This window comes from Hylobates moloch, unplaced genomic scaffold, assembly GCF_009828535.3.
Source record: "Hylobates moloch isolate HMO894 unplaced genomic scaffold, HMol_V3 SCAFFOLD_9, whole genome shotgun sequence".
Classification (NCBI taxonomy): domain Eukaryota; kingdom Metazoa; phylum Chordata; class Mammalia; order Primates; family Hylobatidae; genus Hylobates; species Hylobates moloch.
In genome coordinates this window covers 43,625,239-43,855,169 of record NW_026652284.1, presented here as the reverse complement: position 1 = coordinate 43,855,169, position 229,931 = coordinate 43,625,239, and the positions used below count along the sequence as shown (strand labels likewise).

Sequence of the window (229,931 nt, the reverse complement as noted above, 5' to 3'; positions counted from 1 at the left end):
GCCTCCCAAAGTGCTGGGATTACAGGCATGAGCCACCGCGCCCGGCCTCTACCCATGGTCTTGTATCACCCTATGAAATGGAAACTTACAGGACTCAAATATCAGTGAAATATTTTGAGATCTTTGAATAATTCCTTTTGAGGAATTATACAAAATTAATATATATGAGTCCTTTGTAATTTATTTTTTTTGAGACAGGATCTCACTCTGTCGCCCATGCTGGAGTGCAGTGCCATGATCACAGCTCACTGCAGGTTCAACCTTCTGAGCTCAAGCAATCCTTCTGTCTCAGTCTCCTCAGTAGCTGGGGCTTTAGGTGGGCACTGCCACACCGGACTAATTTTTGTATTTTTTGTAGAGACGAGGTCCCACCATGTTGCTCAGGCTGGTGTCAAACTCCTGGGCTCAGTCAGTCCGCCCACCTCACCCTCCCCAAGTGCTGGAATTACAGGCGCGAGCTACTGTGCCCAGCCTTACAGACGTCCTTTTGAAGCATCTTTGTCACTCATAGAATATGAATACATTTATTTAGACTTTTTCTAGAACTTTCCTGTTTTCATGTCTTTGCTTCATCTGGAATTGGCTTCTTAACACCCTTTTATAAAGTTTGTGTTTGTAAAATTTACACTGTAACATCAATACGCAATATATTTTGTAATATAGGAGTTTATATTTTTTTATTAAAATGGCAATGAAAGCAAGAGGGATATGGGTTGCTTAATTATTCATCTAAAAAGTTCAGTCATTTTTACAAGTAGGCAAAAAAATAGTGACATACAACTATGTCCATAGCAGGTTAGACCTGGGACTTCTATATTTTAATAAAATGAGCGTGTTGAACATTAAACAGAACATGATATTGGCTGGGATAAGATTAGAGAATTGAAATAAATTTGGGGAACTTCCAATAAATACTAGAAAATTAGACTAGAAAAATAGCTGTTATATAAATAACTTGGAATATGCTGATTTTAGTGTCTTAAAACTTTACAATTTATGTCTGATTGCTCTGCAGTACAGTAGCAACTGAGCTGATCAATAAAGGTGAAATTATTTTTTCATTTGTTCTTGGTTTTTAAACCTTATGTAGCATTCTTTTTTTTTTTTTTTTTTTGAGACAGAGTCTCACTCTGTCGCCCAGGCTAGAGTGCAATGGCTCAGCTCACTGCAACCTCCACTTCCCGGGTTCATGGCATTCTCCTGCCTCAGCCTCCCGAGTAGCTGGGACTACAGGCACCTGCCACCACGCCCAGCTAATTTTTTATGTTTTTAGTAGAGGTGGGGTTTCACAGTGTTAGCCAGGATGGTCTCGATCTGACCTTGTGATCCAACTGCCTCAGCCTCCCGTAGTGCTGGGATTACAGGCGTGAGCCACCACGCCTGGCTTTATGTAGCATTCTTAAAGTCACTAGGGAGATGGCAGGTGAAGTAAAGGCAGATTTCCAAAATCACCAATTTTTTTTAGGTTTTTGTCACTTAACCTTTCATGCATATACTTCTTTCCACAACTCATTTTCTTACTTGACATTAATAAAGCTAACTCATCTTCCTGAACATACATGATTTTATATGAGAAGAGCAGGAAGCTTAGGCTTGGTTAGCTAAAACTAAGATATTCCTGCCCACTAATCACACAGGGATAAAACTAATAGACTGTTAAGATTGTCAGTACTCAATAGGACTTCAGAAGTGTTCTAGTCTATTGTGTGAATCAGGTTCCAAAAAATCTTAAATACATAAAATGGATAAAAAGGCTGGGCGCCATGGCTCACGCCTGTAATCCCAGCACTTTGAGAAACCCAGGTGGGCGGATCACCTGAAGTCAGGAGTTCCAGACCAGCCTGGCCAGCATAGTGAAACCCCACCTCTACTAAAAGTACAAAAATTAGCCGGGCATGGTGGCACATATCTGTAATCCCAGCTACTGAGGAGGCTGAGGCAAGAGAATCACTTGAACCCAGTAAGTAGAGGTTGCAGGGGAGCCGAGATTGTGCCACTGCACTCCTGCCTGGACAACAGAGTGAGACTCTGTCTCAAAAAAATAAAATTGTTAAAGTACTCCCACATTTTCATTCCCCTGTGAGACCCCTATCTCAAAAAATAAGTACATAACCATAATTGGTTAATGATTACAGCAATTCTCATATATTTGTACCGAGTCTATTAAAAATGATAGTACAGATTGATATGTATGTATTTGGAGATGGGGGCTCACGCCTGTAATCCCAACACTATGGGAGGCCGAGGTAGGCAGATCAACTGAGGTCAGCAGTTCAAGACCAGCCTGACCAGTGAAACCCTGTCTCTACTAAAAATACAAAAATTACAGTGGTGGCGTAAGCCTGTAATCCCAGCTACTCAGGAGGCTGTGGCAGGAGAAATTCTTGAACCTGGGAGGTGGAGGTTGCAGTGAGCCAAGACTGCGCCACGGCACTCCAGCCTGGGTGACAGAGCAAGATTCTGTCCCAAATAAAAAGAATGCTTTTGATTTTTGTGTCTTTCAGTCATCTTACCTCGTTTAATAATTCTAATAATTTTTGTTTCCCCCTCCCTCCACCCCATAGTTTTGTTTGTTTGTTCTTGAGACTGAGTCTCACTCTATCGCCCAGGCTAGAGTGCAGTGGCGCGATCTCGGCTCACTGCAAGCTCCACCTCCCAGGTTCACGCCATTCTCCTGCCTCAGCCTCCCGAGTAGCTGGGACTGCAGGAGCCGGCCACCACACCCAGCTAATTTTTTTGTATTTTTGGTGGAGACGGGGTTTCACTGTGTTAGCCAGGTTGGTCTGGATTTCCTGACCTTGTGATCCGCCCTCCTCGGCCTCCCAAAGTGCTGGGATTACAGGTGTAAGCCATCGCGCCTGGCCACTCCCATAGTTTTTAATTGATAAACTTTGATTTTCTAAATAAGCGGTCATGACATCTACAAACGAGTTTTTCTCTTTGCCAAAATGTAAGCCTCTTAATTTTTATCCTTTTCCTGTTGCATTGGTTAGGACTGCCAGGAATCAATTGTAATAACAGCACTTTTTCCTTTTTATTTTGCAGTGAGAGGTTAGAAGCATTTCTATTAAATGTTATGTAGTTCACATCAAAATTAAGATATTGCCTCTCCTATTTTTTTTTATGTTAGGCTTCCTCAAATCATCGGGTTCTACTTTTTTATTTAATGTAGGAAAGTCTAAATTACTTCAAAATTTTCAAATCATTTAAACCTATTTGTGTTCCTTTACTTAAATCCGACTGTACATAACGCATTAAATAGTTCACTACTGGATTTCATTTGATACATTTACTTTGTTTTGTTTTGTTTACGTTTGCTTTTGAGCCCCTTGCCGGGTTTTGGCATCCAAGTTAAACTATTCTGGCAGAATGCTTTAGTAAGTCTTTCATTATTTTCTTCCCCTCCCCCCTTTTTAAAATAATTTTAATTTCACAGGTACATGTACAGGTTTGTTACCTGGATATATTACCTGATGTTGAGATTTGGGCTTCTACTGATCCCATCACCCAAATAGTGAATATAGTGCTCAGTAGAGTTCTGTGTCCTAAATAACATTGGCAATGTCTGTTCACTGAACTCTTGGTGAAACTGCATGAAGATTGGGCCTGGTAACTTTCTGAGCAACATGTTTTGATTGCAGCTTTTTTTTTGTTTGTCTGTTTTGAGACGGAGTCTTGCACTTTCGCCCAGGCGGGACTGCAGTGGCGCAATCTCGGCTCACTGCAAGCTCCACCTCCCGGGTTCACGCCATTCTCCTGCCTCAGCCTCCCGAGTAGCTGGGACTGCAGGCGTCCGCCACCGCGCCCGGCTAATTTTTTTTGTATTTTTAGTAGAGACGGGGTTTCACCATGTTAGCCAAGATGGTCTCGATCTCCTGACCTCATGATCCACCCGCCTCAGCCTCCCAAAGTGCTGGGATTACAGGCGTGAGCCACTGCGTCCGGCGTTTTTTTTGTTGTTTTGTTTTTGTTTTTGTTTTTTTGAGACGGAGTCTCGCTCTGTCACCCAGGCTGGAGTGCAGTGGCGCAATCTCGGCTCACTGCAAGCTCTGCCTCCCGGGTTCACTCCATTCTCCGGCCTCAGCCTCTCCGAGTAGCTGGGACTACAGGCGCCTGCCACCACACCCGGCTAATTTTTTGTATTTTTATTAGAGACAGGGTTTCACCGTGGTCTCGATCTCCTGACCTCCCGATCCGCCCGCCTCGGCCTCCCAAAGTGCTGGGATTACAAGCGTGAGCCACCGCACCCGGCCTGTTTTTTTTTTTTTTAAGACAGGGTCTTGCTCTGTCACTCAGGCTAGAGTGCAGTGGTGCAATCACGAATCACTGAGTCACTGCAGCCTCGACCTCCTAGGCACAAACAATCCTACCACCTCAGCCTTCACAGTAGCTGGGACCATAGGCACATGCCACCATGTCCAGCTAATTGCTATTTTTTTTTTTTTTTTGTAGAGACAGGGTCTCACTATGTTGCCCAGGCTAGGAGTGTAGCTTTTTAAAAAAAAACTTTTTCTATTTATTTATTTATTCTGATTAGTCAAGTGCCAGCTTTTTTTTTAATACTTTTTTTTTTTTTTGAGATGGAGTCTCTCTTTGTCACCCAGGCTGGAGTGCAGTGGTGTGATCTCAGCTCACTACAGCCTCCACCTCCCAGGTTCAAGCAATTCTCATGCCTCAGCCTCCCAAGTAGCTGGGACTACAGGTGTGTGCCACCATGCCCAGCTAGTTTTTTGCAGTTTTAGTAGAGATGGGGTTTCACCATGTTAGACAGGATGGTCTTGAACTTCTGTCCTCAAGTGATCCGCCGGCCTTGGCCTCCCAAAGTGCTGGGATTACATGCGTGAGCCACCGTGCCTACCCAGAAAATAGCTGTTTATTTAGATTTTGACTTAACATAAAGTTAATACATTATCTCATACTTTAATTCTTTTTTTAACTTTTCATTTTTGAATAATTTCTGACTTATAAAAAAGTCTGAAAAATAGTACACAGAATATCTCCAACTACTCAGAAGTAGACACAGTAGTTATCTGCTGCCATCATAATGTTGCCATGTCTGTGTCAATATATACTGTTGTTTACTTAATTTTTAAACTTAAAAGTGATTTGTAAAGGAATTACAAATACTGGCATAAATGAGAAATCACTCCTAATATTTGCATATTAATATGAAAAATGTTCATTAATTTGTTTTCTGAAAGAACACTGCAGGCCAGGCGCAGTGGCTCACACCTGTAATCCCAGCACTTTGGGAGGCTAAAGCAGGTGGATCACCTGAGGTCAGGAGTTCGAGGCCAGCCTGTCCACTATGGTGAAACCCCGTCTCTACTAAAAATACAAAAATTAGCTGAGGCTAAGACAGGAGAATTGCTTGAACTATGAGGTGGAGGTTGCAGTGAGCTGAGATCACACCACTGCACTCCAGCCTGGGCAACAGAACCAGACTCCGTCTCAAAAAAAAAAAAAAGAACAGCGCATACCACACTTCGGGGAAACTTGGAATGGGTGATGGACAATAGAGATAAAGACCCATATTATCCCCTCCAGGAGCCGGGTACATGAAAAGGCTGCTCTTTGAACTGTATGGTACGTTATCACAGGAGACTGTAGAAATTTTCCAGGTTAAAAGGTTGGGACAAGACATTCCAAGGAAGGAAACAGATTTAGAAGGCACAAAGGCAAATGAAGGCTGAGCATACGTGGGCATCAGTAAATGCTGAATTCACCGAGAAGTCACTGAAGTTATGGCTGATGAGGTAGCAGGGTCTCCTGTGCTGAGCTGAGGAGTGAGTACTGGCTGCATCCTGAAGGCAGTGGGAGGCTTTCAGGCTTTGAAAGCTTGGTGAAGCCTAAGGGCTTCAAGTCAGGAAAAAAAAAAAAAAAAAAAATTAGGCCGGGCACAGTGGCTCACGCCTGTAATCCCAGCACTTTGGGAGGCCGAGGCGGGTGGATCACGAGGTCAGGAGTTCAAGACCAATCTGGCCAAGATGGTGAAACCCCATCTCGACTAAAAATACAAAAGAATTAGCCAGGCGTGGTGGCAGGTCCCTGTAATCTCAGCTACTCAGGAGGCTGAGGCAGAGAATTGCTTGAACCCAGGAGGCGGAGGTTGCAGTGAGCCGAGATCTCGCCACTGCACTCCAGCCTGGGCAACAGAGCAAGACTCTGCGAAAAAAAAAAAAAAAAAAAATGCTTTTAAATGCATAGAATGAGGCCAGGCACGGTGGCTCATGCCTGTAATCCTAGCACTTTGGGAGGCCGAGGTGGGCAGATCACTTGAGGTCAGGAGTTCAAAACCAGCCTGGCCAACACAGTGAAACCCTGTCTCTACTAAAAATACAAAAGAAAAATTAGCCGGGCATAGTGGTGGACGCCTGTAATCCCAGCTATTCAGGAGGCTGAGGCAGGAGAATTGCTTGAACCCGCAAGGCAGAGTTTGCAGTGGGCCGAGATCATGCCATTGCACTCACAGAGCGAGACTCCATCTCAAATAAAATAAAATAAAAAATAAATGCATAGAATAAAAGCCTAGAGGCCGGGCGCAGTGGCTCACATCTGTAATCCCAGCACTTTGGGAGGCCGAGGCGGGCTGATCATGAGGTCAGGAGTTCGAGACCAGCCTGACCAACATGGTGAAACCCCATCTCTACTAAAAATACAAAAATTAGCCAGGCGTGGTGACAGTTGCCTGTAATCCCACCTATTTGTGAGGCTGAGGCAGGAGAATCGCTTGAACCCGAGAGGCAGAGGTTGCAGTGAGCAGAGATCGCGCCATTGCCCTCCAGCCTGGGCGACAGAGTGAGACTCTGTCTCAAAAATAAATAAATAAATAAGAATAAAAGCCTAGGATTACAGAGCAATCCCACTATATCAAAGTAGCTATGAAAATGTCAAGAAAATACGTGTGATATAATAAATGTGTGCTTTTTCATTAACACATTAAATAACATCTACTGGAGGGTCTACTAGTACTACAATTTCAGTGGTGGTATTACAGCAGCTAGAATATTACCTTAAAATATCTACCTTTCTGTCAGTGGCAAAGCAGAGATACTGCAAAAGCTGCTTTTTTGTTTGATGTGTTGACATCCACGTTCACAGACAGCCTAAATTCTGTCCATGATCCTCTTAGTGGTTTGCAGTTTCCAGGTGAAGAGCCCCCTCTTAGAGAAGTCACTCTAACACAAAAGAATGAGACCAGAGAGAAGCAGGGAGACCATATGCACCCTGAGGGGTGCTCAGCCAGCCCTGGGGAAGGAGGGGAGGGGCAGATTTGAGAGAGGTTCTGGAGGCAGAGCTCACAGGAGAGAGGCAAATTAGCATCATGGGCAATGCCTTACTCTTCCCAACCCATTATCAGTTTCCTGAAACCTGGTAAAACAAAGCTATCTTTTCAGCAAGAGAAAACAGGTTGATTCTCAGCTCCGGGCGCGGTGGCTCACGCCTGTAATCCCAGCACTTTGGGAGGCGAAGGTGGGCGGATCACGAGGTCAGGAGATCGAGACCACAAAGAAACCCCGTCTCTACTAAAAATACAAAAAAAATTAGCCGGGCGCGCTGGCGGGCGCCTGTAGTCCCAGATACTTGGGAGGCTGAGGCAGGAGAATGGCGTGAACCTGGGAGGCGGAGCTTGCAGTGAGCCGAGATCGCGCCCCTGCACTCCAGCCTGGGGGACAGAGCGAGACTCCATCTCAAAAAAAAGAAAGAAAATAGGTTGATTCTCAAGCTTTGAATGGGATAGGCATTCTGTAATTAAGTGAGGTGCCCAGTGAAAATACTAAAGAATGGGGGACACCTATAATCCCAGCACTTTGGGAGGCTGAGAGGGTCAGATCACTTAAGGTCAGGAGTCTGAGACCAGCCTGGCCAACATGGTGAAAACCCATCTCTACCAAAAATATAAAAATTAGCTGGGTGTGGTGGCGCCTGCCAGTAGTCCCAGCTACTCGGGAGGCTGAGGCAGGACAATTGCTTGAACCAGGGAGGTGGAAGTTGCAGTGAGCCGAGATGCCCCCACTGCACTTCCGCGTGGGCGACAGAGTAAGACTCCATCTCAAAAAAAAAAAAAAAGAATATTAATGGAAATCATCTATATCTGCACTGTCTGATAGGGATATAATGTGAGCCATAAACGTAACTTTGAATTTTCTTTTTTTTTTTTAAATGTACAAATCAATGGTTTTTTTTTTTTTTTTAATACTTTAAGTTCTAGGGTACATGTGCACAACATGCAGGTTTGTTACATATGCATACACGTGTCATGTTGGTGTGTTTGGTGTGCTGCACCCTGAATTTTCAAGTAGTCACATTTAAAAAGTTAAATAAGTGAAATTAATTTTAATAATATATTTAACTCTACCCAAAATATCATTTCAACATGAAATCAATATAAACAATTATTAATGAGAGATTTTACTGTTCTTTTTAAATAAATTTTTGATATCCACTATGTTTGTTTTTTTTGTTTTTTTGATGTTTTTTGTTTTTTTTTTTTTTAGGCAGAGTCTCTCTCCGTTGTGCAGGCTGGAGTGCAATGGCGTGGTCTAGGCTCACTGCAACCTCCGCCTTCCAGGTTCAAGCCATCCTTCTGCCCTCTGCCTCCCAAGTAGCTGGGATTACAGGCGTGCACCACTATACCCGGCTAGTTTTTTTGTTTTGTTTCGTTTTGTTTTTTGTATTTTTAGTAGTGACGGGGTTTCTCCATGTTGGCCAGTCTGGTCTCGAACTCCTGACCTCAGGTGATCTGCCCACCTCAGCCTCCCAAAGTGCTGGGATTATGGGCATGAGCTACCACGACCGGGCTTTTTTTTTTTTTTTTTTTTTTTTGAGATAGTGTCTCTCTCTGTCACCCAGCTGGAGTACAGTGGCGCAATCTTGGCTGACTGCAACCTCTGCCTCTCAGGTTCAAGCGATTCTCCTGCCTCAGCCTCCTGAGTAGCTGGGATTACAGGCAAGCACCACCACGCCTGGCTAATTTTTGTATTTTTGGTAGAGACAGGGTTTTGCCATGTTTGGCCAGGCTGGTCTCCCACCTCCTGACCTCAGGTGATCTGCCTTCCTCGGCTTCCCAAAGTGCTAGGATTACAGACATGAGCCATCACATCCAGCCAATATGCTCTATGTATTTTAAATTTACAGCACATCTCAATTTATACCAGCTACATTTCATATTTTCACCAGCCACATGTAGCTAGTTGCTAAAGAATTCCATTTAGATAATGCAGATCTAGATTTCTGGAGAACAAAAAGCATGCTATTTTGCATTTTGAAGCTTTTGCTATTTTATAATTAAAGCTACAATGCTTAGGAATTTGGACTTCATCCTTAGGTGATAGGGAACCACAGGACTTTAACCCAGAAAGTGAAATTACCAAATTTGCATTTTACAGCATGGAGGATGAAACACTAAATCCTCCTTAGACCTAGGAATATGAAGATCAGTCTTTTCCTGTATTTAAAGTAAGAGTTTAGAAAGTTCTAAATTAAGGTTGCAACAATGCCCAATTTACTCCAGTCCCAATTGAAGTTAATTCATGATTTTGTTAATCCTTCAAATAATTGAGAATTATGTAACTGACATTTAAAATAGTAAATGTATATGCTAAAGGTTTTGTTAAACAGTAGTTTCCCCATTATCTGCGTTTTCACTTTCCACAGTTTCAGTCTCCTCCGTCAATTGCGGTCAGAACATAGGTGAGTACAGTACAATAAGATACCTTGAGAGAGCGACCACATTCTCAAAACTTTTATTACAGTATGTGTTGTAATTGTTCTATTTTATTATTAGCTATTGCTCTTGATCTCTTCCAGTTCATAACTTACAAATTAAACTTTATCATAGATGTGTATGTAAAGCAGAAAAACATAGTATATATAGGGCTCAGTACTATCCAAGGTTTCAGGCATCCACTATGGTTCTTGGAACTTATCTCCCACAGATAAGGGGGACTACTGTAATTGTTACAGCCATTTCTTTTTGGGTGTAGACTGGATATGAGTCTTGGATGAATGAGCAAATGCTAGTCTATTATGATAAAAATCATTCACCCACTCACTGGCCATGCTATCACAAGTGCCTTTTGCAAAAGCTATGCAAGATGGCTTACAGCTCTTTAAAGCTCACTTCCAACCAAGCCTGTGGTCACAGCTGGAGGATCCAAGTAGGTATCTTTCATTCTCACGCAGTGTCTTCTGTGGTATCCCTGGCATCTGTCTGTTGCCTTGTCCCTACTCGACTCTCCACAGTGATGCATTGATGAGACTGGCTACCGAGCTGTCTATTTCCAGTTAGCCTCCAGACACCGACTTGATCCATCCCGGCCTCTTCAGCCCTTGGTCCAGTCCAGCCTCAGTCCGACATCCCAAATGTTCCATGGAGAGGTACAGCTAAGTAAATTTTATTACCTCCATTCAGTGTAGTGTTATGTAGTCCTTATGCAGTATGACTATTAAGACTATGAAAACAAGACTGGGCATGGTGGCTCACTCCTGTAATATCAGCACTTTGAGAGGCCGAGGTGAGAGGATCGTTTGAGCCCAGGAGTTTGAGACCAGTCTGGGCAACATAGCAAGACTTTGCCTCTACAAAAAATCGAAAATTATCTGGGCATTCTGGCTCACATCTGTGGTCCCAGTTATTTGGGAGGCTGAGGTGGGATGATTGCTTGAGCCCCAGAGGTCGAGGCTACAGTGAGCTGTGACCACACCTCTGTCCTTCGGTCTTGGCAACAAAGTGAGACCTGGTCTCAAAAAAAAAAAAAAAAAGACTGTGAAAACAACATGCTTTTTTTTTTCAAAACGTTTACAGTTCAAAAGAATCTCTAAGGCATATTCTATGGCACAAAGTAGAGCACTCTATGGCCCCTTTCTTATGTCTGACTACCACCTCATGCTTGACCAGAGTGAGTCTTGTGATTACTGTCTGTTCAGTTTTGTAAGGGCCAGCACATCTATATTGTCCTACTCTGTCCTTGGTTACCTCAAACAAACATGAGAAGCCCCAGGGGAGCCAAGAGTGGTCTGAAAAGGGTAATTTCAAGGTCTACCCGTTAGGACCCCAGCACACTCAGGCAATTTGTGCTCTTTGTGCCCCACTGCAGACTTACTACGTGTATACATGTCCACAAACGTTAACACCTGTGCTAGGAAAGATACTGTTCCTTGGAATGGCCCCATACTCTTGTCTTGGAGAAAATGCAGACCAGTTTGAAACAACTGTGGCTCATCTCCCCAGAACTGACTTTCACACAAAGGTCTTTTAATTTTTTTTAATTTCTTATCAGATTGCTAGTGATAGTAGCACCATTTGGTGTCAGAGTTCTCTGTAGAGAGAAATGTTTTCTAGTTGCATTTTACCAGACAACTATAACAGGTGGGACACCATCTGATTTGAGATTTTGTATTATATGAAAATAAAACCATCACACAGTATATATAACATGAAAAGAGGCATAGAAAAAAAATACTACACAGGGTATGAAAGGTAGATATTTGAACTGTCTTCAGATATTCATTACTGCTTCTAAGTAATTCCACTTATGAGACATTAAAATGTAATTCACATTTTCTCAATTATTTTTTTGAATTTTGCATCATTTTGAAAAATATCTTCTAAAATCTTTACTAATGGATGACTTAAGTAAATGATATCTTTAATGTAAAGCATAGGCCGGGCACGGTGGCTCATGCCTGTAATCCCAGCACTTTGGGAGGCCGAGACGGGCAGATCATTAGTGTCCAAGAGTTTGAGACCAGCCTAGGCAACATGGGGAGATCTCATCTCTACAAAAAATAATATTAAAAGATTAGCCAAGCCTGGCCAGGCACAGTGGCTCACGCCTGTAATCCCAACACTTTGAGAGGCCGGGGGTGGGGGGGGGAGTCCTGACCTCACCTGAGGTCAGGAGTTCGAGACCAGCCTGACCAATGTGATGAAATCTCATCTCTATTAGATACAAAAAAATTAGCCAGGCGTTGTGGTGCATGCCTGTAGTCCCAGCTACTTGGGAGGCTGGGGCAGGAGAATCGCTTGAACCCGGTAGGCAGAGGTTGCAGTGATCCGAGATTGCGCCATTGCACTCCAGCCTGGGCAACAAGAGTGAAACTCTGTCTCAAACAACAACAACAAAAAATTAGCCAAGCCTGATGGTGCACACCTGTAGTCCCAGCTACTCGGGAGGCGGAGGTGGGAGAATCACCTGAGCACTGGAGGTCAAGGCTGCAGTGAGACATAATTGCATCACTGCAGTCCTGCCTGGGTGAGAAAGTAAGACCCTGTCTCTAAATAAATAAGCACGGCCGGGTGCAGTGGCTCATGCCTGTAATCCCAGCACTTTGAGAGGCTGAGGTGGGTGGACCACCTGAGGTCAGGAGCTCGAGACCAGCCTGGCCATCATGGCCAAACCCCGTCTCTAATAAAAATACAAAAATTAGCTGAGTGTGGTGGTAAGCGCCTGTAATCCCAGCTCCTTGGGAGGCTGAGGTAGGTGAATCACTTGAACCCGGGAGGTGGAGGTTGCAGTGAGCTAAGATCGTGCCACTGCACTCCAGTCTGGGAGATAGAGCGAGACTCCATCTCAAAAAAGAAATGAATAATAAATAAATAAATAAATAAATAAATATAAATAAATAAAGAGCTAGTTAGTAAGTATGGTAGCCAGGATTCACACCGAGGTACTCTGTCTCCAGAATCACTATGCCTTCTGCCCAAATGAGACTTGAACTGATGACCCTCTATGCCTTAGACCTAAGGGATACAGAGGTGAGTCTAGAAATGAGTCTCTCTCTCTGTGCCTTGGTTTCCCCATCTGAAAAATAAAGATAATGACACCTGTCTCATAAATGGTCATAAGGATTACATTAATTAATGTTTGTAAAGTGCTCTGTGTGTCTGGCACCTGGTAAGCACTCACTAAGTATTAGCCATTGTAAAGAAAAAATGAGGGATCAAAGATGGTTGCAAGAATGCTAATAAGAAACCTTCCATTTTCACTACGTGAAAACTACCTTCTTAAGAATTTTATGATTTATTTTTGCAAATTAGTATTTAGAGGCATTCTATTAGAGTTGTGGTGTCTTAGAATGTGGAGAATGGCAGAGAACAGCCAGGAATGGTGGCTTATGCCTGTAATCCCAGCACTTTGGGAGGCCGAGGCAGGCAGATCACTTGAGGTCAGGAGTTTCAGACCAGCTGGCCAACATGGTGAAACCCTGTCTCTATGAAAAAATTAAAAATTAGCTGGGCAGGCCAGGCATGGTGGCTCACACCTGTAATCCCAGCACTTTGGGAGGCCGAGGCAGGTGGATCATGTGAGGTCAGGAGTTCCAGACCAGCCTGGCCAACATGGTCTCTACTAAAAATACAAAAATTATCCCAGCGTGGTGGCACGTGCTTGTAATCGCAGCTACTTGGGAGGCTGAGGTAAGAGAATTGCTTGAACCCCGGAGGCAGAGGTTGCAGTGAGCCGAGATCCTACCATTGCACTCCAGCCTCAGCAACAAGATCGAAACTCCATCTCAAAAAAAAAAAAAAAAATTAGCCAGGCGTGGTGGTGGTTGCCCGTAGTCCCAGCTACTCGGGAGGCTGAGGCAGGAGAATTGCTTGAACCCAGGAGGTGGAGGTTGCAGTGAGCCAAGATTGCACCACTGCACTCCAGCCTGGGGGACAGAGCGATACTGTCTCGAAAAAAACAAACAAATGAAAGGCAGAGAGCAAGAGAACCAAGAGAAAAGGTAAAAAATTGAGTTACTGTGTTTTGTTATTTTGAATCCTAAAACCTTCACCCTCCTGATCACATTGTTTTAATCATAAACAGTTCTTGATATTGGGCTTGGGGCTTTAAGACTGTAATTTGATCCAGTTTGGGCACTTACTCTATGATTTTGGATAATTCATTCCGGGTCTCTGACACTTTGCTCATGAAAATAGAAGCGGCCGGGTGCGGTAGCTCACGCCTGTAATCCCAGCACTTTGGGAAGCGGAGGCGGGTGGATCACGAGGTCAGGAGGTCGAGACCATCCTGGCTAACACGGTGAAACCCCGTCTCTACTAAAAATACAAAAATTAGCTGGCTGTAGTGGCAGGCGCCTGTAGTCCCAGCTACTCCGGAGGCTGAGGCAGGAGAATGGCGTGAACCCAGGAGGCAGAGCTTGCAGTGAGCCGAGATTGCACCACTGCACCCCAGCCTGGGTGACAGAGCAAGACTCTGTCTCAAAAAAAAAAAAAAGAAAATAGAATCAACAATTCCCAGCCAGGTGTGGTGGCTCATGCTTATAATTGCAGCACTTTGGGAGGCCAAGGCAAGCAGATCACAAGGACAGAAGTTCTAGACCAGCCTGGCCAACACAGTGAAACCCCATCTTTACTAAAAATACAAAAATTAGGCCAGGCGCAGTGGCTCACACCTGTAATCCCAGCATTTTGGGAGGCCAAGGTGGGCGGATCACAAGGTCAAGAGATTGAGATCATCCTGGCCAACATGGTGAAACCCCGTCTCTACTAAAAATACAAAAATTAGCTGGGCGTGGTGGCGCACGCCTGTAGTCTCAGTTACTTGGGAGGCTGAGGCAGAAGAATCGCTTGAACCCAGGAGGCGGAGCTTGCAGTGAGCCGAGATCGCGCCACTGCACTAGACTCCATCTCAAAAAAAAAAAAAAAAAAAAAAAAAAAATCCCACTTTACAAAATAATCAGGAGGATAAATTAAAAGATTGTGTAGTATGGTGCTTAATGTAATCCCAGCTACTTGGGAGGCTGAGATGGGAGGATTGCTTGAACTTGGGAGGCAGAGGTTGCAGTGAGCCAAGATCCCTCCACCGCACTCCAGCCTGGGTGACAGAATGAGACTCTCAAAAACAAACAAACAACTTTAGAGTCATTAATACCTGTGTTTGTGGTTCAGTGTCTCCCTGAACCTCCTCTGCTTAAACTGTGGCATGGTAATGATGCTGTACTGGCATGGAAGTGCTAAGAAAACACAGCTTATTATTCCTGTTACTTCCTAAACAACTTTTAAGAAATGGGGGCCGGGAGCGGTGGCTCACGCCTGTAATCCCAGCACTTTGGGAGGCCGAGGCAGGCGGATCATGGGGTCAGGAATTCGAGATCAGCGTGGCCAACATGGTGAAACCCCGTCTCTACTAAAGATACAAAAAATTAGCTGGGCGTGGTGGCATGCACCTGTAATCTCAGCTATTCAGGAGGCTGAGGCAGGAGAATCGCTTGAACCTGGGAGATGGAGGTTGCAGCAAGCCGAGATCGCGCCATTGCACTCTAGCCTGGGCAACAGGGCGAGACTGTCTCAAAAAAAAAAAAAGAAAAGAAAAGAAATGAGACTCAGTGCAGAGCCAATATGAAGGGCAGTTAAGGGCCCCATCCATGGGCTTGTTCATGAATAGCTCCCCTGCCCAGAAGGCTTGCTAGTTTCCACTGTACACTCAGGGTGGACAAGATCCAGGTGTGGTCGCTGCATCATGCCCTCAAGTAGAAATGTTAAAACATTCATTGGTATGTGCTGCTGCATTTTTAGTTTCACTACCGGAAAAGCCTGCTTGGATGGAAAGATTTCATTTGCTATGCTTTCTGCCTTTGCATCTGAGTAGCATTGTAGGCAGGTGTTCTTTCACTCAAAACATGTTGTGGCCCTTGTTGAAAGCTGTCATGCAACAGGCCAGTGCAGCCAGGGGACCCAGCAGGTCCAGACTCACCCATAGCCATCGCCAGTCTGTAGAAATACTTAAAACAAGAAGCTTCACCCTGTGGCTGGTATGCCATTTCTTATATACCTTGCACCAAGCAACCGTCCTTCCATTTCTTGTAACTAAGCAGAAGATAGCAGTAAATGTTTCAAATTTCTCATTTCTAAGTCAGGGATTAGCCAACTATGGCCCACAGTCTGAGTCATTGCCCAACAGTTTTTTTAGATGGCCAGCAAGTTAAGAATGGTTTTCACATTTATAAAAGATTGAGGCCGGGTGTGGTGGCTCACACCTGTAATCCCAGCACTTTGGGAGGCCAAGGCAGGTGGATCACCTGAGGTCAGGAGTTCGAGACCAGCCTGGCCAACGTTGCGAAACCCCGTCTCTACTAAAAATACGAAAATTAGTCGGATGTGGTGGCACATGCCTGTAATCTCAGCTACTTGGGAAGCTGAGGCAGGAGAATTGCTTGAACCCGGGAGGCGGAGGTTGCAGTGAGCCGTGATTGCTCCATGACTCTCTAGCCTGGGCAACAAGAGCAAAACTTCATCGCAAAATAAATAAATAAATAAATAAATAAATAAATAAATAAATAAAGACCGAGGCCAGGTGTGGTGGCTCACGCCTGTAATCCCAGCATTTTGGGAGGCCAAGGCTGGTGGAGCACGAGGTCAAGAGTTCGAGACCAGCCTGACCAACATGGTGAAACCCTGTCTCTACTAAAACTACAAAGATTAGCCAGGCATGGTGGTGCATGCCTGTAATCCCAGCTACTCGGGTGGCTGAGGCAGGAGAATCGCTTGAACCCAGGAGGTGGATATTGCAGTGAGCCAAGATCATGCCACTGCACTTCAGCCTGGGACAGAACAAGACTCTGGCTCAAAATAAATAAATAAATAAATAAATGTAAAATAAAATAAATAAATGTTCACTGAGCACTCTTTTGAGTCAAGAGTTGACAATGGCCTAGATATCCCAAAGCCATAATTTTTTTTTTTTTTTTTTTTTAATCATCTTACCCATTCAGGCCAGGCGTGGTGGCTCATGCCTATAATCTCAGCACTTTGGGAGGCTGAGACAGGCAGATCGCTTGAGGCCAGGAGTTCGAGACCAGCCTGGCCAACATGGTGAAACCCTGTTTCTTCTAAAAATACAAAAATTAGCCGGGTTTGGTGGTGGGTGCCTGTAGTCCCAGCTACCTGGGAGGCTGAGGCAGAAGAATCGCTTGAACCCAGGAGGTGGAGGTTGCAGGGAGCCAAGATAGCATCACTGCACTCTAGCCTGGGCAATAGAGCCAGACTCCATTTCAAAAACAAAAACAAGGGCTGGGCATGGTGGCTCAAGCCTGTAATCCCAGCACTTTGGGAGGCCGAGGAGGGTGGATCACGAGGTCAGGAGATCAAGACCATCCTGGCTAACACGGTGAAACCCCGTCTCTACTAAAAAATACAAAAAATTAGCCAGGCATGGTGGCGGGCGCCTGTAGTCCCAGCTACTCGGGAGGCTGAGGCAGGAGAATGGCGTGAACCCGACAGGCAGAGCTTGCAGTGAGCCGAGATGGTGCCACTGCACCCCATCCTGGGTGACAGAGCAAGACTTCATCTCAAAAAAATAAATAAATAAATAAAATAAGTAAAAATAAAAATAATAACAATAATAAACTTACTCATTTAAAGTTTGAGAATAGGTTGAGATCATTTTGGCCCCAGGACCTCTAATATTGATTTTACTGGATAAAACTGTGTGGGTTGGGTTTTGGGAGAGCACCAACTCTCCTGAGGGAAACTTCTGAGGGAACCAGCTAGTAGATGGCTTAGTTAGTCTTTCGCCCCTATACCCAGGTCGGACGATGGATTTGCACGACAGCACTGCAATGGACCTCCACCAGGGTGTCCTCTGGCTTAGCCCTCCTCAGGCACAGTTCACCATCTTTGGGGTCCTAACACGTGCACCTGTGCTTCACTCCCCCATACCAATTTCCCAACAAAACCATGAATTTTTAAACAGACTGTGGTTCATCCACGTGGAGCAATACTCTGCAGAAGTACTGTAGAGATGCTATGTAAAACTCAGTGGAGAACTTCTGTGCAGTCATTACAACAATCTGGCAGAAATGAATTTCTGAATATATCAATCTATTGGTCCCCAGTTTAAGGGCCACCTCCTCTATTAAGAGGTTCCACACCTCTCCTACCCCTCGGTTCAGCATTTGTAGTCTGGGCTGCCCACAGCCCATTCGTGGGCAAAAATCTCCACAGCCCGCAGGGCCCCCTCATTCCAAAGGAATGAGGGAGGGAGAGAGGGAAAAGATAAATATAATTAAGTTGCAATAAACGTATTGTTTTTCACAAGAGAAGTAGTTTATTCAAATGATGATTTAAATATTTTTATTCAATTTGAATATTTAATACAATACCCTGTAGACATAAAAATAAACCAGGAATTTTATTGAATTTATTTAACTAGAAGTTAGCCAAATTTGTAGCACTAGTACAAATAGCACTAGTTTACAGTCAGCCTGTCACCAAAAGCACCTAAGAAGGACTGCATGTTTGGATCTTTCTGTAAGAAAACTCCCCTGACAGCATCTAAACCTCTGGTTTGGTAACTATTATGTGCTGAATTCTGTTTCCCCAAACATTCATATATTGAAATCCTAACCCTCAGGACCTCAGAATGTGACTGTATTTGGAGATAGGGTCTTTAGAGAGGTAATTAAGTTAAAATGGGGTCATGAGGTGAACACTAATCCCATATAAGTGGTGTCCTTATAAGGAGAGGAAATTTGGATACAGGGGGAGCTACTGGGGCACACAGAGGAAAGACCCTGCGAAGACAGAGAAAAGATGGCCGTCTATAAGCCAAGGAGGGAAGTGTCAGGAGAAACCAACCCTGTTAACACGTTTGGCTGAGACTTCTGGCCTCCAGAGCTGTGAGAAAATTAATTTCTGATGTTTAAACCACCCCGTCTGTGCTACTTTATTATAGCACTCCTAGCAGACTAATGCAGTAATTAATCATTTGCTAAGGAGAGAGACCTCTTCCATTCTTTCATAATTTGACGTGAGTGCCATTAAAAACTTCGAATGTGTTTTGTGTGGTTTTTCCCAACTAGATGGTAAGCTTCTTGACGGCGCTGAACATAAACCAATTAGCTCAGTGTCTTGAGTAGAACTCACTAGATGTTTATCGATTAAATTTAATGACAAGATGTGTAGCCTGGTTCTGTAAAAAAGAAGAAGTGAGAAAAGAGGGGAAAGTTAGTTGGGGGTAGACACTGACATTTCTATGTGAGTGCTCCTTTCAGTTAATATTTAATGAAAGATGAAATGGTGCTTTAAGGGTTTACAAAGTGACGTTCATAGACCTGATCTCATTCACACTTCACAACGCCGTCATTTGGCTACATTTTGCTGAGGAGGAAACTGAGCTCAGAGATGTTGCCTCCCCGGCGCGGTCACACAGGACCAGAGGCGCCTTAGAACTAGGGCATAGGCTGGCTCCTCTGTGGGGTTCAAATGCTCTCCTGCTAAACCGCATTCACTGAGCTCACCCCCGCTCTCCTTAAACACCAAGTTGACGAGGACTCACAAATCGTGCACTCTCAACTAAATCCTTTGTAAGACTCCGGACCTCGGGCTAGCACAGGAGAGAGGTCGCTGCAATTAAAAAACAAAGTATGCGCATGTTTTTAAATTCAGGTAAAGAAATTAAGCTCTGGTACGGATATTGTGCACTTACTGCAAGTTCTCAGAGTTTCTCGGGGCAGTTTTTCTTTTTCCATTAGCGGTTTTCCGGCCACGGTCAGGGTGGCTGTGCACTTAGTTACTTGGCTGAAACGTTCTCACTTCTCTCTCCCCGGGGCTTCCTCCTGAGTGACCAGCTGGCTAACAGCTGGCCCGTTCTCAGTAGACCCGCTAAGGCGCTCTTTATGCGAAGGCCAGAGGGCGGGCAGCCCCCAGCTCTCCGGGGTCCCTCCCGCCTTTCTTTGGGGCTGCAAGCCCTCTTTTTTCTCATCACAAACTCAGTAAACAAATGAGAATAGCTGCTAAACACTTGAAGTCAGAAAGGATTTATATGCTAATAAAGGGATTTTTTTTTTCTCCAATAGTTAAGTGTTTGGGAAAATAAAATTAGATCTCAGCCTCCGTGGAAGCCCCCACACCCACCCGAGACACTGAGAAGACCTAGCACCACTTCCCTCCCCACTCAGGGTTGGGTGATGCAAACTAAAAACAATGCTGAAGACAGAGAACACTCTAAATATAACTGCCCAAGGGGTTCACCTTGCCTGCTGCCTAGACAGAGCCGATTCGTCAAGACAGGGGAATTGCAATAGAGAAAGAGTAATTCACGCAGAGATGGCTGTGCGGGAGACCAGAGTTTTATTATTACTCAAATCAGTCTCCCTGAGCATTCAGCGAACAGAGTTTTTAAGGATAACTTGGTAGTTGGAGGGAAGCCAGTGAGCCAGGAGTGCTGATTGGTCAGGGATGAAATCACAGGGAGACGAAGCTGTGTTCTTGCACTGAGTCAGTTCCTGCGTAGGGGCCACAAGATCAGAGGAGCCAGTTTATCAATCTGGGTGGTGCCAGCTGATGCATCAAGTGCAGGGTCTGCAAAATATCTCAAGCACTGATCTTAGGAGCAGTTTAGTCATGTAGCCTCCAGCTGCATGACTCCTAAACCATAATTTCTTATCCTGTGGCTAATGTTAGTCTTATAAAGGCAATCTAGTCCCCAGGCAAGAAGGAGGTCTGCTTTGGGAAAGGGTTGTTGCGGTCTGTGTTTAAACTATAGATCACAGGAGTTCCAGAACAGCCTGGCCAACATGGTGAAACACCCTCTCTACTAAAAATACAAAAAAATAGCCGGTGTGGTGATGTGTGCCTGTAATCCCTGCTACTCAGGAGGCTGAGGCAGAATTGCTTGAACCCAGGAGATGGAGGTTGCAGTGAGCTGAGATTGTGCCACTGCACTCCAGCCTGGGCAACACAGCAAGACTCCTCAAAAAAAAAAAAAAGAAAAAGAAAAACGCTGGGCCCAGTGGCTCTTACCTGTAATCCTAGCACTTTGGCAGGCAGAGGTGGGTGGATTTCCTGAGCTCAGGAGTTTGAGTCCAGCCTAGGCAACATGGCAAAACCCTGTCTCTACTAAAAATAAAAATAAAAAAATTGGCGGGTGTGGTGGTGCATGCTTGTACTCCCAGCTACTAGGGAGGCTGATTCAGGATAATGACTTGAACCTGGGAGGTGGAGGTTGCAGTGAGCTGAAATCACGCCACTGCACTCCAGCCTGGGCGACAGAGTGAGACCCTGTCTCCAAATAAATAAATAAACAAACTATAAACTACAAACTACAAACTAAGTTTCTCCCAAAGTTAGTTCAGCCTATGCCCAGGAATGAACAAAGACAGCTTGGAGGTTACAAGCAAGATGGAGTCGGTTAAGTTAGATCTCTTTCATTGTCTCAGTTATAATTTTGCAAAGGTGGTTTCATAACCTTCAGGAAGATAGCTGATGCTTTTAAAGAACTTTCAGGCCGGGCGCGGTGGCTCACGCTTGTAATCCCAGCACTTTGGGAGGCCGAGGCGGGCGGATCACGAGGTCAAGAGATCGAGATCACGGTGAAACCCCGTCTCTACTAAAAAAAAAAAAAAAAAAAGAAATACAAAAAAATTAGCCGGGCGTGGTGGCGGGCGCCTGTAGTCCCAGCTACTCGGAGAGGCTGAGGCAGGAGAATGGCGTGAACCCGGGAGGCGGAGCTTGCAGTGAGCCGAGACTGCGCCACTGCACTCCAGCCTGGGCGACAGAGCAAGACTCCGTCTCAAAAAAATAAATAAATAAAAATAAATAAATAAAGAACTTTCAAATTCGTTGCCCCCCACCCCTCATTGCATTGTTTTGTCTTGTTTCTAGTTTGGATGACCTTGTGGTTATTATTAAATTACATTTTGGCTGGGCGCAGTGCCTCATGCTTGTAATGCCAGCACTTTGGGAGGCTAAAGCTGGTGGATTGCTTGATCTCAGGAGTTCAAGACTAGCCTGGCCAACGTGGCGAAACCCTGTCCCTACAAAAAATATAAAAATTAGCCAGGCATTGTCCCAGCTATTCAGGAGGCTGAGGTAGGAGGATCCCCTGAGCCTGGGAGGTTGGGGCTGCAGTTAGCTATGATTGCACCGCTGCACTCCAGCCTGGGTGACAGTGAGAGACCCTGTCTGAAAAAAATAAATAAAAATAAAAAATAAATTACCTTTTAGATTTCCGGCTTCAGTCTCTAGCACCTATCTTAAGTACCTTGTGTCTTAAAACAAAAATCCAACAATGCTCTTCAACTTCTAGCTTAAAAGTTTCTACTATATTCTGTAATTACCCAACCTTTATCTTTCTAACCTCACCAAAAATATGTTATGTACCTCTCTAGGTATATCTGCAATGCAACAGCGCACCTACCTTATTTTTTACTTTACCTAAGGTGCATTATTTTTATTTATTTATTTATTTTTGAGACAGAGCCTTTCTCTGTCGCCCAGGCTAGTGTGCAGTGGCGTGATCCCAGCTCACTGCAACCTCTGCCTCCCAGGTTCAAGCAATTCTCCTGCCTTAGCCTCCTGAGTAGCTGGGATTACAGGTGTGAGCCACCATGCCCAGCTAACTTTTTTTATATATTTAGTAGAGTCGTGGTTTCACCATTCTGGCCAAGCTGGTCTCGAACTTCTGACCTAAAGTGATCCGCCTGCCTCAGCCTTTCAAAGTGCTGGGATTACAGGCCTGATCCACCACACCCGGCCCTAACGTGCACATTTAACCCTAAAACTCTCCGGGACCTTCTATTGGTGGAGGAAGTGCTGTTGTCCACCCAGATAGAGCGAGAGTCATCTTTGTGTCCCCAACGCCTAGCAAGGTACCTAGAACAAAGTTGACCTCATGAAAGGCACTGAATGAATGAAGTCCTCTGAGCAAGAAATCAAAGTGTCTGTGGGCTGCAAAAAATGATCCCATATCCATTTCCATTAAGCATCTGTCTCCATGTGCAGATGTAGAATATTTTACCGATAAGAAGTGGACGTGTTTTTTATAGTTAAAGTAAACCTATATACATCTACACATATATGTGAAATGTGTAGCAATGTGTTTTAACAAAGGGGTAATTACACAGTCTCAATTCCTTTTTTTTTTTTTTTTTTTTTTTTTTTGAGACAGAGTCTCGCTCTGTCACCCAGGCTGGAGTGCAGTGGCGCAATCTCGGCTCACTGCAAGCTCTGCCTCCCGGGTTCACGCCATTCTCCTGCCTCAGCCTCCGGAGTAGCTGGGACTACAGGCGCCCGCCACCAGGCCCGGCTAATTTTTTTTTTTTTTTTTTTTTTTTTGTATTTTTAGTAGAGACAGGGTTTCACCATGTTAGCCAGGATGATCTCGATCTCCTGACCTCGTGATCAGCCCGCCTCGGCCTCCCAAAGTGCTGGGATTACAGGCTTGAGCCACCGCGCCTGGCCCACAGTCTGAATTCTTAATCTCTCAGCCTCAGGCTGAGTCATGAGGAATCGGGGCAGGGTTGGAGAGATAGTGAGGAGGAAGATAGTGGCTCCAACTGCCATACACTCTCCAGAGAACCCTCTGATGGCTTCAAGGCACAGGGTGGGGGCCCCCGGAGATTAGTGTAGGTTTCTGAATGCCTTTCATGCAGCTTCTCCTCCTTCCAGTGATCTCACTGATGGCTGTTTTTGGTCTCAGAGCATAGGACGATTTCAAAGGGAAACCCCAGTGCGATATCACGGGTATCCCGGCCATCCCTGCCAGCTTCCCATTGTAACTCGCTGAACGAGGCTCTGTTGTTCCCCGTGAATGTGAACTCGGGGAGTTCTGCGGAACGAAGAGAGGAGAAAAACTCCGCAAACCAAGGGAAGCTTTTCCTGGGGAGAAGGGCAGGTCATTGCCGGAACCTGCGCTCTTCTCTGAGGTTTGCAGGAAAGCTCATTGACAGACCTGCATGCAAGTCCTGGTGCTGAAGTCAAAAGGGCAGGAGGTCTCCATTTGCTCTGCTAGCGACTGGGGGCTTTTCACTGGATTGGAACTTCTGAGCAAGCTGCCTCAGTTCTAAATTGCTGTTTTCCAAAAAAGTGCTCTAATCCCAAGGCCTGCTCCCCAGAAGCACTTTGAATGGCTGTTTACAATTTATGACGTTTTCAAATGCCTGGTCTGCAATGAAGTTTGGACAAAAGGATTTTCTTTCTCAGGATTATATTTTTTGTTTGTTTTGTTTTTATACACTAAATTACCTGTGAGCCTATTTTTGATTACCAGGGGAGTGTCAAAAGCTTTGCTCAAACAATTGATTAGTATAATTATTTCCTTTATTGTTGGTGACAGTAATCCTAGGTGTTTTGTAATTGCCAGGTCACCCTGTGTTCATTCACACTGAATGGTCCAGAAAAGCCCAGGGGGCTGCTCTGCCCTTCAAGAGGGTTTCTTTTATTGTAATTATTATTATTATTGTGGCTTTTTTTGGGAGGGGGGACAGAGTCTCACTCTGTCGCCCAGGCTGGAGTGCAGTGGCACAATCTTGGCTCACTGCAACCTCTGCCTCCTGGGTTCAAGTGATTCTCCTGCCTCAGCCTCCCGAGTAGCTGGGATTACAGGGGTCCATGATCACGCCCGGCTAATTTTTGTATTTTTAGTAGAGACAGAGTTTCACCATATTGGCCAGGCTGGTCTCGAACTCCTGACCTTGTGATCCACCTGCCTCGGCCTCCCAAAGTGCTGGGATTACAGGTGTCAGCCACCGCACCCAGCCTTATTATAATTATTGATCTACCTTTCTCTTTTCTTTCCAGTGGTTTGTAGCATACTCTGAATTATTTGTGCCACATTGAGCGGCAGTCCCAGCATGTGGCTTCTATTGGCTTTGTGTTACAAGCTTGCTGTTTCTGTGTCTTTATCTTCCATCAATTACCATTCATTTTATTCCCCTTTCCCTCCATGTTCCTCTATCTCCATGTCCCACTTATCTGATCTCCTGGAAGGGCATTGATTTGGCTGCTCTCCTGGGCTTCCACTGAAAATGCTGGAAGAGCCCCAAGTAGGCAGGGGCCACGAAACCTCCAGTACAGTAATCCCAATACTTTGAGAGGCTGAGTCAGGAGGATCGCTTGAGCCCAGGAGTTCAAGATTAGCCCGGGCAACATAGTGGGACTCCATATCTACAAAAAAACAAAAAAACTATTATTATATTAATAACACATTTCATAATAATATTTTAGGTGTTTGGGGGTAAATATATGGTACAATGAAACTAATTTCCCCTGCTTCTTTTCCTTTTTTTTTTTTTTTTTTGAGATGGAGTCTCGCGTGTTGCCCAGGCTGGGGTGCAGTGGCACAACCTGGGCTCACTGCAACCTCAGCCTGCCGGGTTCAAGCAATTCTCCTGCCTCAGCCTCCCAACGAGCTGGGACTACACGTGCATGCCACCATGCCCAGCTAGTTTTTTGTATTTTTTAGTAGAGACGGGGTTTCACCATGCTGGCCAGGCTGGTCTCAAACTCCTGATCTCGTGATCCCCTCACCTCAGCCTCCCAAAGTGTTGGGATTACAGGCCTGAGCCACCGCGCCTGGCTCACTTCTTTTCCTTTTTTCTTTTTTTTTTTTTTTTTGGAGATGGAGTTTCACTCTTGTTGCCCAGACTGGAATGCAATGGTGTGATCTCAGCTCACCACAACCTCTGCCTCCCAGGTTCAAGCAATTCTCCTGCCTCAGCCTCCCGAGTAGCTGGGACTACAGATATACATCACCACGCCCAGCTAATTTTTTTTTTTTTTTTTAGTAGAGACAGGGTTTCTCCATGTTGGTCAGGCTGGTCTCAAACTCTCGATCTTAGACGATCCGCCCGCCTCAGCCTCCCAAAGTGCTGGGATTACAGGCATGAGCCACCGCGCCCGGCCGCTTCTTTTCCTTTTTTAACGTGGCTATTAGAACATGAAAAATGAACCAGCCTAGGCAACATACTGAGACCCTGTATCTACAAAAAATTAAAAATTTGCCAGGCGAGGTGACACATGCCTGTAGTCCCAGCTACTTTGGAGACTGAGGTGGGAGAATCACTTGAGCCCAGGAGTTCGAGGCTGCAGTGAGCTATGATTACAGTACTGTACTCCAGCCTGGCAGCCGGGGTGACAGAGCAAGACCCTGTCTGAAAAAAATAAAAGAAAAGAACATGAAAAATGGCATGTGTGGCTGGTGATATATTTCTGTTGGATGTTGCTGCTCAAACAATGGCCTTATCTCCTGCCTGGCCTTCTTCAGCAACGTGCCTACTTCCTGGAACCACCGGGAAAAAAATCCTCTGATTGTGCCCCCAACCTCCCGGTGCGTTCTACTCTTCATCTGGAGGCAGTCACCTCATTCACGGCCAATCAGATGGACGGCAGTGATCGGCTACAGTCTACACGGGAGGAATGGTCTGCCCCTTACAGGGCAGCTTCACTGTTCCGTAATCTCCAAAGCCCTACCATGAGGATTGTAACATCTCCTCCCCCCACCCAAACTCCATATCCCTTTCAGGTCTTTTCTGAGGAAAATGCAACATCCAGGATGATTGTTTATTGCTGGATAGTTAAGGACCCCATTCTACTGATACAGCCTGTGCGTGTCTACATAGAAGAGCCACAGGGCCTCGGCACATCCTTCGGCACAGAGCTTAGGAGAGCAATGGCGACCTCAAGGAGCAGGCATCTCGGCTCTAGCCTTGTCTGGATTACTGTCTAATTTGTACTGTTTTCATTTTCCAAATTATTTTTAGAGACAGGGTCTCACTCTGTCGCCCAGGCTGGAGTGCAGTGGCTGGATCATAGCTCACGGCAGCCTCAAACTCCCAGGCTTAAGCAATCTTCCCACCTCAGTCTCCCAAAGAGCTGAGATCACAGGCATAAGCCTCCGCATCTGGGCTAATTCATATTTTTTTGGTGCATATAAAGGAGGAAAATTAACTTCATATTCTTTTGGTGCCCGTAAAGTGTAATCTTTTTACTATGACTTGTCCATGGGATAAGATTTTCTCTACCTTTTAGGGGGTTAGAATGCCTGATAAATGATAAGAGACAGGGAGATAACTGACATGCTCTTAGGACAACAAGCTCTTAGGGTGCATCTACATGATGCTGAACAGCTGGGTGTCTGGGAACATCTGAATGGTCCATTTTGTCTACCAAAAAATCTGATTAAATATTTCCTTGCCGGGCGTGGTGGTTCATGCCTATAATTCCAGCACTTTGGGAGGCCGAGGCAGGTGGGTCACCTGAGGTCAGGAGTTCGAGACCAGCGTGGCCAACATAGTGAAACCCTGTCTCTACTAAAAAATACAAAAATTAGCCAGGCATGATGGTGGGTACCTGTAATCCCAGCTACTTGGGAAGCTAAGGCAGGAGAATTGCTCAAACCTGGGAGGTGGAGGGTGCAGTGAGCCAAGATCATGCTATTGCACTCCAGCCTGGGCAACAAGAGCGAAACTCCATCTCCAAAAAAAAAGCTTTCTTTTTTAAATTATTTATTTATTTATTATTCTTTTCTAGAGAGGAGATCTCCCTATGTTACACAGGCTGATCTCGAACTCCTGGGCTCAAGTGATCCACCTGCCTTGACCTCCCAAAATGCTGGGATTATAAGCGTGAGCCACCACGTCTGGCCTGATTAAATGTTTTAACTTTTCATTTACCTATTTGGACCTGGTATAAAGACAGCTGTAGATTTATTAAAGCAGTATAGTCTGAAAAGACTGTAGGAAACTAGATTTATACCGACCACAGACAGTGCAGCACAGGCCAAGGCAGTTCCTGGTCATAGAAGCGTGAGGAAACAGACAGCAACACCCAAATACAGATGGCTCTTGATAATTGACCGGCTCCTTTCCAAGTGGCCAGAAGTTATTTCCGGAATGGAGCACAAAGCAAACCATCTGCTAAGGTTTTGGGAGAGGCTGCAGTTGGTCATACATGGAGAAGAACACAGCATCCAATCCAGAGCCCTCTCCCCGCCACCTCCTTTATTAAAGGGCTCTCATACTTGGGGCCATTATGTACCTGTTCTAATCGCCCAGGGCCCAGGACCAAACAACTATGGAACAGCCCATATTCCCCAGGCCCCTGAAATCATCCAAGCCAGCCAATCCTAAGCCTGCTTACCCTGCGGGGTCCTTCTCATGGAAAGCGCAGTAAAGTGGATTAGGGCCAGCTCAAGTTCAGCCACAGAACCTACCAGAAGTCTCCCAACCCCCAGGCTGACAGCAGGATGGGGATGGGGTAGGGGTGGGATGGAGATGGGGTAAGGGTGGGGTGGAGATGGGGTAGGGGTGGGGTGGGGATGGGGTAGGGGTGGGGTGGGGACGTGGAATCTCCAGGAAAATGTGGAAGTCTCTTGGAGGAACTGGTTCCTCAGTGGGGAGCCTGCAGGATGGCTGCAGTGACAGAGGGAGGTCTGCCAGCCAGCCCTCTCTTGCCCCGTGTGTCTTCAGGACATGCTACCTTGCTCTCTGTTTTCAGTCACCACAGGGCTGTAGCTTTTCCCCAAAAAGTGTTTCAAGGAATAGTGTCTCACATTCCTAGTTATATAATCACTCACGTCCTGCAACAGTTAGACAAGGCAAATTAGACAAGGATCATAACACCTCGCAAGTAGCTGTTTAATTTTGCAAAGTCTTGAAGACAGTGAAGCTTTTCCAATATTTTTTAAAACCTGTATCCCAGGTGTAAAGTTCTATTTTGAAATGATTGAAAGGCCAAACTGAACTTTCTTTTTTGTAGAGACAATATCTCACTATGTTGCCTTGCCCAGGCTGGTCTCAAACTTCTGGGCTCAAGTGATCCTCCTGCCTCAGCCTCCCAAAGCACCAGGATTACAGGTGTGAGCCACTGTGCCCAGCCTGAACTGACCTTTGTAAACATAAACCATGCCTTGCCAGGTCAGACAGGTGGACATCTCCCTCACTGACAGGGTCTGTCCCTGGTGGCTGCATTCCCTCCTCCTTTGGTCTGCCCCTCAGCACACTTCACATGTGGGGCAAAACCCAAGGGATAGAAGAATAAGCCATAAAATACAAAAATATATGTATGCTGAAACAACATACCTTCATTCTAGATATTCTTTTTTTTTTTAAAAGTAGAGACAGGGTCTTGGTATGTTGTCCAGGCTGGTCTTGAACTCCTGGGCTCAAGAGATCCTCCTGCCTCAGCATACCAAAGTGCTAGGATTACAGGCGTGAGCACCCTTGCCTGGCCTAGATTTTCTGATTGTTAAATTCGAGGTAATGCTTTCCCTCTCTCGCTTCCCCCCTTCTGTTTCCCTTCTTTCTGCCCCTCCCTGCTTTGCTCATGGCCCATGCACCTGCACAGGCTGCCTGGTGAGTAACCCAGCTTTGGCCTTACGTTCAAATATTCATGCATCTCCACACTCTTTAACTTCCTACATAGTTCATTATGGTTCTAGCTTCCATGAATGCCTCTAAGGTGACAAAATCATCTATCCACACCCCACCCCTCATACAACATTCCACTCATCAGTTTCTGTCATTCTTGGTATCTCTGAGGGTGGCACAAGGGCCCCTGATTAGCTGTCTTACGTGTCCCAACCTATGATCATCTTTGAACAGTAACTGACCAGGGAGCAGGGTCCCAGCCAGATGGCTTTCTGACCCCAGGGCTTCCTTTTCTTTCCCATTCAGCATCTTGGGGTGCCCTTCCTTCTTCTTCCCCTTCTCCCTCAGTCCACAACCATCCTCAAGACCCATGGAGGATTGGTCACTGGGAACGGAACATGATGTTCCTCCCTGGGCACCCTTTCCCTTCTTCCTTCTGTCAGCCTCAAAGCTGGTCTCATGGCAGCCCTCCCTGCTCAACGGAGATTCTGTTCCATAGCACATGCAAGAAACGCCACTGCAGCTCCTGTGATACAATGACCAGATGTGACAGAAAGTCCCAATTAAAATGTTTCTTTTAAAATTTTATTTATGGGCAGGTGTGGTGGCTCACACCTGTAATCCCAGAATTTTGGGAGGCCTAGGCAGGCAGATCACCTTAGTTCAGAAGTTCGAGACCAGCCTGGCCAACATGGAGAAACTCCGTCTCTACCAAAAATATAAAAATTAGCTGAGTGTGGTGGCACACGCCTGTAGTCCCAGCTATTGGGAGGCTGAGGCAGGAGAATCACTGGAACCTGGGAGGCAGAGGTTGCAGTGATCCGAGATTGTGACACTGCACTCCAGCTTGGGCAACAGGGTGAAACTCCATCTCCAAAAGAAAATAATAACAATAATAAAATAAAATTTTTATTTATTTATTTATTGAGACAGGGTCTTACTCTATTGCCCAGGTTAGCATGATCATAGCTCAATGCAGCCTCAAACTCCTAGGCTCACTAATGTAAAATTTTCTGTTTGCCAAATGCTAACTCGCATTTGAGAAATTATGGCCACTTGTCCAGTACAGAACAGAATGAAAGGCTGCTATTAACACCCGTAAGATTAAATCTGATTTTATACTTTTTAGGGTCTAAGTAAATGTCCAGTGGCAAAAGAAGAAAGAGGGAGAATCCGAGTTACGGCAATTTTACAATTTGACCTCTTGTACTTGCTAGAGACTCTTTTTTTTTTTTTTTTTTTTTTTTTTTTTTTTCTGGAGACGGAGTTTTGCTCTTGTTGCCCAGGCTGGAGTGCAGTGGCGTGATCTCTGCTCACTGCAACCTCTGCCTCCCGGGTTCAAGCGATTCTCCTGCCTCAGCCTCCTGAGTAACTGGGACTACAGGCATGCTCCACCACATCCGACCAATTTTGTATTTTTAGTAGAGACGGGGTGTCTCCATGTTGTTCAGGCTGGTCTCAAACTCCCAACCTCAGATGATCTGACCACCTCGGCCTCCCAAAGTGCTGGGATTACAGGCGTTAGCCATCTCGTCCAGTCTAGAGAATCTTGAAAAACTAAGTAAACTGTGATTTAGGAGAAAACCCCAAGCCGTGACACCAAATGGTCCACCACATGAACAGAGAGAACAGAAACTGGTCAGGAGCTAACCACACAGAGTGAACAGCAAGACCTTTTTTTTTTTTTGAGACAGAGTCTTGCTCTGTTGCCCAGGCTAGTGTGCAGTGGCGCAATCTCGGCTCACTGCAACCTCCACCTCCTGGATTCAAGCGATTCTCCTGCCTTAGCCTCCTGAGTAGCTGAGACTACAGGCGCATGCCACCATGCTCGGCTAATTTTTATATTTTTCAGTAGAGACGAGGCTTCACCGTGTTAGCGGGGATGGTCTCAATCTCCTGACCTTGTGATCCGCCCACCTCGGCCTCCCAAAGTGCTGAGATTACAGGTGTGAGCCACTGCACCCTGCCTGACCCTTTCTTTTTCTCACTGATGCATTCACTCTTTTGTTCAACGCTTATTGAGTTCACGCTATGTGCTTGAAAATTCTGAGCCTTTGGGGAATGCAGAGTGAACAAGACATTCTCCTTGCCCTCCAGAAGTTAAATATAGCAGAGAAAGTGGGTACAGTCGGAAATTATTCTCTCTCGTTTCTTTTTCTTTTTTCTTTCTTTCTTTCTTTTCTTTTTTTTTTTTTTTTTTTTTTTTTTTTTGAGATGGAGTCTTACTCTGTCGCCCGGTTAATTTTTGTATTTTTAGTAGAGATGAGGTTTTGCCATGTTGGCCAGGCTGGTCTCGAACTCCTGATCTCAGTTGATCCGCCCGCCTTAGCCTCCCAAAGTGCTGGGATTACAGGCATGAGTGATCATGCCCGGCAGTTGGCTAGCTTTTCTTTTTTGGCTCAATCTCAGCTCACTGCAACCTCTTCCTCCCGGTTTCAAGCAATTCTCCTGCCTCAGCCTCCTGAGTAGCTGGGATTACAGGCAAGCACCACCACGCCCGGCTAATTTTTGTATTTTTAGTAGAGACATGGTTTCACCATGTTGGTCAGGCTGGTCTCGAACTCCTGACCTTGTGATCTGCCCGCCTTGGCCTCCCAAAGTGCTGGGATTACAGGCTTGAGCTACCGCACCTGGCCTAATTAAAAAAAATTTTTTTGCAGAGCTGGGGTCTTGCTATGTTGACCAAGGTGGTCTCAAACTCCTGGACTCAAGTGATTCTCCCACCTTGGCCTCCCAGAACACATAAGCATGAGCCACTGCACCTATCCAAAAAACTCTTTGTCTCCTGATCTGTTGGCCTCATTATACCTAAATAAAAATAAAACCTGGCCAGGTGCAGTTGATCACACCTGTAATCCCAGCACTTTAGGAGGCTGAGGTGGAAGGATTGCTTGAGTCCAGGAGTTGAAGACCAGCCTGGGCAACATGGCAAAACCCCATCTCTAGAAAAACTACAAAAATTAGCCAGGCACGGTGGAGTGTGCCTTGGAGTCCCAGCCACTCAGGAGGCTGAGGCTAGAAGATCACTTGAGCCTGGGAGGCAGAGGCTGCAGCGAGCCGTGATTGTGCTACTGCACTCCAGCCTAGGCGACAGACGGAGACTCTGTCTCTAAATAAATAAATAAATAAATAAATCCTATTTTTTTTTTTTTTTTTTAAGCGCGAACGCAGTCCCCCACTACCACAAATTATGCAGTCGAGTTTCCCACATTTGGGGAAATCGCAGGGGTCAGCACATCCGGAGTGCAATGGATAAGCCTCGCCCTGGGAAAACCACCTTCGTGATCATGGTATCTCCCCTGCCAGGTAAGTATATAAATCCTATTTTTAAAACACTATCACCCTTTAATACTTTCTACACAATTCCTACAAAACCACAGAACAAGGATAAAAATTGGGTAATTAACATTGATGTATTACTTCCATCTAATCTTCAGACACCCTTTAGGTTTTGCCAATTGTCCCAACCATGTCCTTTAGAGCAAGACCTCTAGACCAGAGTCAGGCACTGCACTGAGCGAAGATCTCTTTATTATCATTTAGACTGGGACAGTTCCTGGGACCTTGACCCTTTGAGAGATTACAGGTCAGTTATTTCGAAGAAAGCCCCTCACTCAGGCCTGTCTGATGCTTCTTCTTAGATTGACTTAGGCTGTGCTTCCTTGGTGGTGCCATGTCTTTCTGTGTGTCCTAGAAGATCGTAGCAATACCAGTTTGTCTGATTATTTCGACCCCTTGAAACTGATGTCTGCCAGGTTTTTCCATTGAATGCTTAACTCTTTTCCCCTTTATAATAAGTAGGTATTTTCTGAAGAGAAGCTTTGAAAGTAGGTAAGTATTCTGTTCCTCATCAAGCTTCCCATTTAAATGTCAGCACAGGCCAGGCGCGGTGGCTCATGCATGTAATCCCAGCACTTTGGGAGGCCAAGACAGGCAGATCATTGGAGACCAGGAGTTGGAGACCAGCCTGGGCAACATAGCAAGACCCCTGTCTCTACTGAAAAAAAAAAAAAAAAATTAGCCAGGCATGGTGCTGCGTGCCTGTAATCCCATCTACTCCAGAGACTGAGGCATGAGAATCTCTTGAACCTGGGAGGTGGAGGTTGCAGTGAGCCAAGATCGCGCCACTGTACTCCAGCCTGGGCGACAGAGTAAAACTCTGTCTCTAAATAAATAAATAAATAAATAAATAAATAGATGTAAATGTAAGCATAGACTTTTGGTTTGTATTTTCTTCTACAGGTTACACTCCATTATAATTTGCTACTTACATTATTTTATAATTTAACCAAAGCTGGTTAAATTGACCCAGCTTTGGCAAGTGGGAGCTTTTTTAGGGTGGCCCTGGTATGCTTTTGGGACTGTTCCCATCGTGTTTTGAGTACTCACTTTCAGCCTCAACAAGGTGTTCCAAGCTCATCTTGTACCTTCCTGGCCCCAGCCCTAGGATTGGCCTTTTCCCCAGGGAGTCCTGTATCTTCTTAGAAGTCAAGACCTGGGCACTAGGTGTTCATTTTGATTGAGGTGCTGCATCTCCTAGGGCCTCCTTGTGAGCAGAAGGAGGGAGTATCTGTACATGCACTACATTTACAGTTGTGTCTCCATCTGTGTATTTCTCCCTAATGTGATTTTTATCCTGGAAGAAGGACATGATAGGGGAGATGCTGCCACTGGATTTGGAACCCTGCACATTTAGTTCTTTCCTGTTTTTTTGTCTGTTTATGTGTTGGTTGGCATATTGGTTTCTAGGGCTGCCACAGCAAAGTATCACAGACTGGGCCATTTCTCCAAATATAGTCACATTCCAAGGTACTGGGGGTTAGACTTCAACATAGGAATTTTCGTCAGACATTATTCAGCTTCTAATATTTGGTTTACCAGAAAAATCAGCACACAATTTGGCAAAAGTCTGTGTGTTCTAAATCCAGAGGATTTAGGCTTAAAAGAAACAAACAATAACAAAAATGAAGAAACAAACAAGATTATGATTCCCACCCACCCCGATGAGTGGGGAGCCCAGTCTAAACTGTGCAGTGGGTCGAGCTCACCCTCAATTCATGACCTCTTTCCCTTCCAGGACATCCCCAGGCCAGCGGAGGCTTTATTTACCATAGTATGTATAATGTGGTTATAGTCAACTTATAATTTAAAATTTTACTTTTAGCCAGGCACGGTAGCCCACACCTATAATCCCAGAATGCTGGGAGGCTGAGGTAGGCAGATTGCTTGAGCTCAGGAGTTTGAGACCAGCCAGGGCAAAAAAATTAGCTGGGCATGGTGGTGCACACCTGTAGCCCTGGCTACTTGGGGGGCTGAGGTGGGATGATTGCTTGAGCCCAGGAGGTAGATGTTGCAGTGAGCCATGATCACACCACTGCACTCCAGCCTGGGCAAAAGACTGAAACCCTGTCTCAAAAAATATAAATAAATAAATAAATAAATAAATTAATTAATTAATTTACTTCTAATATCCTGAAAAGTGTCCTTTTATAATTTGTTAATTTATTAAAAATTTATTACTTTGACCCTCAAGCTAAGCAGATACAGTATTGAGAGAGTTCAAGTTCTCAAAAATTGTCTTCTTTGTTTCACAGTATTGCCAGTTCTACATTTAATTCAAAGTTTCACTTTTAAAAAAACATTTAAACCAGATCAGAAACAAAATTTCTTCTTCATTTATTTTCATCTCACTTTTTTTAGAAACTACTATTCATTAGACTGAAACTTGTCAGCAACCTCAAAGTCAACCAGAAAGTTATTTTTAGAAAAAAATTATCTTCTAATGAATTTATAGCTTGATTTGATGGTTAACCAGATACTTTGTTTCTTTTCTTTCCTAGTCTCTCTTTTCTCCTTGGGTCACCCTGTTTGAAAAAGACCAAAGAGTATTCCCTCCCGCTTGGGTTTCTGTATCCTAAGGAAGCAATGTGTAGGGTAGAGAATGTTACCCTATAACATTATGTTATATAATGTTATAAAGGCAGCTGCAGAAGTGTCTTGTTTGGGGCTGTCACCACATTCATTTGCATTTCACACTGGATAACACAAGTGTTCAAGTGCGTTATTTGATCTTCTGGCCAAGGCTAATTTTTGTTTGTCAGGACAGATTTTTCACTAAGTTTCTGTGCATCAGGTCAGCTGACCAAGCTGGGGGTGGGGTGGGATGGCGGAGTGCTCAGTCGATGAGCTGGGCTGTGAGCTGGGCTGTAAACTGCGCTCCCACCTGCCAGCTGTGTTGTCAGGGGCAAGTTGCTCAGTCTCACCGACATTCCATTTCCTCTGCTACAAAACGGGGATCATTTCTACCTGTCAGAGCACTTGGCACACAGCAAACATTCAACAATAACTTCACGTTGAATAAATACGGGAATGAAAAAGAGATAATGTATGCAAATACTTAGGCACCTTGCCTCTAGGATGCACCAAGTCTTCTTGCTGTGTCTTCACTTGGCAGAAAGAGAGAGAGAGAGAGCTCCGAGGTCTCTTTCTTTTCTTTTCTTTCTTTCTTTTTTTTTTTTCTGAAGCAAGGTCTTGTTCTGTCACCCAGGTGGGAGAGCAGTGGCATAATCACAGCTCACTGCAGCCTCGACCTCCTGGGCTCAAGCAATCCTCCTGCCTCATTTTATGATTTTTCTAAAGAGACAACGTCTCATTATGTTGCCCAGGCTGGGCTTGAACTCCTGGGATCAAGCAATCCTGCCTCAGCCTCCCAAAGTGCTGGGATTACAGGAGTGAGCCACTGCACCTAGTGAGGTCTCTTTCATTACGGCACTAATCCCATTGATGAGGGCTCCACCCTCATTACCTAATCACCTTCCCAGGCCCCACCTCCTAATACCATTACACTGGGATTAGGATTTCAATATATGAGCTTTGAGGCAACACAAACATTCAGTCCATAACAATAGATAAAAGATAAAGTAACTGCTTTAAGAGCATAAGGTAGAAATTGGAGGAACTACAGTCCATTTCCTGTGGACAAACACTCCCCTATCCTTATCCTGATATGATAAGTCACACAGCTGTCATTCTTTCTTTTTATTTCATTTTGCACATAGGGCTGATGTGGAGCTGTGGAGCCGGGCTCTTTGTCCTGCAGATGTATTTGCACTTCCTCCCCCCATCAGCGAGCTGCCCCTCACCTGCCAGGGCTGGAAGACAAAGTCTGAGTGGACAACACTCCACCCAAGATGGGCAGCGAGTGCCATCCCACGTGAATAGAAGGGCATTTCCTTCCCTTCTGGAGTTCCTCGAGTGTGAGTTATATTGAGAGTATTATTCCATGCACACTGGAGGCATTCAGACTCCGAGGCTGAATTAGACACAGTAGGAATGGTTTGAAAGGTTGAAAACAGAATGCAAATTTCCTTTCTCTACCCAAGTGAAGCATTCCTTGCAAGTCCCTGTATTTTCTCCTTTTCCCTTCTACCTCCTCTCCTTCTCCTTGGAGAAGTTCCCATGAGCCACGCTACGTTAAGTCCTTTATGTGTAGTATCTAATTTAATCCTCAGGCCAGTCTTATGAACCCCAACCCCATGAAATCCAAACCCTCAATACCCAGGAATAGTGCAACCCTAGTGATGCCCCATGATGATTCCGATAATCAGTCCCCTCCCTGCCCCTGCCAGCCACCAGCAGTGACTCTCCACTGCTCATCAAATGGCATGTCAACTCCTTGCCTCCATATCGAAGATTCTGCACAATCTGGCCTCCCACCTGTCGCCTTTATTTTCTAATTTCACCTCAATCCCTTCCCATGGCTGGCCCACTTTTCAAAACTTCTTTCCCAGACATTACACTCCACACACACGCATCCCTACACACATACACTGGTATCTGCATGCACTCAAACCCACGTATACTCATATAACACCTCCCACATACATCCTTGCATGCCAACACTCCTGCATACACACATACAAACACCCTTACAAACAACACAGCCCTGAATACACACACTCTTACCCACGTAGGTATTCTACATATGCCTATCTGTGTGTATATATATATATATATATATATATATGTATATATATATATATCCCTGTGTGCACACTCCATACACACAGCTCTGCACACGTACCTGTATTTGTACACAAAATACCATATACCTACACACATACAAATACCATCCCTACACCCCTAAACACACACTCTACATACACACACATACCTGTACAGATACACACAAACACACACACACAAATATGCCAATATTTGTTGCATAAGGATGAAAAATGGAAGAAACTAGGGCCAAATATTATCATTTAACAATCCCAGTGACTAAGGGAAATCTTTCTTTGTTAAATTGTTTGTTTCTTTTTCTTTTTCTTTTTTTAAGAGTTGTTTGGCAATAAATGCACACTGAAAGGAAAAAGATTGTTTGAGCTAAGGTAATTGGGAAGCATTTATGCAGAGGAGACAGTTTAGGCTCCCTAAATAAGATGGTGTAAACCGATATTAAAAAAACAAAAAAGAGGCTGGGCACAGTGGCTCACATCTGTAATCCCAGCACTTTGGGAGGCCAAGGTGGGCAGATCACTTGAGGTCAGTAGTTTGAGACCAGCCTGGCCAATAGGCGAAACCTTGTCTCTACTAAAAATAAAATAATTAGCCAGGCATGGTGGCGTGTGCCTGTAATCCCAGCTACTTGGGAGGCTGAGGCAGGAAAATCACTTGAACCTGGGAGGTGGAGGTTGCAGTGAGCCGAGATCGCACCACAGCACTTCAGCCTGGGCAACAAAATGAGATACCCTTTCAAAAAAAAAAAAAAAGAAAGAAAAAGAAAGGGAAGGGGGAAGGGGAGGCGAGGGGGAGGGGAGGGATGAGGAGAGGAGGCGAGGGGAGGGAAGAAAGCAGCCCAGCACAATGGCTCACACCTGTAAACCCAGCATTTCATAGGAGGATCACTTGAAGCCAGGAGTTTGAGACCAGTCTGGGCAACATAGGGAGACACAGTCTCTACAAAAAACCCAAAACAACAGCAGCAAATTAAATTAAATTAAATTAAAAGTAAACAAAAATAGCTGGGTGTGGTAGTGCACACCTGTAGTACCAGCTACTCAAGAGGCTAAGCCAGACCATTGCTTGAGCCCGGGAGTTGGAGGCTGCAGTGAGCTATGATTGCACCACTGCACTTCAGTCTGGGCAACAGAGCAAGGTCCTGTCTCTGAAAAAAAAGAAAAAAAAAGGAAGAGAACAGATGTATGTGTTCATTTTATTTTGGTTTTTTTTAAAGGATTCAGAAAATTGAATGCATGGAATTTGTTTTGCTTTATCACAAAGTGAAAGTGTTGCCATCCCTTTTCATGTGAAGCTGCTCTTATTATTATTATTAGATTACTGATGAGTTTTTGCAATGCATCACTTTTGTATGGCTCAAGGCTAAAGAGGTTTTTCAATAGAGCGAGTGCTACCCCGACTTTGCCAAACAATGGTAAAATATATCAATTTAATCAAGAGACATCTTCCTCATATCATTTATTATCATCTACTTAAGAAGGGGTAATTACCAGAGTTTCTGAGAGTTCTGAGACAAGCCTTGACCAGATGCTGCATATACTTTCTGAGTTATCATTGCATAGAATTAACTTCTCACTTCAAAAAGAATTATAGCAGACACCTTTATATTTGGACAAATATAACTTGTTATCCTCAAATCTATGTGTTTAATATTTGTGAAGAGAAAAGTACCATGCACAACAAAACCATTTCCGACGTGTCAAGTTTTATAGTGAGTCACGGGTCTGTCTACTCAGATAAATGCAACAGGACATCCTGTAGTCTCTGTGCAGTTTTTCCAATGCTTCTAATTTTTTCTTTTGGCCCTGCATGAGATGCAAAGGCAACCACATTTTAGCCAAAGACTAAAACATAGTTCCAATTTTGCACAAAAAGAAAGAATTTTAAAGGCACTGTTGAAGGATACTATTTCTGATAAAATCCCTGCAAACTAGATTTTTATTTTAGAGTACAAATCCTCTTTTTATTGATTTTTTGTTCATTTGTACTCTCCTCACCTCTCACTTCCACTCTTTATTACTATTATTTTTGAGATAGAGTCTCACTCTGTCACCCAGGATGGAGTGCAGTGGCATGATCTTGGCTTACTGCAACCTCTGCCTCCTGGGTTCAAGCAATTCTCCTGCCTCAGCCTCCTGAGTAGCTGCAACTACAGGTGCGCACCACCACGCCTGGCTAATTTTTGTATTTTTAGTAGAGATGGGGTTTCACCATGTTGGCCAGACTGGTCTCGAACTCCTAACCTCAGGTGATCTACCCGCCTCGGCCTCCCAAAGTGCTGGGATTACAGGAGTGAGCCACCGCGCCCGGCCTCACACCCAATCTTGACATTGGTTTTGGCTATTACTTTTTGTTTTGAATGGGAAAATAGGTACTTCTCTAAAAAGCTAAAAGGTATATACTTTTGTTTTGGTAACATGCTATTTTACTGAGAGTTCTCATATCGATTTTGAAATGTTTTTCTGTTTCTTCCCAATAGAATGGTGAGAGAATCATCAGATAAATAGGCAACAGCTTACTGGGCTACCAGTCAAAATGGTAGAGGATTTGAAAGAATAGGACAAAAGTCAGCTAATATGTGTAGAAAGAAGAAATAATTAACAAATTAATGAATTATTATTTTGGTTTTGCTTAAAGAATTAAATTTGTGGCTTCTTTAGCTACTGATGATGACAGAGACTATTAGAAAACATTAACAAATTAGGTTGCACTTCACTTTCACAAGTGTTCTCAAATTTCTTAAGCATTTTATTTCATACCAGAAAGTTATATTCACCACTCTAATCCATAGGACAAAGGATGAATGCGTAATCAGTTCACTGTGATTAAACATTTGACTGTTGATATTAATATATTACACAAAGGCAATATATGAATTTGAGAATTATTTTTTCCTGACAATTACTGGCTGTGTAATAGTTGGCAAGTTACTTCTCTGAGCTTTACTTCCTCATCTGCAACCTGGGAATTAACAATACCAATTACAAATCATTGTGTGAGAAGAAAATACAACAACATAGAGCAAGTATTGCGGTTGGCATGTAATGAGAAAAAGCAAGCATGTGGTAACCGGAGGATCATCAGCTCTGGGGTCAAAAAGGCGTTGGTGGCTCACGCCTGTAAACCTAGCACTTCAGAAGGCCAAGGTGGTAGGACAACTTGAGCCCAGGAGCTTGAGACCAGCCTGAGCAACATAGCAAGACCCTGCCTCTACAAAAGTTAGCCAGGCATGGTGGCACATGCATGTAGTCCTAGCTACTTAGGAACCTGAGCAGGAGGACTGCTTGAGCCAAGGAGTTGAAGGTTGCAGCAAACCAGTCATCATGCCACCGCACTCCAGCCTGTGCAACAGAGCAAGATCCTGTGTCTCTTTCTCTCTCTCTCTCTCTTTTTTTTTTTTTTGAGACAGGGTCTCACTCTGTCACCCAGGCTGGAGTGCAGTGGCATGATCACAGCTCACTCCAGCCTCGACCTCCCAGGCTCAAGTAGTTCTCCCACCTCAGCCTCCTGGGTAGCTGGACTGCAGGTGCATGCCAACATGCCTAGCTAATTTTTTGTATTTTTAGTAGAGACAGGGTTTCACCATGTTGCCCAGGCTGGGATCCTGTTGCTTAAAAAAAAAAAAAAAAAAAAGCTGGGGCGGTGGCTCACGCTTGTAATCCCAGCGCTTTGGGAGGCTGAGGCGGGTGGATCTCAAGGTCAGGAGTTCGAGACCAGCCTGCCCAATGTGCTGAAACCCTGTCTCTACTAAAATACAAAAATGAGCCAGGCGTGGTGGCACACACCTGTAATCCCAGCTACTTGGGAGGCTGAGACAGGAGAATCGCTTGAATGCAGGAGGCAGAGGTTGCAGTGAGCCGAGATCTCACCATTGTACTCCAGCCTGGGTGACAGGGTGAGACTCCGTCTCAAAAAAAAAAAAAAAAGGCTGTATTCCATCCCAGAACAACAGATTTGGTAGTTTAATGATATCAGATGAAGATATTTTACATCTCTGCACCTCGATTTCTTTATAGTGAGAAGAAACAAAAAATGAGCATGTGAAGCACCCAGTATCCACCCAGCTGTGACGGCAGCTGCTGTGTTCCTTCTCCTGCACTTTCTTGGCTCTCTGATTCTCTAGTTATGACATTAAAGTGAAAAATGGCAACAAAACTTGACTATTTTTATTGGAAAGAAAAAAATAAGTTGTAGTATTATCACACAGAGATTATTTCAGTCTGTAAGAGGAACCACAGTATCCTCCCAAATAGATCATAGCTTCATACAGATGAAGCTTATATTAAAAAGAGGTGACATCTAAGAGCTTTGTGTGGCAAATGCAGAATAATTATGTACAGAAAGGGTCTCTGATATTTGTAGCTTCCTTTCTCTTTCTTTCTTTCTTTCTTTCTTTCTTTCTTTCTTTCTTTCTTTCTTCTCTTTCTTCTTTCTTTCTTTCTTTCTCTTTCTTTCTTTTTCTCTTTTCCTTTTCTTTTCTTTTCTTTTCTTTTTTTTTTTTTTCAGGGTCTTGCTCTGACACCCAGGCTAGAGTGCAGTGGCATGACCTTGGCTCACTGCAACCTCCACTTCCTGGACTCAAGTGATCCTCTCACTTCAGCTGCCCGAGTAGCTTGCACCACAGGCCTGTGCCACCACACCTGGCTAATTTTTCTATTTTTAGTAGACATGGGTTTTGCCATATTGCCCAGGCTGGTCTTGAACTTCTGGGCTTAAGGGATTCTCCCACCTCGGCCTCCTGAGTACAAATACTGGGATTACAGAAGTGAACCACAGAGCCTGGCCGATATTTGTAGTTTTCACTTACTTCCATTTTATCACCAACCCTATAGCTAGTTATTAGCCAATTCAACATTGTTTATGTTGGCTAGGCCACTGTTCAATTAGTACAATACTAGGCATGCAAAATGTGTAAATTAATGAAAAAGCTGGAAACAATCGAATTTTCTGAAAACATGTAGTGTCTTGGAATTCTCTGCTTCTTGACAGAAGAGCTTTGCCAATTACTGCCTTGGACTTAAAACCTACTGCTCAGAAACTTAGTCTGAAGCCTCCAGCTATTTCCAATAGAGCCTTCTCAGGGGTCTCCATTTCTTATTCCTGTTTCCATACTTAAGTGACACATATATCATCACAAATGGATGTATATGTGTATATCTATATATACATATACAGTATGGCCTCTTTAATTTATTTTAATACATTGTCCTAAAATTTGAATTTTTTCCCCTCAATCTGTGTTTAGCCTAAGGTATTTGATTACTATAGCTTATTTGATTAGTTCTCAATCATTTCCTGAGCCCATCTCTCTGGGACACCTTTCTCTTAGGGTTGAAAACTGGGTACTGCCAAAGGGATAAGTTAAAATTGAAAAATATTCTCTTACAACTCTTTGTACTTTATCAGAAATGTGCCTTATTCAGCCATATATTTTAGTAGTATTCTAAGTTTTCAGGTTCAGATCACAAAATGTTCTTAAAGGAACTTTAGAAGATTTCATGTTAGTTTTCTAGTCCCTGTAAGATTTTCTTTTGTTTAGTACAGGTGTCTAGTTGGAATGGCTCATAAAGGATGGTGGAGGTTTAAGTTTCTTCATCCTGGCAATCTTCTTACCACTGTTTTTGTATGCGGATGCCCCTCAAGTGTTTTTCCTTATTGAAAAGCAGCTTCCGAATTGGCCTAAGCAAAATTACTGCTTTACACTGCCCGATTCATTGTTCCAGGGCACGGTGAATCATTTTCTTAGGTAAAATGCTCTGAACTGGCAATGAAAGTCCTCACGCTCAGTGTTCCTCTAAGAAGTATAGCATCTGAGACCTGGAGGTTACTACAGGTGCCATCTGGACCAAACCCACCTCTTAAAAATGAGCAAATATGGGTTTCACATCTAATACATGGTGGAGCTAGGGCCAGCACTGACATCTTATAATTCCCATACAATATTCTTTTACTCAAAGAAAGGTTATTTCTGTGGCTGACTGACACCCTAGAGAACTTAGCCTTTAATCAATTTATAAAACCATAAAATTATTTTGTTTATAAAATTAATCTTTAATACATTGAAAAATGAATTCATCTAACAGACATTCACTGGACATCTTTTGTGCCTGGCACCGAGCCAGGCACAGGAATATAAAGGTAGGCAAGGGTCTGTCCTCAACTTTAAAAGCTCAGGATCCTCTTGGATGTGCCTGTGAAACCCTGACTTGGGATGTGGCCATGTGCCATGTGCATGTGAGGTAAAGAGATGACAGATGAGGTGGCTTGTCTTTGAACGATATGTCACAGAGACTGCTGGGAAGCACCCTGGTTCTGGCTCAGGAGGCCTGAATTGAGGCGCAGCTCCTCATTCACCAGCTATGTGGCCTTGAGCAAGTCTTGCCATTTCATCTGTAAAATGAGGGACACAGTAGCCACACAGGTGTGGCTTTGAGGATTAAATGACATACGTGTAATGCCCCTTGGATGATACCTATCACACAATAAATGTTAGTTACTTTCTCCCTTGTTGAAAAACTGGGTGGAAATCACATCCACCCTCTCGGCCTTGTATATTTATCAAGATTATTGAAATAATACATTCTAAAATAATTTGTAAACTATTAGTCTCTTTTACCCCAATATTATTACAACCACCATCTTACTCCTTGTTTCTTTCCAGCCCAAGCATTCCAACCACTTAAACAAAATCCATCTGTGTGGCCCCAACCAGCCTTAAAGCCCACCAAGACCAGAAAAAGTAAGAGGTAGGAGTGTAAACCAAGTCAGAAGTTGTGTTTCTATGTTCCTGACTGCATCTCTATTGGTCCAATTAATTTTTCATTTACTAAGCTCCAACACAGATTACATAGTAATTGCGTTTCATCTTCAGTCTACTTTTGTCAAGATTTTATTTTTGTTTTATTTCTCAGGGAGCTTATTCAAAGATTGGCCTATATTTATAATAAAAATACATTTAGCATTAAGTACTTTTGTACTATGTTGAACCATGTACATTTGCCAATGTTCAATCATTTTTAACTTGTAAAAATGGCAGTGGTGGTGGCTGCCCTGAGCTGAATGAACTGAGTCCCTGAGGCATGTCATCAAAGCTCTTGGAATCTCAGGTTCTCATGCCCAACAAGAGAAGCTGGCATGAATGTGTTCCATTCCTGGAGCTTACGAGAAGAACCCTGGCCCCAGTCCCTACATCATAAAGGGCCCTGCTCTGCGTAGGCCCTCCTGTCAGGAGAGAAGTCTGTGGATTTGTGTTCTTCTGGAGCTCATGAACCTTCCCAGGCCATGCTCTATGCACCACAAACCCCAAAGTCCCTTCCCATGTGTTTGTGGGCAGACCAGGTATTTTGTAGATGAGATTAACATTTAATTCAGTAAATATTAAGTAAGGCAGATTACCCTGCATAACGTGCATGGGTACAATCCAATCAGCTAAAGGTTTTAAGAGAAAAAGACTGAGGTTCTATGAAGAAGAGGGGATTCCGTCAGTAGACTGCCTCTGAACTTGAGTCGCAACATCAACTCAGCCTTAGGTCTCCAGCCTGCTAGGCTGCCTGGTAGATTCCAGACTCACTACCCCCAAAATCACATGAGTCATTTCCTTGGAATAAATCTCTCTCTTTTGAATAGAGATATCTCCTATGGATTCTGTTTCTCTAGAGAGCCTTGACTAATAAAAAGGTACATTTAAGGCTGGGGGCAGTGGCTCATGCTTGTAATCCCAGCACTTTGGGAGGCTGAGGTAGGCAGATCACTTGAGCCCAGGAGTTGGAGACTAGCCTGGGCAACATGGTGAAACCCAGTTTCTGCAAAAAATACAAAAATTAGCTGGGCCTAGTGATGTGTGACATGCACCTGTAGTCCCAGCTACTTGGGAGGTGGGAGAATCACTTAAGCTCAGGAGGTTGAGGCCACAGTGAGCAGTGATTGTGCCACTGTACTCCAGCCTGGGCAATGGGTGTAAGATTCCATCTCAAAAAAAAAAAAAAAGGGTACATTTGTCCAAGTAGAAGGATAGACCATATTTTACTTAATACTTTGTCACTTGAAGGCCAGGTGCGATGGCTCATGCCTGTACCCAGCATTTTGGGAGACCGAGGCGGGTGGATAACCTGAGGTCAAGAATTCAAGGCCAGCCTGGTCAACATGGTGAAACCCTGTCTCCACTAAAAATACAAAAATTAGCAGGACATGGTGGCAGGCGCCTGTAATCTCAGCTACTCGGGAGGCTGAAGCAGGAGAATTGGACCCGGGAGGTGGAGGTTGCAGTGAGCTGAGATCATGCAAGAGTGAAACTCCGTCTCAAAAAACAAAACAAAACAAAACAAATAAACAACAACAACAACAAAAACTTTACCACTTGATATACATAGATGAGACACATGGTATTTAGACCTCCATTTTTACTCTCACAAATCACCCCGCAAGTATTAGGATTGAGCCTGAGTATTTCCACAGTTCCCACTTTACGGAATACACAGGACCTATGTATGAGTGCTCTCAAGGTGGCTAACATCCCAGAAAGCTCCAGAAGAATCTGTACAATGGAAGGAGATGAGGAGAGGGAGCCTGGCAGCACAGTAGAAAGGGTACAGGCCTGGCCAGCTGAGCCCACCGTCAGATCTTGACTTGATCACTCACTAGCTGTGAGTAATCTGTGTGATCTTGGAAAACTTTCTTAACCCTTCTGCGACTCAGTTGCACTGAAAGTAAGACAGGGTTAATAGCATGTTCCTCAAAGATTACTGTGAGAATTATGTGTGTGTGTATAAAATGTACAGAAGTGACTTGCCCAGCCCATGAGGCAGATTGAAAAGTCAATCACCATTAGGTTTTTCACCACAAACCAAGCAAAATATTGCCTCTCTGGGTTCCAACACAGTAGGCGTTTCCCCTTACACCATACTAACCTTTCATTTAGCAAACTTGCTCTGAGTACCTTCTGCTTACGTGCACTGCACTTAATGCTTAGGGTAACAAACAATAATCAAAACGAAACCAAACAGACAGGCCCAGATCCTCATTCAGGAGTTCACCATCTGGTATTAAGAACTCTGTATAGATAAATAACAATACTAGAATAAAGGTATAAACTGACAAGTGTCAGCAAGAACTAGACATCACTTTCCATGGGATTTCTTTCTTTCTTTTTTTTTTTTTTTTGGAGTCAAAGTCTTGCTCTCTCACCCAGGCTGGAGTGCAGTGACATGATCTCAGCTGACTGCAACCTCCACCTGCTGGGTTCAAGCAATTCTCCTGCCTCAGCCTCCTGAGTAGCCCTCCTGAGTAGCTGGGATTACAGGCATGCGCCACCAAGCCCGAATAAGTTTTGTATTTTTTAGTAGAGACGGGGTTTCACCATGTTGACCAGACTGGTCTCGAACTCCTGACCTCAAGTGATCCACCTGCCTCGGCCTCCCAAAGTGGTGGGATTATAGGTGTGAGCCACAGCGCCTGGCCTTTTATATTTTTTGTAGAGATGGAGTTTTGCCGTATTGCCCAGGCTGGTCTCCAATTCCTGAGCTCAAGGAATCCTCCTGCCTCTGCCTCCCGAAGTGCTGAGATTACAGGTGTAAGTCATTGTGCCTGACCTTTCTGTGGGATTTCAAGGAAGGAAGAGATATGCTGTGTCTGCAGAAGGCCTCCTTGGTGAGGTAGCATTTACACTGTCCTTGAAAGATGGGTAAGACCCAGCTGTGTGAGGATGGAGGTCAAGAAAGGCAGTGAGTGAAAAAAAAGGCATAAAGATGTCTGTTGTTGTGGCCTGAGCCACCCCAAAATACTCTCAATATCATGTATACTCATAGTATTAGCCAACCTCCTACTCCTCCTTCCACCTCCTCCTCCACCTCACGCCATCACTTTTCTCCTTAGACTGGGAACGCTGGGCCACTTGGCTACCTTCCCAGCACCTGTGTGAGCTAGATGTGGGTCATTTTATAGATGAGCAAACAGAGTCCTGTTGAGTATAGTTTTTCCAGTAATCACAGGTACAGAAAGAACCTCTTCTGACATCCTTGGGTCATGTAAGCAAGCAATTCAGGTTCAAAATCATATTAGTTCAGTCAAAACTCTCCTGCTGGGTTGGAAGGTAAATGAACACAGCTCCCTTTCTGACTTTATGAGTGCAAGTTTTTCCATTGTAACTTTGCATCCTGTCCACAATCTGACTTAAAGAATCCCTAACTAAGAACCAAATACTACATGTCATAGGACAGTTGTCTTTTTAGGATAGTGGTATTCTTGGAACTTAACAATAACTAATCAAGATAAACAGGACTTCCGTGGAACAAACACACATAAACCATTCAGATCAATGAAAGGACGTGTCCAGAGTCAGAGAAAATCATAGCCTACCCTGGGATGAGCTTTACCTTGTAGAGGGTGGCTGAGATTTTACTGAGTCACCTGGAGCAATGCTCTGTATTTTCTGGACTTTTCTGGAGGTGGAAGTAAGGAATGGAAAGTGACTATAATGAAGCCATCAAGGTGTCCTTAGCACTGTTGCTGGGCACATGATAGCTTATGGGTCTGGGAAAACCAGCCAACGAGGTTCATATTAAAGCATACCTACACCTCTTCACCCATAATTCAAGCTGGGTGGGTATGAGCATCCAGCATTTCTGAATTTAGTTTCAAGTGATGGTGAAACAACAACCAGATTGGTGGCTCAGAGAGGTCTCTATTGATTTCTGTGAAATATGTCTTGTCTTACAGCAATGCTGGCCACATACAAGAAGTGGTAATAGCTACATCATGCTACGAGGCTTGAGAACTAGGAGGGATTCAGCCCATGCTTCCTACCCAGCCAAAAACTAGAAGCAGCATTTGAAGCTGAGTTTATTCAAAGGCAATATACATAGACAGGCTGGGTGCAGTGGCGCGTGCCTATAATCCCAGCATTTTGGGAGGCCAAGACAGGTGGATCATTTAGGTCAGGAGTTAGAGACCAGCCTGGCCAACATGGTGAAACCCCATCTCTACTAAAAATACAAAAATTAGCTGTGTATGGTGGTGCATGCCTGTAATCCCAGCTACTCATGAGGCTGAGGCTGGAGAGTCACTTGAGCCTGAGAGGTGAGGTGAGGGTTACAGAGAACCAAGAGCACTCCAGCCTGGGTAACAGAGTGAAACTCCATCTCAAAAACAAAAAACACACACAAAAAACCCCATAGACAGAAACTGAACATCCAAGATGGCCACCAAACCAGACACGTACACACATGAAAACAACACAACATCAAACAAGGCAGACAATGTTACCAGAACATAAAATCATTATCTATTACACGAACATCCTCATCTGGCTCCACCATCATCTGATGGCTGTTACCAAGCTGCTTTTGTAGAATTGAATATGGGACCCCATCTTCCTCCTGGCACACAGGAGGTGATGAGTGAATGGAAACATAGTCTGGCTCACATGGTCAAGGAATAAATGAGAGGCAATGGCCTTGACTGGACCCTGAAGGGTCCCCAATGGTTCATCATGAAAGGTTACTTTGCACAAGCTCCATCCCCATAGAGTGATGTAAAGCTCAATGAAGAAGGCTGGGTTTGCTGTCATACTGGGAAAGGAGTGCAGGCACCTACATGTGTCGCTTCCATGCTCACGATTTAAACTATTTTTCTGTCAGCCAGTTGCGGTGGCTCACACTTGTAATCCCAGCACTTTGGGAGGCCAAGGCAGGCAGATCACCTGAGGTCAGGAGTTTGAGACCAGTCTGGCCAACATGGTGAAACCCTGTCTCTACTAAAGATACAAAATTAGCCAGGAATGGTGGCGCACACCTGTAATCCCAGCTACTCAGGAGGATGAGGCAGGAGAATTGCTTGAACCTGGGAGGCAGAAGTTGCAGTGAGCTGAGATCATGCCATTGCACTCCAGCCTGGGCAAAAAGAGTGAAACTCCATCTCAAAAAATAATAATTGTAATCCCAGCACTTTGGGAGGCCAAGGCAGGTGAGACACAAAGTCTGGAGTTAGAGACCATCCTGGCTAACACGATGAAACCCTGTCTCTACTAAAAATACAAAAAAATTAGCCTTGGCGTGGTGGCACGTGCCTGTAATCCCAGCCACTTGGGAGGCTGAGGCAGGAGAATCGCTTGAACCCGGGAGGCAGAGGTTGCAGTGAGCCGAGATCGTGCCATTGCACTCCAGCCCGGGTGACAGAGCGAGACTCCGTCTCAAAAAATAAATAAATAAATAAATAATAAATAAATAAATGAAACACACGCGCACACACACACAAAACTATTTTGCTGTGATGCTTATGCCAGTGGCCAAGGCAGCAGCACATCAGCGAGCACAGTTCCAGGAGCTCTGCTGGTGCCAGGTGGCAGTGATGCATGACATTCCTGCCCACTCTCAGCTGTCTTACGGTGTATGAACATTCAGCATTTCTGAATTTAGTTTAGGGTGATGATGAAACAACGGCCAGCTTGGTGGCTCTGAGAGGTCTCTATTCACATCAACAGCTGTGTCTTCTGCTTGATAGCTGGTCCCAGGGGCAGCTTTCAGCAAATCCATCACCTGGGTATACGAGTTGGGACAAAAATGCACTTAGCCCCTTCATGGAGATTAACAGTGACATCACTGTGCTACAAGGAGCTTTGTGAGACTGGGTTCAGCTCAAAAAGTTGCCAAACCTACTTGATCATAAATACTTTCTCCATGTAATATCTGTTGTTTTTTGTTTTTTTTGAGACGGAGTCTCGCTCTGTCTCCCAGGCTGGAGTGCAGTGGCAAGATCTCTGCTCACTGCAAGCTCCGCCTCCCAGGTTCACACCATTCTCCTGCCTCAGCCTCCCGAGTAGCTGGGACTACAGGCGCCCGCCACCATGCCCGGCTAATTTTTTTTTTTTTTTTTTAGTAGAGATGGGGTTTCACTGTGTTAGCCAGGATGGTCTCGATCTCCTGACCTTGTGATCCACCCGCCTTGGCCTCCCAAAGTGCTGGGATTACAGGCGTGAGCCACCGCGCCCGGCCTGTAATATCTGTTAATATTGGATGAGTATTTAAAAAAAAATTTGCCTTGTGGCAATTTATGTATAAATAATATTTCATACAGTTGTTAAAATTTTTTTGTAGCCTAAAATAATTCTTAGCAATTTTTCTGTTTTTCTTTATTAATTCCTTGTATCTATAATCACTTGTGCTAAAGTCACCCATTTTCCCCAGTAATACAGGTTTAATATTCTCAGTCCTTACCACTTTACCACACATAGGCATATATCCATGCTGCTACGTTTTTTTTTTTGTTTTTTTTTTTGAGACCGAGTCTCACTCTGTTGCTCAGGCTGAAGTACACTGGCGTGATCTCGGCTTACTGCAACCTCCACCTCCTGGGTTCAAGCAATTCTCTTGCCTCAGCCTCCCGAGTAACCGGGACTGCAGGTGTGAGCCACCATGCCAGGCTAATTTTTGTATTTTTAGTAGAGACAGAGTTTCATCATGTTGGCCAGGCTGGTCTCAAACTCCTGACCTCAGGTGATCCACCCAAGTCAGTCTCCCAAAGTGCTGGGATTACAGGTGTGAGCCACTGCCCCTGGCCACATGCTACTCTCTTAAAGACAGAGGACGGGGGGGGGGGGGGGGGGGGGGGCGGGGGTGTGAGGGCTTGAGGAAGGTGGACATTGTTCAGAGAGGTGAGCTCCAGGCTAGGGGAGGGCGGAGCATACTCCACCAGTGGTTCCCAAACTTGGCTGCTCATTGGAACCACCTGGCAAGGTTTTCAGTCTCTGATAATTGGGGTTCCCCTCACCATCCCCCAAAGACTTTGATTTAACTGGTCTAGGTAGGGCCTGGGCATGGAGATATTTTAGCAGCTCAGGTGATTCTAATGTGCCGCCAGGGTTGAGCACCACTACTCTGTATTATTTGCTACTTGGTAGTTAGGTCTGTGGCCAAGTTGGCAAGAGTTGGATGGGAGAATACTAGAAGAGGCAGCAGGGGCAGCCCACACAGTGGCAGTGGGATGGGTTGCAGCACAGATGATTTGGTGGACCAACATGAACAGGTGAGCAGCATGACCAATCCTGGCCTTAAGCACCATGACCACGCGTGAGATGATGATGGCGGTGCTAATGAAGAAGTTCCTAGAGGTCAGATATTTCATTTTCCCACAATGGATGATGGGATGCTCTTGTATGCTGCGTCCCATTATTTGTGGTGGTTATGTTCTATAGTGACTGTGAACACTGAATTAGCGAATACCGAGCCACTGCTTCTTAGGTTCCTGTGAGTCTCTGGACACAACATTTTCATTACATTATGATTAATACATAACCTTACATGGTGTGTGTTTCTGTTTAATGGACACCTTATTTAATATATGGCTGATTCATTACATTGAGTTCACAGCCAATAGCACAGTAGCTCCTGCCTGCAGGACGGTTCTCCAGTGGCCATGCCACAGCCTCTGGTGCTTAGCAACAACAGACAGCACTTCAGCAAGCTCTATGCTTCGGGCCATTTTTTATTTTATTTTATTTTATTTTATTTTTATTTGGGGCGGGGGGGGGGTGTCTCACGATATTGCCCAGGCTGGTCTTGAACTCCTGAGCTCAAGCAATCCTCCCACCTCGGACTCCCAAAGTGCTGGGATTACAGGCATGAGCCACTGCACTAGGTCGCTTGGGGGCCATTTTAAACAGCAAAATCACCAACAAAAAGCACAGAAGTGTGGAAAGCATAAACTAAATGGACAGCATAAAGGATACAAGAAGGCAGAGCATTGCCTTGTTCCACTATAGCTGGGAGGGTGTGCTTGGGGCAACTCAAGATTTTTACTGCTCTGGGATGTGCATGTCTATGAGTGACTGGGAAAACACCTCAAGTATTGATTTTGGGGTTACAAATACATTTTAGCAAGTAGATAAGTTCACAAATATGGTATTTGCAAAAATGAGGATACACTGTACATAACGTATTTACAATACTTCCTTCTCTTGCCCTGCCCATCGTATTCCTTCCTTTCTTCAAAGGCCCACCTACCCTGTCAAGGAGCCTTATTGATTTGCACCCTGCCTCTGATCACTGCCTTCTGTGCTCAATTTAGAGAAAACTGGTGAGATAAATCAGTCAATCAGTCAATTAACCAATCAATCAATACCAATGAAGTATTTTAAAGCACCCAACATAATTTCTGGGAGGTAGAATGGGAAATAGATAAATATAAAAGGCAGTGCCTTCCCAAAAGGAGTTTACCAGTAGTTGAAGAGACAAGCCTAACATGGGCAAACAATGCTAAAAAGTACCTAGATCTAGTTTAAAAGAATGTTGCACACCATACATGCTACAGATACTTTAAAAAGTTGCCTATCTATAGGAGCTTTAAATAAAACTTTCCTGAGAAATAGAACTTTCATGGGACATTAAGAAGGAAAGACAGATATGGAGAATGATTGAATGAACTATTCAGCAAGTATAAATGCAGCCTACGAAGTGGAAATTAGCATCGTATTGTTTTTTTCCAAATAAGAATTAAGAGATGAACTTAGTGAGGACACTTCTGTGAGGAGTTAGGGAGTTGGGGAGTTGGGTGCAAGCTCAGGTCAGCCTGATGATGCTTTGTTCCTTACCCTGAGAGATATTTTACCAAAAACACTGACAGGTATTTCTGATAGATTAACCAATACCAAACGTTTTGAATCCTATTCTTATTTGCCACACGTTTAGTCAGGATCTCAAGGATTCATTAGTAGCAGCAGATACTTTAATGTAGGGTTAATATATTTGAGAGGTCATTCTTAAGAAAAGTCTAGGCAATAGGCCCTCAGGTAGTGAATTATTCCATAGGATTCTTTGTTTTTGTTTCATTTTTTTTTTTTCATTTTTCTATTTTTCTCCATAGGATTCTTGATAGGTTTCAATCACACACCTTCCCATGGGTAACCCACCCCTTCTGTTCAGCAGTAAACTAACAACTACATACCAGTAAACATCACAGGTATAAACCACCTTTCTTTTTTTCTTTTAAGGAATTAGTATGCAAACTTTAGTACTCCTTTCCTAGTAACAAATAACTGCTGTATCAGATTGTGTCACAAGGCAGCTGCTTTGACTTATTGCTCCGTAGCTGGAGCCAGCCTCTTCAGAACATTGTTAATGAGAGAAAGGAAGTGCTTTGGGCAGTGTCTGGCCCATCACGCCCTCTGTAAATGTTTGCTATTAATGCAAAGACCAAGTCTCCCACAGTGTCCAATTTGTTTCCTTGTAAATTCTTCAAGGTACTGCAATGCTGGGATCCCAGAGAACAGAATCTGGCTTAGAAGAAGTGGGTATCCACGGTGCCCGAGCCTAATCTTACATCTTGGACTTGTAAGTGGCATTTATTGAGTCGAACATGACCTTGAGCACGGGGTCATACATTCTTTCAGCAAACACTGGTTAGGCACCAGCTGCTACGTGCAAGCACTGCCCTACATGCTGGGATGCAGCTGTAGTAGGAATGAAATAACGCCAGCATTCCTGCATGCGGGCAGTGCGGGCCCTGAACAGAAAGGTACACGAGATAGGCATCCTCACATCCATTGTCCTGGGAGGAAACTAAGGCTTTGAGAAACGGAGAACTTGCCGGGCCATTTGACTCCACGTCATCCCCTCCCCCGTCAATGCCCTGAACAGCCTCCTGTACACCCTTAAGGAACTTACTTTGTAATGATTATTAAGAACTTAAGAGACCCCGAGCATCACCTCGGCATATCGCATCCTTTCTCTAGAGAACTCCTAATGTTGGACGGGATCAGAGCGCACCTCCTCCGCTCCCGGGAGCACCCCCTTCCTAATACCTTGGGGATGGGTCAGAAGGAAAGGAAAGGAGACGCGAGAGGTGTCGTCGATGTGCCTGCGAAGCCCAGGCTCCTCCGGAGATCCTTCCGTCCGTCCCTATAGGAGAAGGCTGGCCCGGGCTGCTCCACTCCCCGGAGCTGCAGACTGAGTCGCCAGGTTTCTATGCCTTCAAAGCCCTGCGCGACGGCCACACCAAACACCCAAACCTTGGGCAGGGACCAAACGGTCACTTCCCCGCCCTCCGGGCTCAATATGCAAATCCGAGCACCAGGAAGTAGCTGGGACCTCTCGGCCGAGCCCAGAGACAGCCAGTTCCTCTCCCGCCGCACCGGGCCGCGCTGCCGCTCGCTCCCCGGCCGTGGCGCCTCCGGGCCAGACGCGCTGCAGTCTCCAGCCCGCGGCAAGCGGGGCGGCCGCGCCACCCCCGGCTCCGCGCCAGCAGCCTCTCGCCGCGCGTCCCGCGTTCCCGGCCAGCAGCCTCCCCCTACGCAGGTCCTGCTGGGCCGCCCCGTCGCGCCCCCCGCTCTGAACTCAAGTCACCGTGGAGCTCCGCCGCCCCGAAACTTTCACCGCGAGCGGGTGAGTCCTCTGCGCGAGCCCAAGGGTGGGCGCGGGCACGCGGGCAGTGGGTGCAGGGGCCGCGGCTGTGCCACCAGCCGGAGTCCCGGTCGCAGGGTCGACTCGGGGCCGGGGGCATCGGCGCGGCCCGAGGCGGCTTCCTGGCCGCACCGCCTCCGGGCCCCGGCGGCGAAGGCTCTCAGATGTCTTCAGCCGGCGGGTGACCGGGCCCGGGGAAGCCAGGGCGCGGGGACTGAGGCTCCGCAGGTGTCCGCCGCGGAGCCGCTCAGGGGAGCGGTGGGAGGTGCGGGCGCGGGGGAGGGCTCACCGCAGGTCCTTCCCGGTGAGGGCCCGAGGGCCAGCTGCTGTCCCCGCTCCGGCCGCTCCTCGCGCACAGTGGGGAAGCCCCTGCCCTTGCGGAGCGGGCGCGCGGCGGGGATACTGGAGAGGACTCCTCGGATTGTGCAGTCTGATCTCCCCTCTGGACCCTGGGTCCCCTGGAAGTGGGAGACGGGGCTCGGCCGGCGCCCTCTCGAGGCCCGAGGACAGTTGCCCTTCCTGGTGGCCCCGGGCAGGAGCGTGACGTCGAGGGGCTGCGGCGGAGGCTGGAGTTCACCCTCCCGCTGCGGCGCCTCTCGGCCTGCCGAGGAGCAGCCCGGTCCTTTTGCTGGCTGAGAGGAAGCGAGAGTTATTTTAAGAATTCAGGGGTTGCCTTTCCTTCGCCTTGGGGGAAGGGCCTAAGAGTCAGTTCCCACTTTCTTGCATTCTCTGGGTCCATGGTGGCATCTTTTGCTTGCGGTGCATTCGTAACTTTCCAACACCCTGCCTGTCGTGCGGATTAGCGGTTGTGTCTTCATTTGTTTGTATATCCGTGTGTGTTAATTATCCCAAATTCGCCCTTCTTCACCAGCTCAGAATCTAGGCCTTGCACTTTTCTGGCTGAATATTTAGGGGACCGATTATTGAAATTCCCTGTTTGGGTTTCTTCATCTTTGAGAGAGCATATATACCTCAGGGGCTGTTTAGTACACACAAAGCCCCTAGCACATACCAAGCATTTCATAAACGATGTTACTGTTATTTATTGCAGCGAATTCTATTCATATAAACGAGGCTTCTTGGTTCTTTGCAGCTTGGTGATGTTGAACCTAAGACTACCGTGTCTGATTTAGCCATCTGACCTTATTAGTAAATCTGCTTAATAAATACATGAGGGATTTGCTGTCCCAAAGCAGGGCCCAGTAGTCTGACTTTCCCTAAAGAACTAGCCAATAAACTGGTGGGCTACAGGTATGTTTTCTCTGTACAGCCAACACCTAAAGCCATGCCCTGGGGAATAGGCACTGCAAGAGCCCAGGCCTTACTAAGCCCTTCTCTGGAAGAGTAAGCTTTGTTGGGAAAGGGTGGCATCCAGTTAGTCCCTCCATTCTCATTCGGAGGTAAGCAGGTAAGCGCTTTGAGGCCTGAATAAATTTCATTGGATCATAGAGCCTTTGGTGAGTGGGCCTCTTTGGATGTAAATGTGTGGCCCTTTTGCTGAGTGAAGGATAGAGGGCAGCAGACGTAAGGGGAGAGAAAATAGGAACCAGGAAATTTGAGTTTTGGCGTCTTCCATCATTTAATATGGTGTGATTTGGGATAAGCCACTTGGGCCATTTATTCAGCCAACATTTCCTTTATAGCAGCAGCCAGAGTTATATTGATTTGTCTGCAGGTTGATAGTCTGTATTCACCATTACAGTGGAAGCTCCATGAAAACTGCTTCATCTGTCTTGTCCAAAATGATAGCCCCTGTGCCTGGTACATAGTAGGTGCTCAGTTCAAGATTACTTGGAAGAAGAAATGAAGGCCTCCTGTGAGCTTGCCCTATGCAAAACTGAGGACATAGGGAGATGAAGAAATAGAGCTGGTCCCTAAGGTGTTTGAAGCCTACTGGCCCTTTCTGTTACGGTTTCTAAAATGGGGATTTGAGAGGCTTTGTTGACTGTAAAGTTACCCAGCACTGAGTTACCCACATTTAGTGTTCTAAATGAGAATCTCCACTCAGCACCACTCTTCTCTACTTATTACTGGAAGAGAGGTCCTGATGTGGGATGGCTAAGATGTTTCCTGCAAAGGTAGTTGGCCCAATCCAGAAGACCTACATTATTTTAGAGTCATTGGTGTTACAACGGTAGGTGGAAACTTTGTAATCCCGCCCCTGCCCCGCCCCTCCAATAGCTTTCTTTTAGCAGAAAAGTGGCCCAGCACTGTTCAGTGACTTTGAAAGCCTTTCACTTCTATCTGTAGTATTTGTTTTTAGAAATAAACCACCAAAAACATCTGAGATTGCAGTTGGTTCACATGACTATATGGAGTTGTAACTTAACAAAATTAAATCATATTATTCATGTACAAACCCATACTAACTTTATAAATAAGGACACCATGTATACATGCCCACAGCAGGGAACATTGTTATAAGTTCACTCCTACCGATGATCTCAGTGATGCATGGATGAGTGTTAACATTGAAAGGCCACCACAATCATTAGTCAGGACATTGATCAGTGTCACATTGACAGCAGAGACAGCCTCAGACCTTTTCTGGCTCTTCCTAGCGATGATGGTGAAGGTGTTAGCACCTTTCATTTGTTCAGGGCTCTGAAGTCTTCCTGAACTCTAATTTCATTTGAACCTCTTGTGGCTCCTATAGGATGGAGAGGAACAGATACAGAAAAAGATTCAGGGGGTTGTCTGAGGTCATGGGCTTGGTTAAGTGGTACCATTAGGAGTAGTTGGTATGTTTTTTGGCTCTTTCTACTTGTCCACCTTTGGACTTGTAGTGTGTGCTCAATTACAAATGCCTCTCAACTTATGATGAGGCTGTGTCCCAATAAACCCAATCGTAAGTTGAAAATACTGAAAGTAGAAGATGCATGTAATACACTTAACCTACTAAACATCATAGATTAGCCTAATCTAGCTTAAACATGGTCGAAACACTCACATTAGCCTACCGTTGGGCAAAATCATCTCACACAAAGCCTATTTTATAATAAAGTGTTGAATAGCTCATGTAATTTATTGAATACTGTATTAAAAGTGAAAAATGAAATGGTTGTGTGGGTACTTGAAGTACAGTTTTTACTGAATGCCTAATGCTTTTGCACCATCGTAAAGTTGAAAAATCATTAAGTTGCAGACCATCTGTGCTTAAAAGCAAATAAATAGTTCATTTAACAAACATTTTAAAAGTGAAATCATGAGTTAATTTTCTTTTATCACTTGGTAATTGTCTGAACTAAGTGGCTAACTGCTCAGGACATAGCAGATGCACCATCAAGCTGGGCACTTACAGCTGTCTTCTAGAAATGAATTTCTGTGCTTTTTAGCACTGCTTCTTGCTTGGGGGTGGGAAAGGGTGGTCCCTAGTAACTGCTAAGATGACACCTATACTGGCTGCTGTCCGAGCAGCTCTACTGGCTGTCTTGGGGGCAATCAGTTGCTTATTGGTTAATACAGAAGTACCTGAGTAATACTTTGCAAAAGGACTTTCCCCCACCTCTGCTGGGAGTGTCTCCCTGTAAACTTTACGAGCCTCCGGGTTGTTTTATCAGTGAGAGCATCATTCAAATGAAAATATAAATTAAGGAGACAGAGCTCATAGGACGCACATTAAAACACCTGCTCATTTTGAGCACCTGCTGTGTGCAAGGCACTGTTCTAGGCCAACAGTATAGATATACATTGCCTCCCATCTTTTAAGGCTGATAATGAAGAGAAGAACATGGAAGAGGAAGTTGTTGGGCTTTTTTTCCAGTCAGAAATACTGAAAGATTTCTTACAGCTGCCTGGTTTCCTGATACTTAAATTGTGAAACTTTGAGTTCACTCCATTATCATTTCTAAAATTTATTTTGAATAAGTTCCCTTTCCGGGGAGATACCCATGTGTAGAAAATAGTATGGAAATCTGCCAATGGAGGGATTAGAAATTTTGTCAGTTTAAAGACTTGGAGCTTTTGAGATATTTGTTGTTGTTTTTTTTTTTTTTTTTTTTCTTTTTTGAGATGGAGGTTCACTCTGTTGCCCAGCCTGGAATGCAGTGGTGCAGTCTCAGCTCACTGCAATCTCTGCCTCCTGGGTTCAAGCAATCTTCCCTGCCTCAGCCTCCTGAGTAGTTGGGATTACTTACAAGCATATGCCACCACACCCAGCTAATTTTTGTATTTTCTGTAGAAATGGGGTTTCACCATGTTGGCCAGGCTGGTCTTGAACTCCTGACCCCAAGTGATCCGCCCGCCTCGGCCACACAAAGTGCTGGGATTACAGGTGTGAGCCACTGCGCCTGGCCTTTCTGGAGTATCTTTGGCTTAAGTTAGTTGGAAGGGCTCTCTTTATATTTTATTCTGCCTCCCACTGAAGAGACAGAGTTTTTGCTCTTGTCACCCAGGCTGCAGTGCTTTGGCGTGATCCCAGTTCACTGCACCTCCATCTCCTGGATTCAAGTGATTCTCCTGCCTCAGCCTCCCTAGTAGCTGTGATTACAGGTGCCCGCCACCATGCCTGGCTAATTTTTGTATTTTTAGTAGAGACGGGGTTTCACCATGTTGGCCAGGCTGGTCTTGAACTCCTGACCTAAGGTGAGCCTGCCTCGGCCTCCCAAAATGCTGGGATTACAGGTGTGAGCCACCGTGCCCGGCCCTCTCTTGTAATTTAGAAGAGCAAGTTTAAATACTCGGGATGATGTATTAAAAAGCCTCATCCATGCTGACAAGAGCAGGGGCCTGTAGTAGCCTTTGTTGTTTATCCTCTTCATCCTGTTCTGTACTTCATTTTCTCTCATTACTGAATTAGCTGGCAGCATTCCTTATTTGCCACAGAGCTATTTCTTAAAAGCTGTACTTACACTCGGGATGCAGTTTTCCTTGGTATAGAACTCTTCCATGGCATTGCTCTTTCACTGGGCTTTATTAACCCTCGGGCTTCCAGTACCCTTTCTTCTGCTCTCCCCAGTTCGTTCCCTGTCATCTTACAAAGGCTTCTTCAACCAGGAATTGGCATGAGCTGACCGTGTATGGGAAGAGATTGTCAGTTAATCTCATTATTGCAAGTGCTCAGTGTTCAGAATGCTGCTACTTAAATGACATCCTGTAGAACTGCATGAATCGGGATACATTCAAAGAATCCATTTCAGTGGCTGTTTCTTGATGGTTGAGGCTCTGCTTTTGGGTTGTAGAACACTGGGAAGAAGTCTTCATAGCTCAGATAGTTTTTTAGTTGGTCTCATTTCCTTTCTACAGTCCATGCTTCAGGCAAAGTTACATATTGCCTGCCTGCCCACACCTTTCTGTGAGCATCTGAAATCTTGCTCACTCTTCTTTATTGACACCAGACCATACCGGTTGGAAGCCTTTCCAGTCCCTGCTTTCCTCCCTCCATTGGTGAAACATCTGGTGGGGAGGTCTTCGGGTGGTCTTTGGGCCTACCCTTGGGTGCTGGTACAGTGAGACTGGAGAGATGGGTGTGTATTCATTCTGCCTCCCACTGAAGCAATGACGTCTTCTTGGTGTTTGGGTCTCTGGGTGCCCCTACTCTTCCTGTAAATGTTAACCCCCACGGAGGTGAGGGGAATGGAGAAGCTTGTCTCAGAGAGGCTCTCTGGAGAGGGAGGACCACTTCTGCTTTCCAGGGGGAAGCTGTGTCACGGAGAGCAGAACTGTAGCCCGATGCTGGAGAGAGAAGGCCCCAGAGGAGGCAGGCAAGGAAGTGATACTTCCTCCTCCCCAGGCCCCTGGGTCATTTGCCTGCAGCCCCACCTTCCTTACCACCCAATGCTGCGTTTTCCTCGGGGTTCTTTCTACCCTCTGCTGCCCTCTGCATTTTTGGTTTGCCCTTAAGTGAGGGATGGGGCGGGGGTGGGAGAGAGGAGGAGTCTGGAGTCTTAAGGGCAGAGCTTGCTTTGCGAAGCCCACCCTGGCCATGCCTGACTTTTTCAGCAATGGAAAAATGTACATTTTGAAATTCCCCATCATGGAAACTGTTATGAAACTCTTGGGTAGATGTTTCGAAATCTTTTAATGTTCAGGCTACGTAATAATTTTTAAATACTAACTATAATAATTCAGGACTATTTTAAAAATTGTTAAATTCCTTCTTAAATTCTTGGGATAGAACAGTGGCTGTCAAACATCTTCTTTTTATTTTTTTTTATTTTTTATTTTTTGAGATGGAGTCTCACTCTGTGGCCCAGGCTGGAGTACAGTGATGCAATCTCCACTCACTGCAACCCCCACCTCCCAGGTTCAAGCGATTCTGCTGCCTCAGCCTCCCGAGTAGCTGGGATTACAGACATGCGCCACCACGCCCGGCTAATTTTTGTATTTTTAGTAGAGACAGAGTTTCACCATGTTGGTCAGCCTGGTCTCGAACACCTGACCTCAGGTGATCTGCCCGCCTCGGCCTCCCAAAGTGCTGGGATTACAGGCATGAGCCATACTCCCAGCCTGTCACACTTATTTGACCACAACCCATAGCAAGAAACATTTTACCTTGTGCTCAAATACACTTCTATCTGCAGGCAAAACAAAATAGAAAAAGGAAATACAATCTGGTGGATGAGCCCCTCCCCTTAACTTGCAGGGGAATGTGGCCTGGAGCAGCTTCTCTGAGGTAGGATTGGCCAACTCCATCAGCGTTTGTTTGTTTGTTTGTTCTGATGTATAATAGATATACATAGTTTCAGGGCACATGTGATAATTTAATACATTCATATAATTTGTAAAGATTAAATCAGTATTTGAGATAGCCATCACCTTAAATATTTGTTTTCTTTTTAAATACTAGAATCTTTTGAATTTTTCTAGCTGTTTTGAAATGCACAATAGTTAACTGTGAACTCTAGTCACCCTACGAGGTCTTATTTCTTCTATCAAACAGTATGTTTGTATCCATTAATCAACATTTTTTCATCCCCCCTTCCAATGTACAGATGTGGGCAGTCCAATAGGCAGGTTTATTAAACAAACACAAATTAAGTTACGTTCATATAATGGGATACTTTGTAAATATCTTAAAAGATAAAACATTCAATTACAGTTACTAATATGAAAATTTTTTTTTTCAAAAATTGAACACGGCCAGGCCGCCAGGCGCAGTGGCTCTTGCCTGTAATCCCAGCACTCTGGGAGCGTGAGGCAGGAGGATTGCTTGAGCTCAGGAGTTCGAAATCAGCCTGTGCAACCTGGTGAGACCCTGTCTCAAACAAACAAACAATAACAAAAGAGCTGAACACAAACTAGTAGATGACATGATACCATTTCTGAAATAAAATATTCATATATGGACACATCATCTATAAACTCTGCATTTCAAACAATTTTTATACTAAGATCTTAATAGTGATTATTTCTGGGTGACAGTTGAGTGCTGTTTTTACTTCTGTACGTCTTTATATTTAAAAGAATGAGCATCCCATATATATATAAATATATATATAAATCCCACATATAAATATATACATAAATCCCATATATAAATATAACTATATATATATATATATATTTTTTTTTTTTTTTTTTTTTCTGAGACAAAGTCTTTCTCTGTCACCCAGGCTGGAGTGTGATGGTATGATCTCGGCTCACTGCAACCTCCACCTCCCGGGTTCAAGTGATTCCTGTGCTTCAGCCTCCTGAGTAGCTGGGATTACAGGCACACACCACCATGCCCAGCTACTTTTTGTATTTTTAGTACAGACGGGGTTTTGCTGTGTTGGCCAGGCTGGTCTCGAACTTCTGGCCTCAAGTTATCCGGCCGCCTCAGCCTCCCAAAATCCGGGGATTATAGGCATAAGTCATTGCGCCTGGCTCCTTATATGATTTTAAAACGGCAGGATATAAGGAGCAATGGAATGAAGCCAGTAGGACTGCAGAGGGCAGGTGGAAGCAGACAGGGAACTTTGGAGCTAGAGTGGTTTGAAGGACACTTGATGGATATAATTCTAAGAGTCCTGTCTCAGGAGAGCTGATGCGCTGTAAATGTTGTAAATAGAATATTTTCTTAAAGAATCTTCCACTGCTATGTTCAGTATTCAGTTTAGCAAACTTTTCCTGGGTAGCTACTGGGAGTCCTGCACAGTGTTAGGAGTTGGGGTACAAACCTGCTGTGTTGGTGGAAATCCTGAAGGGAGTGGGCCACACACCCTGGAAGAAGGGGCTTTCCTGAGAAAGGACAGCCTGACTATGCAGGGGTCATTCCACATTACCGGAGCTTGTTCCAGAGAGGCAGTGGGAGGCTCCACAGGGAGGCTTGGAGGGTGCTTGGCCCTAATACTAAATGTTGGACTTCGTGGCATCAACGAAGGGGAATCACTGGAGCCTTTTAGTATGAAGCTAATTTTTTTGTCCATCACAGGCAACTTCTTGCCTACGCTCTTTTACAATATGGCATTTATGACATAGCCAAGAGTGAAGACACGTTGAACACTGACTTAATGCTTTGAGTAGGTGGAGAGTTGAATGACTCAAGGCTACTTCTCTAGAGATTAATTTGAAGCTGGAAAGTAACATTTATTTCTGTTATCTATGACAGCAATAGGCTTAAGCTTGTAATTGTCATCTGCAAGTAGGTACTTGACACCTCCCCTAAGTGACCTGGAGAGTGACAGATACAGTAATGGGCACAATCCTTGGTTTTTTGTTTTGTTTTGTTTTTGAGACAGAGTCTCACTCTGTCATCCAGGCTGGAGTGCAATGGCGCGATCTCACTCACCAGGGATTTGGCCACCACGCCTGGCCGAATCCCTGGTTTTAAGCAAAATTTTAATATGGAGCTTATGGTTGTTAGTATAATGAAATGCGGCACCATAGCAGTTGATTTTTGTCTTTCAGAACCACATTGGCTTTTTGTATTGTTTCAAATTTGATAGATGCCCAATGTACATAACAAAAATTTTCCCTCATGTGTATTTATTTATTTATTTATTCGTTTATTTGTATGTTTTGAGATGGGGTCTCACTCTGTCGCCCAGGCTGAAGTGCAGTGGTGCTATCTCGGCTCACTGCAGCCACCACCTCCTGGGCCCAAGCCATCCTGTCACTTCAGTCCTGGGTAGCTAAGATTACAGGCCCTGCCGCCAGGCCTGCCTAATTTGTTTGTTTTTTGGGAGGCCAAGGCAGGAGGATAATTTGAGCTCAGGAGTTTGAGACCAGGCTGTAATCCCAGGCTGGAGTACAGTGGTACAGTCGTAGCTTACTGCACCCTTGACCTCCTGGGCTCAAGCCATCTTCCCACTTCAGCCTCCAAGTAGCTGGGACTACAGGTGTGTTCCACTATGCCTGGCTTATTTTTTGTAGAAATGGGGTTTGGCCATGTTGGCCAGCCTGGTCTCAAATTCCTAAGCTCAAGGGATCCACCCACCTCGCCTCCCAAAGTGCTGTGCTGTGCTGGGATTACAGGCATGAGCCACTGCACCCAGCCCATGTATATTTATCGAGTGCTGTATGTCATGATAGTGGGTGGTTTGGGGAAATACCAACATAAGTAAGTGGGAGGTTTCTATCCTAGAGGCGTTTGTTGTGCTCTGTTCTCTCTGGATTGTTCACAAACCAGAATGCTGATCAATGACTTTGCTAGGGTTGTGGGTGGGCGACTTGCTCAGGAGATCCCTGGCACCCAAATGAGTGCCCAGAAATCACTCTGAATGGTCAAAAGTAAGGCAGGGCAGGGCGGTAGAGCACAGGGTGTCGAATTATTTCATGTGGGGGCTGAAATCCCAGGTCTCTCCCTTCCTGACTGTGGGCTGCTGCTGGCAAGGTGCTGGCCTTGATAGCCTCAGAGTCCTCATGTTTGTTGTGAGTGTTCTAGGTTACAGTGGATTCCAAACTAGCCACAAGTGAAGCACATAGCTAAATGGTAGTCATTGGTATTGTTATCAAAAGCAAGTTGCTTAGCTGGGTGAAGTGGCTCACGCCTATAATCCCAGCACTTTGGGAGCCTGAGACAGGTGGATTGCTTGAAGCCAGGAGTTCAAGGCCAGCCTGGGCAATAAATTGAGAACCTGTCTCTATAGAAAAAAAAATAAGAATAAATAAAAACAAATGAAAATTACTCAGAGTGCAGTGATGTAAGCCTATAGTCTCAACTACTCAGGAGACTGAGGCAGGAGGATTCCTTGAGCCCAGGAGATTGAGGCTGCAGTGAGCAATGATTACACCACCACACTCCATCCTGGGTGACAGAGCGACAGCCTGTCTGTAAAATAATAATAACAATAATAAAAAGAAAGTTGTTTAGGATGGCTACTATAAAAAATGAGAAATCATGATGAAATCATGTCATGTTAAAAAAGAACACAACAACAAAAATCAGAAAATAACAAGTGGTGCCAAGGATGTGGAGAAATTGGAATCCTGTGCATTGTTGATGGGAGTGTAAAATGCTACAGCTATGATGGAAAATCACATCGTAGCTCCTCAAAAAATTAAACATAGAATTGCCATGTGATGCAGCAATGCTACTTCTGGGTATATACCCCAAAGAACTGAATGTGGGGTTTCAGAGATACTTGTACACTTGTGTTCATAGTAGCATTATTCACAATAGCCAAGAATTATAAGTAACTCATGTTCATCAATGGATGAAACAAAATGTGGTTTATACGTACATTGGAATTTTTTTTTTTTTTTTTTTGAAACAGAGTTTTACTCTGTCACCCGAGCTAGAGTGTGGTGGCACCATTACAGCTCACTATAGACTTGACTTCCTGGGCTCAGGTGATCCTCCCACCTCAGCCTCTTGAGTAGCTGAGACTACAGGTGCATGCCACCATGCCTGGCTAGTTTTTTGTATTATTTGTAGAGATAAGGTTTTGCCATGTTGTCCAGGCTAATCTTGAACTCCTGGGCTCAAGCAATCTATGTGCCGCGGCCTCCCAAAGTGCTGGGATTGCAGGCATGAACCACCGTGCCCAGCCATACAATGGAATGTTATTCAGCCTTTAAAAAAAGGAAATGCTGGCTGGGTGCAGTGGCTCATGCTTGTAATCCCAGCACTTTGGGAGGCCAAGGTGGGCGGATCACCTGAGGTCGGCAGTTTGGCACCAGCCTGACCAACATGGAGAAACCCCATCTCTACTAAAAATACAAAATTAGTCGAACATGGTGGCACGTGCCTGTAATCCCAGCTACCTGGGAGGCTGAGGCAGAAGAATCACTTGAACCCGGCAGGCAGAGGTTGCAGTTAGCTGAGATCCCGCCACTGCACTCCAGCCAGGACAACAAGAGCGAAACTCCGTCTCAAAAAAAAAAAAAAAAAAGGAAATGCTGACACATGGTACAACAAGGACAAAACTTGAGGACATCATGCTAAGTGAAATAAGCCAGACACAAAAAGACAAATACTGTATGAGTCCACTAATGTGAAGTTCCTCAAATAGTCAAATTCATAGAGACAGAAAATAGAATGGTGTCTTCCAGGGGCTTGATGGGGGAGGGAATGGGAAGTTACTGCTTAATGGGTACAGAGTTTCAGTTTTGCAAGATTAAAAGAGTTCTGGAGATGGATGGTGTGATGGTTATACAAGAATATGAATGTACTTAATGCCACTGAGTTATATACTTAAAATAGTTACGATGTAAATTTTATATTGTGTTTATTTTACCACAACTTTAAAGAATGAAAAAAAGTTTCTTGATGAGCAGAAATGTGTACAAATAGACAGAGGTGTCCTTGAGGATATTTCATTAAGTTTGATAAATTGCTCTTCTTCTGGCTGGGTATTTACCTACCAAGCAGACAGGTGTTCACTTTTTTGGCAGAGAGAGGACAGGATCTTTAATCTTTGTCATTTAATACATGGCCACATGGATTGCTGGCTGACAGTATATTGAAATGGCTGTGATGTGGGAGAGGGAATGATAATGGAGAAATTTACAAAGGCAGAGACTGTGGATTACAAAGTAAGGAGAAACTTCTAACCATCAAAGCTGCCTGCGTGGGTCCTGGAGAAGGGTCATTCTCCAGCATTAAACGTTTGTCAGCAAAAGCTAAGAGATTCTTATAAGACCTTTTAGAAAAGGTTGCATTAAGGCCAGGCGCAGTGGCTCACTCCTGTAATCCCAGCATTTTAGGAGGCCGAGGCTGACGGATCACCAGGTCAGGAGTTCAAGACCAGCCTAGTCAACATAGTGAAACCCCATCTCTTCTAAAAATACAAAAATTAGCCGGGTGTGGTGGCACACACCTGTAGTCCCAGCCACTCAGGCCGCTGAGGCAGGAGAATCACTTGAACCCAGGAGGCGGAGGTTGTGTTGAGCCGAGACCACGCCGTTGGACTCCTGCCTGGGCGACAGAGCAAGACTCCATCTCAAAATAAATAAATAAATAAAAAGTTGCATTAGATGGCTCTAAAAGCTGCTTCCTGATTTGATGATACGGTTATATTAATATTTCTAGCCATGCACTGATTGACTCCAAATTACATAATAAGAAAGTATCTTTCTGTTTTTTTTTGAGGCAGGGTCTTGCTGTGTCACCCAAGATGGAGTGCAGTGATACCATCATAGTTCATTGCAGCCTTGAACTCCTAGGCTCAAATGATCCTCCCATCTCGGGATCCCAAAGTCCTGGGATTATGAGCATGAGCCATTGTGCCTTGCCAAAGAAAGAATATTTCTGACAGAGTTCTTTCTAACAGGATTCAAGGGAATTTTTAAAAAAGTTTTCCCAGTGCAGGAGTGTGTGTGTGTGTGTGTGTGTGTGTGTTTAAAATTTAAGTATAACACTTACATAGAAAAGTGCAGAAAACAGAAGAATCCAGCTGAATGCAAAGCCTTGTGTAACCACCCCCATGATCAAAAAGCAGAATGATATTGACCCTCCCCCAAGCAGTACTCCCCTGAAAGGCATCTGCCATTCTACTTCTAGTTTTTATTTAGTTTCCAGTGTAGGCGTCTAAACAATAAAGTGTAGGGAATTGAAAAGCAGTACAAAGCCATTTGGTTTGGCAAATAAACAGATTTTCAAGCTGTGGGTTTGGCTACCACCGGCATCTCTGTGTGTGTGGAATTTACTTGGAATTCAACTGGAGAGCAAGACCTCATCCTGTTTTACCCCGGCGATTCAGTTGCTAAAATTCTCACACATGAGTTTGATCTGAGCCTTATTTAAATACCTTTTTATTCATCCATTAATTAGTAAAATTAGTTGGCACAAGCCATATATAGCTGGTTTTTCTGCACAGCCAAGTAAATTTATAAATGCAAATATGTGGGTGTGATAAGGGTGGTTTCCACTGACCCACATGTAATCAAACATCCTGTTATATGACACAGTGCCAGTCTGTGCATAGGCATTTGAACGTACTGACTGGGTTTGTGAATTCAGTGATGCTATTCTTCAGTAAAATAAGGACTCATTTTTCTGATGTTAAGGAACACAGCACCTTTGTTACTGACTGTTATTTCAACTTCTGTTTCATGTAGTTTTGATATTTATTTTTGTTGGGGGTGACAGAGTGAGGCATAATTGACTTGTGGCATTTGTTAATCCATGAAGTCATGCTTCACTTATGCATCATTCAGAAAACACTTCTTGGATACTCACTACTCATGAATATGCATGCATATGACTTGCAGTCAAAGCCATGAGTTCTCAACAGCAAAACTGTTCCAGATATACTCAGAAAGTTAAAATGTTTAAAAAAACCAGGAGTATAATTTTTTAAAGAAAAATTTCCTTTTATTTTTGTTGTTTTGTTTTGTTTTGTTTTTTAGAAGCAAGGTCTCACTACGTTGCCCAGGCTAGAGTGCACTGGCCATTCACAGGCACGATTATCACTCACACACTATGGTCCTGAGATCCTGGGCTGAAGTGATCCTCCTACCTCAGCTTCTCGAGTAGCTGGGACTAGAGGCATGTGCCACTGCACCTGGCTTAGAGTATAAATTTTTGTGTCACACAAGATATGAAGAACATGCACAGGCACTGGACCCATCTGTGGGTTCATCTTTCTGTGGGACCCACTAAGGGACCCATCTTTCTGTGAAAAAGTCACAAGTGAAGTCTGGGCCATGCAGGGAATAACCATACCCCAAGAGAACATGCTGAGCCTGTAGTTTGCCTGTCACTGCCTGTCTGCATCCCCCAACACCCCCAGCTTATTTTTTTTTTTATTTTTTACTTTTTATTATTTTAGACAGGGTCTTGCTCTGTTGCCGAGGCTGGAGTGCAGTGGCATGTTCATGGCTCCTGCAGCCTCTACCTCCTGGGCTTAAGTGATCCTCCCTCCTCAGCCTCCTGAGTAGCTGGGACTAGAGGTTCATGCCACTGTGCCAGATTAACTTTTTGAATTTTTTTTTTTTTGAGACAATGGTCGCTCTGTCACCCAAACTGAAGTGCAGTGGCTCAATCTTGGCTCACTGCAGCCTCAACCTCCTGGGCTCCAGTGATCCTCCAACCTTAGCCTCCCAAGTAGCTGAGACTACAGGCATGTGCCACTACACCTGGCTAATTTTTTTTTTTTTTTTTTGACAGAGTCTCATTCTGTTGCCCAGGCTGGAGTGCATTGGCACTGTCTTGGCTCACTGCAACCTCTGCCTTGTGGGTTCAAGCGATTCTCCTGCTTCAGCCTCCTGAGTAGCTAGGATTACAGGCGCCTGCCACCATACCCAGCTAATTTTTTTGTATTTTTAGTAGAGACGGGGTTTTGCCATGTTGGCCAGGCTGGTCTCAAACTCCCGATCTCAGGTGATCCACCCGCCTCAGCCTCCCAAAGTTCTGGGATTACAGGCATAAGCCACCACGCGTGGCCTGCCTGGCTAATTTTTGTATTTTTTGTACAGATGGAGTTTTGCCATGTTGCCCAGGCTGATTTCAATCTCCTGTGCTCAAGTGATCCGCCCACATGCTTCAGCCTCCCGAAGTTCTGGGATTGCAGGCGTGAGCCACAGTGCCAAGCCTAAAATTTTTTGTATAGTTGGGGATCTCACTATGTTGCCCAGGCTGGTCTTGACCTCCTGGGCTCAAGCGATCTTCCCACCTGCTTCAGCCTCCCAAAGTGCTGGGATTACAGACGTGAGCCACTGCAGCCAGCCCCAAAACTTCAAGTTTAATTTCCTCCAGCCACAGTTCCTGATGCTTGGCATCTCTGCGTTTTAACTGCTTGTCTCTGTTAGCAACTGCTGGATGCTACAGAGGATTTGAACAAAGAGTGAATCCTGGGAATGGAGGGAATATTGGACTAAGGAGACTGACCAGAGCAGAACAGTTTCCAAGTGAACAAGTGAGTCCCTCAGTTGGAAATAAAGTAGGAAGAGATGGGGAAATAACTTGGCTGGATTCCTTACTAATCTTGGTGAAGAATATAGGTATGGATTAGTAACACTGTAGTAGCTAATGAGAAATATTCCATGTTGTGAACTTTGGGGTGTCTGAGGAGCAGCATGATGTCTTAGTCACAAACTGAGAGTTGGGAATTGGTTTCTGGGTTGGGTGTGGTGGCTCACACCTGTAGTCACAGCACTTGGGGAGGCCAAGGCAGGAGGATCACTTGAGGCCAGGAATTCAAGACCAGCCTGGGCATCATAGTGAGACCTCATCTTTACAATTTTTTCTTTTTTTTTTTAAAGGAATTGGCTTCTAGTCAATGCTTTGTCAAATAACAGTCTTGGGACATTAGATGAAGTTCCTTAAGCTCTTCAGGCCTCATTTTTCTAATATGTAAGACAGTAATAACAGATTTTTGTTTGGTATCTCATCCAGTTGTTGTAAGGATTAACTGAGATAATGTACCTGGGAGTTCCTTGAAGAGTCTAATTTTCTTCCCAGTTTTGGCTGTTGTTTTGGATTAAACTGTACTACCCTGAGCCTTTTCTTGATTTTGGAGGATCCCTGCCCACTCCCCACTCGTGGTACCCCTGGCATGTTTTGGTAGATTCACTCATGCATCATCACTAGTCCTGTGGGGAAGTGGAAATTTGGTGTACATACCAGGTGCACTTTCATTCTTCTCAAAATGTTATGACAAACAGCAAAGAGAACACCTTTTCTTTTATCATTAGCTTATCCTTAAGCATCTCGTGAGGGGTAAAGCAATTAAAAAAAAAAAACAAGTTTTAGCTAGACGTGGTGGCATGCCCCTGTCATCCTAGCTGCTCTGGAGGCTGAAGCGAGAGGGTCCCTTGAGTCCAGGAGTTGGAGGCTGCAGTGAGCTATGATTATGCCACTGCACTCCAGCCTGGGTAACAGAGCAAGACTCTCATCTCTGAAAAAAAAAAGAAAAAGAAACAACAACATCAAACAAAGAAACAAAAGCAAGTTTATAAATAAAGAAACAGAATAGCAGGGACATGGATGAAGCTGGAAACCATCATTCTCAGCAAACTAACATAAGAACAGAAAACCAAACACTGCATGTTGTTACTCATAACTGGGAGCTGAACAATGAGAACACATGGACACAGGAAGGGGAACATCACACACCGGGGCCTGTCGGGGGTTCGGAGGCCTAAAGGAGAGATGGCTTTAGGAGAAATACCTAATGTAGATGGTGGGATGGTGGGTACAGCAAACCACCATGGCTCGTGTATACCTATGTAACAAACCTGCATGTTCGGCACATGTATCTTAGAAATTAAAGTATAATAAAAAAATTTAAAAAAAGAAACATAGAATAAAAACCATACCTAATTTAGTAAGAGAGGCATTCCTCCCAAGCTCCTCACCTTTATTTATTTATTTATTTAGAGACAGAGCCTCGCTCTGTCAACCAGGTTGGAGTGCAGTGGCATGATCTCGGCTCACCGCAACCTCTGCCCTCCGGGTTCAAGCGATTCTCCTTACCTCAGCCTCCTGAGTTGCTGGGACTACAGGTGCCTGCCATCACTCCCAGCTAATTTTTGTATTTTTAGTAGAGACGGGGTTTTGCCATGTTGGCCAGGTTGATCTCAAACTCCTGACCTTAGGTGATCCGCCTGCCTTGGTCTCCCAAAGTGCTGGGATTACAGGCATGAGCCACCGCACCCGGCCTAAACTTCATTTAAATGATGAGGAAATAACTGCAATGGAATGAGCTGGAGAACCATGTTACTCACCCGAACGCTGGCTTTATGCAGTTTCAACGTCCACAGGTATCTTCTGATTGATCGCATTACAGTCTTGACCTAATTTCTCCTGATAAGGAGCTGAAAATCAAGCAACAGTACATTAGAACTTTGATTCATGTGACTCCTATCATGCCATATAAATGACAATTCAGAGTTTAGATTAAGAACAGTAAAGCTTTCTCTGTTGTACCTTAAAAGGTACTTCCCTCCTCCTATAATAATAAGCTACATGCTTCTGGAAGTTTTACCAAGACTTGAGATCAGGAGGGAGCATTCTGACGCTGAGCACACCTCCGACTTTGCACATGGTGGTTTGGAGGGATTGACGGCACAAGACCCCCAGAGTCTAGTAACAGTTCTGTCTTACTGTTCAAATTTGCCTTTTCTACCTTAATTTCTCCTCCATTTTAACGGAAAACCTACTACTACTACTTCATATGTATCTAAAATATTTCAGAATCTTTAGTAATGGGATGTAAGCACTCTTAGCCATCAGAATAACTTTTAAGGTCAGGCGCAGTTGCTCACACCTGTAATCCTAGCACTTCGGTAGGCCGAGGCAGGAAGATTACTTGAGCGCAGAAGTTTGAGATCATCCTAGGCAACATAGTGAGACCTCATCTCTATAGGAAATTTAAAAAATTAGCCAAGAGTGGTGGCATGGGCCTGTATTCCAAGCTACTCAGGAGGCTGAGGTGGGAGGATTGCTTGAGCCTGAGAAGTGAAGGCTGCAGTGAGTCGAGATCGCGCCACTGCACTCCAGCCTGGGTAACAGTGAGACCTTGTCTCACAAACAACAACAACAACAACAACAAAAACTTTTAAACATTAGTAAGCAATTTTTTTCTTTGGAAAAAATTAAAATGAAAATAGACGATTTTAAGAAAACTTTGTTTTTTAAATCAACTTTAAAATTTTGCTATATAGCTCTATGAATTTTAGTACATGTGCAGATTCATTGAATTATTTTCATAGTGAGAATACAGAAAAGTTCTGTCACCCTCCCTCCAAAAAAAAACTTTCTTGTGCCACCCCCAGCCCAATGCCTGGCAACTACTGACCTGTTGTCTGTCCCCATTGTTTTGTGTTTTCTGTAATGTCATATAAATAGATTCATACTGTATGTGATCATTTTATTGTCTTTTATAATAACAGCTTTATTTTTACTTTTAATTTTGTTTTGAGACAGAGTCTCACCCTGTCACCCACGCTGGAGTGCAGTGGCACACTCTCGGCTCACTGCAGCTTCCGCCTTCCATGTTCAAGCAATCCTCCTATCTCAGCCTCCCAAGTAGCTGAGACCACAGGCACGTGCAACCATGCCTGGCTAATTTTTGTATTTTTAGTAGAGACAAAGTCTCACCATGTTGCCCAGGCTGGTCTTGAACCCCTGGACTCAAGTGATTCACCTGTCTTGGCCTCCCATAGTGTTGAGATTACAGATGTGAGCCACCACGCCCAGTCGAATAATAGTTTTATTGAGATATAATTCACACATTGTATAACTCACTCAAAGTATACAATTCAGTAATTTTTAGTATGTTCACAGAGTTGTGCAATCATCACCACAATCAATTTTAGAACATTTTTATTATACGAAAAGAAATTCTGTATCCTTTAGCGCTCACTACTCTCTTCCACTTGTCCTGGGCAGTCACTAATCTATTTCTATCTCTATAATAAATTTCAGGAAACTGGTCTTAATGATTTCCCTTTTTTAAATAGACAGGTTCTTGCTCTGTTGCCTGGAGTGCAGTGGCACAATCATGGATCACTGTAACCTCTGACCTTCTGGGCTCAGGCAATCCTCCTGCCTCAGCCTCCTGGGTAGCTGGGACCACAGGTGTACACCACTGTGCCGGGCTAATTTTTTTATTTTTTGTAAGGATAAGGTCTTCATATATTGCCCAAAGTGTTGGGATTACAGGCATGAAACACTGTGCCCAGCTAAGTTTCTTTCTTAGTTGGAAGAGTTTTACATTGATGCCAGCACAGTTAACTACCTGTTTTACTTTTGTATCAGGCAATAATTACCTTTCACAGAAAATACAGTAAAAGTAGCAATCCTTTATTAAATATTTGTCCTCTGTTAGGTAGTCAATTCCTTAAAAGGTGTAATATTGATATTCTTGTTATTGATAAGGAAACAGATGCTTGGGGATAATAAATATTATGCTCACTTAACTACTAAGTAAATGGGACCCAAATCAGCCTGACCCCTAAACTGACGTGTTTGTTTTATTTAACTTTGAAAGGTTATTTTTTAAAAAATCACTGTTATAATATGTGGAACATAATGTCCCTGACTTTAGTTTATCAAGCAGACTTTATACATTAACATAAATGTAAACATAGGAATAAGATCACTTCTGGGAAATGTATAATAAATATAATGCAGGGAACATTTATTGAGTGTATATGGTATGTCATTCGTTCTTCTAAACACTCGTCAAGATCATATTCAACCAATCCTCATAACAAGTGTGTGAAATTGGTACGGTTATCATCCCTTTTCTTTTCTTTTCTTTTTTTCTTTTCTTTTTTGAGATGGGGTCTTACACTGTTACCCAGGCTGGAGTGCAATAGCACGATCTCAGCTCACTGCAACCTCTGCCTCCTGGGTTCAAGTGATTCTCCTGTCTCAGCCTCCCAAGTAGCTGGGATTGCAGGCGCACGCCACCATGCCCGGCTAATTTTTTGTATTTTAGTAGAGATGGGGTTTCACCGTGTTGCCTAGGCTGGTCTGAGCTCAGGCAATCCACCTGCCTTGGCCTCCCAAAGTGCTAGGATTACAGGCATGAGCCACCGTGCCCGGCCTTATCCCTTTTCTGCAGATAAGTAAAGATTAATTACCTGGCCAATGTCATGTCACTGTACGAGGTGGAGCTGGAACTTGGACTTAGGATGTTTGGCTCAAGCTTAACTATTGCTCCAGGAATCTAATGTGCTGCCACTCTGACGTGAGGAAGACAAGAGCTCAGACACTGAAAACCAGTCAGCATGGTCAAAACAAGAGAGCCCCCAGTTCTGCCAACTTGGTGCAATTTTTAATAAAACCATAGCTTGGAAAAATGAAGAAGAAAAAAGTTCACTGGAGTTGCAAAGAATATTTAAACATTACATCAAGTTTAAAGCATGGTAAGTGTCAAGCCAGTTGAGCTTTTCTGCATTAACATCAGCTGACAACTTCGTTTGTATCGATTATAAATGTCACTATTTGTTGGGGGAAAAATAATTTTCCTCTTTTTTATTTTTAATTGTTTTTAGAGATAGGATTTCATTGTGTTGCCCAGGCAAAAGTACAGTCATGTGATCATTGCTCACTGCAGCCTTGAACTCCTTGACTCAAGTGGTCCTCCTGCCTCAGCCTACCGAGTAGCTGAGACTTCAGGGTCACATCACCATGCCCAGCTAATTTTTTTTTTTTTTTTGGTGGAGATAGGATCTTACTATGGTGCGCATGCTAGTCTCGAACTCGTGGCCTCAAATGATCCTCCAGTCTTGGCCTCCCAAAGTATTGGGATTATAAGTGTGAGCCATTGTGCCCAGTTTAATTTTCTTCTTTTGCCAAAGCAAAGCTAATAATTTTTTTATAGCTAAGATTTAATTATGTTTGGATTAAACCTTCTCTTCAGTATATATCTCATACTTTTCTTTTGCTAAATACTTATCTAGCTTGCATTTTTTTCCACATTAAGGAGAGTAGTTCTTGGAAATCTTATATTCTCCTCACTCTTTATCTTAAAATGCTGCCACAAAACCTTAGACATTGAAAAGTTGTTAAGGTTCTAGTTGAGAGTTTACTAACAACAAAAAGAAGGATAATTGGCAAAGAAGACGTGGATTGAGTGAGCCACATAGCCCCTTTCCTGTTCTGTTTTCTTGGTGGCATTTGCAGCAGTGCCTCTATGATGCCTGATCAAAACTGGTTTATTGGGAAGTGATGTAAACCGTACTGCCAGTGCTTTTGCTCAGCACTTGGACACTTCGTGGCCGTGTGTCTCATATGATGTTCATAATACTTTTTTTTCCCTCTCCTTTCCCCCATAATACTTTATGAATAGATGTTTCCACTTCTGAATAGTTCTCCGATTAGAATAGCAGTTACAAAATGGTAAGACTTCACCTCATCCTTTAAAACAGGAAAATTGATAGAATTCCTCCACCTCCTTTCATTACTGAGGCTGTCAGATGATTCTTTAAGCAAAACCCCAGTGTTCTCTTGTCTGATGAAGTCAGTGCAAGTGATGGTGTTTTTACATTGACTTTAATATGAAAGGAACGGTTTAATTGAACTGTTTAATCTCAAGGCCAGGCTTTGGACTCCTTCTTGGGCTCATGCATGGGATCCTTCTTTTGCACACCTGTGGCCTCCCTGGAACTACTTCTGGTGGTTTCCCTGGACTTAGTATCCCCCAAACCTGGCAGCCTAGGGCCTGGTGACAGGCAGAGGAATGCATTGCTCTTGCTCTGTGGGGTCGGGTAGGGCCGGGGGAGGTCCTGCATGAATATTTTCAGTGCTAATTCAGAAAGAGCATGGGTCATACACTTCAGGAAACCCTACCTGGGAGCTACAGCAGCACTGCTCTGTCCTAGACTGACCACTTCAGATATTTCCAACGCAGAGCTGCATGTGGCTAGGAGCCGGCTCCCAGCTAAATAGCTTGTGCTGAGTCATTATCAAGTTGCATTTCCTGGCTGAACCAAAGATAAATAGGGAAGAACCTAAACCAAAAATAACATTCAGACTGTGATTCGGGTTAATATACCACCTCAGGGCAGCAATGGAGTCATGACTGCACAGACACAGGAAAGGATCTGGTTGCAGAAACCAAGTGAGTCAGTGATGATGTATCATCATTCTAAAAAACGTACCTGTACTTTCTTTTTTTTAAGATGAAGTTTCACTCTTGTTGCCCAGACTGGACTGAATGGTGCAATCTTGGCTCACCGCAACCTCCGCCTCCCAGGTTCAAGTGATTCTCCCGCCTCAGCCTCCCGAGTAGCTGGGATTGCAGGCATGTGCCACCATGCTCGGCTAATTTTGTATTTTTCGTAGAGATAGGGTTTCTACATGTTGGTCAGGCTGGTCTCGAACTCCCGACCTCAGGTGATCCGCCCACTCTTGCCTCCCAAAGTGCTGGGATGATAGGCGTGAGCCATTGCGCCTGGCCGTAACAGTGTTTTCTTTCTTTCTTTCTTTCTCTTTCTTTCTTTCTTTCTTTCTTTCTTTCTTTCTTTCTTTCTTTTTTTTTCTTCTTTTTTTTTTTTTTTTTTTTTTTTTTTGTGAGACGGAATTTCGCTCTGTAGCCCAGGCTGGAGTGCAGTGGTGTGATCTCGGCTCACTGCAACTTCCGCCTCCCAGGTTCAAGCAGTTCTCCTGCTTCAGCCTCCTGAGTAGCTGGAATTACAGGTGCGCTCCACAATGCCCAGCTAATTTTTTTTTTCTAGAAGTTGAATTATACAAAGTACACTTATATTTTGATACCTGATCCAAGACACAGTCATGTACCACATTACAATGTTTCAGTCAATATATAGCATATGAAAACAAAAAACAGTAGTCCTATGAGATAAGAGCTGAAAATTCCTTATTACTTAAATGTTATTTTGAAAGTCAACATTTTTCTCCTACATATTTTACTGATAAGCATGGCAAAATGTTACAGGTCTCATTGTCACCACTGCAATATGCGTACTGTGATGGAAGCATAACCTGTCTCAATTTAGCCACATTAACTATTTTTGGACACCGCGATCAACAGTGCCCATTCTCATCTAGCATGAGGCTTTTTTTTTTTGGAGACAGAGTCTCTCTTTGTCGCCCAGGCTGGAGTGCAATAGCGCAATCTCTGCTCACTGCAACCTCCGCCTCTTGGGTTCCAGCGATTCTCCTGCCTCAGCCTCCCGAGTAGCTGGGACTACAGGTGTGTGCCACCACACCCAGCTAATTTTGTATTTTTTAGTACAGACAGGGTTTCACCATATTGGCCAGGCTGGTCTCAAACTCCTGACTTCGTGATCCGCCCACTTCAGCCTCCCACAGTGCTGGGATTACAGGCGTGAGCCACTGCGTCTGGCCTATGCCCAGCTAATTTTTATCTATTTGGTAGAGACAGGGTTTCACCATGTTGGCCAGGCTGGTCTCGAACTCCTGACCTCAAGTGATTCGCTTGCCTCGGCCTCCCAAAGTGCTGGGATTACAGGCCTGAGCCACCGCGCCAGGCCTTGTACTTTCTTGAATGGGAAGTTGTCTTCATGGTGAGCAGCTCTTCTTTGAGGTGTTTATTTAAAGTATTCAAAAGAACAGAGAGATTCCAGTAGGGAACAATGAAAATATTAAGGCTTCTATATCATGCCCTATGAGGGAAAGTAGACAAAGACGAAATAAATTCAACAAGAGACTAAAAAACTACTTGAGTGTTTTTGATTACCAACTTTTCATGAGCTGAATAGGTTGAAAATTTGCTACTTTTCTAAGTTTTCCCTTTAAGATCAGGGATAAATCATTTCCTGGAAGGATATTTTTCACTGTAAGCTCTTTCTGTTTCTATGTTGATAATCTAATCTGAATAATTGAGGTTTATTGAGACCTTCCTTTTGAAAGTAACTTGTTACCTATGTATGATTAAGCTGGCTATTATTCTAAATGTAGAATTTAAAGTGTTTTATCCAAGTTGGGCATGGTAGCTCACATCTGTAATCCAAGCACTATGGGAGGCCAAGGTAGGGGGATTACTTGAGCCCAGGAGTTTGACACCAGCCTGGGCAACATAGAGAGACACTATCTTTACAGAAAATAAAAAGAAATTAGTTAGGCGTGGTGGCATGGCCCTGTAGTCCCAGCTAGCTACTTGGGAGGCTGAGATAGGAGGATCCACTTGAGCCTCGGAGGTTGCAGCTGCACTGGACTGTGATTGTGCCATTACAACAGAGTAAGACAGAGTCTCAAAAAAAAAAACAAACTTGTTTTATCATTTATATAGAGCTTGGAGTTTCAAACATAAAGTAGAATTACTTTATCACTTGTAAAAAATTTGTTCTCTGAAAGTTCATAAACAATGAGGTAGAATGACTCCTGAAATTAAAAAAAAAAATAACAGGACTTTTATAGATAAATCTGAAATAAGTACGATGAACAATTTTTTAAATAAGATATACCCTGAAGCTAATACTTTGTAAATACCAACATTTTCTTTATGGCTATAGTGTAACCAAATTCAGGAGTGAGTAACTCAATTGTTTGGCTGTCGGGTTGACGGAATGAAAATAAATTTCTTAGAATATGATATGAAATATGATATGAAATCCAACTTTACTAAACTTTACTGAACACCAGCAAATGTATTTACAATCCTGGGTTCTATTTGTCAATCACAGACCACTCTTTTTTCTCAGCATTTTTTCTGTTCTGAGTTCACGTATGGGGTTAGGTTGGCAGTGGATAAATTCCAGTCTCCACTCTTTAATAGGGCATGGAATTATAATGCCACACAAGATAATTTCTGTATGTGTTACCCTGCAGATCATGCACCTATAAAAGATAAAGAAACAGCCAGGTGCGGTGGCTCACGCCTGTAATCCCAGCTACTCGGGAGGCTGAGGCAGGAGAATTGCTTGAGCCCGGGAGGTGGAGTATGCAGTGAGCTGAGATTGCGCCACTGCTTTCCAGCCTTGTAACAGAGTGAGACTCTCTCAAAAAAAAAAAAAAAAAAAAAAAAAAAAAGAAGATAAAGAAACATAGATGGTTTCCATTGCTATGATTTCAATTCTAAGATGGAGCTCAGGGTTTCGAAAGGTTCCCTACATTATTAGAGTGTGCATTTTACCCTTTTTCAAAAGCAGGTAAGGTTGTAGTGTAGGGTGTGGCTAGTGGTTCTCAACCCTGGCTGCTCATTAGAATCAATGGGGAGCATTTAAACCTCCGCATGCCTAAGCTGCTCCCTAACCAATGAATTGGGAATGGTGGGGGACCTAGGCATCAGTATTTTTTAGAGTTCCCCAGGTGATTCTGCTTGTGTACCAAGGATGAGAATCATTTTACTAGATTCAGCTATATGGGAATCTTTGGGCTATTTTAGAAAACATGGTGACCTGGCTGGGCATGGTGGCTCGTGCCTGTAATCCCAACACTTTGGGAGGCTGAGGCAGGCGGATCACCTGAGGTCAGGAGTTCAAGGCCAGCCTGGCCAACATGGTGAAACCACATCTCTACTAAAAATACAAAAAATTAGCCAGGCGTGGTGGCAGGCACCTGTAATTCCAGCTACTCTGGAGGCTGAGCAGGAGAATTACTTGAACCCGGGAGGCAGAGATTTCAGTGAGCCGAGATTGTGCCATTGCACTCCAGCCTGGGCAACAAGAGTGGAACTCCGTCTCAAAAAAAAAAAAAAAGAAATAAAAAAAGACAAAAGAAAACATGGTGATCAGTGAATTAAGGTGGCCCTATTAATATCCCGTCAATTCCCACCTGAATGTCAGATGTCCTGGAGTGCTGAGATGTGTCCAGAGTTGCTAGCTACCCAGCTAGAAAAGCTACCACAAGGTCATCTTGGGAAAAGAGAACAACAAAGGTCCCAGTTAAGAGGATGGATAGTTTCCCAGGGATGGAGTCCTTTCTTTTCCCAGTTACCCCTAAACACTTAAGAGGCCTATGGGATGGGCAGGGGAGCAGGGAGAGCCTCACTCCTCTCCCATCTGTTGGAAGAGCCTCACTCACCAAAACAGCGTTTCCTTGTCTGTGTCATATGCATCATGTGAGTGCATGAAGTCCCTTGCTCCAGGGACTTCCCATTCAGGCCTGGAGTGTCTCCCATGCAAAGAGCCCACTCCTCTGTTCCTGGGACACACCTCTGGCAGTCCCAGAGGTCGCCCATTCATCTTGACTTCTGGAAAGAAGCCCATAGTGAGAAAGGAGTGCAGTGTAGTTCTATATAACTCACAGCATTCAGTAGTTTGGTGGTGTTGTTTTTCTTTCTTTTTCCATACAGTAGTTCATCTGATATGTGCAGATATGCAGCACCTGTTTAGTCAGAGGGCTGGGATGGTGAGGTCACCCTGCAAACTCTGGGCAAATTACTCCATTTCTGAGCCATCATTTGCCATCTGTTAGAATTTCTTATCAGGATTTAATCGGGGTTGGTTGTGAAAGAGTATATGAACATGCTTTGATAAAAAAGAAAATAAGTGGGCCAGGCACAGTGGCTCATGCCTGTAATACCAACTTTGGGAGGTTGAGATGGGAGGATTGCTTGAGGCCAAGAATTTGTTTTTTTTGTTTTGTTTTGTTTTTTGACAGAGTTTCAATCTGTCGCCCAGACTGGAGTGAAATCACGCCCAGCAATGGCGTGATTTCGGTTCACTGCAACTTCCACCTCCTGGGTTCAAGTGATTCACCTGCCTCAGCCTCCCAAGTAGCTGGGATTACATGCGCCCACCACCACGCCCAGCTAATTTTTGTATTTTTAGTAGAGACAGAGTTTCACCATGTTGCCCAGGCTAGTCTTGAACTCCTCACCTCAGGTAATCCACCTGTCTTGGCCTCCCAAAGTACTGGGATTACAGGCGTGAGCCATCGCACCTGGCCGAGGTCAAGAATTTGAGATCAGCTTGGGCAATATAGCAAGACCCAGTCTCTACCAAAAAAAAAGAAAAAGAAAAAAAAAAGAGAGAGGAGAGAGACAGAGAAAATAAATGAAATGTACCCCATTTGAATAACAGTTGAGCTGAGGTGTAAGCCTCCAGATGGAGGAAGAAGGAACAGCCCTCCTGTAAGCTGAGAGCCCTGTCCTTAATAACCCTGTCCTATTGAGAATGATTTTTCCTCTTCCTGGATCATGAATGCTTGCTCAGTGAGCCATTGCCATCCCTTACAAAACAGACTGACCAAATGCTGGCCAGGATCAGGGAGACGAGTATAAACAGGTATAGCCACTTGCAGGAAACCCTTTGGTCATTTCTTAGAAAATCTACATACATCTACCTCATGACCAAGGAATTCCACTTCTAGATATTAATCCAAGAGAAAGAAAAACATAGATCCACAAAAAGACATGTCCAGTTCTATATATGGCAGCTTTATTCATAATATTATGCAACCCTGGAAATATCTCAGATGTTCATTATCAGAAGAGTGGTTCAAAACATTTTGATATATTCATAAAATTGGGTACTACTCAACCAAAAAATGAGACACTGATATATTCAACACTGATTGAATCTCAAAAACTTCTTTTCACCTATAATGTGTTCTATGATAAACATTATTTTCAATAAAATAAGTCAAACAGATAAGAATATGCACTTCATTTCTGTGTAGTTCAGGAACAGGGTCATGAGAGGGGATGCCTTAGAAAGGAGCACAGTGGGCCTGTGAGGTGGCAAGAAAGCTCTGTGTCTGGTTTTGGAAGGTGGTTATGTGGGCGCATACATCTATCAGAACAGTTAGGATCTTTACCTTTCATTGTAGGTGCTTTTTTTTTTTGGTGGAAAATCAAACTTGGTTGGGCATAGTGGCTCACGCCTATAATCCCAGCACTTTGGGAGGCCCAGGTGGAAGGATTGCTTGAGCCCAGGAGTTCAAGACCAGCCTAGGCAACATAGGGAGACCCTGTTTCTACAAAAATAAAAAAATTAACAGAGCGTGGTGGTGCGCGCCTGTGGTCCCAGCTACTAGGGAGGCTGAGGTGGGAGGATTGCTTGGGCCTGTGAGGTCGAGGCTGCAGTGAGCTGTGATAGGGCCACTGCACTCCAGCCTGGGTGACAGAGTGAGACCCTGTTTCACATAAATAAGTAAGTAGTTTAAATAAATAAATAAATACAAATTTTAAAAAATGTATATCTAAATAAGAGAAAGGGCTGAATTACTATTGCAAACATTTTATTACCTTAGCAGATTGTAAGGATTGAAACCAAAACTTCAAGTTTTACTTGTTTAGAAACTCCAACAGTTCTAATGAATAAAGAGGATTATAAAATCCTGGGAAGGATTAGCATATGCTGCTAGAGGTCAGACTGCTCGTTAGCCATGCCATGGATGATTTGCAGGCAGCCTGTTTTTTCTTCCAAAGCTTGAAAGCTAAAAATAGAATTAAAGGTGATAAGGGCATCAATTCCCAGACAGCTAAGCTGTTTAAACTATTTATTTATTTATTTATTTATTTATTTATTTATTTATTTATTTGAGACAGAGTCTCACTGTGTCACCCAGGCTGGAGTGCAGTGGTGCAATCTTGACTCACTGCAACCCCCGCCTCCCAGGTTCAAGTGATTCTCCTGCCGTGGCCTCCCAGGTAGCTGGGATTACAGGCACCCCCCACCAAGACCTGCTAATTTTTGTATTTTTAGTAGAGACAGGGTTTCACCACGTTGACCAGGCTGGTCTCGAACTCCTGATCTCAGGTGATCCGCCCACCTCAGCCTCCCAAAGTGTTCGGATTCCAGGCCTCAGCCACTGCGCCGAGGCTGTTTAAACCTTTTATAATTGCACATTCCTTTTTAGATATAATTTTCTTTCTTTTTTACTTATACAATATTGAGATACAATTGCAGTTTTGTTACATGGATATATTGCAGTGGTGAAGTCTGGGCTTTTAGTGTAACCATCATCTGAGTAGCACACATTGTACCCACTAAGTAATTTCTCTCTCACCCCTTTCCCATCCTCTTACCCTCCAAAGTCTCTATTGCCTCTCATTCCACATTCTGTGTCCATGTGTGCAGATTGTTTAGCTCCCACTTATAAGTGAGAACATGCAGTATTTGACTTTATAAATTGTTTTACTTAAGATAATGGCCTCCTCTTCCATCTATGTTGCTACAAAATACATAATTTTATTCTTTTTTATGGCTGCAAAATACATAATTTTATTCTTTTTTATGGCTGAATAGTATTCCATTGTGTATGTACATATACATACACACACACACCCACACACACCCCACATTTTCTTTACTTTTATTTCTTCATTTATTTTTATTTCAAACACTAGTGTCAAGGGCTTTCAGTAGATCGTGGTGAATTTGCTGCTCTGCTAAGTAGGAAACCCTGACCCAGAAGCAGGTGGTCTAGGAGTGGTTTAGGGCCAGGTTCCCCATGAATGTGTGCCACGTGATGGGCGAGGGGGCGACTGCATTTCCAGCTGCACCCTGTTTCCCAGGAGGAGGGCCTCTCTGCGCTGGACCCCAGTCCTGGCATTGGGGAGAGTGGTCCTCTAGTGGGGACAGTGGGGACCAACCATCCAGGGCCAACAAAGCCCATGGAGGCTTTGTGGCGCTGCCATAGGTTCCGCCTGAGTGGGATTCTGTCTTGGACATGTTCAGTCATAATCTCACAGATGGCAGATTCGCCCCATTGGCTCCTCAGCACATTTTCTTTATCTAGTCATCCGCTGATAGACATTTAGGTTGATTCCATGTCTTTGCTATTCTGAATAGTGCTCCAATAAACATACAAGCACTTGTTCTTTTTAATGTAATGATTTCTTTTCTTTTGAGTAGATACCCAGCAGTGAGATTGCTGCATCCAATGGTAGTTCTAGTTTTCATTCTTTGAGAAATCTCCATACTGTTTTCCATAGTAGTTGTACTAATTTGTATTCCCACCAATGGTGTATAAGCATTGCCTTTTCTCTGCAACCTCACCAATATCTATTGACTTCTTGTTTTTCAACTTTTGAACAGTTACGCCATTCTGAGTGGTGTAAGATGAAATCTCATTGTGGTTTTAATTTGCATTTTTCTGATGATTGGTGTTAATGATTAGTATGCTTGCTGGCTATTTGTATGTATTTTTTTGAAAAATATGTATTCATGTTCTTTGCCCACTTTTTAATGGGGTTGTTTGTGTGTGTGTGTGTCTTTTTTTTTTTTGAGTTGTTTGAGTTTCTTGTAAATTCTGCATATTAGTCCTCTGTCGAAGGCATAGTTTGCAAATACTTTCTCCCATTCTGCAGGTTGTCTGTTCACTCCTGTTGAGTATTTCTTTTGCTGTGCAAAGCTTTTTAGTTTAAGTAAGTCTCATTTGTCTACTTTTGTTTTTGTTGCCTGTGCTTTTGAGGTCTTAGTCATGAATTCTTTGCCTAGACCAATGTCCAGAAGTGTTTTCCCTAGATTTTCTTCTAGTATTTTTATGCTTTCATGTCATACATTTAAGTCTTTAATTCATCTTGAGTTGATTTTTGTATATGGTAAGAGATATGGAGTCCAGTTTCATTCTTCTGCATATGGCAACCAGTTTTTATAGCACCATTTATTGAAAAGGGTATCCTTTTCCCAGTGTATGTTTTTGTTGACTTTGTCAAAGATCAGTTGGCCATAGATTTATAGCTTTATTTCTGGGTTCTCTATTCTGTCCCATTGATCTGTGTATATATTTTTATGCCAGTACCATGCTGTCTTGGTGACTATATCCTTGCAGAATAATTTGAAGTCAAGTAATATGATGCCTCTAGCTTTGCTCCTTCTGGACAGGATTGCTTTGGCTATTTGTGCTCTCTTTTGGTTCCGTATGAATTTTGGGGTTGTTAGACATAATTTTCAAGATATGTTCAGCTTTCACTTTTGTTCTTTAATTTTATGTATTTTCTTCCCAATAAGGTTATAAACTTAAGTCAAAAATTGTTTTGCTTATAGCTGAAAAGTCCCTGCTTTCAGCCTGCCTTGTGATTTTCATCTTGTTGCAGTTGAATTAGGTTTGTGGCACCTCTGCTTTTTGTAGTTTTCATGTCAACACCTTGGTTTTTTGGCTTTTTACTAATTTTTTTTTTTTTTGAGACAGAGTCTCGCTCTGACACCCAGGCTGGAGTGCAGTGACGCAGTCTTGCTCACTGCAACCTCCACTTCCTGGGTTCAAGTGATTCTCCTGCCTCAGCCTACCAAGTAGCTGGGCCTACAGGCACCTACCACCATGCCCAGCTAATAATTTATATATATATATATATATATATATAAAACTTTTTTTTTTTTTAGTAGAGACAGGGTTTCACCATGCTGGTCAGGCTGCTCTCGAACTCCTGACCTCAAGTGATCTGCCCAGCTTGACCTCCCAAAATGTTGGGATTATGGGCATGAGCCACTGCACCCAACTGGTTTTTTACTAAATTTTAAAAATTACAAGGTTAAAATACAATGAAACACTCAAGGAATTGCATCAACCATCTCTTTTGTACAGACTGAGATGACTCTCCTGGTGACCCTGAACTCGTAGGGGCAGCAGGTGGAAATGTACATTCACTACTTGGTGGAAAGAAGTCTGAACTGGGGAAGTATTTATACATATGTGAAATTCCAATGTACTGGGGTGTTCTGTATTTTATCTGGTAACCCTGGGGGCAGTCCTATGAGCTGTGGGGCACCTGCCCTGGAGACTGAGGCAGGAAGTCAAAGCGACATGAGATTGGGGATAGGTTTTGCATGTCTGTGGAAAGGGCTTGTGATGAATTTGAAAGATTGAGAAACAGAGGAATCAAGGGCGACTTCTTGGTTTTAAACTTCAGCACCTGGTGCCCTTTACTGAGATGGAGAAGATGGGAGGGGAGTGGGTTTCAAGTGTGTTGTGATATGGACAGGTCTTATTGATAGGGTGTGGTGGGCGTCCAAATGGAGATGTGGAAGTTTGATTCTGAGTGAGCTCAATATCGTCGTGGTGTGTTCTACCATATCCCTTCTAGCCCTCTCCGCGCTTTCTCCCATCTAGTGTTTCCCTGCTCAAATGGAAGGAGAGAGGAACAACTTAGAGCACAGTGTGACTGGGGCAAGCTACCTTCGAGGTAATCATTTAAACACCAGCTAGGCTGCTGCAAGAAAAGAAATGATGGTAAAAATAAATGTACTCCAAAGGAATTTGACTAAAGAATATTTCATTGTGTAGCAGATTTCTGTGTGCCCCTTTTGCAATGTATCTTTAAGGATGCATTGCTAGGCATAATGAAACAAAATGTTTTTCGCAATGAAGTGGTTATTTTGCAATGAAAGCCAGTCAAGGAAAGAAATCAGGCTGGGGATACTCCTAGTCACAACCTTTATAAAATCTAACATTATGGTTAGACCATACCATGCCTGCGCTTAAGTAGTTTTTGAAATTTTGACCCAAATAAGAAATTCTTGGCTGGGCACGGTGGCTTATGCCTGTAATCCCGCACTTTGGGAGGTTGAGGCAAGCGGATCACCTGAGGTCCAGGAGTTCGAGACCAGCCTGGCCAACATGGTGAAACCCTGTCGCTACTAAAAATACAAAAAATTAGCTGGGCATGGTGGCACATGCCTGTAATCCCAGCTACTCAGGAGGCTGAGGCAGGAGAATCGCTTGAATCCGGGAGGCAGAGGTTGCAGTGAGCTGAGATTATGCCACTGCATTCCAGCCTGGGTGACAGAGCGAGACTCCATCTAAAAAAAAAAAAAAAAAAAAACCAGAAAAGAAAAGAAATTCTTTCATTATAAGGAAAAAAGAAATGCACATAAGCACAGTTACAATATTATATTTCCTGATGAAAAATATATTTTTTAACGGACTACAAATATTATAATTTTTCTTAAAATGGCCCTTGTGTAAAAAGTTTATTCCCCTTGACTTTACTTTTATGTAGTAATGAAATTTCATAATTAAATCTATATTTGGTATTATCAATATTTAACCACTAGAAGAATTGATGATGCCACTTATTAAAAATGACAAATGATGTAATAGAGTTATCGGGATGTCTGCCTGTTGAAACCATTTTATTAGGTAATTATTTTGATTACAAAGGGGTTGGATATAAACTGGCCTTATATCCAAAAAGCTTTTTGCAAAAATCAAAACTGGATATATCCCGTGACCATCTCCTTTCCCCCCAGCCCCTCTGTTAAAATCTTTTAGCAAAAAGGTTTTACCAAATAATTTACATTGAAATATAAATAGTTTTAAAGTTTGCTATGTTGCTTTCTTTCCAAAGGTATTCAGATTTTAGTAGGGGATAGAAGTGTCCCCTAAGTCAAGTGAGTATAAGAATTACCTATATTGTTTGCTACAAATGCAAATGCCCACAGCCCCCTTGTAAAGTCTCATTCAGGGCTACCTACTGCAGAGCCCAAGAATCTGTATTTTTAACAAATATTCTGGTCATTCTTGGGACTGGCAAATCTAGAAAACACCAGCTTGAATAAAACGATTAAAGTTGTCCTTGCTGAATTTCAACTACATTAAAGGTACCAGTGCTGGAGGAGATTTTTGAGGGGTTGAGGAGAAATAATTACACCTAAATTATTTTATTAATGAAATGATTCAGCAAAGTGTAAATGCCTGTAATGGGCTTGGCAGTGTCCTGGGTACTGAAGATACTGAGTGGAATAGGACATGAGACAAGTGCTGTACTTGAAATAAGCACAGACGTGGAAGAAGGGTTGTGTAGTTTTGTCTGGGGATTTGGCACAGTTTTTACGGAGGATGTGGTCTGTGAAATGGGTGATTTGAAACATGAAGGAGGCTGCTTATGGGTTGGGTTATTCTGGGAAGCAAGCAAGTGCGAGGGCACCAGAAGGTATGAAGGGCCTTGGAGTATTGGGCTTCCTTATGGCTGCTAGAGAGAATGAGTTGGAATGAGATGTGCAGCTTATGAAACCAGGAAGACAGCTTATTGTGGAGGAATGACTTGCTAAGCTCTATCAGATGAGCAATGAGCAGCGAGGAAATGGGAGAGATGAAATCATGGCTGCTTTTGGAAAGATAAGTGGACTAGCATGCAGCATGGAGAATGGAGAGGTGGAGGGTTGTTGGTGTGTGTGTGTGTGTGTGTGTGTGTTTGTGTGTGTGCACGTACGACAGAGAGAGAAAGAAGAGGGAATATGAATGGCATGGGAAATAAGAGAAAGGCAGGCCAGGTCAGAGGATTTTTAGGATGGCTGGTGAGGTGCAGGAGGGTCTGGAGGTCAGCTGTGGGGAGGAGAAGAGATTGAGGACTCAGGCACTAATCTAAGGGGAAGGGGGACACTGTATTCTAAGGGGGCCGGCCCTGCTGCTCCCTGTAAGCACTTTATGTATTTGACATGAAATATACTGAGATGGCCCCCATACTTTAGGGTGCAAATGCTCCCCTAAAGTGAGAGTGGAAGAAGAAAAAAGGAGAAGGCTCTTGTTTGCTCATGTGAGCCGTGTACAGTTCCTTCAGAGCTCAGAGAGGCACTGTGCAGTGAATCAAGCCAGGTCAGCTGCTGGGACTAGGGGCCTGGGTAGGTCACAGCCCTGCCGGCCATCCACATGCCTTCCAGGATCAACCCAATCTCTGGAACCTTTCCTGAGGCCTCCATTTTCAGCAATTTTGTTGGGAATCCAGATAACAGAATAGCCATAGTGGTGATTATGTTTCTTCTACCTCCTTTCCCTCCTCACCTTCCCCTTCCAGACATGAGAAAACAGTTTCACTACAATATCCAGTAGATTTACCTAATTGGTAAAATAAGAAAGGCCAAGGAACTTGCTATTCTCTTCACTCCCACCCCTCCTGTTCATTTTGCTTGTAACAATAGAGCCAAGTTTCAAACAAATGTAGAAAAGGTGAGCAATGCTAATGATCTGTTTCAGATGGGATTCAGGGACAACTCAACTTGAAATTGCCTCTTAGCCATCTGTTTGTGTGCCTGGGGTTTCACCTGCTTTGAATTAGGGTAATTTAATAATTGCCAATTAGACTGGGAGAGTACAAATGGTTTTGTTAATTAGATTAAAAAGTTACATTTTATAATACTTACTGTATTAACCATGGGCTGTTATCTGTTCTTTCTTTTGCAAATCTCTTTTATTTCAGTTTCCATGGCTGTGTTGCAGCTGTCCAGTCTGTCTGGCATTCTAGAATGGATGCTGCCTGCCTTCCATATTCCACCTCATAAGGTTCTTTGCCTGATGTCTTGTGAACATACACACTGCAATTCCAGATACCATTAAGCCTCTGCTATCCAGGTTTATTTATATTAACTACAGTTTGTTTAAAAATATTTTATTAAACTCTTAAAAAAAACAAACAAACAAATACTTCTGTGAAGCCAGAACCAAACAAAGAAGTATTTGAGGTCCTGGATCTTTAAATTTTATGATCTTGGGCCTGGCTCATGCCTGTAATCCCAACACTTTGGGAAGCCAAGGCAGGCGGATCACCTGAGGTCAGGAGTTTGAGACCAGCCTGGTCAACATGGTGAAACCCCGTCTCTACTAAAAATACAAAAAATTAGCTGGGCATGGTGGCGGATGCCTGTAATTCCAGCTACTCCGGAGGCTGAGGCAGGAGAATCTCTTGAACCCAGGAGGCGGAGGTTGCAGTGAGCCCAGATGGTGCCATTGCACTCCAGCCTGGGCGACAAGAGCAAGACTCCGTCTCAAAAAATAATAAAAAATTTAAAAAAAAAGTAAATTCTCCTTACATATAAAACATATGAAGCAGTGCTGCCAAAGAGAGAGAGAGAAGAGAGAAAGAGAGCCAGTGAGAGAGAGACACTGAGAATAAGAGAGAACAAAGATGATGATTTCTGAAAAAAAGGAATGGATATTTAATAAGCCTGTACTTACTATCACCATAAGCTCTAAGATATGACATGAGTGTGTTTCTATTTTAATACCTCTAAACTCACAATTAATGGCATCTTAATATTTTAAAGGGTAGCCATTGTTTTAAAAGCATATAAAATAATGGTATAAAAATTAGAGCTATCTTAAGTTCAGTAAGTGTAGATCTTTGAGTAAGTCAATTTGATAATTCCCCTTTGTGGTCATGATAGTTTCATGTTTAACTAAATCTTCAGAAAAAATTTTTATTGAGTTGATCATTGGCTAAAAATATGGTAGTGTTTGATTGGTTTTAAAGAGACACTTATTTTGTTTTTTGAGGGGAAAGTGAATATTGAGAAAAAATAGTGACCGTGTTCAATGTTATGCTTGTTAACATCAGTAAACTGCAACTGACAAGGCTGTTTCCTATTATTTTCTGTTAAATGGCCCTGTTTTCTAACTTAAAAGTAGTGCTTCTAAGGCTAAACCTTCAATTTCTTCTGGACTTTGTCAGGTTACTTTGGATGATTTTGAAAGATTTCCATACATAATACTGCTCTGGAAGGGTGCTTGCGAATATGGTTCACAAAAGCAGTGAAGACATGTATCTACACTGAGGACAGCGATGTGAGCTACACTGCAACAACTGTTTTAGATGGCCAGCCTGTGTTTGACGACAATCCCTGAGTGCCAGATGTGAAGGAAGATATAAATCCCTCACCGTGTCCTGAATTCCACAATGCCTCTCCCTCCTCCCCTGGGAGTGGAGCCCAGGCTGACCTCTCTCTGGCTCCATCCTGGAAAAGTGTGTGGGAATGGCAGCATTGCCGTTTACCCCATGCCCAATACTGCAATGGCACCTTAGGCTGTGTGTGTGTCAGCCAGAAAAATAAAACATCAGATTTTTGTTAATTTTGGGTGATGAGTGAGGTCAGGGATAGTTATTATTTTGAGACTGCTATTTTTTTTTTCTCTTTTTTAAAAACAGATGGGGCTGGGCACAATGGCTCATACCTGTAATCCCAGCACTTTGAGAGGCTGAGGCAGGTGGATTATTTGAGGCCAGGAGTTCAAGACCACCCTGGCCAACACGGTGAAACCCCATCTCTACTAAAAATACAAAAATTAGCCAGGCGCCATGGTGCATGCCAGTAATCCCAGCTACTCAGGAGGCTGAGGCACAAGAATCACCTGAACCCAGGAGACGAGGCTGCAGTGAGCCAAGATCACACTACTGCACTCCAGCCTGGGTGATAGAGTGAGATTCTGTCTCAAAAAAAAAAAAGAGAGAAAGAAAGATGGGATCTTGCTCTGTCACCCAGGCTGGAGTGCAGTGGTGTGATTGTAGCTCACTGCAGCCTTGAACTCCTAGGCTCAAGTGATCGTCCCGCCTCAGCCTCCCAAGTAGCTGGGACTATAGGCATACACCACCACACCCAGCTAATTTTAATTTTTTGTAGAGATAGGGTCTTGCTGTGTTGCCCAGGCTGGTCTTGAACTTTTGGGCTAAACTGATCCTCCTGCCTCAGCCTCTCACAGTGCTGGGATTATAGGCATGAACCACCAAAAACTGCTGTTTAAAAGTGTTTATATCCTGGATACACTAACAGCATTTTGTCCAACTTGTGGAGTGGAAGGAGTAGGGAAGGGGAGGATAGTGCTAATGAACTGTGACAGGGGCTAGCAAGAAAGAAAGAAAAAAGAGTTCCCTAAATAAGCTCCTCCTGGGTGTCCTCCACTCACGTGGAGCCAGGGCCTTGCCTTTTAGGCACTTACTCTTCCAGTGTCTATAATATGTTCAAGAAGGATCCCAGATTCAAAGATTTATAGAATTAGAGTTAAAAGGGATAGATATTTTGTTTGACCCTGAAAAAGTTAAGGAATATGCTTGAGATATTCAATGGCAGAGGCTGGAATAGATTTTCCCAAATCTCCTGATGTGAAGTTCTGTGTTTGTCAAACATGACTGCGTAAAAAGATTAATTTAAACTTAATGACGTGTTGTATTCATAGAAGTTCTTTGGGTTTCTGTGGAAACTTCCTCTTGCTAGCTTAAGAAGAAATGGGGGATTTATTGGAAGGAAGCTGAGATATTGCACCAAACTGCACAAAATTGAATGAAGAGCTGACTAAGCAAGGCTGCACTGAGAAGGAACCAGGGTGGTCTGGGCTGTGGTAGTGGCAGCAGCAGCTTGCAGATCTCCCACCACTGATGCTGGCTCGACTCAGACAGCTCTCCACTCTCTGCTGTCTTTCTCTGGTTCAGATAGGACACTTTGTGTGGCTGTTTCCTTCCACAAGGCCTCAGTGGGAGCAAGCCAGCTTCCCACAGGCCTCTGAGACAGACCACCCCATTCGTCCCTCTCCTGTTAACCTGCTTTTATTTCCTTAATTGCACTTATCACCATGCAGAAGCCTACGTGTTTGTTCCCCTGTGGAGGTGTAAAAACACTGATGCTCAGGCCTAACTCCCAGAGACTCTGATTGAACTGGTCTGGGCTATGGAGCCGGGACATGTGCATTTTTCTTACAAGCTCTAATGTGCAGCCAGGATTAAGAATCATTGCCTTCTGCATCGACAGGACAAATACAAAATGTGCAGCAAAATATATGTTTAAGTGAATCTTCTTGATTCTAGAAGGTCTAGAAATGATTGTTTCTAACAGGTCTAGAAAAAATTGTTTCTAACAGGTCTAGAAACGATTGTTAAGTAATAATAATGCATTTTGTCCATCACCACACATAAGTGATGTTGACCACAGCCCTCCCAGATTGAGTGGTGCCAGGTGCTCGGGGTTGTCTCGGTTGATCCTTACTATGGCCTTGTGGGGTAGGGGGCAGTGTCCTCATTGTCCGTATGAGTCACTGAGGCCGAGGGATTCAGGCTGAGTGTATGCCCACAGTTCTTTGGCAAACCCCACCACTGGGCCAGCCAACTACACAGGGATTCTGACTGGCTCCTGATGGGTGCCCATGATGGGCTGTGCAAAAGTGGTGGTGAGATTTCTCCACCTTCATGGAGGTGGCACCCAGGGGAGGTGGGCTTCAGCAGCAAGAATGGGCTGGGCGCAGTGGCTCACACCTGTAATCCCAGTGCTTTGGGAGTTCGAGGCAGGAGAATTGCATGAGCTCAGTTGTTCGAGACCATGGGAGACCCTGTCTCTACAAAAAAAGAAAAAAAAAGTGATAGTAGTCAGACATTCCCGACAGGCAGGACTGTTGAATGTTGGTATGTGTTACCAGGAGATAACACATTTTAAGCAGAAATAATAGGGGAGAAAGAAGATCTCAATGATTTCAAGAAAAGCAGAACTTGCTGGGCTTTCGGGGCTAATTAAAGGAAATAGGAAAAATGAACATGTGTGAGAATCTATACCTAACAGTAGTTTATTGAAAAGAAGAGAAAGAGTGGAGAGGGAAATGAAGTTTTGATTTTTGCCTTTTTAGGAAATTGAGACATAATTTAGTGTTTGTACTTTAAGTTAGTGTAGAGTTTGAGTGAGAAGAATGAGGAACATAAATATGAATGCTCTGTTAATATAGTGCTTTTCGTAGAAAGAATGGAATAGAATACGCTTCACTGCCGGGTCTGGAAACCCTCCTTCTGTCAGGGTGATTTAGAAATTGACTGATTTTACCATGGAGGGATGGGATGGGCCACAGGCTGGGGTTTGAAGAAAGAATCTATAATCCTTTTGGTCTTAACCATTAGGCAAATTTAGCTTCCTGGTCTCAGAAAGAAAAAACACACCCACAAAAAGAAAAACCCATGCCCGTGGGAACAAGTAACTTCCTCCTCCTGGGGCTGCTTGAAAACCCTAATCTTCCTCTCACCAGGCCAAGTCCCTTCCCTTCTCAGCGGGAGGCTGGCTGGGGCATCCAAAAAGCCACAACGGGCCCTGGGGAGGGAGAATGCACCCGTCTGGGTGAGCGGTTGAACGTGCATTGGCTGAGGTGTGAGGCTCGGGAAATGGCTCTCCAGGCAAAGACGCTGCTTGGAGGCGACTTTACAATTCTTTGTACCTGGGAAAGTGAAGGGTTGGGCGGGGGTGGGGGTGGGGGTGGGGGCTTTGTCACGTGCCCCCACTCTTTGCTTCTTTGTCTGTCCTCCAACTTAACATGCCTTGAGGCTGAAAAACAGAATTCCTCATTTTTTACTCAGTGACAAAATCAGAGAAAAAAGTCAATGCCAATTGAAAAAGACATGTCTGCAAACATAGAACTAATTTTTCTGCCAAATATGTGAGCGTGGGCTGTAAATATAGTAAAATAATTTAGCAGATTAATTGTGGGAAGGCCAGCGTGAGCTGGGGAAGAATCTGAAACCTGGACCACTAGAATTCCGGTAAAGTGAACAGAGGGCTAGAATTGAGGTAGAGCTGGGGGACTTGGGGACGCATAAGACATTATCTGGAGTGCTGTGAAAATTATACCGCTTTCTTCATTAGCAGGATTCCCATTCATAAAGCCTCTTTAGCAATTTTTGTTTAACAATTTTGTTTGTGCAGAATGTCACAGGAGCATATCCTAAGTGTGATCATGTCACTATAACCTGGCTTTCCTTGTTTTGGAGGACGGGGGTGGATAATGGGAAGTAACGCATTGTTTACTTGCTCTGAGAGAGCATTTAACATATGCTATTTCATTTAATCCTCATGGTGACCCCTGATGGAGGACTATTCTCTACCTTTCACAGATGAGGAAAATGAAGTTTAATGAAGTAACTTGCTTATGTTTATGCCTATTAATAAATGAACGAACAAGGATAGACCCAATTTCCCCTCATTCCAAAGCCCTTTGCTACTTTACTTCAGGAAGTTTTTTTTTTGAGACAGCGTCTCACTCTGTTGCCCAGGCTGGAGGGCAGTGGCGTAAATCTTGGCTCTCTGCAAGCTCTGCCCCTCGCCCCCCACCCTTCCCCACTCCCACACCGGGTTCCAGCGATTCTCCTGCCTCAGCCTCAGCTGGGATTGTAGGCATGCGCCACCATGCCTGGCTAATTTTTGTATTTTTAGTAGAGACAGGGTTTCACCATGTTGGCTAGGCTGGTCTTGCACTCCTGACCTCAGGTGATCTGCCCGCCTCAGCCTCCCAAAGTGCTGGGATTACAGGTGTGAACCACCGCACCCAGCCAGGAAAATTTTTAAGTAAAAGATTTTCAGCCCACATTCTTTGAATGATCACAGATTCTCAGATAATGGGGGACATTTTGTTTGTTTTCATAGTCTAGATATGTCTGAAACTAAAACAATTTTGGGAGTTAACATTTATTAATCATCTATTATAAACCAAATACATTGTAGCTAATAATTAAAATATATTCTACTACGGAATTGCTGCTGACCACAAACTATGGAATAAGCCCATGGAATTTCTAAATTCACTTTAATTCAACAAATGGTGCTTTGTTGCTGACTTGGTAACCAGGTAGCCCACTGTGTATGTTTTATTGAAGCAAGTTGTCTACAAAGAAGCGGGATAGACAGTGTCTGTCCTCAAGGGGTTTACAGTCTATCGAGGAGCGAGCTATACATGTATTAACTGATAGACACCTCTAGCGTTACATAACAGACATAAAGTTGTATTATAAGAGATGACCTGGGACTTGGGACGAAATTCCAAATTAATTGTGGAGATAAGAAATCTGAGGGGAGAAGGATGTGGGCTGCTGGAGACCAGGCAAGATGGGTTTTGAGTTACGTTTGGAAGACAGCTGAGATGTGCATAAATGGGTAGGAGTGCATGAGCCAAGATGAGAAGGCAGGTGATGCCACCGTGCCAGTTAGGAGTCTAACATTTGGAGTAACACAGGTGATGGTGAGGCAGGTTGAGGCCAGCCTGGGAGAGGCAGGGAGGGGCAGGTTGAATATTTCAGGCTTTGTCCTGTTGGCAGGAATGTTGATTGCAGTATTACAAATGATGGTATATTAGTAATAATAATGTTTAAAATTTATTGAGCATTTACTCCACTGGATACTCTTTATTCCACAGATATTTACAGAGCATTTACAAGTGCAGAACAGTGTTTCTTGCACTGATAATACAAGGATGTGCAAAACTGACAGGAATGCCTGCTCTCATGGAGCTTACAGTAACAGAGGAGAGATGGACAGATGATAACATAGGTACATTCTTCTGTGGGTGCTGTAGGGAAGCATAAGGAAAGGAGTGGGTGGAGAATGAATGGATAAGGGAGATCACAGTTTTCTTTATTTTTATTTTTTCTTTTTATTTTTTCTTGAACTTTCAAGAGTTCAAGACCAGGCTGACCAACATGGTGAAACCCCATTTCAACTGAAAATACAAAATTAGCCAGGAGTGGTGGCACACGCCTGTAATCCCAGCTATTGGGGGAGCTGAGGCAGGTGAATCACTTGAACCTGGCAGGCGGAGGCTGCAGTGAGCTGAGATTGTGCCACTGCACTCCAGCCTGGGCAAAAAGAGCGAAATTCCGTCTAAAAAAAAAAAAGAATTTTGAATATGAAGTAACGCGAAAATAGAATTCATAAAGATGAGTGTAGCAAAACGGGAGGGTGCCAGCTGGGAGGCAACCTCAGCAACCTGGGATGGTTAGACATAGCAGGGCTGTTGTAGCAATTAATATTAGGTAGGGTTTAGTAGAGAAAGGAGACCAATATAGGGAAAAGAAATCAAAACTCACTATCTGCTCCATGCCTTTCCTGAGCCTAGAATCCAAGTGCAATTATATTGCAAAACTGACAGGGCTTGAGGGAGGGAGGGTGGACCTAATGAGTAAAATGTTACGCGAAGGTGACAAGATGACTGAGGGTTTGAGCCTCGGGTGACTGGGATGGTGAGAAAAAACAATTTTCGATAAGGAAGATGGAAATTCAATGGAATTGTCTGTCATACTATTGAAGTAATTTAAAAATGTTTTGAAACGAATTGGGGGTGGCCTCTAAGGTACTGATCCTTTCCGAGAGTCAGTAGTTTTTCCTAATGACAGTGTGGGCAATGTGGGAGATAAAGCCGGTCGGTCCCGGTGCCAGGAGAACTGCTTCCCCTTCCCAGCACATCTGCTCAGTTTCTGCCTCTCTGTCAAGCTACACCTGCTCGGTCCTAACCTGCCATCCACTGCTTCCCACTTCCAAAGATTACTTGCTCACAGATTCCTAAATATGCTTGCTTCACAGCATTCTGAGTGTCTATAATTTTTTCAAGGCAACCTGAGAGCAGAAGAAATACAGGAGAGTTTCAGTTAATGAATATTTAGGTCAAACAACTTTTTTTTTTGAGACAGGGTCTTGCTCTGTCCCCCCAGGCTGGAGTCAGTGGCACAATCTCAGCTCACTGCAACCTCCGCCTCCTGGGTTCAAGCGATTCCCCTGCCTCGGCCTCCTGAGTAGCTGGGATTACAGGCGCCTGCTGCCATACCCACCTGATTTTTGTATTTTTAGTAGAGACGAGGTTTCACCATGTTGGCCAGGCTGGTCTCGAACTCCTGACCTCAAGTGATTTACCCGCCTTGGCCTCCCAATTGTTGGGATTAGAGGCGTGAGCCACCACCCCTGGCCAAGATCAAACAACTTAATAAATGTTTGTTATAATGACTTAGTGCCATTTGAAAAAAAAAATACACATACATTGAAAGAAAAAATGTTTTTATATTATTCTTAAATGACCACAGTTATTCTCAAATGGGATGTGTACACCCTGCCGCACAACTTCTCCAACCTTAGAATCATATTGGACACCCACATTCTCACTTTCTGGTGGTACTTGTTTTTTCTTTTTCTTTTTTTTTTTTTTTATTATAGCAACCACAGAAAACCCAGTTTTACAAATATATGATGCTGCTAAAAGGAAGATAGCATGATCTAATGTTGAAACAGTACTACCTTGAGTGAGTAGCTCTCACGATGTGTGAGAGATGTCATCGTGTTTCCCTTGAAAATTTGAAATATCCCAGGGCACCCCTGTGACTTCACCATGGCACCCTGGAGGGCGTCAAAACGCAGTTTGGGAATCATGGTACAGGCCTGTTCTATACCATCTCTTTTCCTTCTCCTCAATTTTATGGCACTTCTTGGCATCCTCATTTTTTTTTTCCTTTTTTTGAGATGGAGTCTCGCTCTATGATCCAGGCTGGAGTGCAATGGTGTGATCTTGACTCACTGCAACCTCCACCTCCTGGGTTCAAGCAATTCTCTTGCCTCAGCCTCCCTGGTAGCTGGGATTACAGGCGTCCACCCACCATGCCCGGCTAATTTTTGTATTTTTAGTAGAAACAGGGTTTCACCATGTTGGCCAGGCTGGTCTTGAACTCCTGACCTCACGTAATCCACCTGCCTTGGCCTCCCAAAGTGCTGAGATTACACGCATGAGCCACCGCGCCCAGCTGCATCCTCATTTTTAAGAAAATAACTGGATCCAGCCATGACCTTCCATTTCTTCTTTTTCACCTTTAAACTCCTAGAGTGAGTTTACAGTGACTCTCCAGTTCACTTCTAGTATCATATACTGCAGATATGTCACTTGGTAAGTCACTGCTTTGGCTTCAAGCTTAGTCCAAAGAATGGTTTCCTTTTTGTTTGTTTGTTTTGAGACGAGTCTCTCTGTCGCCCAGGCTGCAGTGCAGTGGTGCGATCGTGGCTCACTGCCGCCTCCACCTCCCAAGTTCAAGCGATTTTCCTGCCTCAGCCTCCCAAGTAGCTGGGATGACAGGCACCCACCACCACACTTGTCTAACTTTTGTATTTTTAGTAGAGACGGGATTTCACCATGTTGGCCAAGCTGGGGTGATCCGCTTGCTTCAGCCTCCCAAAGTGTTGGGATTACAGGCGTGAGCCACCGCGCCCGGCCTCCTTTTTTTGTTTTGAGACAGGTTCTTACTCTGTTGCCCAGGCTGGAGTGCAGTGGCGCAATCACCGTTCACTGCAGCCTCAAACTCCTGGGCTCAGGCAATCCTCCCACCTCAGCCTCTGGAGTAGCTGGGACCACAGGTGTACACCACCATGCCTGGCTAATTTTTAAATTTTCTTTTGTAGAGATGAGTCTCATTATGTTGCCCAGGCTGGTCTCGTACTCCTGGGCTCAAGCAGTCCTCCCGCCTCACCTCTGAAAGTGCTGGGATTACAGGTCCAAGCCACTGCGCTCCGCCAGAATGTTTTCCAATTCTCATTCCACCATATTTCTTTTGCGTTTAAAATCCTTGGCTAGGTTCAAATTATTGCCTGGCTTTTGACCTTCATACTTTACCACAAGCTCATGAATATGCCAAGCCTTAAGGGAGAAGGGCTTTCTGTGTCTTTGTCTTCTGTGAACCCATTTAAACTCCACCACAGCCATGCGGGGATGGGTGTTATTATTACCTTTTTCATGGATGAGGAAGCAGGCCGCCTGTAACACCAAGGCATCAGAATGGAACGGAAATACCACCTAGAGGTGCTGCCTGTCCACAGTTATAGCCAGGTTCCTGAGGACACCCTGGACGCTGGTGACTGGTATAAATAAGTGTCTTGCTGTGTTTGATTTTTAATTTTTACAACTATATTTTTATAAAAGTAAATCATTATAGCTCATTGTGGACACTTTAGCAATGAAGAAAAAGAAAAACCAACTCACCACAGAAGCATAAAAATGTTTATGTAAAAATTTTTGATTCAGTTTAATTTGATTTTATTATTGCTTCCAAACATTTTTATTATGTAATCATAATGTATATAAAACTTTTATCTTGTTTTATAAAAATTAAATTATAAGCATTTTTTATTTAATTACACTATTCTTTTAGCCATCCTTAAGAAATTTTTATCACTTTCAAGGTGATTCTTGCACATAATTTAAAAACCAAATAACTACAAAGCTTTAACATAAAACAGCAGATTCCTGCCCTACCTTCCTGAAGCCCCTCCCACGTAGATTTACTCCCCAGATCCAACCAGTTTCTTATCTTTGACTCAATGGCTCTATTATATCCACTGAATGGTATCATGCAGTTTGTGTACCTGCTGCCCATCCTGTGTTTACCTAATTGAGTTATTGGATGATTGAGAGCAATGGTTCTGCAGGATTACTAAATGCTGATAAAGGCCTGTTCACTATGCATGTACAGATGTGTAAGTTCAGAGCTACATTATCAGATGTACTTTGCCTTGCCATTTTTATAAGCCTAATTTAACTGTGCATTTCATTTATCATAAATGGCTATGGGCGTATTAAGAGTAATGACTTTATTATTAAACATTAATAGATCTCCCAGCTCTTATCAGTTATTTTCTGAACCTAAAATTGAAGAAGTTTGGGAATTAAGCCAAGAAGATCTAATGAAATTCTATTGTATTTTAAATCATAATTATTAAGACACAGCATGTAACGGCCTGCCCTTGATAATTGTAAAGACTATTGGGTGTTAAGAAGCACATTAAGTGGATACATGCAACTTCTTGTAGAAATATTTTCAGGCAGCCCTCTTTTTAAAAATGGGGGATCCCTTTTCAGAAATACTGATTCCCAAGCGTGTGGACTGGTGTCTGTGCTGCCACAATATACTTTTAAAAAAATTAATAGACTTTATTTTTTAGAGCAGTTTTACATTTGTCTGTTTTTTACTGCTCCTTGTGGAGCCCGACTAACTCCTAGGCAGTGCGCCCAGAGTTGCAGTTTTAAATTTAGATAAATTAGGCAGAAAATACAGATAATTGCCATCTAGCCACCACTGACTTCCTACCCTCAACCAGCTTATTATTAACATATAATTAACTCCTATAATGAACATGTTACATTAGTGTGGTACATTTGTTATCACTGATAAGCCAATGTTGATATATTAATTAAAATCTACAGTTTTCATTAGGATTCACTCTTGGTGTAGTACATTTCATGGATTTTGACAAGTGTATAATGACATGTATTCACCATTACAGTCATATAGAATAGTTTCACTGCCTTAAAAATCCCCCATTCTTCACATGTTTATTCCTCTGTTCCCGAAACCTCTGGCAACCACTGATCTTTTTAGTGTCTCCATAGTTTTACCTTCTCCAGAGTGTCATAGTTGGAATCACACAGTATGTAGCCTTTTCAGATTGGCTTCTTCCACTTAGTAATATGCATTTAAGGTTCCTCTATGTCCTTTCATGGTTGATAGCTTATTTCTTTTAAGCACTGAATAGTGTTCTGTTGTCTGGATATAAAATGGATAAATATTTTATTTATCCATTCACCTAATGAAGGTCATCTCAGTAGCTTCCAAGTTTTGTCAATTAGGAATAAAGCTGCTGGCCAGGTGTGGTGGCTCATGTCTGTAATCCCAGCACTTTGGGAGGCCGAGGCAGGCGGATCACTTGCAGTCAGGAGTTCGAGACCAGCCTGGCCAACATGGTGAAACCCTGTCTCTATTAAAAATACAAATATTGGCTGTGCGTGGTGGCGGGTGCCTGTAATGCCCAGCTACCAGGGAGGCTGAGGCAGGATAATTTTTTGAACCTGGGAGGCAGAGGTTACAGTGAGCCAAGATCACACCACTGTATCCCTGCCTGGGTGACAGAGTGAGACTCTGTCCCAAGGGGGAAAAAAAAAAGAAATAAAGCTGCTATAAACATCTGTGTGCAGGTTTTTTGTGTACATACGTTTTCAACTCACTTGGGTAAAAATCAAGGGGCACAGTTGTTGGATCATATGGTAAGAGTATTGTTTAGTTTTATAAGAAACTGCAAGACTGTCTTCCAGAATGGTTGGGTCATTTTACATTCCCCAGCAATGAATTGGAGTATCTGTTGCTCTACATCTTTGCCAGCATTTGGTGTAGTCAGTGTTTTAGATTTTTCCTGTTTAATAGGTATATGGTGGTAGAGGATATCTCATTGTTGCTTGGTTTGTTTGTTTTGTTTGAGACAGAATCTCGCTCTGTTGCCCAGGCTGGAGAGCAATGGTGTAATCTCAGCTCACTGCAACCTCCGCCTCCTGAGTTCAAGTGATTCTCATGCCTCACCCTCCGGAGTAGCTGGGACTATAGGCAAGCGCCACCACGCCTGGCTAGTTTTTGTATTTTTAGTAGAGACGGGGTTTCACCATGTTGGCCAGGCTGGTCTCCAACTCCTGACCTCAGGTGATCCGCCGACCTTGGCCTCCCAAAGTGCTGGGATTACAGGCGTGAGCCACCACGCCGGGCCTATTGTTGCTTTAATTTGCAATTCCCAGGTGACATATGATATGGAGCATCTTTTCATGTACTTATTTGCCATCTGTAGATCTTCTTTGGTGAGGTGTCTATTCAGATCTGTTGCCCATTTTAAAAATCAGGTTGTTTTCTTATTATTGATTTTAAGAGTTCTTTGTCTATTTCAGATACCATTCCTTTGTTAGATATATATTTTGCAAAGATTTTCTTTTAATCTGTGGCTTGTCTTTTTATTTTCTTAAGAAAGTGTCTTGGCCGGGCGCGGTGGCTCACGCTTGTAATCCCAGTACTTTGGGAGGCCGAGGCGGGCGGATCACGAGGTCAGGAGATCGAGACCACGGTGAAACCCCGTCTCTACTAAAAAATACAAAAAAATTGGCCGGGCGTGGTGGCGGGCGCCTGTAGTCCCAGCTACTCGGAGAGGCTGAGGCAGGAGAATGGCGTGAACCCGGGAGGCGGAGCTTGCAGTGAGCCGAGATTGCGCCACTGCACTCTAGCCTGGGCGACAGAGCGAGACTCCGTCTCAAAAAAAAAAAAAAAGAAAGTGTCTTTCACAGGGCAGAAGTTCTGGATTTTAATGAAGTTCAATTTATAATTTTTCTTTCATGGATCATTTTTTCTTTCATGATCATGGATCATTTTGGTGTTGTATGTAAAATGTCATCACCAAACCCAAGGTCATCTAGCTTTTCTCCTATGTTATCTCCTAGGAGTTTTATGACTTTGTGTTTTTCCTTTAGGTCTATGATTCATTTTGAGTTGATTTTTATAAAAGATGTAAGATCTGTATCTAGATTATTTATTTACATACTTATTTGTTTACTTACGTGTGGATATACAGTTGTTCCAGTACCACTTATTGACAAAAATATTCTTTCAGTGTTGAATTGTCGTTGCTCTTTTTGAAAGATCAGTTGACTGTATTTGTGTGGTTCTATTTCTGGGCTGTTTATTCTATTCATATGTACTGAGTCTTTTTGTTACTTTCAGTGAAGATAAAATCTATTAGTAGCTAATCTTGGTTTGACTTTGACTCTTAGTTTCCTCATGAGAAGCGGGGATCTGTAGAATAGATCATTCTTACTGTTTCTTCCATCTTTATCGCGTGAGATTAGTTTGTGTCTAAGAATACAGTTGGGATGATGCTTTTCTCATAGAAAGTCTCTGGGTCTATTCCAACAGATACCAGATTTGTGTATGTGTCTTTGTGTCTATCTGTGTGTGTACAGGCATAGTGGCAGATATCTCTTTAGACATGATTTCTGGTTATGTCCTTTACATTTTATAACAGGATATTAAACTTATCATTCACAAATAAGTAAGAAAGCATATCATTTTGCCCCAATCTGTAACAGAAAATATCAATAATTGAGTTATTACCAGCAATTAAAACATCAGATTTCCTGGCATAAAGCTTTCATAAGGGGACATTTGGCAATGTTTGGAGACATTTTTGGTTGTCACAGCTGGTAGCTGGGAGGCCTGGAGAGGTGCTACTGGCATCCAGTGGGTAGAGGCCAAGGATGCTGCTAAGTATCCTACAATACACAGAACACCCGCCTAGAACAAATAATTTTCTGGCTTGAAATGTCAGTAGTGCTGAGGTTGAGAAATCCTGTTGCAGACAAGCAGATTTATTTATGTCCGTGGGTATGTTTCCCTCTTTGCCTTGTCCTCTAGATTGGGCATCCCCAACCCCTGGGCCATGGACTGGTACCGGTCTGTGGCCTGTTAGGAACTGGGCCACACAGCAGGAGGTGAACAGCTGAGCAAGCGTTACTCCCTTAGCTCTGCCTCCTGTCAGATCAGTGCCGTAGTAGACTCTCACGGGGCGCGAACCCCATTGTGAACTGCGCATGCGAGGGATCTAGGTTGTGTGCTCCTTGTGAAACAGTTTCATCCCGAAACCACCACACCCCCCAACCCCACTCTGTGGAAAAATTACCTTCCATGAAACTGGTCGCTGGTGCTAAAAAGGTTGGGGACCGCTGCTCTAGCTAACCCAGACTCCTGATGATTTGCCATCTATAACTAATAAGCAGCAGAAGCTTATGGTGTGATACAACATTTCACTTCTTTTACGTGTCTTGAGCTGAGTTTCAGTTTTTTGTAATTTCATAATAATTTCTATTATGTTACATGCATTTAGATAAGCTGACAACTCTTAAAGTGAGACATAAATACGCTATTATGTGTGTTTCTGAATATGGGTGCCTGGATTGTTGATCATAAAAATCTGAATCTGGAAACAAAGTTGATGTTTAATAACTCTCCTTGGTTGGTTGGATATACATAATTCAGACTCTGCTTTGAATGTCCCCTTCTGGTCCTTTAAATGATCTATTTCCCTACCTTACATAAGTTTCCATGAGCTCATCTTGTTTTCATAGTGTTCCCTTTTATTGTTAAGAGAAACAAAACCAAAAAAACCCACTTCTTTCAGCAATGCCCTGTTGTCTTCCTCTGTGTGAAATTGCTCAACTAAGAGTTATGCAAATGGAGATGCGGCACGTGGTGGAGGTTTCTTGCGGCATGTTGATGGGGGACCAAGACCTGGTCTTGCCTCTTCCTCCTCCCCCTGCTGGCTTCATTCCGGTCATACCACCTCCTGCTGTGGCCCTCAGCTCATCCCAGGACCTTGGCAGGGTCTGTTTCTTTTACCTCACACTGTAGCCCCAAACTCTTAGGCTCCAGTAATCCTCCCAGCTTGGCCTCCAGTGCACTGGGATTAGGGGTGTGAGCCCCCATGCATGGCCACTCTCTAAGTTCTTTACTCCCACAGACAATTAGAGTTTGGAGGACCTTAGGCCATGGGTTCAGATTATCTTATTTGGCTTCAAAATTTTAAAAACTTTTTTATTTTTCTGTTATATACATAAATGTGTGTGTATATATATAACTAACATATATATAACTTGTATATGTTACTTTTTATATATAAAATATATTTTTAAATAAAATGTATTATATTTTTAAATATATTATATATAACTTGTACATAGCATATATTATATGTAATATATCCTATACATAACCTGTATGTTGTACATAGATATGTATATTGTTTACCTATTGTACTACATGTACATATATAACTTGTCTATATATTATGAATTATAATAAAATACATTGTATACTTGTATACACAATTTGTACACAATGGAAAACATTTTTAAAATTTTAGACTAAGGGGAACTGAGCATAAAACCTAAGGGCCTCCAAACTGATTTTATACATATATAAAATTTTATATATCTGTATATAAAATATACCTTTTAAATAAGGTATATATGATGGGAAAATTAAAAATTTGCAAGGGCAAAACCAAAAATAACTGTAGATGAACATTGTGGTAGTTTAGCATATTTCTTTTCAGACTTTTTTTCTATTCCTTTGTACCTTTTCCCCTCACAAAATGATATCATGCTATATATACTGTTTTTATTTTTTATTTATTTTTTATTTTATTTTTATTTTTTTGAGGCAGAGTCTCGCTCTGCCGCCCAGGCTGGAGTGCAGTGGCGCGATCTCGGCTCACTGCAAGCTCCGCCTCCCGGGTTCACGCCATTCTCCTGCCTCAGCCTCTCCGAGTAGCTGGGACTACAGGCGCCCGCCACCACGCCCGGCTGATTTTTTTATATTTTTAGTAGAGACAGGGTTTCACCGTGGTCTCGATCTCCTGACCTCGTGATCCGCCCGCCTCGGCCTCCCAAAGTGCTGGGATTACAAGCGTGAGCCACTGCGCCTGGCTATATACTGTTTTTACATTTTTCACTTAAAGATATTGTGAATATCTTTTTATGTCAATAAATATATACGTGTTATAATTTAATGGTCACATAGTATTCTTTCATGTTGAGGTATCATGTTCTAGATCAATTTTCCAAAAGCCAGTTACCAGAAGGGCAATTTGATGATTTCTCAAATGTTACACCGTACCAAAAGACTTGTTTCTTTTAACTACTGGATTATTATTTTTATTTTAAAAACTTTATGCATTTTTAATATGTTTCTGCTAGTTCTTCAAATGACATGTCAACATTGTTTCTGCAATTAGAAAAAATAAAATTTAAATTTATAAGCCTCAAAAAGAAATTGTGACCAAAGCATTTCCAACACATATGACATGCTTAAACTTTAGTTTCTGAGAAGGTGAAATTAGGATGTGTTAATCTGGCAGCTGTTTGCAAAACCATTTGAGATTAAAGGATAGAACCATCCTGAAATAAGGAAGGGAAGTGTTCCTGTGCTGGTCTGTGCATAGGGATACCAGAAAGAAGCAGAAGACTGGAGTCTCAAATGTAATAAAAGATGACATTAAAGTTGAAGAATTTTTTTAAAAATTAAAATCCTAAAAATGTAAGGAGAAGTAAAGCAAGAAGTGAATTAGGAAACTACAGAAACAAGCATATCTCACATTAAACTTAAGCTACTAATTACTAGTAACAGATTAATATAGTTCTAAGAAGACTCAATATTCCTCAGCTTTTTAAAAAACAGAACATTCGTCAAAATATTTTAAAACAATTTTTTATATATATATTATACATATATATATATGTATATATTTTTTAGACGGAGTCTCACTCTTTTGCCCATCCTGGAGTGCAGTGGTACTATCTTGGCTCACAGCAACCTCCGCCTCCCAAGTTCAAGCGATTCTCCTGCCTCAGCTCCCAAGTAGCTGAGATCACAAGCATGCACCACCACGCCTGGCTAATTTTTGTATTTTTAGTAGAGACAGGGTTTCGCCATGTTGCCCAGGCTGGTCTCAAACTCCTAATCTCAGGTGATCCTCCTGCCCGGGCCTCCCAAAGTGCTGGGATTACAGGCATGAGCCACCGCACCAGGCCTAAAACAATTATATTTGGTAAGAATTATTACACTTGCATTTATATACCAGGGAATACTACACAGCCATAAGAAAGAATGAAATCATGTCCTGGGCAGCAACATGGATGCAGCTGGAAGCCATTATCCTAAGTGAATTAATGCAGGAACAGAAAACCAAATTGCAGGCTCTCACTTAAGAATGGGAGCTAGGCATTGAGTACATATGGATGTAAAGATAGGAGCAATAGACATGGGAGACTACTAAAGTGGGGGAGGGAGAAGGGGACACATTCACCAAAAAACTCCTGGGTACTATGCTCACTACCTGGATGGTGGGATCATCTGTATGCCAAACCTCAGCATCTTGCAATATACCCATGTAACAAACCTGCACATGTACTCCTGAACCTAAAATAAAAGTTGAAATTATTTTTAAAAAAAGAATTACTATACTCTTAAGCTATGAAAGCACCACAACTAATACAAACTGTTATAAACTTAAGCTGTTAAAACTATCCCATCTAATATGACATTACGTACATCTGAAATAATTAAAAGGTACAAATTTTGGTGAACTGATCATCTTGTAAGTTGAAGACCCTCACAGAACTGGCTTTGGTGATGTGAATTTTGAGAGCTGATCTGCATTTATTTAACCAGTGACCTATAATTTGGCAAACAAGCCTATTTCTATGTGGTATTCCAAACAGTCCCACAATAAGTATTCTCTTGTATAGAGATTTGTGTAGCCCCCAGTTATTTTCTTATAAGTAATTTATTCCAAGAAGTGGTCATGTTGGGTTAAGAAGTGTGTACATTCTAATGGACTTTAATATGTACTGTCAAGTTAAAGATTGTATCACTTATCCTCTCATGCCAAGCCCAGTGATTTCATTTTATGGTGAGGCAATTACAGTCCAGAGAAAAGAGTGGTTTTGTCGATAATTACAGGGCTGTCAAGGCTGGACTCCACAGACAGGCTTCCTGAATTCACCACTGTCTCATTATCCTCTCTGCACTCCCTTCCAGGCAGAGCCACATTTCCCTTTCAGTTTCTCTGCTCTAGATGCCAATCTTCCAGGTATTTGACCCTCATATACCTCTTTAATTGTCTTGCAATTCTTTTCTGGAAACATTCTAGTAAATGCAGTGATTAAAACTGTACCCAGTGCTGCTGCCCCTTCACATTGTGGATAACTACATGGCCCCTAGGTCTACCTACGGCTGTGCTTATGTCTTGTGGCAAATAATAAAGAAGGAGCTTCGGCCAGGTGCAGTGGCTCACACCTGTAATCCCAGCACTTTGGGAGGCCAAGGTGGGCAGATCACAAGGTCAGTTCGAGACCAGCCTGGCCAATATGGTGAAACCCTGTCTTTACTAAAAGTACAAAAATTAGCCAGGCATGGTGGCGGGCACTTGTAGTCCCAGCTACCCAGGAGGCTGAGGCAGGAGAATCGCTTGAACCCAGGAGGCGGAGGTTGCAGTGAGCCGAGATTGGGCCATTGCACTCCAGCCTGGGCGACAGAGCGAGATCCGTCTCAAAAAAAAAAAAACAAGGAGCTTCAAATCAGGTAAACACAGCAAACAGAAGATAAGAAGAAGTTGGCAAACAGCTTAAGTTTGCCAACAGGGTTTGAATCTTTTCAAATGTAGTCTGTCTTCCATCATGACTGTTTCTTCTTACCCACTACTCCTTTCCAATCTGGTGTTTAGATAGGTACAGGTTGCTGCTGTGCTATTTGGTAGAAAGAAGCCGTAGGTTCTCTCCATATTCTGTGTATGCTGTTCACCGGCCCGCTAAGATTTGACTGGGCACTGCTGAGTCGAGGGATGTTAAATGGACACCCACAGTGCAAGTGCATGCAACCGGGAAACTTGTGGATCCCCTGGAAACCTTGACAAGCAGAATGAGGGGAGCCCTGAGACAGCATCCGGCTGTTTTGTCTTGACACCCCTTTCCTCAGTGCTCAGCCCTGCATGAGACATGAAGAGAAGAGAAGAGCCAACTCCTTCAGACCCAGAGACATCCCTCCTGTGTTGAGGGAGGTGCACCCTGTAACTAGCTAGCTAGTCTTAAACCCGCTTCCCACCTGACCCCCCCTTCCCAATTGACCCTTAATAGTCAAAGTGGATGGAGGCTGGCAGGCACCTTGGACACAGGTTCTATCCCAGTCTTTACTCTTTCCAACACTCCTTCAGACACCTCTTTCTCACTTCTCCTAAATCATATCCTCCTCCCTTCTAGGGGAAGATGACATTAAGGTTGATCCTGATGGCTCACCTGAGTTACAGACAGGAGCTGACACCTACCCATCAAAGCAGCTCTGTGGTGGAGGTGATGCCCACACTATGGATGCAAGCAGCTCCAAGGGCCATGGTCATAGCCTAGAGGTGACGCCTGCACCATGGAGGCAGCTCTGTGATCTGAGGGATTCCCAGCACCAAAACAACATTGCCTTAATTGCCCGCAAACACTGTTCCTATTACACATGACATTTAAACCTTAGGGAGTTATGTTCATAATGTTAGGTTGCCTAAAGAAAAAAAAACAAAAGCAAACCGAAAAAGCCTTAAGTAGGGCCTTACTTTGCAGGCTGGTCAGATAGAGAAAGCCGTGCTATGGAGCTTGGCCAGCCCGGGTTACCCGCTCGCCAACTGTGCCCGCCCTGGCTGCTGGGAGATTTTATTGAGGAAAAATATTGGAGAATGTTTGAAAATAATGACCATGGTGTGTAAGGCAAAAAATCTTAGTTGTTTAAATAAACACAGTCTGGCTAGGTCCTTTTCAGTTCTCTCTCTTTTAAAAGTGATTTAAGTGCCGGGCGCAGTGGCTCCCAGCACTTTGGGAGGCCGAGGCGGGCGGATCACCTGAGGTCGGGAGTTGGAGACCAGCCTGGCCAACATAGTGAAACCCTGTCTCTACTAAAAAATACAAAAATTAGCCAGGCATGATGGCGGACGCCTGTAGTCCCCACTACTTGCTACTCAGGAGGCTGAGGCAGGAGAATCGCTTGAACCCAGGAGGCGGAGGTTGCAGTGAGCCAAGATCGCGCCACTGCACTCCAGCCTGGGCAACAGAGGGTGACTCCATCCTAAAAAAAAAATGGAATTTGGCAAAATTGATGCAAGACTGAACTGCTTGAGTTGGGAATTAATGGGGTTGGTGGTGGAGCTTAGTGCTAGTGCCCTCTCCAAGTCTCTCCAATGCTGCTGAGGCTGCCAACCAGGCTATTGTGTCCCCATGTCACTTTGATAAGCAGTTTGGAGAAAGCATTCAACTCTTCTGAGGACTTTGTTTCTCTAATCTGAGTCTCCTTTCTGAAAGTAAAGTAAGAAGGACAATTAAAGGGTATCTGAAGGTTTCTGCGTTGGTGGGCAAAGTAAATCTCTTGAGTTATAGAACTGATACTGGAATGCAAGTGTGTAGGGGGCATACTTTTAGGGACAAATTCCTCTAAATGATGCTTGAACCAGGCTTGGACCTAATTTGAAACTCAAGATCACTTTTGTTTCAGATAGACACCATCCACCTCTATTTCCCCAGGCTTCCTTTCTCTTCCTTGTGTCTTTCTAAGCTCTCTAATTCAGAAAACTCTTAGAGTTGGAGCTTCCTCCACAGAGAGGCAGTAAGACCTTGTATCAGTAAAGAAGCGCAGCTTTTAGGCCGGGCGCGGTGGCTCATGCCTGTAATCCCAGCACTTTGAGAGGCTCACGCGGGAGGATCACCTGAGGTCAGGAATTTGAGACCAGCCTGGCCAATATGGTGAAACCCTGTCTCTACTAAAAACACAAAAATTAGCCAGATGTGGTGGTGGGCACCTGTAATCCCAGCTACCTGGGAGGCTGAGTCAGGAGAATTGCTTGGGCCCGGGAGGCAGAGTTTGCAGTGAGCAGAGATCACTCCATTGCACTCCAGCCTGGGTGACAGAGTGAGACTCCATCTCAAAAAACAAACAAACAAAAAAGAAGTGCAGCTTTTAGATAGAAGGAATAGGTTATAGGTTCTATAGCACTGTAGGGTGACTATAATTAAAGACAATGTATTGTATATTCCAAATAGCCGGAAGAGCAAATTTTGAATGTTCCCAACACAAATAAATAATATATTAAAAATAATAAAAGCAACAAAAAGAGAAAAAGTACAGCTCTGAAGCCAGACCAAGTTCCAGTTGTACCTGAGACCTTTGATTACCTAGCACAGGTTCGTCTCTGGGTTTTACTTTCCTCATACACAAAGTACCAGGGACAAAGTAGGCACATACGTGTTTATCCCTTTTCTACCCCCGCGTCTTTTGTCTCTGACCCTCACAGACATTTATAGCTACTCTGTTTGCTTTAGGTGGATGACCAGTTGATATTGCAAAGTCAGGCAATAGACCCAGCAGTTGAGTTCAGCAATCCAACTCCATAGTCCTTACTTCAGAATATTTTGTGAATTGTATAGTGTCTTCTTTAGGAATTTCAACAGAAAATTTCTATACAGGATCTTTTACCTCACAAGTGGACTTTAGAACCTAACCAACAAGGTGGTGGATGTCCTCTTAGATTTTTTTCCTGTGGACATTAAATATACATACATATATATGGACTGTATACATATATTAGGTTGGTGCAAAAGTAATTGGCAAAAACCGCAATTACTTTTGCATCAGCCTAATTTAAATATGTATATATAATTTTTTCAATCAGCAATTCTTGATTGTTTGATTAAGAATGTCCAAATATACAAATCTCTCTTTTTAACCCACTTATAATGTGTCACTTTGTTCTAACTTAAAGAACTAATCCCTAATGAGGACATCTAGATTGTCTCTACTATAAGTCATGCTAGTGGGAACATCCTTGTGCCCCGTGCAGTGTATTTAAAGAACAGATTTCGAGAAGTGGAATTCCAATGCAAGATTGCATCTTTGTTGAACAGCTGGATAATGGTAAGGCATTGCTAGATTTTATGAAACCAAAACCCTACTGCCTCTGGTAAGAGTGAGTTTTGTTTTGTTTTGTTTTTTTGATGGAGTCTTGCTCTGTCACCCAGGCTGGAGTGCAGTGGCACAATCTTAGCTTACTGCAACCTCTGCCTCCCAGGCTCAAGGGATTCTCCTGCCTCAGGCTCCTGAGAAGCTGGGACTACAGGCAGGTGCCACCACGCCCGGCTAATTTTTGTGTTTTTTAGTAGAGACAGTTTCATCATGTTGGCCAGGCCGGTCTCGAACCCCTGACCTCAGATGATCCACCCGCCTCGACCTCCCAAAGTTCTGGGATTACAGTTGTGAGCCACCACACCTGGCCAAGGTAAGAGTGATTTTTAAAAACCAAAAAATTGTCCCAGAGTCTGGGAATAAAATAAAAGAGGGATTAAAATCACTCTTCTAATATTCTAAGGCTCTTGAATGAGGATGAGCCACCCCTAATGGATATTCGTTCCAATGAAAGAAAGACTTTTTAGAAAGAGAAATCTCCAGCCTCACATTTTCTGGATGGGTCAGTGGATGTTGCTTTGTAATCAAAAGGCTGCCTGGCCGTTTGTGTCTCTTTAGACCATGTTGTAAAACTTTTGCAATGAACAGACTAGAGTTGTATTTGCATGTCAAAGCCTCAGTTACTAACTTGTTTTAACCAAATTCTCTACGCATAAAATATGTCTTTATTTACTGTTAAAAAAATGGTTTTGAAGGCACTGCTGACTACATCATCCACAGCACTTGATATAAAGTGCATTATAAGCAAACTTGGAATTCCTGTTGGGGACACACATTCCCATCAGCAGCCTGGTCTGCTTCCTCTCTCCTGCTGTGACTCATGACGTCCCTGGCCCTTCCTGCCAGAAAACCCAGGGCAAATGTGCAGATCAGTTACAGCAGACTTGTTCCCTGCAATGTTACCACATTCGCATTTTTCTCATTGCCTTGGCTCTGGTTTTCTGGTTTTATTTTATTAACTTCATTATTGACTCTTTTGTGGTAAAACATTTTAAAGCTTTTTTCTCTGAGAAAGAGGTAGCCTACAAAAATAATCTCTGTTTGGCATTGTTGTTAATAAATAGACGAAACATGCATTTCAAAATAGCCATTGTGTGGCCAAGTGGTAAGAGCCCAGGCTGTAGACTTAGCTTCTGACTTAGACTTGAGAGCGCACTCCTGTGTGAGTGAGTCTTAGCTCCACCCCTCCCAGCTATGCTGTGTGCCAGTCTTCTAACCTCTCTGAGCCTCAGTTTTCTCCTCTGTAAAGTCATCTGGCCGTATGGTTTCTTCAAGGATTAAATGAGATGCTCAATATATTATAAATGTGTAATAGAAGAATACTAAGGTGGAAATCATTGTAAAGTGTAGCTCATATCACTTGGAACATGTAACCACTCTCAGTTTTTGTCAGGAGTATATTGTGTTTTCTACATTTATGGTACTTTCATACAGCATAAGGAATTGCAAGACCCGTTCTGAGTTTGGGTTGCTCATCCCCATGTCACATGGAGGACCTCTCTTGAGGTTTCTGGTGGGAGAGTGTCTGAATGGGGGACCCCAAACACTTTGTGAGCAGAGATAAGCTCTGCCTGAGCAGTGAAGCCATGCTAATTTTTCACATGGCTTTAATTTTTTTCATTTACAGTGCATACGTTCGATGTTAAATTGTCCATGACAATGGCGGGAAGAAAATAAGCGTAAATAAATGGCCATCTATCGATCTTCCTGTCTCGGATGTCACCATCACACCCACATCCACCTGCTTTTTGTTTCCGTCCTTCCTTTTCCCAAGACCACTGCCCTTGGACAATCGCCTCCATCTTTTCCTCTGTCCCCTTTAGAAGCTCGGGGATGGATTTCCTTACAGTAGCTCACTCTCCCCCCAACATTTCCTACAGAGTTTTTGCTCAGAAATAGAGATCCCAACATCTGATGCACACTGGATGTTCTTCTGAATAACTACAATACCATCATATTGCACTTACAAAACACAACAGTTCCCTGATATCATAATCTCACGTGTAAGTCAATTTCAACTTCTCCAGTTGTCACATATCACAGCTGTGTGTCACCCCCAGGCCCCCAAGATTCCATCAAGGTTGGTACATTGTCTCTTGGGTCTTCTCTGATATGGAATGGTTCCATCCCTTCCCTTTAGCTGGAGTATCCAGGCAAGTTTTCTTTAGAAAATGGCACGTTATGGGTTTTTCTGATTATCTTATTCCTCTCTTCCCTGTATTTCCCATAAACTGGAAGTTATTTTAGAGATTTCTGTCTGTTTTAGAACAATCTCACCTTCATCAGGAGGGGTGTTGATGGGCACCTGGGAGTCCCAAGCCCATCAGCCATAGCTGCTCCATCTGTTCTTTTTTTTTTTTAGACCGAGTCTCACTCTGTCACACAGGCTGGAGTGCAGTGGCGTGATCTCTGCTCACTGCAACCTCTGCCTCCTGGGTTCAAGTGATTCTCCTGCCTCAGCCTCCGGAGTAGCTGGGACTACGGGAGCCCATCACCACGACGGCTGATTTTTTGTATTTTTAGTAGAGACAGGGTTTCACCATGTTGGCCAGGCTAGTCCGGAACTCTTGACCTCGTGATCCGCCCACCTCGGCCTCCCAAAGTGCGTTCATTCTTACTCTTTGAGCACCTGCGTGGAGCGGAGCTGTTTTGGGTGCTGGAGGTGCTGCACTGAGCAAAGTAGAGGGAAGCTGTCACAGTCAGCTTAGATGCTAGCTTAGGGAGCTGACCCTAAATAAACTGATACATGATGGAACGTGGGTGGTAACCAGACAAGAGTGAGAATTAGTGCAGACCTGTCTGGGGCGATAACATTCCTGTAGGATCTGAGAAAGAGAGAGAGAGAGAGAGAGAGAGAGAGAGAGAGACATGGAGTGAGGGAACGCTGGAGCGAGCAGCGAGGGCAGGGGAACTGCAGGAACGCGGTGGGGTGGGGACAGGGGATTCCCTGTGCCCTGGTTGTGGCGCGGCTCAGTCAGGGCTCGGTCCGTGCTGGGAGGGAGCTGGATCCAGCGGCCCGGTGCGCTGTGGGTTGGCCGCACCCATGCAGGGCTCCTGCCCCGGGGCTCGCGGTGTGCGCATGGTCCTCGTGCTGCTATTCATGTATTTGCCCATTTATAAAGCACGATTTTAAGGGATGATGAGTTAAACACCGCTTTTTCGGGGAGAGTAACGGGGCGTGGGAGGGATGAGACTGGTGAAAAAAGAACTCCCATGCTTACTTAGAGATCAACTCTAAACCCATGGCCATTTCAGAAACTTTAGCGTATGAAAAAAATGTGCTGTTTTGAATCAAAGAAGTACTTGCTTCCCCTTTATTTTGGGAACTGCAGCTCGCTAGTTTCAGAAAGAGGTGTGGCTGCTCTTTAGAGGCTTCATACCTCAAGTAATGAAATGATAAACAAGTCGAAGTTCCTAGACCAACTGGAAGCCTGCAGGAAAAAACGCAGGCCTGGGCGCGTAGCAGTGATGCAGGAGAGGGCAGAGTTCCCAGAAGAGCTCTTGAGGTTTCTTAGTACAATTCCTCCCCCACGAGGTATTGCCTAATCACACCACCTCTCCCCCTTCCCCAGACCCCTGTCATCTCTCCTTCCTCTAGACTTAACTCTAAGCCCTAGGCACCAGATTTGGCAGTGCTTCAGAATTACACATCACATGGGGAGCACCATGCTCCCGCTGTGCCCCAAAGGAGTTTCCTGGATAGTGTCCAGAGAATCTATTCCGTGAGAACCACCTTCTAATGAAGTTTGTGAGATTTTTTTTTATTATTTATTATTATTATTTTTTGAGACGGAGTCTTGCTCTGTCGCCCAGGCTGGAGTGCAGTGGCACGATTTCGGCTCATTGCAACCTCCCCGTCCCAGGTTCAAGCGATTCTCCTGCCTCACCCTCCCAAGTAGCTGGGACTACAGGCATGTGCCACCACGCCCAGCTAATTTTTGTATGTTTAGTAGAGACGGGGTTTCACCATGTTGGCCAGGATGGTCTCCATCTCTTGACCTCGTGATCCGCCTTCCTTGGCCTCACAAAGTGCTGGGATTACAGGCATGAGCCACCGCGCCCGGCTGTTTTGTTTTTAACGCATAGATTTGACCCAATACTGTAAGACAAGAACTGTGTCTGATTCAAATGTTCAAAATCACCTTTGCAGTCGCCAGAATGCATGTGTAGTGCTCAGCTGTCCTGCGTTAATGGAATCACTGGATGACAGAGTTCATGTTTAGATGTGCACCATGTGTTGTTCCGCCCTGGTCAGGCACCAGCCCCCTTCTTGCCCTGGTGGCTTTCCTCCACCGTCCTAGAATGGCTTGCGGAGGCCGTCATTTTGCTTTTACCTGCGCTAGTACTCCTGGTTTCCTGACTCAAGTAGCTTACTGGGTAGCCCTACTGGATTTGATCATCTGAATGTTTTCATAAGTATCTTCTTTCCCGTAAGTGTGTTTCCTCAATTCATTTCCAGTCTTGATGAAAGCCAGGCCATCTTCCTAGGCCCCTAGCTATGTTTAGCTGGAGTCAGGTTCTGTAGATTCCAGCTCTTCATCACCTGCCCTTGAAGTCTCAAGGCCCCCCACCCCACTCCACCTTGCACACTGCAGATTGGATGTGTCACGTGTCTTCAGGGTAAAAAATTAACCACTCAGCATCACATCCAGCATGTGCCTCCCTCTCTGGCCCTGACTCCTGACCTTCCCTACCTGCTCCTTGACTGCAGTGTTTAGTGTTGTAGATAGAGCTCATTTTCTGAAGAGATTAGGTTGATCTAGCTCTCTGAAGGGGCCATGTTATCTTGAGCTCATGGTGGTTGCATATGAAGTTTCTTCCTCCTGGAATCTCTTTGCTGACTTTGCAACCTGGCTACCATCCCTCCCATTTCAACTCACAGAGCATTTCCTTTAGGAAGCTTTCCCTGACCACCTCCTTTTTCTCTTGCCTGAGTTACATGTCCTTTCTTAGATCCTGTGGGTCCTCTGTCATCGAGTCTTTACACATCTTTGCAACAAGAATACGAGCAGAGTTAGAGCTGGATTTTGTCTGGGTGATGGAAAATTAATGCTCAATAAATATTTGTTGAGTTGAACGAATGGACAAGCAAACCTATTTGGGAACAGTATTCACATTTGAGTTTATTAATCTATATATGATAAAGAATAAAAGTATATTTTTTCTACTCTTTTTAATGGAGAGATTTTGATGGCTTGAAGCAGTTCTGGAGTGGTAAAACAATGGCATTGCTTTTATGTTTCAACAGGAAATATGGGATGTATAAAATCAAAAGGGAAAGACAGCTTGAATGACGATGGAGTAGATTTGAAGACTCAACCAGTACGTAATACTGAAAGAACTATTTATGTGAGAGATCCAACGTCCAATAAACAGCAAAGGCCAGTAAGTAGATAGTCTCAGGGGAGAATTCCCACAGCAAGATCAAAGCATGGCTGCATAATTTAAACATCAATCTGTAACATGTACATGCAAAAACATTCCATTGATTACTTGGTCCTCAAATAATTTTTGATATGCTTTGTAACTTAATCCTTTGAAGAATGTATAAACATTTTAGGGATAACTAGGCCACTCATTGTGCAATTAAAAGGGCCTTTGGTCACATTCTTTTGTGTGAAGAAAGCCATCTTTCATATTATTGGTGCAAAGACCCCACTATATATATATATATAGGCTTGTGTGACTCAAGATAGTAGTGAGAGGCCGGGCGCGGTGGCTCACGCTTGTAATCCCAGCACTTTGGGAGGCTGAGGCGGGTGGATCACTAGGTCAGGAGTTCGAGACCAGCCTGGCCAACACAGTGAAACCTCGTCTCTACTAAAAATACAAAAATTAGCTGGGCACGGTGGCGGGCGCCTGTAATCCCAGCTACTCGGGAGGCTGAGGCAGGAGAATCACTCGAACCTGGGAGGCAGAGGTTGCAGTGAGCCAAGATCATGCCACTGCACTCCAGCCTGGGTGACAGAACAAGACTCTGTCTCAAAAACAAAAAAACAAAAAAAAAAACAGATGTAGTGAGATTAGCTCAGTGGTTAGAAGCAAAAGGAAATGTGGGATGCAAGTCAGAAACTAAAGTAGGTGCTAATGTGTCTTTCATTGTGTCATACTTTATCCTGTCTTGTCATTTCTTCAATTAATTCAAAATAGTACAGATCCTGAAGTTGTCATCTGTTATTTTAGTGAATTAAAATATTAAGGAAAAACACCTCTAATTCTGTCCCCTAACCTTAGAGAAATAGCTGGACTAGAAATATTTTATGAGTGATGTGCTATTTGGTGTATTTTGGAAATACTTGGCAAAGAAAGAACTAACATCACATTTTAAGAACAGAGCTTTGAACAATTATAACCTGAAATCTGCTTCATTTCAGAGCTTATATCTTTTGCATATATGTATTCTCTCATTCTATACATGTATATCTCCCACAGCCTGCTTTCTATGGAATTCTGCAGCATTTAAGCTGGAAACAGCTTATTCCAGATTAGCCCAAATGCCATTATTAGGAATTTTCAGGCTGGGCATGGCGGTTCATGCCTGTACTTTGGGAGGTCACGAGGTCAGGAGTTTGAGACCAGCCTGGCCAACATGGTGAAACCTTGGCTCTACTAAAAGTACAAAAATTAGCCGGGTGTGGTGGTGCGTGCCTATAGTCCCAGCTACTCAGGAGGCTGAGGAAGAAGAATCGCTTGAACCCAGAAGGTAGAGGTTGCAGTGAGCCGAGATTGCGCTACTGCACTCCAGCCTGGGTGACAGAGCGAGACTGTCTCCAAAAAAAAAAAAAAAAAAAAAGGGGGCATTTTTATAGTTTCTCTAGTCTGACATGTTTTTAAATACTCAGGTGTTTTAGAAATGTATTCCCATTATCAAGCCTTTCTGCCTGCCCTCCCCTCAATGTGTCCCCATTATCCTGAAGGTAGGAAATATCTGCCATGTATCAAAGTCATGTGTCATCATTGAGATGAAGAAATCAACATCGGTCTTCTTAAGAAGTGGAGATAGGCCAGGCACGGTGGCTCATGCCTGTAATCCCAGCACTTTGGGAGGCTGAGGCAGGTGGATCACCTGAGGTCAGGAGTTCAAGACCAGCCTGGCCAACATGGTGAAACCCCGTCTCTACTAAAAATACAAAAATTAGCTGGGCATGGTGGCGCATGCCTGTAATCCCAGCTACTTGGGGGGCTGAGGCAGGAGAATTGTTTGAACCAGGACCCAGGAGGGAGAGGTTGCAGTGAGCCAAGATCATGCCACTGTACTGCAGCCTGGGCTACAGAGCAAGAGTCTCCAAAAAAAAAAAGGAAGTGGAGATAAAGAGTGGATATATCATGCTATTAAGTTATCATACATGATGTTTCTTGATAAATTAACATTGTAATTTTATATATGGAAAATATATGTACTTAAAATGTATAAGAATATTAATAGATTTAATTGTGTGATTATAAATATAAAATTTAAAAACCTATTACAGGCAGTGAAAAAACATTACATAAGTATATACAGATATAGAACCATATAATATATAAATATGATTAATAGAAAATAAAATAAGAGAAATTAGAGTCACAAATAGTTTTCTTATAGACATCAGAGTTCTCAAAAAAAGATCTGATTTTTCTCATACCATATGCTGTAGATTTTGTATGTTTTAAAGCACAAGTTTTTTCGTTTTGCATTTATTTATTTATTTATTTTGAGGCGGAGATTTGCTCTTGTTGCCCAGGCTGGAGTGCAATGGCACTATCTCAGCTCACTGCAACCTTCTCCTCCTGAGTTCAAGCGATTCTCCTGCCTCAGCCTCCTGAGTAGCTGGGATTACAGGCATGCATCACCATGCTTGGCTAATTTTTGTATTTTTAGTAGAGATGGGGTTTTGCCATTTTGGCCAGGCTGGTCTTGAACTCCTGACCTTAGGTGATTCATCCACCTCGGCCTCTCAAAGTGTTGGGAATACAGGCGTGAGCCACCACACCCAGCCTGTTTTTTGTTTTTAAATGATGAACAAAGATGTCCTTTATTCAGAAAAGTCAAGGAGAATAGTGTGCAAACCCACGCACCACTTTTTCCTATTGTTCAAAGTAAAGGGGATTAAAAATCAAGTTAGAAAGCAGAAGTAGTAAACGTGCTTGAAGTCTTTCAATTCCCTCCTGTATACCGTAAGTATTTCAGTTTGCCCCTTCTGTGGTCACAGATGCCCTCGACTCATGAGCCAGTTAGCTTGGCCTTATTGCATGGCTATAACCAACACTCTCAGCCAACACTCTCAGCCCATGCCAAAATGCATGCTATGGATTGATTGAAAGGGGAATTTGATGAGAGGGTGAGGTAGGGTTGATGCAAATTCAACAACATTCTAGAAAAAGCCATTTTAAGGAAAAATCTAGAGCAATAGTATGTGTGTTGCGTATATGTGTTTTGGTCTTATAAAAAGCATATTAAAATGTTTGTAAGTTAAGGGCTTTTTGATATTTGAAAAATCAGCTTGCTGCTTTTAAAATGATGTAATTAGTTTCTAGTCTTCTAGTGATTTCCTCTAAATCACATAAAATAGATCATATATCCAAATTATGCAAATTTGAATGACTAAAAAATCAACATAAAACTTCCTGACATAAACATTTGAAGGATAGTATGCAGCCATGGGTTTTTCTGGTACCACAATGTAGTAATTTTCCCTGTCTCACTGAATTGGAGATTTTATGGGCTTTCATCAGAAATTTAAATTTCAGTACAAACTGTTTTGGTCCCATTCTATGAAGCCACTTTAATCAAAGAGAAACAGAAGAGTTACACGGCTTGTGGTATAGACCTCTGACAGCATCTATCTCACAAGAGGCCCAGAGGCCTCACACAGCCTCACGTGGCACTGTGAAAAAAAGAATTTGATTTTAAAGGTAATTGAGGTGGCCTTTTGTGCCACCAAATCCTTCCCAATAACTCACCCCCCCACTCACTGAAATAACAGGGGATGCCATCTGTCCCTGTGATGGAGTCAGGGTCAGCCCAAGAAAGCCTGGATGGGATGGGACTTGCTCTCAGCCTCCAGGGACAGAGCCCTGACCATGCAATTTTATACAATTGGGAAAGCCTCAGATGGGCAGTCCTGGGCTGGGACGGCAACTCCACGAAATCACCAGGGTCCCTCCACTTCCGTCTCCATCCTGCTGCCGCTGGTGTTTGCTTTCTGTGTGAAGACTCCAGCCTTCACTTGTTTCTAGGGAGAGAGAAAGAGGCAAGGGAAAAGGGGAGCTGACAGCAAAGCCCTGCACAACCGATCTGCGGACCAAAACTCCCTCTGCCCTCTGCCCGGGGCTAGAGAGTTTGGAAGCACACTCACTGAGCTGGGCAAACTGCCTCCCCAAATAATATTAGGGTTCTGTCACCAAATAAGAGGAGGAGCTAGGATGAGGTGAGCACCTAACAGCCCCTGCCCAGAACCTTGCTTCCTTCCTGCCACTCACAGCAAGTAATAAAGAGCCCTGTCGCTGGCCAAGCAGGGCAGGACGCACCTCTACAGGTTTTTCCCTCTGTGCTCCTGTTCTTTCTAACTAAATAAATGAGCCCATCCTAACAGCATCTGCTGCTGTTACAAAAATCATATATACAACATGAATGTGAGTAAGAAAGACTAAACAGAATTTTTTTTTCTAATAAATATTCTCTCGTAGGTTCCAGAATCTCAGCTTTTACCTGGACAGAGGTTTCAAACTAAAGGTATGTTTTCATAGCAACATAGTTAACATTTTTTTCTTTACTGTTAGAGCTTCTGTAAAGTGATTGTCCTAAATGTTTTTATTTTTTCTATTTTTTTTATTTTTTATTATTATACTTTAGGTTTTAGGGTACATGTGCACAATGTGCAGGTTTGTTACATATGTATCCATGTGCCATGTTGGTTTGCTGCACCCATTAACTCGTCATTTAGCATTAGGTGTATCTCCTAATGCTGTCCCTCCCCGCTCCCCCCACCCCACAACAGTCCCCAGAGTGTGATGTTCCCCTTCCTGTGTCCATGTGTTCTCATTGTTCAATTCCCACCTATGAGTGAGAACATGCAGTGTTTGGTTTTTTGTCCTTGCGATAGTTTACTGAGAATGATGTTTTCCAGTTTCATCCATGTCCCTACAAAGGACATGAACTCATCATTTTTTATGGCTGCATAGTATTCCATGGTGTATATGTGCCACATTTTCTTAATCCAGTCTATTGTTGTTGGACATTTGGGTTGGTTCCAACTTTTTGCTATTGTGAATAGTGCTGCAATAAACATATGTGTGCATGTGTCTTTATAGCAGCATGATTTATAGTCCTTTGGGTATATACCCAGTAATGGGATGGCTGGGTCAAATGGTATTTCTAGTTCGAGATCCCTGAGGAATCGCCACACTGACTTCCACAATGGTTGAACTAGTTTAGAGTCCCACCAACAGTGTAAAAGTGTTCCTGTTTCTCCACATCCTCTCCAGCACCTGTTGTTTCCTGACTTTTTAATGATGGCCATTCTAACTGGTGTGAGATGGTATCTCATTGTGGTTTTGATCTGCATTTCTCTGATGGCCAGTGATGATGAGCATTTTTTCATGTGTTTTTTGGCTGCATAAATGTCTTCTTTTGAGAAGTGTCTGTTCATGTCCTTTGCCCGCTTTTTGATGGGGTTGTTTGTTTTTTTCTTGTAAATTTGTTTGAGTTCTTTGTAGATTCTGGATATCAGCCCTTTGTCAGATGAGTAGGTTGCAAAAATTTTCTCCCATTCTGTAGGTTGCCTGTTCACTCTGATGGTGGTTTCTTTTGCTGTGCAGAAGCTCTTTAGTTTAATTAGATCCCATTTGTCAATTTTGGCTTTTGTTGCCATTGCTTTTGGTGTTTTACACATGAAGTCCTTGCCCACGCCTATGTCCTGAATGGTATCGACTAGGCTTTCTTGTAGGATTTTAATGGTTTTAGGTCTAACATGTAAGTCTTTAATCCATCTTTTTTTTTTTTTTTTTTTTTTTTTTTTTTTTTTTTTTTTTTTTTTTTTGAGACGGAGTCTCAGTCTGTCGCCTGGGCTGGAGTGCAGTGGCGCGATCTCGGCTCACTGCAAGCTCCGCCTCCTGGGTTCACGCCATTCTCCTGGCTCAGCCTCTCTGAGTAGCTGGGACTACAGGCGCCCGCCACCACGCCCGGCTAATTTTTTTTGTATTTTTAGTACAGATGGGGTTTCACCGTGGTCTCGATCTCCTGACCTGGTGATCCGCCCGCCTTGGCCTCCCAAAGTGCTGGGATTACAAGCGTGAGCCACCACGCCCGGCCCCTTTAATCCACCTTGAATTAATTTTTGTATAAGGTGTAAAGAAGGGATCCAGTTTCAGCCTTCTACATATGGCTAGCCAGTTTTCCCAGCACCATTTATTAAATAGGGAATCCTTTCCCCATTTCTTGTTTTTGTCAGGTTTGTCAAAGATCAGATAGTTGTAGATATGCGGCATCATTTCTGAGGGCTCTGTTCTGTTCCATTGATCTATGTCTCTGTTGTGGCACCAGTACCATGCTGTTTTGGTTACTGTAGCCTTGTAGTATAGTTTGAAGTCAGGTAGTGTGATGCCTCCGGCTTTGTTCTTTTGGCTTAGGATTGACTTGGCGATGTGGGCTCTTTTTTGGTTCCATATGAACTTTAAAGTAGTTTTTTCCAATTCTGTGAAGAAAGTCATTGGTAGCTTGATGGGGATGGCATTGAATCTATAAATTACCTTGGGCAGTATGGCCATTTTCACTATATTGATTCTTCCAACCCATGAGCATGGAATGTTCTTCCATTTGTTTGTATCCTCTTTTATTTCATTGAGCAGTGGTTTGTAGTTCTCCTTGAAGAGGTCCTTCACATCCCTTGTAAGTTGGATTCCTAAGTGTTTTATTCTCTTTGAAGCAATTGTGAATGGGAGTTCACTCATGATTTGGCTCTCTGTTTGTCTGTGATTGGTGTACCAGAATGCTTGCGATTTTTGTACATTGATTTTGTATGCTGAGACTTTGCTGAAGTTGCTAATCAGCCTAAGGAGATTTTGGGCTGAGACGATGGGGTTTTCTAGATACACAATCATGTCATCTGCAAACAGGGACAATTTGACTTCCTCTTTTCCTAATTGAATATCCTTTATTTCCTTCTCCTGCCTGATTGCCCTGGCCAGAACTTCCAGCACTATGTTGAATAGGAGTGGTGAGAGAGGGCATCCCTGTCTTGTGCCAGTTTTCAAAGGGAATGCTTCCAGTTTTTGCCCATTCAGTATGATATTGGCTGTGGGTTTGTCATAGATAGCTCTTATTATTTTGAGATACGTCCCATCAATACCTAATTTATTAAGAGTTTTTAGCATGAAGGGTTGTTGAATTTTGTCAAAGGCCTTTTCTGCATCTATTGAGATAATCATGTGGTTTTTGTCTTTGGTTCTGTTTATATGCTGGATTACACTTATTGATTTGCGTATGTTGAACTAGCATTGCATCCCAGGGATGAAGCCCACTTGATCATAGTGTATAAGCTTTTTGATGTGCTGCTGGATTCGGTTTGCCAGTATTTTATTGAGGATTTTTGCATCAATGTTCATCAAGGATATTGGTCTGAAATTCTCTTTTTTGGTTATGTCTCTGCCAGGCTTTGGTATCAGGACAATGCTGGCTTCATAAAATGTGTTAGGGAGGATTCCCTCTTTTTCTATCAATTGGAATAGTTTCAGAAGGAATGGTACCAGTTCCTCCTTGTACCTCTGGTAGAATTCGGCTGTGAATCCATCAGGTCCTGGACTCTTTTTAGTTGGTAAGCTATTGATTATTGCCACAATTTCAGATCCTGTTATTGGTCTATTCAGAGATTCAACTTCTTCCTGGTTTAGTCTGGGGAGGGTGTATTTGTTGAGGAATTTATCCATTTCTTCAAGATTTTCTAGTTTATTTGCATAGAGGTGTTTGTAGTATTCTCTGATGGTAGATTGTATTTCTGTGGGATCGGTGGTGATATCCCCTTTTTCATTTTTTATTGCATCTATTTGATCCTTCTCTCTTTTCTTCTTTATTAGTCTTGCTAGCGGTCTATCAATTTTGTTGGTCTTTTCAAAAAACCAGCTCCTGGATTCATTAATTTTTTGAAGGGTTTTTTGTGTCTCTATTTCCTTCAGTTCTGCTCTGATTTTAGTTATTTCTAGCCTTCTGCTAGCTTTTGAATGTGTTTGCTCTTGCTTTTCTAGTTCTTTTAATTGTGATGTTAGGGTGTCAGTTTTGGATCTTTCCTGCTTTCTGTTGTGGGCATTTAGTGCTATAAATTTCCCTCTACACACTGCTTTGAATGTGTCCCAGAGATTCTGGTATGTTATGTCTTTGTTCTCGTTGGTTTCAAAGAACATCTTTATTTCTGCCTTCATTTCATTATGTACCCAATAGTCATTCAGGAGCAGGTTGTTCAGTTTCCATGTAGTTGAGCGGTTTTGAGTGAGTTTCTTAATCCTGAGTTCTAGTTTGATTGCACTGTGGTCTGAGAGACAGTTTGTTATAATTTCTGTTCTTTTACATTTGCTGAGGAGAGCTTTACTTCCAATTATGTGGTCAATTTTCGAATAGGTGTGGTGTGGTGCTGAAAAAAATGTATATTCTGTTGATTTGGGGTGGGGAGTTCTGTAGATGTCTATTAGGTCCACTTTGTGCAGAGCTGAGTTCAATTCCTGGATATCCTTGTTAACTTTCTGTCTCATTGATCTGTCTAATGTTGACAGTGGGGTGTTAAAATCTCCCATTATTATTGTGTGGGAGTTTAAGTCCCTTTGTAGGTCACTCAGGACTTGCTTTATGAATCTGGGTCCTCCTGTATTGGGTGCATATATATTTAGGATAGTTAGCTCTTCTTGTTGAATTGATCCCTTTACCATTATGTAATGGCCTTCTTTGTCTCTTTTGATCTTTGTTGGTTTAAAGTCTATTTTATCAGAGACTAGGATTGCAATCCCTGCCTTTTTTTGTTTTCCATTTGCTTGATAGATCTTCCTCCATCCCTTTATTTTGAGTCTATGTGTGTCTCTGCACGTGAGATGGGTTTCCTGAATACAGCACACTGATGGGTCCTGACTCCTTATCCAGTTTGCCAGTCTGTGTCTTTTAATTGGAGCGTTTAGCCCATTTACATTTAAAGTTAATATTGTTATGTGTGAATCTGATCCTGTCATTATGATGTTAGTTGGTTATTTTGCTCGTTAGTTGATGCAGTTTCTTCCTAGCCTCGATGGTCTTTACAATTTGGCATGTTTTTGTAGGGGCTGGTACCGGTTGTTCCTTTCCATGTTTAGTGCTTCCTTCAGGAGCTCTTTTAGGGCAGGCCTGGTGGTGACAAAATCACTCAGCGTTTGCTTGTCTGTAAAGGATTTTATTTCTCCTTCACTTATGAAGCTTAGTTTGGCTGGATATGAAATTCTGGGTTGAAAATTCTTTTCTTTAAGAATGTTGAATATCGGCCCCCACTCTCTTCTGGCTTGTAGAGTTTCTGCCGAGAGATCAGCTGTTAGTCTGATGGGTTTCCCTTTGTGGGTAACCCGACCTTTCTCTCTGGCTGCCCTTAACATTTTTTCCTTCATTTCAACTTTGGTGAGTCTGACGATTATGTGTCTTGGAGTTGCTGTTCTCAAGGAGTATCTTTGTGGCGTTCTCTGTATTTCCTGAATCTGAATGTTGGCCTGCCTTGCTAGATTGGGGAAGTTCTCCTGGATAATATCCTGCAGAGTGTTTTCCAACTTGGTTCCATTCTCCCCCTCATTTTCAGGTACACCAATCAGGTGTAGGTTTGGTCTTTTCACATAGTCCCAAATTTCTTGGAGGCTTTGTTCATTTGTTTTTATTCTTTTTTCTCTAAACTTCCCTTCTGGCTTCATTTCATTCATTTCATCTTCCATCAGCGATACCCTTTCTTCCAGTTGATCGCATCTGCTACCGAGGCTTCTGCAATCTTCGCGTAGTTCTCGAAACTTGGCTTTCAGCTCCATCAGCTCCTTTAAGCCCTTCTCTCCATTGGTTATTCTAGTTATCCATTCGTCTAATTTTTTTTCAAAGTTTTTAACTTCTTTGCTATTGTTTTGAATTTCCTCCCGCAGCTCGGAGTAGTTTGATCGTCTGAAGCCTTCTTCTCTCAACTCGTCAAAGTCATTCTCCATCCAGCTTTGTTCCATTGCTGGTGAGGAACTGCGTTCCTTTGGAGAAGGAGAGGTGCTCTGCTTTTTAGAGTTTCCAGTTTTTCTGCTCTGTTTTTTCCCCATCTTTGTGGTTTTATCTACTTTTGGTCTTTGATGATGGTGATGTACAGATGGGTTTTTGGTGTGGATGTCCTTTCTGTTTGTTAGTTTTCCTTCTACCAGACACGACCCTCAGCTGCAGGTCTGTTGGAGTTTACTAGAGATCCACTCCAGACCCTGTTTGGCTGGGTGTCAGCAGTGGTGGCTGCAGAACAGCGGATTTTCGTGAGGCCACAAATTCCGCTGTCTGATAGTTCCTCTGGAAGTTTTGTCTCAGAGGAGTACCCGGCTGAGTGAGGTGTCAGTCTGTCCCTACTGGGGGGTGCCTCCCAGTTAGGCTGCTCGGGGGTGAGGGACTCACTTTAGGAGGCAGTCTGTCTGTTCTCTGATCTCCAGCTGCGTGCTGGGAGAACCACTGCTCTCTTCAAATCTCAGACAGAAATGCAGAAATCACCCGTCTTCTGTGTCGCTCAGGCTGGGAGCTGTAGACCGGAGCTGTTCCTATTCGGCCATCTTGGCTCCACCTGTTTTTATTTTTTTATTGTGGGACATATAAAAATTTACCCTCTTAACTATTTTTAAGTATATATTTCAACGGCATTAGGTACATTCACATTGTTGTACAACCAATACCACCCTCCATCTCCAGAATGCATCTTCTCACACTCCATACCCATTGGTTTGGAGTTACCATTTAATGGGAAACTCCATACCCATTAAACAATGAGTCCCCATTGCCTCCTCCCCCAGCCGCTAGCAACCTCCGCTCTTTCTGTCTTTATGAATTTCACTACTCTAGGTACCTCCTAGAATTGGAATCATAAAGTAATGTCCTTTTGTGTTTGGATTATTTCACTTAGCGTGATGTCCTCAAGGTTCATCCATGCTGTAGAAAGTATTAGAATTTATTTCCTTCTAAGAGTGAATAATATTTCCTTGTGAGTATATGCCCTGGCTGGGTGCAGTGGCTCACGCCTGTAATCCCAGCATTTTGGGAGGCCGAGGTAGGTAGATCACCTGTGGTCAGGAGTTCGAGACCAGCCTGGTCAACATGGTGAAACCCCGTCTCTACTAAAAACACAAAAAATTAGCCAGGCGTGGTGGTGGGCGCGTGTAATCCCAGCTACTGGGGAGGCTGAGGCAGGAGAATAGCTTGAACCCAGGAGGTGGAGGTTGCAGTGAGCCGAGATTGCACCGTTGCACTCCAGCCTGGGTGACAAGAGCGAGACTCCGTCTCAAAAAACAAAACAAAACAAAACAAAATGCCCCATGATGTTTATCCATTCCTCCATCAATAGACGTTTGCATTATTCCACATCTTGGCTATTTTGAATAATCCTGCTGTGAACATGGGTGTATATTTATAGTTTTAGATTTAAGTGATTTGCAATAGCAAATACTGGACACAGTGTATACAGCAAGGTACTCTCTGTGGGCCGTGCAGACCCTGAGCCCACTAGGCAGGAAGTACATGTCCTTCTTCCAGTTGCCCCTCTCTTAGTGCTTCCTCTCATCCTTTGTGCCCCATGAGGTTTGTTAAAACGCTTCTGCTGATGGATTCTTACAGGTGTTCTCTTGTGTTCATCTTTAGATCCAGAGGAACAAGGAGACATTGTGGTAGCCTTATACCCCTATGATGGCATCCACCCGGACGACTTGTCTTTCAAGAAAGGAGAGAAGATGAAAGTCCTGGAGGAGTAAGTGGTCTCAAGCACACCATGGCTGCTCGTTTCCTCGGGCCACTGAACCCTGCAGGCTGTCCCCTTGTCTTGCTTCTGGTGCTACAGCCATAGCCCAGCCCCTTTCTTGTAATGGGCATGAGGCCTCCTTGCTACCCACAGGGAGTGGGCAGTGGAAGGAATAGAGCCAAAGGGGTTTTCCTTTTAAGTCCATCTGTGAGCACACTGCAGGGGGTTTCCCTTTGAAGACAGACCGTGGTTTTTCTTTAAAACTATTTTTTTTTTTTTGAGATAGGATCTCTCTCTGTCATCTAGGCTAGAATGCAGTGGCATGATCATAGCTCACTGCAGCCTTGAACTCCTAGGCTAAAGCAATCCTCTCACCTCACCCTCCTGAGAAGTTAGGACTACAGGCATGTGCCACCATGCCTGGCTAATTTTTAAAATTTTTGTAGAGATGGGATCTTGTTATGTTGCCCAGGCTGGTCTTGAACTCCTGCTGTCAAGCAATTCTCCTGCCTCGGCCTCCCAAAGTGCTGGGATTACAGGTGTGAGCCACCACACCCAGCTTGGTTTCTTTCTTTATCCACTCTTGCCACCTTAAGAAATTTGGGTCTGTGTGGCCCATGCATGATACTTGAAATGTCACTTTTCTTTTGTTATATTACTCATGTTTAGACTGGGTTCATGGGCCCAGCCTAGTTTGAGTTCTAAGGGTGCTGAGCTACAGCAGCCGTGTTGGAAAATTCTCAACTCAGCAGCTGCCATGCTTTTGTGAGGACGCCCGAGTGTCGTCATCTCCTCAACCCCCTCTTGCTGACTCAGGCATGTGGCAGTGTCAGACCATAGGCATGCAGGACAGGGCTCAGAATAAGAAACTCCAGTTGCTTTAATTCTAGCTTGCTTTTCTTACTAATCTTGCATTAAATGTCACTGTGACCTGCCAAATAGGATTTGAGAGGGAGACTCCCTTATTAAGGACAAGGTGTTCTATGGTTGACAGCAATGTTGCTTATGGGTTGAACATGAACTTAAGCCTGATCCTGGCCCTGCCACTTGATAGCTCTATGACCTTGACAAGACCCTTAAACTTTATACCTTGGTTTCTTTACTTATAAAATGGGAATGACAGTACCTAGATCATGGGGTTGATGTGAGCATGACGCATGTGTTTAAACATAACATAAGCAAAGAGGAGGCAGAGCTTAGTATTAGTTCTAGTTGCCTTCATGTCTTACAGACAAGGATCCTGTCTGTGTTTGGAATTTATAGAAGAATGCAGTTAAGGCTCAAAGGGACCCATTCCTTCCCCCATTACCAGCTTACCTGCTTGCTTCTTCCAGTGCTCTCCCTGCCTCCTCCCTGGCTCCATGCCTGCCTTTCTGCTGAGGACTCGAGCATGGTGATGAAGCTCACTTGCTTGGAATTGTCTTATGGTTTTCTTCTTTTCATGGTGTCCATCTCTGTGATAACTAGATGTTTGAACAAAGGAGTTTATAATGCATGAACTGTGGACCAATATTCCCTTGACTGTCATTTCTATAAGGATTTGAAAGCATTTCTTAGCTATCCTGGGGCAAGTTACAAACCTTTTGTTTCTGTGAGATGGGAGCCATTTGTACCAACTCTTCTTTGTGCACCCCTGATCACAGTGATGCATGCTTTAGTTGTAAGGCTGTTTTCCTTTGCTTCTGTCTCTAAACATATTTTAATTCCATCACAAAGAGTGAATTTTCCCACTGGATTCTGGGGTTCCAGACATGTTTTCCACCCGCCTTCACCATCCTAAACAAACATCTTGAGACAATTGCTATTGTAGCTGTTGAGTCTTGGATATAAACACTTTTTTCCTTTTATTTTTAGTTGACATAGAATAATTATATGCAGTCATGGGATACAGAGTGATATTTTGATATGTGTATGCAGTGTGTACGGATCAAATCAGTGTAATTAGCATATCCGTCATCTGGAAATTTATTCTTTCTTTGTGTTGTGAACATTCAAAACTCTCACTCCTGGCTTCTTTTCTTTCTCTCCGTCTCTCTCTTTTTAATAGCTTTATTGAGAATTCACAATACCATACAATCCATCTACTTAAAGTGTACAATTCTGTGATTTTTTTTAGTATGGTCACAGAATTGTGCAATCATCACCACAATCCATTTTAGAACATTTTAAATACCCCAAAAGGAAACCCTGCACCCCTTAGCTGTCACCTCAACTCTCCCATTCTCTGCAGCCCTGGGAAACCACGAATCTACTTTTTATCTCTGAAGACTGACCTATTCTGGATATTTCACATAAATGGAATCATACAATATGTGGTCCTTTGTGGCTGCCTTCTTTTATTTAGCATAATGTTTTCAAAGTTCATCCCTGTTGTAGCATCCCTCAGCACTCCATTCCTTTCACTGCTGAGTAGTATTCCACTGGATAGATATTCCAGATTTTGTCCATTCATCAGTTGATAGGCATTTTGATTGTTTCTACTTTTTGCTTTTACAAATAATGATGCTTTGAACATTCATGTACAAGTTTTTGTGTGGACATTATGGTTTCATCTTTCTTGGGTATATGTCAAGGAGTGTAGTTGCTGGGTCCTGTGGTAACTCTATGTTTTCTTTATTTTTAATTTTTTAATTGATACGTAATATCTGTACATAAATACATATTTATGGGATATCTGTGATATTTTGATACATGCATGGAGTATGTAATCTTCTAGCTTCTTTTTGATGTGTATTTCTATTCTAGGCATGGAGAATGGTGGAAAGCAAAGTCCCTTTCAACAAAAAAAGAAGGCTTCATCCCCAGCAACTATGTGGCCAAACTCAACACCTTAGAAACAGAAGAGTGAGTCCTCATGTGTTGTCATCTTGGTGGCTTTGTTTGCCACATTGGATTTCTTGTTAATATTCTTCACCTTTTTCTTGCCGTGGAACATAATATGCAGGAAATGTTGAAATGTCTTCACAGGTGGTTTTTCAAGGATATAACCAGGAAGGATGCAGAAAGGCAGCTTTTGGCACCAGGAAATAGCGCTGGAGCTTTCCTTATTAGAGAAAGTGAAACATTAAAAGGTAGGAAATTGTTCAAGGCCTCTTTTAAAACACTATTTAGGAAATTATTTTTAGAAACTATTCTAGAGCTACTCAAGGGGAAAAAAGGATATAGTATGCTCTGGTAGCAAAAGTTTTATGGTTTGATAACAAATAACGAACTTCAATGATTAGTTGTGTTACTAAAAGTAATATAGTTGAGTGTAGTGGCTCACACCTGTAATCCTAACACTTTGGGAGGCCGAGGCGAGAGGATCACTTGAGTCCAGGAGTTAGAGACCAGCCTGGGCAACATAGCAAGACCCCATCTCTACAAGAAATACAAAAATTAGCCAGGCCTGGCAGCGCATGCCTATAGTCCCAGCTACTCTGGAGGCTGAGGTAGGAAGATCACCTGAACCCAGGGAAGGGAGGCTGCAGTGAGCCGTGATCACGCCACTGCACTCTAGCTAGCCTGAGTGACAGAGTGAGGCACTGTCTCAAAAAAAAAAAAAGAAAAATACTGTAGAAAGCACACATGATTGTGGCCAGTTCTTACCAGGCTTTGTTTGCTGAGCCTTTTGCATTATTATTTGAATAAATCTTGAAATTTTAAGACAAAGAAAATTAGGCTGGGCATGGTGGCTCAGGCCTGTAATCCCAATGCTTTGGGAGGCCAAGACATGAGAATCACTTGAACCCAGCAGTTTGATACCAGCCTGGGCAACATAGCAAGAGCCTGTTTCTATAAGAAATTAAAAAATTAGCCAGGCGTGGTGGTGCGTGATCGTGGTCTCAGCTACTTGAGAGGTTGGAGTAGAAAGATTGTGTGAGCCCAAGAGGTCAAGGCTGCAGTTAGCTATGATTGTGCCACTGTACTCCAGCCTGGGTGACAGAGCAAGAACCTGTTTCAAAAAAAAAAAAAAAGAGAGAAAATCAAAGTAACTTAAAAAATTTTGAATGTAGCTGAATAATAATTTTTAAAAATTATCATGAAGAAAGAAAATGGTATGTTGGCAAGCTACACAGCAAACAAAATGCCAGCTTCATTTGTCAAGTAGAATTTTTATAGGACTTTTAAAATTATGCATTTTATGCAAATTTCATATATATATATGTATTTTGCATATGTGTATCACAAAATGTGTACTGCAGTTGTTGTATAATGCAAATCTTACATTTGTGAGATTTAAACATTTACTTACACTTTTCCCCCCATAGGAAGCTTCTCTCTGTCTGTCAGAGACTTTGACCCTGTGCATGGTGATGTTATTAAGCACTACAAAATTAGAAGTCTGGATAATGGGGGCTATTACATCTCTCCACGAATCACTTTTCCCTGTATCAGCGACATGATTAAACATTACCAAAGTAAGTAAAAACTGAAGGTTCAGCAAGACAAAATATATTTGTTATGATATGTATAGGACATCAAACACTATTTTTATATTAAAACTTTATGCATCGTATTTCTCTTAGATACAGTTGCAGGTCATATTCTATAAATGGTTCTAAATTAATCTATAGTTAGGCCAGGCACAGTGGCTCACGCCTGTAATCCCAGCACTTTGGGAGGCCAAGGCAGGTGGATCACTTGAGGTCAGGAGTTCGGGACCAGCCTGGCCAACATGGTGATACCCCATCTCTACTAGAAAAAAAAAATTAGCCAGGCATAGTGGTGTGCGCCTGTAGTCCCAGCTATTCGGGAGGCTGAGGCAGGAGAATCACTTGAACACAGGAGGCGGAGGTTGCAGTGAGCCGAGATCGCGTCACTGCACTCCAGCCTGGGTGACAGAGCAAGACTCTGTCTCAAAAAACAAATACTAAAGTAAAAGCGATTAATTAATCTATAGTTAAATACACAAAGTAAGATTTGATCCTTGTGAATAATTCTCCCAGTCCTTCCCACCTAGTACATGCTGTTTGACATTCAGTGTTCCAAAATCACCAAGAGAAAAATATATATTATCTTTGCATATATTTTTACAATGCATCTGAATATCTGGAATAGGAACGCAGATTTGCAGATCTGTGTTTGTGTGTGTGTGTGTGTGTGTAAAAGTAATGTATATTCTTGGTAAAGTCAAACAGATATAACACTACCACTGAAATATTTACAAGTGGCAGGTCAGTGTCCCTGTCTCCAGTGCCACTTTGCAGCCCTGAGAAGCCTGGGCCTGAGACTATGGGTCCCTTTCCTGTGTGATTGGAGTCAGTTGAGTGGTTGTTGCCCCGGCTCCTTTCTATGACCTGCTCGAAGGGGATGCACATTATAAGTTTGCTTGAGTCCCAAAACATGGAGAGAGCAACGTGCTTCCGATTTTGTAGATTCTTGCCTCCCTCCGCCCTTCCATTCCTGTGTGCATCTGGCACGTGCTGAGGGTTTATGGTACTCTGGCTCTGTTCTGGGGCCTGGGGTCCAGTGGTGACATGACCGAGTCCCCACTATGGTGCCCTGGGAAGCTTAATGTGGGCTTAGTAATCTGAAATCACATTTTATTAAGTGTGACAATCTGTCAGCCTGTGGTTGTCTGTTGGCTTTGTTGCTTTTGTTCATGTATGTTAGCAGTGCTGATGAATGCAATCAAGTATGTTTTAAATGGTTTTTCTTATATAAATTTCAGGCCGGACGTGGTGGCTCACGCCTGTAATCCAGCACTTTGGGAGGCTGAGGCGGGTGGATCACTTGAGGTCAGGAGTTTGTGACCAGCCTGGCCAACATAGTGAAACTCTGTCTCTACTAAAAAATAAAAAAATTAGCTGGGCATAGTGGTGTATGCCTGTAATCCCAGTTACTTGGGAGGCTGAGGCAGAAGAATTGCTTGAACCCAGGAGGTGGAGGTTGCAGTGAGCCGAGATAGCCCATTGCACTCCAGCCTGGGCGATAAGAGTGAAACTTCATCTCAAAAAAAAGAAAAACAAAAAAACCCACAAATTTCAAAAGTCACAATTATGTCAAGGATGCATTTTAGTTCACAGACTGTGGCAGGTTGGACACTATAAGGCTCCTAGTTCAAGCTTTTCTTTATAGACACAGGTAAAGTACAAAGTATTGCATTTCTTAACCTTCATTTTCCCCTTTCAAATTAGAGCAGCCAGATGGCTTGTGCAGAAGATTGGAGAAGGCTTGTATTAGTCCCAAGCCACAGAAGCCATGGGATAAAGATGCCTGGGAGATCCCCCGGGAGTCCATCAAGTTGGTGAAAAGGCTCGGCGCTGGGCAGTTTGGGGAAGTCTGGATGGGTAAGTGTGTGTCTCGGGGGCCTATGTCCTTCTAGAGATGGTGACAGGAGAAGTAAAGGCTCCAGCCGATTTCGATCAGCTTCTGAGCCAGACACTAAATTATGTCAGAAGCATCATTTAGTTTGTTTTCCTCTGTCCATCAGGGCTGAGAACTGGCCTGCAAAATCTGTTTACTTCAGCTCTTGCTCTTTCTTGTGACTTAGTAATTCTCTTAATGTTTGTAAGGAGGGGAGTAATGGGTATTTATCTTGATCATCTGCCCATTTCTTCATGATTCCCTCATCTCCAGATTCTCTGGATGCACAGTTCAAGTGCAAGAAATTTGCTTCCATCTCTGGGAAAGGTTATCTTAGGGCTGGGACCCATTGGCTTAATAGAAAACCTCAATGTATTACAATTCCAGGGTCACCAAGAAAGTTTCTAAGGTTCTCAAAGTCACGTCATGAAGAAATCATTTCTTAACATTAAGTATTGCCTTCTCAGGCTGGCAAGAAGTGCAGCAAGATTATAGCAGTGGCTTTTTCCAGGGGATTCTTTTCATTTACCTACTTTTAAAAAAGTTTTTATAGTGGGGCTGAGCACAGTGGCTCGTGCCTGTAATCCCAGCACTTTGGGAGGGTGAAGCAGGAAGATTGCTTGAACCTAGGAGGCTGAGAACAGCCTGAGCAACGTAGGGAGACCCTGTCTCTACAAATAAAGAAATTAGCCAGGTGCCGTGGTATGTGCCTGTAGTTCCAGCCACTTGGGAGGCTGAGGTGGGAGGATCACTTAAGCCAAGGAGGTCGAGGCTGCAGTGGGCCGAGATGGCACTCCTGCACTCCAGCCTGGGTAACACAGTGAGACCCTGCCTCAAAATAAATAAATAAATAAATAAATAAATAAATAAATAAATAAATAAAAGTTTTCATAGTGAATGTGAACTTTGGTGATAAGAGTTTTTTAGAACAAAAATGCTAAAGCGTAACATTCTCTTAATGGTTCTAATGGAATGTGCGGTTATTTCTGGAAAGGGTAACATGTTAGGTCACACACATCTGACTGGGTCACTTTTTCTGTGTCAGCTTTGTTGAATGAAAGCAAATGTGATTTCTAAATGGAAGGGGCAGATGCCTTTTAAACACTCTCCAGCCCCGGCAGAACGGAAGCTGCAGCCACGTGGGCATGTCACCGCTGCATCCAGGTTTTCCCTCTACAGTCTTGGCCCCTGGGATCACAGCCTTGCTCACTTTCTCCTGTTGGCCCCTCTTGAGCAGACGTGTCTTTTAAACACGGCACATACTGAGCCAGCCTATCATTAATTCTTACTGCACTGTAAGTCTTTCTGCACATATTTGCAGAATTCGGGTAAACTGTAATTACATGACTTCACATTCTCCATGTGGATCTGCATGTGTCAGAACTGGTTGCCAGTGCAAATCAGGTCCTCCGTTTCTGCTCCACTCAGCAGATTCATGCGTGTGAGTGCTCACTCTGAATGATATCTCTTCCCATGCACACTCTATTGTCTTCCTCCTCATTTCTCTATGTGCTCTTTTTTAATTAACATGAAATTCACATGACATAAATTAATCATTTAAAATGAACAATTCAGTGGCATTTAGTACATTCACAATATTGTGCAGCCACCACCTCCATCTACTTTCAAAATGTTTTCATCATCCCAAAAGGAAACAATGTACCCAATAAACAATCACTCTTCATTCCCCCCACCCCTCAGCCCCTGGCAACCACCATTCTTTCTGTCTCTATAAATTTAACCACTCTAAGTACCTCATATAAGTGGAATCATTTATTTGTCCTTTTGTGTCTGGCTTATTTCACCTAGCATAATGTTTTCAAGGTTCATCCATATTGTAGAATGTATTAGAATTTTCTTGTTTTATGGCTGAGTAATATTCCATTGCATGACTATACCAGAGTTTGTTTATCTCCTTGTCCATTGGTGGACCTTTCAGTTGTTTTTACCTTTTGACTGTTATGAATAATGCTGTATGAATGTTCGCATACAAATTATTATGTGGACACATTTTCATTTCTCTTGTGTATAAACCTAGGAGTTCCATTGCTGGCGCAGGTGGTAAGCCTCTGTTGAATTTTTTGAAGAACCACAAAACTATTATACGCTCATTAAAAGAAAATGACTTGGCTTCTTTTTTCCTCCTTTGATGTTTATATTTATTTTTTTCCAAATCTACAGAATGGGGCAGGAATAGTATAATGAATATTGTATATTCTTCACATAGATTCACCAGTTGTTAATACTGTCCTAATTTTCTTGTTCTTTTATATACGTACACATACATAGATGTTATTATTGCCGTTGACCACCTGAGATTAAGTGCAGCCATGACTTGCTGAGTTTTGTGAAGAGTGTCTAAGCACGTAAGCAGTGCTTTGTTCTCAACACACCTGTCAGGAGGCATAGTATTAGCCGGTCCTATTCTTAATGATGTTTTATTTGATTTTGTCTACAGTAATCCACCATCACTTTTATTTAAAGTGATCCGAAAGTTTAAATGGATCATTTAAATTTAGTTTCTCCATGGCAACTTTTTACTCCCTTTTGTAGTAAATAAATACTCTGTGGGAAGTTTGTTTAAGATTGCGTCAATAGAACTTTCTCCAAATGGTTTCAGCACGATCTGTGAATTCTCTTCCCTCTTAGAAGCCGTCACTTCTCTATAAAGCTCCGGTCCTTTCTGCCCTCCTCCCTTGCTCCTTGAACATGTCTGTTCCAACCCCGCTGGCTCACGTCAAGATCCAGGGACTTCTGCGTTCTCTTCTTGGCTTCCCTGTCTGTTCACTGAGAGTATTGGCAGGAAAACCAGGATCACAATCACACTTAATTGTGCTCTTAGTCCATCTGAGTACTTACTGTGACTTAGTGTGGGGAGAAGGAGGAGAAGACAGGAGGAAGGGAGAAAAGAGTGTACAGGCTCTACAGGCCCTGCTCTAAGTGTGTTTGCATTGACATTCTCACTTACTCATTGCTGTAGCACTGTGAATGAGAGGCATTACTGTGATCATTTGATAAACAACATCCCTGAGAGTCAGATAAGCAACTTAAGGTCATTCAAGGCAGTGAGAGAGCCAGGCTGCTCTGGCATCTGGGAACCCTGGACTCAATTATTTGCTACACTATTTCTAAGCTAATTTGACTTCCCTAGCCTCAGTTTCCACATCAGTGAAATGGACAAACTCCTATCTTATCAGTTGTTCAAAGGAAGAATGAGATTATGCACCTGGGATGTTTCCCAGAGTCTGACTCCGTGTGCCCTATTTTTATTACTGACACTTTTTTGTTTTTGATTCTAGTTATTGGAAGCTATATTTTGATGCATTTTCCCCAATTTTAATCATAAAACAGAGCCATAAATAATCCAATTAGACTTTCCTATGGATATTTGCTGGCAAAGGAATTAACGTGTCTGTCATGAAAAGAAATGTAGATGTACTGGTTCACCCTAAATCAGTAGCCCTGCATATAAAGTGATGGCTTGGAATTTTGTTCCAGCCTCTCCTGTTCAGCTGTGAAGCCAGGATAAAGCATCAAATTGCATGCTATTTGCTCCTGAGAGACAAGTAAAGTGAACCAAGTACATTCAAATCCAGCTGCTTGAGTGAATTATTTCTCAGTAACACTGTTTTTAAAGATGCAGTTGTTGGCAGGGCACAGTGGCTCGCACCTGTAATCCTGGCACTTCGGGAGGCCGAGGCAGGTAGATTGCTTGAGCTCAGAAGTTCGAGACCAGCCTGTGTTTCCATCTACGCAGGAGGCTGAGGTGGGAGGATCGCTTGAGCCTGGGAGGCAGACGTTGCAGTGAGCTGAGATTGCACCGCTATCACCAAACTGGGTGACAGAGTGAGACCCCATCTCAAAAAATAAATCAATATGCAGTTGCTGCCAGCCTGGATGCCTAGCATCAAAAGTGCTGCTGTCAGCTGTGGTGCCAGTGCGTCCTCCAGGGGGTGCCTGGCGAGGTTGGGAGCAGGAAGTCAGGAGCTAGGCAGCCTGGAGCACATACCTCAGCAGACCTGCCTACATCCCCTGTTCCGTCATAAGGTGCAAGTCTGCACTAAAATTGTACACCTGGAGCTTAAGAACATTGGTCCTTTCTGGGAGTGGGAAAACCTCCTTGCTTCTAATTCCAGATACACCGAATCCTCCTATTTCTCTTCCTTTCCTGCACACAGCTTAATTTCAGAGAACTTTTGCTTAACATATATCCAGGTGGTGCCTAGGAGAAACAAGTTTAGAAGAGAAGAGAATGGAGTGTTGGAAAGTATCTGATTGTTCTGTACAAATTGTTACTTTGTATTTAGACTGTCTGAAACAGGGTAAAAATCTTGAGAAAATACATCACTTGAATAGATTTGCTCATTCCGTTTTTTAAAATTGTGGTAAAATACACGTGACATAAAATTTGCGTTTTCGCGATGTTTAGGTGTACATTTCAGTAGTGTTAAATGCATCTATACTGTTACGCAACCAATCTCCAGACTCTCTTTTCATCTGATGAAACTGAGAGACTGTGTACTCTTTAACACCAACTCCCTGATCCCCTCTCCCTCCAGCTTCTGGCAACCACCATGCTACTTTCTGCCTCTGTGAATTTGACTACCTTAGGTTCCTCAAATAATTAGAATCATACAGTATTTGTCTTTTTGTCTCTGGCTTACTTCACTTAGCATGATGTCTCCAAGGTTTATCTATGTCGTAGCATGTGTCAGAATTTCTTTGCTTTTTAAGGCTGAATAATATTCCTTTATATGCATACGTACCATTTTGTTTATTCATCTGTTGATGGACAATTAGGTTGTTTCTACCTTTTGGCTATTGTGAATATGCCACTGTGAACATGGGTGCACAGATACCTCTCTGAGACCTTATTTTCCATTCCTTTGAGTATAAATCCAGAAGTGGAATTGCTGGATCCTGTAATTCTTCTAACTTTAAAATTTAGAGGAACTGCCGTACTGTTTTCTATATCAGCTGCACCATTTTACATTCCCACTGACAGTGTATAAGTGTTCCCTTTCTCCACAGCCTCACCAACAGTTGTTATTTTCTGTTTTGGGGATTTTTTTTTGTTGGCTGGTTGGCTTTTTTGATAGTTGTCATTTTAATAGATGTGAGATGGTATCTCACTGTGGTTTTGATTTGTGTTTTCCTAATAATTAGTGACCAAGCATCTTTTCATGTCCTTCCTGGTCATTTCTACATCTTCTTTGGAGAAACGTATGTTCAAGTCCTTTTCTCACTTTTTAAATTGTGTTTTTTACTTGATTTACTAACAACGTTTTAAATGACAGAGGCAGTAGAGCCTCATCTAAAATGGGGTTTAATGGAACCTATCTCAGAGGGATTGCAGAACAATTGAAAGAAATTGTGCAGGTAAGTTCAATTGACAGCATTCAAAGCACTGTTATCTTTAGAAAGAAAATATGTCACATTAGTGCAAAGGCTATACCGTAGAGGAAAGAAATTGCCCAGGGTTTCCCCACTAAATAGAAGTTGTTTTTATTTTTGCTTTTTAATTTTTTTTATTTTGAGATAATTGTGGATTTACATGCCATTGTGAGAAATAATACAAAAAGGATAACATATGTCCACATAAAAACTTGTACATGAGTGTTCATAGTAGCATTATTTGTAATAGCCAAAAAGTACAAACAACCCAAATGCCTATCAGATGATGAATGGGTCAATAAAATGTGGTATATTCATACAATGGAGTATTTGGCAATAAAAAAAAAAAATGACCTGGCATGCTTCAACATGGATGCCATGCTGTTTTATGGATGACTTATAATAACACTATGTTAAGTGAAAGAAATCAGGCCCAAAGGAGCACATATTATACCGTTCTATTTATATGAAATGTCCAGAATAGGCAAATCTAGAGTTAGAAAGTAGATGACTGGTTGCCTAGGGCTGGGGGGCCTGGGAGTATGATAGGAGTGACTGCTAATGAGCATGGGATTTCTTTTTGGAGTCATGACAACATTCTAAAGCTAATTGTGGTGATGATTGTACAATTCTGAATATGCAAATAACTGATGAACTATATACTTTAAATGGATAAATGGCATGGTATATGAATTATATCTCAATAAAGCTGGCAAATATATAAAAGAAATGATACAGAGAGATCCCATGTACCATTTACCCAGTTTCCCCCAGTGGTAACATCCTGTAAAACTATAGTACAACATCACTACCAGGATATTGGCATTGATCACTGTTCATTTTTTAATTGTGCTTTTCTTCCAGTCTTATATTGAATGGAGGAAGAAAGGAAAAGAAGGGAAGGGGAAGAAAAGAAAATAGAAGAGAAAAAAATAGAAAATTTTCAGTTGGGATCTTTTGCTTGTAGGGACTGAGTTTGCCTGTCAGTCAGCGAGCAACTTCTTCACTCCTGAAATAATTTAAATATGTTAAATACACATAGCAGAGGAATACTGGGAATACAACCAAAAGAGTTGTGATTGGTGATTCTATGTTACAAATAGGCTGAAGGATACTCCCTCTCCCAATTTTGAGCTGCCAGAATTTAGTTTTCTCTTATCCTTTTTAGTTTCTCAAAGGATAAGCAGGCTAGCTTTTCTCACTGATAGAAAAAATACAATTAAAATTCTATCACTGTTAACCAAGTAAGTTAATATTTTTGTTAAACATAAGGAATTGTTCATGGACAACCCGTTTCATTTTATGGTCTGCACTTTTTTGGCCTGAAATGTAGTGAACAAATACTAGGAAGTGACCTGTTCTTTGGGGGAAGGGGCTGGGTGGGAATAAAAGAAAGAGGTGTCTCTGCTTCAAGCTGTTTCCTCTTGTTTGTGTGATCCTTGTGACATCTGACTTGGGTGACATGCTTCCTCTGCGGATTGTCCTATTCCCAGGGAATCAACTGGGCAGCGAGGCTAAGGACGATGTTTCCTCTGACTGCTTGGTCTATGAAGAGACCCTGAGGAAGGAAGGAAACTTATTTTACATTGAATTTTGCTTGATAAATTCTCATTTGAGCCAACTGCCTTGAGATTAATCATCAGCCCACTTCCAAAATCAACTGCATGCATTTTTTACAAACCACTCTCTCTTTTGTGGTACGTGGGCACTTTTTAGCAAGCCAGTCACAGCCGGAATTAGAGCGCTCTCAAGGTGCCACATCAGCTTTCTTTAACTGTGGCAAAGTGGCACTCCACAGGACACTTTTTACTAGCTCAAAGTTTTTTTTAACATCATTTTTCATCTGTATTAACAACCCAAATCTCCATGACTAGGTTAATTTGAACCTTCAAACTACCAGAGAGTATCTTGGAAACCTATGATTTGATCCTTAGCACTGAATAAAAATCATGCCTTTAACGGAGGGATGAAAACCACCCTATTGTTTCAATGTCACAGCCCTGAGAGATCATCTGGGAGCTGCCGCCATTCTTGGGCCATGTTTGACACAGCTGCTTTATCTACCACTCACCTCAAACTCCTTATCAGTATTTAAAATATATGCAGCTGCAATATTTCCTGATAACTTCCCCCTTAACCTTGGAAAGCGGTTTTTTTCCTTCATCCTTTATTCATACTTTTCTATTGTATAAGTCTCCATGAGCTTCATTGTTTTTATGATGGCAAAAGGGAAATGGTTTTGTTTCTTTAACTTTTATTGCTACGTAATGTAACAAGCAGACAGAAAATGCAAACACAAATATCTAATTTCACAAATAATTACAAAGCAAAAACTGGTGTGCCGACCTCTGAGAGGAAACTTGCTAGCCCCAGAAGCCCCCACCGTCCACCCATCCCCTCCCACCCACACCCTACCTGTCCCCCAGAGACAACAGCTATTCCGACCTTCCTGATGGTTTTCTGACTTTTCTTCTTAATTTTACCACTTTTGTATATGGGGATATATGCATCCCCCCAAAATATAGCTCAGTTTTGCCTGTTTTTATACTTTATATGAACGAATTATACCAAATGTGCTCTTTTACGTCTTGCCTCTTTTACTCAACGGGTTGGTGAGAGGCACCCATGCTTTTGGGTGTGGCTACAGTTCATTCATCTTCATTCCATGTGGTGTTGGTAAGATGCATGTGTGCTTTTGGGTGTGGCTACAATTCATTCATCTTCATTCCATATGGTGTTGGTGAGATGCATCCATGCTTTTGGGTGTGGCTATGGTTTATTCATCTTCATGCCATATGGTGTTGGTGAGATGCATCTGTGCTTTTGTGTGGCTACGATTCGTTCATCTTCAGTCCCTATGATGTTGGTGAGATGCATCCGTGCTTTTGGGTGTGACTACCTTTCATTCATCTTCATCTCATGTCATGTTTGTGAGATGCACTCGTGCGTGTCATCCCATGTCGTGTTGGTGAGATGCATCTGTGGCTATGGTTCATTCATCTTCATTCCATATGGTATTGGTGAGAAGCATGTATGCTTTTGGGTTGGCTACGGTTCATTCATCTTCATCCCATGTCGTGTTGGTGAGATACATTCATGCTTTTGGGTGTGGCTATGGTTCATTCATCTTCATCCCATGTCGTGTTGGTGAGATGCATTCATGCTTTTGGGTGTGGCTATGGTTTATTCATCTTCATGCCATATTGTGCTGTGCTGCATGTGTTTTCAAGATATATGATCATTTATCCATTTATTTCACCATTTACTGATGAAATTGGAGTTCATGTTAGTCCATTTTGCTTTGCTAAAGGAATACCCGAGACAGGGTAACTTATAAAGAAAAGGTTTATTTGCTTTACAGTTCTTCAGATTGTACAAGAAACATGGCACCTGTCTCTGCTTCTGGTGAAGCCTCAGGAAGCTTCCATTCAAAAAGGAAGGCAAAAGGGAGTGAGCATGTCACATAGTGAGAGCAAGAGAGTGACCAGAAGAGGTGCCATGCTTTTAGACAACCAGCTCTCTTGTGAACTAATAGAGCGAGAACTCACTCTTTACCATGGGGATGGCCCAAGCCATTCATGAGGGATTCATCCCCATGACCCAAATACCTCCCTCTAGGCCCCACCTCCAATACTGGGGATCAAATTTCAACATGAGATTTGGAGAGGACAAACATCCAAACTATATCAGAGTTTTTCCCAGTTTGGGCTGCTATGAACAATGTGCTGCACGTTTTTGTGCTGATCCGAGCATGCATGAGCTCTAGGGTGAGTGGGAGTGGATTTGCTGGATCGTAAGGTGTATAAATCCTCAGCTCTTCTAAGTTATTGCCAACTTATTTTGCAAAGTGCTGGTCCCAGCTTAGATTCTCACCAGCAATACGCCAGTCCGCATGTCCCCTTTCCTGACTAGCAGAGCTGTACTTAGAGAGATGTGGGCCCCAAGGCAGCACAGGCAGTGGGTGGTTATCCAGAAGGAAGTGTGCACTCAGCATCCTTCATGGACACCTTGGATGTTGTCACAGAAGCTCTGCAATTGAATTTCAGTGATGCTCAGCAAAGAACACAGAATGAGGCCTAGGGCAGCTGCCCCAGAGTCCCTCCCAAGGGGCAGGTGCTCATCAGCACTTGATATTACCAGACTTTAAAAAGTTTTGCTACGCTCAGCAGTGGTTTCTCATGACTTTATTTGCATTTCTCTGGTTACTAATAAGATTGAGTACTTTTCACATGTTTATTACTCATATGAGTTTCTTCCTTTGAAATGCCCATCCAAGCCTTTGCCTATTTCTTCTGATTTTTCTTACTGATTTGTAAGAATTCTTTCTATATCCTGGATGCCAGTTCCTTGCAGTTATATGTATCATATAGTTTACATATTTTCATGTATTTTATATCATGTATTTTCCTGCTGTGATTTGCTATGGATATGTTCATGTAACTTAGGGTTAGAGTTAGGGCTGGGGTTAAGGTTAGGGTTTATAAACGTTAAAAAATTTATAATAAAACCTTTTTGATTTAAATGTAATATTAAAAGGCTTTTGTTGGTGGAATGTACTTTACAATAACTCTTAAGATATACAGAAAAGGCCATATTGCTTGTAATTATGCATTTAGATGGCAGAACAATTTAATATGTTCATAATTCCATTATTTTAGGTAGGTGGTAGCTTTTTAAAAGGACCTAGGATGGTTTTTTTTGTCAGCTTTATGTTATTATCTTCTCCATATGTTCTAACACTTATTTTATACTGCATTCTTCTTTTTCTTTTCTTTCTTTCTTTTTTGTTTTGTTTTGTTTTGTTTTAGAGATGGGGGTCTCACTATATTGCCCAGGTTGGTCTTGAACTCCTGGGCTCAAGCGATCCTCCTGCCTCTCAAAGTGCTGGGATTACAGGCATGAGCCACCTTGTCTAGCCTCATTTTTCTATAGAGCAGTGCAAGCTCCTAAGTATTAACCAAAGTGGAATACAAAATAAAACATTTTAATAGAGGAATCAGTCTTAATGACTAAAAGAAACATCATTGGATAGATTGACTGCTAGCTATAAATTAACTTTTTCTTATTTGTTTGAAGGCTTGGAAATAGATGTAGAATACATTTCTTTATTATTTAAAAAAATCATTTTATTAAAAAGTACATACTTGGCTGGGCACAGTGGCTCATGCCTACAATCCCAGCACTTTGGGAGACCAAGGTGGGCAGATCAGCTGAGGTCAGGAGTTCAAGACCAGCCTGGCCAACATGGCAAAACCCTGTCTCTCCTGGAAAAAAGAAAGAGAAGAGAAGAGAAAAGAAAAGAGTACATACTCAGTGACAAATCCAGTCAGAATAGAAAAGAGCAAGAGAAAGTAGAAGTCACTCCAAATTCTACCAGCCAGGGATAATCACTGTTGTTTTACTGAGCAGGCTTCCAGTCATCTTTCTATGCTATTCACATACAGATACTCTTGCACCCTAAAAAGGGGACCGTCCACTCCACGTCATCTTTCCTTAGGGCAGGTGCTATCTGGCTGTTGCGCACCAGGCAGCAGGAACCTGCAGGAAGATTTGCAGTGGCACCAGCAGCTACTACTCCCTTCTCCCCATTATTATTATTATTATTTTTTAACATTTCCAAGAGAAATACGGAAACAGAAGAGAGGACAGGAAGGAAGAGTATGATTATTAATATTTCTCCTTTGCCAAATTACTGAGAAAAGGCTTTCCCAAGAGAAAGTCAGGATTAAAGTGCTCAATCCCAGTCCCAGAAGGGTGGTGCCTCAGGGGAACTATACTAAGGAGTCAGTATTGCCCAGAGCGTGTTCCATGTGGTGTGAGAGGCTACTTGAACAAGTGTTCTGAGGTCAAGAAACTGTGGGACTCTCTGGGGTGAACAAATTCAGGCTTTTCCCCTGAAGGCCTCCCAGGGCACCTGCTGCATCTCCTGGGTGGGGGAGGAGAGGAGGGGGTGGCTCCCTGTCCTTTCAGTGGGGGATACTTTTTCACTAACAGTCACCCAAGTCCAGTTGTCTGCAAATTTTGGGAAGTGCTTGTTTGACTCTAGCGTATTGTACTTTAAGTTAGCATATATAAGTAATTTTTATAAAGAACACCTTTTTTAAAGAAAATGTGGTAAATAGTTAAAGATGTGGTGAGCAAAAAATAGTTAAAGATATGGTGAGCAAAATTAAAATCACTCGTAATCACACCATTGGAAATAACCAGCATTTGGTATATTTTGGTGTCTTTTCTTCCAGACCATTGTTTATATGTGTGTGTCTGTGTATCTATAAAATATGTCTGTATTTTAAAATAGGGATTATAATGTGAGTGTATGCCTGTGTGTGTATGTATATGTATGTAAGGAATTATAGCATATATAGAGTTTTGTTTTGTTTTGTTTTGTTTTGGTCTTGAATAAAGAACATTTTGTTATTAGAGAAAAATATTAGTCCTCGGCTGGGCACAGTGGCTCATGCCTGTAATCTCAGCACTTTGGGAGGCCGAGGCTGGCAGATCACTTGAGGTCAGGAGTTTGAGACTAGCCTGGCCAACATGGTGAAACCCCGTCTCTACTAAAAATACAAAAATTAGCCAGGTGTGGTGGTGGGCACCTGTAAACCCAGCTACTAGGCAGGCTGAGGCATAAGAATCGCTTGAAACCAGGAGGCGGAGGTTGCAGTGAGCCAAGATCGTGCCACGGCACTCCAGCCTGGACAACAGAGCAAGACTTAGTCTAAAAATAAATAAATAAATAAATATTAGTCCTCATGGTAGAGTGCCAATAAAAACATTTTTTGCTACTATTTCATAAAAACCTTTTGATTTTTGAATAATTTAAACATTTTTTGGTAAAGAAAGAAAATTCCTAGATACTTTTCATCTAGCCTCCCCTAATTTTATCACTATATAGTGTTTTAACTCAGGGCTTTTTCTATCTGTGATTAAATTTTTTGCTAACTCTGCATCTACAAAGTGAAGTTTTAATTTTTTTTTTTTTTTAATTGAGACGGGGTTGCACTCTGTCGCCCAGGCTGGAAGGCAATGGTGCGATCTCAGCTCACTGCAACCTCCACCTCCTGAGTTCAAGCAATTCTCCTGTCTCAGCTTCCTGAGTAGCTGGGATTACAGGCGCCTGCCACCACGCCTGGCTAATTTTTGTATTTTTAGTAGAGATGGGGTTTCACTGTTTTAGCCAGGCTGGTTTCGAACTCCTGACCTCAGGTGACCCACCCGCCTCGACCTCCCAAAGTGCTGGGATTACAGGCGTGAGCCACCGCCCCCGGCTAGATTTTCTGTTTTATAAAGCATGCCCGCCTTCTGTTTTCTTCCTAGGTTACTATAACAACAGTACCAAGGTGGCTGTGAAAACCCTGAAGCCAGGCACTATGTCTGTGCAAGCCTTCCTGGAAGAAGCCAACCTCATGAAGACCCTGCAGCACGACAAGCTCGTGAGGCTCTACGCCGTGGTCACCAGAGAGGAGCCCATTTACATCATCACGGAGTACATGGCCAAGGGTGAGTTCCCCCCACTGCCCAGAGCTTGCAAGGGCTTCAAACTCAAAAAGTCAAATGTGTAAGTGTTCAGAGGTCACTCGAATAGTTTAATTATCAAACAGTATACCCACTACTGAAAAATTAGGAAATATAAGAAGACAAAGCAGTTTATAAACCTAATCACCAGAAGTAATCCATGTCACAGAATTGAAATCTAATCTTCCTGTTTTCTCTGCATCTGCCTGTGTGTACCTATTGCCCTGAGAATAGTGCCCCATATCTAGTAGCCCCCAATAAATATTTATCAAATGAATTACTATGTATTTCAAAAAGGAATATTTTTGTCATATGCTTAAAATGTGAAGAGTTCCCAGAATTCTAATACTACAGATTTAGTACAGATTGTTCAGTACCAAATTCCTCTTTCTTTCTTTTTTTTTTTTTTTTGGGACAGAGTCTCACACTGTTGCCCAGGCTGGAGTGCGGTGGTGCAATCTCTGCTCGCTGCAACTCCCACCTCCCGGGTTCAAGCGGTTCTCCTGCCTCAGCCTCCCTAGTAGCTGGGACTACAGGCACGTGCCACCATGCCCAGCTAATTTTTTGTATTTTTAGTAGAGATGGGGTTTCGCCACGTTGGCCAGGCTGGTCTCGAACTCCTGAGCTCAGGCAATCTGCCTGCTTCAGCCTCCAAAAGTGCTGGGATTACAGGCATGAGCACCCAGCCTCTTTTTGTTCTTTAGCGTTATCTAATATTCATTTTCCTTTTCAGCATTATCTAAATGTTCAGGGTGTCCCTTTTAAATATTAATGTTTTTTAAAACTTGTGGAGGTTAAAGTCCTATGTAATCATAGAATTGCTGGAGAATAGACTTCAAGCAATCAATTTTTCTTCTACTGTGATCACCTTCATACAGAAGACTTTGAATCAACATCCTTCTTCCTTTGTTCACCTCCAGTTCAGGAAACATACTAATAAACTGCCAAATTATTATTATTATTATTATTATTATTTTTTGTTGTTGAGACGGAGTCTCGCTCTGTCACCCAGGCTGGAGTGCAGTGGCGCGATCTCGGCTCACTGCAAGCTCCGCCTCCCGGGTTCACGCCATTCTCCTGCCTCAGCCTCTCCGAGTAGCTGGGACTACAGGCGCCCACCACCACGCCCGGCTAATTTTTTGTATTTTTAGTAGAGACGGGGTTTCACCGTGGTCTCGATCTCCTGACCTCGTGATCCGCCCGCCTCGGCCTCCCAAAGTGCTGGGATTACAAGCGTGACCCACCGCACCTGGCCCCAAATTATTTTTTAAAAAGTCCTTAGAAGTAATGAAGAAACATAAGCAATGATCCAGGATTAACAATCATCTCATGCACAATGGAGATGATAGTATGATGTCATAGCTGAATAGATTCAAAAGATGAATATTACATTTTCTTATTTAATATCTGTGAGTATTTCAAAATATCAGTCACTCAGAGTCTTTCCAAACAATGGCATTGTTTGTTTGTTTTAAAGCAAACAAACCAATTAGCTCTTGTGGCTTGGGTTGCTATAGCCCAGAAACCAGGCTCAGGGCCAGACACCTTATAGGAGTTCAGTAAATATTGTTGAATTAATTAACTTAGAGTATTCTTAATGATAGGTATAAATATGAGTTTTACTATGTAACAATACCATATATATATATATATATTTTTTTTTTTTTTTTTGAGACAGAGTCTTGCTCTATCACCCAGGCTGGAGTGCAGTGGCACTATCTTGGCTCACTGCAACCTCTGCCTCCCAGGTTCCAGCGATTCTCCTGCCTCAGCCTCCCGAGTAGCTGGGATTACAGGTGCCTGCCACCATGCCTGGCTAATTTTTGTATTTTTTAGTAGAGACAGAGTTTCACCATGTTGGCCAGGCTGGTCTCAAACTCCCGACCTCAGGTGATCCACCCGCCTTGGCCTCCCAAAGTGCTGGGATTATAGGCGTGAGCCACCAAGCTTGGCCAACAATGCCTAATATTTATTGAACACTTACTATATACCAGACTGCTCTTGGTGCTTTCCATGGGTGATCTCACTTAGTCTTTTCAGCAGCCTGAGGGCTAAGTACTATTGTTCTGTGTCATAGATGAGATAGCATAACGTTTACTGAGCACTTGCTACCTGTCAACCATCATGGTATGTGCTTCGGATGCAACCTTTGATTCCAACCTCCCCAAAACTCTAATATAGCCTCTAGTACATGCCCATTTTACAGAGACCTAGATGAGGTAAACAACGTGACCAAGGCTACCCGTGAGGCTGGTACTTAAAGTTCTAGGGGAAAAACAGGTCTTGTTTTAGAGATGAAGCCATAGGAGGTTGGAGAGTTTGTTCAGCAGCACACTCCTTCTTAGGTAGGTTTCACTTTTTTCCAAAGCGCAGTTCACTCATCAAATACTCTTTGAGGCTGGGCGTGGTGGCTCACACCTATAATCCCAGCTCTTTGGGAGGCCAAGGTGGGAGGATTGCTTGAGTCCAGGAATTTGAGACCAGCCTGGGCAACGTGGTGAAATCCTATCTCTACAAAAAAATAAAAGAATTGGCTGGGTGTGATGGCATGTACCTTCAGCTACACGGGAGGCTGAAAGTGGGAGGATTGCTTGAGCTTGGGAGGCTGATGCTGCAGTGAACTGTAATCATGCCACTTCTGTCCAGCCTGGGTGACAGAGTAAGACCCTGTCTCAGAAAACATTCATTGAGCACCTAGAATATGTGCCAAGTTCTGTGCTTTTTGCTGGATACAGATGGGAGTTGAGCCTGGCCAAGTGTCTGCAGAGGGCAGGCCTTCCAGTGAGCTTGCTAAAGATTGGGAGGCTGCAGTGAGTGGATCATGGTGGCAAGTACTCTGAAATGCATGGTTCTCAGACACCTGTAGTGAGAAAAGTGGTATCCAGCCACGTTCTTTCTCACCTGGAGCACATGCCATGTTTCACATCAGGTCAAAGGTAACAGATTAGAGGGGACTGGGTTTGACCAATACCAGGAAAAGGCTTCATATAACCATATAGAATTGCAAAGCCAATCATTTTGTGGGGGGTTCCCCTGTAATAGTAATGATGATGTGAATTTTGTTTGGATTTTTTCTTGTGTATTTGAAATGCACTAACTTGTTCTTTCTTTCTCCATAGGTAGTTTGCTGGATTTCCTGAAGAGTGATGAAGGTGGCAAGGTGCTGCTTCCAAAGCTCATTGACTTTTCTGCTCAGGTAACATATTCAAAAAGCCCCATGTGCATGTGCATTTGCAAAGACTTCCCTGCGTCAAATTCATGAAGGAGTTATTGTTCCAGGGAGAAGGAACTTCTGTTGAATGTTTCCCAGCAGCAGTTATGAGAAAAAGACCTTCCACAGTACAGTTCTTGGAGATAGTAATAGGAGATTCACATGGATTGTGTGCACGTGTTGAGTTTTGACTTGGATATCATCTTCTATAAGCCAAGTCAACCTCTTTATGTTCATTTCACAAGTCATAGAAACAGTGCAGCTGAATCAATCACTTTCTCAGCATTTGGGAGAGGCGGTTCCATCCTATGTAAGCACAGCAGCTTTTAAATGATGCATATGTTTTATTTAAGTTACGAATCGAATGTATGGATACTTTTAAGTCCTCTGTATTCTTGAAAACAGAGGAACTATGTCACTTGCCTGCTCCTCTTCTTCTCGCTCCTTCTTGTTGGATGTGCCATCAGGATTCTGTGAAATATTCATTTGTACTATTTTTAGTACTAGCCTAGGAGTTGCCTGTTTATTTACTTTGGAATCACATGTTTCCTGAAGTGTATTTAAGAGCAGAAGCAAGTTATCCAGAAGCCCCGCAATGTGCCCAAAATATCAAGGAAATGCACACTTGAATGATGCCAGCTGCTGGCTTTTACTAGTTTCATTGTGTCCATTAGTAATGTTCAGCAATTTGCGTGCATGTTTCTCAGTATTGGCAATGGGTGGTTTCATGAAGCCCAGTGTATGTAGCAAAAGAGATTTATAGAAGTTCTAGGGAAGGCTGGTCCCTCTTTTAGTTAGGTACCTCTTTTAGTTAGGAAATTCCTACGGCCTTCTTGAGAATACGAGATCCAAGGAATGCATGAGTACAGAGGTGAATCACCTCACGTAAGGTAGGGCTGGACACAGGTTCTGTAATAGAGCATCGTGGGCTAAGCTGGCATTCAGCACCTGGGGACTGGAGTTTGTGTTCTGGCTCTGCCACTCGATAGCCATCCTGCTTCCATTTCAGAAGCCCTTTGCCTATTTGGGCAAAGCAGGAATGGTAATTCCTGCTTTAAGGAGATGTTGTTGAGGGTCACATCAAACACAGATGTTGTTGTGTCACATGCTTGGCACGGACACAAGCAGCTCTGAGCCTGCTGGTGGAAGCTGGGAAAACCCAAGGGAGGGCAATGCCCATCCTTCCAGTAAAGGTGTGTGATGGGTGAGTCACGCTGCTCATGCTCAGGCATCCTCTCCGCCTCCGGGACTTGGCAAGCCTAACAGGTTCCTCATCTGAGTTGGAAATTCAAGTGTGCCCTGAAATGCCAACATCTAATAAGAAAGAAGCATAATTGCTGTGGTGGAACAGAGGGGCAAGGAAAGGACCCAGCAGCCCTGCCTTTTTAGCCCTGTCCTCAAAGTCTATGCTGGCCCCTGGAAGGCTCCATGGGATTCCAAGGTTTCCAGAACTATAGTTTGAAAACCACCTCTCTGCAGTAAGAGGAATAGGTGGGGTTGGGCACAGCTCTAGAACCCGTGTAGAAAACAGATCAGGAAATGGAGAAAGCAGAAGTCTGATAAACTTGGGCCATACTTACACGGATCAATGAGGCCCTCTACTCAGGTGGTGATTTGGGTGTCCCCATGGGTCAAGAGACTTGAGGAGTGTAACAAAGGTTTGTCACACTTGGACAGGGCTATGGAACATCGGGACACATGGCCTGGAGGGCCTGAGTGGTCACCGCCATTCCATCTGCTAGGGGTCTGATCTGTACCCACAGTTCTTTAGGGTAGAAATTACACACATTGTATATGTACTGTACCCAGAGAATGACTTTATTTTGTCACATGGGTATTTTGTATTGGGTTTTGCATGGCTTATCTTGTAAGACTTTATCTTGACATAGTCAAAGCTTTTAAGGTCCAAGTCAAAGCCTCTGTGCTGAGTCTTTAATTTAGTGAATTACTACCATTACCTCGAAGAGTAATTTTTCTAACCTAGAAATGAATAGGGGGAGAAGCTACTTTCTAGACCTTCACAACTTACGAGGAAGGTTACCACAGATCCTGGCATTGACTGTGACTGTTGTGCTGCGGATTCCAGGGGGCTTCAGTTGACTCTTCTGTCAACTCTGATGGGGCTGAGCCCCCTCGGTGACAGGAGGGGCTGGGGGCAATCAAGGTCAGCACCACTGGTCTCCATCCAAGCCAGTTTACTGAATCCAGCCCGTGCCAGGTGAACTCATGTTCACAGGTCCAGGGTCTCTTTCCTAGCAGTGGCCCCTTGGTGGAACCCATAGGACATCTGGCTCAAGTGCATTAACTGCTCAGTGTCACTGGGAGAGTCACGGGTCAGCAGCAGCCGGCAGGACCCTAAGTATGTTCATTCAGCACAAAATTCATTTTCCTTACAACTAAGCACTGGCTCCATTTGAGTTCATCTTTGCTCAAGCTGCAAACCTCGCTCAGACTCTTTCCCAGCCCTTCCCTCAAGGTGGCGCTAGTGAGACCACCTGTTCTCCATCCTTAATCATTATCTGCTTCTTGTACCTGTGGCTTTTCTTATGATAATACAGATAATTTGAGAAGGGGATCTTACCCTTGGCAACAAGGAGTAGGGCCTGTACGCTTCAGCTTCAGCCTGAAATCCCATACCTTCCACTTCCACTTTCTGCTCACTGCACCTGCTCCCTCGTCCCCCTGGAATGCCCTCACTGATGACCACTGCTACCCAGCACTCCTCCTCCTCCTTCACACACCTTTCTGAAATGATCTGTCTGTGCCAAGAAGGCCATCTCTGCATTATCTTACCTTTCCTTCTCTATCATGTGCCACTAATTAACTCTATCACTTTTCCATAGTGAATAACATGACAATAGAATTATTATTAAAGCTGCCCCACAGTGACAGAGATACCTGGGGCCCAGATACTTCAATAATCCAACCTTTTCTATACCTTCCCCCCACTTTACTATTTAGGGTGGAAATTTAGGGATAAAGCAGAAGAGGAATTACAGAAGTCCATTTGCTGTGTTAGCTCTAACTAAACAGTTAGTAGGCTGTGCGATAATGATGCGACTTGCTGTCTTCCATAACCCTTGTCAACAGCATCAGAGTTGGGAAATTGAATGTTCACAAGGGGTGGTTAAATTCAGCAGATTTTCACAATGAGAGATTGGTCATTGGGAGTAGAAATAACCCAGTTTACTTAATCTTAGCCCTAGAAGAATAAGGGAAACTGTGAGGGGCAGAGTTGGGACTTTTCCCACCGTCTGTGTTGGCCTCTTCTTCCCGCTCCCCACTACCCACTTCCCCATGCCCTACTCTCCCCTCCACATTCCCCTGTCGCCCATTGAGACAGAAAGTGGCTAGGTGCACATGACAGCCTCACAGTTCATGTGAGAGCTGATTTCATCACTTCCTGTCTCAGGATGAGTTCTGAAAGACTTGTCTGAGCTCAAGTGTAATAATCCACACTCTCCAACCATCCATAGCCCATTCAACATAGATCAAGAAATCCTGACTACAGGAGCTTTACCCATTGCTTTTCTCTTTATATTAAATTAAGCAATTTAGTGCTTTTTATGCTGAAATAGGAAAATACCTCTTTGCAAAGGAAGTTTGATACTTTCAGAGCAGAGAGACTTTGCATAATTCCCTTTCAGCTTTTAGGCCCTATGTCAGAGAAGAAAAATGAGCTTGGAAAGAAAAGGGGTTAAAACCAGTGGGGATTTCCTTCACCAGAAGCTGAGATGGAATCATAGACATGTCAAACTGAGAGGAAAAAGAAGTGAAAAATTTACAGTTGCAGTTTGGAGAGCAAATAAATCATCTTGTAATTCAGACCAAGTGAATCAAAGCATTTATTACTCTTTGGTGGTGATATCTCTGAAGTGCAAAAATTACTAAAAATGAAACAATTGTTTGTGAGTTAAATGTCAGTAAAAACTGCAAAATCAAGCCAAACAAAGTGGCATGCACCTATGATCTCAGCTACTTGGGAGGCTGAAACGGGCAGATTGCTTGAGGCCAGAACTTCAGGACCAGCCTGGACAACATGGCAAGAATCTGCCTCTTTAAAACAAAACAAAGCAAAACAAAAAACTTGCAAAATCAGAGTTGTTGTTATTATCATGGCAACAAGTAACATTTATTTTAGCTTCTTCTTGTTGATACAGCACTTCTACCTCCATTATCTAATTTGAGCCCAACAGCCTTGAAAGCATATATTTTGTTGTTTAGTACCTCTTACAGATAACAAGGTGAACTTGGACTTGGCCAAGGTTACCGAGCTAGTATGCGGAATTGCTGGGACTTGATCCAGGGACTTCTGACTCAAGATAACTGATTCTTTCCTTTGCAGCCTGCTGTTGTCTCATGGTTACAGTTGCTGCTATGGTCATTTTGCACTCAACACTACTGTGATATGCATTTTCCCCGTTATGGATTTTGACCATCAAAATTAATGTTTTCTTTAGCTTTTTCCACCTCAAAAGTCTTTATTGCCAAGATGGAGGTTATGCTTAAGGTATATTTTACCCCCAGTATTAAATTTAAAGCCACATTTTAAGGTGGAAATTGGTAAAATGAGGAAGGTAGGAAAACTCTATCTAGGAAGTTCTCGACCGTTTTGAGTAGGAGGGCGTTTTAACAGCAGAGCTTTCTGAGCACACCCTCATAGTTGTAGCTACTGAGTGAGAAAACAGTGTATAGACTGGGAATCCCTTGTAATATCTCTTGGTTGAAACTCACCAGTATGTTGGTGGTAAATCAGGCTTGAAGGGTCTAGAGGGGGAAGTTCTTGGGAAGTTTCTAGAATATTTGCCAATATCATCCATAGTGGGTCTCTTCTTCTGTCTCACTCATATTCCACCTCAAGGCTATTATCCCAGTGATTCAACTGCTTTATCTTCAAAGCCTTGATTAGTAATAACCTTTGACTGATAGTGTCCTCATGTTTAGTTCACTTAAGCTGGAGGGAGAGTTGCATTGAGATGTTGAGTCAGACGTGGTGGCAAGTGGAAGCCACAGGTGACTGACATGGTTTGTGGTTTAACCAGGAGGCCAGATCCGCTCCCCACTCCATATATAATCTCCCCTCCACGTGGAAATTCTCATACATGACTCTTACTGAGGCCTACACATTCCCAATCACTCTTTCAAGCACAAGAGGCTCCTTAGAGAGAAAAACAGCCAGCACTGAAGAAGGCATTCATGAATTTCATAGAGGAATCTGAGCCGGGTGCCGCTCTGGATACAGGGGCCACATAGTGGCCAGGATGTGATGGTCCCTGAGTGGGCATTGCTTGGAGCTGATGCTTGGAAACCTCAGCTTTCTCAGCATACAAATGTTAACACAGCTGGTGGTTAGCTCTTTCTCAGAATTTGAGAAATGTTGCCATGATTTTGTAAATGGAGCCTAGATGATGCTAATGATGGAGAAATCACTGAGCCAAGAACCAGAAAACCTGCTTCTGCATGGGGAAAATCACTTTGTGGGCACCAGTGTCCTCATCTGTGAGATGGGAGGCACAGGTTGGGTTTCCCACAGCCTCAGCTCTAATATTCCATGACTAGGTAATCTCCTTCTATTTAGACTATCTATGTGAATCGTCACCGAAAGTTGCAACTAATGATTCTGAGGCTATACAGATGACATTGATATAAGACTTTAACATTGCTCTGAATAAAGGAACACAAATATATCACTTTAATGCAGTACCTACATGTTGGGCACTTAAATGCTCTATTTATCTTTTTTGAATAATGAGTGTTATGTTTTCAGCTTAAACTTTGACCATGAAAACTTAGAAAATGGACAAATGAAACTAGTTACTGTCAGAATTGCAAAAGTGGATCATATGCAGTTTCCTTCTGAAAAAGCCAAAGGGATAGGAAACTGTCATTTAAAAATAGTATAAAACAGGAACTCTTTTTTTTTTTTTTTTTGGTAAGATGGGGGTGGGGCTGTTTTGCATATTTAAGCAAGAGGAATCATGACTGGCTGTTAAAATAGCAAATAAGGCAGAATTTATTTTTGCTTTAAATTTGATTGGGAAGCTTTGGGTTAGTGTATGGCGGAGGTCGTGGCGCTTTTGGCCTGCAGGCAAGATCTGTCCCTTAATGTTATTTTGACCAGGGGTGGCAATTTCTGGTGAGTGCTACCGTAAGTCACAAAATACTATTCTCTTTGGGTACTCATCATGGAAGCTTGCAGGGCTAGAATTCAACTGAAGTGGTTTAGGAGTGGGCAGAGTTTATCACCAGCTGGTCACAGTTGAAAAGTGGAGATGAAGGCAGTTTGAAATTAGCCGGGCTTAGTGGTGCGTGCCTGTAATCCCAGCTACTCCGAAGGCTGAGGTAGGAGAATTATTTGAACCCAAGAGGCAGAGGTTGCAGTGAGCCAAGATCACACCACTACACTCCAGCCTGAGTGACAGAGCAAGACTCCATCTCAAAAAAAAAAAAGAAGGAAAGAAAGAAAGCAAGAAAGCATTTTGAAGGGAGCAGTGGAGAGTAAATTCCAGCTGACCTTTGTCTCCAGCACTTGGCTTGCTCTCCCTGAGCCCCCTCACCCTCCCTTTCACCCACACAGCTATCCTGAGCACAGCCAGGCGCTGTGTCAGGAGGGATGAGCAAAGGGCACATGGCATGGAGTGGGGGGCAGGTGAGTTGCAGGCAAAGACAGGGTACAGCCCCGGGATATGGCAAGGGCTGTCAGAGCGGGCACCGTATGCTACTTTCAGAGTACACGGAGGAGGATGGAGTGTAGTAGGGTGGGCTAGCAGGTGGAAGGTGGGCTTCCTGGAGGAGGTGACCCTGAGAGCCAGGATTAGCCGTGCTACCTTGGGAAGGGGTGTGGATGCAGGGATGGGTCTTCGGTTGTAGGAACCTGGTGCACAAAGGCACAGAAAAGGAGTACACGGGGATGCAAGTTGGGGTATATGGAGAGAACAGCTTAGGAGGCACTCTGAGAGACATGGACATTAAGGAAACTAGGCCGAGCACAGTGGCTCATGGCTGTAATCTCAGCACTCTGGGAGGCCGAGGTGGGTGAATCACCTGAGGTCAGGAGTTTGAGACCTGCCTGGCCAACATGGTGAAACCCTGTCTCTACTAAAAATACAAAAGTTAGCCGGGCATGGTGGTGTGTGCCTGTAATCCCAGCTACTCAGGAGGCTTAGGCAGGAGAAGCGCTTGAACCCAGAAGGCGAAGATTGCAGTGAGCCAAGATCATGCCACTGCACTCCAGCCCGGGCAACAAGAGCAAGACTCCGTCCAAAAAAAAAACAAAAAAACTAGACCTGTTCGTGGGCCAGGCGTGGTGTCTCAAGCCTGTAATCCCAGCACTTTGGGAGGCCGAGGCGGGCGGATCATGAGGTCAGGAGATCGAGACCATCCTGGCTAACACGGCGAAACCCCGTCTCTACTAAAAATACAAAAAATTAGCCGGGCGTGTTGGCGGGCACCTGTAGGCCCAGCTACTCGGGAGGCCGAGGCAGGAGAATGACGTGAACCCGGGAGGCGGAGCTTGCAGTGAGCCGAGATCGTGCCACTGCACTCCAGCCTGGGGGGCAGAGCAAGACTCCGTCTCAAAAAAAAAAAAAAAAACAACTAGACCTGTTCATTCTCAGTTGTGGAAGACTAAACTGTTTTGTAGATAACTCTGGTTTAAAAAATGTATCTGTACAAAATAAAAATGCTTATACTCAGCAAATAGTTTCAACAGGACTTACAGTTTTACCCTTTTAGTCATTAGTGGATGCTTTTTGTATTTACTGTAATATGTATTCATGTTACCTCTGTTCTCCCCCAACACACCAAGGTGTTCTTTATAGAAATTGGTCTGTTTTGACTATTGGAGAATCACAGAGTTCTCAGCTTTTCATGCTCCTAAAATTTTGTTTTATTACTGTTTTTGTTGCTGTTTTTGTTTTGTTTTTTAAAACTGAGACCAGGAAGGGTGGGATGGAAAAGGAATGGGAGAGTTTGCGTTCTAGCCCAGAGCTCGTCTCTGTCTGGCACAGTGGCTCATGCCTGTAATCCCAGCTCTTTGGGAGGCTGAAGTGGGAGGGTTGTCTGAGGCTGGGAGTTTGAGTCCAGCCTGGGCAACACAGTGAGACTCCTATCTCTACCAAAAAAAAAGTTAGCCAGGCCTGATGGTCGTGCCTGTAAACCCAGCTACTCAGGAGGCTGAGATGAGAGGATCGATCGAACCCGGGAAGTTGAGGCTCGAGTGAGCTATGATTACGCCCACTGCCCTCCAGCCTAGGTGACAGAGCAAGACCCTGCTTCTAAAAAAACAAAAGCAAACAGAGCTCGTCTCTAAAGGGTACACTCTGAAACGGACAGGACTTATTCTGAGCTTTTTCAATTCAGAGCTGGATTCTCAGGCCCTCTCTCCAACCCCTCATTAAAGCCAAGAAGCACCTGAAGGAGTTCAGCCCAAGTCTGGAGATAATTAAACCTCTCAACCAAGTGGCTTTCCTGGTGCTGTCCCTGAAGCAGGTGTGAGGCCTGAGTTATGAAACTGAGGTGGGTTGCTGGGGATAATGGGGATCGACTGAGCATTTCAGCAGGAATGTGATAGGATGAGACCTGTGCTTTAAAAGTTGCCCCAGCCACCGTATACAAAAATGATTAGAAGGGGTGAAAGCTAGAGTCCAGGGATGAGGGAGGGAGGATGGGCCTGAGCGAGGTCAGTGTTCCCTACCACAGGCACATAGAAATAGAGAAGGAATGTGCATGGGGCAGCTGAGGACTGCCATCGCGGGCACGGGGTTGAGGTGGCTGATGAAATTAGTTTTGCTGTACTGGGTTTGAAGTGCCATGAAACATCAGCTAGAGATGGGCAGCTAGCGTGGACAGGCATTTTAGTATAGGGGTCTGGGGCTAGAGGGTTCAGGGAGGCTGGCACCACAGACAGTCATATAAATAGGGGTTGGATGAGGTCCCCTAGGGAGTGTGGGAAGGGGCAGAGGACAGCCCCAGACAGACCCCAAAGAAAGGGCTGAGAGGGACAAGTCAGAGAGCAGGCTGGGGACACCAGAAGCACAGTGGCCTGTAAGGAGCAAGTGGGGTTGCAGCGCAGGTGACAGGGAGTTCTGAGGCAGAGTCAGAGAGCAGGGAAACTGCCACGGGACTTTGCGACAGGGAAGTCTTTGACAACCTGGCTGGACCCTTCTTAGTGACGTGGTTTGGGTGGAAGCCAAGCCCTCGGCCTCTCCCTCTTCCTGATTCCTGGAACCCTGTTCTCTGCCTGCACAGGCTCCTCCCTAGCCCTGGCTGACTCCTCTTCCTTTTTCTTTCTCCTCTGCTGCTGCTCTTCTCTCCATGCCTCCCTGACCACTCAGCACACCTTACTCTTGAAAAAAATGTGATTTCTCTTTGTACTTAAATGGAACCATGCACTTCTCATTCTTTTTTTTTTTTTTGAGATGGAGTTTTGCTCTTGTCACCCAGGGTGGAGTGCAATGGCGCGATCTTGGCTCACCGCAACCTCCGCCTCCCGGGCTCAAGCAATTCTCCTGCCTCAGCCTCCCGAATAGCTGGGATTACAAGCGTGTGCCACCACGCCTAGCTAATTTTTGTATTATTAGTAGAGTTGGGTTTCACCACGTTGGCCAGGCTGGTCCTGAACTCCCAACCTCAGGGGATCCACCCGCCTCGGCCACCCAAAGCACTGGGATTACAGGCGTGAGCCACCGCACCCAGCCTCATTCTTGTTTTTTAAAGTGGTTTTCTTCTGTGATGGAATAAGATGAAATAAAATTACTGAGAGAGGAACTTAAATTATTGGTTTTTAAAAATATATGGTTTTGTAGACTTCTGTAGAAACACAGCATTCTTCGCCTACCCTCAGAGCACGTGCTGTAGCTGTGCATTTGTGTCTGTAGCTATGCAGCTCGTGGGGCTTTGTGAAACACAATGAGAAGCATCTAAAAACTGAGTCACCAAAAGTAGCCCTTGCCCCATTGAAGACTGATTTGACTTAAATGTGTATTCTGAGGTCAGTTTGGTGCCTGGAATGCATTTCCCCAGGTTTCACTGAGGTCGGGATCTCAGGCCTCCACCAAGCACAGCTCTGCAGATCTCACCCTGATTCAGCGTCACCCCAGGAAATGGTGTGTCTGGGCTCCTTGGTATGGTTTCTAAGGCAGCTCCTCTCTGCCAAGCAGCAGCCTGACACCGTGCCCAAGGCTCAGAGGGATGCCACAGCGTCTCCGGGGCTGCCAGAGGGCCGCCCACCCTGGTGTGGAAGACCCCAACTGAGCTCCTGCCACAGTTGCTGCCTCCTGGCCTCTTCCCCTCCCCACAAAAAGACCTGTTCCTTGGAGATGAGGCCTGCAGCTGACAGCACTCCAGAGGCCCTGCCCCAGTAGGGCTCAGAGCCCATGTGCACAGGTGGCATTCCACCTAGGCAGGCCACAGTCCCCGGGAGGTGGCCACACAGGGTCCCCCTGAGCCATGGCTTTCTCAGCCAATGGTCTGCCCAGCCCTCCTCACTCATAAGCAAGTCCTCTCATTTCTTCTTCCAAAATAGATCTCCCCCTCCAGGTCACCATTGTCTCTCATCTGCACTATTGCAGTTGCTGCTTTTTTTTGTCTTTTTTGAGATGGGGTCTCGCTATGTTATCCAGGCTGGAGTGCAGTGGCTATTCACAGGCATGATGCCACTACTCCTAAGCACAGGAGTTTTGACCTGCTCCGCTTCTGACCTGGGCCGGTTTACCCCTTCTTAACCAACCTAGAGGTCCTCCACTCCCAGGAGTCACCATATTGACTTCGAACTTAGTGTAGACACCGGATGGGCATAGCAAACTGCAGCCCAGAGCTCCTGGGCTCAAGCCATCCTCCCACCTCAGCCTCCCAAGTAGCTGGGATTACAGGCACACACCATCGTGCCCCACAGTTGCTTCTTAACTGATGTTGTCCAGTTTGGCAAACAGAAGAAATTCAAGATATACAGTCAAATTTGGATTTTGGATAAACAATAGCTTTTAACAGAAGGGTGCCCATGTGTTTTCCCAGGCAGCCCTGCTCCTAATGAGCCTCCCTCCTGTCTCTTTGTCTACCCTCTTTCCAGGCTCCACAAAGTAGGCAGGGACAATTGGATGGTTTTAAAATTTTTGCCTTTTTAAAATTGTGGTGGTAAAATAAACACAAATTACACCATTTTAACCATGTCCACGTCTACGGTTGTTGGCAGTAAGAACATTCACATTGTTGTGAAACCATCACCAACATCCACCTGCAGAACTCTTTCATCTTCCCGGACGGAAACTCTGCGCCCACTCAATGCCAGCTCCCCGCGGCTGCTTGCTAGCCCCTGGCCACCCCCGTGCTGTTCTCGGTCTCTGTGAATCTTATAGACTGGATGGTTTCGCATCCCTGCTCAGCTCCGTTCAGTGGGTTCCCACCACACCCAGAGAGACTCCCAACACCTGTGCATGTGACTGATTCCTCAGCACTGAGCCCACCACGCGCTTCCCTATCCCAGTGCCTTTCCAGAACCCACTTCCTGGAAGCTGCCACCCTTTGTTCTGAGCCACACCACACCTCTTATCAACAGATGCCTTCCCTGACCTTCCTTCTGAAGCAGTTCCATCCCAACTCCTGCTTACTCCATTCTCCTCAGTCTTGGCCCCCGCCAATTTCTTCCATAGCATGTACTGCAATTTGAATTTTTTGATAAGTTCATGTTTACCTTTTTATCCCCAGCACTTGGTGCAGTGCCTTGTATATAGTAGATGCTCAAAAATGCTTGTTGGATGACTATATTGGCCACAAAATGGGGATTGACTATATTCCGTTTAAAACAATAAATTCTTTATTCTCTGCTTCATACAGCTCTGAGTAACTAGAAGAACATATTTTTTGTGTGTTTAAAAAAATTTTTTTAAGTATAGAGATAGGGTCTCAATATGTTGTTTAGGCTGGTCTTGAACTCCTGAGTTCAAGCAGTCCTCCCACCTCAGCCTCCGAAAGTGCTGGGATTATAGGTGTGAGCCACCATGCCCAGCCAGAACACATGCTTTTAAAAAGGTTTTCTGAGTCATTATTCAGGTGTATTTAACCATAAAGTATTTTCTTCTTCCTCTTCCTCTAACTATAGGTTTACTTTCCTGCACAAAACTTACTTCATTGGTTGAAATAAAACTGAGAAAAGAAGAAGGAAGTAAAATATAAGTATCTGGGCCTGTGGGAAAAACAAAGTGCCGCTTTGTTTCGCATTCCTTGTGGCATAAAGAACACCAGGAGGAATGAGAAATTATAAATGAGGTATTTGACATTGAAGCCAATGGCAGATGCATTCTGCTTAATTTGGAGGGAAAAAACCCCACAACTGAACAGCTTTGTCCTCCCCCAGTGTCATGCAGGGCCTCTCGTGGCCTCTCCCTGGGCACTGAACAGAGCCCTTTCTCAGCACCTGTTGGCAGAGGTTGATGCCAGAGTTCCCAGGGTGATGGACTGGTGGATTCTTAACAAACTCAGGATTTCCAGCTCTTGTTCATTTTCCACCCAGCACCCCCAGTGTCCGTAACATCATTATCTGGCAATGTTATATGTTACAGAGCCAACTACTTGCATGATTATTAAAATTACATTGATACTTCAGGTTGAATATCTCTTACTCAAAATGCTTAGGTCCACAAGTGCTTCAGATTTGGGTTTGTTGTTTTTTTTTAATCCTCAGATTTTGGAATATTTGCATTACACTTACTGATTAACCATTTCAAAGAGTTTTGAATCTTGGAGCAATATGGATTTTGGGTTTTTGGATTAGGTATGTTCAACCTGTAGTATTGTCAATGGGACCAATGGTGTGCTGAGGTATTTTTCATGCCTTACAAGGAGCTGTATGGCTTGATCTTCTTTACCACTTCCAGACCTTCTACCTCCGCCACCCAGGACCCCCAGCTTTGCAGTCCACACCATCAGACTGTGCCAGTCTGACTCACCTCACTGCTGTGGTCCTCAGATCCCCAAACACTCCTCCTTGCTGTGCTCAGCTCCGGCTGCCTTGCTGTTCCGAGCACAGCCCTGTCATCATTCCATCATTTGTAGCCATCCCCACCTTCAAATGCCGGCTTCTCTGTGTCTTGACTTCCTCCCCTCCAAGACTCTGCCCTCTCCCCTCGAGCCACTCTGTGGGCTGGCCAATTCCGCTGCCCTTTGCTTCATTTGATCGTTTCCACTTCAGCCATCGCCTCCCTTCTGTCCGCTCACCCTCCTACAGCTGCTCCAGCCCCTACAGCCTCACCCTCTCGCCAGCACTTCCCATCCCTTAAACCTGCCCGTCCCTACCTCCCCTCCACTCCTGCTTCTCTTCTCTCCTCCCCTAGCTTGGAGACACTCATTGCCCCTCCCCCGTGTCATATGCACCTGGTAAAATCCCAGCCCTATGGAAGTCCGACCCTTCACCTATTTTGCCCCCACATCCACACAACAGCTGTGACCTGCATTGAGGTGCCTAGCAGCTTTCTGCATTTCCAGTTCAAGAGCACCAGCCTGAGGAGCCTCATGAACCCCGACATGTGCCCAGTCCGTTCCCTCTCACTGCCTGCTAGAAACAATGCCCCACCTTCCCCTTCTCTGCCCTCAAACCTTCCCCTACTTGCCTCTCTCTCTGTGAATTCCCTGCTGTCTCTTTCCCTGAGACAAGAGAAGCTGCCAGCCAAGAGCCCTGACGTGCACCGGGTCCTGTGCTCTCTTGCTGTTTCAAGACATTGTTCTAGAAATTCTGCATTAGCATTTTCCCTCACTTCTGCACTTTCCATAGGAATCAAAGTAAAGCCTTCACTTTCCCCTACATCCCTCTCCAGCTACCTCAGCCTTCAGGTGTCTCCTCCCCCTGACAACAGAAGTGCTTTAAGAACTATGCTCAGTTTTCCCCAGTTCTCCCCCACTCGCCCTCTCTTGAACCTCCCACCACTCGACCCCAGCAGCACAAGTCAGCAGTGACCCTCAGGACACTACATCCAAAGGGCACCCATTTCTCAGCATCTTCCTAGCTGCCTACCAGCAGGGTCTGCTGTTGTCGGTCTCACTTCCCCATGGCACGTTTTCCTCATTTGGCTTCTGGGACACTGTTCTCTGCTTTTCCTTCCCCCTCACCAGCCAGCTCCTCATTTGCCCAATGGTTAAACCTTGCAATGTCCCAGAACTCACTCAACCTTTTTTTTCTCCACACTAAGTCTCCTAAGTGATTCCATTGAAAGCATTGTATTTATTTCTTGGGGCTGTCAGGGTGCTTAAAACAACAGAAATGTATTTTCCCACAGTCCTGGAGGCCAAAAGTCTGGAATGAAGGTGTAGGCAGGGCTGTGCTCCCAGGTTCTTGGGAAGAATCCTTCCGTACCTCTTCCAGCTCCTGGCAGCTCCAGTGTTCCATTCCATGTCTTGTTGGCCGCACTGCTCCTCTTCCCACCTCTGTTTTCCTGTGGCCTTCTCTGCGTCTGTGTCTCAGACCTTCCTCTGCCATTCTCTCATAAAGGTACCAGTGGTTGGATTTAGGGCCCACCCTAAATCCAGGGTGGGATTTCATTTTGAGATCCTTAATTAAATCTGGAAAGACTCTATTTCCAAATAAGGCCACATTCTGAGGTCCCGGGTGGTCGTGAGTTTTGTGGGGACATTAGTTAATCCTGCACAGCTGTCTAGACTCTGGCCACTCCGAAGCTTCTAGCTCCAGCCCAAACTGCTCCCGTGAGCCCCTGCTGGCTCAGCATCTGTCCAAAGATGTGTGTTGGGCATGTCAAACTCAATGCACCCCAACTCAGTGCCTATTACCCCCTTTTCCAAAACCTGTGCCAGCTGCCATCTTCTCCCTTTTGTTGATGGCAGCTCTGTCCTTGGAGCTGTCAGGTCCCAACACTCAAAGTCATTCTTGACCCTCTTCCTCTTACATTGCATATCCAATTTCTCAGCAAGTCTGGGGTTCTACCCTCAAAGTAGATTCACCTTCCTAACTCCTGCACATGGTCACTGTGACCCAACTTGAATACCCACCAAAAGTGAGCAATCTAGGAGCTGGCTGTCTACTCCTGTGCTCAGCTGTGGCTCCCACCAGCCCAGTGGTCACACTGAGGCATAAATCAGATAACCCCCTCACTCTCAGCCCTCCAGTTCCTCTTGGCCTCACTCGGAATGCAGGGAGAAGCCCCCAAAATGGCCATTTGCCTGCAGTGTCTGTCAGTCATGATGTAGATTTGCTTTCAGAAGTTACTCCTTTCTATACATTTTTTATTGTCTTATTTGTTTGGAAATCTATATTTCAGGGTTTCATATGCTTATCATTAAACTCACCTTGGATTCTTGTTTAAAATCTGCAGGTGTCTAGGTAGGTGCCTCTCCCTGTTAGCAGTCATTAAGGACTAGGGCCCTGAATAAGCCGCAGGGGTCCTGTGGGCTTCAATAGTCGGGAAACACTGCCATTGAGAAGTTGCTGAACCGAGCAAGTGATCCTTTTTCTAGGTCATGCGTCTTGCAAGGGAATGCTGCTTTTCCCCATTAGAAAGCTGCAGTGCTGGGGAGGAACTGTACTTCTCTCACTGCTGTAAGTGAGTGAAGCCCAGTAATTGTTTGCCCAAATCACTAGGCATGGACAAATCCTACCTGGTGAGCAAAATGCTTGACCTTGCTTCTTCCTCAACTTCAGCCCTTGCAGCCACACCCACCCGCTCCTGCCCCCACATCCTTAGGAAAAGGAAAATGCAGGAGCAGCCACAGAGAGCAGACGTCACAGGCTTGCCTCGCAAACACACAGTATTTTGAAAACGCACTTCAAAGGGGTTGAAATATAAATAAAGAGGATAGCAAATCTGTTTCAGGTATATTTGGAATTTGTTAGATCTTGTTACAGATTTCCTTTAAGTTTGTCACAGGACAAATAAGTCAGGGATTGTTTTCGGAGCCCAGGCGCTGTCTTTGTACAGGAATTCTTTTCAGAATAACACACGTCAAGTTCTTTAAGGTATTTTGTCTTAGTTGAAATATAGCACAGCTGCCTGCTATGTATTTTCTTCTTCTCAGCTATCTGACATGGTGTATATTCATGTGCTGAATTATTATTTTCTGTCTTCCCCCATCAAAGAGTAAACTCTGCAGGCAAGGACTGTTTAGTGGACCTGCAACTGGGTGGGGCTTGTGGTGTACAGGCAGGACTCTGTGTGGTTGGATGGAAGGGGAAGCTAATGGAGATACCTTGACCTTCAGTCTTTTAATATACTAAGGGTGACCGGGCTCAGTGGCTCATGTCTGTAATCCCAACATTTTGGGAGGCTGAGGCAGGAGGAGGATCAGTTGAACCCAGGAGTTCGAGACCTGCCTGGGCAATATAGTGAGACCTCATCTCTACAAAAAAATACACAAAATTAGCTGGGTGTGGCAGTGAGCACCTGTGGTCCCAGTTACTCAGGAGGCTGAGGTGGGAAGATTGCTTAAGTCCTGTAGGTTGAAGCTGCAGTGAGCTGTGATCCTGCCACTGCTCTCTGTCCTGGGCATCAGAGTGAGACCTTGTCTCAAAAAAAAAACCCACCAGAATCCCCAAAACAAACAAAAAAAACTCTACCTTATGTATATACTAAGGGAGTAGTCATGGCATAGCATCATAGTAACATTACAAATAGCAGCCATATCCCTTTACATTCCTGCCAGCAGTGTGTGAGATTTCCAGTTTCTCCACATCCTCACTAACACTTGTTATTTTCTGGGTTTTGATAATATCCATCTTTGGGGTAGTACAGTGAGTTTTGAAATATGTATCCCAATGACATAGTTCAGTGAGTTTTTGCAAGAGAAAGTAAATGGGTATTCATTGACAAACTTTTCTTCCTGTTTTCTAAAGAAGGTAATTCCATTTCGTGGACACTTAATGATTTAAATATGGGTATTTGGTGAAGCTGTCATTTTGAAAATCATCTCTCCCTAAGGCATTGTGGGTCCTTGCATGCCGATAGATTGACTAGATTTTGAGCAGTCACAGAAATCTCCACCAGCCTTAAGCTTGGATATGCCAAACACTGCCTCATCTTTGAGCTATGAAGGTAGTCTAACAGACTGCAAGTGCAAGCTTTAACTTGACTGTTTATTATGATTATTATTATTTTAGAGGCCGGATCTCTTTCTGTTGTCCTAGGCTAGAGAGCAGTGATGTGATCATAGCTCACTGCAGCCTCAAACTCCTAGGCTCAAGCAATACTCCTGCCTCAGCTTCCCAGGTAGCTGGGACTACAAGCATGTGCCACTACACCCGGCTAATTTTTAACTTTTTGTAGAGATGGGGTCTTGTTATGTTGTCCAGGGTGTTCTGAACTCAAGTGATCCTTCCTGCTTGTCCTCACAAAGCATTGGGATTACAGGTGGGAGCCGCCACATTCAGCCTAAGTTGACCACTTTTTAAATTATCTGATTTTCTTATTTATTTTTGCCTTTTTTTTTCCACTGTCAACTTGGTGAGCATTGTATTTTTAGAATAGAATCAAAAGAATCTTTTCTTGCCAGGCACGGTGGCTCATGCCTGTAATTTCAGCACTTTAGGAGGCAAGCAGATCACCTGAGATCAGGAGTTCGAGACCATACTGGGGAACGTAATGAAACACCATCTCTACTAAAATACAAAAAATTAGCTGAGTGTGGTGGCGAGTAGGTCCCAGCTACTGGGGAGGCTGAGGCACAAGAATTGCTCGAGCTCCGGAGGTGGAGGTTACAGTGAGCCAAGATCGGGCCACTGCACTCTAGCTTGGGCTACAAGGTGAGACTTCATCTCAAAAAAAAAAAAAAAAAAAAAAAACTTTTCTGTTTATTTATTTATTTTGAGACAGAGTCTCACTCTGTTGCCCAGGCTGGAGTGCAGTGGTGCAATCTTGTCTTGCAACCTCCACCTCCTGGGTTCAAGCCTCAGCTTCCCAAATAGCTGGGATTATGGGTGCCCACTACCACACCTAGCCAAGTTTTGTATTTTAGTGGAGACAGGGTTTCACTACATTGGCCAGGCTGGTCTCGAACTCCTAGCCTCAAGTGATGCACCCACCTCTTCCTCCCAAAGTGCTGGGATTATAGGCATGAGCCACCATGGCCAGCTCAAATCCTTTCTTTTTAAAGGAAGGAGCCAGTGTGGATGAATGCTTAAGAGCACAGACTCTTAAGCCTGGACCAGCTAGACTCAGGTTGGAATCCTGGCCTTTCTAGGGAAATTGTAACCTCTCCAAGACTCAGCTTCATCCTCATTACTATGAATATAACCTACTTTATGGGCTTATTTTAACAATATGCCTAGCACAGTGCCTGGGCAAGTAGTAGCTAATACGTGGTAGCTATCATCATCATCATCAAAGTATAGATTTCACTATTTCTTAGCAGTTATACTTGGAAAAGGAGACTATTATGATAACCAAATAAAGCTAAAATAAAATTTCCAAGAAATTTTGATCCCAAAAAAGTAGAGTACAAACAAGAATGCATGAGCTCTCTGTTCCATCCCTTTCCTCCATCTAAATTATGGATTGAAGATCAGAGGAATCTAGTGTTGGGGAATCAATGAATATTAACAACTAGAAAAGTGTTTCTGTGACAACTATTGAGAGGTATAAAACAAATGCTGTCATATTTGCAGTACAGACAAGATGTGTTCTTAAACTTTCTTTTTGCAAACTCCCTGGTGTGTGTGTGTGTGTGTGTGTGTGTGTGTGTGTGTGTGTGTGTGTGTATTTATATCCTATTTTTCTGTTGTTATCATTAAATGGTCTTTTTAGGTCAGTTTGGGATTGACTCCAGGGGCTTCCTGTTACAAAAAGTCCTTTAGAGAGACTGTAGGTTTTACTAAATTTCTACTTATTTTTCAGTTCCAACTTATTAATATTGTTATTTTATAGGCTTCCTAGGGCTTTTGAACATCATTAATTATGTGAATTCTTCTTTTTCTCAAGCATAGGAAGACAATACATCCTTAGAGAGTAAGGCAAACAGTGCCTACTAAAACAGGTAAAGCACCAGGAAAATCAGATCTTCATTTTTCCTACTTTTTGATAGGTTTCTCATTTAATTTTTCTCACTGCTTGTCTAGATGACAAATGTTTTCCAAGCAGCCAATTCTAAGACAGGTTGCGTTTTCAGTTCCAGTTTCTCATTTAGGCTGGAATTTCCTGGGGTAGATTTTAGCTTTGCTTGAGAGATCACATTCAGCCCCTCAGTGAGGTTCCTTTGATCCCTTTTTTCCCTCAGTCATCTGACAGAAATGGGGGTTCTTCTCATTAAAGTGAAAAAAAAACCCCAAAAAACAAAAACTCACCGAACAAGATAGCCTTGCTTGTCTTTGCCAATTTCTCAAAAAGCAATAGTAATTAGGATGAACAGAAGAGCACTAAAGCAAGATTTCCAGAGTGAGGTCATCCACACAACACTTCATTATTTGTCCAAAGCATTGCTCATGTTCTCTGGTGGTAGCAGCCGAGTATGTGTGCTGAGCAAACAGTCCACAGGGCACATGCCCAGCAAGGCTGGTGATGGCTCAGAGCCTGCGCCTCGGGTGGGAGAGAGCTTGCTGGAAGCCGATTTCACTGTGTGGGGTGCTGGGGTTGACAGACTTCTCATTGGGCCTTTGAGAAAAGCGGGAAAAGATGAATGACCTGGATGGTCATCACTAGGTAGGGGCATTATTTGAGCTCTGCTTGGATTTGTAAAACATAATTGAGATTGCCCTGTCCATCAAACCCACATAAAAGAGGTCTATCTGATATATTACCTAGGGCCTTGGTGGTTAGGAATTTCCCATCTCTGGTGTGGTCATAGGCAACCCACTTCTCAGTGAGTGTTTGATGACACAAAACCGCAGTCCCTCATGAGGGAGAGCCCAGTTGCCTTTCCTCGAGAAGGTCCAGGCAGGTGCATGTGGATAGGGCTTGCTGAGCCTACTCACATGGGCACTCCCTATTCAGGAAATAGCAACTTGGACTTTCTACTTTAACATTGTTAGAAGAGAGGGAATTTAAATAAGTGCATTCCACTCTAATGTTTTCTAAAACTTTGGTCTAATTTAACCAAACCAAAAACCATCTGAGACAGGTCTCGATCAAATTAGAGGTTTATTTTGCCGAGGTTGAGGACCATGGCTCAGCCACCAGAGATCCTGGGAACATGTGTCCAAGGTGGCTGGGATACAGCTTGATCTTACACATTTTAGGGAGACAGAAGTTATAGGCAAAGACATAAATCAGTACACATAAGGTGTACATTGGTTCAGCCCAGGAAGGCGGGATGTCTTGAAGCTGGGAGGGGAGGCTTCCAGGCCATAGGTGGATTCAAAAATTTCCTGATTGGCCAGGCACAGTGGCTCATGCCTGTAATCCCAGTACTTTGTGAGGCCGAAATGGGTGGATCTCCTGGGGTCAGGAGTTTGAGACCAGCCTGGCCAACATGGCAAAACACTATCTCTACTAAAAATATAAAAATTAGCCAGGCATGGTGGCCGGCACCTGTAGTCCCAGCAACTCAGGAGACTGAGGCAGGAGAATCACTTGAACCCAGGAGGTGGAGGTTGCAGTGAGCTGAGACTGTGCCACTGCACTCCAGCCTGGGTGATAGAGCGAGACTCTGCCTCCAAAAAAAAAAAGTCCTGATTGGCCATTGGTTGAAGGAGTTGAGCTTTGCCTGAAGTTGTAGTAAGCTTGAGTTAAGGTATGGGAAGTGGTGGTTGTAGAAGCAAAGGTTCTTATTATGTAGACGAAGACTTCAGGTAGCAGGCCTCAGAGGGAACAGATGTGAATCTCTCTTATGGGACCTTAAAAGGTGTCAGTTAAATCTCTCCTGGATCAGGAAAAGACCTGGAAAGGGAATGGGATTCTCTACAGAATATAAATTTCCCCCATAAAAGATGACTTTGCAAGGCTGTTTCAAAATTTGTCAAAGGAATATATTTTCAGGTAAAATACTTTGATCTTCTTTAGAACCTGTTATCTGTCATGCGATGTTATACTAAAGTCTGGTTGGAATTTGGTATCTTATTGCTACAAAGAGTCTGTTTATCAGTCTCAGGATCTCTATTTTAATGTAAATGCTGGTCATTGGTGTCTACAATCCAAAAGGGAGAAGGGCATAATGAGTCATGTCCAGTTCCCCCTTCTCATCATGGCCTGAACTAGTTTTTCAGGTTTCTTTGAAATCCCCTGGGCCAAAGTGAGGGTCTACCCAGTTGGTTAAGAGACTTAGAATTTTAATTTTGGTTTACATATTTTAAACCTCATACCCTGGGGAAAAAGTTATTTGCAAAGTAAATAGGACTCTAAATTTTGTGTTCTGTCCCCACCCTGCCTAGCATAAGTGTGTGCCTATATAAGAGTGTCTGTGTGTGTGAAATCGTACTAGAGATGTGATATACCAACAAATAGAGACACGCCGGCAGCACTACCATGTCAACTTAAGCAGCTGTGTCCATAGTGGCCTCTGAGATGCTGCTCGGGGTCTGAGGTCTATCCCTGATCCCACTCCGCCACCAGCCCTGACAGCTGGGTTGCCTCCACCTGGAGGAAGTGGCACCTTTTCTCACCTGCTGTGGCCCCAAGGGTGTCTCTGTTGAAGGGTTGACACTTCCTGTTTCACACCAGCAGTGGGGGAGAAAGTCCTGCCCCTTTGGGTTCAGAACGTTGGGTAAGACCTTACTTCTCTCTTTCTCTGGTCCACGTCTGCCTCTAGCTGCCTCAAAGCCCTGACTTACGGAAGGCATCTGTTCAGCTGACTGGCAGTGGAGGAAGAGGCAGACACTTGGTGACTAACTCCTTTTCTTCTCATTGTACATTACAAAGGCCACTGTGGATGACTGGAAGTCTATCTATCCAGCCAAACAAGATAAGGCTGCACATTAACTCAGGAAGCATTATTATTAATATGTTCTGTGTACCTAGACTTTTCATTGTGTACAAGATGCCGAGAGTTTTACCAGAATCCCCCACCCCCAGGATTTGCTCTCTGACCCAGTAGTTCCGTGCCTCCTCCCAGGACAGCAGTGGGCTCAGCACAGCCTTCTTTGTCATTGGCTTCAGGCACAGGCGTTTTCAGGAAACAATCGCCTTGCTCCACACTCAGAGTTTTGGTCATGGTGCACCCCCACAGGCTCTCTTGTCCCTGTGCTCAGTAAACCGCTTTTTAAAAATGAAAATGAAAAACACAGAAACAGCACAGGTAGAAAATACCATCATATGTTTTCACTGAAGGCAAAAAAAGAAACTAAAAAATGTGCATCAGCCATGCTATTTGAATCAAAGAGCACGAGAAACATCAGCATATCTCAGCTTAAGTCAAGAGTACGGAAACCTCACTGACATCGTCTCTTTACGTGATTAGTCTCATTTTTGGTAATAGGGATGCTTTTTATTTCAGATTTCCAGTAGCTTCACACATCAACTTTCTAAGACAGAGTTAGACATCAGCACTGGATGAAAGAGACAGTTTAAATTAGTTCTTTGGTGTTGGCAGGTGGTCTAGAAAGTTGGGGCTTTCTTGTCTTTGTTCACCCCTGGGCCTGACATTATGATGAAGAGAATCACACGGCCTAAGATGAAGAGAATCTCCTCATTTGCTTTAGAACCAAAAGATTGTATCGGTTTCCCAAGCCCTGTGAGTAATGACTCCAGGCCCAGAGCCGTGATAGAGAGGGAGGGGAACTGGGGCCTGACCCTGTATCCCCTGCCTCCAAGCCATGAGGCCCACAGGGTCCTGACCTAAGTTGCAGGAAAAACAAGCTCAAGCCATGTGTTCCAAACAGTTGATGGGCTAGGAATTCTTCCAAGGTGTTTGGAGAACCTTCCTCACCTGCGCCTTCCCTCACCCCAGCTCCATATGGAGCCTCCTCCTTCCTGCCTGGGCTCCTTATGCTGGCCCTGCACATCTTACTCCTTCTTTTGTTAAGCTGAGTTGCATCCGGACTTCCTCCCCAACCGTTATGATGGTAACAGTCCACCTGTGAGGTTGCTCAAAGGCAACATGTTGAGACTAAGATTTTGTTGCAGTCCTAAAATAGCTTAAGCTTTCAAGCCTATGATCTAGTGCTGTGCTTCTCAAACTCTAAGCTCTGGAGGCTGGGAAGTCCAAGATCAAGACGCCAGTAGATACAGTGCCTGGCAAGGTGCTTCTTTCTGTGTCCTCACATGGAAGAAGGTGGAAGGGCAAAAAAAGGGTCAAACTCTCTGTGAAGCCTATTTTATAAGGGCCTTAATCCAATTCATGAGGGAGGATGTCTCATGACCCAATCACCTCCTAAAGGCCTCCCCTCTTAATACAATTGCATTGGAGATTAAGTTTCAACATGAATTTGGAGGGACACATTCAGACCATAGCACCATGCATTTGCAATGGGGGTAAGATTGCCCCCAAGGGAGCAAAAATTGATCCCTTAGGGGTGATAAAAATCTTAGATATTACAATAGTTTGTGGCCCTCCAAAGTTCATGCCTACCTAATACAACCTTCTTTCCTCATATTTAATTTCTCCTGTTAAGGATGCCTTAACTTTTAATTTTTATTTTAATTCAGTAATTCTTCCTGGAGGAATAATAATGAAAAAAAAGTTTGAGAAACAATGTTCTAGACAGAAACAACCTAAACAAAGTTTTGCATGTACTTCCTGAAATGGGAGCCAGAACTTGGCCTGGGGAGAGCTTGTGATTCCCTTTCTGAGGGGTGAAATTTGGACTTAACAACAATGAGAGGAAACCTCAGAAGTCTCTTTTTATCTTCTCAGAGAAGAAGTACTCTCTCAATGAAATCTTTGGGTTCCAGAAGCATTTAGTTATCTCTTGGTACTGAGCTCTCTTGTGGGTCTGACATTCTGGAGTGTGGTGTTAGAAGCATGGACTTTGAGGTCAGACACACCTGGTGTAAATGGGAGCATTCCCCTTCACTCTGCGGCTTTCAACTGGTTCTTTAATTTCTCAAAGCCTCATTTGCATCTGTACAGTGGAAGTAAAACCTACCTGGTCAATTTGCTATTAAGATGAAACATGAATTGAGTGTAAAGGATGTGAAGCAGTGTTTGGTGTATAGTAGGTGTTCAATTAGTGGTGGGGAAATGGTGGTTATTAATATCCATCTACCTACCCACCTACCTATCATCATCATCTTAGTAAAATGTCCGTGGGCACAAAACAACAAAACAATCTTCTGAATCAAACACATCCTCTTCTCATCAAGCTTGATCAACTCCATGTAACTCCCACAGAAGTCAGGCTTTCCAAGCTACTGGAACAACAGGAAGTGGGAGTCCCTGGGGACAGCTGAGCCTTGGTTTATGTATTTATGTGACAGCTCTTTCTGTAGTGCTGAACGCTACATGGCCCTGGAAGAGGAAGAAGGTATTCCATGAAAAGTTGACCGTACATTCAATCAGCCAAAGGAGTCTCTGATTTCTTCCTGCTGTTTGAAATAGAGCTGGATTTACTTTAGCTGTAGTAAATAGACCACCTTCAACAACAAGTTAAGGTTTTTAAAAAAATAAACCAAGAAAGAACAATACACAAAGACCAGGGAAAGAATAAAAAGAATGAATTAATTTTATATAAAAGGAGGGTTGTGATATTTATGATCTGAAAAGCAAGTCATATCTGAGAGCTTTTATTTTGCTCCCATATTCATTATTTATTCAACTTGGCTAATGCTGTTGTTTCTAATCCTGTCTTGGTGAACGCTTTTATTACTGTTTGGAATCTGAGCTCCTTAAAGCACTCTGGCACGGAAAAGAAGGCCAAAATACACTAGGCTTGTTGCAGGTCTGTTATTATTTCTGAGGATCATTTTTTTAAATGCACTCAGATTTATGCAAATACGGGATGTGGGTAGGTGTGACAAAAGCCTTACTAACAAGTCCCTGGAGTGCTTTTTGTAATGAGTTGATCATCACTTGTGTCCTTGCTGCTGTGTAGGAGGCTGGGTCCCTGCCATCACACCCACATTTGTGGCCAATCAACAGCCTTGGGAGAGGGGCCAGCACAGGTTCCTGGTTGCTATTGTCAACTGCGGTTTCAGGCCCAATTTGGGACTTCAGCCAGCTTTGGCTTCCTTGGGTTCTTGGCCCAGTTTATATATAATTATTGGAATGTTAGGCAGATAAGTGTCTAAGAGCTAAGAATTTTTAAGGGCTGCACTACCATGGAGTGGAGCCTGGAGGCTGGGACAGAGTCAACTATGACCGCTCAATTGCTGCTGTCTCATCTGGGCTCCCGTAACCAACTCTGGTCTGTTTGAGCCAGGCATCGTGGCTCTATCGCCAAAAGCCTACTTTGTTATAATCGTACACTCCTTTCTTTCACACATGCTTAGCCTGATCTTCGCTCTCCACTTTTCCCAGTTTTACTGGCTTTTTCTAACAACTCTTGTTGAACTTGGGTTACCAGCAGACAAAAGGAAACAGAGGCAGGGCTCCTGTCTCCCAGCTGCCACCAAAATTGCCACCCCGTGTCATCCATTTCAGTAGTGCCCACTCTAGAAGGAGCTATCCTGAACTTCCTGACACCCTCACCATGCCACTCCCTGCTGTTTCTAGGCAGGAGAGGCTTCCTAGAGGAAGGCAGACTCAGAGGAGCTCTGCCCTCACCTGGTTGTCACCACTGCCCGCCTTCTGTTGACTTCCCATAGAGGCTGTTTGAATATTTTCCAGGGTCAGGTAAAAGTTGTGCATCTCCCCAGTGCTCAGGGTTTATGACAGTTGGGAGAAAGGCAGGGGACACGAAGTCACTGCTCTCCAAACCTGCCCTGTCCTTTTCCTGCTGTCTCTCTGGTTTCTGCTCTGCTCAGCCCCTATCTCACTTCTCAAGTTCCTCATGAAATGAAGCCTCCTGCTGTGCTCAGTGCTGTGCTGTGCTCAGTGCTGGGATGGTTTCATGTTCCTGCAGAAATTGTGGTCAGGTAGTCAGGTGAGGAGCAGGGAGTACTGGGGACACATGCACACCTGGCAGGAGAGGGTGTGCCAGGCATGGCTTCTGGGAGAAGTAAAATCTCAGCTGAGACAGGCAGACTGCATAGGTCCGGTGAAGGGGGCAGGGAGGGAATGAGCGTTCCACGCAAAGGCAGGGAGTGTAGAAGCACAAAGGAGGGGGTCGTGGTGAGGAGGCGGAGGGCTGAGCGGGGGCCGGGTCATATGGGGTCTTGGCAGCAGTGCAAAGGACCTTGGACCACATTCTTTGTTTCCACTCAGAAGTGAAATACTGGACTGAATAGTCTTTGAGACTGATGTAGGCCACACTGATTATTTTACTTGAGATTTTTGTGACCATGAGAATGTCATCTGCCAAATCCCTGCAGTAGTGGGCTAACAAGATAGTATTCTGGTCCTATGAAAACCCCAGCCCATTTCCCAAAGGACTTACTTTGTCTCTTATAAGAGGTTTGGTGACAAGTTTGAAGGTTCCAGTGTATACAAGTGAGAATAGAAAAGATATTTTCAGCCCTGGAGGTGTTTATCGACTGGCTAACATGACAACACTGAGAGCATTAAACAGCATAAAAATAATGACAAAGCTGTGATCAGCAGCTGCAGATGGTTTTTGTACACATTGACCATCTAGGGCGAGTAAAGGGCAGTTCAGGGAATGCCCACGGGGCAGAAGGTGAGGCCAGGGATTGGCCTAGAGGGGAAGCAAAGGCAGACCCAATACCAAGGAGCTAATCTTTTGCTAAGCAACGTGGTCTGGAACTGGCGGCCTGAATTGCTTGATAACCAGGGATGCAGTTGCAGATGACTGGGGAAAGTCAGATCCTCCAAGCCGAGCCACCTGCAATTCAAGGTAGAATCTGGCAGAATACATTCATTCCTGTGTGAAAAATTCGAATCGCAGTTTTCTGTAACTGCTTACCAGATACACTACTACTTGGCTTTCTTTCCTTCTTGCCCTTTTTCTTGCTTCTTACATCCCTCCCTTCCTTCTCTCTCCTTTCTTGTTTCCTTCCTTCCTTCGTTTCCTTGTTCCTTCCTTCTTTCTTTGCTTGTTTTCTTCCATCCTTCCTTCCCTCCTTCCTTTCCTTTCTTCCTTCCTTCTCCCTAACTTTATAATTTGGTAATGTCTTCCTTAAAAACCTGACTTTGGAATGATACTATACTTTCTATTCAGCAACGAGTAGTAGTTTTGCCTCCCTACGTTATTGTTGTGTTTAAATCCTGGATTCTTTCCTGCTGTCATACTTTGTCATGAGAGTGAATCTTGCCTGGCGTGGTGGCTCATGCCTGTAATTTCAGCACTTTGGGAGGCTGAGGCGAGTGGATCACCTGAGGCCAGGAGTTTGAGACCAGCCTGGTGAAACCCCATCTCTACTAAAAATACAAAAACTAGTATGGTGAAACCCCGTCTCTACTAAAAATACAAAAATTAGCCGGGCCTGGTGGCATGTGCCTGTAATCCCAGCTACTCGGGAGGCTGAGGCAGGAGAATCACTTGAACCTAGGAAGCGAGAGGTTGCAGTGAGCTGAGATCATGCTACTGCACTCCAGCCTGGGGGACACAGTGAGACTGTCTCAAAAAAAAAAAAAAAAAAAAAAAAAAAAGTGAGTCTTTGTGATTATCCTGGAGGGAATGTGCAGAGAGAACTTGGAGAACCAGTTCCATGGGCTGTTGATTAACCTGGCAGAAATGACATCCTGTTCTTGATACCTTAATAATTTATTTGTATTAGCACGTCACTTTCTCCAACTCTATTTTCTTAGTTGGTTCAGGCTGCCATAATAAAATTCCATAGACTGGGTGGCTTAAACAAGAGACATTTATTTCCCACAGTTCTGGGGGCAAGGAAAGCCCTGGCAGGTTTCGTGTCTGATGAGGGGCAATTTCCTGGTTCATAGATGGCACCATATAGCTGTGTCCTCACACGGTGGAAGGGGCAAGGCAACTCTCTGGGGTCTCTTTTACAAGGGCACTAATCCCATTCGTGAGGGCTCCACCCTCATGATCTAATCGCCTGCCAAGGCCCTGCCTCCTAACACTATTGCCTCGGGGTTCAGGATTGCAACATTGGTACTTTGGTGTAGGGGGCGGGGAACGGGACACAAACATTCAGACCATAGCATCTGTTTTCTGATTTGACAAATTGGCATAGTAACATCTATAAATCTACATGGATGAATTTAGCAGGGTCTTAAAAAGATTCTTCACACGTTAGAAAATGTTAAGACATGTTCCTATTTTTTTTTTTTAAAGATGACTATTATTGGAGATTTGGCAGAGTTATTTTACAAAGCGCTCAAATGGTGATTGCCGTTACCCACTGTCTTTAAAACCTGAATGATCAAAATAGTATACATGAAAATATTTCAGGAATTCATAAGTTTTCTGGTTTTCCTTGATGGCCCTTTCCAGTCACCTACCCTACATATGAAAATGAGAGCCTATTTCTGTTTTCAGATTGCAGAGGGAATGGCATACATCGAGCGGAAGAACTACATTCACCGGGACCTGCGAGCAGCTAATGTCCTGGTCTCTGAGTCACTCATGTGCAAAATTGCAGATTTTGGCCTTGCTAGAGTAATTGAAGATAATGAGTACACAGCAAGGGAAGGTATGTTCCAGTAACGAACTTTAGATGTTTTATTATTGTGTTTTATTTTGTTTTTGTGTGTTTTTGACAAAGAAATTACAGTAGTCATCATTAAGAAAAACTTATTTCATACAACATTTAAGCTGTACCATAATTGTCTGCTTATGGTTCTATTCTAATAGTTTCTAGAAGGTACTCTCTTGATTAACTCCACATGATAATTTTGTTAGGCTTACAAATGCTATCAGTTGTATTTCAATTAAGCAATGCAAAACACAAATAGATTCAGCCAGATGAAGATTCTTATTTATTTTATATTGTTAAAGTTTTCACTCAAACAATGAATATACGGGGCTGTGGAGAAAATATTTGTCACATTAATTCTATGCTCTTTATTCCAGCCTTTTAATTACAAATTAAAACATGAACATTATCATACACACAGAACTAAATATAATGCAAAAAATCTACTTCTTTATTTTCCCACATTCTGTATTATATATGTGAACCAAAAATGCACAGAGAGGCCTAAGTTCCCCAGCCTGTGGCACACTGTTGGGGGGCCGAGCATGGTCGGGGCTGCATGGGCCTTTCTTGGGCTAGGATTGCCCATGTGGTTATGACTGAGGATTCTTATGCTCTCACCCGTGAGAGCTGAGCAAATATTTTTACAGTGCTCACTCTCTTCTGGAAGAGACAAGCACTTTCTTGAAATTCCTAAGCATTGTTGAAAAAGGATTATTATTATTTCATTTTTTTGAGATAGAGTTTCACTCTTCTTGCCCAGGCTGGAGTGCAATGGCACAATCTCAGCTCACTGCAACCTCTGCATCCTGGGTTCAAGGGATTCCCTTGCATCAGCCTTCCAAGTAGCTGGGATTACAGGCATGCGCCACCACTCCTGGCTAATTTTGTATTTTTAGTAGAGAGGGGGTTTTTCCATGTTGGTCAGGCTGGTCTTGAACTCCCGACCTCAGGTGATCTGACTGCCTCAGCCTCCCAAAGTGCTGGGATTACAAGTGTGAACCGCCACACCCAGGAAGATTATTATTTTTTTTAATGACATGTTTGTTATTTCCAGAAGAGGTAATAAGCAGATTGATTTGTTTTGATTTGTTGAACATCTATCTCCTGCTTCCATCATGTGTAGGATGGTTCCCCTCCTGCCTCAAGCTTATGTTCTCGAAAGTGGATTAACTTATCCTTGACCTTAATGATTATCCCTAGCGAAAAGGCTGCAAAGGAGAATGATCTAAAGAAAAAGAGTTAAAAAAATAATAGCTAAAATGTATTGAGCATTTATAATGTGTAAATGGGCTTTTTATACATTATTTCATTTATCTTTACAATAATTCCATATGATAGGTGTTAATATTATACTCATTATTCCCAACTTACAGAGGAGGAAACTGAGAGATTCTGCAGCTTTTTGAGGTCCCACAGTAAGTGATAGAGCTAAGATTCAAAGCCAGGAAATCCAGCTTCAAAGTATCTGAACTAGAATTGATTACACTGGTTTTATTGAATTTAACAAGCTGAGAGTTTCACAAAAATAACTGTTCTCAGGCAAAGACCATGGCTTAGTGCAGAGCACAAGTTCTAGATCTAACAGCAGCCACTTCCTGGCGTATCTCAGGATGACAATAATGATGCTTACCTTCATTGGTAAGTACCATTCATTGGTACCTTCATTACCATACTTGATTGATGTTTACACTGTGCCAAGCCCACAGATCGGCCCATTTAATCCTCACAGCAACCTAGGAAGGTTTTGTTGTTTCCTCAGTTTACACATGGAAGCACCAAAGCTGCACAGAGACAGCAAGTGACTTGCCAGGATCACGCTAAGCAGAAAACAGCAGATGTGGGATTCAAACCAGGGCTGTGGGGTGCCCAAGCCAAGCTCCAGCCATGGTCCTGCCTGCTCTGCTCTGCACACTGCTGCTCCAGGCAGGCAGGGGTTAATGCAGGAATGTGTGCCATTGCCTCACATACAACAGACACCCAGGAGATTCTCTACTGTCCTTACTGTTCTTACTCCGATTTCTAATTTGTGTTGGGGACCAAAAAAAAATTTTAAGCAAAGGCATAATAAAGGCAAATATTTTTTTTAAGTGGTAAGTAGAAGCCCCTAGCACCCTTCCAGGGTGCCGGAGTAACAGCCTGTGCCTGAGTCCCCGCCTTCCTCAAGGGGACCCTGCATGTCCCCTTGGGCCGGGTCTGCCTGTCCCCAGTCTGTTGGCCTCACCAGCTCCTTGTGAGAAACATAGTTTCATCATGAGCTCGTTCTCTATTTTATACTATGTGTATGTGTTACTTATTCAAAATAAATAATTGAAATAAAAAAATAAAAGAAGAAAGTATGGTCTGGGTGCGGTGGCTCACGCCTATAATCCCAACACTTTGGAGGTCAAGGCAGGCGGATCACCTGAGGTCAGGAGTTGGAGACCAGCCTGGCCAACATGGTGAAACCTCATCTCTACTAAAAATACAAAAATTAGCTGGGAGTGGTGGCACACACCTGTAATCCCAGCTACTTGGGAGGCCAAGGCAGGAGCATCGCTTGAACCTGGGAGGTGGAGGTTGCAGTGAGCCGAGATTGCATCATTACACTCCAGCCTGGGTGACGAGAGTGAAACTCCGCCTCAAAAAAAAAGAAAAGAAAAGAAAAAAAAGTATGGGGTCACATGTTCATGACTTTTTTGTTTAAGTTTAAATACCCAAGTAAGAACCACATATCTTCTTCCTTAGGTGCTAAGTTCCCTATTAAGTGGACGGCTCCAGAAGCAATCAACTTTGGATGTTTCACTATTAAGTCTGATGTGTGGTCCTTTGGAATCCTCCTATACGAAATCGTCACCTATGGGAAAATTCCCTACCCAGGTATGGTTTACTTAGCTATTTACAATCAAGCTGTATAAATGAGAAAAAGTCAGGTTGCATGAAGGCATTAAAAAGTAATAATTACTTCAGCTACCCAATAGCAAAGGATAAGCGCTTTGAGCCAGAACTTGATTTTCATGGGCCGGGCGTGGTGGCTCATGCCTGTAATGCCAGCACTTTGGGAGGCCGAGGCAGGTAGATCACCTGAGGTCAGGAATTGGAGACCAGACTGACCAACATGGAGAAACCCCGTCTCTACTAAAATTACAAAATTAGCCAGGCATGGTGACGCATGCCTGTAATCCCAGCTACTCGGGAGGCTGAGGCAGGAGAATTGCTTGAACCCGGGAAGTGGAAGTTGCAGTGAGCTGAGATCACACCATTCCACTCCAGGCTAGGTGACAGAGCGAGACTCCATCTTGAAAAAAAAAAAAGACTTGATTTTTATTTTCACTATCTTTAGCATAAATTGTTCTAAGAGTGCTTAGACACTTCTTTGCCTTCTTATTTTGAGTGTGTGTTCTTTTTCTGCACTGATTAATTCCACCACATACTAGAATGTTCCTGGCATGGTTGTTGGTGTCGAGATGAGGATGGATAGACACAGGGGCTCCTCCAAGGCAGTCCCCCGACGGAGGAGGAAACCCACATGGAGACGAGGATTTCCAATGCTTGGTTTTGTAATAAGTGCCCTGGAGTCGCTCTCTCTTCAGGAAATAACCACCTTTGTTTATCAGTGGGAGGCCCTTCTGCTCTTTAACATACTGGTATCAGTGAGGGCATCATTCAGTATTTATTTCCAGATTCCTAACACCTGAAGCCTGCAGAGCCGGATTCTGACCATCCCTCCCTTTTTCTATGGTCTGTGCTGGCATGGTTAAGAAGAGAGATTTCGGCCAGGCACGGTGGCTTACACCTGTAATCCCAGCACTTTGGGAGGCTGAGGTGGGTGAATCATGAGGTCAGGAGTTCGAGACCAGCCGGTCAACATGGTGAAACCCCTCGTTACTAAAAATACAAAAAATTAGCTGGGCGTAGTGGTGGGCATCTGTAATCCCAGCTACTCGGGAGGCTGAGGCAGGAGAATCACTTCAACCTGGGAAGCAGAGGTTGCAGTGAGCCGAGATTGCACCCCTGCACTCTAGCCCTGGCGACAGGGTGAGACTCCGTCTCAAAAAAAAAAAAAAAAAGAAAAGAAAAGAAAAAAGAAAAAAAGAAGAAGAGGGATTTCTCCCAGAGCCTTCATATTTTCGTTCATGTTTGACTATTAACAAAATTTGCATGAGGGAAATTTAAAGTTAAATTTTTAATGTTTAAATCATTCTCCTATTCAAAAAATATTTGAGTATGCTAGGCACTCTCAGCTGCTAGGATGCCATGGTATCTGCCCATGTCCTTGAGAGTGAATATTGTAGTGGGGAGAGACTGATGATTATCAAACACACAGCCAGCCTGTAGGGTGGTGAGAGTGGTGTGGAGCCTGCATGGAGTGGCTTAGGGATTGGCGAGTACTCACAGAAGGGGGTGGGGAGCTGCTGGTTTTTTTCCATGGTCCTGGCAGCAGCAGGGACTCACAGAGGGAGGGAGCCTTGGTCTCTCTGAGGTCTGCATGTCCCCATGGGGAGAGCAGCCAGAGCATGGGCTTGGCCAACAGGAGCAGGAGGCCAGCGTGGTTTGGGCCTCTGTGAGTATTTGATGGATGGATGGATGGGTGAATAAATGAATGAATGAATGACTCACCTAGGCCATTTGATCTCTAGACAGTCAATGGATGAGAAAGAAGGCTATGTAGCTGGGGGTTAGAGTGGCTCAGGGAGAGACTTACTGGCCATGTAAGAGCAGCCCGTCTTACTCTGCTGAGATGCAAACCAGGGAAGGCTTTTGGACAGAGCATCCACACAGTCTGCGTGCTCCCATCACTACTGTTGCATGTGGGGATGAGCCACAGAGAAACTGGGGCAGGGACCAGCTGGCAGCTGAAAGCCTTTGGGTGGTGTCTGCCTGCACAGTGGACCGGCTGTCCCAGGAAATCCCTTTAGTGCCAACATTTCATCTTCCAGCTGCTCTAGATACTGAGATTAATGAATTAACACTGCTGCAAAATGGAAAAATATTTCTAATCAGCCCCAGTGTCTGATGTTATATATCTCTATCTCCATCTATGCCTACATCTCCTTCTATAATTTGTCTGTAGAGAAAGATTATATAGTCAGATTATGTATATAATCTGGCACCTGATAAACATATAATCTCATAAAAGAATGTTTTGTGATATGCATGGTGTGCTGTATGTGATGTGCCACCATGGCCCCTGAGGCTTGGAGAAGGTGATTGGGCCCCTCACTGGTGGCAAAGCTGCTCTGAGCCCCACATCCATGTGCCTCCCAAGACCCCTCAGCCAGTGTGCACAATGCCCAGGATTTGGAAATATTTGGGGCGAAAAATCATTTTTTGAAAAAAGAACCAGCTGGGCGTGGCGGCTCACGTATGTCATCCTAGCACTTTGGGAGGCTGAGGTGAGTGGATCACCTGAGGTCAGGAGTTCGAGACCAGCCTGGCCAACATGGCGAAACTCCATCTCTACTAAAAATATAAAAATTAGGCTGGGTGCAGTGGCTCACACTTGTAATCCCAGCACTTTGGGAGGCCGAGGTGGGCGGATCACAAGGTCAGGAGATCAAGACCATCCATCCTGGCTGATAATGGTGAAACCCTGTCTCTACTAAAAATAAAAAAAAATTAGCCAAGCGTGGTGGCGGGCGCCTGCAGTCCCAGTTACTCGGGAGGCTGAGGCAGGAGAATGGCATGAACCTGGGAGGCGGAGCTTGCAGTGAGCCGAGATTGCGCCACTGCAATCCAGCCTGGGTGACAGAGTGAGACTCTGTCTCAAAAACAAAAAAAAAAGAATAAAATAAAATAAAAATAAAAACTAGCTAGGTGTGGTGGTGCACGCCTGTAATCCCAGCTACTTGGGAGGCTGAGGAAGGAGAATCGCTTGAACCCAGGAGGTAGAGGTTGCAGTGAGCCAAGATCGCACCACTGCACTCTAGCCTGCGCGACAGGAAGGAGACTACATCTCAAAGATTAAATTAAATTAAAAAATAAAAAGAGAACCAGTAGAAAAATGGTGAGAATCATAAAAATGTGTTTCTCTCTATATGGAAGAACACACCAGAATCCATTGACTAGTGTGTTCCCTGATTGGCTTGTCCCTGGAAGGACTGGGGATGTGAGATATCTTCAGGAGATCGGGATCAGTAAATTTTTTAGTCACGAGAGTTGTATGTTATGAGACCCTCTAGCATTAGGGTTATAAACATAATCAAGCAATCCTATTTACTTCATATGAGAAGACTTGATTCATAGAGAGCATAGAAATTGGTTAACATTGCCAAAATATGCCATTTTCCACATGGTTATAAAACTGCATATGGGAGAGAATCCACTGATGAATGGAATTATCTGAAAGTACTTTCTTTACGCAGTAAACTGCTGGCTATGTTTTTGTTTTTGGGTTTTTTTTTTTGAGACAGAATCTCGCTCTGTTGCCCAGGCTGGAGTGCAGTGGCACGATCTCGGCTCACTGCTAGCTCCACCTCCTGGGTTCACACCATTCTCTTGCCTCAGCCTCCCAAGTAGCTGGGACTACAGGTGCCTGCCACCACGCCCAGCTAATTTTTTTTCTGATTTTTAGTAGAGACAGGGTTTTGCCATGTTAGCCAGAATGGTCTCGATCTCCTGACCTCGGGATCCTCCCACCTTGGCCTGCCAAAGTGCTTGGATTACAGGCGCGAGCCACCTCACTCGACCTGTTTTGTTTGTTTTTAAAGTACTTTAGAAGTTATACAGGCCAGGTGTGGTGGCTCATGCCTGTATTCCCAACTTGGGTGGATCACTTGAGGCCAGGAGTTGGAGACCAGCCTGGACAACATGGCCAAACCGTGTCTCTACAGAAAATACAAAAAAATTAGCCCGGCGTGGTAGCCAACGCCTGTAATCCTAGCTACTTGAGAGGCTGAGGCAGAGAATCGCTTGAATGCTTGAACCCAGGAGACAGAAGTTGCAGTGAGCCGAGATGCGCCACTGCACTCCAGCCTGAGCTACAAAGCGAGACTCTGTCTCAAAAAAAAAAAAAAGAAGAAGCCATATCATATATTTAGCTTTGTAAAATAAAAAGGAAATAAAAGAAAGGAGGAAAAACAAAAAAGAAAAAAGAAAGTCACATATAAGGCAAACTCATTTTTAGAGGAGATAGAAATACTAAGATAATATACTGAAATGTTAGCGTTGGGTCAAGAGATAATAGGTTATATTAATTTTCTTCTTGATGAATTTCTGAAATTTCTAATTTTTTTACAATGATATTGTTATTAAATATTCTATTCTTTTTTTTTTTTTTGAGACGGAGTTTCACTCTTGTTGCCCAGGCTGGAGTGCAATGGCGCCATCTCACCTCACTGCAACCTCCTCCTCCTGAGTTCAAGCGATTCTCCTGCCTCACCCTCCCTAGTAGCTGGGATTACAGGCATGTGCCACCACGCCCAGCTAATTTTGTATTTTTAGTAGAGACAGGGTTTCTCCATGTTGGCCAGGCTGGTCTCGAACTCCCAACCTCAGGTGATCTGCCTGCTTTGGCCTCCCAAAGTGCTGGGATTACAGGTGTGAGCCACCGTGCCCGACCTAAATATTTTATTCTTATCTAAGTAATATATGCACATTAAAAAAGTAGTACAGAAAGACTTCTTTTTTTTTTTTTTTTGAGACAGAGTCTCACTCTGTCGCCCAGGCTAGAGTGCAGTGGTGTGATCTGGGCTCACTGCAACCTCCACCTCCCGGGTTCAAGCAATGCTCCTGCCTCAGCCTCCCGAGTCGCTGGGACTGCAAGTGTGCACCACAACACCCAGCTAATTTTTGTACTTTTAGTAGAGATGGGGTTTCACCATGTTGGCCAGGCTGGTCTTGAACTCCTGACCTCAGGTGATCCACCCACCTCAGCCTCCCAAAGTGCAGGGATTACAGGCATGAGCCACCGTGTCCAGCCACGAAAAGACTTCTAATGAAAAATTGCCCATGCCTGTGGGTGCTCCTCAAAGTAATCTACTTTCGGGAATTTTGATTCCTTATTCTAGCGTTTGCTGCATATAGTTCTAAATATTCTTCTCGTAACTTTTATCTCTTAAGTTTTTTCCACTTATTATTAGATAAGGATATGGCCACATACTTTTATTTTTCATTTATTTATTTATTTGACAGGGTCTTGCTCTGTCACCTGGGCTGGAGTGCAGTGGCATGATCATAGCTCACTGTAGCCTTTAATTCCTGGGCTCAAGTGATCCTCCCGCCTCAGCCTCCTGAGTAGCTAGGACTACAGGCGCATGCCACCACACCCAGCTAATTTATAAATTGTTTGTAGAGACAGGGTCTCACTATGTTGCCTAGGCTGGTTTCTAACTCCTGGGTCAACTGATCCTCCCTCCTCAACCTCCCAAAGTGCTGGAATTACAGGTGTGAGCCACCACGGCCAGCCAGCCACATGGTGTTAAATTCAAGAGATACAAAGAGGTATAAGCCAAAAGTCCCCCACTCTATTCCCAGCCACACAATTCTCTCCCCATAGGCAACCAGTGTTCTCAGTTTCTACTTTAGAGACATCCTATAAGGGAAGTCATACAGTTTTGCCCTAATGTCTGGTTTATTTCACTCAGCATAACCCTCAAGGTCCATGCATGGTGTGGCCCATGTCTTCAGCCTTTCTTCTCACTCCTGGTCTTCCATACCACACTTTCCCCACCTCCACTTGGGCCCAGCATTCCCTGCATGAAGCTTCTCCATTGTTTCTTCTGGCATTTGCCTGGGCACTGCCAAGTGGGCTCCAGGTACTGTCCTGCCCTCAGTGCTGGCCTCCCTCCCTCGTGGTGTATGCTGACCACACAGTGTGCGCCTTCCCAGGCTGAGTTGGGATGGGCCGCCTTGCCTGTTGTCAGTGCCTCTCTCTGCAGGCACGTTGGTTGCGCTTTCTTCCTCTTGGCTCAGACCACTTCTTCCTCTGGCTGCCAGGTGTCTCTTAGCATCATCAGACATGGAGTTTAAGTTTCTATTTCTTGTTCTCTTTTTTGTTTTGGGATGAATTACAGAAAAAAGAAAATAATGGGGAAGAGGCAAAAGATCTTTACTTCATTATCTTAAAACCAAAACTACGATTATATTTCTCTATGAATTTTATACAGAAAAAAAGAGGGGTCTGACTGGGCATGGTGGCTCATGCCTGTAATCCCAGCACTTTGGGAGGCCGAGGCAGGTGGATTGCTTGAGGCCAGGAATTTGAGACCAGCCTGGGCAACATAGCAAAACCCTGCCTCTACAGAATAATTTAAAAATTACCGGGGTATGGTGGTACGCACCTGTAGTCTCAGCAACTCAGGAGGCTAAGGTGGGAGGATCACGGAGCCCAGGGAGTTTGAGGCTGCAGTGAGCCATGATTGCACCATGTACTCCAGCCTGGGCAACAGAGTGAGACCCTGTCTCAAAAAAAAGGTGGGGGTGTCTTGTTGGGGTCCTGGTTGGGGTCTTGTTTTGCTTTGTTTATATAAAGCAAAAGGTTTGAAAGTGAAAAATTTTTCTGAAGCATCGTGTCTTTTCTGGCTGTTTCTGACCAGATATATCTAGCATCTTAATGCCAGCTGAATTATAATCAAGAATTTGTCCTGCTGCAAACACTCACCTTGGTCACAAGCAAAGCTCAGAAAATAATAATAGTAATAATAATTTGCCCTTTTGGAAGGAGTATGATTGGGTGGGAGACTGTAGTCCCAGGGTATCTAGCTCTTCCTGATACACATACACACAAAGGGCCCTGTGTGACTGAAGACTGTCATAGTTTGTGGTGCAGCTGTGCTCCTCCCTGTCGCTAGCTGTCTGTTCCTTTTCTCTACTGTACCACATTTTTCTCCTTCTTCTGCTCCTTCACCAACTTGTAGTCTCTGCTGATTTCTACCCATTCCAGATGCCACCTTCTGCTCCCCACCACCTCCTTGTAGTGAGGGCATTGTCCCGACTGGGCTGTGTGCCATTTGAGGATGACGCTGTGTCTTAACTATCTCTGCATGTCTCAGAGCTCAGTGCTAGTTCATGACCCGTGGTGAGCACTCAGTAAGTGCTTGTTGAAAGGAGGAAGGATGGAGAATGAAACTGTGTGCCTTCTAAGGAGATCACCAGCCAATAGGTGTTTGCGTTCTTTAACTTAGCAACAGGCCACTGCCAACTATCACATGTAATCTTAGGGTCTGGTTGAGGTCCCTCTCCTCTTCTATTTCTTTCTTTCACAAGACTTGTCATTTAATAGCGGATTTTATTTATTGCTTTACTTGTACATAAAAAGATAGGCTTCAGATTCCCTTCTTCCAATTCTTCTTATCAAGTCGAATTCCCCAAACAGGGTGGAGCATGTCCAGCCTTTACCAGCATCGAGAGTCCTTCAGAGCTAGGAGAACATACTGGAACCAGGAAAAAAAAAATCTGCTGTGGGTCTAGGGTGACCTAGAAAGCTTTATCTTCTGCTGTGGCTGCATTCTGACCTTTTATGCAAATGAGGGATCTCCAGGAAGGAAGTGAAAGAGATATTCCAAACTGAGTTTGCAGGTCCAGTTGCTATTTATATTATACTGTATGTTAGTCCTCCCACCACGATCCCAGAATTTCACCCAAGAAAGTAGAAGTATACACAGATCTTTCTTCTGAAATTTATCCAAGTTATAAGAGCCAGAGCAATGCTGAGGCCATATTATTTTGTGGAGACTAAAACTCCCAAATAAACAGGATGATACAAATCTGTCTTTGGCTTTAAGCAATGAGAATCAAATGAAGTCTTTTAGTTAGAAAATTCTAGTCACACAAATATTTGAAGATAGTGTTTCAGAATTAGACTCAGGAAAATTGATTTGCTGTATAAATAATCTGAATCATTATAAAGTTTGCTTAGATCTTTCAATTTCAAAACAAGGGCTCTTCCAAGACAGAAATGATCATGTCTTCTTTGAGTGGTTTAAATTCAGGAAAGGTCACTGTGTCCTTAGATGAAAAAAGGTAAGTTAAAGGCAGAGGATCTCAAAGCTTATTGGCCATAAGCCATTGTGAGAAATACACAGAAACCTACCCTGTATATAAAGCAAACGTTTCATAAAACCATATTGACCTTTCCTATGTGCAGTGCTTTCTGACCTTTTCTGTTTTATTCTGTTATAATTCATTTTTAAAAATACTGGTAATTGGCTGGATGCGGTGGCTCCCGCTTTTAATCCAGCACTTTGGGAGACCGAGACGGGCAGATGACTTGAGGTCGGGAGTTTGAGACCAGCCTGGCCAACATGGTGAAACCCCGTCTCTACTAGAAACACAAAAATTAGCCGGGCATGGTAGTGGGCACCTGTAATCCCAGCTACTTGGGAGGCTGAGGCAGGAGAATCGCTTGAACCTGGGAGGCGGAGGTTGCAGTGAGCCAAGATCGCTCCACTGCACTCCAGCCTGGGTGAAAGAGGGAGACTCTGCCTCAAAAAAAAAAAAAAAAAGAAAAAGAAAATACTGGTAGTACCCTAAAAAAATCAATTTGTTGATCCCAAATGCAGATAGTGCCCCGCAATTTGAAAAACACTGATTAGAAAATACATTCAAAAGAAGGTTCTGTTTCAAATCTGGTAAAAAACCATTTCCCCTGAAGCTGCCACTTATTTAGAATCCTTCCAGTGACCACTGATGGTAAAATCTACAGCTTTGAAAAAGAGATAGCTATGGAAAGGAAATTCATTGTGAGGAATGGAGCCCCTCTCATATGCCAGATATTGTATATACTTTGCATGACATACAGTCTTCTTTAGAGAAGTTCACATCCTACAGAACAGGGTATCCACAAAATATGCAAAACATACAGGTGTGGATAGATACTGCTAGGTGAGCACATAATTAAAGGATTAATCTCCTTTATCATGCAGGAAAATGTTATTATTATAATGATCTTTTTTACCCCTTAAAGCTATTCTCAGGATCAAAGATTGACAGTTCAGCTTCTGAATTACCCTGAGATATTTGACCACATTAAAAACATTCTATATTACCAGGCCTTTTGCAGAGCTCTAGAGGAGTAATGAGCACCTTACTTCTCTCCTGGAGGTCAAGAATATGCAAATCCAGAATCAGAGTGAGCTGTCACTCTGGCCAGGTACTGCAGATTGGAACAGTTAACTGCATCTGTGAAGTAGCTCCACTTGAGACTATGATTGGGGTTCAGTTTTCCTCCTCAATTAATATCTTGCTCTTAAAAGACAGTGACATCCACAAGATATGTAGCACAAACTACAGACAAGTGTCCTTCGGATTAACTGAACCATCGTTATTTTCCAAATTAATCCCTAAGTTTTTAACTATTTGGCAAGCATGTAACCAATTTGTTGGGCTGACTTAAGGATGCTGACTTTAAGTAAATGAAAATACCAATTATTAAATGAAAAGCCAATTTTTGAAAAATGTCTGTATAAGATAATATGTGGTAAAATTATTTTTTTCATAAATATACTACAGGTTGAAGTTGAAAGCATGCTGCCCTGCAAACGTAATTAAAGTTGAGAGTTAGGATTAGATATGGGTGACTTATCTGAAATGTGAGGCAAGTCCAGCATCCTTTTGTTATTAAAGAGAACATGGCTGTGGCTCCTACTTAACAAATTTTGGCAAACTGAATGCTGTCTTGATCCCCTCCATGCTAAAATGTATTTATTGAGTTGCTTGTAGAAATTTCCTTAGCTTCTATATTAGTTGGCAAGGGCTGCCATAACAATACAACACACTGGATAATTTAAACAACAGACATTTATTTTTCCAGGGTTCTGGAGTTTCAAAGTCCAAGGTCGAGGTGCTGGCCGGGTTGGTTTTTCCTGAGGCCTCTCTCCTGGACTTGTTGATGGCTGCCTTCTCCCTGTGTCTTCACATGGTCTTTCCCCTGTACTAGTCTGTGTTCTAATCTCCTCTTATAAGGATACTAGTCATATTGGATTAAAACCCACCCAAATGGCCTCATTTTAACTTAGTTACCTCTATAAAGGCCTTATCTCTAAATATGGTGCGGTCAATTCTGAGGTGTACTCGGGGTGAGGATTTGAACCTAGGAATTTTGGGAGGATGCTGTTCAACCCCTAACAGCCTCAGTAAAGCTTGTTTCAATCATGGTTGCAGGATGTGAGGAGCAAAAAGACCACTGCAGTGCTTGACTCTCTGCCAGGTTTCTTAACGGCATGGGTTTTTGTTTTTTTCCACCCTAGGGAGAACTAATGCCGACGTGATGACCGCCCTGTCCCAGGGCTACAGGATGCCCCGTGTGGAGAACTGCCCAGATGAGCTCTATGACATTATGAAAATGTGCTGGAAAGAAAAGGCAGAAGAGAGACCAACATTTGATTACTTACAGAGCGTCCTGGATGATTTCTACACAGCCACGGAAGGGCAGTACCAGCAGCAGCCTTAGAGCATAGGGAGACCCGTCCATTTGGCAGGGGTGGCCGCCTCATTTAGAGAGGAAAAGTAACCATCACTGGTTGCACTTATTATTTCATGTGTGGGGATCATCTGCCGTGCCTGGATCCTGAAATAGAGGCTAAATTACTCAGGAAGAACACCCTCTAAATGGGAAAGTATTCTGTACTCTTAGATGGATGCTCCACTCAGTTGCAGCTTGGACTTGCCCTCAGCAGCTGGTAATCTTGCTCTGCTTGACAACATCTGAGTGCAGCCGTTTGAGAAGAAAACACCTATTCTCTCCGAAAATGCACCCAACTAGCTCTCTGTTTACAATTGGACATAGGACTCAAAGTTTCAGAGACCATTGCAATGAATCCCCAATAATTGCAGAACTAAACTCATTTATAAAGCTAAAATAACCGGATACATAGCATGACATTTCTTTATATTTTCTCTATGCTTTGGCTTACTCGTTTAAAAAACAAAAAACAAAACTAATCCAACCTGTCAGATTTTGCAAGTGAAGTCAGCAGCTTAAAAATGTCTTTCCCAGATTTCAGTGTTTTTTTTCCCCCTACCTCCCAAAATCTGAGACTGTTAAAACATTTTTCTTCTATGGACACTGCTCAGACCTGCTAGACATGCCATAGGAGTGGCATGCACATCTCTCTCTCTTCCAGCAGGAGGAGCCCGTGAGCACGCACAGCTGCCCTGTTGCTCACCCGAAGGCACCGGGCTCACCTGGACCTCCCAGGAAAGGGAGAAGAGCCTCAGAAACTGCTCTGTGTTTAGAAGGAATCTTTTTAAGAGTCCAACTTTTTCATTTCCACAATTTTCTATGTCCAGATTTGTTTTGACAATGTAGTTTGGAAAAACTAAGATTCTAATCTCTGAAGAACCTCGTAGGGCCTTCTAAAACATGAGTTTCCTTTGTTGCTTCAAAGATTTGGACATTGTTAAAGATCATGTATTAATTTTAGCTGTACTCTAGAAAGCCAGAGTGCCACATTCGGGGCTATTTTTATGATTCAGCAATCTTTTCTAAATTGTGTAGCATGTGTATGAGACTATTTATACCCAAGGATATGAAGGAACATAAGTGACTACGAGGCTCTAATAAGCCATGGTGGCAGGAGGTTCAAGCAGTTCTGCTCACTAAATTTTTCTCCTGTAGGCTTTGAATGGAAACTTCTGTATCACATGATATGTTTCACTTATGCTGTTGTGTATATACCTAATATTTCTATTTTTGATTTTATTTTAATACACCTCGTCCAATAACATCTCAAGCTTTTTATTTGCATTTACATTTTCAGCTGTGGTCAGTGTAAAAGTTGGTCATCAGCTGGGGGCAGGGTGGTTAGAAGTGGTTCAACAGAGCTACATGCTTTAAACTTGCCCAAGTTCTACCTCCTTCCTTTGAACATTTCAGATTGGAGAACCAAGGAGTTGATCACCTCAACGCCTAAACATCCGTTTATGGGGGCCAGATAGAATTTGTTTTCAAATAGGCTTAACAGGCATCATTAAAATTTCATTCTGTGTGTTTTGTTTAGGCTTGAGGTGCGTAGAAGATGGGATAAAATATTCTACTTTTCTCTAAATTTTAACTTCGTTTCCTATGTGATTTTTTAAAATGTCCTTTCTAAAATATTCTAAAATTATTGATTCACAAGTGCCATGTTCACAACGATAGAATATTATCGTTACATAATGTCTGCACAGTTGGTCCCTTGATTCAGTGGTAAGTTTTCTGCGTACACCCCCCTGCTCGCATTTTATTTCAGAACCACAAGTATTACCCAATATGTTACATGGAGAGGAACTACAAAGAATCCCTAAGGCAAAAAGAAGTCTCTAGAAAATGACTAGAGGTTTTTCTTTTTTAGCATAACAAATTTATTTAAAGAAAATTATTAAATTTATCTTCACCTTGTTTTGCTTCTCCCAGTTCCTCCTCTTCTTGCCATTTTCCACTTGACTTTCCCTCTCAATCAAGCATGTGATCCTTCCCTCCATGTGGGCCCTTCACCATCTTGGGCCTCATCTCTGGTGTCCAGCATGTGTGGAAGTCACATGTTCCCTTGATGAACAGCACACGCAGTCTCTTTACTTAGCGAAAAGTTTCCAGCCTCCCTGTGACAGACAGGCATAATGAGGGGCTGAATAAGTGTTTGTGGCATTTTCAGGTCTCCAATGGTGTGCAAAATGGCTCATGTCATCACACCTCAGGTTATTGTAGAGAACTGGAAAGACAGAATCCATACTCCCTACCCCCAAGATTCTGACTTAGCTGTTGTGCAGCGGGAGATGTATGTCAATCTATTTTAAAAGCTTCCCCAGTCAACTAGACACAGTGGCTCATGCCTGTAATCTCAGCACTTTGGGAGGCTAAGTCAGGAGGATCACTTCAGCTCAGGAGTTAGACACCAGCCTGAACAATATAGCAAGTCTCTGTCTCTACAAAAAATTTTAAAAGTTAGCTAAGTGTGGTGGCACACACCTGTGGTCCCAGCTACTCGGGAGGCTGAGGTGGGAGGATTGCTTGAGCCCAGGAAGTCAAGGCTGCAGTGAGCCATGATCGTACCACTGCACTCCAGCCTGGGCAAGAGTGAGACCCTGTCTCAAAAAAAAAAAAAAACAGGAACAAAAAACCCTTCCCTGGCGAATATAATGTATGCTCAGTCTTGAAAGTCACCATTTGGTTTGACCCATATTACAAAGCCCAGCCTTCTTTTTCCTCAGATGGTTTCATTTCTCAAAGGGGAGTGGAAGAGAAGGAAGGAGGAAAAAAATGTGCCTTCCTTCCTGGTGAACATGAAGCTCACTGAACCTAAAGGAGACTCACAGGCTAGAAACCGGTGTCCTTAGTAGTAGGGGCCATGTGGGCCTTCCGTGGCTTCTCCAGGCATACCTCCTGAGGTTCTACAGAATCCCCTTGCAGAAAGTACTTCTGATGAGCTACTGGGAACGTGTACTGTCCAAGCCCCCTTCTAGGGGAAATTCACTGCCACAGAAGCCAGCAGCCCTAGCTGTCCCAAGCGTGCATAAAGGGATAATAACTAAAAGGAGGGAATTAGTTTTGTTGCCTACACCAGGGATAGATCGAGGGCACTGAAAGCATCATAAATATAAACTCATTTCCAAGCCAGCTTGTGGGGTCTGCTTTCTCGCTCGCTCTCTTTTTTTTTTTTTTAGGCAGAGTCTCACTCTGTCATGCAGGCTGGAGTTGCAGTGGTGCGATCTCAGCTCACTACAACCTCCCCCTCTCTGGTTGGAGTGATTCTCCTGCCTCCGCCTCCCTAGTAGCTGGGACTACAGGCACACACCATCTCGCCTGGCTAATTTTTGTATTTTTAGTAGAGATGGGGTTTCACTACGTTAGCCAGGCTGGTCTCGAACTCCTGACTTCAGGCAATCTGCCTGCCTCAGCTTCCCAAAGTGCTGGGATTACAAGTGTGAGCCACGGTGCCCGGTCGGGGTCTGCTTTCTCTTTATTCCCCTTCCTCTCACAAACTACATCCAGGGGCGGTAGCTGCTAAAAGGACCCAATTCTGCAACCTCAGCTTCTGACACCTTCAAATAAATTAAATGCTGGTCCTAGGGCTCGCTCCCCAGCTCTTCTGACTGTCACTGCCAGGTTCCACAGCCGGTTCTCGGACGTCTCCTGCTTCCTCAGTCAAGAACACCTCTTAGATGAGATCAAACCGCCCAGCTTTCCTCTTAGCATCTTCCTTTATTTTCCACTTCTGGCTAGTGGAAGAGAGATTGTAGTTCTCTATTCCCTACATTTTAACTCCACGAATATTTTAGATTAAGTGAAGTCTTGCTGTTCTTCCTGATGGAAATGGTAATTATAAACATACAAAGACACCCATACACACATTCTTTACTTAGGGCCCTCTTGTGCTTTGGCAAATTATAAAAATTATCTCTAACTCACACAACAACCCTGGAAGATCTGGACAATGCTATCACTATTTCACAGCTGAGAGATCGGGAGCATTTAAAGCCACAGAAGGAATAGATTGGCTTCGCTTCATATTGTTTCCTTGTGAAATAAAACCAGTGAAACACCTTTGTGTAGAATCTCCCTGACGCAGTTGAGTGTTCTGAGTAGGCAAGGGTATTACTTAAAATATGCACCATTTGAGCCCACACAGATGGGAGGGGAAATTTTTCCTTAAGTAATTTTATTTGGGAAGAAAAGTCATGAAAGAATTTAACTTACCATTCACACTTTTAAAGACAGTTTGTAGAGACTACACTTCAGAATAAAATGTTTTGGCCAGCTACAGTGGCTCACACCTATAATCACAATACTTTGGGGGAGCTCAATCGGGACGATCACTTGAGGCCAGGAGTTTGAGACCAGCCAGGACAACATTATGAGACCGTGTCTCTGCAAAAAAAAAAAAAAAAAAAAAAATTAAGTTTTAATAGCATTTATGTTCCATTTCATAACATGAATATTACTAAAACTGATAAAAATTTTATCCCGAAAAGTTTTAACTTGATAGACGTGTAAGAGGAAAGCCTTCCAATTTAATTTCCTGTGTGCTGATAAATCTATTAAATACTTCAAGTCAGAGTGCCAAAAACTGTCACAGAATTCCTGAGATGGCCACAGATATTCATGGATCTTGAATATTTCTCTTTAAGGGGGAAATGACGGGGAATCTTGGCAGCCTCTATCTCTAGGTCTTTGGAAGGACTTTAGAAATAATCTAGATTGGCCAATGTTCAATGTTAACACAGAACTTTTAGAAATAAAAGAGGCCTTAATCTACAGCCCCAAAAGTAGATACCATGTCACACAGCAAGAAAATTATCTGTGATTTTTTTTATTATTATTATTGTTAGTCTTATGCTGGGCTTTGCCAATAGGTTCTTTATCCCTTATCTACCACCCTTAGGGTCAGGTATGTTTTTGATTTCAGATTTTTTAAAAAAAGATTAGGGCCAAGCACGGTGGCTCATGCCTGTAATCCCAGCACTTCAGGAGGCCGAGGCGGTTGGATCACCAAAGGTCAGGAGTTCGAGACCAGACTGGACAACATGATGAAACCCCGTCTCTATTAAAAATACAAAAAGAATTAGCGGGGCATGGTGGTCCATGCCTGTAATCCCAGCTACTCAGGAGGCTGAAGCGGGAGGATCGCTTGAACCCGGGAAGCGGAGGTTGCTGCGAGCTGAGATCATGCCACTGCACTCCAGCCTGAGCAACAGAGCGAGGCTTCATCTCAAAATAAATAAATAAATAAAAATAAAAACAAATAAAAAAAGATTAATACAGTGAGTATATTGAATATTTGGTGGTAAAGCCTCAGTGAACACTGAGGAAGAAATCTTTTTTGTTGTTTTGTTTTGTTTTGAGATGGAGTCTCGCTCTGTCGCCCAAGCTTGAGCGCAGTGGTAAGATCTCAGCTCACTGCAACCTCCACCTCCCAGGCTCAGATGATTCTCCTGCCTCAGCCTCCCGAGTAACTGGGATTACAGGCATGTGCCACCATGCCCAGCTAATTTTGTATTTTTTAGTAGAGATGGGGTTTTACCATGTTGGCCAGGCTGGTCTTGAACTCCTGATCTCAGGTGATCCACCTGCCTTAGCCTCCCAAAGTGCTGAGATTACAGGCGTGATCCAGCGCGCCCAGCCAAGGAAGAAATCTTTAATCAAAACATATATGCATAAAAATGCCTGAATATTCACACTAAGTGGAATTGACTATAGCCTATTAAATAGCTTCAGCTCAGGTTTTGCCACCAAATGAGTTCTTAAAAGACCATTTGATTTGTAGAGTCTTTTGGATTTCGGCATTATGGATAAGGGCATGTGGACCTGCACCCCAACAGCTTGAAGAATATGCAAGACCTTTTAGTTTCAGGGGTGGATTTGATTCAAACAGAGGATATCCAGATTGTGGCCCAGAAAAACCCATTTTATGCATCCACATTCAAAAATGCAAAAATATGTATGCTGCTAATCATATATGTATGCTATTAATCATATAATCTCTGATCAAATACTGCCCTGGCGTAGTCTGAGATGTAGCAGTCCAAGTGGCGGGGCGGGGGGTGAATCTGGTGGTTTCAGCTGACCACAAGAGCTCCCAGCATGCTATGGGAGCTCAGATGGTGAAGAAGTGCAGTCCTAGGCTACATTAGGAGCGCTGAAAGGCCACACCTAAGAAGAGATGCTCCTCTGTCACATGGAAGTCAGACCACACAGGAGCATAACCTTCAGGTCTGAAGCCTTGATGGCAGCTCCTCCAGTCTTACCTGCCCTGGACAAGTCACTTTGGTGTAAGTGTTGGGCTGTGCCTGAAAGGACAGGACTTGCCAGATACCACAGCACAGAAGTTTCTCCATTCAATGGGAGAGAGCAATGAAATCATTTTAAAACATTGGCTCTGTCAAAGAATTATGTTTTGAATCCTGCTTTGTAAAACTCTTTTTTTTTTTTTTTTCAAAGTAATTGCCCTGGTCTTTTTCTGTCACTGTAACTTGAACTCATGTCCTCCGTGGGCTAATGGTATTGGTTCCATACAATGGTTAATCCAGTGCTTCCTTGAACACAGGAACCGCAGTAGGTGTGCGAGGGACACAGACATTGGCCTTAAATGGCCTGCTTTATGGTGACAAGTACAATGACATAAGGTACAGCAAGGAAACTGTTACAGGGAGGAAAAAATAGGTATAAAGTATGGTTAGGAGGACAGGAAAGGAGATAAGGAGAAAAAAAAGCTTCCTAAATAAAGTGACATTCAGGTTTGGCCTTAAAGGATGGACAGGTCAGTGGCAGCCAAAAAGGAGACATCAAGGAGAATTTTCAGGAATGGAATACAGTCAGGGCAGAGGAGGGCAGGGAGGTATGGGGTCATCAAAGGACAGAGCCCCCCAGACTTTTAGAATAAGGGCTGGAGCATGCCTCTGAATCGCCAGGAAGGCACATTGTAATGGATTGCTGGGCGCCCCGCCAGGGTTTCTGCTCTGGGGTGTAGATCTGGAATGGAAGTGAGGAATGGCAGCTGACATTGCTGGTCAGGGACCCCCTTTCAAACCCACTGGATGTCCAGGTGCTGAGCAGCGGGAAACCTGGTAAGGCAGCTTGAGACCACGCCTTGGAGAGAAGGTACTGTCCCAGGTGACCATGAGCTTCTCAGACCGTGCTTGTGGCAGCACTCCACGGTGGAGGATGGCCTCTCCAAGAAGGGCAGCATGGAGGCGACACACCATGGCCCAGAGCCACACTGCTGGTGTCCCGGCCCAGCTCTGCTTATCGTGCTCAGCTGCAAAGTGGGGACGATGAGAGTCCTTACCTCATAGGGCTGTTGTGAGGAATAAATGCAAGGATATTTCATTTTAAGCCAGGCATGTAGCGAAGCCAATGTTTGCGAAATAAAGACATGAAATCAAGAAGTTTGTTGAATCAAGATGTTAAATAAGATGCAATGTCGGAAAAGCATGTTATGAATTCCAGTGAGTGGGCAGTGTGAGGGAGAGATTGAAGGAAATCCTTTGAGGAGGCCATTACGGCGGTCCCAATGGAGGAGAAATGAGAGCCCAAGCTCCATGTGGCCTGCTGTGGGAGATGTTCTAGCAGCAGACCCTCCGAGGGTGTTCCCCAGCACCCAGAGATTGAGTTTCTCTGGATTTGGGGTAGGGTGCAAAAGTCTGCTTGTTTTTTGTTTTGTTTTGTTTTTTAACACCACCCCCATCTGTGACATTTTATGTATGTATGTATGTATGTATGTATGTATGTATGTATTTGAGATGAAGTCTCACTCTGTCGCCCAGGCTAGAATGCAGTGGCGCGATCTTGGCTCACTGCAACCTCCGCTTCCTGGGTTCAAGCGATTCTCCTGCCTCAGCCTCCCAAATAGCTGGGATTACAGGCGCCTGCCACCACACCCAGCTAATTTTTGTATTTTTAGTAGAGACGAGGTTTCACCATGTTGGCCAGGCTGGTCTTGAACTCCTGACCTTGTGATCCACCTGCCTCGGCCTCCCAAAGTCCTGGGATTACAGGCGTGAGCCACTGAGCCTGGCCCTATTTTTATTTTTCTAGAGATAGGATCTCACTCTGTCTGGAGTGGACTGGAGTGCACTGGTGCAATCATAGCTCACTGCAGCCTCAAACTCCTGGGCTCAAATGACCCTCCTGCCTCAGCCTCCTAAGGCAGGGACTTCAGATGTGAGCTGGGACTTCTGCGGGAGCCACCATGACGTTGATTCTAGTATTCAAATAAGAACTCTGAAGAAACTCAACTAGGGAATTAGATTTTGGGGTTGGCAGCTATTATGAGTTGAATTTTGTTCTCCCAAAATGACGTTCTGAAGTCCTAACTGCCAGTACCTTATGTGACCTTACCTGCAAATAGGGTTAATATAGATGTAACCGGTTAAGATGAGGTCACACTGGAGTAGGCTGGCCCCTAATCCAGTATGACTAGTGTCCTTATGAAAAGAACCATGGGAAGAGTCAGACCCACATAGAAGGAAGACTATGTGAAGAGCCTGGGAGAAGACAGCCATCGCCAAGCCAAGAAGAGAGGCTGGAACAGAACTTCCCTCAAGCCCTCACAGAAACCAACCCTGCCGACACCTTGATCTCAGGCTCCCTGTCTCCAGAGCTGTGAGAGGAGGAATTTCTGCTGTGTAGGCCACCCACTGTTTGGCCCCCAGGGCCGGGGGCAAGGGCTCCATGAGGAGTGGCTGCTCGACACTGTGTTTACACGCGGGTTTTATTATTACTCAGGTGTGGTGAAACCAACAGATCAGGAGACAACTCTTGTTGAAAAGAGTTTGCTACTCACAGTTCTCAAGAGGAGGTTCACCGCAGCATGCAGGCCACACGGGGAAGCACCAGGGTGGGTCAGGAGGCAGAGGGAGCCAAGGGGAAATGTGGGAAAGAGCTTCTACTGTGGTTTCTGTGGGAAGGACCTAGCAGGAAAGCAGACTCAGGGTTGGCTGGTTTGAATAGCTTAAGGGCTGGGCATAGGGGCTGTCCCTAGTCACCTGGTCCTGGCCCTGGAGGGATTAGGAGGGCAGATAAGGGTCCAGAGTGTGAGAGTCCCACGGAGGAGGTGGTGGGAATGGGCGGCTCCGGATTGGTTGCTTTGCATTTGAATGGTGAGCTCCCCGGTGAGTTGTTTGCTCTCTCTAGGAGTCCGCTACCCTGGGAGGGGCAGTATCTCCAGGTCAGCAGGGCCCCAGTGTCTAAGCATCAGAATATAGGAAATAAAAAGCATGCTTAAGGCACATGTCAAAGGCAGCAGCAGAGCAGGGGAACAAAATCAGGGCAGACCAGGGAGGGGTTTTGTCCTCAGAAGGGCATAAGTTCCCTGAGGGCAGGGATTGGGCCACACTGGCCTCTTACCCCCAGCACTTAAAGTGCCTCTAAAACAAGCTATTTTTGCAAAGTGGCAGCAAAAAGAAAGGCTTGCAAAGGGTTAAAGAGAAGGGAGAAAAGGGAATGTCCCTGCTGAGATAGCCAGGAAGGAAGAGGAGGGCAGAGATGCTGGGCCTCAGGTAGGGCCCATGGATGGCTCCATCTGTGTAGCAGAGGCAGCCACACAGCATCCCGGAAGCCCCGGAACTGACCGTACACACAGAGCAAACAGCTCAGAACGGCGGAGGGAAGTGTGGGAGAAATGAGCAAATAGAAGTCCTGCACCATGGTGCCATCAGAGCCACACACTGGCAGAAAGCCGTGGTAGCTTCCCCGGGGACATCCTGGGGGTTGCTCTGAGCCATCGGTGCACGCTGCCAAGCATGAACATCCTGCCCAGTGTGGAAGCCATGCTCTAGCCATCTCCAAGACAGCACCCGCCTCGGATCCTGGATCTCTTTACCAGGATGCTCGTGGTAAAAACAATGTCAGCCAGCACCAAGGACTTCTGCTGAAGCTCAGCATCTTAGTTTGCTAGGGCTGCCATAACAAAGTACCACAGACCAGGAGGCTTCAACAATAGACATTTATTCTCGCCCAGTTCTGGTGGCTACAAGTGGAGTTCAAGGTGCAGCCAGCGCTGCTTTCTCCTCGGCCTCTGCCCTGGCCTAGCCCTCCCGAGGCCTTCTCCCTGCGCTTCTCAGTCTTCTCTTCGTGTGAGTCATGTCCAAATTCCCTCTTCTTATAACAGCACCAGTCCTGGAAGATGGGGGCCCATCCAAATGACCTCATTTGAACTGAATGACCACTGTAAAGACCCTATCTCCAAATGCACACACATTCTGAGGCACTGAAGCTGAGGACTTTGATGTATGAATCGTGGGGACACATTCAGCCCACAACACCCAGTCTCTCAGAAAACAGAGGCAACCAGAGCACATCAGACTGCGCCGACGCGTGAGGACGCCAAGCTTTCCCCAACTCAGCCCTAGCCTCCTGCAGGGACAGTTCACAGCCTGGTCACTGCCATGGCCCCTTTTGCAGCCCAGCCACAGGCCCGGGCCTCGCTGGCCCGTGTGAGCCTCCCTGAGCCTGGGTTTACTGAAGACTTGCTCTGCCTGTTTTGGGGACTGTTGCATCTCAACTCAGAAAAATGATTTGAGGCAAGGCACAGTGGCTCACACATGTAATCCCAGCACTTTGGGAGGCTGAGGTGGTTGGATCACCTGAAGTCAGGAGTTTGAGACCAGCCTGACCAACATGGTGAAACCCCGTCTCTACAAAAATACAAAAATTAGCCGGGCATGATGGCAGGTGCCTGTAATCCCAGCTACTGGGGAGGCTGGGGAAGGAGAATCACTTGAACCCAGGAGGTGGAGGTTGCAGTGAGCCAAGATCGCGCCATTGCACTCAAGCCTGGGCGACAGAGCGAGACTCCATCTCAAAAAAACAAAAAATAAAAGATTTGTGAGTGCATATCTGACTATGTTGTTCCTAGCAAGTGGGAAGAGGTGTCACTAAAATCACTGCGAACACTGGGTGGTGATACAGTTTACAAGAAGGAAATGCGATTGTGGGGGCCAGTGCGTTGGCGCGGCCTCACTGGCTGCTTCGTGGGGGCTTAAAACCAGGACAGTGTAAGCCAGAGAGAGAGAAGCGAGAAAGGGGCAGCATCTCCTCAAATACTCCTCTGGCTCCCTGAGCAGGTGCCCTGCTGGGCCTGTCAGCTCCTCAGGCAGCAGGACCCCAGCTTCAAACGGGATGGTGGAGTCGCAACTGTGCGAGAGCCATGCCACCCCCTTGATAGCCGCTCATCTTTCCTCTGGTCATGGAAAAACACTATGTACACACGCGTGTCAGCCACATTCTTGCGCCCACATAGGCAGAGGTAGTAATTACTGTCTCGAGTGATCACCTTCCACTATGTTATTATTCCAAGGGGTATGTAAATATTCCAGGCTTTTTTTTTTTTTTTTAACATAAAATGATTTCAGGAGCCAGAACACTTTGCTATTATTTCTTGGCACAATCCTCAGAGATTGTGTATTTTTTTGTCAGTGTTGTTGTTTAAAACCATTTACCTTTCCTAAAGAAACCAGAACTCTTGGACAAGAAATAGGAGTGAATTAATCTGAATTTTGGAAAATGTATTAACAATAGAATACCATAGTATCTTTTATCAGTTTATTCAGTCAACCAATATTTATTTATTGGCCAGACAAAGTGGCTCACGCCTATAATCCCAGCACTATGGGAGGCCGAGGGAGGTGGGTCACTTGAGCCCAGAAATTTGAGACCAGCCTGGGGAACATAGAGAAACTCCATCTATACTAAAAAAAAAAAAAATTACAAAAATTAGCAGGAATGGCAGTGTGTGCCTATAATCTTAGCTACTTGGGAGGCTGAGGCACGAGAATCGCTTGAACCCAGGAGGTGGAGGTTGCAAAGACCGGAGATCATCCCACTCCACTCCAGCCGGGGCGACAGAGACCCTGTCTCAAAAAAAAAAATAAAAAGAAAGAAAAAAAATTATTTGTTATCTAAAATAGAGATAGGATCTCACTACGCTGCCCACGCTGGAGTGCAGTAGCTATTTACAGGTGAGATCCCACTACTGACCAGTATGGCAGTTTTGACCTGCTCCATTTCCAGCTTGGGCTGGTTCACCTCTCCTTAGAGAACCTGGTGGTCTCCTACTCCCGCGAGGCCATGAAATTGATGACAAACTTAGTGCAGACAACTGATAGGCATAGCACACTACAACCCAGAATTCCTGGACTCAAGTGATCCTCCTCCCTCAGCCTCCCAAGTAGCTGGAACTACAAGCAGACCACTACACCCATTTATTTTATTCTATTATTATTATTATTTCTGAGACAGAGTCTCACCCTTGTCACCCAGGCTGGAGTGCAATGGCATGATCTCAGCTCACTGCAACCTCTGCCTCCCGGGTTCAAGTGATTCTCCTGCCTCAGCCTCCCCAGTAGCTGTGATTACAGGCATGAGCCACTACGCCTGGCTAATTTTTATATTTTTACTAGGGATGGGGTTTCACCATGTTGGCCAGGCTGGTCTCGAACTCCTGACCCCAGGTGATCTGCCCGCCTCAACCTCCCAAAGTGCTGGGATTACAGGCTTGAGCCACCACACCTGGCCGCCAGCTATTTATTTTTAAGACAGGTTCTCACTCCATCACCCAGGCTGGAGTGCAGTGGCACAATCATACCACACTGCAGCCTCAAACTTCTGGGCTCAAGCAATCCTCCCACCTCAGCCTCCCAAAGCGCTGGAATTACAATTGTGAGCCCCTGTCCCCAGCTTATATTCACTGATGACCTACTGTGTGCCAAGCCCTGTGCTGGGGCTGGGACTAGTTGGAATGTACAGTGACTTAGGGTATAATAATCTGTTTTGGTCAATGATGATGGTCTCATAAGATTACAAAGGACCTGAAAAATAGCCATCATAATGTTTGTCTTACCTGTTTGTGGTGATGCTGGTATAAACAAACCTACTGCACAGCCAGTCATATGAAAGTACAGTGTGGCTGGGCACGGTGGCTCACGCCTATAATCCCAGCACTTTGGGAGGGCGAGGCGAGCAGATCATGAGGTCAGGAGTTCGAGACCAGCCTGACCAACATGGCGAAACGCCGTCTCTACTAAAAATACAAAAATTAGCCAGGCATGGTGGCGCACGCCTGTAATCTCAGCTAGTTAAAAGGCTGAGTCAGTAGAATTGTTTGAACCTGGGAGGCGGAGGTTGCAGTGAGCCAAGATCATCCCATTGCACTCCAGCCTGGGCGACAAAGTGAGACTCCATTTCAAAAAAAAAAAGTACAGTGCATAGGATTATGCACAGTACATGATACTGGATAATAAACGACAGTTCCTGCTTTCTGTATTTACTGTATTATACTTTCTATTGTTGTTTTATTTTTTGAGACAGAGTCTCACTCTGTCATCCAAGCTGGAGTCCAATGGCACCATCTTGGGTCACTGCAACCTCTGCCTCCCGGGTTCAAGCAATGCTCCTGCCTTAGCCTCCTGAGTAGCTGGGATTACAGGCACCTGCCACCACACTCAGCAAATTTTTGTATTTTTAGTAGAGACAGGGTTTCTCCAAGTTAGCCAGGCTGGTCTCGAACTCCTGATCTCAATTGATTCGCCTGCCTCAGCCTCCCAAAGTCCTGGGACTACAGGCGTGAGCCACTGCACCCGGCCTTTATCATTATTCTAGAATGTACTCCTTCTGCCTCAGGCAGGTACTCCGGGAAGTGTCCAGAAACAGCACTGTTATCACAGGAGATGACAGCTACATGCTTGTCCTTCCAGTGGAACAAGATGTGGAGGCGGAAGACAGTGATATTGATGATTCCCGACCCTGTGCAGGTCTAGGATAATGTATGTGCTTGTTTCTTCTTCTTAAAAAACAAGAAGGTTTAAAAGGTTAAAAATTTTTTTTAATAATTTAAAAATAGAAAAAAGCTTATAGCATAAGGATATAAAGAAAATATTTTTGTACAGCTATACAATGTGTTTATGTTTTAAGCTAAGACTATTACAAAAGAGTCGAAGGTTTAAAAATTTAAGTTTATAAATTTAAAAAGTTATAGTAAACTAGAGCTAATTTATTATTATTTATTATAATAATTTATTATTATATAATTTATTATTGAATAAATAGTTTTCATAAATGTAGTGTAGCCTAAGTGTGCAGTGTTTATAAAGTCTACAGTGGTGCACAGTAATGTCCTAGGCCTTCACATTCACTCACCACTCACTCACTGACACACCCAGAGCAACTTCCATCCTGCAAGCTCCATTCATGGTAAGTGCCCTAGATAGGTATACCATTTTTTATCTTTTATGCCATATCTTTACTGGACCTTTTCTATATTTTGAGATGTTTAGATACACAAACATTTACCATTGTGTTACAGTTGCCTACAGTATTCAGTACAGTAGCCTGAGGTACCTAGGAGCAATAGGCTGTACTATATAGCCTAGGTGTGCAGTAGGCAGGACCATCTAGGTTTGTGTAAGTACACTCTATGATATTCACATGACAAAATCACCTAATGACACATTTCTCAGAATGTATCCATGTCTTCAAGTGACACATGACTGTATTTTAAAGAATACCTAGGCACAAACATCACCCACCCCAACACACACACATGACTGTATTTTAAAGAATACCTAGGCACAAACATCACCCACCCCAACACACACACCCTGAAGGAGCTGAAGCATAGCTCCCTGCTCCTTACGTGCTCACTGTGCAAAGTGGCTTCCTTCCAGTGTGGAGGGAGGGAGGACGGTAACTGTGCAGTGGAGAAACCTGACAAATGCTTCCCCAGCCAGGTGATCAAGGTCAACATTAACAGTGATCTGTCACATGGATACTATGCACCCTTGACATGATGTGATGAAGACACAGTTTACCTCTGTTGCCTTCATCCTGTAACCTCTTGCTAATCATGAGAAAAACACCAAACTCCGATAGAGGGGCATACATACCCAACCAGTAGCTCTCAAAACCAGCAAAGTCATCAAAAGCAAAGAAAGTCTGAGAAACTGCCACTACCGGGAGGAGCCTAGGGAGACATGACTGATGACTCAAATGCAATGTGGGATCCTGAGACAGAAAAAGGACAATACGTAAAAACTAAAGAGGTCTGAATAAAGTGTGGACTTCAGTTAATAATAATGAACGAGGCTACACAATGGGGAGCACGCCTGTAATCCCAGCACTTCGGGAAGCCGAAGCATGAGGATGGCTTGAGCCCAGGAGTTTGAGATCAGCATGGGCAAGTGAGACCCCCCACGGCTACAAAAAAAATTTTTAAAATTAGCCGGTGGCACATGCCTGTAGTTTCAGCTACGTGGAAGGCTAAGGTGGGAGGATTGCTTGGGCCCAGGAAGTTGAGGCTGCAGGGAACCATGATGATGCCACTGCACTCCAGCCTGGGCGACAGAGCACTAAACCCTGTCTCCAAAAAAAAAAGACTCTTGGTATGCAATTCTAGTCAATTCCTTCGGGGAACAGTGCCACCTAGTGTTCTGTCACATAAATGACCAATGGTGGTTCTGATTACTTGACTTTCCACAGCTGTACATTACCTTAAGCTCTCTTCAGAACTGAAAATAACGATTCGAAAATGTGTTTCCCTCTATCCCCCAAGGAAGCAGTCGTAATTTCAAATAACTGCTGGGTAATTAAATTTATATTACTTGGATTTATTCAGAACCTCATCCTAGAATCTTTCTGTTTATAAAATATCTATTTCTATTTTCAAAAATCCAGTCCAAAAATAATGTGAATGAAAGAGATGTTATCAGAAATACAAGCTCACAAAAAAGTAATATAGTAATAACATATTACTATATAAATAATACAGTCACTTTTTAATTTTAATTTTTATTTATTTATTAAAATAGAGAGGGAATCTCTCTATGTTGACCAGGCTGGTCTCAAACTCCTGACTACAAGCGATTCCTTCATCTCAGCCTCCCAAAGTGCTAGAATTACAGGCATGAGCCACTGGGCCCTACCGAGTCAATTTTTTAAAGTTACAAAATAGCTCAAGCTTTATAAGATGGTTGATCTCAATTATAAGTGTCAGTTCTAGAAACTGTAAAGCTACGACAAGTTAACATTGTTATTTAACTTTAATCTAACACTCATATAAAGTTTCCTTGCTTAATAACTGCATGGTTATTTTAATATCAGATTGTTATTTATAAAGTTAAACCTTTATTAATAAACAGTAAGAGAAAAATGCATTCGATCAAAGTCTAAAACACGCAAATGAAAAAAATCAAATGATTAGCTAATATATATTGTTTATTGAACCTGAACAAATTTCAAAATATGTCATAAAAGACAGAAACACAGCTGAAATAACTGGCACCTTGCAATTGCAAATTACCAATGTAGCAGTTGCTTACAACACAAATGGCAAGAATTGACCTTTTCCCCTTATTTCCTATACACTTGGCAATATGGAATAAAAAACCCCACCCTAGTTGAGTGCCACTTCTTGCCCTCTTCTGACCACAGTGACATACTGAGATAGGCCCTTAAAGAGATTATCTCCAGCCGGGCGTGGTGGCTCAGCACTGGTAATCCCAGCACTTTGGGAGGCTGAGGCAAGAGGATCATCTGAGGTCAGGAGTTCGAAACCAGCCTGGCCAACATGGTAAAACCCCATCTCTACTAAAAATACAAAAATTAGCTGGGCATGGGGGCAGGTGTGTCTAATCCCAGCTACTCAGGAGGCTGAGGCAGGAGAATAGCTTGAACCCAGGAGACGGAGGGTGCAGTGAGCTGAGATCACACCACCGCTGCACTCTAGCCTGGGCAACAGAGCAAGACTCCGTGTCAAAAAAAAAAAAGAGATTATCTCCATCACACTTTGGACTAAGAGATGTACCCATGTGTAGAAAATCATCTTCAAATAAGTTTTTTTTAATTATTATTGGTTTTTTTTTTCCAGATTTCACTAATACTTAGTTGGTAGAGAGTGTAAAGGCATTGCTAGCAATGTGTCCAGGTTATTCTAGGTGTTTTGGTTTGGCTTTTCACATAATAATTTCTTTTAGATTGGAGCTTTAAAAAGTTTTCCTGAAAGCAAGAAACTTACTGCCTAACTTAAATAATGACATGTCCCTCCCTCCCTTCCTTCCTTCCATCCTTCCTTCCTTCCTGACGGTCTCCCTCTGTTGCCCAGGCTGGAGTGTGGTGGCGCGGTCTTGGCTCACTGCAACCTCCCTGCCTCGGGCTCCCATGATTCTCCTGCATCAGCCTGCCGAATACCTGGGATTGCAGGCACACACCACCACGCCTGGCTGGTTTTTTGTGGTTTTTTTGGTGGAGACGGGGTTTTGCCATGTTGGCCGGGCTGGTCTCCAGCTCCTGACCTCGAGTGATCTGCCCTCCTCGGCCTCCCTACGTGCTGGTATTACAGACGGAGTCTCGCTCACTCAATGCTCACTGTTGCCCAGGCTGGAGTGCAGTGGCGTGATCTCGGCTCGCTACAACCTCCACCTCCCAGCTGCCTGATTTGGCCTCCCAAAGTGCTAAGATTACAGCCTCTGCCCGGCCGCCATCCCGTCTAGGAAGTGAGGAGCGTCTCTGCCTGGCCGCTCATCATCTGGGATGTGAGGAGCCCCTCTGCCCGTCTGGGAAGTGAGGAGCACCTCTGCCTGGCAGCCCATCTGCCAGGCCGCCACCCCATCTGGGAAGTGAGGAGAACCTCTGCCCGGCCGCCACCCTGTCTGGGAAGCGAGGAGCGCTTCTGCCCGGCCGCCACTCTGTCTGGGATGTGAGGAGCGTCTCTGCCCAGCCGCCCCGTCTGGAAAGTGAGGAGCGCCTCCGTCCGGCTGCCCATCGTCTGGGATGTGAGGAGTGCCTCTGCCCGGCCGCCCCATCTGGGAAGTGAGGAGCGCCTCTGCCCGGCCACCCCGTCTGGGAAGTGAGGAGCGCCTCTGCCTGGCTGCTGTGCAACCTTCCAAGTGTGAAATGACAGCCTTTCTGCAGGTGTGCCCAACAGCTCTGAAGAGACAGTGACCATCGAGAATGGGCCATGATGACGATGGCGGTTTTGTCGAAAAGAAAAGGGGGAAATGTGGGGAAAAGAAAGAGAGATCAGATTGTTACTGTGTCTGTGTAGAAAGAAGTAGACATAGGAGACTCCATTTTGTTCTGTACTAAGAAAAATTCTTCTGCCTCGGGATGCTGTTAATCTATAACCTTACCCCCAACCCTGTGCTCTCTGAAACATGTGCTGTGTCAACTCAGGGTTAAATGGATTAAGGGCTGTGCAAGATGTGCTTTGTTAAACAGATGCTTGAAGGCAGAATGCTCATTAAGAGTCATCACAACTCCCTAATCTCAAGTACCCAGGGACACAAACACTGCGGAGGGCCGCAGGGACCTCTGCCTAGGAAAGCCAGAGACCTTTGTTCACGTGTTTATCTGCTGACCTTCTCTCCACTATTATCCTATGACCCTGCCACATCCCCCTCTCCGAGAAACACCCAAGAATGATCAATAAATACTAAGGGAACTCAAAATAATAATAATAATAATGACATGTGTCTGCTAATAATTTGCGCTATTAGTTGACATCTTTGCCCTGGAAATATTAAAACTATTCAGCTAATATACAAAAATCAGTAGCATTTCTATATGCCAACAGCCAATAATCTGAAAAAGAAATTGAGAAAACAATCCTATTTACAATAGCTACAAAAAAATAAAATGCCTAGCCAGGCGCGATGGCTCACACCTGTAATCTCAGCACTTTGGGAGGCCGAGGTGGGCGGATCACCTGAGGTCAGGAGTTGGAGAAGATCCTGGCCAACTTGGTGAAACCCTGTCTCTACTAAAAATACAAAAAATTAGCCGGGCGTCGTGGCGGGCACCTGCAGTCCCAGCTACTCAGGAGGCTGAGGCAGGAGAATCGCTTGAACCCAGGAGGCAGAGGTTGTGGTGAGCTGAGATAGTGCCATTGCACTCCAGCCTGGGCAACAAGAGTGAAACTCCATCTAAATAAAATAAAATAAAATAAAATGCCTAGGGATAAATAGTCAAAGAAGTGAAAGATCTCTACAATGAAAGTTAGAAGAACATTGATGAAACGAGTTGAAGAGGACACAGAAAGATGGAAAAGTATCCCATGCTCATGAATCGCAAGAATTAATATTGTTTAAATGTTTATACTACCTAAAACAGTCTACAGATTTAATGCAATCCTTATCAAAATACTAATTACATCCTTCCTGGAAATAGAAAAAAAATCCTACAATTAATAGGATCACAAGATTCCAGCTAGCCAAAGCAATCCTAAGCAAAATGAAAAGCTAGAGGCACCACATCACCTTGTCAGGCCCCTGAGCCCAAGCCAAGCCATTGCATCCCCTGTGACTTGCACGTATACATCCAGATGGCCTGAAGTAACTGAAGATCCACAAAAGAAGTAAAAATAGCCTTAACTGATGACATTCCACCATTGTGATTTTTTCCTGCCCTGTAACTGATCAATGTACTTTGTAATCTCCCCCACCCTTAAGAAGGTACTTTGTAATCTCCCCAACCCTTAAGAAGGCACTTTGTAATCCCCCCACCATTAAGAAGGTCCTTTGTAATTCTCCCTACCTTTGAGAATGTACTTTGAGAGATCCACCCCCTGCCCCCCAAAACATTGCTCCTAACTCCACTGCCTATCCCAAAACTTATAAGAACTAATGATAATCCACCACCCTTTGCTGACTCTCTTTTCGGACTCAGCCCACCTGCACCCAGGTGAAATAGACAGCCATGTTGCTCACACAAAGCCTGTTTGGTGGTCTCTTCACACAGACGCGCATGAAATTTGGTGCCGTGACTCGGATCAGGGGACCTCCCTTGGGAGATCAATCCCCTGTCCTCCTGCTCTTTGCTCCATGAGAAAGATCCACCTACGACCTCAGGTCCTCAGACCAACCAGCCCAAGGAACATCTCATCAATTTTAAATCTGGTAAGCGGCCTCTTCTTACTCTTTTCTCCAACCTCTCTCACTATCCCTCAACCACTTTCTCCTTTCCACTCTTCAATCTCTCCCTTCTCTTAATTTCAATTCCTTTCATTTTCTGGTAGAGACAAAGGAGACACGTTTTATCCATGGACCCAAAACTCCGGCACTGGTCAGACTAGGGAAGGCAGCCTTCCCTTGGTGTTTAGTCATTGCAGGGATGCCTCCCTGATTATTCACCCAGGTTTCAGAGGTGTCAGACCACGCAGGGACGCCTGCCTTGGTCCTTCACCCTTAGCGGCAAGTCCCACTTTCCTGGGTCAGGGGCAAGCACCCCTCAACCCCTTCTCCTTCACCCTTAGCAGCAAGTCCTGCTTTTCTAGGGGAGGGGCAAGTACCCCTCAACCCCTTCTCTCCGTGTCTCTACCCCTTCTCTGGGGAAGGGGCAAGTACCCCAACCTCGTATCTCTGTGCTCTCTTCTCTCTGGGTTTGCCTCCTTCACTATGGGCAAGCTTCCACCTTCCATTCCTCCTTCTCCCTTAGCCTGTGTTCTTAACTTAAAACCTCTTCAACTTTCACCTGACCTAAAATCTAAGCATCTTATTTTCTTCTGCAATGCCGCTTGACCCCAGTACAAACTCGACAGTAGTTCCAAATAGCCGGAAAACAGCACTTTCAATTTTTCCATCCTACAAGGTCTAAATAATTCTTGTCGTAAAATAGGCAAATGGTCTGAGGTGCCTGATGTCCAGGCATTCTTTTACACATCAGTCCCTTCCTAGTCTCTGTGCCCAATGCAACTCGTCCCAAATATTCCTTCTTTTCCTCCCGCCTGTCCCCTCAGTCCCAACCCCAAGCGTCGCTGAGTCTTTCTAATCTTCCTTTTCTACAGACCCATCTGACCTCTCCCCTCCTCTCCAGGCTGAGCTAGGTCCCAATTCTTCCTCAGCCTCTGCTCCTCCACCCTATAATCCTTTTATCACCTCTCCTCCTCACACCCGGTCTGGCTTACAGTTTTGTTCCATGACTAGCCCTCCCCGACCTGCCCAGCAATTTATTCTTAAAAAGGCGGCTGGAGCTAAAGGCATAGTCAAGGTTAATGCTCCTTTTTCTTTATCCCAAATCAGATAGCGTTTAGGCTGTTTTTCATCAAATATAAAAATCCAGCCCAGTTCATGCCTTGTTTGGCAGCAACCCTGAGACACTTTACAGCCGTAGACCCTAAAAGGTCAAAAGGCCATCTTATTCTCAATATACATTTTATTACCCAATCTGCTCCCAACATTAAATAAAACTCCAAAAATTAGAATCTGGCCCTCAAACCCCACAACAAGACTTAATTAACCTCACCTTCAAGGTGTATAAGAATAGAAAAAAATTGCAATTCCTTGCCTCCACTATGAGACAAACCCCAGCCACATCTCCAGCACACAAGAATTTCAAAACGCCTGAACCGCAGCAGCCAGGTGTTCCTCCAGAACCTCCCCTCCCAGGAGCTTGCTACACATGCCAGAAATCTGGCCACTGGGCCAAGGAATGCCCGCAGCCCGGGATTCCTCCTAAGCTGCATCCCATCTGTGTGGGACCCCACTGAAAATTGGACTGTTCAACTCACCTGGCAGCCACTCCCAGAGCCCCTGGAACTCTGGCCCAAGGCTCTCTGACTGACTCCTTCCCAGATCTTCTCGGCTTAGCAGCTGAAGACTGACACTGCCTGATTGCCTCGGAAGCCCCCTAAACCATCATGGACGCTGAGCTTCGGGTAACTGTCACAGTGGAAGGTAAATCCGTCCCCTTCTTAATCAATATGGAGGCTACCCACTCCACATTAGCTTCTTTTCAAGGGCCTGTTTCCGTTGCCTCCATAACTGTTGTGGGTATTGACAGCCAGGCTTCTAAACCTCTTAAAACTCCCCAACTCTGGTGCCAACTTAGACAATACTCTTTTAAGCACTCCTTTTTAGTTATCCCCACCTGCCCAGTTCCCTTATTAGGCTGAGACACTTTAAATTATCTGCTTCCCTGACTATTCCTGGACTACAGCCACATTTCATTGCTGCCCTTCTCCCCAACCCAAAGCCTCCTTTGCATCTTCCTCACATATCCCCCCACCTTAATCCACAAGTATAAGATACCTCTACTCCCTCCTTGGCGACCGATCATGCACCCCTTACCATCTCATTAAAACCGAATCATGCTTACCCCGCTCTATGCCAAGATCCCATCCCACAGCACGCTTTTAAAGGATTAAAGCCTGTTATCACTCGCCTGCTACAGCATGGCCTTTTAAAGGCTATAAACTCTCCTTACCATTCCCCAATTTTACCTGTCCTAAAACCAGACAAGACTTACAAGTTAGTTCAGAATCTGCACCTTATCAACCAAATTGTTTTGCCTATCCACCCCATGGTGCCAAACCCATATACTCTCCTATCCTCAATACCTCCTTCCACAATCCATTATTCTGTTCTGGATCTCAAACGTTCTTTTTTTACTATTCCTTTGCACCCTTCATCCCAGCCTCTCTTTGCTTTCACTTAGACTGACCCTGACACTCATTAGGCTCAGCAAATTACCTGGGCTGTACTGCCGCAAGGCTTCACAGACAGCCTCCATTACTTCAGTCAAGCCCAAATTTCATCCTCATCTGTTACCTATCTCGGCATAATTCTCATCAAAACACACGTGCTCTCCCTGCTGATCATATCCGATTAATCTCCCAAACCTCAATCCCTTACAAAACAACAACTCCTTTCCTTCCTAGGCATGGTTTGTGCAGTCAGAATTCTTACACAAGAGCCAGGACTGCACCCTGTAGCCTTTCTGTCCAAACAACTTGACCTTACTGTTTTAGCCTAGCCCTCACGTCTGCGTGCAGTGGCTGCTGCTGCTTTAATACTTTTAGAGGCCCTAAAAATCACAAACTATGCCCAGCTCACTCTCTACATTTCTCATAACTTCCAAAATCTATTTTTTTCCTCATACCTGACGCATATACTTTCTGCTCCCTGACTCCTTCAGCTGTACTCACTCTTTGTTAAGTCCCACAATTACCATTGTTCCTGGCCAGGACTTCAATCTGGCCTCCCACATTATTCCTGATACCACACCTGACCCCCATGACAGTATCTCTCTGATCCACCTGACATTCATCCCATTTCCGCATATTTCCTTCTTTCCTGTTCCTCACCCTGATCACACTTGATTTGTTGATGGCAGTTCCACCAGGTCTAATCATCACACACCAGCAAAGGCAGGCTATGCTATAATACAAGCCAGTAGCCTGCCTCTTAGAACCTCTCATTTCCTTTCCATCGTGGAACTCTATCCTCAAGGAAATAACTTCTCAGTGTTCCATCTGCTATTCTACTACTCCTCAGGGATTATTCAGGCCCCCTCCCTTCCCTACACATCAAGCTTGAAGATTTGCCACCACCCAGGACTGGCAAATTAGCTTTACTCAACATGCCCGGAGTCAGATAACTAAAATACCTCTTAGTCTAAGTAGACACTTTCACTAAATAGGTACAGGCCTTTCCTACAGGGTCTGAGAAGTCATTTCTTCCCTTCTGTCAGACATAATTCCTCAGTTTAGCCTTCCCACCTCTATACAGTCTGATAACAGATCAGCCTTTATTAGTCAAATCAGCCAAGCAGTTTTTCAGGCTCTTAGTATTCAGTGAAACCTTTATATCCCTTACAGTCCTCCATTTTCAGGAAAAGTAGAATGGACTAAAGGTCTTTTAAAAACACACCTTACCAAGCTCAGCCACCAACTTAAAAAGGACTGGACAATACTTTTACCACTTTTGCTTCTCAGAATTCAGGCCTGTCCTCGGAATGCTACAAGGTACAGCCCATTTGAGCTCCTTTTTATTAGGCCCCAGTCTCATTCCAGACACCGGACCAACTTAGAATGTGCCCCCCCCCATTTTCTGTCTAGTCATACTCTTATTCTCTGTTCTCAACTACTCACACATGCCCTGCTCTTGTTTACACTGCCGGTTTACACTGTTTCTCCAAGCCATCACAGCTGATATCTCCTCGTGCTATCCCCAAACTGCCACTCTTAGCTCTTGAAGTAAATAAATAATCTTTGCTGGCAGGACTATGCTGAATCTCCTTAGGCTAATCAGATGTCCTAGGTCCTCCCAATTCTTAGACCTTTTATACCTGTTTTTCTCCTTCTCTTATTCCATTTAGTTTTTCAATTCATACAAAACCATATCCAGGCCATCACCAATAATTCTACACAACAAATGTTTCTTCTAACAACCCCACAATATCACCCCTTACCACAAAATCTTCCTTCAGTTTAATCTCTCCCACTCTAGGTTCCCATGCCGCCCCTAATGCCGCTTGAAGCAGCCCTGAGAAACATCGCCCATTCTCTCTCTCCATACCACCCCCCAAAAAATTTTTGCCACCCCAAGACTTCAACACTATTTTGTTTTATTTTTCTTATTAATATAAGAAGGCAGGAATGTCAAGCCCCTGAGCCCAAGCCAAGCCATCGCATCCCCTGTGACTTGCACGTATACATCCAGATGGCCTGAAGTAACTGAAGATCCACAAAAGAAGTAAAAACAGCCTTAACTGATGACATTCCACCATTGTGATTTGTTTCTGCCCCACCCTAACTGATCAATGTACTTTGTAATCTCCCCCACCCTTAAGAAGGTTCTTTGTAATTCTCCCTACCCTTGAGAATGTACTTTGAGAGATCCACCCCCTGCCCCCCAAAACATTGCTCCTAACTCCACTGCCTATCCCAAAACCTATAAGAACTAATGATAATCCACCACCCTTTGCTGACTCTCTTTTCGGACTCAGCCCACCTGCACCCAGGTGAAATAAACAGCCATGTTGCTCACACAAAGCCTGTTTGGTGGTCTCTTCACATGGATGCGCATGAAAACCTGACTTTAAAAGGATTAAAGCCTGTTATCACTCGCCTGCTACAGCATGGCCTTTTAAAGCCTATAAACTCTCCTTACCATTCCCCCATTTTACCTGTCCTAAAACCAGACAAGGCTTACAAGTTAGTTCAGATATGCTGCAAAGCTATAGTAATCAAAACAGCATGGAACTGGCATAAAAACAGACACATATACCAATGGAACCAAACAGAGAACACAGAAATAAATCCACACATTTACAGCCAACTCATTTTTGACAAAGTCACCAAGAATATATGTTGGGGAAGGACAGTATCTTCAATAAATAGTGTCGATGAAACTGGATATCCATATGCAGAAGAATGAAATGAGACCCCCTAACTCTCACTATATACAAAAACCAAGTGAAAATAGATTAAAGACTTAAATGTAAGACCTGAAACTATCAAACTAATGAAAAAAAAATTGGAGAAACTCTTCAGTACATGGGTCTGAGCAAAGATTTATTGAGTAAGACCTCAAAAGCACAGGTGAGCAAAGCAAAAATTGACAAATGAGATTACATCAAGCTAAAAAGATTCTGCACAACAAAAGAAACAATGAACAAGGTGAAGAGGCAACCCACAGAATGAGAGAAAATGTTTGCAAACTACCTATCCAACAAGGGATTATTAAGCAGAATATATAAGGAACTCAACTCAATAGCAAAGAAACAATCCAATTTAAAAATGGGCAAATGATTTGAACAGACATTTTTCAAAAGAAGACATACAGGCCAGGTGCAGTGGCTCAAGCCTGTAATCTCAGCACTTTGGGAGGCCGAGGCAGGCAGATCACGAAGTCAGGAGTTCGAGACCAGCCTGACCAACATGTGAAACCCCGTCTCTACTAAAAATTAGCTGGGCATGGTGGCACACGCCTGAAATCCCAGCTACTCAGGAGGCTGAGGCAGGAGAATCACTTGAACCTAGGAGGCAGAGGTTGCAGTGAGCCGAGATAGCAGCACTGCACTCCGGCCTGGGTGAAGAGTGAGACTCTGTCTCAAAGAAAAAAAAAAAAAAAAGACGTACAAATGGCCAGCAGATATATGAAAAAATGATCAACTAATCACCAGTGAAATGCAAATCAGGGCCGGGCACGGTGGCTCACACCTGTAATCCCAGCACTTTGGGAGGCTGAGGCGGGTGGATCATGAGATCAGGAGATCGAGACCATCCTGGGTAACACGGTGAAACAAAAAATTAGCTGGGCGTGGTGGCAGGTGCCTGTAGTCCTAGCTACTCAGGAGGCTGAGGCAGGAGAATGGCGTGAATGCAGGAGGCAGAGCTTGCAGTGAGCTGAGATCGTGCCACTGCACTCCAGCCTGGGCAACAGAGCGAGACTCCATCTCAAAAAAAAAAAAAAAAAGAAATGCAAATCAAAATCACAATAAGATATCATTTCACCCCAGTTAGAATGATATTATCAAAAAACCAAAAAATAATAAATGCTAGCAAGGATGCAGAGAAAAGGGAACACTTGTACCCTGTTGATGGAAATGTAAGTTAGTACAACCACTATGGAAAGAACTATGAAGATTCCTCAAAAAACTAAAAATAGAGTTACCATAGGATCCAGCAATCCCACTGCTAGGTATACACCCAAAGAAAGGAAATCCATATCGAAGAGATGTCTGCACTCCCATGTTTATTGCAGCACTATTCACAGTAGCCAAGATATGGAAGCAACTTAAGTATCCATCAACAGGTAAATGGATAATGAAAATGTGGTACATGTGCACAATGAAATATTATTCAGCCATAACAAAGAATGAAATTCTGTCATTTTCAGCAACATGGATGAAACTGGAGGACACCATGTTAAGTGAAATAAGCCAGGCATAGAAAGACAAATATCACATGTTCTCACTTGTATGTGGGAGCTAAAAAGAAAATAATCTCATGGAGCTGGTGAAGGAGAGTGGGGACGTGGATGAGGAGGAGTTGGTTAAAGGGTACAAGAAATATGGAAGGGATAATTTCTAGTGTTCATCAGCACAATAGGGTGACTAAGTATTACCACAGTACAAGAATTTAGACAAAGTCAGCCAGGCGCGGTGGCTCACGCCTGTAATCCCAGCACTTTGGGAGGCTGAGGCAGGCAGATCACAAGGTCAGGAGATCGAGACCATCCTGGCTAACACGGTGAAACCCGGTCTCTGCTAAAAAAATACAAAAAAACTTAGCTGGGCGTGGTGGCAGGCACCTATAGTCCCAGCCACTCAGGAGGCTGAGGCAGGAGAATGGCGTGAACCCGGGAGGCGGAGCTTGCAGTGAGCCGAGATCGTGCCACTGCATTCTAGCCTGGGCGACAGAGCAAGACTTCGTCTCAAAAAAAAAAGAAAAAAGAATTTAGACAAAGTTGATTTGACAGACAAACATGATGATTACTGGAAAATTTTCCTCTCCAACTATGCCCTTGGCCTGAACCCCTTCTTACCTGGAGCTTGCAACTCACTCTCCCCGTTCAGGGTGACTCCTACCCCGTGCAGATCCACCCTGAAATCAGGACTGCAAAGAGGCTCCCCTGAGCTGGTGCCTTTCCATTGTCCACAGCACCAGATAAGCGATGCTTTGTTCTCCAGGTCTTGTCTTATTCATGGTGACATTTACCATATGGTATAAACACAGCTGGTTTTCCCTGATATAGAAAGAGAAAGCTGAATAGTTTTCCTGGTGATAGAAATGAACAAAAAGTGAAGCCATCTGAGAAAGTGATGGTTCTGACTGAGGAAATAAGGGCATGGGACAGTCAGCTGTCTGGTTGGGCAATGGCTCTGACATGCACTAGGAATCTGTAGAAAACCAAGAAGCAATTGACAAATCTCTTACTGCAAGGCTCTAAACAGTGCAAACAACAGGTAAAACTACTAAAGAGGCTACACACAGGACATAGGTGACCTGCAACAGAGCTATCAGGCAGAAGGCCCTGTTTGTACCAATGCTCTGGACAAGTCCCCAGGGACACAGATCCAAGGGCTTCCTCCTGCCAGCTACTCCTGGGGCACAATTCTTTTTTTTTTTTTTTTTTTGAGACAGAGTCTTGCTCTGTCACCCAGGCTGGAGTGCAGTGGCGCAATCTCGGCTCACTGCAAGCTCCGCCTCCCGGGTTCACGCCATTCTCCTGCCTCAGCCTCGCCGAGTAGCTGGGACTACAGGCGCCCGCCACCACGCCCGGCTAATTTTTTATATTTTTTAGTAGAGACGGGGTTTCACCGGGGCACAATTCTTTTAAGTCCTTCCAGAAACATTTTCCTTTTCACAACATGAACACATCAGAACAACTATCAATGCTCGGTCACGCTGCTCTCCCTTCTGAGCTAAAGCAGGTCCAGGTATAAGCTGGAGCCAATACCTGACAGAGCCCACAACTGCCCAAGGTACAAGAAACACTCCTGAGACTGACCCTCTAGGCCCCAGAAGGAGAATAGAGCCTGGGTTTTATGATGACTGAAGATAGAGAACTTTTCTTTTGCAGTAACACAGGTTTTATGAGTATAAAGAGTTTGCTTTTTCTTCTCAAATTCCAGGACATGGTAAAGAAAAGACTGGGACTATTTGTGTGTTATCAGGCTAATAAAAGCATGGGCGATGGTGCATTTCTGTGGAATTGGTGTTGTAATTGCTCTGTACTCTGATGGTTTCCACTGATTTCAGGGTTTCCAAACCTTGAGACCTATTGGTGTCAAGAGTGTTGGCAAGTGGAGAAGAGAATGAAACAAGCCTCCAATGCATGCAACACAGAGGTAGTTTTTCTGGGCTGGGAAAGGTGTACAGGACAGAAAGGAAAAATGCTGTGCAATGGAGATAGACTCCACAGCCAAGTCTCACAGAAATAGAAAACAACGAAGTGTACTGGTTGGGCCTTCAAGAAGAATGGGCTGGGAGGAGTGGCCTTTTGCGGTGCCAAGTTGTGCTTACTAAGAACAGTGAGTGGGTCCTTGGTGAGGAAGACAGAATTAATCTCCTCATCAAAGAGCAGAGCCAGAAAGGGCCAGGAGAGCTGCCAGGCCATGATGAGATGCAGCAGCGAGCCCAAGGGGCACGCCACAGGGCTCCCTGCAGTGATGCGTGGGCTCCGTGGGACTCTCCAATCACCGTCCACCAAGGGCAGAGGTGACATTTGTTGTTACTGCATTTTGTTGGTTACACCCCATCTCTAAAGTGGGGATAAAGCCATCTACCTCAGAAGGCCATACTCAGGGGCCAGTGCATGTGAAGATGTTTAACACAGGGCCTGACACAGAACAGGCACTCAAAAAAGATTGTAATTTTCTTATCTAAGAAAGTGATGATAAGGATACTTGCAAGTGAGTAATGCCAGGCTATAACTGTCATAAGTATGTCTTCCTTATTTTGTTATGAATATGTTTGTGGATCTGTATACACAGATTATTTCTCTCCTCTCTTATTCCCTTATCATGTAACGTAACATGCAGTGACTTTAGGACAGGCACCGTGGCTCACACCTGTAATCCCAGCACTTTGGGAGACCTAGGCGGGTGGATCACCTGAGGTCAGGAGTTTGAGACCAGCCTGGCCAACATGGTGAAACCTATTCTCTACTAAAAATACAAAACTTAGCCAGGCGTCGTGGTGCACACGCAGGCAGAGGTGCGTGAGGCAGGCAGAGGTTACAGTGAGCTGAGATCACACCACTGCACTCCAGGCTGGATGACAGAGTGAGACTCCGTCTCAATTTTAAAAAATGAAGGCCGGTGATGGTGGCTCATACCTGTAATCCCAGCATTTTAGGAGGCCTAGGTGGGTGGATCATGAGGTCAGGAGTTCGAGATCAGCCTGACCAACATGGTGAAACCCCGTCTCTACTAAAAATACAAAAATTAGCAGGGTGTGGTGGCGGTGCCTGTAATCCCAGCTACTCAGGAGGCTGAGGCAGGAGAACCACTTGAACCTGGGAGGCAGAGGTTGCAGTGAGCCGAGATTGCACCATTGCGCTCCAGCCTGAGTGACGGAGCGAGACTCTGTCTCAAAAAAAAAAAGTATTGACTTTATATAAATATTTAAGTATTGTTAATTTTACATCATAGCATTTATGAAATATCAGGAGAAGAGTAAACATAACTCTAGGACTTTGCCTCCTCCTCCTAGGAAGGAGTTAGTGTGTTTCTCCTGGTACACAGTGGAGTTGTATCATGTTAGACCAAAGTATGACCTTGTTACTGTCTTTATTTGGAGATGAAGTATGGTTTAAGGAGATGGTAAGAAGTGGACAAGAGAAGGACTGGGCTGGTTAACTTTTTGTGTCCACTTGACTGGGCTGAGGGAAGCTCATATTGCAGGGAAAACCATATTTCTGGGTGTGTCTGTAATGGACTTTAGAAGGGCTCACACTGGAACCAGGGAGGCTGAGTGAAGAAGCTCCCCTTCACAGCATGGGTGGGCGTCACTGATCTGCTGGGGGCCCGAACAGAGCAAAAGGCGGAGGAAGGTGCATTGGCTTTCTCTGCTTGAGCTGGGACATCCACCTCCTCCTGTCCTCAGACATGGAGCTCCTGGTTCTTGGGTCTTCAGACTCCGAGACTGAAACCAGAACCCTCAGAACTCCCACAGTTGCAGACGGCAGATCATGGGACTTCTCAGCCTCATAATTGTGCGAGACAATTCCCAGAATAAATGTGTGGGGTGTGTGTGTGTGTGTGTGTGTGTGTGTATTTATATACACACATCTTATTGGTTCTGTTTCTTTGAAGGACTTTGACTAATACAGCAACCAGTGGGCATATTTTGTCAGGTGGGGCTCCAGCCAAGTGAAATAAGACTTCTCCCCTCCCACAAGGCAACCAGGCACCGTCAGGCCATGACATGGGGAGCATTTTCTACTCCTAACCTGCGCCTTACGCCCAGGCAGCTCCCTGTCATCTCCTCTCTTCTTTGCAGAGTGCCCCTAGATACCCAAGAATGAATTCCTCTCAATGGTGCCACCGCTGGGTCCATGCTTTGGGCTTTTGGCCTCCAAAACAGGACTCTCCTCAGCTCCCACTTCTTGCTCTCTCCAAAGATGAATACAAGGCCCTTTCTACTTTAAAGATTTCTTATCATAGAGGAATAAAAATTACGAAATAGTCACAAACTCCTGACATAGTGACTGCTGGTCTGTAGTGCCCAAATTCTGAGCCAACAGAGAGAAGGTCCAATGGACCTGGGCTGTCCCTTTGTGTCCCCTGAGACAGTGAGCTTTCAACAAGTACACCTCCCTTCACTCTCAACATCAGAAAGTGGAGTGTATTTAGTGGAATTTTCTTTGCAAAGTGTTTATAAGGGTCAAGAGCTGTGGTTCACGCTTACAATCCCAGCATTTTGGGAGGCCAAGGCGGGCGGATCACTGGAGCTCAGAAACCAGCTTGGGCAACGTGGGGAAACCTCACCTCTACAGAAAATACAAAAATTAGCCAAGTGTAGTGGCATGTGCCTGTAGTCCCAGCTACTTGGGAGGCTTAGGTGGGAGGATCAATTGAGCCCAAGAGGCGGAGTGAGCCAAGATCACACCACAGTACTCCAGCCTGGGTGACAGAGCCAGACCCTGTCTCAAAAAAAAAAAAAAAAGTTTATAAGGGTATTAATGAAAGGACATATGGTTATATCCTTTTATAAATCAACTTGTAAGTCAATTTAAAAATAAGTAAAAATTATACACAACAAAAGTGTTTCCTTATGAATGAAGTGTGATTTCAGTTGTAATGAAACTCCTCACCATTTTGGTGTTTGTTGAACAATAATTTCAGAAATTGTTCACTGGTTTTACAAAATGTCACAAATAACTGAAGTTATAAAGCTATCCCTTAAGAATTGGGTAGATTTAAAACATTACAGCGTTGTCATGACTTTCAGTGCCATGGGTAGGTGGGTTGAGGTTGTTAGGTAAAATGGGCACAGTAAGATGGCGCTGGTTCTGGGTTCTTCACCTCCGGTTCCCGGTTCTCCACCCTGCGAGCCCGCCAAGAGAAGGCCAATCAGGGAAGAACACCTCCTGCCTTTTACTCAAACCCCACCCCTAAGCCAATCACCGATGCCCACGTAGCCCCACTGAGTATAAAAACCCAGCACCTAAGCAGCTTGCCCCCTCTTCCTTCCTTCTCCTCCTCCGTGTGGTGTCGCCTTGGTGCCTCCAATAAAATCTCTTGATCACGACCAGCGTGTCTTTGGTTTGAGCCAGATTGGGTCCGACTCTTTCAGAGGTCCCAGAGATTTATAACGGGATGAGGTGTGAAGTGTGCCTCACTACAGGTGTGCACACGTTCCACTGACTGCTCGGGCAGATTCCTGACCCACGGTTATGTTATTACATTTTCAGGGAAAAAAAAATCCCCCTCAGGAATCTCTTCAATGTTGAAATTACATTGTGCAATGATCTAAATGTGCTCTAATAAATGTTATACCAATCTTGAATCCCTGGGTTTAATAAAAACATAGGAAGATAGATTGTGCTGAGTGAATTCTGGGGGCTGAGGAACTAGAGACATTTCAAAGAAACAGGATGGGTGGAGAGGGAGAGGGGACCCTGAGAGCTGGTCTAAAACTCCACTCCCAGTGAGGGGCCAGAGAGTGCCAGCGCAGGACACTGTAGTCTCCGATCCCAGCAAAATGGCCCATGAGAAGGAAAGCATGAGCGCCCTATTTAGAGAATGTGGAAAATGGAGCCAGGGATGTTGATCTGATTCCCTTGGTTCTTTGGCAGATCCAATGAGGAGGAGAAAGATGACCTCAATTCCAGATTGACTTTGTTGCTACAGTGTATTGTAGACACCCTCCACAGCACCCTGGGAGCCTCAAGGGAGAAAGAGAAAAAATAAGCAAAGCAATTGGCTCCACTGAGTGAGGCTGCTTCTCTTTGGTCAAATCCAGGACATTGGACCATGGATCTCCAACAAAGGAATCCACAGCCCAGGAGATGCAGGGAGGGAATTACAGGCCGGCAGTTCTGTTTGCTCTCCATGGCTCTCCCAGCTGTTTTCACGTGAGGGCATTTTCGCTTTTTATTGATTACATGCACAATCCGATATTTTGACATGTCTGTGCCATCATGTTACTGCAACTACAATCAAGATGTAGAACGTTTCCATCATCCCAAAGAGTTCCTGCCTGTTTCTTTGCACCCTCCGCCCTTATCCCACCCCAGGCAACCGCTCCTCTATCTTCTGTGCCATAGTTTTGCCTTTTCTAAAATTTTGCAGACATGGAATCATATAGTGAGAAGACTTTTTGCTTCATTTTTAAGGAAGAATTACTTAGGGGTTCACCTGTCCTTTCCCGGGTCCCTGTGGCCCTCAGATGTCATCATGGTTCTGGCAACCCTACCCTTGTGGTTGCAAAAGCCCCCCAGTCACGTTGACAGCTGGCTGCCTTGCAAGGTCAGAGCAGACAGGGGTCTTGCATGTTCTTCAGAAGGGACCCTCTAGAAGACTTCTAAGACTCTCTCAGCATAACTTGGACAACTCTTCACTCTGCCTTTTCGAAGATCTCCCTCCCAGCCTGGCATGAGGAGGGAAAGAAAAGAGTGGTGTCCAGGCACAGCAAACTCCATCCTGGCCTAAGAATTTAGCAAAGGTGACAGAGGCACTGAAAGCCACCATCAGGTTACATGGAGTGAGTGGGTTGGGAATAAAACACCAGTGCGAAGTTGGGTTTGTCTGTTTCCCCCCGAAATCACACATCAACTTAAATTCTCATCAAACAAAGCACCTTTTTGAAAGACTTGTCCTGAGTGAAGAGAGTTGGGGGAAAATTCTTCCTCAGGATTAAGTCCATGATGGGGCAGAAGAGGCTGAAGAGGAGAGAGTGATATCATCTGAAGAGTGCTTTGACAGACAGAGGCCAGGCTCAGCCAATGACAGGCTCCTACCCCGACCTCTGAAAGTGTGGAAAACTCACTCTGGGCTGAGATGGGTGCAGCCCATGGGGGCCCCAGGGCCATGTGAAGGCCTAGAGAGAAGGGGTCCTGACAAAATCAGATTATGTTCTTACAGATGGACCTTCTTCCAAGAGGAATCAGCAGAGCCAGAAAGCAAGAGGAGCCAGAAAGCAAGAAGGTTGGATTTTGTTTTAATCCTTTCTAGGGAAAGGGATAGAAATCAACAGGTGCAGTTCATCTGCTCTATGTCAGGAGCTATGCTAAGTGCTTTATGATGAGAACATATCTATGTTCTCATCAAATTAAAGAAAAAAATAGTTTTTCCAGTTTTTAAATTGTTTATTTTTATTTTTCTTTAAAGACAGGGTTTCTCTCTGTTGCCCAGGCTGGAGTGCAATGGTGCAATCAGAGCTCACTTCAGCCCCCACCTCCCAGGCTCAGGCTCCAGCTTCAGCCTCCCAAGTAGCTGGAACCATGGGTGTGAGCCACCATGCCCAGCTAATTTTTATATTTTTTTGTAGAGATGGGGTCTCGCTATGTTGCCCAGGCTGGTCTTGAACTCCTGAGTTCAAGCGATCCTCCTGCCTTGGTTCCCAAAGTGCTGGGAATACTGGTGTGAGCCACTGCCACTGGTCCTTTTTCTTTTCTTTCTTTTTTTCTTTTTTCTTTTTTTTAAAGAAGGGAACAGCTGACGTGACAATGAAAAGAAAAGACTTTTTTTTTTTTTTAAAGTAAAAGTGGAAGAATAAAGAAGGGATGAGACAAGCCAACCATTTCTCCACACGGGCTGCAGGCTCATAGCAGCACACTCTTATGCTCTGCTTTGTTTTGACCGAATCAGCTCTATGGGATGGATTGATGAACAACAGAATTTTTAGATTCAATTAAGGAAGGTAGAGCTTTTTCCAAGGTCCTTACAGAGGAAAGGGTGTCTAAGAGTCCAAGATTAGCCTCACCAGTCACTCCCAGAATCACACAAGAGAGAGCTATCTTAAGCCAATTAAGCCAAGAAGAGTGATAAGTCATACATTTCTGTGGACGTTTCCATCACATACAGTTGACCCTTGAACAACACAGGTTTACACTGCAAAGGTCCACAATATATTGCTTGCCAGTGTATTGGTGTGTGCCTGTAACCCCAGGTACTTTGGAGGCCAAGGCAGGGGGATTGCTTCAGGCCAGGAATGCTAGACCAGCCTGGGCAACGTAACGACACACCGCATCTCTTTCCTTTCTCTTTTCTTTCTTTCTTTCTTTCTTTCTTTTTTTTTTTTTTTTTTGAGATGGAGTCTCAATCTTGTCACCCAGGCTGGAGTGCAATGGCACGATCTTGGCTCACTGCAACCTCCATCTCCCGGGTTCAAGCAATTCTCCTGCCTCAGCCTCCCGAGTAGCTGGGATTGCAGGCGCCCACCACCACGCCTGGCTAATTTTTGTATTTTTGGTAGAGACAGTGTTTCACCATATTGGCCAGGCTGGTCTCGAACTCCTGACCTCAGGTGATCCTCCCACCCCGGCCTCCCAAAGTGCTGGGATTACAGGCGTGAGCCACCGTGTCCGGCTGTCTTCCTTCCTTCCTTCCTTCCTTCCTTCCTTCCTTCCTTCCTTCCTTCCTTCCTTCCTTCTTTCTTTCTCTCTCTCTTTCTTCTTTCTTTTCTTTCTTTCTTTCTTTCTTTCTTTCTTTCTTTCTTTCTTTCTTTCTTTCTTTCTTTCCTTCTTTCTCTCTTTCTCTCTTTCTTTCTCTTTCTCCCTTTCTTTCTCTCTCTCTGTATATATCTAGAGAGAGAGAGAGAGAATTTTCATATATATATGAAAATTTTTTGGAGATTTGTGACAATTTGAAAAACTCAAAGATGAACCTCATAGCCTAGAAATATCAAAAAATTAAGAAAAACTGCCAGGCATGGTGGCTCATGCCTGTAATCCCAGCACTTAAGGAGGCCAAGGCAGGCAGATCGCGAGGTCAGGATTTCGAGGCCAGCATGACCAACAGGGTGAAACCCCATCTCTACCAAAAATTAGCTGGGCATGGTGGTGCACGCCTGTAATCCCAGCTACTCAGGAGGCTGATGCAGGAGAATCGCTTGACCTGGGAGGCAGAGGTTGCAGTGAGCTGAGATTGCAAAAGAGTGAGACTCTGTCTCAAAAAAAAAAAAAAAAATTAAAAACGTAGGTATGTCATGAATGCATAAAATGCATGTAGATACTATTCAATTTTATTATTTGCTACCATAAAATATACACAAATCTTTTATAAAAATCCATCAAAACTTACATGCACACACTTACAGACCATACATGGCACCATTTATAGTTGAGAGAAATGTAAACAAATGTAAAGATGCAGTATTAAATGATTAATACATAAAATTCACTACAGTATATTCTGTACTACTCTAATAATTTCATAGCCACCTTCTGTTGCTATTGCACTGATCTCAAGTGTGTGAGTACCCACTTAAAATGCCCTGTCCCGCTAATCATCTTCCCCTGAGCCGTCTCTCCAGTAAATTGCATATAGCAGTAAAAAGTGATCTCTCATGGTTCTGTCATCTTTTGTATCCTGTTTAGTGCAAAACTGTAAGCCTTGAATAACACCATGGGACCCATACAAAATGCCACTAGTGATGATGTAAGTATCCCAAGCAGCAGACGAAAGTGATGACACTACAAGAAAAAGCTGAATTTTCTGATATGTACCATAGATTGAGGTCTGCAGCTGCAGTTGTGGGCCATTTTAGACAGACAATTCATCTTGTAAACAGACAAGATAAACTTAGATCAAGTACTGTAAATGTATTTTCTTATTTTATGATTCTTTTTCTTTTCTTTTCTTTTTTTTTTTTTTTTTAGAGACAGGGTCTCACTCTGTTGCTCAGACTGAAGTGCAGTGGCTATTTACAGGCATGATCATACCACGGGGACATCAACTCCTGGGCTCAAGGCATTCTCCTGCCTCAGCCTCCAGACTA

At 44.0% G+C, this 229,931-nt stretch overlaps 1 protein-coding gene, 1 long non-coding RNA gene and 2 other non-coding genes across 7 annotated transcripts; 2 read left to right on the top strand and 2 right to left on the bottom strand.

Moving 5' to 3' along the window:
• Positions 1-32,252: 32,252 nt before the first annotated feature.
• On the bottom strand, positions 32,253-32,411 carry LOC116813994 (U1 spliceosomal RNA). Its single transcript, XR_004371101.1, has one exon. It is a non-coding gene; the product is annotated as a U1 spliceosomal RNA (small nuclear RNA).
• Positions 32,412-36,182: 3,771 nt separating this feature from the next.
• Positions 36,183-194,522, top strand: LYN (LYN proto-oncogene, Src family tyrosine kinase). Of its 4 annotated transcripts, XM_058443634.1 has the most exons (17): positions 36,183-36,351; positions 43,781-43,865; positions 52,103-52,185; positions 52,972-53,067; positions 53,348-53,438; positions 53,840-54,488; positions 121,688-121,733; positions 128,856-128,961; positions 131,698-131,796; positions 131,920-132,023; positions 133,203-133,352; positions 135,072-135,224; positions 147,952-148,134; positions 151,269-151,345; positions 179,721-179,874; positions 182,605-182,736; positions 193,044-194,522. In XM_058443634.1, exons 6-17 carry the CDS (start codon positions 54,072-54,074, stop codon positions 193,244-193,246), a joined length of 1,824 nt encoding a protein of 607 aa, XP_058299617.1. In that variant the 5' UTR covers positions 36,183-36,351; positions 43,781-43,865; positions 52,103-52,185; positions 52,972-53,067; positions 53,348-53,438; positions 53,840-54,071; the 3' UTR covers positions 193,247-194,522. The 4 variants fall into 4 exon arrangements, with proteins under 4 accessions (XP_058299617.1, XP_058299618.1, XP_032615640.1 ...); XM_032759749.2 differs by lacking the exons at positions 36,183-36,351; positions 43,781-43,865; positions 52,103-52,185; positions 52,972-53,067; positions 53,348-53,438 and adding an exon at positions 117,267-117,340 and having other exon boundaries at positions 54,206-54,488; XM_032759750.2 differs by lacking the exons at positions 36,183-36,351; positions 43,781-43,865; positions 52,103-52,185; positions 52,972-53,067; positions 53,348-53,438 and adding an exon at positions 117,267-117,403 and having other exon boundaries at positions 54,206-54,488.
• LOC116813996 (small nucleolar RNA SNORA1) lies at positions 77,208-77,340 on the bottom strand. Its single transcript, XR_004371103.1, has one exon. It is a non-coding gene; the product is annotated as a small nucleolar RNA SNORA1 (small nucleolar RNA).
• On the top strand, positions 85,534-90,975 carry LOC131384157 (uncharacterized). The gene is made up of 2 exons (XR_009214733.1): positions 85,534-89,481; positions 90,578-90,975. It is a non-coding gene; the product is annotated as an uncharacterized LOC131384157 (long non-coding RNA).
• Positions 194,523-229,931: the final 35,409 nt, after the last annotated feature.

Excerpts from the sequence above, each read along its gene's own strand:
- LYN (XM_058443634.1), top strand. The coding sequence starts at position 54,072 with ATGCCTTCAAAGCCCTGCGCGACGGCCACACCAAACACCCAAACCTTG. Across the intron at positions 54,489-121,687 it reads GAAACTTTCACCGCGAGCGG|GTTCCAGAATCTCAGCTTTT; the intron begins GTGAGTCCTCTG and ends ATTCTCTCGTAG. Across the intron at positions 135,225-147,951 it reads GTTTGGGGAAGTCTGGATGG|GTTACTATAACAACAGTACC; the intron begins GTAAGTGTGTGT and ends TTTTCTTCCTAG.